Below are 232,545 nucleotides of genomic sequence, written 5' to 3' on the forward strand. Positions count from 1 at the left end.
TAGGATTATACCTGTATTTTAAATTGTTTTTCAATATACTTCTGACCAAAGTGCATCACCGCACTCTCTCCTGCATTGAACCGGATCTGCCATGTGGTTTGGCTTGCAGCCTCAGCTGTATCTCCACTCTCTGCAGAATAGAGAACATTATCTAAGGGACACTACAGGGATGATTGAAATGCTGTAGTGGAACTGACAGCCCTGGGAGGCCTCTGTCAGCCACCACCCTGAGATGGAACTAAATGTAAACACTACTTTTGAGCCCTCATTTTCTTATCTTGAGGGACTGTCCATGCAATAACCCCCTCCTCACACATCCAAAATGCAAACCCCTTCCTACTTCATCCTTCCATGCACCCAGCCCCACTTTCTGACTTCCACAAAACCCCTGCTCTAATTCTTCCCTTCCCTAACCCTTCACCACTGACTGATACTCATCAGTCTTGAGGCTCTTGGTAGGAGTAAGGGGGAGTCTAGGAATAGTGGGCATCATCTTAGAAGAAGGGGTCATTTCAGACACAGGTGTGGAGGAATTCCTTCACTCAGAGGGCAATGAACCTGTGGGATACTTTCCCACACAGGGCTGTTCAGGCAGAGTTATTGAGTATATTCAAGGCTGAAATAGACACAGTTTTAATCAAGGGATTATGGGAAAAAGGCAAGAAAGCGGAATCCCAAAGAAGTCCCATTGTTCTGGTTCCAATACTGAAACCAGGGTTTCTGCCTCGGAGAGGTACAATATCTCAAACCTTATGCTCAGAACGCGTCTTGATTAGATTATTTACAGTCTGGAAACAGGCCCCTCAGCCCAACAACTCCACACCGACCCTCTGAAAGCCATTCCACTAACACCATGGGCAATTTAGCACGGCCAATTCACCCAACCTGCACATTTTTGGACTGTGGGAGGAAACTGAAGCACCCAGAGGAAATCTACGCAGACACGGGGAGAGTGTGCAAACTCCACACAGACAGTTGCCTGAGGCAGAAATTAAACCCAGGTCTCTGGTGCTGTGAGGCAGCAGTGCTCACCACCATGCAAACCCCAAAATCTTGCAGATTTCCAGCCAGGAATGAAACTGCACTGTCTTGCCACAGATTTGCTAAGATTGGCAAAACAATACATTTAGTTCGTCTTTACAAAACCCTTATGATCACAAGTCTATCAAAACTAGTGAACCACTTCATCAGAAACTGGGAGGATGTCATGTGACGATAAATTTTTCCCTTCATGAGAAGTGGGTGCTGCTGCGTGGGCCAGTATTTATTGTCTGTTGCTAATTGCCCGGAGAAGGTGATGGTGAGTTGTCTTCTTGAAGTCACTTCAGTCTCCTTTCTGTAGGGACACCCACCATGTTTTAGGGAGAGAATTCCGGGATTTTCACCCAGCGACATTGGAGGAACTGTATAATCTGCATACAGTATCCTTGATTTTTTAAAGAGCTAGAAGGTGATGTTGAACTTAAGACCTCAGCTGGAATATTGTGTACAGTTGTGGGTGCTATATTATGGGAGAGATATGAATGCACTGGGGAGAGAATGCAGAAGTTATTTACAAGAATGACTCCAGCAGTAAGAAGTCTCAGTGATGAGGATAGTTTGAAGAAGTTGGGGTTGTCCTATTTGAAGAGAAGACTGAGAGGGAGATTTGGTTGAATCATAGAATCCCTAAAGTGCGAAAAGAGGCCGTTTGGCCCATTGAATCTGCACCAACCCTCCAAAGATTATCCCACTCAGATCTAGCCACCTACCCTGCTTTTATAATCACTGCATTTACCATGACCAATCCATCTAGCCTGCACTTCTCTGGATCCAGTGGGCAATTTACCATGATAATCCACCTCACCTGCACATCTTTGGACTGTGGGAGGAAATCAGAGCATCCAGCAGAAACTCACACAGACACCGGGAGAGTGTGCAAATTCTACAAAGCCAGTCGCCCAAGGCTGGAGTTGAATCTGGGTCGTTGCTGTGAGGCAGCAGTGCTAACCACTGAGGCACTGTGCTAACCACCAAGGGGTTAGAAGTTTCCAAAATCATGAGCATGCCGTGTTGACCAGATAGGGAGAAGTATTCCCACTCATAAAAGAAACAAAGACAAGAGGACTTAGATTTAAAGTGATCTGCAAAGGAAGCAAGGATGGAGTGAGAAAAAAGCACTTTCACTCAGTGAGTCATTCAGGTATAAAACACGTTGCCTGGAAATGTGCTGGATGTCGGTTCAATTGAGGTATTAAAGAGAGAATTGGATGGTTATTTGGATGGAAATGGTGTGCAGGGATCTGGGGAAGAGGCAGGACATTGGCACTAGACAATAATGTTCATTTCACAAGTCGGTGCAGCCATAATGGGCTGAATGGCCTCCTTCTGTGGCTGAGTATAAATTGTAAATGGTGGTGTTCCCATGTTGCCTTTGTGTGCTCAGTAGGTGCTATCTAAGGAGCGTTGGTGAATTTCTGCATTAGATCTTGTAGGTAGTCAATAAATGCAACATTCCATGAAAGGTAAGTGATTGCTATTAGAGTGGGTGTGTTCTAAACCCCAGGTCCTACAAAGTAGGGTCTCCCTCCCTCCTCCTCTAACCTAAATTAAGAGCCCACAGACTTGTCACAAAAAGAGGGTCGAAGGAAGTTTGGATCGAAGAGTGAGGCTTCAGCTCAGGAGTCTTTGACAAGGAGGTTGAGTGAAGTGATTATGCCACAATTGAAGAGGGTGAAGACATGACTGCCCAGCTGTTTCGGTGTGCTATGTGCTTGATGTGGGAGGTCAACGACTCTGGTGTGTCTGGCTCGTACACGTGTGGAAAGTGTGTGCACATTCAGCTATTGACCGAGCATATTGCAGCGCTGATGAAAGAACTCGAGGACCTTAGGCTCATCCGAGAGAACGAGATCTTTCTGGACAAGACCTTCAGTGAGGTTATTACACCGATCGTACCAGAAGAGAGCAGAAGACAGCAGACGATGAGAAAGGCAGAGAGGAGACAGGTGCAAGAGACCCCGGGAGAAGGACCTGTCAGGAACAAGTTGAAGCTTTTGGAAACAGTAGAGACAGATGACACTGCCAGTCTGCGAGGCGGCCAGGTCTGTCAATCAAACGTTGGCGCAGAGGCAGAACGGAAGAGTCGGACACCGCACAGAGCCATGATAATAGGGGACTCCATCGTGAGAGGAACTGACTGGGGTTGTTGTGGCAGCAGACGGGATTTAAGGATGGTGTGTTGCCTTCCTGGTGCCAGGGTGAAAGATATCGTGGACAGAGTGTGGGAAATCCTCAAAGACGAGGGTAAAGAGCCAGAGGTGATGGTACATGTCGGCACAAATGATGTCGGAAAGAAGAGGAGGAACATACTACAGCAGGACTTCGGAGAACTAGGAAGAAGGCTGAAAAGCAGGACGTCCAAGGTGGTTATCTCCGGTTTGCTTCCAGTTCCTCGGGCTGGTGTGGCCAGAAACAGGGAGATAATGGACTTGAACGTGTGGGTGGGGAACTGGTGCAGGAAGCAAAGATTTAAGTTCTTGGATCACTGGGGTATGTTTTGTGGTAAGCATAAATTCTACAAGAGAGACGGTTTGCACCTTAGTAGGTTAGGGACCAGCATTCTGGCAGGCAGGTTTGCTACTGCAACACCGCTACATTTAAACTAAGTAGCGGGGGGGAGGGGACAAACTGGATGTTTAAAAAGGAAATTGAAGGGAAAGTTGGAACAAAGGAAGTCAAGAAAGACAACTGTATCAATGAGGCAGAAAACTCAGAAAGGGATCATGCTGTAAGGTTGAGTGAAATAGGAGTTGATGGGAAGGGTGAGGGCAGTAACAAATTAAAAATACTGTATATGAATGCATGAAGCATTAGACATAAGATGGATGAGCTTGAGGCTCTTTTGGAAATTGGCAGATACGATATTGTGGGGATAACTGAGACGTGGCTTCAAGTGGACAGGGCCTGGGAAATGAATATTCAAGGCTACACGTACTATCGTAAGGACAGACTGACGGGCAGAAGGGGTGGGGTGGCCTTGTTGGTAAGGGAAGATATTCAGTCCCTTGCACGGGGGGACCTAGAGTCAGGGGATGTCGAGTCAGTGTGGATAGAGCTGCGAAATACTAAGGGTAAAAAGACCCTCTTGGGAGTCATCTACAGGCCCCCAAACAGTAGTCTGGATGTCAGATGTAAGATGAATCAGGAGCTGAAATTGGCCTGTCGCAAAGATGTTACTACAGTTGTTATGGGGGATTTTAACATGCAGGTAGACTGGGAGAATCAGGATGGTATTGGACCTCAAGAAAGAGACTTTGTGGAGTGCCTCAGAGATGGATTCTTAGAGCAGCTGGTGCTGGAGCCGACCAGGGAGAAGGCAATTCTGGATCTGGTATTGTGTAATGAACCAGAATTGGTCAGAGACCTCGAAGTGAAGGAGCCATTGGGACGTAGTGACCATAATACATTAAGCTTCAATCTGCAATTTGAGAGGGAGAGGGTACAGTCGGAAGTGACAGTACTTCTGTTGAATAAAGGGAACTATGGAGCTATGAGGGAGGAGCTGGTCAAAGTTCAATGGTGCAATAACTTAGCAGGGATGATCGTGGAGGAACAATGGCGGATATTTCTGTGTATAATGCAGAAGTTGCAGGATCAGTTCATTCCTAAAAGGAAGAAAGATCCCAGGAGGAGGCATGGGCGGCCGTGGCTGATGAGGGAAGTTAAGAAACATATAAAGTTAAAAGAGAAAAAGTATAACATAGCAAAGATAAGTGGGAAAACTGAGGACTGGGAAGCTTTTAAAGAGCAACAGAGGATTACTAAGAAGGAAATACGCAGAGGAAAAATGAGGTACAAAAGTAAACTGGCCAATAATATAAAGGAGGATAGTAAAAGGTTTTTTATGTGCAAGGCAAAGAAATGGTTAAGACTAAAATTGAGCCCTTGAAGACAGAAACAGGGGAATATATTACGGGGAACAAAGAAATGGCAGAAGAATTAAATGGGTACTTCAGATCTGTGTTCACTGGGGAAGACACAAGCAATCTCCCTGAGGTAACAGTGGCTGAAGGACCTGAACTGAAGGGAATTTATATTTGCCAGGAAATGGTGTTGGAGAGACTATCAGGTTTGAAGGCTGATAAGTCCCCGGGCCTGATGGTCTACATCCCAGAGTACTGAAGGAGGTGGCTCGGGAAATTGTGGATGCGTTGGTGATTATTTTCCAGAGTTTGATAGATTCAGGATCAGTTCCTGCGGATTGGAGGGTGGCTAATGTTGTACCACGTTTAAGAAAGGTGAAAGAGAGAAAGCAGGAAAGTATAGACCAGTTAGTCTGACCTCAGTGGTGGGAAAGATGCTGGAGTCTATTATAAAGGATGAAATTATGACACATCTGGATAGTAGTAACAGGATAGGTCAGAGTCAGCATGGATTTATGAAGGGGAAATCATGCTTGACTAATCTTCTGGAATTTTTTGAGGATGTAACTCTGAAGATGGACGAGGTAGATGTAGTGTACCTGGACTTTCAGAAAGCTTTTGATAAAGTCCCACATAGGAGGTTAGTGAGCAAACTTAGGGCGCATGGTATTGGGGGCAAAGTACTAACTTGGATTGAAAATTGGTTGGCTGATAGGAAAGAAAGAGTAGTGATAAACGGCTCCATTTCGGAATGGCAGGCAGTGACCAGTGGGGTACCGCAGGGATCAGTACTGTGACCGCAGCTTTTTACAATATATGTTAATGACATAGACGATGGTATTAGTAATAATGTTACCAAATTTGCTGATGATATAAAGCTGGGTGGCAGGGTGAAATGTGATGAGGATGTTAGGAGATTACAGGGTGACCTGGACAAGTTAGGTGAGTGGTCAGATGCATGGCAGATGCAGTTTAATGTGGATAAATGTATGGTTATCCATTTTGGTGGCAAGAACAGGAAGGCAGATTACTACCTCAATGGAATCAATTTAGGTAAAGGGGCAGTACAGAGAGATGTGGGTGTTCTTGTACACCAGTCAATGAAGGCAAGCATGCAGGTACAGCAGGTAGTGAAGAAGGCTAATAGCATGCTGGCCTTCATAACAAGAGGAATTGAATATAGAAGCAAAGAGGTGCTTCTGCAGTTGTACAGGGCCCTGGTGAGACCACACCAGGAGTTCTGTGTGCAGTTCTGGTCTCCAAATTTGAGGAAAGACATTTTGGCTATTGAGGGAGTGCAGCATAGGTTCACGAGGTCAATTCCTGGAATGGCGGGATTACCTTACACTGAAAGACTGAAGCGACTGGGCTTGTATACCCTGGGGTTTAGAAGACTGAGAGGGGATCTGATTGAGACATATAAGATTATGAAAGGATTGGACACTCTGGCAGCAGGAAACATGTTTCCGCTGATGGGTGAGTGCCGAACCAGAGGACACAGCTTAAAAATACAGCGTAGACCATTTAGGACAGAGATGAGGAGAAACTTCTTCACCCAGAGAGTGGTGGCTGTGTGGAATGCTCTGCCCCAGAGGGCAGTGGAGGCCCAGTCTCTGGATTCATTTAAGAAAGAGTTGGATAGAGCTCTCAAAGATAGTGGAATCAAGGGTTATGGAGATAAGGCAGGAACAGGATACTGATTAAGGATGATCAGCCATGATCATATTGAATGGCAGTGCAGGCTCGAAGGGCTGAATGGCCTTCTCCTGCACCTATTGTCTATTGTCTATTGAAAGTATCTTGAAAAACAATTAAAATATTACAGATGCTGGAAAATGCTGAAGACCCTCAACAGTTCTGGCAGCGTCTGCAGAGACAGAAAGAGTTAACTTCAGGTCGGTGACCTTTCATGAGGAATGGAAAAAGCCAGACTGACTTTAGACATGTTTGGGATGTTCAAAGTGCTTTACAACTAATGGTTTGTCTTTTGAAGTACTGTCACTATCGTTAAGAAGACAAATAGCTGAATGATTTGCCAAGCCAAAGTTCGTAAATACAGTGTAAACAAGTTCGATATTAATAACTGTGTGTCTGAAGTGACAGATGTAATGCATTTACTCTCCAAATAAATGAGTGCAGCAGGTAGTTCATGCACTTTTCCTAACATTAGTTTTCCAACATGTGGCAATGATTTAAGGACTTAAAGAATTCACACACTACAAGGAGAAGCAGTACATTTTGTAGTCCATGCTGCTAAAAACATAAATACGTATTTATATAATCATAGAATCATACAGTACAGAAGAGGCCCTTCAGCCCATCTAGTCTGTACTGCCAAAATTATCCTCCTGCTTACGCTCGACCCACTTTCCCACACTAGACCCATAGTCTTGAATGTTATGTAATTTCAGGTGTTCATCCAGGTATTTTTTAAAGATTGTGGGGTTACCTGACTCAACTACCTTCCCAGGAAGTGAATTTCTGACCCCCACCATCCTCTGGCTGAAACTTTTGTTCCTAAAATCCCCTCTAAACCTCCTGCCTTTCACTTTAAATTTATGTTCTTTTGTTATTGACGTTCGGCTAAGGAGAATTACCACTTTTTATTTAAACTGTCTGTGCACTTCATAATCTGATACATCTCTGTCAGCTCCTCTGCCCCTCCACCCTCCCCAACCCATTCAACCTACTCCATGCAAAGCAAACAACCTGAGCTTATCCAGCCACTCGTGCTATTATTACTGGGCTGTTCATCCAGAGACTCAGGTAATGTTCTGGGGACCTCGGTTTGAATCCTGCCATGACAGATTATGGAATTTGAATTCAACAAAAATCTGGAATTAAGAGTCCAATGATTACCATGAATCCACTGTCATGAGAAAAACCCATCTGGTTTACTAATGCCTATAGGGGAAGAAACTGCCATCCTTACCTGGCCTGGCCTACATGTGACTCCAGACCCAGGGGAATGTGGTTGATGCTTATCTGGGCAGTTAGGGATGGGCAATAAATGCTGGCCTTGCCATCATCCTGTAAATTATTTTGTTTAAAAAAGCTAAACTGCTCTATCCCTGGTGAATCTCCTCTGCACCCCTCCATTGCAATCACATCCTTTCTATAGCTTGGGGACTGGAGCTGCATACAGTGCTGCAGCTGTGGTTTAACCAAATTTCTGTACAGCTCCTTCTTGTTCTTGTAATTCATGCCTCAATTGATAAAGGTAAGTGTCCTGTGGATCTTCTGAACTCCATTGTTAACCTGTCCTGCCACCTTCAGGGATCTGTGAATAAGCTCCCCACAATCTCTCTGTTCCTCTGAGCTTCCTAGTGTCTTGCCATTCATTGAGTACTCCCCTGTCTTGTTCCTACTTCCAAAATGCATCACTTCTCACCTCTCAGGGTTAAATTCCATTTGGCATTGATCTGTCCATCTGACCAGTCTATCTATATCCTCCTGATACCTGTCACCTTCCTCCTCACTGTCAAACACCTAAGTCATCTGCGAACTTACTTATCATCCCTCCAGCATTCTCATCTACATTGTTTATGAATATCACAAACAATGCGGAACCCAGCACTTATTCCTGCAGTAGCCACAGCACACAGTCACCATTCTCTGTCTCCTATCACTAAGTGAATTTTGGATCCATCTTTCCAAGACTGTCATATCCTTTTACTTTATTTATCAGTTTCCCATGTGGAACCTTGTCAAAGCCACTGTAAACGTAGTGGCTACAAGAGCAGCTCAGAATCCTGCAGCAAGTAACTCACTTCCTGACTCCCCAAAGCCTGTGCACCATCTACAAGGCACAAGTCAGGAGTGTGATGGGATTCTCTCACTTTCCTACATGACTCCAACAGCATTTACAAACCTTGATGCCATCTGAGATAAAGCAGTCTCCGCTCAATCAGCACCACATCCAACTCCTTCAGCATTTACTCTCTCCACTGCTAATGCACGACTGCAGCAGTGGATACTATCTCCAAGGCTCCCTCAACACCACAATCTCTACCATCTAGATGAATGAGAGTAATACAGACATGGAAATGACAGCACCTGCAAGTCCCCCTATTACAAAATCAGTAATCCAAACCTCTGAGATAATGTTCTGAGGACATGGATTCGAATCCTGCAATGGCAGATGGTGAAATTTGATTTCAATTAAATTTGGAAATTAAATAAAAGCTACCCTAATGACAAGTCTGATATTATTGTTGATTGTTATATAAAAAAATCCTTCAGAAAAGGAAATCTGCCAATCTTAACTGGTCATTGGACCGAAGGGTCTATTTCCATGCTGTAAATCTTTATTACTCTGAGTCTACGGTCTGATCTATATGTGACTCAAGACCCATAGCAACATGTTTGAGTCTTCATTGACCTCTGGCAGTAAAAGAAAATAAATAAAATGCAAATAATTTTTTTAATATAAGAACCTCATGCCATTTGATTGGAAGTAATTCCCTTTCCTTCACTGTCACTATGTCAAAATCCTGAAACTTTCCAGCATGCAGTTGGATGTCACAAAGTCTGTAGCCATTGAAGTAGAAAACCACAACCTCGACCTTGTCAAGCAGTAGATAGGGATGGTCAATTAATTCTGACCTAGATATGATATTCACATCCCACGTGCCATTATTCCAGCTGATGTTATTATCAGGCAAATCTGATGACAGATGGAAATCTCATATTTGAGGATGTAGTTACTTGGAGGCAGTTCAGAAGACCTTCACTATATTGATTCTAGAGATGACAGTTTGTCTTCCAAAGATTGTGCAGTTTAGGTCTATACTGTCTGAATTGTAAAAGAATATTGAAATATATAAGATGCTAAAAAGGAGTAGAAGTAGAAAGGATGTTTCTTCATGTGTGGGAATCTAGAATAAGAGGTTATAGTATCAGATTAATAGAGATAAGAAATTACTTCTCTCAAAGGATCATGAATCTGTGGAGGTCACTGCCCAAGACTTAGATGGATGCGAGGCCATTGAATACATTTAGGGAAGAAATAGGCAGGTTTTTTTTTATAGGTCATTGGTTTAAGGGTTATGAGGAGCAGGCGGGAAAGTGGGGTTGAGACTGAGATGAGATCATCCATGATCATGTCAAATAGTGGAACAGGCTTGAGGAGTTGAATTGTCTACTCCTGTTCCTAGTTCTTATGTCCTTACATTTTGTTTTGATCTTAATTAATGAGGTGGTCTTTCATGAAACACAAATACAAAGTGCTGCAGATTTGGTTTTTACAATAAAACAGAGTTTATTACACAAAAGAAATGGTGAAATAGAACAAATATTAAGTTATTTGAAAGCTTTCAAAACATACAATAAAAGATATCTGACAGCTCCACCTTACAGTATTCAAACACCAGAGAAAACGTCCTTCTGTATCACATCTACTAGTTTTCTTATAATTCCTTATCTTGATTAGAAGATGAAGGGGTCATCTGATCAAAGTCTTCAAGATATTAACAGAAAAACACAAGGTGAATAAAGATAAACTATTTCCACCAAATGGAGATTCTAGAATTAGGAAGCAAAATCTGAAAATTAGGTTCGGAGCATTCAGGAGAGATGTTAGGAAGCACTTCCACACACAAAGGGTGGGAGAGGCTTGGAAGTCTTTTCCACAAATGGCAGTGAATACTGGATCAGTTGTTAATTTTGAAACAGATTTAATACATTTTTGCAAAGGAAAGGTATTAATGAACATGGGCCAAAGGCAGATATATAGAATTAGCCACAGATCAGCCATATTTCATTGAATGGTGTGATAGACTCAAAGGTCTGAATGGCCTCCTCCTATGTTCCGCAAACTGTTTGAGTGATATATATTTACAATGTCTTTAGTTGAACAAACTGATTTTATGGTTGAAACGTTGTTTTCAATATAGCTGAGATGGTCAATTATTCAGTTTTATGTGAACAATTCTTATTGCCTTTTTATTCAACATTATTTTTCTACTAAATTAATACAGTGAACCACTTTTTACATGATTCTTTTTGAACACATTATAATAAATTAAGCAAATGGATGCATTTGTCCTGACTGTGAGACACAAGATTTTTGCCAACCCTGTACACCAGATTGAATTTAAACGTAATTCAAGTATAAATTTGGTCATTCTTATGATTGTGAGAAAGAATTTAAAGCAAGTGCCTTAGAGTCATAGAGATGTACAGCATAAAAACAGACCCTGTGGTCCAACTCGCCATGCCAACCAGGTATCCTAAGTTACTCTAGTCCCATTTGTCAGCATTTGGCTCATATCCCTCAAAACCTTTCTTACTCATATACCCATCCAGAAGTCTTTTAAATGTTGCAATTGTACTAGCTTCCACCACTTCCCCTGGCAGCTCATTCCATACACGCACCACCCTCTGCATGGAAAGATTGCCCTTGGGTCCCTTTTAATTTTTTTCCCCTCTCACCCTAAACCTATGCCCTCTAGTTCTAGACTCCCCCACTCCAGGGTAAAGACCTTGTCTATTTACCCTATTCATGCCCCTCCTGATTTTATAAACCTCCATAAGATCACCCTTCAGCCTCTAACGCTCCAGGGAAAACAGCCCCACCTATTCAGCATCTCCCTGTAGCTCAAACCCTCCAAACCTGGCAGATTTCTGAGCTGAGCAGAGCAATATCTGAGCTGAGATGGCACCTATTGTTAAAAGCTACCTTGAGAATCTAATTTTTAAAAAGTTCTGGGATTTCCATATGAAGAACTGAAACTAACATGATTATTCTAAAAGATGAAAGACTAAAGCTAAATTTGTTTAATATTACACTCCAATGACACTGCAATCCTGTTGCTGTAAATCCTGTGTCGTATGATTCTGCTCCACAACCAGCTGATGAAGAAGCAGCACTTGGAAGTTAGTGCTTCCAAATAAACCTGTTGGACTGTAACCTGGTGTTGTTTGATTTTTAACTTTGTCCAAACCTGGCAACATCCTTACAAAACTTCCTACTGCATTGCATGAGTACATGTGGCTCTTTAGATTCCTGATAAATATTTCTTTTTCCTCTTGCTCTTCAGCAGCCTTCAGTCTTGGTAAGAGGATGGCTTGTTGCCATGGCAGGCCAAGTGTGAATTGTACATCACCTGCTGTGGCTCAGGGGGGCCCAGTCTGGCATTTTAGTTTCGGCATGAGAGATGGCATATTGTCCAAGGTGGAGGGTGGAAACCTGACTTTGAGGATTCCCTAGCCCCAACACCCTCTGTAGCCTCTGTTCCTACCATTTCCATCAAGTGTCTTGGGCAGTGAATTCACAGAATCAAGAATTGGTTTAACAAATAAAGCAATAGAGCTTTGCCTTTCACACTGGAATATGGCATCAAAAAAGGTGCCACTTGACAGTTAATATCACCTGAGCCCTCATGGGACAGTATGGGGAAGCCCTTCACTTCCTGTGGTCAGTCAGAGAGTAATTGTAACACTTAGAGTCATAGAGATGTATAGCATGGAAACAGACCCTTCGGTCCAACCCGTCCATGCTGACCAGATATCCCAACCTAATCTAGTCCCACCTGCCAGCACCCAGCCCATATCCCTCCAAACCCTTCCTATTCATATACCCATCTAAATGCCTCTTAAATGTTGCAATTGTATCAGCCTCCACCACATTCTCTGGCAGCTCATTCCATACACGTACCACCCTCTGCATGAAAAAGTTGCCCATTAGGTCTCTTTTATATCTTTCCCCTCTCACCCTAAACCTATGCCCTCTAGTTCTAGACTCCCTGACCCCAGGGAAAAGACTTTGTCTGTTTATCCTATCCATGCCCCTCATAACTTTGTAAACCTCTATAAGGTCACCTCTCAGTCTTCGATACTCCAGGGAAAACAGCCCCAGCCTGTTCAGCCTCTCCTTGTAGCTCAAATCCTCCAACCCTGGCAACATCCTTGTAAATCTTTTCTGAACCCTTTCAAGTTTCACAACATCACAACATGGGGTGGCATGGTGGCTCAGTGGTTAGCACTGCTGCCTCACAATACCAGGGTCCCAGGTTCAATTCCAGCCTTGGGCAACTGTCTGTGTGGAGTTTGCACGTTCTCCCTGTGTCTGCGTGGGTTTTCTCCGGGTGGTCCGGTTCCCTCCCACAGTCCAAAAATGTGCAGGTTAGGTGAATTGGCCATGTTAAACTGCCCATCATGTTAGGTGCGTTAGTGAGAGGGAAATGGGTCTGAGTGGGTTACTCTTCGGAGGGCCGGTGGTGGACTTGTTGGGCCGAAGGGCCTGTTTCCGCACTGTAGGGAATCTATAAACAAAAAAAATCTTTCCGATAGGAAGGAAACCAGAGTTGCACGCAATATTCCAACAATGGCCTAATCAACGTCCTGTACAGCCTAATGAATTCCAAGTAGCAAACCGGGGAGATAAAGTGGTACTATGATAAGACAGTGGTATTGTAATAAAGTGGTATTATAAGACTATTCAATCCAGAAGGACAGGCTAAAGTTTGAGCACGTGGTTTCAAATCCCGTCATGGCAGCTGGTAGAATTTGAATTAATAATTCTGGGATACAAAACTAGGTCTCAAAAGTGATGACTCACGATGTTTATTGTGAAAACCCACCTGGTTCACAAATGTCCTTGAATCTGAGAGAGATTGTCTTTTGTTAATCAAACTTTTTAAGGGAGATGGCCAAAGGCAGATATTTGGAGTTAGACCACTGGTGACCTATGGTCATTCACACTGAATGGTGGACAGGTTTGAGGGGCTGAATTGTCTATTCCTGTAGCTAAGGAAATGCTGTCCTTACTCGGTCTAGACATTTGTGACCCCAGACTCACAGCATCGACAATGGCCCAGCCGTGTCACCCAGTTCATGGGGCAATTAATGATGGGCAACTCATACCCGGTGACACTCCCAACCCATGAAAGGAGTAAAACAAAAAACAGAGGAATCCAATAGAACTTTTACAAACTGATTTCTACAGTATAAATTAACAAATAATTCTGATTGCTGTTAATAACTCCCCACTTCTCTTGAATCTCTTTTCTGAACAAGTAGGGTTAAACATTTAGACAGCAAGTGGCCTGATGTCACCCTCTAGCTCCGTTGTGCGCATGTTCCCAGTCAGAGTTGAGAGTTTGATGTGGGACAGCTCTGGGAAGTCCGGGATTTCTGCAAAGAAGAAAAAAAGCATTGGGGGACGGTCTGAGTGCTTAACTAATGCAAAACTGCAGCGGGTGGATCCGAGCAATTTGCTGCTGTATGTGCAAGGGGCAGGAGAGCGGGGATGGGGAAAAGGCTCCTTCAGGCACAGCGGAGGAACAGCAGAAAGAGAGGGAAACCTGCGATCTGCAGCTGGAGTGTGAACGCGTCAAGTCTTTCCGGCATCTTCTGAGGGATGTGACCTTGCTGAGGAAGTCGCTCCAGTTCATCAAAGTTATCGTTGGCTCTATCGCATCTCCGCCCAGTCCCAAAGCAGCAGCAGAGGCCCTGGGCAGGACCAGGAAAGACAGGAGCGGGGCACAGAGCCGACAGGGTGAAAAACGCCCCCGCAAGCATTGCTTCTCAAATCTTCAAGGGGTGAGAGATTGCAAAAGAGCCCCGAGTCTCAGAAGCATCGGAAATGGGCAGATTCTGGAAAAAGCGCCCAATGAAAGACGGGACCGAGTGGGAACTGGTGTAAACTGTACCCTCTCACCCAGCGTGCATGAGACCCCAGTCGACGGTTTAGACGCGAGGGCTATTGTAGGGAGATGTCTCGGGTTAAGACATGGGAAGAGGGGGTGGAGGGGCAGGAGTTTGAGGAACACAAGGGTCGGCTCGCTGAGCAGCACGATCAGAGCGGCCTGCGCCAGGCGGAGAGGTCAGGCCTCTGGGGCGGAAGTCTGGAGGGACAGGATTCAGCAGCGGACAGTTAGCAGCTTCTCTCTGAACAGGAGAGAGCTCCATCGACTTCTGACCCCAGGAGTATTCGGAAAATGAGTTGTGGCTGTTGCAAAGAGAGACAGTACACAAGAGGAACTCTGAGGTTCGAGCATTTCTGGTCAACAGCACCGATCAGTTAGCGGTGAAACCGTGAGAGTTGTTCTAAAGTTAGGGAGGCCGGGCCAGGCATTAAATCCCAACTCAGTCTTTGTGCTTCACTGTTCTTTCCCAGTGAAAGCGGGGATCTGAGCAGCAGTTGTGTTCCAGTCAGTGACCGCCTTTCAGCTAGAGAGAGAGAATTTACATCACCAGCCTGTGGCGATCAGACATCTCACAACATTCACAGAACAGCCGCAGCTATGGTCCTCACTGAGCAGATCTCTCTCAACTCCTTCCCACACAAGCCACGTCTTGCCCACCGTTGCTCGGTTCTGCTCTGCTCGAGAACAGGCGCCGAAGGATCTACGCTGGGTCTCCTGGAGAGGTGGGCAGGTTATGGAGCAGTCCCCGTACCCAGAGAACGAGCTCACTGTAGCGGCGCAAGCTCGCTGCCAAGGTCCCACGGGCGGAGTACTCTCGGTGATGTCCAAGCGAGAGAAGGCTTGTCTTTTCATACAAATGATCCTGAGCTACAACCGTCCGGACGTCCTCAGGCAGCGCCACAGGGACACCCAGAACTCTGATCGTGCTGCTTTCATAGCAGCCCTGGAGCAACAGAATAATCCCGGCCCGGGGACTGACATCCACAGCCCCATTCACGGAAAGAAGATCGCAGGACAGGATGGATCGAGAGGAGGTACTCGGAGTCAGGCCTGACGGTTGGTGTGCTCCAGGGAAGGTCTGCACGATGCTGGAGCCGCGACAGCAGAGCCAGCAATGGCAGTTCTGTCTGCCCAGAATACACCGCGGCCGCGAATCAGCCCTATCCCGTCAACGGTTCGGGCCGCACGGCGTCTTTCAACGTATAGTCACGTGGGCAGAGCTCGTGGCAGCGTCATTTACGGGTACCAACAAGATGGCGGTGAGAGCGTGACGGCTCTGCTGTCGGCCATGTTGAGGTCACTGCTGGCTAAAGGTGGGAAACTCAGAGGGGGACGAGGGGACTTTCTATGAACATTTTTGGCAAGCTCTCATTTACATCAGCTAGTTCAGATTCTGGTTTACCTTTTAAAACAAAAGCTCAGGAGCCTGGTTCGTCGAAACCTGTCTCCATAAGTGCATCTTCAACAACACTGAAGAAGTTTGACACCATCCAAGACAGAGCAACCCATTTGGTTGGCACCACATCCACATCCCTCCACCACCGACCCTCAGTAGCTGCAGTGTATACTATCTACAAAATGCACTGCAGAAGTTCACCAAAAATCTTTAGACAGCATTTTCCAAACCCACAAGCACTTCCATCTAGAAGGACAAAGGCAGCAGATACATAGGAACGCCACACCTGCAAGTTCCCATCCAAGCCACTCACCACCTCGACTTTGAAATATATTGTAGTTCCTTCAGTGTAGCGGTGTCAAAATCTTGGAATTCTCTCCCTTACAGCATTCAGATCAACCCACAGCACATGGACAGCCACAGTTCAAAAAAGGCAGCATCATCACCTCATCAAGGGCAGACAATGAATGCTGGTCCAGCCAACAACACCCACCTCGCATGAACAAAAGATCTTTATTTAGGTGAATCAAAAGGTGATTGTGTTTTAAGATTTTGTACCAGTAAACGTGGACACTACTTTTAACAGGTAGTGGGGCAATCTAAGCATTGACTTAATGTGTGTCACACTTCTGAACAGAAATATCTATAACTAAACTAGTTAAATATCTTTATAACACACAACAATTGATTGATAGTTCTAAGTTTGAAAACTCATTAATTGAGCAAAGTAAAAATGTCAGCATGAACAAAGTATCGTTGCAACATGTGGGAGCTGGTGGACACCAGTATGACCCACCTCAAGTGCCTACAGATCAAAGAACCTAAGCTCCAAGTTTACAAACTGGAATCTGAGCTTCAGATACTATGATGCATTAGGGAGGAAGTCACCTGAGCACATTTTTCCAGAAGGCAGTCACACCACTTAATCTAGGTACTTCAGATTTAGTTTATGTCAGCAACTGGAAGTTTGACTATGGGCAATGTAGACATGGGGATGCAGAAAGTAGCATAAGAGAAGGCTCAGCCATGCAACTATTGATCAAGTTCAGGGTTCTACAGGGATAAGAATAAAGATTGGAGGAAGGATGAACAAATGGACCACTATACCATGCTGCAGGAAACTGTTCAATTCCAGAGAGGTGGAGAAGTACAAAAGAATATACTTGCAGTCCATATTTCCTCTAATTTCTCAAGACACTGCACAGACCTGTAAGGTCAGTGCTCAGCAGCAGCTGGAGAGGCTGGAAGTGAAAGTGCCAGATTGCCAATTGGCAGACATGGACTGTCAGAGCAACTGTGCTTAGATTAGATTACTTACAGTGTGGGAACAGGCCCTTCGGCCCAACTAGTCCATACCGACCCTCCGAAGAGCAACCCACCGAGACCCATTCCCCTACATTTATCCCTTCACCTAACACTACGGGCAATTTAGAATGGCCAATTCACCTAACCTGCATATTTTTGGACTGTGGGAGGAACGCGGAGCACATGGAGGAAACCCACACAGACACTGGGAGAATGTGCAAACTCCACACAGACAGTTGCCTGAGGCGGGAATTGAACCCGGGTCTCTGGCACTGTCACGATGGAATGTTGATTGTGGTAGGAGACAATGGTTAGATGTCTGAACATTGTTCTCTGCAGTTGAGAACACAATTCTGCAGAATATGGCCTGCATAGTGCAAATGATTAAGACTATCTGCTCACTGCTGGAGAAGTTGGAGGAGGAAGGTCCATGATAATGGCCCATTTGGGTGCCAATAACATGTAGGACAAGGAAAGAAGTTCTGCTGAAGGAGTATGAGTAAATAGGGACTACAAAGCAGAACCACAAAGGTATTTGTCTCTGGACCTATTTATTTCCACAAGCAATTAGAATTGGGTAAATAAGATTAGAGAGTTAAATGTGTGGCTCAAAGATTGGTGTGAGAGAACTGGGTTTTGATTCAGGGGCATTGGCAGTAGTAGTGAGGAAAGAAATAGCTGGACCATTGGGACAGCTTTCTCCTGATTCACACAGGAACCAAGTGTCGAGGTGAATCATACTAGAGCTGCAGTGAGGTAGAATCGGGGGCACTTGTGCCAGGGTCTGTAATCCCATAGATAAAACCCGTTTGGACGGGCAAGAGCTTGGGTTCAAATCCTGGTGTGGCCTATTGGGGAAAAAACAAAGAAACAGCTTTCCTGCCTACCTCTTTCACGCCTATCTCTTTATGACACTAAGAATGGTGGAGTAGCAGATAATGAAGGGGACTGTCAAAGAATGCAGCAGAATATTGGAGAGTTGGGCAGAGAAATGGCAGACGGAGTTCAATCTGGGCAAATGCGAGGTGATGCATATTGGAAGATCCAATTCAAGAGTGAACTATATGGTAAATGGAGAAGCCCTGGAGAAAACTGATGTACAGAGAGATCTGGGTGTTTAGGTCCATTGTACTCTGAAGGTGGCAACGCAGGTTAATAGAATGGTCAAGAAGCCGTATGGTATGTTTTCCTTCATCAGACGGGCTATTGAATACAAGAGTTGGCAGGTCTATACAAGAGTTGTATAGACTTTGGTTTGGCCAAATTTGGAATACTGCGTACAGTTTTGGTCACCACGTTACCAAAGGGTGCGGAGAAGGTTCACCATGATGTTGCCTGGTGTGGAGGGTACTAGCTATGAAGAGAGGCTGAGTAGATTAGGATTATTTTCATTAGAAAGACAGCGTTTGAGGGGGGAACCTGATTGAGATCTACAAAATCATGAGTTGTATAGACAAGTGTATAGCAAAAAGTGGATCCAAAGAAAGGGAATTCATGGAATGTTTACAGGATGGCTTTTTGGAACAGCTTGTCATGGAGCCCACAAGGGAGCAGGCTATTCTGGACCTAGTGCTTTGCAATGAACCAGACTCTATAAAAGATCTTAAAGTAAGGGAACTCTTAGGAAGTAGCGATCATAATATGGTAGAGTTCAGTCTGGAGTTTGAAAGAGAGAAGGCAAAATCGGATGTAATGGTGTTACAGTTAAATAAAGGTAATTATGAGGGCATGAGAGAGGAACTGACAAAAATAGACTGGAAGCAGAGGCTAACCGGGAAGACAGTAGAGCAAAAATGGCAGGAGTTTGTGGGTATAATTGAGGACACTGTACAGAGGTTCATCCCCAAGAAAAGAAAGATTATCCAGGGAGGGATTAGATAACCATGGCTGACAAAGGAAGTCAGGAAATGTATTAAAGAAAAAGAGAGATCCTATAAAGTGGCTAAGAATAGTGGGAAATCAGAAGATTGGGAAGGATACAAAAACAAACAGAGGATAACAAAGTGTGTAATAAGAAATGAGAGGATCAAATATGAAGGTAGGCTAGCCAGTAATATTAGAAATGATAGTAAAAGTTTCTTTCAGTACATAAGAAACAAATGACAGGCAAAAGTAGACATTGGGCCACTTCAAACTGATGCAGGAAGCCTAGTGATGGGAGATAAGGAAATAGCAGGAGAACTTAACAAGTACTTTGCATCAGTTTTCACAGTGGAAGACATGAGTAATATCCCAACAATTAAAGGGAGTCACGGGCTGAGTTGAGTATGGTTGCCGTTACGAAAGAGAGAGTGCTAGAAAAGTTAAAAAGTCTTAAAATTGATAAATCTCCTGGCCCCGATGGGATACACCCTAGAGTTCTGAGAGAGGTGGCTGAGGAAATAGTGGAGGCATTGGTTGAGATCTTTCAAGAGTCACTGGAGTCAGGAAAGGTCCCGGATGATTGGAAGATGGCTGTTGTAACCCCCTTGTTCAAGAAAGGATCAAGACAAAAGATGGAAAATTATAGGCCAATTAGCTTAACCTCAGTTGTTGGTAAAATTCTAGAATCCATCATTAAGGATGAGGTTTCTAAATTCTTGGAAGAGCAGAGTCTGATTAGAACAAGTCAACATGGATTTAGTAAGGGGAGGTCATGCCTGACAAACCTGTTGGAATTCTTTGAAAAGGTGACAAGTAGGTTAGACCAGGGAAACCCAGTGGATGTGGTCTATCTAGACTTTCAAAAGGCCTTTGATAAGGTGCCACACGGGAGGCTGCTGAGCAAGGTGAGGGCCCATGGTGTTCCAGGTGAGCTGCTGGGATGGATTGAGGATTGGCTGTCTAACAGAAGGCAGAGAGTTGGGATAAAAGGTTCTTTTTCAGAATGGCAGCTGGTGACGAGCGGTGTCCTGCAGGGTTCAGTGTTGGGGCCACAGCTATTCGCATTATATATTAATGATTTGGATGAGGGGACTGGGGGCATTCTAGCGAAGTTTGCCAATGATACGAAGTTAGGTGGACAGGCAGGTAGTACTGAGGAAGTGGGGAGGCTACAGAAGAATCTAGACAGGTTGGGAGAGTGGTCCAGGAAATGGCTGATGGAATTTAACGTGAGGAAGTGCGAGGTCTTGCACTTTGGCAAAAAGAATAAAAGCATAGACTACTTTCTAAATGGTGAGAAAATTAGTAAAGCCAAAGTACAAAGGGATCTGGGAGTGCTAGTCGAGGATTCTCTAAAGGTAAACATGCAGGTTGAGTCCGTGATTAAGAAAGTGAATGCAATGTTGTCTCTTATCTCAAGAGGGTTGGAATATAAAAGCAGAGATGTGCTACTGAGATTTATAAACCTCTGGTTAGGCCCCATTTGGAGTACTGTGTCCAGTTTTGGTCCCCACACCTCAGGAAGGACATACTGGCACTGGAACGTGTCCAGTGGAGATTCACACGGATGATCCCTGGAATGGCAGGTCTAACATATGAGGAACGGCTGAGGATCCTGGGATTATATTCATTGGAGTTTAGAAGATTAAGGGGAGACTTAATAGAGACATACAAGATAATAAATGGCTTGGAAAGGGTGGACGCTAGGAAATTGTTTCCATTAGGCGACGAGACTAGGACCCGTGGACACAGCCTTAGAATTAGAGGGGGTCAATTCAGAACAGAAATGCGGAGACATTTCTTCAGCCAGAGAGTGGTGGGCCTGTGGAATTCATTGCCGCAGAGTGCAGTGGAGGCCGGGACGCTAAACGTCTTCAAGGCCGAGATTGATAGATTCTTGTTGTCTCGAGGAATTAAGGGCTACGGGGAGAACGCTGGTAAGTGGAGTTGAAATGCCCATCAGCCATGATCGAATGGCGGAGTGGACTCGATGGGCCGAATAGCCTTACTTCCACTCCTATGTCTTATGCTTTTAAAAAGCTTTTTCCCAGAGTGGGGGAGTCAATTACTAGGGGTCACGAGTTCAAAGTGAGAGGGGCAAAGTTTAAGGGAGATATGTTTGGAAAGTTCTTTATGCAGAGGGTGGTGGGTGCCTGGAATGCGTTGCCACTGGGGTGAGAGCAGTAGTATCATTTAAGATGTATCTAGACAGAGAGAAGAGGGATACAGATCCTTAAAAAATGGGTGACAGGTTTAGATAGAGGATTTGGATTTGCATGGGCTTGGGGGGATGAAGGGCCTGTTCCTATTCTGTAATTCTTTGTTATTTGAGGGCCAGGTTCAAGTCCCACAGAATGGAATGCACTGCCTGGGAGGGTGATAGAGGCAAATTGCCTCACATTCTTTAAAAAGTACCCAGATGAGCACTTGACGTCATAACATTCGAGGGTGTGGGTCAAATGCTAGTAAGTGGGATTAGAGTGAAGGTCAGGTGTTTCTCATGTGTCAGTGCAGACTTGATGAATCAAAAGACCCTCTGTGATTCTATTCTGGGAATGTTTTCCCCTTGATGGAAAGATCAGTGATCAGGCAAATGGCCTTAGGGTGAGGGATAGGAGGTTTAGAGGAGACTTTGTTATTATTCGTTCATGGGATGAGGACGAAACTGGCTAGGTTAACGTTTATTACCCATTCCTAATTGTCCAAAGGACATTGCTGTGGGTCTGGAGTCACATGTAGTCCTGACCAGGTATGGATGGCAGTTTCCTTCCCTAAAGGACATCAGTGACCCAGATGGATGTTTTCAACAATCAGCAATGGCTTCATGGTCATCATTAGACACTTAATTCCAGATTGTTATTGAACTAAAATTCTACCAGCTGCCATGGCGGGATCCACATCTGTGCCCACTGAACATTAGTATCTAGATTAGAGTGGTGCTGGAAAAGCACAGCAGGTCAGGCAGCATCTGAGGAGTAGGAAAATCGACGTTTCGGGCAAAAGGAATCAAAGCAACATAAACAAGCTGTTTCTTGGAAGAGAGGAGGTAACACTGCTTGATAACCTGCTGCCTCGTGACAGATGAGCAATAAAGACTACGTGCAAAAGAAATGGTCCTGAAATAAAGTGGTTAATTACAGGACAGGTTGTTGTAAACAGTTAACTCCAAATGTAACAAGGAACAGGGAGCTACTTCTGATAAGAAGGAAAGCTACAGACTTGAGGTCTTTGGAAGTGTAATCAATATTGGAGGTGAAAGAATCTAAAGGATTATCAATAATATCATACCACAAACTCAAAAGAGAGAAAATGGTATAAGAATTCAACTTCAAAACTCTCCCTTAGCAAATCTTCAAAGAGTAACGTTGCACAAGGATCAGACCCTGCACACATCCACAGCCATTGTTGGTGAGATTCATAGCTAAATTTCACCATTAATCAGATAATAGCCAAGTTGGGTTGTGAGGTTTAACTTGAGTACTTGAGAAGTCTTACTTTGGTTGCTACATGCAATAAATTTAAAGTATTGTTTGAGTTATTGAAAATGAGATTTCTTAATAAATAGCCAAATTAAAGGTAGCTTGTAATTTATCAACACCACGAGAAAGGTGAAAATACAAACAATTCACAGCACGTAGAAAGTCCCCTTACTCTACTGGCCTATGCTGGAATATATATTCCAATCAAGCCTTCTGTTACTCTTCATTGAACCCCAATGCTATTTACCTATTTTCTTCCTTCATGTACTTGTTGCCTTTCCCTTAATAATATTCACCTCACATGTGGTAATGAGTTCCATCTTCTCACTATTCTCTGGGTAAAATACTGGCAGGGAGATTTGCAAGAGCTGCTTGAGATGATTTAAACGAGTGAGGTGGGGTGGGGGGGTGGGACCCAGGGAGGTAGTGAGGAAAGAGATCAATCTGAGACTGGTACAGTTGAGAACAGAAGCAAGTCAAACAGTCAGGGCAGGCAGGGACAAGGTAGGACTAATAACTTAAACTGCATTTATTTCAATGCGAGGTCCCTAACAGAGAAGGCAGATGAATTCAAAGCACGGTTAGGAATATGGGATTCGGATATCATAGCAATTACAGAAACATGGTTCAGGGATGGGCAGGACTAGCAGCTTAATGTTTCAGTATACAAATGCTACAGGAAGGCTATAAAGGGAGGCAAGAGTGGAGGGGAGGAGGGATAGCATTACAGCTGTGCTGAGGGAGGATATTCCTGGAAATACATCCAAGGAAGTTATTTGGGTGGAACTGAGAAATAAGAAAGGGATGATCTTATAGTCAGAGGGAAATTGAGATACAAACTTGTAAGGAGATCTCAGCCATCTGTAAGAATAATAGGGTAGTGATGGTTGGGGATTTTAACTTTCTGAACATAGACTGGGACTGCCATAGTGTTAAGGGTTTAGATGGAGAGGAATTTTTTAAGTGTGTACAAAAATATTTTCTGATTCAGTATGTGGATGTACCTACTAGAAAAGGTGCAAAACTTGACCTACTCTTGGGAAATAAAGCAGGGAAGGTGACTGAGGTGTCAGTGGGGGAGCATTTTGGGGCCAGCAACCATAATTCTTTTCGATTTAAAATAGTGATGGAAAAGGACAGACCAGATCTAAAAGTTGAAGTTCTAAATTGGAGAAAGGCCAATTTTGATGGTATTAGGCAAGAACTTTCGAAAGCTGATTGGAGGTAGACGTTCGCAGGTAAAGGGACAGCTGGAAAATGGGAAGCCTTCAGAAATGAGATAACGAGAATCCAGAGAATGTATATTCCTGTTAGGGTGAAAGGAAAGGCTGGTAGGTATAGGGAATGCTGGATGACTAAAGAAATTGAGTGCTTGATTAAGAAAAAGAAGGAAGCATATATAAGGTATAGACAGGATAGATAGAGTGAATCCTTAGAAGAATATAAAGACAATAGGAGTACACTTAAGAAGGAAATCAGGACAAAAAGGGGACATGAAACAGCTTTGGCAAATATAGTTAAGGAGAATCCAAAGGGTTTTTACAAATATATTAAGGACAAAAGGATAACTAGGGAGAGAATAGGGCCCCTCAAAGATCAGCAAGGTGGCCTTTGTGTGGAGCCGCAGAAAATGGAGGAGATACTAAACGAGTATTATGCATCAGTATTTACTGAGGAAAAGGCTATGGAAGATACAGAAAGCAGTTAAATAGATGGTGACATCTTGAAAATTGTCCATATTTCAGAGGAGGAAGTGCTGGCTGTCTTGAAACGCATAAAGGTGGATTAATCCCCAGGACCTGATCAGGTGTACCCTACAACTCTGTGGGAAGCTAGAGAAGTGATTGCTGGGCCTCTTGCTGAGATAATTGTATCATCCGTAGTCACAGGTGAGGTGCCGGACTTATACACTTAATGGTAAGGTCTGAGAGAGTGTAGCTGAACAAAGAGACCTTGGAGTGCAGATTCATAACTCCATGAATGTGGAGTCGCAGGTAGAAAGGATAGTGAAGGCAGCGTTTGGTATGCTTTATTTTATTGGTCAGAGTATTGAGTACAGGAGTTGGGAAGTCATGTTGTGGTTGTACAAGACATTGGTTAGGCCACTGTTGGAATATTGCATGCAATTCTGGTATCCTTCCTATAGGAAAGATGTTGTGAAGCTTGAAAGGGTTCAGAGAAGATTTACAAGGATCTTGCCAGGGTTGGAGGATTTGAGCTATAGGGAGAGGCCGAAGAGGCTGGGGCTGTTCTCCCTAGAGTGTCGGACGATGAGGGGTGACCTTATAGAGGTTTACAAAATTATGAGGGGCATGGATAAGCTAAATAGACAAAGTCTTTTCCCTGGCTTTGGGGTGTCCAGAACTAGAGGGCATAGGTTTAGGGTGAGAGGGGAAAGATATAAAAGATATCTAAGGGGCAGAGGTTGGTACGTGTATGGAATGAGCTGCCAGAGTAGGTTGTGGAGGCTGGTACAATTGCAACATTTAAAAGGCATTTGGATGGGTATATGAATAGGAAGGGTTTGGAGGGATATGGCTCAGGTGCTGGCAGGTAGGACTAGATTGGGTTGGGATATCTGGTCGGCATGGACGGGTTGGACCGAATGGTCTGTTTCCATGCTGTACATCTCTATGACTCTAAGATGTATCCCTTAAATTCACTATTGCATTTATTAGTGGCAGTCTTGAATTTAAGGCTGTCTAGTGTTGGGTCATCTGTGAGTGGAAACAATTTCTTTGCATCTAGCCTATCAAAACCCCTTCATGAAGTTTGAAACCCTTCTAGGGCATTTTATGATGTCACCTTGTCAACTATGTCAAAATTCAGTTTATGTAACAAAAGAAGATGTCACAGTTGATTTGAGGCCTTTATAAGCAAAGGGGACCTGGTAACCTGCAGTGAGAGGGGACTCGGTGCTAAGACTCTGCTGTCTGTGTGTGTCCTGGAGGGGCATGTCTGACGACGCTGAAAGGTGCTGTAAAGAGCTAGAAGTGCAGCAGACTGTTTTTGGGGAGCTGCTGGAGAAAGTGGCTGTGAAGAGGTTACTGGGTCCAATATACCACAACTGGGAGCCACTCGTTTACCATACCCTATCGAACATCCTCCGCCACATCGACGCACCGGGTTTCGATTCCCTCCTCTCCGATTACATCGCTTTCGTCCACCAGCCCCAGGACAAGAGAACCCTCAGTTTCTACTTGGAGTTTACAGAGGTCTGCATCAACACCATCCTGTATTGGCTATTTACCCGTAAGGTCAGCTCCCTGTTGGTGCAAAAACTACTGGAGAAAACTGTCAACTATCTGGGAGCTCGGGGCAACCAGCTGGGATTGATCTGGAGGTAATGTACTGGTGCCTGCTGACAATCCTTGTGTAATTCCATCCAAGCATCCATTTCTGATTGTGCTTTTGAATGTTGATCATTCATTGTCCTCTTTTAAAAGAAGAAAAATTTGCATTTATACCGTACCTTCCATGATATCTGGACCGAGTGAGATTATTGATAGACTCTTAACCTATAGACTAATGTTTTAGGTACCTAGGCTCAAATTCTGCCATAACAGATGATGGAATTTGAATTGAATATTACAATTCTTATACAATTTTCACTCTTTTGAGTTTGTGGTGTGATATTATTGATAATCTTTTAGATTCTTTCATCTCCAACACTGATTACACTTCCATAGACCTCAAGTCTGTAGCTTTCCTTCTTATCAGAAGTAGCTCCCTGTTCCTTGTTACATTTGGAGTTAACTGTTTAAAACAACCTGGCCTGTAATTAACCACTTTACTTCAGAACCATTTCTTTTGCACATGGTCTAAATTACTCATCTGTCACAAGGCAAGCAGTGTTACCTCCTCTCTTCCAAGAAACAGCTTGTTTATGTTGCTTTGATTCCTTCTTCCCGGGGGTGGTTAAATAGCATGGTACTTTTAATTCCTTTATACCAGTTCCTCCTTGTCCCCTTCATCTCAGGAATCAATTTATTCCAGAAAGAGTTATTGCTGATACTTTCAATCTCTAAAGTTATCAAAGTTCTTACATTTATACTATCAAAATTGTATATGGGCAGTTTCTTGGATTTGGTTTCTAATATCTGGAATTAAGAGTAAACCACATTGCTGTAGGTCTGGAGTGACATATCATGCAAGTAATGCAAGTCACATGTCATGCATGTCATGCAAGTAATTTTCTTCCCTAAAAGATATTGGTGACAATTGACAATCATCTCATGTCGAAATATAGTATTGCTGGGTGGGAAAATAAAGCAGAAATTATTCAGTAACCCCCACACCCCAAATTAATTTTAAAAAGTGCTTTATTGAAGTATAGTCACTGTTGTTATGTACAAAGTGCAGCAGTTAATTTGCACACAGCATGATGCCAACTTCAACAATGTGATAACGATCAGATTACCTGATTTTAGTAAGGGATAAGTATTGGTCAAGCCATTGGGGAGAGCTCTTCTGCTCTTTCATGTCCACATGACAAGACATACAGGGCATTTATCTAATGTGTTATCCTGAAGATCTGAGCAACGAACCCCAACATCTCCCCCACCCCCCAACACCCAATACCACCCCTGCAGTGTGAAGTACTTTCTAAATAACTGGATTTGAGTCTCAGTAAAGATTTGTATGGTCAAGATGCTGTTATGGGACTTCAAATCAACTTTCTGACTAAGCTACAGATGCTACATTCATGCAACTATCTTCATCTGGGCTTGCTTGAGGTTGAGTGTATTAATTATATTTTATGGTGGAATATGTCATGTTAATTATTACATTCCTGTGGGATACTTTGTGTTCCTGTGTTAATGATGTTACATAAATATATATTGCTATTACTTTGTTGATCACTTGAGTCTTGTACAAAAGCTGTAGGTTTGTGATTTTATTTGTGATTCTAAGAGTTTGGAGCATTGCAACAAGAAAAAAACCTTTTGGGATTATTTCAAACAGAATTAAACCTCACAATGGGAGATTCAAATAGCTATTTATTCTGTAGCTGAAAACATGGCAGATGTTTTCAGTTTCAGCCAGCCTGTCTCCAACTGGAATACTTCTGCCTAACTGAGGGCTGTGTGACATGTTTGTACAGGCCTAGACACAGCATCCCTGCTGACAACTGACACACTGAGAGTTCAGAAAGGAAGTCTTACACTCTCCCCAAGGAATTTTCCTCTCTTTGCCCAGTGCAGTTTAAACTATGAGTGCAATCACAGAATGATAAAGAGTGGGCTATTCAGCCCATTGAGCTATGTTAGCTCTTTGAAAAAGTTATTATTAATTCTTCCCCTGCTCTTTCTCTATCATCCCCCAAAATTTTCTTTTGGAAGTTTTAATCTAATTCTTTTTGAACATTATTATTGAATCTGCTGTATCGACCTTTCAAATGTTACATTCCAGACCCTGTTGGACCACTGTATCATGAAAGGTTTCCTTGTGTTGCCTCCAGTTCTTTGCCAATGACCTTGTCTGTGTCCTCTGGTTACCATTTCTTGTTCCTACTGAAACTATTTCTCTTTATTTACTCTATCAAAACCCCTTAAATACATGCATACTATTCCCTTAACCATTCCTAGTAATAGTCAGTTCCATATTCTCATTTTCTGAATATTCCCTATTGGATGTTTTTTGTTAATTTTTTTTGGTTATGACCCCGATTCACCTCTACTTGACAAGTATCAAACACTTCCTATGAAATGTCACAAGAACTGGCTGGCTTTAGCTAATCAGAATGACAATGCAGTGGAGTTCTGCCTCATAGATACTTGTTGCCTCATCTATATTAAGCTCCTAATGAAAAAAAAACCATGAATAGAACTTTCATGAGAAACCTATGCTAACAATGTTTCCCTTTTTTAACTTGGTTTTCATGATTACAATAAATGGTGCTAATGCTTTCGTTGACATTGTGGTATTCATTCAAACTTCGACCATAACTTCTTCCCTCACTGACTTTTTGTTCCTTATCTTTTTGCATAATTTTTACAGTCAAACTATTCTCCAGGTAATTCCCATTTTTGCTTTGTTTCAAAATGACAGTAAATGAACACAACATTAAAATGCAAAAATCATCACAACATTCAAAGATCTAAAAGTAAGATTTTTTATTTGTTCATGGGATGAGGGCATTGCTGACTGGGCCACATTTATTCCCCATTCTAATTGTGTTTGACAGAATGTTGCCTTATTGAACCGCTGTTGACAATTTGGTGTAGGTAGACCCACAATGCCATTAGAGAGGGAATTCCAAAATTGTTAGCCAGCGACACTTTTAATCAATGCATCAATGTCCTACTGGCATTTGAATAACATGCACAATTCTTTAAAATTGTGAGCAAATATTAAACTATAGTAGAAGCTACTTTTAATGTGTCATTATTAAGTGGGTTTCTGAATTTCCTGTTTGCATTTCAGAACCTTCACACCAGTGTACAATCCAAACCCACTGAGCGGTGTGACCCCTTTACACTTTGTAGCTCAAAACAGGCAGTCAGACATTCTGAAGATTTTATTCCAGTATGGGATACTAGAGAGGGAGGAAAGTCCCATGTCCACAATCCTCATCATCCTCTTCTACCCAACGTCAGTAGGAAGGGTGCATGACCTTGAGTCAACAAAACTCATCGAGGAGGCAAAACTGTGTCTCAGTTTATGCGTTAGAGTGATGTATCACATTAATGTCGCACAAATCAAGGTACGTTCTTCTGGCGGCAAGATTCATTTTTGAGTTAATGTGTTTGTTTTCTCACAAGCCTTCCTCCATCTCTTCCTGTCTCTGAAACGTTCTCCAATTCTACAATCACCAGGTTCTCTGTGCTTCTCCATTCTTGTACATCACTGATTTCCATCATTCCTCAATTCACAGCCATGCTTTCTGATGCCTGGACCATAAGCTTTGAAGTTCCCTCCCTAAAACCCTCTCTCTTCTGCTTTAAGATTCTCATTATAGACTATCTCTTTGGCCATCTGACATTTTAATTTCAATTTACATTGCTCAGTGTCAAATTCTGCAAAACACTCTGATTAAACATATTGGGGCATGATATGATATACAGATTCTATAAAAATACAAGCTGTTGTTTTAAGGTTGATGGTTGTAGAGGTATGTATGAGACCTTAAGAAAAAGGACAGGGATAGGTCATTTGGCCCCTCATACCTGCTTAGCCATTCTGATCTGACACTCCTGACGTCTTCTTTCCTTCCTTTTTCCCAGAACCTTTGATTCCCTGATAGATTATTGATCAGTCCTTAATGCACACAAGGACTATGCCCCCACATCTCACTGTAGCAAGGAGTTTCAAAGATTCATAACATCTGAGAAGAAATCCCTCCTCATTTCAGTTTTAAATTGCACCCCTTAATTCTGAGACTATGCTCTTGGTTCCTAGACTCTCCCATGAACGGAAACATCCTCTGAGTATTTTCCCTGTTCAAGCCCCTTAAGAATTTGGTATGTTTCGATGAGGTCACCTCTCATTCTAAACTCCAGTGAGTAGACATCCAACCTGTTTAGCCTTTGCTCATAATACAATCCCTCCACACTGGGGATAATTCTAGTGAATCTTCTGTGAACTGCCCCCACATAAATTACATTTTCCTTAAATAAGGGAACCGAACTGCTCACAGTATTCCAGATGTGATCTCATAGCACCGCGTAAAGTTTCAGCAAGACTTCCTTATTCTTATACTCCAACTGCCTTGAAATATGAGTTGAAAAATGTGTTGTTGGAAAAGCGCAGCAGGTCAGGCAGCATCCAAGGAGCAGGAGGGCTTATGCCTGAAACGTCAATTCTCCTGCTCCTTGGATGTTGCCTGACCTGCTGTGCTTTTCAAGCAACACATTTTTCAGTTGTGATCTCCAGCATCTGCAGTCCTCACTTTCTCCTGTCTTGAAAAAGGGCCAACATTTCACTCTTCCTGATTACCTGCTGCAACTGTGTTTTTATGTTTCATGCACATGTACCCTCAAGTCCCTTTTTGTTGCAGCTTTCTTTAGTTTTTCTCTGTTGAAATAATATCCTGCTTTTTTGTTCTCCTTTCCAAAATTAACAAACTCTTGTAAAATGCTTAGATCCCATGTGGAGAATGAATTCCACTGCCTGGGGAATGCTGGAGATTTTCTTGAGAGGCAGCTGGTTTAGTTGTGTAGAATTAAAGGTGAACAGGTCTCGGTAGGACATCCCACCTCACTCTATTTTTCTCTGTTGAGGGAACCCTGGCACTGGCCCATCTTGTAACCAAAGTTCCCAATGTAGCGTTGACTGGCCCATATCCTTCTGGCATGAAGGGAGAGAAAGAGAGCGGAACATCAGGGCACCATTCTCCAAGCTTCAGAAACTGATAATTGACTTTGTGTCCCACTGATTTAGAAACCATGAAATCATACCTCCAAGGAAGAGTGTTCATGCTATTATGTCTGTTCTGGTCCTCATTCCAGTATTCTCCTCCATCAACCTTGCTAATTAACCCTCTTCAAGCACATGGCCAAAGTTTTTGAAAACTAATTTCATTTCATTATCACTTCAGGTATTGTAAGTAGTTGTTAACAATCCTGTGTTAAGAAAATTTTTGTACCTCCCCTAGTTCTTTTGACCATTTGTTAAAATACCTATGACTTCTGCTTAATGATCCATATGCCAGAGTAACATGCCGATATCATCATTTGGGAAGGAAGAGGGAAACAGGGGAGGCACGGTGACTCACTGGTTAGCATTGCTGCCTCTCAGCGCCAGGGATTCATGTTCGTTTCTACCCTTAGGTGATTGTGTGGAGTTTGCACATTCTCCTTGTGTTTTGTGGGTTTCCTCCAGGTGCTCCGGGTTCCTCCCACATAGTCCAAGGGTGTGCAGGTTAGGTGAATTGGCCATGCTAAATTGCCCAGAGTTGTGTAGGTTAGATGGATTAGCCATGGGAAATGCAGGGTTAGGGTGGGATATGCTTAGGGTCAGGGTGGACTCAATGAACTGAATAGCCTGCTTCCACCCTGTAGGGATTCTATATCAGAGGGAGACAAAGAGACATTTTATTTAATAAAGGAAAAGTACTGCAGATGCTGAAAATTGATAACACTGGAGAATCTAAGCATGTCTGGCAGCATCTCTGGAGAGAGAAACAGTTAAGGTGTCAAGTCTGATCTGCCTCTTCCTCAGAACACTTATCTTTGGACTGTTATGAAAAACATACTAATCTCAAAACATTAACACTGTTTCTCTATTCAAAATGCTGCCAGACCTCCCAATAGCCTTTATTTGTTCATGGGACATGCACACCGCTGGCAAGGAAAGAATTTATCGTCCATTCCTAATTGCTTTTGAGAAGATGGTGCTAAGCCACTTTCTTAAATTGTTGTAATTCTTCTGGTACAGTTACACAAAACAACAGTGCTGTAAGGCAGGGAAAAATGTGGAAAGGAGCAAGCATAGAATACAGAGAATAATGTGCATATTAGGTGAGGACTGGCTTGGGGCCTTGCTGGCTTGTGGCTTTTCATTAGTGAACTGATTCACAATGGAAAGGTTTGAAGCTTTAAAGTTTTCTCCAGTATACCAGAGCACAACCAGTATCTGCAGAATACTTCCCATAATATAGATTTTTTTTAAAAATCCTGCACTTATGAATCACCTTTAATATAGTAAAAGGTCCCAATACACTAAACAGGCTACACAAGAAGATATTAGGCTGATTACCAAAAGCTTAGCCAAAGAGGTTTTACAGGACACCTTAAAGGAGGAGAGAGAGCCAAAGATATTTAGAGGGTGAATTTCGGAATCTAAGGCCCGAGTAGCTGAAACTATGGCCACCAATGTTTAAAATTAGAAATCCTCAAGATGCCAGAGCTGGAAAAGTACAGATCTTGGAAAGCTGGAAGAGATACTAGAGATAAACAAGGGCTAAGACCACGAAGGGATGTGAAAACAAGCTGTGATCCTTTATAATAAAACCATTATTAGACACCTTCAGAAAGAAGGTAGAGACATAACTTTATGGCAGGAAAAGGTGTACAGAAGGATCACGATATTAAAGGCAGATAGTAAGTATAATGCATTCTCCTTCTTCTGTTTTCAGGCGTATATTAGTTTTAGACGGCAACTTCTCATTTCTAACTGGTTGGATTACATCCCTGTGACAAGATATCAAGAGCCTTGTGAGCTCCTTCACCTTTGCAGAATGTCTATTCGAAGCTCCCTGCTAGCCAATAGTGGGCTGCCTAAAGGAATTTCTTTGTTGCCGCTACCCAAATTGCTTCAGAATTACTTGAATTTGGAAAGATAAAGATGAAGAGATCTCCCTCCTCCCTACCTACCCTCTCCTTTGGTTGCCAGCCTGTTTTAACAAATTGGGGACCGGGACAACAGAGAGAAGAAAAGAAATCCCGACCCTTCAGGAGAGAAAAAAGAACCAATTCATTATTACATCATTTACACTGCGTTCTAGTGCTGCACAGCATGCAATAAACTCAAAATTTCCAACAATTTTTGCAGTTGTTTTATTTTTCTTCCTTACCAACTCTGTGGAAAGGTTTTCACACTTTGTACAGAAACTGAAATGACAGAATTCAAAAAAAGTGATTAATTTACAAACTTTAAATTTTTATGAAGTTAAACCTGTGATAAAACTTTACACTAGAACTCTCTGGAGTGGAGTATGCTGTAGTATATACTCAATCAATTTGGACATTCCCCTTCACCCTTCAGCTCAATATAATTTGCACTACAATTGCTGCAAGTGCAAGCTGGTGAAAGCATAGTGAGGGGGTAGTGGGACCCATCTGTCTCCTGTGTCAATGAAAATGGAAGGTTGACAAATCGAACAAGGAAATACTAAAATAAATAATGTATTGAGACTAAAATCTGAGGCAGAAAGAGAAATAAAGACAGAAGAATTAACAATAGACTAAAAGAGAGAAAGCAGAAAGGACAAATTTTTTAAAAAATTGCCAACAACAGTTTACAATCTGCAGAAATGAAATGCCACAATTTAAACTCTTTCACCTCTGAGCCTGAGAAATAGGGTAGCAGGTAAATCTCATCAAAAAAAGGGTCTTAATCAGCTGCCCCGACTCTCTTCAGTGAGATAAATAGGTAATTGATGCACAAGTGTTACAACTTTATGGAACTTATGGATGAACTGTTGTTTATATAAGGCTGACAACAGAGCATTGGAAATCAGCCAGTAATTTGTGGTGATTCCAAGCTCACTTCCGTGTCAAAAATCCACTGGTGCATCACACCTTTATTTTGGCAGCAAATCTGATCCAACACTTTTTTCAAATAACCACAATACTTTGGAACGTTCATTATTAAATGGTTTCATTCTTGTTTAGCACTAAAATGTTCTCAGAGGGATGTATCTGCATGCGGAGATTGTTGGGCTGTGAGGCAGTCTGCTTCATACCTTTTCCGGAGGCCCATTAGGTACATCCTCAACCGATCTGGATCCAAGCGTGAGTTTCTTGCTGTCTGCACCAGCCTGGTGGCCAGTTGATGCATTGCTCTCTGCTGCAGCGACTCAGCAGTGTTTCTTTGTTTACGCTGCAATTCAGCCAAAAACAGCAAAATCAAAAATTACACTACTGCTCCTCGGATGCTGTCTGAACTGTTGTGCTCTTCCAGCATCACTAATCCAGAATCTGGTTTCTAGCATCTGCAGTCATTGTTTTTACCTACTACCACAGATAGTCATATTTATAAGATCAATCATGGTTCAATGGACAGCAATCTCATCTGTGAGTGAGATAGTCGTGGAATTGACTGCCACTCCAGACAAGCGATAATCTGAAATGACATTTGCAAAGTTGTACTGAGGTGATGCAGTATTGCACTAATGGAACGGAATGTGTTTCAGATTAGATGTTAAATAAAGTTATACTTGCCATGTCAGGTGGAAATGCAAGTATCCAGGACACTATATGAACAGAGGGATAGGGATATAAGGCAGGATTTCACGGAGCTAGGGTGGAAGCTGAGAGCTAGAACAAGCAGAGTTGTTATCTCTGGTTTGTTACCTACGCCACGTGATAGTGAGGCAAGGAACAGGGAGAGATATCAGCTGAACACGTGGCTGCAAGGATGGTGCAGGAGGAAGGGTTTCAGGTTCTTGGATAATTGGGGCTCATTCAGGGGAAGGTGGGACTTGTACAAACAGGATGGTCTTCACATGAACCAGAAGGGTACTAATATCCTGGGTGGGAAACTTGCTGGTGCTATTTGGGTTTAAACTAGCTCAGCAGGGGGATGGGAACCGAAGGTGTAGTTGCAGTGCACAGGACGATGAAAGTAGGAAGGACAGAGAAGGATTTCAGGGTCACAGGAATGTGCTGGCAGACAGCAAACTGGTTTGAGGTATGTCTACTTCAACACCAGAAGTATCTGGAATAAAGTAGGTGAGCTTGCAGCATGGATAGGTACCTGGGACTTTGATGTTGTGGCCACTTCGGAGACATGGATAGAGCAGGGTGAGGAATGAATGTTGCAGGTTCCAGGGTTTAGATCTTTCATTCAGAACAGGCAAGGTAGTAAAAGAGGGGGCGGTGTGGCCTTGTTCGTCAAGGATAGTATATCGGTGGCTTAGAGAATTTTTGATGAGGACTCGTCAACTGAGGCGGCTTAGAGAATTTTTGATGAGGACTCGTCAACTGAGGTCGTGTGGGCTGAGGTTAGAAACAGGGCAGGAGAGGTCACACTGCTTTGAGTTTTTTTATAGGCCTCCACAGAGTTCAAGAGAGGTGGAAGAGAGGATTAGCAAAAGTATTCTGGGTAGGAGTGAAAGGAACAGGATGGTCATTGTGGGGGACTTTAACTTCCCCAACATTGACTGGAAATGCTATAACTCTAGTACGTCGGATGGATCAGTTTTTGTCCAATGTGTACAGGAGAGTTTCCTGACACAGTATGTCAAAGGGCCGACAAGAGGGGAGGCCACACTGGATCTGGTGCTTGGTAATGAACCAGGCCAGGTGTTTGATTTAGGTGAGCACTTTGGAGAGAGTGACCATAAATCAGTTATGTTTAGTTTAGCGATGGAAAGGGATAGGTACATGCCACAGGTCAGGAGTTATCAATGGGGCAAGGGCAATTATAATACAATTAGACAGGAATTAGGATGCATAGAACGGGGTAGCAAAATGCAGGGGATGCACAGGCAGGGAGGAAGTGATAAGGTAAGGGAACCGTGGTTTACAACAGAAATTGCATCTCTTGTTACGAAGAAGGAGGCGGCTTATGTGTTGATGAGGCAAGATGGTTCAGATGAGGCGATGGAGAGTTACAGATCAGCCAGGAAGGATTTAAAGAGAGAGTTAAGAAGAGCAAAGAGAGAACATGAGCAGTCTTTAGCAAATAGAATAAAGGAGAACCCTAAAGCTTTCTATGGGTATGTGAGGAATAAAAGGATGATTAGGGTAGGAATGGGGGCCAATCAAAGACAGAAGTGGGAAGTTGAGTGTGGACCCTATGGAGATCGGAGAAGTGCTAAACGAATGTATCTCAACAGTTTTCACTCAGGAAAAAGAGAATATTGTAGAGAAGAAGCATGAGGTACGAGATATTAGACTAGAAAGGTTTGAGGTTAGTTACGAACAGGTGTTATCAATTCTAGAAGGAGTGAAAGTAGACAAGTCCCCTGGGCCAGTTGGGATTTATCCGAGGATTCTCTGGGAAGCTAAAGAGGAGATAGCAGAGCCTTTGGCATTGATATGTGAGTCTTCATTGTCTACAGGTTTGGTACCAGAGGACTGGAGGATTGCAAATGTTGTGCCCTTGTTCAAGAAGGGCAGTAGAGATGATCCAGGTAATTATAGACCAATGAGTCTTCCTTCTGTTGTAGGAAAGGTTTTGGAAAGGATTATAAGAGATAAGATTTATAATCATCTAGTAAGCAACAATTTGATTTCAGATAGTCAACATGGTTTCGTCAAGGGCAGGTCGTGTCTCTCAAACTTCATTGAGTTTTTTGAGAAGGTGACCAAGCATGTAGATGAGGGTAGGGAAGTTGATGTGGCATACATGGACTTCAGAGCTGAAAATGTGTTGTTGGAAAAGCGCAGCAGGTCAGGCAGCATCCAAGGAGCAGGATGCTGCCTGACCTGCTGCGCTTTTCCAGCAACACATTTTCAGTTCTGATCTGCAGACCTCACTTTCTCCCCTATACATGGACTTCAGTAAAGCCTTTGATAAGATTCCACATAGGTTGTTGCAGAACATGCAGATGCATGGAATTGAGGGTGATTTAGCAGTTTGGATTAGAAACTGGCTTTCTGAAAGAAGGCAGCAAGTGGTGGTTGATGGAAAATATTCAGCCTGGAGTCCGGTTACTCGTGGTGTGCCCCAAGGATCTGTTTTGGGACCACTGCAGTTTGTCATTTTTATAAACAACTTGGACACAGGCATAGGTGGATGAGTTAGTTAGTTTGCAGATGATATTAAAGTTGGTGGACTAGTGGACAGTGTGGAAGAATGTTACAGGTTGCAGGGGACTTGGATAAACTGCAGAATTGGGCTGAAAGATGGCAAATGGAGTTCAATGCAGCTAAATGTGAGGTGATGCACTTTGGGAAGAATAATGGGAAGGCAGAGTACTGGGTCAATGGAGAGATTGTTGGCAGTGTGGATGTGCAGAGAGATCTTGGAGTCCATGCACATAGATCCCTGAAAGTTGCCACCCAGGTGGATAGTGCTGTTAAGAAGGCATATATATCGTGTGTTAGGTTTGATTTGTAGAGGAATTGAGTTCCAAAGCCGCAATATCATGCTGCAAATATACAAAATGCTGGTGCTTAGAATATTGTGTACAGTTCTGGTCCCCATATTTCAGGAAGGATGTGGAAGCATTGGAAAAGGTGCAGAGGAGATTTACCAGGATGTTGCCTGGTCTGGAGGGAAGGTCTAATGAGGAAAAGCTGAGAGACTTGAACCTGTTCTCATTGGCAAGAAGAAGGCTAAGAGGGGATTTGATGGAGACATACAAGATGATTGAGGATTAGATAGGGTGGACAGTGAAGGTCTTTTTCCTCGGATGATGACGTCAGTTTGTACGAGAGGCATAACTACAAATTGAGGGGTGATAGATTTAAGACAGATTTAACCCCTTAAAGAGGCGGGTTCTTTACGCAGAGAGTGATAAGGGCGTGGAATGCACTACCTGCTAATGTCGTCAATTCAGCTACATTAGGGAGATTAAAACTATCCTTAGATAAGCACGTGGATGATTTTGGGATAGTGTAGGATGATGAGCTGAGAATAGTTCACAGGTCGGCGCAACATCGAGGGCCGAAGGCCTGTTCTGCGCTGTATTGTTCTATGTTCTAACAGCAGAGGAATTCTCCCCAGCCCAATACTTGTCTGTCAACCAACATCAGACAAATAATCTGGTAGTTATCATATTGCTGTTGTGAGATCTTTTTTGTACACAAACTGGATGCTAGATTTCCTAAATTACAACTGTTACCACACTTCAGAAATAACTGGTTCTAAAATTCTTTGGTGAAGTTTTGTCAGGTGTTATGTAAATGCAAGACTTATTTTCCTTCAAATACTGTGGCAGAGAAGCGGGCTGAAGGGAAAAAATTTGCACACTGTCATTAGTGAGGAGTGCCATTGTATAAAGTTAAGTTCTAATTGCAAGCCACACTCAGGTGACAGCAATTAATTTTTTTGAGGAGTTTATCATTTGTAAAAATAGAAAATGTGATAAAGTTGAGTGTCAATTATCACCTAATCCTTCAACAGAGCAATTGTTTGCTTTGCACTTGGTACTCGAAGGCAAGATGTCACAGGCTCAGGCCTGTCTGGAGATCAGTATTGGGACGGTGATAGAGCAGGATGACACAAGAGTGAAGCCGATGGGAGACTAATGAGAGGAGCATAAAGGCAGAGTGTTAGTTGTTGGCTTATGAAGGGGTTCAAACTGATGGGCAATTTAGATGACAATGATGAGATTGTCAGAGATCAGGGTAGTTGGAGGTGAGAGATTAAGCAATGAAAACAAAGTGCTGGCAACCCTGAACAATAGAGAAGTGTTTTTTTTGCACATATTTACTTCTACAACATTTATTGTGATGCAAATACATTTTAGATACAAAGTATAATTTTCTCATCTGACGGACTATCTATTAAATAACATTACTGCGGTAACCCTACTTACCCATATTTGTTTGGTGATGTGAGAAGCAATTTCTTTAGCATCGAGTACAATTGATGGGGGAAGAGATGAAACCTCAGCAGCTTTCAAACCTCGTGCAAAAAAACGACAAAGATGATATTAAGGAAGAGAATTATAAGTCTGGTCATTGTATTCAGAGTTGTATAATATACCCTTCCACCAACACTCTCATTCATTTAATTGAACTGATCCTCACCCTTAACAATTTCTCCTTCGAATCCTCCCACTTCCTCCAGACCAAAGAGGTAGCCATGGGCACATGTATGGGCCCCAGCTATGCCTGTCTCTTTGTTGGCTACATAGAACAGTCCATCTTCCGTAGTTACACTGGCACCACTCCCCACCTCTTCCTTTGCGACACTGATGACTGAATCGGCGCCACCTCGTGATCCCACAAGGAGGTTGAGCAATTCATCAACTTCACCAATACATTCCATCCTGACCATCTCTGACACCTCCCTCCCCTTCCTGGACCTCTCCATCTCCATTAATGATGACCAACATTTTTTACAAACCCACCGACTCCCACAGCTACCTGGATTACACCTCTCCCCACCCTACCTCCTGCAAAAATGCCATCCCGTACTCCCAATTCCTCCACCTCCGCCATATCTGCTCCCAGGAGGACCCAGTTCCACCACAGAAAACACCAGATGGCCTCCTTTAGAGACCACAATTGCCCTTCCCACGTGGTTAAAGATGCCCACCAACGCATCTCGTCCACATCCCACACCTTCACCCTCAGACCCCACCCCTCCAACCATAACAAGGACAGAATGCCCCTGGTGTTCACCTTCCACCCTAACAACCTTCGCATGAACCAAATCATCCGACGACATTTCCGCCACTTCCAAACGGACCCCACCACCCGGGATATATTTCCCTCCCCATACCTTTCCACCTTCCGCAAAGACCATTCCCTCCATGACTACCTGGTCAGGTCCACGCCCCCCAACAACACATCCTCCCATCCTGACACCTTTCCCAGCCACCGCAGGAATTGCAAAACCTGCGCCCACACCTCCTCCCTCACCTCCATCCAAGGCCCCGAAGGAGCCTTCCACATTCATCAAAGTTTTACCTGCACAACCACCAATATCATTTATTGTATCCGTTGCTCCCGATGCAGGCTCCTCTACATTGGGGAGACTGGACGCCTCCTAGCAGAGCATTTTAAGGAACATCTCCAGGACACTCGCACCAATCAACCACACCGCCCTGTGGCTCAACATTTCAACTCCCCCTCCCACTCAGCCAAGGGACATGGAGGTCCTGGGCCTCCTTCACCGCCGCTCCCTCACCACCAGATGCCTGGAGGAAGAACGCCTCATCTTCCGCCTCGGAACACTTCAACCCCAGGGCATCAATGTGGACTTCACCAGTTTCCTCATTTCCCCTTCCCCCACCTCACCCCAGTTCCAAACTTCCAGCTCAGCACTGTCCCCATGACCTGTCCTACCTGCCTATCCTCCTTTCCACCTATCCACTCCACCCTCCTCTCTGACCTATCACCTAATCCCCACCCCCATTCACCTATTGTACTCTATGCTACTTTCTCCCCAATCCCACCCTCCTCTCATTTATCTCTCCACCCTGCAGGCACTCTGCCTCTATTCCTGATGAAGGACTTTTGCCCGAAACATTGATTTTCCTGCTCCTCGGATGCTGCCTGAACTGCTGTGCTTTTCCAGCACCAACATCTGCAGCCATTGTTTTTACCTTGTATAATGTGGGGCCAATGGATCATGGACACATTGACCAGCACTGCCATCTTACACTCCCAGGGACCCAGGTTCAATTTCAGCACTGGGTAGCTGTTTGTGTGGAGTTTACACATCCCATGTGTGCGTGAGTTTCTATTGGGCACTCTCGTTTCCTCCTAGAGAGTCGAAACGTTTGCAGCTTTGGTGGATTGGCCAGGCTAAATTGCCCCGTAGCATCTAGGAATGTGCAGGCCAGGTGGGTTAGCCATTGTAAATGCGGGGCAATGAATATAGGCTGGGGGATGGGAGGAGCTAGGTCTGGGTGGGATGCTACTTGGGGGCCAGTGCAGATTCAATGGCCTCTATCTGCACTGTAGGGATTCAATATTCTATGAAATGAACTGAAAAATTACAACGCAGTATTTAAATAAACAAATTTAATGACTAAGCTAACTCTGGCTATGAATTTAATTCCAAAAATGTCTTTGTTATCCTTACCATTGTGTTACTTATCACCTTGATCTTGACTAACCTTTCTCTACATATTCAAGTAAGTGAATGTGTTTTAAATACTTAATTCTCAGAGTGTTGCTGTCAGGGGTAAGGTCAATTTGTGGTCCATTCCTAGAGAAGTTGTGAACCACCTTCTTAATCACTGCAGTCCATGTGATGAAGGTGCTCAGAAGGTGATATCAGGGAGAAAGTTGCAAGATTCTGAATAGGAACAGTGAAGGAATCACCAATATATGTTCAAGATGGACTGGTTTGTGACTTCAAGTGAATTGTATATCGTATACCTGCTGTCCTTGTTCTCTCAAGTGGCCGTGGGTTTTGATTTGGGAAGTTACAGCATTGTACTCTGCAGCCACAGTCCACATAAACTGGAGGGTTTGGATATTTAAAGGTGCTAGATGGAATCTAGTTTTGCAGAGATATAAAGTTGTTCGTGTGGATAGAAACGTAGAGTTTATAGTGTAGAAGTAGACCATTAGAATCATTGTGACTGTACTGGCTCCCAAAAGAGCTACCCAGCTAACTTCACTCTCCAGACCTATCTCCGTCACCCTCAAACATCATGACTTTCAAACCTATCTCCAGCTCACTTATTAAACGTCCTATGGAATCTGCCTCCACCACTCTCCCAGGCAGCGTATTCTAAATCCTAAAATCTCTGAGGAAAGAAATTTCTCCTCATTTCATTGCAAACTCTCTTGTTGATGATCTTGAAGTTGTGATTCCTAGTTATTGACATACCGATTGCTAGAAATAACATATCCTTCTTTACCCTGTCACAATTGTTCATAATTTTGAACACCTCAATAACGTCACCTCTTAATCTTCCCTGCTTCAAGGACAATAAACCCAATCTCTCTAATCTTTCCTTGTATCTAAAAACTCTCATTCCTGGGATAATTCTAGTAAATCTCCTTTGAACTCTCTCCAGGGCTTTAACATCCTTTCTTCAATATGATGTCCAAAATTATACACAATACTCCAAGTGTGGTCTGACCAATGATTTGTAGAGGTGCAAGCATCACTTCCTAGCTTTTATAGGCGGATGCCTCCATTTATAAACCCAAGGATCCTATATGCCTTCTTAACAATTGTTTCAACTTGCCTGGCCACCTTCAATTATGCACGTGAACCTTGAGGTATCTCTGCTCCTGTATTCTCCTCATGTTTTGGAGATGCCGGTATTGGACTAGAGTGTACAAAGTTAAAAATCACACAACACCAGGTTATAGTCCAACAGGTTTAATTAGAAGCACTAGCTTTCGGAGCGCTACTCCTTCATCAGGTGGTTGTGGAGTGTAAGATTGGAAGACACAGAATTTATAGCAGCGTTCCAAAAGCTAGTTCCCCTCAAGTTTGTAACATTGAGCCTGTATGTCTCTGTGTTTCTTCTTCCAAAATGCATTACCCCACATTTCTCTGCATTGAAATTCAACCATCAGGTGTCTGCCATTTGGCCAACTTTTAAATGTCCCTCTGAAGCTGCCCAGCATCATCCTCACAGTTCACTCTTCTCCCTGACTTAAGTATCATCTACAAATTTAGAGATTTTGCCCACAACACCCCTTTCCAAATCATTGATATGAATCAGAAAAAGCCACAGTCCAAACACTGATTCTTGGGGAACACCACTTTCAATTCATCTCTAATCTGAGAGATACCCATCTCTCCCTACCCTCTGTTTCCTATCTTTTGGCCAATTCATCTCCAATCTGAGAGTTACCCATCTCTCCCTACCCTCTGTTTCCTATCCTATAGCCAACTTCTAATCCAGGCAACCAAGGACCATCATCTCAAACATTTCTGATTTGATAACAAACCTGTCATGTGGTACCATATCCAATGCTTGCTGAAAGTCCAAAAATACAACATCTACAGCAATACCCTCATCCACTGCCTGTGTCATATCATCAAATAACTTAATTAAATTTGTAAGACATGACTTGTCTTTGACAAAGCCATGTTAACTGTCTAATTAACTTATTTTTCTGTCTCTTTACCTTATCCTGCATTATGGCCTCCATCCGTTTCCCTACCATTGATGTCAAGCTGACAGGACTGTAGTTTCTCGAGTTATCCTTTGTCCCTTTCTTAAACAATGGTGTCACATGTGTAATCCTACAGTCTCCTGGAACTAAGAGAGGCCTGGAAAATTTCTGTCGATGGCTCCACAATTGCTTCCTTAACTCTCTCAGCAATCTGGAATGCATCCCATCTGGGCCTGGAAACATCACTATCACTATACTGTTCAGTTGCTCAATGCCCACGTTTTCAACTAGGCCATTGTTACCATCTTCTAATTTGGTAAAGACACAAGCAAAACATTTGAGATATATTTCCTGATTTCTATTGTTGTTATTATTCCAATATACATTATTTTCTCAATGTCCTTATAGATCATTGAGTCTTACAGCATGGAGACAGGTGTTTTAGCCCAACTGGTCCATGCCGACCAAAATGTCCATCCACGCTAATCCCATTTCCCTGCACTCGACCCATATCCTACTCAACCTTTCCTATCCATGTATTTATCCAAATGCCTTTTAAATATTGTTAATGTACAGGGTCAACAACTTCCACCAGCTGTGTAAAAAAGTTGCCTCTCAGGTTTTTTTATTCTTTCCCTAATAACCTTAAATTTATGCCCTCTTGTCCTTGATTCCCTAAACCTGGGAAAAAGACTGAGTGCATTCGCCCTATCCATGCCTCTCATGTTCTTACACACTGCTATAAGATTTCCCCCTCAGTCTCCCACGCTTTAAAGAAAAATGTCCTACCTTGTTCAACCTCTCCGTTTAACTCAGTTGAGTCCTGGCAACAGCCTTGTAAATTTCTTCTGCACTCTTTCCAGTTTAATAACATTCTTCCTACAGCAAAGTGACCAAAACTGAACACAATGCTCCAAGTGCGGCCTCACCAATGTCCTGTACAACTGCAACATAACTTCCCAACTTCTATACTCAAAGCCCTGACTAATGAAGGCCAATGTGCCAAAAGCCTTCTTCACTGTCCTGTCTACCCGGGACTCCACTTTCAGAGAACCATGAACCTGAATTCCAAGGTCTCTCTGTTCCACTTCACTCATAGAACATAGAAAGGTACAGCACAGAACAGGCCTTTTGGCCCACGATGTTGTGCCGAGGATTAATTCTAATTTAAGTAACTTAACCTATGCACCCCTCAATTCACTGCTATCCATGTGCATGTCCAGCAGTCACTTAAATGTCCCTAATGACTCTGCTTCCACCACCACCACTGGCAACGCATTCCATGCATTCACAACACTCCTTAAGGTCCGACTATTCACCATAAAATTCCTACCTTGATCTGATTTTCCAAAATGCAAAACCACACACTTATGTATGGTAAACTCCATTTGCTATTTCTTGGCCCATTTCCCCAGCTGATCAAGGTCCTTCTGCAATTTCTGATAACCTTCCTCACTGTCCATGATACCGCCTACTTTACTGTCATCTGCAAACTTACTAACCATGCCTTGTACATTCTCATCTAAATCATTGATATATATAACAAACAGCAATGGGCCCAGCACCAATCCCTGAAGTACTCCACTAGTCACAGGCCACCAGTCTCACAAACATCCTTTCACGGTTACCCCACTTCCTACCATCAAGCCAATTGTGTATCCAATTTGTCAGCTTGCCCTAGATTCCATGTGTTCTAACCTTCTAGAGCAGCCTACCATATGGAACTTTAACAAAGGTCTTACTGAAATCCATATGGAGTCTACCACCCTGCCCTCATCATTCTTCCTCGTAACTTCAAAACCCTGTGAGGCAGGATCTCCTATGCACAAAGCTCCCAATCAAACCCAGTCTTTCCAAATGCATGTACATCTTATCTCTCAGAAACTTCTCAAGTAACTTACCCACCACAGATGTTAGGCTTACTGGTCTATAGTTTCCAGATTTTCTTTGTATCCACTAAAATGCATTTCTAATCAACCTGCTGCAGTTCAACTTTTAAACCCCTAAAATCTGCCATTTTTCAGTCTGGGATCTTAATCATTGACTGATTTTTATCTTTTTCCAATTTAATACTGACCCTAATTTTTGTTATGATTGCTATTTCCCGAATGCTCCCTCATTTAGATGTTCTCCACTTGGCCTATCTCATTTCCTAACACAAGATCCAGCACTGCTGCCTGTCTGGTAGGACTGGAAAATACTGATCCAGAAAGTTCTCTTGCCCACATTGCAGGAATTTCACCCCTTCCTGTCCTACACTCTACCTTTTTCTCCAATCTACCTTAGGGCAATTGAAATCACCAACTATCACAACCCTACTTGTCCTGTAGCTTTCCATAATCTGTCTACAAATGCTCACTTCTACTTCCTCCCCCACTATTTAGAGGTTTATAATAAATTTGCAACAAGAAGTGTGCTTCCTTCCTGTTTCTCACCTTCAACCATATAGATTCTAAATGTGTATCCTGAAGTCCTTGGCCATTTTCTTTATTGCTGTTCTTCATTGTCTAAAATGGGCATTGCCAGTAAGATCACTAATTATTACTTACTCTTAGCCCACCAGGTGAGAAACAGGTTTTATGTCAAGAGAGAGTATGTTTTCTTGCTTCTTGTTCCCAACAATTCAGTCCATTCATTGTTCACTTGGGACATAAATCAGGCAATCATGCAAAACAGCAAATCACACAAACACGCCTTAGATTATCCGTCCATTAATAAATACAGATTACAGACAGCATACACATTCAGATAGACTAGGCTGTATTCTATTGAGTACAGATTAAGGGTAATCTCAAGATCTGTAAGACAATAAAATAATTTCAGGTAAGTAATTAGAGGGTGAGAATACAGATCTTTTGGCACATCCTGACTTCTGAGTCAAAAGCTCTGGATTCAAGACCCACACAAAGACTTTTTGGCCACAGAAGGTTCGTAACATGGCTGAAGAGGTTGTGTGCTGTAAATACTTCCAGTATACATTATACCAGGTAGATGGAAAACATTGAAACATAAAAGATAGGAGTAGGAACAGACCATTCAGCCCTTCGAGCCTACTCTGCCATTCATCACGATCATGACTGATCGCCCAATTCAATAGTCTAATCCTGCTTTCTCCCCATAACCTTTGATCCTATTAAACCCCAAGTGCTGTATCTAGCCACCTCTTAAATGCATTCAATGTTTTGGCATCAACTACTTCCTGTGGTAATGAATTCCACAGGTTCACCATACTTTGGGTGGAGAAATGTCTCATTTCCATCCTAAATGATCCACCCACAATCCTCAGACTTTGACACCTGGTTTTGGACAAACCCATCATCAGGATCATCCTCCCTGCATCTACTCTGTCTAGTACTGTTAAAATTTTATAAATCTCTATGAGATCCCCCTCATTCATCTGTATGGCAGCAAAAACAAGAGCAGGAGAGATTGCTGGTCAGCCATCCTGCAGAAGGCAATCACAAGCCACTGCAATATTTTGTCCATAAGCATGGGCTAATCCAAAGGAATTCCATGCCCAACCCTCAAAAATGAGAGGAGAGATAAACAGAAATTAGAGAAACGACTAATCTGGGAAGAAGACTTTGATAGATAAGAAAGTAAATTGTGAGGAGGACACAAGGAGGTTACAAAAAATATAGGTAAGTCATGCAAGTGGACAAAGATGTGACAAATGGAGAATAACATAGAAAAATGTGAAATTGTTCACTTTAGCAGGAAAATTAAAAATGAAGCCTGTTACCTAAATAGTAAGAAGAACTACTGCATACAAGTGAAAATCAGGAACTCTGGGTCAATTAAAAAAGTCAAAAGCAAAAAAGATTTTTAAGATTATTGACAAGAATGTAAAACCAGTATGACTAGATAATGTTAACATGCTGTTCAGCCAAAATGAAGTTGGAACAGGTTTGAGGGGAATACCCTTGTCCCTACATATTTACAACATGAAATTATCAAATAAAACTTTACCGTACAAACATTAGACACCATCACACCGTGCCTCATCCTCTTCTCACTTGCTGCCACATTTCCACAACTGTCCTGAAGAGGGGTCACTGGACCCAACAAGCAAAGTAGAAAAATCAAGAAAATCAAAGAAATGGAGGAACATAAAATTATATAGGTAAAGTGATCAAATCCTAGCAGATGATAGGGTTGCCTTCTCGTTAGAGATGACTGGTGCTTTAACCTGATGGTCACCATGCCTCAGACAAGGTGAGTGTTGAGAAGGAGAGTCCTTCATGGTAACCTCAACCAATACAGATATTGAATCAATGTTGTTGGCATTCCTCTGCATCACCAACTAGCTATCCAGACAACTACGCCAACCAAACCACATCAGAAGATAATAACCATTATTACAGAAAAAGTATTGCAAAAACCACTGGGGCTAAAGGCCGACAAGTCCATGGAGCTGCAGACCTTCATCTCGGAGTCGTAAAAGAATGGTGTTAATTCATTCTGAAGCTAATCAGCAAAGCGGAAATTAGATGCCAAATCTTTTACCTAATACTAGATGTATTATAGAATGCAACTTTTTTATATTCATTCATGGGCAGTGGCCATCACTGTCTGGCCCAGAATATATTACTCACCCCTAACTCCCTTCAGACAGAAAAAACACAAATGTTTGCCTCTTCCCTTTCTAACACCCAGTGTCCTAGAATATTTTCTCTCTAACATTTAACATTGGGAAATGCTGATATCCTTTTCTGTTTCAGTTATGTCAGCAACAGCTACTTTCTGCCAACAATGTGATAATGAACAGAAAATATGTTTGTAATGCTAATGGAAGGACAGATATTGGCCAGGATATTGCAGATAGCTCTGCTGGGTTTCTCTTTATACACTTTTGAAAATAATTAATAATTAATTATTAATTAAGCTTAAGGAAACTAAAGACTGACAGTGTAATAAAATCAAACATATAAAGGAAACTTAACAATTTCAATTAGACTTTGATTTTCGGGCAATGTTATGCACTCCAGCTGGTGACAGAAAGCCTCAAATTGTCAGTGGACACCCTAAGTTCCCTCTATGGGGACAGGCAGGAGACAGGAGACAGGCAGGCAAGTATCCCCTATAGCTCAGTGCCTGGACCTGTTTATGGTCACCATATTTCTTTTTATACTCTTTGAAGTAGATACTAAATTAATCAACCAAATTAAAGAGTGAGTTAAAAACAATGACTGCAGATGCTGGAAACCAGATTCTGGATTAGTGGTGCTGGAAGAGCACAGCAGATCAGGCAGCATCCAATGAGCAGCGAAATCGACGTTTCGGGCAAAAGCCCTTCGGCTTTTGCCCGAAACGTCAATTCCAAATTAAAGAGTGGGCAACGCAACAGAAATCAAATCTTTATTGCATCTTTAAAATTGAACTGAATAGTTTTTATTGAGATAATGCACTCTAATGTCTGCAGTGCTCATCAATTGTGGAATGCCTCAAGCATATCAGTGGACCCTTTCCAAGGATACCCTGGCATGTTTGTAACCATAAGAGAGAGACTGGAATAATGACCTTCTCCATATATCACCACCTCAAGCTGTTTATGGTTACCATGTTTCTCATTATACTCCAATGAAGACCAAATTTACATTAAACTAGTTAAACCAAATTAGAAGATAACAACCTCTAATGGGGCATTGTAACAAAATCAGAAGTTCAAATAAAATTTGGAAGTTTCAATTAAAACTCCATTGTGGGTAGAGAGAATGCACTCCAGCCCTGCAGCTCCCTCTGGATGTAGAAGGCCTCAAGTGTGTTAATGGACATTGCAGTTGTATGCATTTTGGGAATGCAACTACAAGTCAGGCATATAACAATCCCTTCCATTGCCCACTGCCATGATCTCTTTAGGGTCATAAAATTTCTCATTTATTTTTTAAACCAAGAAATGCAATTATACCAAATTAAAACTGAACAGGTAGCCCTATCTCACTTTATACTATTTAATAAACACCTATGAAACAAGCTATTTTTTATTCAATCAGAGGATGTGGGTGTCGCTGGCTGGGTCAGCATTTATTTCCCATCCTTAATTGCCCTTGAGACAGTGGTATTGAGTTGCCTACGGTTACAGTCCATGCACAGCTAGGGTGTTGATAGTGGGGAATTCAATTATAGTAAAGGCCAGTGAATGTCAAGGGTGATGGTTAAATTCTTTCTTGCTGTAGACGGCCATTGCCTGACATATGTGTGGTGTGAATATTACTCAATAGTTGTCAGCCCAAACCTAGATATTGGCCAGGTCATGCTGCATTTGGACATGGACTGCTTCAGTATCTATGAGTTTCACATGGTGCCAACCATTGTTGAATGGTGGATGTTTTAAGTTTGTCATGGAAAAGGAGAAAGATGGTCTGCAAAATAGGGTTTTGGATTGGGATAGGCAGATTTTATTAAAATAAGCCTAGACCTGACCAATATAGACTGAGAACAACTACTTGGGGTTAAATCCACAGCAGAACAGCAGTGGGTATTCAAAATGATGCCTGGGAAGATACAGACCCAACATGTTCCCCTTAGAGTGAAAAATAGGAAATATAGGAAATGATAGCAAGCCCAGAGATCTGTGAATGTCTATGAATTTTCAGAATTGGCTAAAGAGGAAAAAGAGAACTATACCTTCGGGAGTAAAATATGGAGGCCCTAGAGGAGTATAAATAGTGTGGGGGGCGGAGGGATCTTAGGAAAGCAACTAGGAGAACAAAGAGGGGGCATGAGAAAATGCTGATGGGCAAGATGAGGGAGAATCCCAAGTTATTCTACAAATATATCAAGGATAAGAGAGTAACTAGAAAAAGAGCAGGGCCTTTTGGGGAGTATGGAGGCAATCTATGCATGAAGCTAGAGGACCTTGGTAGAATGTTAAATGAGTACTTCACATCTGTCTTCACGTGGGACAGGAGGATGTAAGTGCATAATTCAATAAGATAGACTGTGAAGGTCTTGAGCAGATTGATAGAAGAATTGAGGAAGTAATGGTGGATTTAAAAGTGGAGGTCCCAGTCCAGATGAGTTATATCCCAGGCTGCTTTGTGAGACGAGGAAGGAAATAACAGGGGCCCTGACCCAAACTTTTATACCATATCTAGCCACAGGGGAGGTACTGCAGTATTGGAGGACAGCAAATGTGGTCCTATTTTATAAGCGACTGGTAGATACAGACCAAGAAACCACAAACCAGTAAGTCTAACATCAGCGGTAGGGAAAATACTGAAGGAGAAAATTAATTTCCACTTGAAAAGGAAAGGTTTGATCAGAGGTAGTCAACATGGTTTTGTTAAAGGGAAGTCATGCCACACAAATCTGAAGGAATTTTGAGGAAGTGACCATGTGTTTGCATGAGGGTAGGGTAGCTGAGTACCACATGGGAAACTGATACATTAGGCTTTGCTGAATCAAATTCAACGTTCAAAATTGAGATTTATGGATTTTTATTGGTCAAGGGCAGTCAGGGATATGGAACAAATAGAGTTTGGATACAGGTCAGCTGCAATTTCATTTCAGGGCAGAGTGGACTTAAGGGACCAAATGGCCTACTTCTGTTCCAAAGTTCCCAGGTCTAGCAGTATAGCTTACCATAATTTTTCTCCTCAGTATAACCTTTGGAGAGGATGTATGTGTAGACAATCTTACTACAGTTTCCAGTGCTGCTTCGATTATGTTGAACTTCGAAGTGGTTGTTTTCCACATTGGGATATAAAGCATCAAGGTGGCAGACTTCCAGGAAGTGAGTGGCAAATAACGTGAATGCCTAAATGGAAAGAAAGCAAACAACTTGTTTCAAATGAGGTGAGATATTGTGGTAACATTACTGGAATAGTAATCCAGAAACCTAGGCTAATGCTCGAGGAATATGGTTCAAAGTCCTCCCCATCCCCCAACTCTTTTATGAAATGGCCAAGAAAACAACTTGATTCAGGGCAATTACATATAAGCAACAAATGTTGATTATGCCAGCAATGCTCACATTCCTTGAAATAATAAAGGAAAAATAAATAATGACAAACATCAAAGAAAACCACTTCAACAAAGCTGCCTGTTGCAGGTGATGCATTTCCTGCTATGCAGTGTTACCGTGAGTCAGCCATAGCTCAGCAGGTACAGCACTACTGCCTCTTAGTCAAAATGTTGTCCAAGCTTCCTGATCTGATCTTATCATTTAGAGTGGCATTTTTAGTCCGGTGTTAAAGGAGTGCTGCACTGGCAGAGAAACAATCGTTATGTGCACAAAGTAATTTGAGTTTTCATCAAGTCTCTTCAGATGAATGTTAATGGTCCCATGACATAATTTCAAAGAAGAGTAGGCAAGTTCACTCCTGGGTTGGCCTGGCTGATATTCACTCTCAAGCAAGATCAATAAAATAAGCTATCTGGTTCATTATTATATTGCTATTTATGGGATCACACTCTGCACAAATTACCATTTGTGTTTACAATGTCAAAAGTACTATAAAATGCAAGTACTTTATAATGTCCTCTATGACCTTATCCTCTCACTGCAATTTCTGCGAATGTTGATCATACAGTATCTACAACACAGGAACAGGCCATATGGCTGAACTAGTCCATGCAATGCTTAATATTGAGGTTTACTTCTAGCCATTCTTTGAGTATCAGTGGTCTTTCCTGTATCCCCTTTGGGCTTATTTGTGACTGTTGTGTATTTATTGGGCCTAATTCTGTCCTCTCTTTCAAGTGGAAACATTTTCTGTGCATCTGTCTTTTGGACAGAATTTTACATGCGATAGAGACACCTCTCCACTTGAGCAGGGTGATCTACCAGGCCTCCCTCCATCCATGACCTTCTCCTGCCATCTGTAAAACTGAGCCAGTAATTGGCCACTTGAGCCCTTCATCTGGGAAAAAAAACAGCTGGTCTTCCCATCTGTAAAATTGTAAATGTGTGGTTAGTAGAGAGGCAATACATGGGGTTTTACAGGACCACCAAGATACATGGGACCATTAAGTTCAGTCCTATGAAACCACTTTTATAATATTGGACCTCTGTCAGGCTATTCCTCAGTCTTCTCTATTATAGAGATGAAAAGTCCCAGTTTTTTCAATCTTTCCTAACATATATGGAAAATGACACAGTTTTGATACTGTTCTTATAAATCCCAAACTTTGTTCATACTTGCATAAACAAACCCTTTACCTTGAAACTGAGCAGAAATTCACAGACAGCATGACAAATCCCAATACCTTCTTCTGTACTGGTTCCTCTACCCAATTCATCAATTATAATGAGAGATTTATCAGTGGCATTATGCATAATGTATGTTACCTGCAATAAAAGGAATAGATGCATACTGAATTTTCTAATCATCAAAATAACCTTCAATTTCTATATCATGTATCTAGCTACATCTTGTTCGGATTTATTAGGAGTAAGAGGCCTGCTCCAATTTTGTATCCAATTGGCTAGCTCTTCCTGGATCCCAAGTGATCTAACTTCACTAACTAAGGAGCAGGAGAGTCGACATTTCGGGAATGAGCCCTTCTTCAGCTCCTTGGAAGCTGCCTGACCTGCTGCGCTTTTCCAGCAACACATTTTCTGTTTTGATCTCTAGCATCTGCAGTCCTCACTTTCTCCTAACTTTATTAACTAGTCTATCATGCAGAACCTTGTCTAAGGCCTTGCTAGATTTCACATAGGCAACTTTGATGGCTCTGCCCTCATCTATCTTCTTGGTCACATCCTCAAAATACTCGATCAAGTTTGTGATATAATTTCCCATGCACAAAGCTATGCTGACTATCCCAAATCATAATATTGCTGGAAATAATAAGATTATTTCAAAACTCTGGAAAAGTGTTGTTTTGTTGCAATAAGAAACAACTTTACATTTCTCTGGCATTATTCAGGATCTCAAACAATTCAAAACACTACTTTAGCTTTGGCTTCATGATCATCAATTTGTACCCAGCAAACCCCACAGCAGCAAGGTGATAAAGACCAGATAATCTTTCTTAGTGAAGTTGGGTGAGGGATAAATATTGACTAGTACAATAGGAAGAACATATCAAAATACTAAGTATGTAAGTTAGCTCACTGAGCTTGAAAGTTTGTTTTCAGACGTTTCGTAACACCAGGTAACATCATCAGTGACAGTCTCTGGTGAAACACTGGTGGTATGTTCGACCTCTTTATTTATAGGTCTTGGGTGTCATTTCCATTTTTTTGTCAAGGGAAGGTAGATAGGGTCTAAATTGATGTACTTGTTGATGGACTTCTGGTTATAATGCCATGCTTCTAAGGATTTTCGTGCATGTATGTGTTTCGCCTGTCCGAGGATGTGTGTTGTCCCAGTCAAAATGGTGTCCTTCTTTGTAGGTGTAGAAGCTAGTGATAGTAGGTCGTGTCTTTTGGTGGCCAGTTGGTGTTCATGCTTCCTGGTGGCAAGTTTCCTGCTAGTTTGTCCAACATAGCATTCTTAACAGTTCTTGCATGGTATGTTGTAAATGACATTAGTTTTGCTGGTGGTATCTAATGGATCCTTTAGGTTCATTAACTGCTGTTTAAGTGTGTTGATAGGTTTGTGGGCTACCATGATGCCAAGGAGTCTGAGTAGTCTGGAAGTCAAATGTTTATGTTAACCTATAATGCCACTCAGGGATTTATCAGTGAATCACGCCTGATGAATATTACCTGCCAGAAAAGGAAGAGACACACGCTAAAGCTTCTAGTCACCAGCACAGTCAACATAACAGCTCATCCAAATGATATCCTCTAATGTAGCATTTCCTCAGTACTGCACTGCAATGTCAACCTAGATTATGACATAAAATAATACCCTACCAACATTTCCAGATGATTCTAATACTTCCTCCATTAAACATAAATGATCATAAACACTATGTCTTTAAAAATTCCAAAGGGGTGTTAAAAATACATTTAGACCTCTTTCATCTCTTTCATGAAGGTTGATGAGTTTGTTTCAATATCATCGTCTACACCAATCCTAGTAAAAATCTGATCAGCTATTCGAAATGAAGCATACTCAGCTGGAACAAAGGAACCTAGTTGGGGAGAAAAGAAATTGTTATCTATCACTTGTCTTCAATTTTTCTATATTCAGCAGAACATGAGTGCATTTAGACTTTAAAAGTTTTACAATGCTTTTTATAATCTTCTTTCAGATTTACACAAATATATAAAATTTACATCAATGGCAAACCATTTAACCCAACTGATCCATGCTGGTGGTTATGTTCCTCACAAACTTTCAATCACATCGATGGCACCTCTCTCACAACTGGAAACATTTTCTTTATGATTTGCACCATTAAACCCCAAGAATTAGCATTAATATTGCCAAGATTTGTTGTGTGGTCATCTGGGGATATGTGAACTGGCCGAATGGCAATGAAGAATACTAAATGCAGTGCACAATAGGGGAAGAGCAAGTTACTTTCATTGACTGCTCTACTGAGCACAACAGAGTGTTCATGCTTGCCTGGAGAAGGGTCAGACAGTCATGCAGAACAGATATTGAAATTTGACAGATTTAAATTCTTAACTCGTAAAAAATGTTTTTTAAACCAGTTTTCCCCTCCATTTCTGTATTTCTTCAGTATTTTAGATACCTCTTTCAGTTCATCCCCTCAGCTTTCTTTTTCCTAATGAGTTTGTTTTAAGTATTTTGTGTAATTTCCTTGCTTACTTTTGAAATCTGCTGTTAATGAAAAGTGAGATGTTTAGAGGTCAAGAGAGGTTTAACAGTGATGTCTTTTCACCGCATTCTCTTGGTAGTTTGGTTCCTATATGAGGCATGAACTAATATACAAGCTATTACACTGAAGAGAGGAAGTGAGGAAGAAAACTGGTTAAAAAAAGCACCCTTTTTGATTAAGAATTTAAATCTGTCAATCTTTCATCATCTGCTTCAAATCGAGTGTCTGACCTCTCCTCCAGGCAAATATGAACATTCTGATTTGCTCAGTATGGCAATCAATGTAACAACTGTTAAATTAAATTACTGGGCGCACCAGTGAACAAGTCCTGTTTAATACTTTTAATATTCTTGATCCTTGTTATTCCAATTTACACACTATTATGACACAGGGATAGCAAGCCAGACCAAATCAGAGTTGTTACTGCTGAATTCACAACACAGTGAAATTAAAACATTCAAACACCCTCAAAATTGCTTAATTCTTCCTAACAAATTCTAAGAATCACAGAAATCAGACAGTTTATAACTTAAACAAAAATCAACAATTTATTATTAATCCTGTTAACTTTTTAGAGCAAAGCTAAATCCAGGTCTTTTTCAATATATAAATTCAGTTACATCACACTGTAAACTTTTGCTACAAATTCTGTGTCCTACGATCTTATACTTATGAAAGTATCTTATGAAAGAGCTGCCCTCCGAAAGCTAGTGCTTCCGAATCAACCTGTTGGACTATAACCTGGTGTTGTGTGAGTTTTAACTTTTGCAAATGTGTTGCTGGTCAAAGCACAGCAGGTTAGGCAGCATCTCAGGAATATTCCTGAGATGCTGCCTAACCTGCTGTGCTTTGACCAGCAACACATTTGCAGCTGTGATCTCCAGCATCTGCAGACCTCATTTTTTACTCGTGAGTTTTAACTTTGCATTTATAAAGTACCTTTAATGAAGCAAAACATCTCAGTGTGCTTAACAGAAATTGTCACAGAATCATGGAGGTCTATAGCACAGAAAAGGTCCTTTCAGCCAATCAAGGCTGTGCCAGTCAAAAACAATGACCTGTTGTAACCCCATTTTCTGGCAATTGGCTCATAGGCATATATGCACATCTAAATACTTCTTCAATGTTAAGACGGTTTCTGCCTCCGCCACCATTACAAGTAGTGAGTTCCCGATTCCCACCATTCTCTGGGTGAAAAAGGTATTCCTCACATCTCCTTTAAACCTCCTTCACCTTACCGTAAATCCATGCCCCTAATCACTGATCCATCCATCAAGGGGAAATGTTTCTTTGTCTCAACCCCATCTATGCCCCTCATCATTTCATACATTTCAGTCATGTCCTTCGCAGTCTCCTCCTCTCTAAGGAAAACAACCACAGTCAATGCAATCCCTCTTCATAACTGGAACATCACAGGCAATGTCCTGGTAAATTTCCTCTGTACTCTTTCCAGTGCAATCACATTCCTCCAATAATGTGGATTTTAGAACTGCACACAATGTTTCATACAGTTTCAGCATGACCTACCTGCTCTTCAAACTTTATGCTTCAGCTAAAAGAGGCAAATATTCCATGTGCCTTCTTAACCACTTTATCTACTTGTCCTGCTACCTTAAGGAGCCAGTGGACATGCACACCAAGATCCCTCTGAATCCTTGGAGCTACATCGGGTCCAGCTGTTCATCGCGTATTTCCTTGCCTTGTTTTTCCTGTCCAAGTGCATCACTTCACACTTAGCCAGATTGAATTCCATTTATCACTGATCAACCCATTTGACCACATATATCCTCCTGTAATTTAAGGTTATTCTTCTCACTATTTGCCATCCTACCAATTTTCATTTCATCTGAGAACTTACTGATCAATCCTCTTACATTCAAGTCTAAATCAATTAATTCAAATAAAAAGTTACAAATACAATAAACAGCAAGGGCCCCAACATTGATCCCTACTGAAACCCATTAGACACAGGCTTCCAGTCACAAAAGTATCCCTTGACAATCACCTTTTGCTTCCTGCCATGCAGCAAATTCTGGATCCAATTAGCTAAATTTTCTTGGATTCCATGGGCTCTTACCATCACTATGGGTCTGTTATGAGTGACCTTATCAAAAGCTTTCTGAAATCCAAATAGAATAAATCAAATGCATTGCCCTCATCTACACACCTGGTTACCTCTTCAAAAAATTCAAAGTGGTCAGACATGCCCTTCCCATGCTGACTGTCGTTTATTAATTTCTGCCTCACCAAATACAGATTAATTCTGTCACTGAGAATATGTTTCCTCACCACTAAGGTTAAGCTGACTGGTATGTAGTTTCCGGGTTTATCTCATGTTCCTTTCTCAAATAATAGTAACACACTGGCTGTCCTACAATCCTCTGTCACCACACCTGTGGCTAGGGAGGAACTGAAAACTATTGCAAGCACCACTGCTACTTTCTCCCTTGCCTCACTCAACAGCATGGGATACATTTCATACAGTCCTGGAAACCTATCTACTTTTAAGCCTAGTAGACCACTCTGAAGCTCCTGTTGATGTTAATTTAAGTATATCACAGTCCTCTTCCCTGACTTTTACACCCATTTTGTGCTTCTCACTGGTTAATACCAAGCCAAAGTATTAATTTAAAACCCTACCTACATCCTCTGGCTCCACACTTGAATGACCACCGTGGTTCTTAATTGACCCTAGTTATTATTTTATTCTTAATATACTTGCAAAATAACTGATGATTTTCCTTTATTTTACCTGTCATTGTTCTTTCATACCTGATTTTGTGCTCCTAGTTTACTTTAAATTTGCCCTTGCACATTCTGCAATCCTCCAAGGCTTCAGTGGTTTTGAGCCCTTGGTATTTGCCATATGCCTCCCTTTCATGTGTAATCTGTCTGCCTTGTACAGGTCCTACTGCCCCAAAAATGTCCCAGAAATCTAAAACCTTCCCTTCTGCACCATCTGTTCAGCCTCACATTTATCTGGACTATCCTCTTATTCCTACATGTGCTAGCACATGGAAACAAATGTAACCCGGAGATTACATAGAAAATAGAAAAATACAGCGCAGTACAGGCCCTTTAGCCCTCGATGTTGCGCCGATCCAAGCCCACCTAACCAACACTAGCCCACTATCCTCCATATGCATATCCAATGCCCATTTAAATGCCCATAAAGAGGGAGAGTCCACCACTGCTACTGGCAGGGCATTCCATGAACTCACAACTCGTTGAGTAAAGAATCTACCCCTAATATCTGTCCTATACCTACCTCCCCTTAATTTAAAGCTATGCCCCCTTGTAATAGCTGACTCCATACGTGGAAAAAGGTTCTCAATGTCAACCCTATCTAAACCCCTAATCATCTTGGACACCTCTATCAAGTCACCCCTAAACCTTCTTTTCTCCAATGAAAACAGCCCCAAGTGCCTCAGCCTTTCCTCATACGATCTTCCTACCATGCCAGGCAACATCCTGGTAAACCTCCTCGGCACCCGTTCCAGTGCCTCCACATACTTCCTATAGTATGGCGACCAAAACTGCACACAATACTCCAGATGCGGCCGCACCAGAGTCTTATACAACTGCAACATGACCTCAGGACTCCGGAACTCAATTCCTCTACCAATAAAAGCCAGTACGCCATATGCCTTCTTCACAGCACTATTTACCTGGGTGTCAACTTTCAGAGATCTGTGTACATGGACACCAAGATCCCTCTGCTCATCCACACTACCAAGTATCCGACCATTAGCCCAGTACTCCATCTTCTTGTTAGTCTTACCAAAGTGAATCACTTCACACTTACCTACATTGAACTCCATTTGCCACCTTTCCGCCCAGCTATGCAACTTATCTATATCCCGCTGTAACCTGCCACATCCTTCCTCACTGTCAACAACTCCACCGACTTTCGTACCATCCACAAACTTGCTCACTCAACCTTCTAGCCCTTCCTCCAGGTCATTGATAAAAATGACCAACAGCAATGGTCCCAAAACAGATCCTTGCAGAACACCACTAGTAACTGCATTCCAAGATGAATCTTTACCATCAACTATACCCTCTGTCTTCTTCCAGCCGGCCAATTCCTAATCCAAACCTCTAACGCACCCTCAATGCCATACCTCCGTATTCTTTGCAGTAGCCTACCATGGGGAACCTTATCAAACACCTTACTAAAATCCATATACACCACATTTACCGCTTTACCCTCATCCACCTCCTTAGTCACCTTCTCAAAAAATTCAATAAGGTTTGTGAGGTACGACCTGCCCTTCACAAAACCATGCTGACTATCCTTGATCACATTATTCCCATCCACATGTTCATAAATCCTATTCCTTACAATTCTCTCTAAGACTTTGCCCACAACAGAAGTGAGACTCACCGGCCTATAGTTACTAGGGTTATCGCTAATCCCCCTTTGAACAAGGGAACCACATTTGCTATCCTCCAGTCTTCTTGCACTATTCCTGTAGACAACGAGGACATAAAAATCAAGGCCAATGGCTCTGCAATCTCCTCCCTTGCTTCCCAGAGAATCCTAGGATAAATGCCATCAGGCCCAGGGGACTTATCTATTTTCACCATTTCCAGAATTTCCAACACCTCTTCCCTACATACCTCAAAGCCATCCATTCTAATTAATTGTGACTCAAATATTCACATCGGCAACAATGTCCTGTTCCTGAGTGAATACTGACGAAAAGTATTAATTCAGTGTCTCCCCAATCTCTTCTGCCTCCACGCACAACTTCCCACTACTATCCTTGACTGTACCTATTCCAGCCTAGTCATTCTTTTATTCGACATACCTATAGCAAGCCTTTGGGTTTTCCCTAATCCTACCAACCAAGGACTTTTCATGTCCCCTCCTTGCTGCTCTTAGCTCTCTCGTTAGATCCTTCCTGGCCACCTTATAACTCTCAATCACCCCAATTGAACCTTCACGCCTCATCTTTACATAGGCCGCCCTCTTCCTTTTAACAAGGGATTCCAATTCCTTATCAAACCACGGCTCCCTAACACGACCCTTTCCTCCCTGCCTGACAGGTACATACTTATCAAGGACACTCAATAGTTGCTCCTTGAACAAGCTCCACATATCAATTGTGTCCTTCCCTTGAAGCCTACTTTTCCAAGCCACGCATCCTAAGTCATGCCTCACCGCATCATAATTTCCCTGCCCCCAGCTATAACTCTTGCCCTGCAGTGCACACTTATCCCTCTCCATCACTGGAGTAAAAGTCACCGAATTGTGGTCACTGTCCCCAAAGTGCTCACCTACCTCCAATTCTAACACCTGGCCTGGTTCGTTACCCAGAACCAAATCCAGTATGGCCTCACCTCTTGTTGGCCTGTCTACACATTGTGGAAAATGTGTTGCTGGTCAAAGCACAGCAGGCCAGGCAGCATCTCAGGAATAGAGAATTCGACGTTTCGAGCACAAGCCCTTCATCAGGAATGAGAGAGAGTAGCCAAGCAGGCTAAGATAAAAGGTAGGGAGGAGGGACTTGGGGGAGGGGCGATGGAGGTGGGATAGGTGGAAGGAGGTCAAGGTGAGGGTGATAGGCCGGAGTGGGGTGGGGGCGGAGAGGTCAGGAAGAAGATTGCAGGTTAGGAGGGCGGTGCTGAGTTGAGGGAACCGACTGAGACAAGGTGGGGGAAGGGGAAATGAGGAAACTGGAGAAATCTGAATTCATACCTTGTGGTTGGAGGGTTCCCAGGCGGAAGATGAGGCGCTCCTCCTCCAGCCGTCGTGTTGTTATGTTCTGCCGGTGGAGGAGTCCAAGGACCTGCATGTCCTCGGTGGAGTGGGAGGGAGAGTTAAAGTGTTGAGCTACGGGGTGGTTGGGTTGGTTGGTCCGGGCGTCCCTGAGGTGTTCTCTGAAGCGTTCCGCAAGTAAGTGGCCTGTCTCGCCAATATAGACACATTGTGTCAGGAAACCCTCCTGCACACATTGGACAAACACCAACCCATCTAATGTACTCGAGCTATAGCTTTCCCAGTCAATATCTGGAAAGTTAAAGTCCCCCACAACAACCACCCTATCACTTTCACTCTTCTCCTGAATCATCCTCGCAATCCTTTCTTCTACGTCTCTAGGACTATTAGGAGGCCTGTAGAAAACTAACAGGGTGACCTCACCTTTCCTATTTCTAAGCTCAGCTCAAACTACCTCAGATGGCAAGTCTTCATCCATCGTCTTTTCCACCGCTGTAATACTATCCTTGACAAGCAATGCCACCCCACCCCCTCTTTTACCCCCACCTCTGACCCTACTAAAATATTTAAACCCTGGAACTTGCAACAGCCAATCCTGTCCCTGTTCTACCCATGTCTCCGTAAAAGCCACAACATCGAAATCCCAGGTACCAACCCACGCTGCAAGTTCACCTACCTTATTTTGTATGCTTCTCGCATTGAAGTAAACACACTTCAAGCCACCTTCCTGTTTACAGGCACCCTCCTTCGAGATTGATGCCATGTTCCTAACCTCCCTACACTCAAGGTCCTGCACCCGAAAGCTACAGTCTAGGTTCCATGCCCCTGCAGAGTTAGTTTAATCCCCCCCCAAAGAGCACTAGCAAACCTTCCCCCAAGGATACTGGTGCCCCTCAGGTTCAGGTATAGACCATCCTGTTTATAGAGGTCCCACCTTCCCCAGAAAGAACCCCAGTTATCCAGATACCGTAATCCCTCCCTCCTGCACCATCCCTGTAGCCACACATTGAACTGTTCTCTCTCCCTATTCCTCGACTCTCTATCACGTGGCACGTAACAAACCAGAGACAACAACTCTGTTTGTTCTAACTCTGAGCTTCCAACCTAGCTCCCTGAAAGCCTGCCTAACATTCTCATCCCTCTTCCTACTTATGTCATGGTGCCAATGTGGACCACGACTTCGGGCTGCTCCTCCTCCCCCTTAAGGACCCGGAAAACACGATCAGAGACGTCACATACCCTTGCACCTGGGAGGCAACATACCAATCGTGAGTCTCTCTCGCCCCCACAAAACCGCCTATCTGTGCCCCGAACTATCGAGTCCCCAATAACTATTGCTCTGCTCTTCTCCACCCTTCCCTTCTGAGCAACTGAACAGGTTCTGTGTCAGAGGCCTGAACCCCATTGCTTACCCCTGGTAAGTCCCCCCCCCACAAGTATCCAAAATGGTATACTTGTTCTTGAGGGGAACGGCTGCAGGGGGTCCCTGCACTGGCTGCTACCTCCCAGTCCCCCTCACTGTCACCCATCTGTCTGCAATCTTTGGAGTTACTACTTCCCTAAAGCTCCAATCTATGACCCCCTCTGCCTCCCGAATGATCCTAAGTTCATCCAACTCCAGCTCCAGTTCCCTAACATGGTCTTGGAGGAGCTGGAGATGGGTGCACTTCCTGCAAGTGTAATCAGCAGGGACGACCATGGCATCCCTCACCTCAAACATGTTGCAAGAGGAACATTGCACTGCCTTCACTGCCATCCTTCTAAAAGTAACCTTTAAAAAAACTAGGTCTAAAGAATAGAACAAGCAAATGCAGCACTTACCTGTTTACCAAAACGGGTCTTATTATTAGGTTAGAGGAGGAAGGCGGGTGGGAGGCACTAGCCCTGTAGTGCCTCGGGTTCCTCTCCTGCGTGGCCTTATAGGGAAAACCTACCCAGGTAAGCTTGCGCTACACCAGCTTCCGGGTCTGCTCCGTGTTTTTTATATAAAAAAACTTTTAAATTTAAACCGTTAAACAAACGTAACTGCATCTACAAACAGACACTGCCAAACAGCCCTTACCTGCTCCGCTGAGAGAGTGAGATTATTACCTTTTGGATCCTGTTCTTGAATCTACTTCCAAATTCCCTAAATTCTGCTTGCAGGACCTCATCCCTTTTTTCCACCTATATCATCAGTACCAATATGTACCACGATCTCTGCATGTTTGTCCTCCCTATTTCAGAATGCCCTGCAGCCAGTCAGTGACATCCCTAACCTGGCACCAGGGAGGCAACATGCCATCATCAAGTCTCTTTTGCAGCCATGGAAATGCCTGTCTATTCTCCTTACATTGAATCCATTACCAATATAGCCCTGTCGTTCTTCTTCCCACCTTGTGCAGCAGACCCACCATGGTGCCATGAGGTTGATTCCCACTGCTTTTCCCTGCACAGTCATCTTCCCCAAAAGGTATATCTATTGAAAGGAAATGGCCACGGGGGACATTTGCCTTCCTCTAATCTGCCAGGTGGTCACCCATGCCCTTTCTGCCTGCTCAGTCTTTACTTGCAGTGTGACCACTTCACTGAAAATGCTTTCCAAGCATTATCATGCTTCACAGTAAATTCACTCACGGCTCCAGTTCAAAAATTTAGTTAACTAGCAGCTGTAGCTGGGCACACCCTTGTACATGTGGCCATCACGGATAACTGAAGTTTCCATGATGTTCCAAAAAGCACTGGAGTATGTTCACACATGTGAGCTCTGCTGCCATGGCTTCCTTTCAGCCCCTCAGTAGTCCTTTCTTTAAAAATAAATAATTATGCTTCTGTAGAAATACTCTTAACTTCCTACTATGTTAACTTACCATATTTATGTAATTACTTACGTAATTTTATTATATTGACCACGACTTTCACTTATTTCTGTTTTATTTCAGTTAATCCCTTCTTCCAAAAAAAATGCGAAAAAGTTTTTTACAAATCCTGAACCAATCAACACACCACTTTCCTGTGGTGTCACTGTTTGATTTGATTTCTCTATTAGCAGACTCCCAAAGCTGCAGCTGTTAAACTAAGTTTCTCCTCTTAATATATCAACTCGCTGTATCCCGCTCTTGCTGCTGTCCCCCTGATCCTGGACCTCAGTTTATCCTGTTGCTTTTTCTCTGCTCAGTTAAAGCTGAAGTGCTGAATCTCCGATCCTGTGCCTCAGTTTATCCTGTGCTGACTCCCTCTTTGTGTTCAAATGCAGCTGAAGAATTTAGCCTTACAAACTATGAACCACAGAAAAAAGACCTTACAAACTATGAACCAAAAAAAGCTAAGCGCACCTTTTGTTCGCTGCACTGAGGGGAAGAGATGAAATAAAATTTAACGACAAGGCACTATGAATACTATAAATAGTGGTTTCGGAGGTTTAAGTTATGGTGGATGATCATAAAGATATGAGGTCATGTGAAAATGTTCTTATAATGTAAGATTGGGGGGGGTGGTAAAAAGGGAGGGGGGTGGCGTTGCTAATTAGAAATGGTATAATGGCTGCAGAAAGGCAGTTCGAGGGGGATCTGCCTTTGGAGGTAGTATGGGCTGAAGTCAGAAATAGGAAAGGAGTAGTCACCTTGTTGGGTGTTTACTATAGGCCCCCCAATAGCAGTAGAGATGTGGAGGAACAGATTGGGAAACAGATTTTGGAAAGGTGCAGAAGCCACAGGGTAGTAGTCATGGGCGATCGCAACTTCCCAAATATTGATTGGAAGCTCTTTAGATCAAGTAGATTGGACGGGAAGGTGTTTGTGCAGTGTATCCAGGAAGCTTTTCTAACTCAGTATATAGATTGTCCGACCAGAGGGGAGGCCATATTGGATTTGGTACTTGGTAACGAACCGGGACAAGTGATGGGCTTGTTAGTGGGTGAGCATTTTGGTGATGGTGACCACAATTCTGTGACTTTCACCTTGGTTATGGAGAGAGATAGGTGCGTGCAACAGGGCAGGTTTTACAATTGGGGGAAGGGTAAGTACGATGCTGCAAGACAGGATCTGAGGAGCATAAATTGGGAGCATAGGCTGTCAGGGAAGGATGTCGTTGAAATGTGGAACTTTTTCAAGGAACAGATACGACGTGTCCTTGATATGTATGTACCTATCAGGCAGGAAAGAGATGGTCATGTGAGGGAACCTTGGTTGTCGAGGGAGGTTGAATGTCTTGTAAGGAGGAAGAAGGAAGCTTACATAAGGTTGAGGAAACAAGGTTCAGACAGAGTTTTGGAGGGATACAGGGTAGCCAGGAGGGAGCTGAAGAAAGGGATTAGGAGAGCTAAGAGAGGGCATGAAAAATCTTTGGCGGGTAGGATCAAGGATAACCCCAAGGCCTTTTATGCGTATGTGAGAAACATGAGAATGACGAGAACGAGGGTAGGTCCGATCAAGGACAGTAGTGGGAGACTGTGTATTGAGTTGGAAGAGATAGGAGAAGTCTTGAATGAGTACTTTTCTTCGGTATTTACAAATGAGAGGGACTGTATTGTTGAAGAGGAGAGTATGAAACGGACTGGTAAGCTAGAGGAGATACTTGTTAGGAAGGAAGATGTGTTGGCCATTTTGAATAAGTTGAGGATAGACAAGTCCCCCAGGGCTGACGGGATATATCCTAGGATTATGTGGGAAGCAAGAGAGGAAATTGCACATCCATTGGCAATGATCTTTTCATCTTCACTGTCAATGGGGGTGGTGCCAGGGGAATGGAGAGTGGCAAATGTTGTGCCCCTGTTCAAAAAAGGGAATAGGGATAACCCCGGGAATTACAGGCCAGTTAGTCTTACTTCGGTGGTAGGCAAAGTAATGGAAAGGGTACTGAGGGATAGGGTTTATGAGTATCTGGAAAGACACTGCTTGATTAGGGACAGCCAACACAGAATTGTGAGGGGTAGGTCTTGCCTTACAAGTCTTATTGAATTCTTTGAGGAGGTGACCAAGTACGTGGATGAGGGTAGAGCATTGGATGTAGTATACATGGATTTTAATAAGGCATTTGATAAGGTTCCCCATGGTAGGCTTATGCGGAAAGTCAGGAGGCATGGGATAGTGGGAAGTTTGGCCAGTTGGATAGACAATTGGCTAACCGGTCGAAGTCAGAGAGTGGTGGTAGATAGTAAATATTAGCCTGGAGCCCAGTGACAAGTGGAGTTCCACAGGGATCAGTTCTGGGTCCTCTGCTGTTTGTAATTTTTATAAATGACTTGGAAAAGGTAGTCAAAGGGTAGGTCAGTAAATTTGCAGACGATACGAAGATTGGTGGAGTTGTGGATAGTGAGGAGGGCTGTTGTCGGCTGCAAAAGGACTTAGATATGATGCAGAGCTGGACTGAGGAGTGGCAAATGGAGTTCAACCCTGTCAAGTGTGAAGTTGTCCATTTTGGAAGGACAAATAAGAATGCGGAATACAGGGTTAACGGTAGGGTTCTTAGTAAGGTGGAGGAGCAGAGGGATCTTGGGGTCTATGTTCATAGATCTTTGAAAGTTGCCACTCAGGTGGATAGAGCTTGTAAGAAGGCCTATGGTGCATTAGCGTTCATTAGCAGAGGGATTGAAGTCAAGAGTCGTGAGGTGATGTTGCAGCTGTATAGAACCTTAGTAAGACCACATTTGGATACTGTGTGCAGTTCTGGTCGCCTCATTTTAGGAAAGATGTGCAAGCTTTGGAGAGGGTGCAGAGGAGATTTACCAGGATGTTGCCTGGAATGGAGAATAGTTCATACGAGGATAGGTTGACTTGATAGAGGTTTATAAGATGATCAGGGGAATAGATAGAGTGGACAGTCAGAGACTTTTTCCCCAGGTACAACAGAGTGTTACAAGGGGACATAAATTTAAGGTGGAAGGTATAGGGGGGATGTCAGGGGTAGGTTCTTTACCCAGAGAGTGGTCGGGGCATGGAATGCGCTGCCTGTGGGAGTGGCAGAGTCAGAATCATTGGTGACCTTTAAGCGGCAATTGGATACGTACATGGATAGGTGCTTAAGCTAGGACAAATGTTCGGCACAACATTGTGGGCCGAAGGGCCTGTTCTGTGCTGTATTGTTCTATGTTCTAAAGTACGTTTAACTTTATACATAAATGTACCCAAAACCGTGAATGTTCAAATATAATTCTTTAGAAAATTATGTTTATTATCAGTTGTTTTTGCAAATTAACTGACACTCATCTCTTAACAGCCCTGATAAGGTCTTGCTGAAAAATTGCAATCATTAAAGTGATCGGAGTTCCGCAAGGTTTCAATAAGAGATCAACAAGGATAGTAATGATGAAGGGTGACTATCCTCCAAGGCGGACTTCGGGATATGCAACAATGCAGAGTGGCCGAACAGAGGCTGATAGTCAAGTTCAGTACCCATGAGGATGGCCTCAACCGGGGACATTGGGTTCATGTCACACTACAGGTGACCCCACTACACTTTACACTCTCAGACATATACATACACTTTTACATACTCTCACTCACGCAGACCCTCTCTCATATACACACATACATCCCCTGAGAGGCACACACATGCAAAAACACAGTCTCACATTCACGCTCTCTCCCACACACACACATTCTCTCCCCCACCCTCCACACATGCATGCACACGCACACACACGCGCATAAGTCTACGGGGTGAATTTGCAGAATTATAATTGCAGGTACATTCCAATTTATTCAAAAAGCACACAATCTGCAGGCAGTCAATCTATATAATATTTTATAAATTCCTACTTTGGAAACAGAACCAGTCTGACTGGGATACAGACAGACTCGAACCTCACACCTTTAATGCAAAGTCTGAGCTGAGATGTCACTTTTTTTTATAAAACCTTAACTTATCTTGAAAAGGTGACTTACAAGAACTTCTGGGATTGACATATTAATGAACCGAGATCTGCAACCCATTCTAAAAGATGAAAGACTTAACAGTATCTAGGTTTATTCAATATATCGTTTCAGTTGCGTGCATGACACTGTGACATTTTGCTATAAGTTCTCTGTCTTATGATCCTGCTCCACAGTTATCTGATGAAGGACCAGTGCTCGAAAAGCTATTACTTCCAAATAAACCTGTTGAATTATAATCTGGTGCTGTGTGGTTTTTAACTTTGTCCACCCCAGTCCAACATAATGATGAAGCAGTAACAGATAATACCACATGGTAATCGATTTATCTTTTGCTTCATCACTCTAAACTTCTCGCTCAAGTTCTATGCTATGTGAACCACTATGCAAATTAAATTATATTTTGCATCTTCTGGTCAAAATCAATTTCACTCTACCATGCTCCTACTCACCAATCTGTGCTATAATTTGACACAGAGCAATCTGTTTAAGATAGGTTGACTTTCCACTCATGTTGGGCCCAGTAACAATGATGAAGTTGTTCTCATCGGAGATGTAGGTGTTATTAGCAACAGGTTTCTCCATTGATATCTTTTCAAGTATAGGATGTTGTCCCTGCTTAATAGCCAAGGTGTCAGTGAACTCTGGACGGACTAGAACAAAACCAAGAACAATCAATCATGAAAACCTGGTTGGTATTGATGTTAACTGCCTGAATTTCCTCAGTGGTTCAGTATAAACAAGAGCCGAAACCCTGGTTAAACGTGTGGATTTCTGTCCATCCTCCACTGGCCAATCAGAAGAACCCAGGAGGTAATTACTAGTGAATGTCACAAGCAAACAGCAACAATATGTCTGTACCTTCACAACTGCCAATTACTGAAAGTTACAAAGATCAGATTAGAGGTTAAAATAAACCTGTTGGACTATAACCTGGTTTTGTGTGACTTTTAACCTTGTCTACCCCAATCCAACACCAGCATCTCCACATAGTGATGAGGCAGTAACAGATGGTAATCGGTTTATCCTTTTCCATCACTCTACTCTTTGCCACATCACTTTAAACTTATCATAGACTCAAAGGGCCATTATGCCTGTGAAAGAACTTCTTAATTAGTCACTTCTCTTGCACTTTCTGCAAAACCTTACAATTGTTTTTGTTTTAATTGTTTATTCAATTATCTTCAAAAGTCATCACTGAATTGGATTCCCCCACCCTTTCAGTGGGGCACAAGTCCATCAGCTAATTCCAGGCAACACTTCTTGACAAAGAGGCAGTTGATTTCAGTCACACTGGGGGTCAACTGGATCTTTCAAAAACAATTAGCATTTATACTGCACATAGCAAAACATTCCAAGATGTTTCACAGGAGCGCTACCTCACTGGTAGTGACAATGAGCCACATAATGGAATATTATAATAGTGACCAAAAGTTGGTTAATGAGGAAGTTTTCAGAAACATTTTAAAGTAGGCTATACAGAGGCAGACATTTTGTCATGTACTGCATCTGTAGTGGAACAGCTTGGTTAGAGATCGACATGCACAAATCTACAGCATTCCGTCTAAGACACTGTTGGTGTTCAAAACCCTTCCTAAGTAAATGCATTTCTTGATGTCCTGAACTGAAGCAGCTAGAGACTTGTATCTGTGTTGGTGCAGATCAGAAGACCTCCAAAATGGATCATCTACTCAATTATCAATAAACACAAAGTCAAATGGGGCTGAGCAACAGATCACCACAATCTAGCTGAACGGTGAAGGCTTAACTGTGAACTCCTCCTACTACTTTTTCAGGCCAAAAGTTGGAGTCCTATCATCTCAGGGCTAGGGGAATAAACAATCATTTTTGACTGCTGATTGTTATGTATCAAGCCACATGGGTGAGTGTAAGAAATACAAGTTAAGACTCTACTAATGTTGTCCAACTGCAGAATGAAGAATGACCATTAGAACCAAGTGTAAGGGTTCCTGAAATGCATGGTATAGTGTAGCAGGAGCCAATGTCTTCAGGAGGCAGGATAGCGAACTACACAGACTGTAGACCTTTGTGTTTGAGTCAAATCAGCAAAGTGATCTCAGCATTCTGCCCTTCCTAATGTCGCTTGTCCTCCTTGATTTCCTTAAGTGTTCTCATTGCTTCCCCTAACTTCCACTGCAGAAATACTATCCGTCTCATCTTTCTTCTCTTCATTCTATCATTGTAATCCATATTCCATTCTCTCTCATTTGTTTTCCCCAAAAAGTGCATCTATTCGCTTCAGCACAACTACTCCGTCCACAGAGTCCCACATTTTCCCTACTCTGAGTATAGATACCTCCTGCAATTCTTATTGGATTTTTTAGTGACTATCCTATATTTATGACCCTTGTTTTATTTCCCCATAAATAATACCTGTTCTCTACATCTATCCAATCCAACAATTTTTCCAATTAGACTCTCAGGTCATTCTTCAACCTTTTCTTTACTTAGAAAGACTGGTTTTACTGAATCCAAGTTTTTCCAAAACTTTGAAAAGTCTTACAATGTAGTTAATTGCCAGAGTATGAAGTATAGTCAGATTTGTGTAAATTTTCTTATCTGTTCAATGATTAAAATACATTCAGTTTGTTTCTCAGATACATATTTTAAACATTGCTACTTGCAACACAAAGATTGATAGAAAAGAAACCCTTGCCATAGTCTGAAAGTGTGCAGGTGTGTGCGAAGGACAGCAACATGTCCAACATGGAGACCGCATCTGACAGCTTGTACAGACAATGGATATGTTTGTAGATCTCACTCAGGAGTTTGCAAACTACCCTAGAGAAACAGAAAAAAAATACATTTCAAATCATTAGCAAAACTAAATATTCTTAATCAATTCATCATGATAAACAAATAACAGAAACCATCCTACTTTGCATTATACTGATACTAATTTACATCAACGAGGTTAATTTAAATTGCATACAAGTTGTAGACCAGCAACTCAATTAACAAAAATGCTTAGGAGTCTGGCATTATGAAATGCATCAAAAGAAAGATTTGCATTCGGGGGTCTCAGTAAGTTCCCAAAGGACCTTACAGCTGCTGAATTATTTTAGAGTGGCAGAGGAAACATGGCAGCCAATTTACACACATCAATGTTCAAACACCACAAATGCAATAAAGATCAATTGTGTATTTTAATTGTTGGTTGAGGGATAAATATTGACCAGGACACCCAAGAGAATTCCCACACTCTTCTTTGAAAGAGTGATGCGGGTCCTTTACACCCAATTGTGAGGCAGGTGAGGGTTCAGTTTAATGTCTCATCTGAAAGAAATGCTGCATGGCCTGAGTGCTACAATGTCAGCATGGATTCTTCACTCAAATCTCTACAGCAAGACTTACTTCATTCTGAGAGAAAGTGAGGACTGCAGATGCTGGAGATCAGTCGAGATTGTGGTGCTGGAAAAGCCAGCAGGTCAGGCAGCGTCCGAGAAGCAAGAGAATCGACTTTTTCAGCAAACCTCTTCATCAGGAATGAGGCTTGTGGGCCAAGGGGGCTGAGATATAAGTGGGAGGTGGGTGGTGGTGGGGGGGGAAAGTACTTCAGAATGCAATAGGTAGATGAAGGTGAGGGTGAAGGTTGGAGAGGAGGGTGGAGCAGATAGGTGGGAAGAAGTGGACAGATCAAAACAATGGTGCTGAGTTGGAACATTGGATCTGGGATAAGGTGGGGGGAGGGAAGATGAGGAAACTGGTGAAATCCACATTGATCCCATGTGGTTAGAGGGTCCCAAGGCGGAAGATGAGGCGTTCTTCCTCCAGGCGTCGGATGGTAAGAGTTTGGCGATGGAGGAGGCCCAGGACCAGTATGTCCTTGGAGGAGTGTGAGGAGGGATTAAAGTGTTCAGCCAAGGGGTGGTGGGGTTGTTTCGTGCGTGTGTCCCAGAGATGTCCTGAAGCCTCATTCCTGATGAAGAGGTTATGCTCGAAATGTCAATTCTCTTACTTCATTATGATAGAGGCACGAGCACTACCCACTGAGCTACAACAGACTTCCATTCGCTGCATTTCATTTTCACCTTCATTTTATTTTTGGCCTAATGACACCTGTCATGAGAATATTCCAACTTTCTTGAAAGAACAAAAGTTGCATTCTGAATATTGTTAATCTCCTTACAGATAGGTCATGTGATAAATCTCCCGCAAAGACTCTTGGCACCGCTCATTCATTTTAATTAAGTCGACTGTAGTGAAGTTGTAAGTGTTCTTCATCATGGTGACCTAGAAAGGAATTCAAAACTTATAACAGAAACTTTCTGCAGGACTTCATATCAAGCCATGGTGCCCATTTTGCAGTCTACACAGGAGATAGCAACCTAACTTCTCTACAGTCAGCTCTGCCTTAGCTGAGGGCAATACTCTCTCAGAATTGCAAAGGACCCACTCTGTACTACATCCACAGGAGAATTCATACTCTCAACCAACAGTATTTCAACACCATCTCAAACATCAAAAACTGTAAGTTCAACAAACTTTTATCTACCCACCTACATAACCAGCGCTCCTCAAACATTCCAGTAGATTCCGCTGGCCTCTGGGACTGCTCGGACGCCATTAGCCATGTGGCTCGTGCAGCCACCAAACCCACGCTGATTGATGATGACACTTCTGCTTCCACAGCCACTTCCGCCCCTCACAATTCCTCATGCACCACACGTGACATCACATCTGCCCCTCACATCATCGCTGATGTCACACGTTCAGTGACTTCTGCCGGCCCCCTGCCATTGCCATGTTTGCCTCTACTTCAGCCCCCACCAACGCCACTCACCTGCATTCTGCTGACAAGCCCTCCACAGATCCCACTGTCACCATCCCTGCTCCCAGAACCCTGAGGGGAATACCACCCCTGCTCATGACTCCACCCCCATTCCCCCACCACCACACCCACTTCAGTTACTGGTTCCGCCCCCACTCCCAGCTCCACATCCACGCAGATACCAGCTCCCAACCCTGCCGAGTTTTCACCATCCCTCCAGACCTCCCCCTCACTGAGGACGAACGATCAGTCCTCAGCAAAGAACTCACCTTCATCCCCCTCTGCCCACGCATCAATGAATTTAATACACGCCGTGACGTCGAACAATTCTTCTGCCGTCTCCGCCACCGAGCTTACTTTCACAATCAGGACTCCCGCCCACCGAGGACCCTTTCGCCCACCTCCAACACACTCCATTCACCTGGACACCCCGCGCTGGCCTATTATCTGCCCTCGACACCTTCATTTCCAACTGCCGCTGGGACATTAACCGCCTCAACCTGTCTACCCCCTCCCCCACTCCAACCTCTCACCCTCACAACGTGCAGCTCTCCAATCCCTCTGCTTCAATCCCGACATCACCATGAAGCCAGCAGATAAAGGGGGCACAGTGGTAGTCTGGTGCACTGACCTCTACACCGCTGAAGCCAAACGCCAACTCGAGGACACCTCTTCCTACCGCCCCCTCAACCATGACCCCACCCCCCCATCACCAAAACATCATCTCCCAGATAATACAGAACCTCATCACCTCAGGAGATCTCTCACCCACAGCTTCCAACCTCATGGTCCGGGAACCCCGCACTGCCCGGTTCTACCTCCTTCCCAAGATCCACAAGCCTGACCACCCTGGCTGACCCATTGTCTCAGCATGCTCCTGCCCCACTGAACTCATTTCTACCTACCTCAACACTGTCCTATCCTCCCTAGTCCAGGAACTCCCATATACGTTCAAGACACCATTCACGCCCTCCACCTCCTCCAAGACTTCCGTTTCCCAAGCCCCCAACGCCTCAGCTTCACCATGGATATCCAAACCCTCTGCACCTCCATCCGCCATGACCAGGGCCTCCATGCCCTCCGTTTCTTCCTCTCCTGACATCCCCAACAGTACCCTTCAACCAACACTCTCATTCATCTGGCTGAACTGATCCTACCTTTAACAATTTCTCCTTCGAATCCTCACACTTCCTCCAGACCAAAGGGGTAGCCATGGGCACACGTATGGGCCCCAGCTATGCCTGTCTCTTTGCTGGCTACATAGAACAGTCCATCTTCTGTAATTACACCGACACCACTCCCCACCTCTTCCTCCGCTACATTGATGACTGCATTGGCGCCACCTCATGCTTCCGCGAGGAGGTTGAGCAATTCATCAACTTCACATTCCACCCTGACCTTAAATTTACTTGGACCATCTCTGAAACCTCCCTCCCCTTCCTGGACCTCTCCATCTCCATTAATGATGACTGACTGGACACCAACATTTTTTACAAACCCACCAACTCCCACAGCTACCTGGATTACACCTCTTCCCACCCTATCTCTTGCAAAAATGCCATCCCGTATTACCAATTCCTCCACCTCCGCCATATCTGCTCCCAGGAGGACAAGTTCCACCACAGAACACACCAGATGGCCTCCTTCTTTAGAGACCCCAATTTCCATTCCCATGTGGTTAAAGATGCCCTCCGATGCATCTCGTCCACATCCCGCACCTCTGCCCTCAGACCCCACCCCTCCAACCGTAACAAGGACTGAACGCTCTTGGTGTTCCCTTCCACCCTACCAACCTTCACATAAACCAAATCATCCGCCAATATTTCCGCCACCTCCAAACAGACCCCACCACCAGGGATATATTTCCCTCCCCACTCCTTTCCGCCTTCCGCAAAGACCGTTCTCTCCGTGACTACCTGGTCAGGTCCACGCCTCCCTACAACCCACCCTTCCATCCTGACACTTTTCCCTCCCACCGCAGGAATTGCAAAACCTGCGCCCACACCTCCTCCCTCATCTCCATCCAAGGCCCCAAAGTAGCCAGTCCACATCCATCGAAGTTTTACCTGCACATCCACCAATATCATTTACTGCTCCCTATACAGTCTCCTCTACATTGGGGAGAGTGGACGCTCCTAGCAGAGCGCTTTAGGGAACATCTCTGGGACACCTGCACCAATCAACCCTATGGCCCAACATTTCAACTCCCCCTCCCACTCTGCCGAGGGCATGGAGGTCCTGGGCCTCCTTCACCGCCACTACCTCACCACCAGACGCCTGGAGGAAGAACGCCTCATCTTCCGCCTCAGAACACTTCAACCCCAGGGCATCAATGTGGACTTCAACATTTTCCTCATTTCCCCTTCCCCCACCTCACCTCAGTTCCAAACTTCCAGCTCAGCACTGTCCCCATGACTTGTCCTACCTGCCTATCTTTTTCACTTATCCATTCACCCTCCCCCTAACCTATCATCTTCATCCCCTCCCCCACTCATCTATTTTACTCTATGCTACTTTCTCCCCACCCCCACCCTCCTCTCACTTATCTCTCCACTCTTCAGGCTCTCTGCCTGTATTCCTGATGAAGGGGTTTTGCCCAAAACGTCGATTTTACTGCTCCTCGGATGCTGCCTGAACAGCTGTGCTTTTCCAGCACCACTCTAATCTAGGCTCTGGCTTCCAGCATCTGCAGTCATTGTTTTTACTTAGGAGATAGCAACTGTTTTTAAAAAGCTAAACATTCTTGTCCCTCTTAAATGTCTAAACGTGATGTGTAGCTATACAAGTACAAGTTGAAAGTGCATCATTGCAATCTTTTTAGATTAGATTACTTACAGTGTGGAAACAGGCCCTTCGGCCCAACATGTCCACACCGACCCGCCGAAGCGCAACTCACCGATACCCCTACATATACCCCTTACCTAACACTACGGACAATTTAGCATGGCCAATTCACCTGACCCACACATCTTTTGACTGTGGGAGGAAACCGGAGCACCCGGAGGAAACCCACGCAGACACGGGGAGAACGTGCAAACTCCACACAGTCAGTCGCCTGAGGTGGGAATTGAACCCAGGTCCCTGGCGCTGTGAGGCAGCAGTGCTAACCACTGTACCACCGTGCCGCCTTGTTTTGTTTAACTTTATCTACTAAGTTCACGTAGCTTAGGATAAACTAATTTATTGAGGATGCATTCTAACAGGGAAAAAGATTGATAGAAGGAATATATAGCATATTTCACATCCACTCCAAACCACTCACTATCAAAAATAAATTTGTAAACAGCAGTCTATAATCTCATAGCCAGCATATCCTCAATTCTACTATTACATCAAGCCAGAATATCCACCCTAGGTCAATGAAGGATGCAGGAAAGAATGCTAGGAGTAAAACCTGGCACACCTAAAAATGAAGTGTCAACCTGCTGAAGCTAAGACATGGGGTTACTTGCATGCCAAGCAACTGAAACACCATGCAATAGTCAGAAGTAAACAATCTAACAACCAAGGGATCAGGTCTTGGCTCAGCAATCCTACCACATCCAGATATGAGTGGTGGTGCACAATGTTGGGGGAACCCAACATATCTGTGCAAAAAGGCAAAGCTGAAATATTTGCAAGCAACTTCAGCCAGAAATGCCAAATGGATGGGCCATCTCAGTCTTCTCCTGAGGTCCCCAGAATCACAGGTCCCAATCGATTCACTTCAGATGATATCAAGATTCGGTTGAAGGCACTGGATACTACAAAAGCAATGGGCTTTGATAACATCCCAGCAATAACTCAGAAGACCTGTTCTCCAGAACTAGCAGGAGCCCTAGCCAAGCTGTTCCACAAGTTACAACTCTAATTTGATTTGATTTGATTAATTTTCTTATTGTCATGTGCACCTAAGTACAGTGAAAATCTTTGTTTACGAGCAGTACAAGCAGACCATAGTAAGCAAGGACATACAGATCATAGGGTGAAAATAAATACATAGACATAGGCATATAGGTTACGTTGCACAGGGTATGCACTAGACAAAATCAACATTAGCAAGATCAGCATTATTTGAAGTTAGAGAGTCCATTCATCAGTCTAATAAGGGCTAGGAAGAAGCTGTTCCTGACTCTGTTGGTGCATGTGTTCAAGCTTCTGCCTGATGGAAGAAGTTGTAGGAGAGCATTATGGGGATGCGATTGGTCTTTAATGATGTTGGCAGCCTCTCTGCTGCAAAGAGCTGTGTAAATGGAGTCCATAGATAGAAGGTTGGCTCCCATGATGGTCTGGGCTGTGCACAATCTTCCATAGTTTCCTAGGGTCCTGGGCAGAGCAGTTTCTAAATCAGACCATTATGCACCCAGAAAGTATGGTCTCAATAATGAATCTGTAAAAGTTAGTGAAGGCCCTTATGGACATGCCAAACTTCATGAGGTGCCTGGTGAAGAAGCGCTGTTATGCCTTCTTGACCATCACATCTATGTGGGAAATCCAGGACAGTTGTTGGCTATCATCACTCCTAGGAACTCCACCATCTCAACCTCAGCTCTGTTACGTAGATTGGAACATATTCTCCTCCTCTCTTTCTGAAGTTAATGATTAATTCTTTAGTTTTGCTGACACTGAAAGACAGGTTGTTATCACTGCACCATGTCACCAAGCCCTCTATCTCTTTTCAGTATTCAGTCTCGTTGTTGTTTGAAATCCGTCCTACCACAGTGGTGTTGTCAGCAAACTTGTAGATGGCATTCATTTGGAGTTTAGCAACATGGTCGTGGATATACAGGGAGTACAGTAGGGAGTTAAAGACATATCCTTGGGGAACTCCAGTGTTGGGTGTTATTGTGGAGGAGGTGCAGTTGTCTGCCTTCACCGATTGCGGTCTGTGGGTCAGCAAGCTGAGTACACAGCTGCAGAGGGTGGAGCTGAGACCAAGCTCTTGGAGTTTTGAGATCAATCTGGAGGGGATAATGGTGTTGAAGGTTGATATCGATCTGCCCAGGTGGTCCCTGTCCAAACAAAAAGCAGGACAAATCCAACCTGGCCAGTTACCACCAATGAGTCCACTCTTAATCATCAGCAAAGTGATGATGCTCAGTAGCAGCAGTGTTAACTATCTATAAGACACACTGCAAAAATTCACCAAGGTTCCTCTTACAGCATCTTTCAAATCCACATCACTACCATATAGAAGTACAAAGGCAACAGATACATGGGAATACCATCACCTACAAGTTGCCCTCCAAACCACTCACCATCCTGACTTGGAAATATATTGCTATTCCTTCACAGTCACTGAGTCAAAATTCCTCCCTAACAACGTTATGAGTCTGCATTCAACAAATCGGTTGCAGTGATTCTAAGGGCAATTCAAGATGGGAATTAAGTATTGGCCCAGCCAGTAATGCCCACATCCCATGAATGAATAAAAAAAAATCAACAGGACTACTGTCACTTAAACAACAAAAACTCAATGATGCTCTGTCTTTGTTAGGCCTACTCAGCTCCCAGCCTCATGTTAGCCTTGGTTCAAACATGGACAAGGGCAAAAGGGTGTTCATCCTCACTTCTCTGCTGGGAATCAGGGAATAACTCTCACTGTTGGAATCATACCTGGCACAAAGGAAGATGGTTATGGTTATCGCAGGCCCAGGCTCTCTCACCACAGGTATTCCCCAGAGTATTGTCCGAACCCAGCCATCTTTAGCTATGTTATCAATGATCGTCCATCCATCATAAGGTCAGAGAAAAGAATATTTATTGATGATTGCAGAGCTCAGTATCATTCACAACTCCTCAGATACTGAAGCTGGTTATGTCTATGTGTAGCAATTCTGGATAACTTTCAGGTTTGAATTGATAACAGGTAAGTAATAAAAGTACTGAGGAATGTAAAATTACCTCTCAACTTTCAAGTTTATTAACATCACTAAGTCCTTCACTATCAAACAACTTGGGAATTACCAGTGACCAGAAACCAAACTGAACTAGCCATATAAGTACATCAGCGCTAACAGCCGGTAGTTTTGTAGTGAGTAACTTGCCTCCTGACCCCTCAAAGCCTGTGCCCCACCTTGGCAGGCATTCAAAAGTGATGAGGTGAAAGCTGCAAAGTGGAGTTGAGGATTATCAGATCAGCTATAATCTTATTGGATAGCAGAGCAAGCTTGATGGGCTAAATGGCCTACTTCAACTCCTATCTTTTATAGAACATAGAACATGACAGCGCAGGACAGGCCCTTTGGCCCTCGATGTTGTGACACCCTGTCATACTAATCTGAAGCCCATCCCACCTACACTATTCCATGTACGCCCATATGCCTGTCCAATAAGGACTTAAATGCACTTAAACTTGGCAATCTACTACCATTGCAGGCAAAGCATTCCATACCCTTACTATTCTCTGAGTAAAGAAACTACCTCTGATATCTGTCCTATATCTATCACCCCTCAATTTAAAGCTATGCCCCCTCGTGCTCGCCATCACCATACTTGGAAAAAGGCTTTCCCTGTCCACCCTATCTAACCCTCTGATTATCTTATATGTCTCTATTAAGTCACCTTTCAACCTTCTTCTCTCCAACAAAAACAACCTCAAGTCCCTCAGCCTTTCCTCGTAAGACATACCTTCTATAACAGGCAACATCCTAGTAAATCTCCTCTGCACCCTTTCCAAAGCTTCCACATCCTTCTCATAATACGATGACCAGAACTGTACACAATACTCCAAATGTGGCCGTACCAGAGCTTTGTATAGCTGCAGCATAACCTCCTGGTTCTGGAACTTAATCCCTCTATGAATAAAGGCCAAAACACTGTATGTATTCTTAACAACCTTGTCAATCTGGGTGGCAACTTTCAGAGATCTGTGTACATGGACACCGAGATCTCTCTGCTCAACTGCACTCCCAAGAATCTTACCATTAGCCCAGTACTTTGCATTCCGATTACTCTGTCTAAAGTGTGTCACCTCACACTTGCCCACATTAAACTCCATTTGTCACCTCTCAGCCCAGCTCTGCATCCTATCTATATCTCTCTGCAACCTACTACATCCTTCGTCACTGTCCACAACTCCATCGACCTTAGTGTCATCCGCAAATTTACTAACCCACCCTTCTAAGCGCTCATCCAGGTCATTTATAAAAATGATGAACAACAGTGGACCCAACACCAACCCTTGCAGTAAGCCGCTAGTAACTGGACACCAAGATGAACATGTTCTATCAACTACAACCCTCTGTTTTCTTTCAGCAAGCCAATTACTGATCCAAACTGCTATGTCTCCCACAATTCCATTCCTCGGTGTTTTGTACAATAGCCTACTGTGGGGAACCTTATCAAACGCCTTGCTGAAATCCATATACACCACATCAACCGGTTTACTCTCATCTTTGGTCACTTTGTCAAAAAACTCAATAAGATTCTTTAGGCACGACTTACCCTTCACAAAACCGTGCTGACTGTCCCTGATCAGATTATTCTTTTCTAGATGGTTATAAATCCTATCTCTTATAAGCTTTTCCAACACTTTACCAACAACTGAAGTGAGACTCACTGGTCTGTAATTACCAGGGTTGTCTCTAATACCCTTTTTAAATAAGGGAACCACATTTGCTATCCTCCAGTCCTCTGGCACTATTCCTGTAGACAATGTGATTTGAAGATCAATGCCAAAGACTTGGCAATCTCTTCCCTTGCTTCCCAGAGGATCCTAGGATAGATCCCATCCGGTCCAGGGGACTTGTCTATTTTCACACTCTGCAGTATTTCTAATACCTCTTCCTTGTGAACCTCAACCTCTTCTAGTCTAGATGCAAGTATCTCTGTATCTTCCTCACTAACATTTTCATTTTCTATAGTGAACATTGTCGAAAAATATTTATTTAGTGCTTCCCCTATTTCCTCTGACTCCACACACAACTTCCCACTATTATCCTTGATTGGCCCTAATTTAACTCTCGTCATTCTTTTATTCCTGACATACCTATGGAAAGCTTTCGGGTTAACCCCGATCCTATCCACCAACAACTTCTCATGTCTCCTTCTGGCTCTTCTGAGCTCTCTTTTTAGGTCTTTCCTGACTTCCTTGTAACCCTCAAGCACCCTATGTTTTCCCATTTTGTCCTATCATAAGCCTTCTTCTTCTTGACCAAGGATTCCACTTCCTTAGTAAACCACGGCTCACGCGTTCTACATCTTCCTCCCTGCCTGACGGGTGCATACTTATCTAGGACACACAGGAGCTTTTCCTTGAATAAGCTCCACATTTTTAATGTGGTCATCCCCTGCAGTTTCCATCCCCATTCTACGCTTCCTAAATCTTTCCTAATTGCATCGTAATTTCCCTTCCCCCAGCTGTAACTCTTGCTCAGTGGAGTACACCTATCCCTTTCCATCACTAAAGTAAACCTGACAGAATTGCGATCGCTGTCTCCAAAGTGCTCACCTACTTCCAAATCTAACACCTGGCCAGCCTCATTACCCAGTACTAAATCTAAAGTGGCTTCACCCCTTGTAGGCCTGTCTACATACTGTGTCAGGAAGCCCTCCTGCACACACTGGACAAAAACTGACCCATCTATAGTACTCGTACTGTAGTGATCCCAGTCAATATTTGGATAGTTGCCTCTCTCATTCCTATTGAGAATCATCTTTGCTATCCTTTCCTCTCCATCTCTGGTACTATTCGGAGGCCTATAGAAAACTCCCAGCACGGTGACTTCTCCTTTCCTGTTTCTAACCTCAGCCCATACCATCTCAGTTAACGAGTCCCCAAGCATCCTTTCTACAACTGTAATATTGTCCCTGATCAACAATGCCACACCTCCCCGTCTTTTACCATCTTCTCTGTTCTTACTGAAACATCTGAATACCGGAACCTGCAACAGCCATTCCTGTCCCTGCTCTATCCATGTCTCTGTAATGGCCACTACGTCGAAATCCCAAGTACCAACCCACGCTGCCAGTTCACCCACTTTATTTCGGATGCTCCTCGCGTTGAAGTACGCACACTTCAAACCAGGTTCTCACTTGCCTGGTCTTACAAAACACAACTTAGGTGTCTGATGGAATCTGATCCACTTGACTGGATGTGTGCAGCGCTGAAAATGTTGCTGGAAAAGCGCAGCAGGTCAGGCAGCATCCAAGGAGCAGGAGAATTGACGTTTCGGGCATGAGCCCTTCTTCAGGAATGAAGAAGGGCTCATGCCCAATACGTCAATTCTCCTGCTCCTTGGATGCTGCCTGACCTGCAACGCTTTTCCAGCAATACATTTTCAGCTCTGATCTCCAGCGTCTGCAGTCCTCACTTTCTCCTAGATGTGTGCAGCTCCAATAATACCTAAGAAGCTTGGCACCATGCAGGACAAACCAGCCCATATGACAGATATACCATCTAACACACTAAGATTCACTCCCTCTACTGCCAACGCACAGCAGCAGTATGTATCATCTATGAGACACAATGCAGCAACTTAGCATTTCAAAATGATTTTACAAATCAGTGACCTCTAACACTTAGAAGGAGAAGGGCAACAGATACAAAGAAAATAACCATCTGCAAGTTCTCCTCCAAACCATTCAACATCCAGCTAGGGAACTATGTTGGCCATTCCTACACTACTGCTGGGTCAAATTCTTGAAAATCCCCCCCTAACACCCCTGTGGGTGTATACCTACACCCCATGACTGCAATAGTTCAAGAAGCACTTTATCTTCACTGTCTGAGAGTTACCAATGGACAATAAATATTGTCATCGCCTATGAATAAATTAAAGAAGATCACAATTCAAGTACAGGAAAAGTGATTGTCTGTTTACAGAAATCGAACTTTCACCAACAGCATGCAATAATAAATGGCCAGATTAACCATTTTAGGATGTGGGATAAATACTGGACATAGCACCTGTGAAAACTCTCCTTTCATTCCAGGTAGTGCCATGATACCCTAATGTCCTCCCATGATAGAAAAAACCTGTAGAACATCTCAGCTAAAGGCTAGCAGTTGTCCCTCACACTGCTCATCCAACAGTGAAGATTCCCTCAGTGTTATCCCTCTTATACATTGTTCTCTCTCAACACTGGATTTGGAATGTCAGCCATACTTTGTGCTCTGGATTTGAATTTAATCTCACAGTCATCTGGCTCAAAATGAGAGTGCTATCGCTCTTTTAAGATGTTCTTTATAACCTACTTATTTGACCAAGGTTTTAGTCATATCTCTTAACCCCTTTGTGGCCTGATGTCAAATGTTGTTTGATACTACATTGTGATTGTCTTACTAAGTAAAATGTACCACAGAAATGCAAGTTATTCTTGTTGAAAACAGGAAATACAGCCACATATTTCCACTATGAAGGTTGTCATCCCCAGATATCTGCCACTAGAAAGATATTCTTTATTATAACTAGGATCCTTTGGAACTTAATGATGTGGTACAAAACAGTGACATATATAATAAAAGTTGCAGTGATTAACACACCTTCATGAACTCTGATGGCAATTGCCCATTAGGGAATGAAGCTCCCTCACAGTTCAGCTGAATGAAGAATCCTCGGGCAGTACTGAAGCTAGTTTTCAGAGGCAGGTTATATTTTTCTCCCAGCTGTGTTATCATTCCTACTCAGTTTAAAATGAAAAAGTAAAATTATTCATCTTCATTTACAGATTCATCAAAAAAGGATGCCTTCAGCTGAACATAAAATTGATTATAGAAGCAACTCTTGTCTAACGAAGATGGTGAAATGTCCAGATATCAATTATAATTTAATCTATGTTGTTTTAATTCAGTGGAAGGAATATATCGAATGAAGCAATGGATAGAAAAAGAGTTCCAAATGAAGAATCTTTTGAAAAGTCTTGCATTTCTATAACATCTTTAATACCTGAAAATGTGTCAAAGTTCTATGGCCAAATAAGTGCTTTTAAGATGTGGTGAGATATAATGTAGAAAACATGGCGACCAATATTTGGACAGCAAATCCCAACACAGCAGCAATGACCCACACACGGCAAACTTTTTTTTAAGTGACATTGGAACGAGTAGCATAGACATATTTAAGGGAAAGTTAGATAAGCACCTAGAGGAAGAAGGAAAGGATATGGTAAAAGGTCTGGATGTAATGTGGGGGGTACTGAGGAGGTAGTTCATGTGGAGTTTAAACACAAGCATAAACCTGAGGGGCCAAATGGCTTGTTTCTGTGTTGCAATACCAGTATTATTTTCACGATTTATTTCAACTCAGGAATTTTGTAAGACGAGCACAGACATATCAAAATCTCTGGTATTCAGCCAATAATGATTACTTTAGAGATATGTTAACTTTCATTTTGCAAATGGCAAACAAGACCTTGCAAAGTCTTTACTGTTCTTTCAGAATTCACACTAATTCTTGTTAGCAACTTTCCGTTGGAAAATGTTTCTAAGACCAGACAGCTAATGTCTGGGGCCTAAAATTACAGCTCTCTATAACCACATTTTTATGTCGCACAGATTCAACTCAAATCACATCAGTTTTGTACTGCTCTTTACATAATATATCATCTAAACTGAAATGTTAACTCCATTTCTGTCTCTCCACTGATACTTCAGTGAGTTTACATCAAGCCATTCATAGGTGAAGAAAAGCTTAGACTTCACAAATTTATTTTTGTTGATAAACCCATTTTCAGCTAAAATAATAATGGCCTGGGCTTTGCAATGTCAATAACAGAGAAGCTGTCAGCATTCGGTGTCACTGGCCCACTGAAACTAACTGCAACTTCAGAAGTCTGCACATGTGCAAAATAACATGAGAATCGAGAATGTGCTGTCTTTCACTTAACACTCCACCAGAGGTTGCACTGTCGAAGTCCTCCTCAAATGTAATCCCAAACAACCACTGAACTGATGAAACCACCCACTTTATGCTGTTACGATTGCTAAAAGGTCACATCTGTTGACTGAAGCCTAAACATGCACTGATAACTGTTAAACACCTCACTGATCTTGAAACCTAAAGTCAAATCTCTATAATGATTAAAATATATATAAAATTTTTAAATAATAAATAATTTTGCTAAAATTTGTTTACAATCTTTTAGCATCCATTATGATATAATCAAAATCAGAAGTCTTTTCAATTTCCTAGGTTGCTGCGAGGGGAGTCCTTCAATATTATTGGATGTTGACTGAGCTTGATGATATCACTACTCCCTGACTCCGAGAGATCACTTTTGCTTTACTCCAGACTTAAACTGTCATTTGGGAAAAGGGAAATACATGCCACAAACTGGTGGATGTTTATAAGTTGCTCTTCTTTGAGGACAGCGGTGAGCAACACTGATTTGCCACTGACCGCAAAATTAAGTACATCAGGTCACCACTGATGTAACCCCATGTTAAAAGTCGAGATTCTAAGATAAAGTTCTAGCCAAGAAGTTGGGGGGGGGGGAGCTGATGTTTACATTAGAATCATTTTCAGAAAGTTGAACCCATGCTTTCCAATAATCATGCTATCATATAGTTGCCAGATTGGAAACTTTTCTTGCCAATACCATCCCTAAAAGTAGAATCAAAAAGCATTTTTGCAATTCTTCACCAACATGAAGAGTTGAACAGTTTTGCACCTGTATAAGCTATGTATACATCCATCCAGCAACACCCATATCCCACGAGTGAATACAAAAATCACCAGGACGTCAGCAGCAAGCAGGTGGTAAATACAGTAGGTTCTGCTGTAACACATGTTTCTTCAATGCGAATTGGCTTTAAAGCGACTGAAGAATTTAGACCGTTATTTGTAGAACTTTCCTAACCTATATCAACTATAATGTGATTTCAGCCCCATTAGTTTAAATGTTGCGGATTTTGCACGATTTTCTTATAACAGCAAGATCACATGAGATCACGTTATATCAGACCAACTGCAGAAAGATGTTAGATTTTTTTGTCAAAAGTCAGGGATTGACTTTTACATGAGATCAACGATTACTTGGGTATATAAGGTGCTTCTAATGGAAAATTAAAATAAAAATTGCATTACTTTGTCCTATTGCAGCAACTGGTTCATAGAAGATTTACTGTTTGTAATTATGCAAATATTATTTGACTGAATTTATAGCTGCACAATCTTAAAGTGGAAATCCAACCCAGTTTAAGAAAAAAAATTTGTTTATGAACAATTACAGCTTCACTTGTCAGGCACAGCATTATCAAAATATGGAAACAATACCTGCTACATCATCAACAATCTCTGTGTATGTGCGCCGAGCGATATCAAGGAATTCGTTAATATTTGGTCTGACAGCATAGCATTTCTGTGTCCTCATGTTTAAACAGCCTTTCATGTACCTGGTATCATCGTTAATGACAGTTTTGATTTGCTCTAAAATGAGGTTGAATCTGTAATTTTCAATGCAATTCATTATTCAAAACATACATTTTAAGAAGTGAAAATTTTAATCAAAGAAAGCTGTAAAATAATACTCCGCCCTCAATGAACTTTCTGAACTTGGAACAAAATATGGAAAGCATAAAAGTTATGTTACATCATTCCAAGTCACTGATCAGAAGCCACCTGAAGTAATGTGTTCAAGTCTGAGCACACTCAAGTTGTCAAGTCTTCCAAGGTGGTTGTGAATTAAATTAAGAAATGAAAACTACCATCAAGAATGGTCTCCCATTAAGCAAGTTCTAATTAGCTCTGAGATAAGCTGCAGCTGTCTAAAGGTCAGTAACATGTTCACAACAAAATAACTTGGGAGGGTGTGTGGTTCCATTTCAACTTATGTTTTATTTTGAACTTCTACAAGCTGGGATTCTTGGGATGCCAGAAATGCTACATATTAAAGGAGGTGAGAAAAGCTGGATCCATGAGGTAACTTCCTTTAGTGCCATGCATTTGGGTCAGCAAGAGTACCCATCAGCCTGAACTTGGCCAACCATATAATGGTAAAAGACTGACACCCCTGCCCTTCACCCTATCACCACCACCACACTTCCTCCCATTGCAATTGCACACTTCAGAGTCTGGCAGTCAGTCAGGAAACATGGTAACTGTTACAGTCATTTAAAAGTAATTATGTTCAGTTTCATCACGTGCAAGTCCTCCGCCAAACAAACTCTCTTCTCAGTTCTGAGTTGTCAGTTTGATACTTATAAACCTGGTTAAGTCATTGATCTAATTTATGCAGTTTTTAATGAAATAACCACTACATGAACCTCTTCATCCACTCTTGGCTTACCTACTATCTTCCAGTGAACTGCAATAAGCCTTTAGTAATGGTGTCTTGCAAGTTTTCAGAGTTCCCTGTAGAACACAAGCAATGATTGTGAATACATTTAAAAACTTTAGAAAAATCATTCTTCCCCATTTCTAAGAGACAGTTGGCTGATTTTAATGAAGAGAAACTTTGACACGTCAAATTTGATTCTTGCCTTATTCACAACATCTTTCATGTTCCTACTATAAGGTTGCTTAGTTCAAAAACCAATGCTTCAGTATATTAGTTTTTCTCTTCAATCTCTAAAATAAATATTCATTTACTCCTCTTACCATCATCTCTCACCATTTAAATTAGTGAAGGGATTCAACACAGTAGAAATAGTGCATTTTCTTACTTGTGTGGGAGATTCAAAAATAAGGATGAGGGAGGAGGCACCTTGCTAAAAAAGGAAGATTACAGTCAGCAGAAGGCAACACCACCGCCCCCACCACCCCCCCCCAACACCACTACACTATTAATTCCATGTTACTAAAACCACATAGCTCTTCCTTGAGGCTGTTCTCTCCTTTGATACTCTGTAACCAAAAAGCTGAAAATTAAACATTTCTATCAACAGCTTCCACCTCTCTGAGGAGGTTTCAGACATATGGTGGCACAGTAGTTAGCACTGCTGCCTCACAGCGCCAGAGACCTGGGTTCAATTCCCGCCTCCCCGTGTCTGCGCGGGTTTCCTCCCACAGTCCAAAAACGTGCAGGTTAGGTGAATTGGCCATGCTAAATTGCCCCTAGCATTAGGTGTAGGGGAATGGGTCTAGGTGGGTTGCGCTTCAATGTGGACTTGTTGGGCCGAAAGGCCTGTCTCCACACTGCAAGTAATCTAATCTAATCACACCCAACAATCTACACTGCAACCTCTACCGTCATTTTGACACCTGTGACAGATTCTACCACAATAAAAGAAACAATCCACACTATTTAAAAACAATCAGCATCATTATAACTAGAACATTTTTTTTCAAACAAACAGTATTTCCCAAAGTTAACCCATCCACTAAAAAGTTTCAGAAAGCTGAACTTGGTCAAAGTTCTTCCTTGGGCTATAACATATCTCTCTACCAGCTTTTATTGAAATCTGTTCACTACTTTCTCAAATATTTGTTTACAAACAGTTAAAAAAAAACCTTACTTTTTAATGGACAAAGTGAGGACTGCAGATGCTGGAGATCAGAATCAAAACGTATGGTGCTGGAAAAGCACAGCTGGTCAGACAGCATCCGAGGAGCAGGAGTGTCGATGTTTTGGGCAGAAGCCCTTCATCAGGGCTCCTCGGATGCTGCCTGACCTGCTATGCTTTTCCAGCACCACACTTTTTAACTCTTACTTTTTAATGGGTATGGACCAAGGATTTTATTCTTGGCATACTCTGAGTTTAGCACATGCACAAATTAAGATAGGTTATACACACTCAGTTTAATTTTCCCAATTCTTGGCAACTTCAGATATCGTGTAGGGCTCAGCCATCCCCAGAGTGGTGCACCTGTGTGCTGGTGGTGGAGGAAAAGCCTGAGCGTGAGACAAAATGGTCATAAAAGGAAAGTTCTGTGACTGGTTAGTGAGTCAGATGGAGAAGAGGAGAAGGATAGGCTTCATGCAGAAAAAGTGCTATAGTTAGCTATGCTGATGAGAAAGTAGTTGAACGCTTCTGGACCTATATATCCGGGACACAAGAAGTCCCAGGAACCATTTGATTAGGCTTCTTGCAGTTCGGACACAAGAGAGGTCCTGGTCCTGGGGAATAGACAACATACACATGAACAGTCAAAATAGGAGCACAAGGAGACAATTTGGCCCCTAAACTCTGTTCAGCCATTCATTAAGATTATGTTTGATCTATCTGTGTTTTGAATTCCACATTCCATCTTCCCTAATAATCTGTGATTCCCATGCCTAATAAGAACCTATCTGCACTCCTCTGCCTGCCCAAGCTATCCTCACTTTGAACAACTTCTCCTTTAACTCCTCTCACTTTCTTCAGATCAGAAGTGTGGCCATGGGTACCTGCATAAACTGCTAATATGCCTGTCTCTTTGTAGGATACATGGAACATTCCTTGTTAAAATCCTACTTGGGTCCCTCTCCACAACTCTTTCTTCTGTATATATTGATGACATCATTGATTCTGCTTCCATCTCTTGTTTGGAATTGGAAAAAATGTATTAATTTTGCTTCCAATTTCCACCCTACTCTCAACTGCCCCGGTCCAACTCTGACTCCTCCATTCCCTTCCTCGACATCTGTTTCTACCCTGGGATCAGGCTGGCCACCAATAACCATTACAAACCTAATCTCCCACAATTATACGGACTATACATTCCCACACCCTGCTTCCTGTCAGCACTTCATCCCATTCTCTCAGTTTCTCCACTTGACTATATCTGTTTTGAGATGCCATCTTCTGCAAGCAATGTCCACTTTTCTTGTCAACTGAAAATATTCTGCTACCGTAGTTGACAGAACACTGAGCGATATACAACCCATTTCCCACATTTCACACCTCACCTCTTCTGATCCCTCCCATGATAAGGTCCTCCTGGTCCTCAATTTACAACCCCATCCAAAGAATCAAACGCCTTAATTTCTTCCAATGAGATGCCATTAGCAGATGTATATTCCATCCCTTCACTTGTCAGCATTCTGTCGGGACTGTTCCCTCTGGGACACCCTGGTCTACTCTTATTCCACTTCCAACACCTCTCCAAACCCCACAACACCTCCCCACACAATCTCAGAAAGTACTTATTTACCTCTTCCCTATCCAAGGCTCCAGCCATATCTTTCAGATGAAGCAGTGATTTACCTGCACTCACTCAATCTAGAATACTATATTTGCTGCTCACAATGCTGTTTCTTCGACTGGGTGACTGCTTTGCTGAAACCTTATATTCTGCCTGCAAAAACGACCCCAAGATTACAATTACCTGCCACTTTAACAAACCAGCATGTTCCCATGCCAATATTTCTATCTCAGGTTTGTTGCAGTGTTCCAGACAGGCTCAGTGCAAGCTTGTAGAATAGCATCTCATTGTACCCTCAGGGACCTAGCAGTTTTCAGAACTCAAAATCGAGTTCAATAGTTTTAGAGCCTGAACTCTTCTTTCCTTGTCTTTTATCCACCCTCACACCCCAGGTCTCGTCATAACATAGTTTGCTTTCAGCACTGGCAATTCATCTGCATCCACTCACAGTCCCCAAATTCACCTATCTGTCCTCCTTGACTTGCCATCAAAAAACTTTCTCTCTGGGCTCCACTGCCACTTATCAACTCACTCCTCCTATGCCACACACTCCACTTATCAGTTCTAATGAAGGAGCACCGAGCTTATCATATAAACTCTGTTTTCGTCTCCACTAATACTGCCAAACCTGTGGGGTTTTCCTGGCAATTTCTGCTTTATTTTCAGACATTCAGACTCCACAGTTTTTTGTTTTATTATATAAGAATCTTGCTAATGCTGCATTGAAAAGACTTAATTACTCCAACACCTCCACCTTCTGAGGCAGAGTTCCCTGCTATAGAAAGAAGTTGCTAAACTTGAATGGGTTCAGAAAAGATTTACAAGTATGTTGCCAGAATTGGAGGAATTGAGCTGTAGGGAGAGTCTGAATAGGCTGGGGCTTTTCTGTCTGGAGCGTCAGAGGCTGAGGGGTGACCTTTTAGAGGTTTATAGGATCATGTGGGGCATAAATACAGTGAAAAGCCAAGGTCTTTTTTCAAGGGTAGGGCAGTCTAAAACTAGAGGTCATAGATTTAAGAGGGGAAAGATTCAAAAGGGACCTTAGAGGCAACTTTTTAATGGAAAGGATGGTGAGTGTATGGAATGAGCTATGAGAGGAGGTAGTGGAGACAGATCCAATTACAACATTTAAAAGGCATCTGGATGGGTACATGAATAGGCAGGGTTTAGAGGAATATAGGCCGAATGGGACTAGATTAACTTAGGATATCTGGTCAGTATGGACAAGTTGAACCGAAGGGTCTGTTTCATTGCTGTATAACTCTGACTTATGAACTCAGAGAAAAAAAAATTCTTCTCATTTATCACCTAAAATAGCAACACTTAATTTTAACACAGTGCCCACTAGCTCTTGACTCAACTACAAGAGGAAACAATCTTTCCGTGTCGATCTTGTCAAAATCATTCAGAGTCTTATATACTTCAATTGAGTCACCCTCACTCTTTTAAATTCCAATGGAAATAAGCTAGGCCAGTCCAACCAATGTTAATAAGATAATCCGCTCATAGGGGTAGGCCATTTAGGACAGAGATGAGGAGAAACTTCTTGACCCAGAGAGTAGTGGGTGTGTGGAATGCTCTGCTCCAGAGGGCAGGGGAGGCCCAGTCTCTGGATTCGTTTCAGAAAGAGTTGGATAGAGCTCTCAAGAATAGTGGAATCAAGGGTTATGGAGATAAGGCAGGAACAGGATACTGATTGAGGATGATTAGCCATGATCATAATGAATGGTGGTGCAGGCTCGAAGGGCAGAATGGCCTACTCCTGCACCTATTGTCTATTCTAGGGATCAACCTAGAAAACCTCTCTGAACCACCTGTACATCCTTCCACAAGGAGACCAAACTGAACATGGTATTTGCAATGTGGTCTCACCAATGCAAGGTATAACTGAAGCATAACATCTTTATTGTTATGTTCAATTCCTCTCATAATAAAGGATAACACTTCATTAGTGTTCTGGGTTACATACTGGACCTGCATACTTACATTTTGTGACTCATACCTTAGAACACCTAAAACCTTCTGCACTCCAGTAATCCACAGCCATTCTCCATTTAATTAATACTCTGCTTACTCCTTCTTCCATGCAAAACAGAGAACTACATCACACATTCCTCAATTACAATCCATCTGCTATATTTTAATTCACTTCCTCAACCTATAATTCTTCCGCAAACGTTTCCACACCCCATTGGTTTATTTAAATTTAGCTACCAGATCGTCACTCCTCTCATTTAAATCATGATGAAAATTAAATGTTGCAGTCCCAGTGCAGAACCCGGTGGGTCTGCAATCATATTCTGTCAATCAGACAAAAACATGTTTATGTATACTGTTTCTGCAAGCCTGCTAATCTTCTATCCATACTATGTTATCCTCTATATAGTGAGCTTTTAAATTCTGCAATAAAATTTGATGTGGCACCTTATTAATTATCCTCTGGAAATTTGAGTGTAATGTATATGTCAGGCTCCCTTTTACCCACGCTACTTAAAAATCTATTGATACAGGCTAAAGGATGAAAATACACAAAAGGGCTAGGCCAGTGATGCAGGGCATGAGTAGGGACAGACAGATCACACAAACAGCAAAAATGAAGAAGGCCTTGGGTAAAATACAAATATGCCTGTTGTATGAACTATGAGCAATCAGTAAACTAACACTAGGACATCTGGTCGGCATCCAGTGGGAATTGACCAGATAAGGAGTTTAATACGTGATCTGTCGTATATAACACCTGGAAACTTATGGGGCTTTGTAGAGTTAATCTTGGACTGATAAGGTTGACTCTCTTTGCATTTATTCAAATAAAATGATATTTTCTCTATCGGATTCTCCTGGCAGCTGGTCAAATTGAATGATAACATATCAGTAAGATTTCATGTCACATTCCTGGGACTCAGGTGAGTACATTCTCATTTGTCACCCATAGCTAGGTCAGAGAGCCAAACTGACATAGCCAAGATCTAAAGAACCTGAATGAGGACTCAAGACAGTGAGTGCCAGGTGAAAATGCAAAACCATGCTAATGAGATGGGAAAGCTAAAGCAAGTCAGACTCCTGTGAACATATGGAGGAAAAGGTGAGCTGAAAGACAGTGCAAAGCAGGCCAAAGTCTGAAGCAAAATCATAAAAGATGTTTCCAGCAGAGAAATCAGCAAAGTTTAAAATGGAATTTATTTAAATAGCTCAAATAAAATGACATGCATGTTGAAGTATACATGACCACAACTCGTATGTCTGTAGTTTCTTTATTTTGTTTTTTGGAAGGCATCCTGACAAAAAGACATCAAAGACAAGGGATTTTAAAAATATTGAATGCACACACAAACAACAATACACAAAATTAGTTTCTATGGAAACAAGTTTAAAAAAAGAGGAAATTTAAAATGAAAGTAAGCCTGTTAATTCAACAACACTTATTTGAATTTGAATTAAAACTTGAGATGTGGAAATTCTAAAGGAATTTGGTAAATTACTTGAGAAGATTAAAGTACCTAAGTGTGAAGAATGAACAAGCAGAAGTGTCTGGAATTAAACTGAATGAGAATATTTTAAGAATATGTTTTGGATGGTAAAGGTTGTTGTAGAGTCATAAGAGTATGACAGCACATTAACAAATCCTTTGGTCCAACCAGAACATGCTGAACATAATCCTAAACTAAACTAGTCCCACCTGCCTGCTCCTGGCCCATACACCTCCAAATCTTTCCTATTCGTGTATCTTTTCAACACTGAAATTGTACCCATATCCTCAGGAGGTACAGTCCACACACAAACCACCCTGTGTGTAAATATTTGCCTCTCATGTCTTTTTTAAACCTCTCTCCTCTCACCTTAAAAATGTGCTCACTAGTCGTGAAATCCCCCATCCTAAAGAAAAGACAACTCTTCACTCTACCTATACCTCTCATTATTTTATAAACTTTTAGTAGGTCGCCTCTCGAACTCTAGCTTAATAATATCCTTCCTATAACTGGGTGACCAAACTTGACACAGTATTCCAGAAAAGGCATCACCAATGTCCTGTACAACCTCAACATGACTTTCCAACTCCTATACTCAAAGGACTGTGTAATAAAGGCAAGTGCCTTTTTAATCACCTGCACCCCTAGATCCCTCTGTTCTACCCAAGGCCCAACCACTAATTGTATAAGCTCTAGCCTTGTTTTACCAATCTGCAATAGCTTGCATTTATTCAGATTGAACTCCATCTGCCATTTTTCAGCCCATTGACCCATTTGATCAAAATCCCTTTGTAACCTTAGAAAACCTTCTTCACTGTCTACTACGCTGCCAATTTTGAAGTTGTCCACAAACTTATTAATCATGCCTTTTATATTCTCATCCAAATCATTTATATAAATGACAAAAAGAGGATACAGAACTGAGACCTATGGAACACCGCTGGTGATTGGTCTCCAGTCCCGAAAATCAACTTTGCTTCAGTATTCACTAGTGAGAGTGATTTTGTCATTCAAGAGGCCAGCGTGAATCATACTGATATGCTTGAAAGGGTTGATGTTAAGGAAGATGTGTTGAAGGTCTCGAAAAACATGAGGATAGATAAGTCTCCTAGGCCAGATGGGATGTACCCAAGGTTACTACGAGGGAAAAGATTGCTGCGCCTTTGACGATGATCTTTGCATCATCACTGTCCACAATAGTACCAGATGATTGGAGGGTGGCAAATGTTATACCCTTATTTAACAAAAGGAATAAGGATAACCCTGGGAACTAGAGACCAGTCAGTCTTACATCAGTGTTGGACAAATTGTTGGAGAGCATTCTGAGAGACAGGATTTATGATTCTTTGGAAAATCATAGTTTGATTAGAGATAATCAGCATGGCTTTGTGAGGGGCAGGTCATGCCTCACAAGCTTTATTGAATTCTTTCAGGATGTGACAAAATACATTGAAGAAGGTAGAGAAGTGGATGCGGTGTATATGGATTTTAACAAGGTGTTTGATGAGGTTCCCCATGGTAGGCTCATTCACAAAGTAAGGAGGCATGGAATACACGGAAATTTGGATGTCTGGAAACAGAATTGGCTGGTCCAAAGAAGACTAAGGGTGGTAGTAGATGGAAAGTATTCAGCCTGGAGCTTGGTGACTAGTGGTGTTATGCAGTGATCGGTTCTGGGACCTCTGCTCCTTGTGATTTTTATAAATGAGTTGGATGAGGAAGTGAAAAGATAGGTTAGTAAGTTTGCCAATGACACGAAGGTTGGTGGAGGTGTGCATAGTCTGGAGGGCTGTTGTAAGTTGCAACGGGACATTGACAGGATGCAAAGCTGGGCTGGGAAGTGGCAGATTGAGTTCAACCTGGAAAAGTGTGAAGTGATTCATTTTAGAAGGTCGAATGTGAATGCAGAACACAGGGTTAAAGGCAGGATTCTTGGTAGTGTGGAGGAACAGAGGGATCTTGGGGTCCACATCCTTCAATTCCTCAAAGTTGCTACCCAAGTTAATAGGGTTGTTAAGAAGGATATGGTGGGTTGGCTTTCATTAGCAGGGAGACTGAGTTTAAGAGCTGCGAGGTTATACTGCAGCTTTATAGAGCCCTGGTTAGACCACACTTGGAATATTGTGTTCAGTTCTGGTCACCTCATTATAGGTATGATGTGGAAACTTTAGAGAGGAGATTTACCAGGATGCTGCCTGGACTGGAAGGCATGTCTTATGAAGGAAGATGAGAGGTAGCTTGATAGAGGTGTACAGAATGATGAGTGGCATAGATAGAGTGGATAGCCAGAGGCTTTTTCCCAGGGTGGAGACAGCTATCACAGGGGCATAATTTTAAGGTGATGAGGAAGTATAGGGGAGATGTCAGAGGGAGGTTCTTTACACAGAGCACAGTGGGTGCACGGTCATAGAGTCAGATACATATGGGGTAGGCACATGGATGTTAGTAAAATGTAAGGTATATAGGTTAGTTTGATCGCAAAGTAGCATAAAAGGTCAGCACAACATCGAGCGCTGAGGTGCCTGTACTGTTTTATGTTCTGTATTCTAACCCTGAATCCCATGTGACCTAATTTTACTAATTAGTTTACCATGCAGAACTTTGTCAAAGGCCTTACTAAAATCCAAATAAACAACATCTACAACACTTCATTTATCAATCTTTTCTTCAAAAAACTTCACACAAAACCATGCTACACATCCCTAATCAATGTTTGCCTCTCTAAATGCACAGAAATGCTATATTTTATAATCACCTCCCATAAGTTATCCATAACCAAAGACAGACTCAGGTCTATGATTCCCCGGTTTCTCCGTACAACCTCCAGTCATCAGGCACCTCACCCATATTTATAGATGATGTAAATATTTCTGCAAGGGGTCTCGCAATTTCTTCCCTTACTTCCCAACATATGCTGGGATACATGAGGTCAGTTTCTGGAGATTCATCCACCTTTGTATTCTCTAAGGCCTCCTGAACCTCCTCTTCTGTAATGTGAACATTTTTAAAACATCAAAGTTTATTTCTCTACATTCTCTATACTCCATTTCTTTTTCCACAGTAAAAACTCATCTTCCCCCGTCTCCTGGGGTTCAACACAAAGACAACCTCCTCAATCTTAAAGAAACCCTACCCTCTCTCTAGTTACTCTATTGCTCTTAATGTACAGTATTTGAGAATCTCTTTGCATTATCCTTAACCTTTTCTGCCAATGCTGTCTCATATTCCATCTTTGCCTTCCGATTTCTTTCTTAAGAATGCTCCTACACTCTTTATATTGATTCAGAAATTCAATTGAACCAAGTTGTCTATTCTGATAAGGTTCTTTTAATCTTATTCTAATATATCATCTATTGTTACTTAATCTTACCAGCCTTCTCCTTTACTCTTACAGGATCATAATGCCTCTGAACTCTCATCATCACACTCTTGAATGCCTCCCACCTGTTAATGTTCTTTTACCTGTGAACAGTTTACTTCAATCAACTTTTGAAAGTTCTTGTCTCATAACCATTAAAATTTGCCTGATTCCAGTTAAAAACTTTAACTTTTACAGAAAGCTTATCATTTTCCACAACCATTTTGAAACTAATAGAATTATGATTGCTAGAATTTTACTTCAGTTGCTGACCCTGCTGTATTGCCCAAAATAAGATCCAATTTTGTTCCGTCTCAAATAGGAGCATCCACAAATTGATAAAAACTTTCTTGAACACATTTCACAAATTCTTCACCATCTAAACCTTTAACACTATGGTAGCCACATTCAATGTTTGGAAACATTCCCCATTATTACAACCTTATTATGCTTACATATATCTGAGATCTCCCTACATATTTGTTTCCAAATTTCTCTCTTACTATTGGAGGCCGTATAGCATAATGCCATAAAGATGATCTTTCCTTTCTTACTTCTACCCATATATTTTCACTGGATGATTTTTCAAGATATCTTCTCTAGTAACAGCAGTAATGTATTCCTTAATCAAAAATGCCAACCCCACCTCCTTTCTTATCCTTCTATAGCTTCTAAAACCTGGAACATTGAGCTTCCAGTCTTGTCCATCTCTCAGCAAAGTTTCTGTAATAGCTATGATGTCCCAATCCCATATTCTTAAACATGCCCTGAGTTCATCAGCCTTACCTACAAGACTCCTTGTTCTTAGTTCTTCAGAGTTACTATGTACTCTGATTCTCTCTTGAATTTCTTTTGTTATTGACGTGCTTTCTTCACATTCAGAACCTTCCCCAACAAACCTTCTATTTACACTGCTGCTACTTAGAATTCCTCCACTCCCCCTTCAATCAGTATAGAGTCTCCTTTAATGGAACCAGCAAATTTCGCTGCTAAAATATTGGTCCCATTTTGGTTCAGGTTAGGCTCATCCTTTTTGAACATGTCTTTTCTATCCCGAAAGATATTCCAATTGTCCAAAAACCTGAATCCTGAACAATACACCAGCTCTTCAGCCATTGATTTAGCTCCTTAATCATTTTATTACTTCTCTCGTTTGAGTTTAGCATTGGGGGTAAATCAGAGATTATTACTTTTAAGGTTCTATTTTTTAATCTTCTACCTAACCTCTTAAATTCAGTCTGTACTGCTTTAATCTTTTCCCTAAAAATTCCCTACCAATGCGTACAATCATTTCTGGCTTCTCAGTTTCAGCGTTAACAATATGTTTGAAACGTTTAGAGACGCTCTAAATCTTAGCACCACAAAATCAACAAACTACCCAAATTTATACTGCCACAGAATCTCCTATCTATGCCCCTGACAGGAATGTTCCCTATAAGAATAATTCTACTAAATTTTGTCAAATGCTGCCCAAAGTAAGAATCATTCCATGTACCCAATAACTGACTGCCCCTTCCATTTTCCTCTGAGAGACAATCTCCTTAACAGTTCCAAAAACTGAACATCTATTTGATAGAGGAATAGCCAGCGGAGACTTTTGAACTATCTTCTTGCCACGCCCAACTGTCACCCATCTCTTTGACTGATCGTGCTTTTCTAAACCTATTAACCATCTTATTTTGTACCTCACGTGTCCAAAATAACATTAAAACTAAAAAAAGGAACTTTCAATAACACCTGATATATAAAATAAACTACCTTTCATTACCTACAGAAAATAATGTTGTAATGAAAAAATTTTAAAAATACATATCAAACATATAAAATATTAATAAAATCAACTGCTCCGCTGATTAAATGAATAAAAACTGATTCCTCTTCAATAAATTCCTCGAAGCAAAGAAAATCTTCTCCAGATTTGACCACGTGTAGAACTCCCCAAAATGAAAACACAACTTATTTTTAAAAAACTGCTTAGTTTTTCAAAACAAACTTCTGCAATGTAAAAATAAAGCCCTTTAAAATACAGATAATCTTTTAACTTCTAAATTTAGAATTTAAAAATCCCCAGCCATTCACTGTCGCCCCTGAAAAACCCGTTTAAAACGGAATTCCGTCTGAAAAGAATTCACAATTTTTTTGGTTTTGTTTCTTGGAATGTTAATGAAACAAAATTCAAGACTGAAAACTATAGGCTGGTGAGTCTGACGTCAATGGTGGCTAAGTTGTTGGAGGTGATTCTGAGACAGGATTTGCATGCATTTGGAAAGACAAGGATTCATTAAGAATAGTCAGCATGGCTTTGTGGTGGGAAATACTGTCTCATAAACTTGATTGAGTTTCTGAGGATGTGACCAAGAAGATAGATGAAAGCAGAGCCATTGACATTGTCTATATAGATTTTGGCAAGGCCTTTGCTAAGGTTCTGCATGTTGACTGGCTAGTAAAATTAGATCACATGGAATTCAGGGACAGCTTGTCAATGGACTGAAATGGAGGCCAATAAATAATCATCCTCCATTTACACGTGCACAGTTCATGCACTATGACCGGCTACCTTAGAGCCAGTTGCTAGAATGAGGAGAATTTCTGCGACTACTGTTCATATTTGTTTTCTTTTCTTTTTCTTTTTTTAATCTACCCCCTCTCTACCGCCTAACAGCAGTAGTGCTTGTATTTTCTGCCAACACCCATGTTGCATGTGTGCAGGTGTGAGACACAGTGAAAAACAAATGCATAAATCTTTATTTATTTTCCACCACCACGAAGGAAACAGAGACTACTGTTTATATCTGTAAGCCCCCACTCTCTGATTAGTGCAGGTTAACAACCCCAATCAGGGTTCTCATACTCAATGGGATCCACCTTGCCCTCGTTCCAATCACTACAGACACAAACATGGTTTAACAGTAGGTGACAGAGGATGGTGGAGGAGGATTGTTTTTCAGACTGGAGGCCTGTGGCCAGCAGTGTTCCACAGGTTTTGGTGGACCTACTGTTGTTTGTCATTTATATAAGTTATTTGGATGTTAACATAGGAAGGATAGGAACAGTTTGTCGATGACACCAAAATTGGTGGTATAACAGACAATGAAGAGGTTATCTAATGTACAAAGTGATCTTGATTAATTGGGCCAATGGGCTGATGAGTGTCAGATTGAGTTCAATTGAGATAAATGTGACATGTTTCATTTTGGTAAGACGATAGTGCCGTGGGTAATGTTGTTGAACAGAGAGACCTAGGGGTTTTAGGTGCATAGTTCCTTGAGGTTGCATCACTGATAGGTGGGTGGTAAAGAAGGTGTTTGGCAGGTTTGTCTTCACTGCTCAGACCATTGAGTATAGAGTTCGGATGTCATGATGAGATTGTACAGGACAATGGTGAGGCCAATTTTGGAATAATGTGTATGGTTCTGGTCGCCCTGCTATGGGAAGGATATCATGAAATTGGAGAGGGTGCAGAAAAGACTTACAAGGATGTAACCAGGACTGGAGGGTTTGAGTTATAGGGAGAGACTGGATAGGCTGGGATTTCTTTCACTGGAGCATAGGAAGTTTAGATGTGACCTTATAAAGATTTATAAAGCATGAAGAACATAAGTATCCTCACATAAGGGAGGATAAGCAGATGCTAGTAATTCAGGGAATGGAAAGAGACAGGGTAAATAATTGCCAGCAATGCCTTGTATGTGCCCAACACAATCTGGGAATATCAATCAATGTGACATCAGCTACATTGGGACCTTGGGAACAATTGCAAGTAGCTTTCACACCAAGTCAAGGAAAGACTCATTATTTGGTTATTATTGATCAATTTATGAGGTGGGTACAAACCTATCTCACATGCTACTATGAAGCCACAATTGTTGTTCCAGTAATGATAATCCCTAGATGGAGAATACCATCACAGATGGATTCTGATCAGGGAACACATTTTATAAGACGAGTGATTCAGGAAGATTGTAAATTACCGGGGATTGATCAAAACTTCTACATCCCCCATCAGCCCTGCAACTCAGGCATGGAGGAGTGGATGAATAGGACATTAAAGAGAAAACTTAGCTGAAGTCATCCAGGAGAAATCGCCTAATGTCCAACAAGAACTCTGGGCAACACCAAATAAAATGACCAAACTAAGTCCATGCAAGATCTGTGATGAGATTGCCTGGGGATGTGGTGAGTGATAGTGAGGCAGTCGGACCTTTGAGAGGGAGAGAGATATGATGCTTCATATATTATGCACAATTACCCATAAGCAATAAATGTTGGCCTCACCAGCATTCTTGAACTCCATGAAGAATGAAAAATACAAAACAAACTTAGGGCTCTGGTTCATGGATGAAAGTACATCATTGTCAAGCCATGTGTGGTGTTCAGAGGTGATGAAATATTTGTATATTTTGCAAAAGGCTAGCTTAGGTCAAAGTTTAGGAAAGTTTCTATTGCAACAGAGAGTAATGAGTCCTCAGGAAAGATGGCTGAAGATTGACATACTTGATTAACTTAAGAGAGAGCCACACACTGTTGTAGGAAGATGGTACATTGGTACTCTGGAAGCTCTATAAACCATGTGAAGGAGAGATGGTGCGATTTAATTGATAAAGCAACTTGGAGTCAACATAGGGTTGATGTATTGTTACAGTCAGTTTTGGCTGATGCAACTGTGAACTAAAACTGGTTTAACTGCATTAGATGCAGGTTAAAAGATTATCTAATCACAGCATATATGAAGAGATGTAAGTGCAGATGAGCAAGATTATAATCTGCAGACATTCCAAAGGAAAGTTAATGCATTAATTAAATGGGTTAATGGAAGGTGGTTAATGTAACACGTTATGTTGGAGCCACACAACCTGGATCACACCGACCAAAAGTAAAGTTTAAATCTGTACCCAATAGAGTAGGTAACACAGTTATGCTTATTCCTAGTTTAAAAAAAACAAAAGTGTTGGAAATATTCAGTAGTTCAGGCTGCATCAATGGAGGGGAAACACAGAGTTAACATTTCAGGCCTGTGGCCTTACATCAGAACTTTTCAGCTGTTCTCTCCAGAGATGTTTTCTGACTTGCTGAGATTGTCAACCTTATTTACTGTATATACTCCTGTACAGATCAATCTCACTTATAAATTGATCTCTTATTTAAGGCCAAAAAAATCTTGTATTTTCCATATATCTTATATCGTATAAGTTGACCTTACAATGTCACATTAAATCGCATTAGACTGGTAACTCTGCTCAACGCTCTTTGTTTACGGTATCACATCTCTATTCATTCATTCATAACTCTACTTACCGCATTAAGCTTACTACAGAACATTTTGATACATTCATTCAAACCAATAGTAAGTCTATCGGTACTTATTGCACTTTGTTCACTACACATCCAAAAGTTAATACCATTAAGAAGAGCAGCATGAATTTCAGCCCCTAAAAACTTGTGCCTGTGTATTAGTCAACCCCCTAATTTCAGCTTTCAAAAGCCATCTTCAAAATTAGACCTGTACATGAGTATATATGACATTTCAGATTTCTGGTATCTTGAGTATTTTGCTTTTGTGTTCATTTATTCCTATACGCCATGAAAAATCTGATTGCATTGATTTCATCCTTTTCAATAAAGTCATCACACTGACAATATACACTCTTCTTTGGTTGCTCACCCACTTTATGTACACATTTTCTCCAGTCAATACCTGCAGTGGTTCCACTAACTCCAAAGTATGCTTCAGGTAAATTAGGTTTGTGATCTTGGATTCAGCTGCCTGTACCTGTTAAGTAAACTCAAGATATTTTGTAATTGCCATCAACAATTAGAACTAACAATCCCTGACTTAAAGGAATGTAAAAGTCTGAGTCAAATATGCTTAAAAAACATATCTTATAACGTACACTTTAAAGCTCTAGAGGGCAGCATGGCATGGATCCATATTAGACAGCTGATATAATAAACGTTTTAAGGCCAGTTAGCTCAGTGAACTAACATGTGGATCAGAAAATACGTCATGGGCACTCTATGATTCATGGTTTGGCAAATAATCACAGGAGCTCCTTTCTGACAGAAAAGTGAAAAAGGTCTGAATGTGTTATAAACTTTATTAGAACTACACATAATTTTAAAAATTCTCAAACAGCATAGAGAAAGTAACATAAGAAACATACAGTGTCTTGCTTTGGAATCTGCACTAGGACAGACAGGAGCTGATCAGTATCCAAGAACCGTGAAATTACTGCAGAGATAAAACACAAGGATACAGTTTATGTAAACATATATTTAACAATGCAAACAAGTCATATTAAACTCAGACTGATATCAGGAGAGCAGTCTCTAGATTGTTTGAAGGGGTAACATGCTGTGGATAAAGAGGAGCCTGCAGACATACCACACTTGGATTTCCAGAAGGCATTTAATAAGCTGCCAAATCACAAGTTCTTGCAGAAAATAAAAGCTCATCAAATAGCGGCTAACATATTAGAATGGATAGCTGGCAGGAAACAGTTATCTGATTGGCAAGATATGATGGCTGGAGCCCCACAAGGGTTATGTGCTGGGGCTTCAATGATTTACAATTAACATCAATGACTTAGATGAGGAGTGTAAAGTCATTGCACGTGAATTTGCGGATGACACTGTTGGACATGAAACTATGTGGTGAAGAAGACGTAAGAAATTTGCAGATGAATATAGATAGGTTGAAACATTTCAGAGGAGGTTGACTAGATGATACCTGAAATCAGCGGACAGGTTGGACAGGCTGGGTTTGATTCCACTGGTGTTCAGAACAGTATGAGATGATCTGATTGAAAGAGTACATTACTAAATGTTGGATGCGGAAAGGATGGGTGGAATTTACAGAGGCCTGAATGATGTGGGCTATGTTAAGAACTGTGAGAAAATTGTGCAAGAGATTCAGTGAGCTCCAGTGACCTGGGTTCAATTCCAGCCTCGGGCAACTGTGTGTGTAGTTTGCACATTCTCCCCATGTCTACGTGGGTTTCCTGTGGGTACTTCGATTTCCTCCCACAATCCAAAGATGTGCAGATTAGGTGGACTGACCATGATAAAATGGCCCATTGTGTCCTGGCATATGCAGACTATGTGGATTAGCCATGGGAAATGCAGAGTTAGAGATAAGGTAGGGATGTGAGTTTGGGTGGGATGCTGTTCAGAGGGTTGGTGTGTATTCGATGGACCAAATGGCCTGTTTCCACTTTGTAGGGATTCTATGATTCCCATTCAACAATGGGAACAATTTGATGCATGTTTTAACTAAGCTCCAGGCATCAGAGCAAGATTTTCATTAGGTTGAATAGTCCTTCAGCCAGAGATACCAATTCATTGTCATGCTGTTTAACGCAGGCACAAAATGAACTTTGTCTTATTTTTCTGCAGTTCTCAAGCAACTTAAGGGAGATAACTTTTGCTCAGGGTGGTCCAACACAAGTCAAGGACAGCCTCGGATAGCAGACTAGGGGCTTCAACACAATCAACTACTTGGCATGGTTTCAGTCAGGGTCATCTCATCCTAAGGGATGAGAAAATTCATGTCAGGCAGCCCACAACCTGTCTTGACTCCTTCTTGTCTATAGTGGGGCTGTTTCATTCCTGGATAAGAGGGAAAGGAGATATTAGGGGAGATGAAAGTAAGTGGCATAGCTGTTACTGTTGATCTAAGTAGGATGGGGTTCTGAGTAATTGAATAGGCAGCACAATGGGCATACAAGACTAGATTAGATTATATTACTTACAGTATGGAAACAGGCCCTTCGGCCCAACAAGTCCACACTGACCCACCGAAGCACAACCCATCCAGACCCATTCCCCTACATTTACCCCTTCACCTAACACTATGGGCAATTTAGCATGGCCAATTCACTTAACCTGCACATTTTTGGACTGTGGGAGGAAACCGGAGCACCCGGAGGAAACCCACACAGACACGGGGAGAATGTGCAAACTCTACACAGTCAGTCGCCTGAGGCGGGAATTGAACCCAGGTCTCTGGCGATGTGAGGCAGCAGTGCTAACCACTGTGCCGTCCTAGTGGTGTCAGAGGGTGACCTCGTGAGAGCAAGTGAGGTAAGTTGTTGCAGACAATAGCAAGAGGGTTAGAGCATGAGTCTTGGTGGAAGGTTGGTATCGTAGCAAAGTTGGAGTGAATGTGAGGTATTGGAGAGAAGGTGGTGGCCCTTACATTGGTGGAGTGGAGTGACTTTTTCAAATTGCTATGCATTCCTCCAGAAGGCTGAGACTGCACTGGCTGAGATGACTCAGGCCAGGTGCTTGGTTTGGTGTTGTAGTCTCCATGCCAGTCTCGCTTCTACACCTTCCCATCCAGTAGCACCTCCAGCTGCCTGCCTGCAAAGTGGGGCTCCGATTTTCTCTCATGCAGGGCAGATCCAGACTGACAGAGCTTGATCAGGTGCAGAAACATTGGTGCTATGAATTCTGATCCATTTAGGGATATCCTGGCAATGGACAGTTGTTCTGATTATGGCAAGTAGTGGAATGGAGATAAAATCAGACAAGAGGTTGCCAGTGGAGGTGGATAGATAGTTAATGAGGCAGGGTTGGCAAGATGCAGCAAGAAAACTTGCTAAGCCCCAGAGAGAGAAATCCTTCATGAAAACTCAATGAAATTGATACTTCACTAATTTCCTGGGTTGGACTCATGGATAGGATAAACCTGGGCAATTTTACACATTGTGAGGTAGATGTTGTAGCTGGACTGGAAGATTCCTGGAGAAGGGCTCGTGCCCGAAACATCGATTCTCCTGCTCTTTGGATGCTACCTGACCTGCTGCGCTTTTCCAGCAACACATTTTCAGCTCTGATCTCCAGCATCTGCATGCCTCACTTTCTCCCCGCTGGACTGGAATAGCTTGGCCAAAGGCACTGCTAATTCTGGGGTTAAGTCTTCATTGCTGGAGCATTGTTGGCATCGATAGCCTTTGCAGCTTTCAGCGCTTTCATCTATTTCTTGAGAAAATGTGGACTGAATCAAATTAGCTACAGACTGGCATCTGTGAAGATGTGTGGGTCAGCACTTTGGGCTGAAGGTGGATGTAAATGTTTCTTGTGCATCAATGTGGTGGGCTCCCTCATCACTGAGGATAGAATATTTGTGGAATCTCCTCCTCCAACGAGTTTATAGAATCATAAAATTACCATGGTGCAGAAAGAGACCATTTGGCCCATCACATCTGCACCAATTCTCTGAAGAACATCCCATCCAGACCACATAACCCTGCATGTGGTTTTCTACCAAGGCTAACCCATCTAACTTGCACATCCCTGGACACCATGGGGCAATTTTTAGCATTGCCAATCCACCTAATCTGTGCATCTTTAGATGTGGGAGGAAACCAGAGGACCTAGAGGAAACCCACACAGACATGGGGAGAACATGCAAACTCCACACAGTTGCCCATGGCTGGAATCAAATCCGGTCCCTGGAGCTGTGAGGCAGAAATGCCAAGCACTGTTCTATTGTTTAATTACTCATCATAATTCATTACTAGATGAGGCAGGACTGTAGAGTTTAAATCTGACCCATTGGCTGTGGAATCATTTGATTTTTATCTATCCAGTTTATCAGGATTTATCATTTTCCCTTAAATGCATTTTTCGCTGTTTATCTCAGCTACTCCCTATATTAGTGAATTCTACATTCTCCTGTGAAAAAGAAATTTCTCTTGAATTTCCTATTGGATTTATTAGTGATGACCTTATACTTTTGAACTCAGATTTCTCCAGTTTCCTCATTTCCCCTCCCCCCACCTTGTCTCAGTCGGTTCCCTCAACTCAGCACTGCCCTCCTAACCTGCAATCTTCTTCCTGACCTCTCCGCCCCCACCCCACTCCGGCCTATCACCCTCACCTTGACCTCCTTCCACCTATCACATCTCCATCGCCCCTCCCCCAAGTCCCTCCTCCCTACCTTTTATCTTAGCCTGCCTGGCACACTCTCCTCATTCCTGATGAAGGGCTTGTGCCTGAAACGTCGAATTTCCTGTTCCTTGGATGCTGCCTAACCTGCTGTGCTTTAACCAGCAACACATTTTCAGCTTATACTTTTGGCACCAAGTTCTAATCGCGAAAGCAGAAATAATGTTTTTTTTCCTATCTCAACCCTTTCATAATCTTACTGCTATATACCTAATATTGCCAGAAAACAACAAGCAGACTGACCGGACTGAAGGCTGAAGAAGAGATCCTCATCCTCCAGGAGTTCTTGGACACAGTCCAATCTTGTGTTAATGGTTTCCACATCAACCAGGGGCTCCAAGATGTTTGAGCGAAGTCTGCGACTCCCTCCAGCTGTCTTTGTGTAGTTCAGGACACCATATAGTGTATGATTATTTCTGCAAAACAAAACCGCGGAAAAACAAATAAATCATGACTCAATAAAGCAACTGCCAGGAACAGGAGGAGACCATTCAGCTCCCTAGCCTGAGACTATTCTCCCTTTCTTTAATGCACAGAGCAGTATTTTGGAGACAATGTGGCAACTTTTGTGGGGTTTGGCAGCCATACTGAGGGAAGATGAATGCAGTGGGGAGAAAGTTTCAAGTCAATGATTTATTCCTTCATCAGAACAAGAAGGTGACAAATACGAAAGCAAGTTGTGAGGAGGATATAGTGATGTGTCATTTATGTGTGTCATTTATATATGTTTATAATTTTTCAGAATTTGAGGTTTAACCTAGTGATATACAGATTTGGTTTACTTGTGTAAAGGGGTTTGATGATCGTTTTTTTTCAGAACCATGATTTTAAACCAGTATGTGTCAAAGAGCTGATGACTGGAGGCCTTCTGGTGGATTAATGGAGACTTTCTTATATTGTGGGGTTTTAAAACAGGAGAAGTTTTTCATTAGCTTAGCTGAAGCTAAAATAAGTAAGATTTCTTCTCATTTAATCAGAAGCAGTTCAAAAGAAGCCTGACTGAAATCAGAGGCAAGAAGGTAGTTGGTTTACTCAGATGCTTCCTGATCGGGAGGTGTTGTCTTATGAGCAAAGATTAAACAGATTGGAACTCTACTCACTGAAGTTTAGAATGAGAAGTGATCTCACTGACACATAAAGGATTCTTAAATACTGAGAGGATGTTTCCCTTTTGGGAGAATTTAGAACCACAGTCTCAGAATAAAGGATTGTCAATTTAAGACTGAGATGAGGAGGAATTTCTTCTCTCAGAGTTGTCAGTCTTTGGAACTCCTTGCCACAGAGTGCTGTAGAGACAGAGTATGTTTAAACTGAGATAGATTCTTGATCAGTTGGAGAATCAAGAGCTACAGGGAAAGGGGCAAGAAAGTGGAATGAGGACTGTTGGATCAGCCATGTATCAAGGAATGTTGGACCAGCAGGCTTGAGTAGCTGGAAGGTATACTCCTGGCTCTATTTCTTATAGTCTTAATACATTCTCCTAGAAACAGAGATTGTTGAAGACAGTTAAGGGAATAGGTTTTCTCAATGTAAAGGTTGTATTTTATGAAAACTTCCAGAGGAGAGATATTTCATTGTAAATCTGCAAACATTTTTAATGGAAGTTTGAGAAAATCTTGGTAGCGTGAGTGCTCGTGGGAAAAAAAGCATCACAGCTTATGAGACTGGAACAGTTAAATGAAACATGCAGATCTGGTAGGGAAGGAAAATTACCTCAAGTTTTGAATAACTAGAACGTTTTTAGATTGATTCACTCATGGAACATGGGTTTTGCTGGTTAGCTGACATTTATTGCCTGTCCATTGTTGCACCGTGAGAAGGTAGGAGTCAGCTGCCTTTCTGAGCCCCTGCAGCCCATGGGCAGTAAGGAGACCTACAATGCTATTAGGGAGGGAATTCCAGGATTTTGACCCAGTGACAGTAAAGAAGAGTGACACATTTCTAAATCAGGATGGTGACTGGCTTGGAGACACTCTTTGTGTCTGCAGAACACCACCAGTCACCGAGCTCTAGGCTGAATACTTTCCATCTACCACCACCCTCTATGGGCCAACCAATTCTGTATCCAGACAGCCAGATTTCCCTGTTTCTCATGCCTCCTTACTTTCTGAATGAACCTACCATGGGGAACCTTATCAAACACCTTGCTAAAATCTGTGTACACCACATCCATGCTCTACCTTCATCAATGTCTTTTGTCACATCCTCAAAGGATTCAGTTCAGTTTGTGAGATATGACCTGCCCCTCACAAAACCATGCTGACAGGTTTTCCAAATAATCATAAATCCTGAGTCTCATAATCCTCATCAATACTTTGCCCATCACTGACGTAAGACTGACAGGTCTATTATTCCCAGGATTATCCCTATTCCCTTTCGTGAACAAAGCAATAACATTTGCCACCTTCCAATCATCTGGCACTATTCCAGTGGACAGTGAAAATGCAAAGATCATTGCCAAAGGTGCAGCAATCTCTTCCCTCGCTTCCTGTAGTAACTCTAGCCAAGAGAATTTATCTATCCTCATGTTTTTTCAAAATTTTCAGCACATCCTCCTTCCTAACATCAACCTGTTCTAGCATATCAGTCTGTTTCTTGCCGTCCTCAGAAATGTCAAGGACCCTCTCAGTAATGAATACTGAAGCAAAGTACTCATTAAGGACCCCTCCACCACCTCCTCCGGCTCCAGGCGCAAGTTCCCTCCACTAGCCCTGATCAGCCCTATCCTCACTCTGAACATCCTCTTGTTCCTCACTTAAGTGCTGAACACCTTAGGGTTTTCCTTAGTCCTACTCGCTAAAGCTTTTTCATGCCCCCTTCTAGATCTCCTAAGTCCATTCTTCAGTTCCTTCCTGGCTACCTTGTAACCCTCTAAAGCCCTATCCGATCTTTGCATCCTCAACCTTAAGTAAGCTTCCTTCTTCCTCTTGACTAGATATTGCACATCCCTTGTCACCCAAGGTTCTTTCAAACTTCCATCCCTTCCTTGTCTCAGTGGGACTAACCTGTCCAGCACTATCAGCTAGGGCTTCCTAAAGAACCCCCATATTTCTGTCCCCAAGTTAGGTGCCCCAGTTCCTGATAAATAGCATTGTAATTCACCCTCCCCCAATTAAATATTTCCCATACTGTCTGCTCCTATACCTCTCCATTAGTGTAGTAAAGGTCAAGGAGTTGTGATCACTGTCACTGAAATGCTCTCCCACCGAGAGATCTGACACCTGGCATGGTTCTTTGTCAAGCACCAAATCCATATGGCCTCCCCACTCGTTGGCCTATTTACATATTATGTCAGGAACCCTTCCGAGACACACCTGACAAAAAATGCTCCATCCAAAATTTTTGAACGAAAGAGGTTCCAATTAAAACTAGGGAAGTTAAAGTCACCCAAAACAGGGTGTTATTTCTGCACCTTTCCAAAAATGCTCCATCTAAACTTTTTGAACGAAAGAGGTTCCAATCAAAATTAGGGAAGTTAAAGTCACCCAAAATAGGGTGTTACTTCTGCACCTTTCCAAAACCTGTCTCCCAATCTGTTCCTCCATGTCTCTGTTGCTACCCCTCTGTTGGGGGGGGGCTGTAGAAATCTCCCAATAAAATGACTGCTCCTTTCCTGTATCTGACTTCCACCCATAGTCTCTCTGTTGACAAACCCTCCTTAATGACGTCCTTTTCTGCAGCCTGTGACACAATCCCTGATTAGCAATAACACTCCTCCACTTATTTTACTTAACACCCCTCCCCCCCACCGCGCCCCCAGCCAATTCTTTTTGAACCATCTAAACCTTGGAACATCCTGCCCCCTGTGATATCCAAGTCTCCATAATGACCACAACACATAGTTCCAAGTATGTGGAACCCATGCTCTGAATTGATCACCCTTATTCCTGACACTTCTTGCATTAAAAAAGACACACTTCAACCCATCACACTGACTTTAGTGTTGTGTGATGTGGTAGACTTGATAAGGGAACTTAAGGTGAAGGAACCCTTAGGAGGCAGTGATCATAATATGATTGGAGACTTAGATATCACAGGGGATAGGAATGGTTGTTGGATATTCCAAGGTTTAGATGGTTCAAAAGGAATTTGGTGGGGGTGGAGGGTTAAATTAAAGGTGGAAGAATGCAATTTGAGAGGGAGAAAATAGAATCACAGGTAACAGTATTACTGCTGAATAAAGGCATCTACAGAGACATGAGGGAGGAGCTGGCAGAATTAACTGGGAGAGGTGCCTAGCAGGAAAGACAGCAGAACAGCAATGGCAGGAGTATCTGGGTGTACTTCAGGAGACACAGTAAGAATTCATTCCCAGGAAAAAGAAGAATGGTATAATGAGGATGAAGCAACCATGGCTGACTAGGGAAGTCAGGGAAAGCATAAAAGCAGAAGCTGGAGATCAGAGTTGAGAGTGTGGTGCTGGAAAAGCACAGCAGGTCAGGCAGCATCTGAGAAGCAGGAGAATCAACATTTCGGGCAGAAGCCCTTCATCAGGAATGAGGCTTGTGGCTTGTGCAGGTCCTAGGTCTACTCCACCACCAAACCATTACCACCCGACACACTGGAGGAGGGAAGCCTCATATTCTGTCTTGGGACACTGCAACCATACAGGATTTCAACAGCTTCCTCATTTCCCCTCTCCCCACATTATCCCAGTCTCAAGCCTCCAACTCGGCACCGCCCTCCGGACCTGTCCATCTCTCCTCGAGTGCTGCCTGACTTGCTGTGCTTTTCCAGCACCACACTCTTAACTCTTATCTCCAGCTTCTGCAGTCCTCACTTTCTCCAAAACATAAAAGCAAAAAACATATAATGTGGCAAAGGGCAGTGGGAAACCACAGGATTAGGAAGCTTACAAAGAACAACAAAAGGCAACAAAAAGCTCACCAGTAATATCAGCTTTAATGAGGTCAGGAACTGAGTGGTCCTGGTAGAACTGGGCGTCACTGAGCAGGTCATTGCTAAACATTTGCTTCATAGGACTGATGATGACACCTTTCATCACTTTACTAATGACTGAGAGTAGACTGATGGGGTGGTAATAGGCCAAGTTAAATCTTATGTACCAGACATACCTTGGCAGTTTTCCATATTGTTGGGTAGATGCCAGTGTTGTAGCTGTAATGAAATAACTTGGCTAGTGGAGCAGCTAGTTCTGGAGCACAAGCCTTCAGTACTCTTGCCAGGATGTAATCAGGGACCAAAACCTTGCAGTATACACTGCTTTCAACTGTTTCTTCATATTACATAGAGTGAATCGAATTGACTGAAAACTGGCAACTGTGATGCTGGGGATCACTGGATGAGGCTGAGATGGATCATCCACTCAGCACTTCTGGTTGAATATTGCTATGACTGGTTCAGCCTTATCTTTTGCAGTAATGTACTGGGTTCTTCCATTATTGAGGTTAAGAATATTTGTGGAGGCTACTCTTCCAGTGAGTTAACTGTCCAGTAAATTCATGACTGGATATGGCAGGACTGCACAGCTTAGATCTGATCCATTGGTTGTGAGATCTGTTAGCTCGATCATTTGCTGTTTATACTATTGGGCATGCAAGTAGTCCTGTTTGGTAGCTTCACCAGGATGACATCTGTGCTGTTCCTGGCATGCTCTCTTGCACTCTCTATTGAACGAGGGTTAATCCCCTGGCTTGATGGTAATAGTTGAGTAGGGGATGTGCTGGTCCATGAGGTTGCAGATTTTGCGTGAGTACAATTTTGCTGCTGTTGACTGATCACAGCCCATCATGGATTCCCAGTCTTGAGTTGCTAGATCTGTTTGAAGTCTGATTCATTTAGCACAGTGATAGTGCCATATAACATTACGACGGCCCTGGATGATATTTTTGCATCATCATTAGCCATGGGTGAGGTCCAGGAAGACTTGAGGATAGTGAATGTTGTGTCATTGTTCAAGAAGGGCTGCAAAGAAAAACCTGGGAACTACAAACCAGTAAGTGTTACATTTGTGGTGGGTAAGTTACTTGAGAAAATTCTGAGGGACAAAAAATACATGCATTTGGAATGACAGGGCCTGATTAGGAGTAGTCAGCATTGCTTTGTGAGTGGGAGATCATGCCTCACAAATTTGGTAGAGTTCTTTGATGAAGTGACCAGGAAGGTTGATGAGGGCAGGACGGTAAACGTGGTCTATATGGATTTCAGTAAGGCCTTGATAAGGTTGCACATGGTACGTTGCTCTGGAAGATTAGATTGCATGGAATCCAGGGCAAGCTGACAAATTGGATACACAGGGTAAAAAATGAGGTCTGCAGATGCTGGAGATCACAGTTGAAAAATGTGTTGCTGGTTAAAGCACAGCAGGTTAGGCAGCATCCAAGGAATAGGAAATTCGACGTTTCGGGCATAAGCCCTTCATCAGGAATGAGGAGAGTGTGCCAAGCAGGCTAAGATATGAAGGGCTTATGCCCGAAACGTCAAATTTCCTATTCCTTGGATGCTGCCTAACCTGCTGTGCTTTAACCAGCAACACATTTTCAAATTGGATACACAATTGACTTAATGGTAGGAAACAGAGGGTAATAGTGGAAGTATGCTTGTCAGACTGGAGATCTGTAACTGGTGGAGTGCCTCGGAGTCGGTGCTGGCCCCATTACTGTTTGTTATCTATCCCAATGATTTTGGATGAGAATGTACAAGATATGATTAGTAAGTTTGCTGATGACACTAAATTAGACGGTACTGTGGAAAGTGAGGAAGGTTATCAGAAATTGCAGCAGGACCTTGATCAGCCGGGGAAGTGTGCCAAGAAATGACAAATGAGTTTAATATAAATAAGTGCGAGGTCTTGCATTTTGTAAAGTAAAATCATGGAGTTTCATGGCGAACTTAAGGATTGTAGTGGAACAAACAGGGTGTAGGCAAAAGGCAGGTAACTTTAGGCCAGTTAGCTTAACATCTGTAGTCAGAAAAATGCCGGAGGCTATCATTAAAGAAAAATAGTGAGACATCTGGATGGAAAGTGTTCCATCATGCAGACGCAGCATGGATTCAGGAAAGGAAGATCATATTTGACAAACTTACTGGAGTTCTTTGAGGATGTAATAAGCGTAGTGAATGGAGGAAAACAGGTGAATGTTGTATACTTGAATGTCCAGAATGCATTTGAAAAGGTGCCACATAAAAGACTCATGCATAAGAATGCATGGAGTTACAGGGAATGGATACTAGCATGGATAGAGGGCTGGTTAACTAATAGAAAGCAGATAATTGGGATAAATGAGTGTGTCTGTAGTTGGAGATCAGTGGTGAGTGGGGTGCCACAGGGGTTGCTCTTGGACCTGCAACCGTTCATGATGTATATAAATGATTTGGAAGAGGAGACTGAATGTATTGTATCCAAGTTTCCCAATGCCACTAAATTGAGTGGAAAGGCAGACTGTGCAGAGGGTGTGGAGGGTCTGCAGAGAGATTTAGATAGGTGAAGTGAGTGGGCAAGGGTCTAGCAGATGGAGGTAAGTTTGTGGTTATCCACTTTGGAAATAAAAGTAGTAGGTCAGAGTATTATTTAAATGGTGAAGAATTGCAGCATGCTGTTGTGCAGAGGGACTTAGGAGTACTCATACATAAGTTGATTTGCTGTTGCAACAGGTAATCAGGAAGGCAAATGGAATATTGGCTTTCATTATTAGAGGGACTGAATTTAAGAGCAGGGAGGTTTTGCTGCAATTGTCCAAAGTGTTGGTGAGGCTGTACCTGGAATATTGTGCATAGTTCTGGTCTCCTTACTTGAGGAAGGATATATTGGCTTTGGCGGTGGTATAGAGTAGGTTCACCAGGTTGATTCCAAAGATGAGGGAATTACCCTATGAGGAGAGATTGAACCGCCTGGGAGTGTATTCGTGAGAATTTAGAAGAATGAGAGGGTATCTTATAGAAACATATAAAATTATGACAGGGATAGATAAGATAGAGGCAGGCAAGTTGTTTCCACTGATGGGTGAGATTAGGATGGAGGACATGGCCTCAAGATTAGAGGGAGTAGATTTAGGCCACAGGTGAGGAGGATCTGCTTCTTCCAAAGAGTAATGAATCTATGGAATTGTCTGCCCAAGGAAGCAGTAGGGGCAGCTTCATTACATGTATTCAAGACACAGTTGGATGGGTTTTTGAATGGTAGGGGAATTAAGGGTTATGGGGATAATGCAGATCAGAGGAGCTGAGACAATGGATAGATCAGACATGATCTCAATGAATGGCAGAGCAGACTCAACAGACTAAATGGTCTACTCCTACTTCTTTTACTATGAAGCTATGAAATATGGAATGAGCTGCCAACGGAAGTGGTTGAGGTGGACAAACACATGGATAGGAAAGGATTCAAAGGATATGGGCCAAGTGCAGGGAAATAGGATTAGTATGGATGGACACTTTGGTCAGCATGGACCAGTTTGGGCCAAAGGGCCTGTCTCCATGCTATAGGACTCTATGACTTTTAATATGATGAAGGTACTCTCAATATGAAGTCTCCACAAGGACTGTTCAAGGACCTAATGATACTTCTGCAGCTGGTAGACTAGTAAAGATGAGATCAAGTATGTTTTCCCTTTATTGCTTCCCTCACCACCTGCCACCTATCCACTCCAGCAGCTACTGAGCCCTTGTCACCCTCAGTGCTTCCTCCAAATGTTGTTCAACTTGAAGCAGTACTGATTCATCAGCTGAGGGAAGATACTATGTAGTAATCAGCACGAGGGTTCCTTGACTGTATTTAACATGATGCCTTAAACTTCATGAAATCCAGAGTCAATGTTGAGGCCTCCCAGGGCAACTCCTTCCTGACTATATACCACTGTGCCACCGCCTCTGCTGGGTCTGTCCTGCAGTGGGACAGGACATATTGAGGGATGGTGATGGTTGTATCTGGGAGATTGTCTCCATGATTCCATGAATATGACTATGTCAGGCTATTGTTTGACAAGTCCAAATGGTTCATCTAGCTTCATTTCATTATTGAAACTGTGTAGCAATTTAGGGTCTAGGTTTGCTCCCTGAGCTGTAGGTTTGATATCCAGACGTTTCATTACCTGGCTCAATAACATCATCAGTGGCAACCTCCAAGTGAAGCGAAGCTGTTGTTCCTGCTTTCGATTTATATCTTTCTCCTGGATGGTGTTCCTGGGGTTTGTGGTGATGTCATTTCCCCTTTGTTTTCTGAGGGGTTGATAGATGGCAGCTAGATCTATGTGTTTGTTTATGGCGTTGTGGTTGGAGTGCCAGGCCTCTAGGAATTCTCTGGCATGTCTTTGCTTAGCCTGTCCCAGGATAGATGTGTTGTCCCAGTCGAAATGGTGGTTTTTTTTCATCCGTGTGTAGGGCTACGAGGGAGAGAAGGTCGTGTCTTTTTGTGGCTAGCTGGTGTTCATGTATCCTGGTGGGTAACTTTCTTCCTGTTTGTCCTACGTAGTGTTTGTGGCAGTCCTTGCATGGAATTTTGTAGATGATGTTGGTTTTGACCATGGGTTGTACTGGGTCTTTTAAGTTTGTTTGTTTTTGTTTGAGAGGGTTGGTGGGTTTGTGTGCTACTAGGATTTGTAGCAATTGTCACTCTGAGTGGCATGCTTGGCTATATCAGAGGGCAATTAAGAGCAAACCACGTTACTGTGGGTCTGGTGACACATGTCGGCCAGTCCAAGTAAGGATGGCAGATATGCTTCCCTAAAGGATATTAGTGAACCTAATGGCTTTTGTTTTGTCAATCAACAATGGTTTGTGCCAACAGTAAATTCTTAATTCCAGATTTTTTTTATTCAACTTCCACAATCTGTCATGGCAAGATTCAAACCCGGGCGCCCAGAAAATTTCCTGTTTTTGGATTATAGAGACAGTCTATCAACAATATCACTCGGCCATTGCCATCCCTCAATGATGGTTTTGGGGAGTAGATGGGACTTTATTATGTTTTGTATATGAAAGGCAAAAATTTGGCATGCAGGAACAGCAAATAATTAGAAAGGCAAATGAAATGCCTTAGCCTTTATTCTAAAGTGAATGGAAAATAAAATTAGGGAAGTCGAGCTAGTTGTGTGCAGGACATTGATGATACCACGGGGCAAAAATGAGGACCGCAGATGCTGGAGATTAGAGTTGACTATGTTGTGCTGGAAAAGCACAGCAGGTCAGACAGCATCCGAGGAGCAGGAGAATTGACGTTTCGGGCAAAAGCCCTTCATCAGGAAATTTCAGGGCTTTTGCCATGAAATGTTGATTTTCCTGCTCCTCAATTGATGATACCACACCTGGAATATTGTGTTTCCTTATGGAAGGATATTTTTGTATTGAATATGGTGCAGAAAAAGTTCGCTAGGCTGATTCCTGGGATGAAGGGGTTGCCTTATGGGCAAAGTTAAAAGTCACACAACACTAGGTTATAGTCCAACAGGTTTATTTGGAAATACCAGCTTTTGGAGTGTCAAGAAGCCACCCTCCGAATGCTTGTATCTCCAAATAAACCTGCTGGACTATAACTGGTGTTGTATGACTTTTAATTTTATCCACCCCAGTCCAACACCAGCACCTCCATATCATGGCTATCTTAGAGAGAAAGGTTGAACAAGTTGGACCTTTACTCGTTGGAATTTAAAAGGATCAGAGGGTTATCTTATAAAAGCATCTAAGATTTGGGTGGGGGCCACTTCATAGGGAATAAGAGGATCTTTTCCCTCATAGGGGAATTTTACACTGGGCGGCACAATTTCAAAATAAGGCATCTCTCATTTAGTGCACCGATAAAGAAAAATTTGTTCTGTCAGAAGGTTGTTCGTCTTTGTAATTCTGCCAACCGGACAACAGTGGAGACAGGGTCATTGAAGGCAGGCAGGAGAATGGAATTATGGTAAAAATCAGAATAACCATAATCTTATTGATTTGCAGAGTAGGCTCAATGGATTAAATGGACTGAATAGACTACTTAAGCTTCTATTTCTTATAGTTTTATGTGACACAGATGAACAGCTTACAAAAAGCAACAGATAGGCAGAGAAGTAAACAAAAAAGGAAAAGTGAACATTGCATTGGAGGAAGTTTATGATTAGGTAACAAAGGCAATGGTGATGCAAAACAAACTGATCAAAGTTGAGATAAACTGATGGAAAATGTGTGCCAGACCCAGACAGTGTACCAATAGTTACCTAGGAATACAGAGGGAAAGGGAGGCATGGAAAATATGGAAAAACTTAGAAGATTCTTATTACCCAGATATGCAGGAACAGCTTGAGGTCATTCAGTTTCTCGACTATTCATATTCAAATTGATCATGGACTGATCCGTAATATAACTCCATTTATCCATCATGCTTCCAGAACCCTTATGCCCTTGTCTAACAAAAACATCAATCTGAACTTTTAAGTTTTCAATCGACTTCCATCTGCATTTGTTTTGGGGATGGGGAGAAAGTTCCCGATTTCCATTATCCTTTGAATGAAGGAATATTTCCTGATATCACCCCTGAATGGCCAGCTCTAATTTTATGATTTGGGCTCCTTGTCCTCGAGTCCCCATCAGAGAGTTTAGGTTCTCTCTGTCCTATCAATCCCTTAAATTATCATAAATACTTCAACTGTACAACTGTATCATCCCTTAATCTTCTATATTCAAGGGGACAAAGAACTAGTCTGTGCAACCTGTCCTTATAATTAACCCCATCAGCCCAAATATCATTCTGGTGAATCTGTGCTGCATTCTCTCCAAGATCAATATGTCTTTCCTGAGATGCATGCCCAGAATTGAGCATATTTACTGTGGAAAAAGTCTAACTAGAGTTTTATAGAACTGTAGAATAACCTTCACCCTTCGTTTTCCAATTCCAAGACAGAGACCAGCACTTCATTACTCTTCTGTAGTTGGGCTCTGAAATTTGTTTTGTAGTTCCTGGTTTAATGCTGTTTAGGAAATATTTTGATCTCAGTTTCAAAACAGATGACATCACACTTTCACAAAGAATAAATAATGAGAAAAATCTTCCCTAGGAAAACCAGGGGAATACATACTTTAAGGTAACTGACATGGGAACTGGGGAGAAGGTTGAATAAAATTTTATTTATGCAGCAAATCATACTAACCTGGAATCAAAGCAGATCCATCAGTAACTATTAAAAAGAATTTGTTAAATACAGGAGAAAATGCAAGATCATGGGAAAAAGTGGGGAATGGGACTAACTGAGTAGCTTCTTCGCGGGAGCTGGCATTGATAATGGTGACCTGAAAGGTCTCACTGCGTTCCATCATTCCATGATTTTTGACGAGCAAAAATGCCATATAATTCATTTTATTTCTAACTTTACAATGGTTAGGTGTGGAAGATTCCTCCCTCAAATAATCTGCTTGTATCTATACCTTGGATCTCTGTTGTTAATGATCAGTTCAAGCTGCTGAGCTGAGGCTGAATCTATCATCGCTGTTTGTTCACTCCCTTTGAAAATAACCTTTAGAGATTTTGGAGCATAAACTGTATTCTGGATGAATTCAACATACTTCAGCAAGGCTGCCGCTGCAGCCAAACAGTAATATCTGCAAATGCAACAATATAATAAATTACCAGCTGTATCTTCCCGTAATATTTTCTCTTTGACCCTTTCACCACAACCAGCAAGTCATTCACATTGGGCCAGATTTTTGGAGCGGTGGTAATCATACTCAGATTGCATTCGGTTCCTTCTTTTTAATGTTAAGAAAGAGCTCAGTATTTCTGATTGGAGATTCTCCTCAGAAATGCGGAGTTGTATTTTAAATCCGACAGGTTCCTCATGTAAGAAAGTGAGGATTGCAGATGCTGAACAGTCAAAGTCGAAAAATGTGGTGCTGGAAAAGCATAGCAGGTCAGGGAAGATCCGAGGAGCAGGCAAGTTGACATTTCTAGCATAAGCCCTTCATCAGGAATTCCTGATGAAGCGTTTATACCGGAAACATCGACTTTCCTGCCCCTCGGATGCTGCCTGACCGGCTGTGCTTTTCCAGTACCAGTCTTTTTGACTAGGTCCCTCATAGTACAGTGTAGTCAGGAAGAAGACAAACCATAATCCCCGGTTTCACAGCAGTCAGTTGCCGTATTCTGTAACTGTAATGTCCAGCATCACAGCCAGCCAATTTGACAGCTCCAGCTCATGTGAAAGGGTAAAACTGTAAGTTAAGGTGCCCTGTGGGTAGAGTGGAGGTGACTAGGAAGTAATGTGCCAGGCTGGCAAGTAGGGTGTCACATGCATAGAGTGTTTAGGATAGGTTGGGATACATGGGAGACATCAGGTCTGGGGGAGTAGTGGCAATGGTGACAGGTCACAGGGTAGAGGGGAGGTGTCAGGTGCAGTGGAGCAGTGTCACTCCCAAAGGATATGCTGTCAGATCTGGATTTGGAGAAAGTGTAATTGGGAGATGGTGTTATGTAAGTTGTCAGGTCAATTTAATAATTATTCATGAGTAACACTAAGCTTTTCATCATCCAACTTTGCTGAGTGACTATTTACTTAATTGTAGCAGAATTCTTCAATGCATGACTCCCATCAATGCTGCAGAAACAATCATCAGACCACCATAATCATTTTGGCCAATAAGCCCAAATTGTACACAATTTCATAAAATGGTCAGCAATAAAAAGTTCCAAGGCACATGGGCGGCATGGTGGCTCAGTGTTTAGCACTACAGCCTCACAGCACCAGGGACCTGGGTTTGATTCCACCCATAGCCAACTGTCTGTGTATAGCTGCGTATTCTCCACATGTCTGTGTGGGTTTCCTCCCACAGTCCAAAGCTTAGGTTAGGTTGGTTGGCCATGCTAAATTGCCCCATAGTGTCCAGGGGCTATTTAGGTTAGCTGTGGGAGATGCAGGGTTACAAGGATAGAGTAAGGGAATGAGTCTGGGTGAGATGCTTTTCATAAAAGTCAACATGAGCTTGATGGGCCAAATAGCCTGCTTTCTCACTGTAGAGATTCTATGAATTACTTCTTGGACGATTTTTTAGACAAAAATTGACACAACAGCAGATATTAGCACAGATACCTAGATTTGGTGAAAGACGTAGTTTGTAACAGTAGCAAAAAGGGGAGGCAGGTGATCTATATACAGACTTCAATCAAGGCAGCTATAAAGGACCAACCTAATTGGGGAATTATTGCTTATTTGCTTTTTTCTTATAGGGAAAGCACTGACTGCCACTTGATACACTTTGTAGGAAAATGGGTGAGTCAACAATGTTGACTGCTAACTGGCAGTGGGTACCCCATTAATTAAAGTGGGAGAGCTGTAATAAAGGAAACAATGAAGCATGTGTAACAAACCTCCAGCAACATGTGGAGACAATGAGAGCAGATGCTGAATAGGGGAGCGTGAGCAAATATGCTCAGACCTCCACCAACAGACACGGATGGCTAAAGGAGTGGCGTAGGAAAGAGGAGTTCCATTTCATGGGCACTGGCACCAGTTTCGGAACAGGAGGGATCTGTACCGATGGGACGGTTTCCACCTGAACTGATCTGGAACCAGTGTTCTCGTGAGAAGGATGAATCGGGTGGTCACTAGGACATTAAATCAGGGGTAAGGAAAGGGGGAAATGACAGGAAGTCTGATGGTAAATAGAAAGGTAAGCTGCAGGTTAACATACAGTCATAAAGTCATAGAGATGTACAGCAAGGAAACAGACTCTTTGGTCCAACTCATCCTTGCTGACCAGATATCCTAACCTGATCTAGTCCCATTAGCCAGCACTTGGCCCATTCCCCTCTAAACCATTCCTATTCATATACCCATCCAGATGCCTTTCAAGTGTTGCAATTGTGCCAACCTCCATACATGCGTAAAAATGGTGGTTCCTTTTAAATCTTTCCCCTCTCCCTAAATCTATGCCCTTTAGTTCTGGACTCCCCCAATCCCAGAGAAAAGACCTTGTCTATTTGTTCTACCCATACTCCTCATGATTTTATAAACCCCTTAAGGTCACCCCTCAGCCGCCGATGCTCCAGGGAAAATAGCCCAAGCCTTTTCAGCCTTTCTCTGCAACTCAAATCCTCGAACATCCTTGTAAATCTTTTCTGAACCTTTTCAAGTTTCACAATATCCTTTTGATAGGAAGACCAGAATTGCACCGAAGATTCCAAAAGTGGCGAACCAATCTCCTGTAAGCCGTGACATGACCTCCCAACTCCAACACTCAATGCTCTGACCAATAAAGGAAACTATACCAAATGCCTTCTTCACTATCCTATCTACCTGCAACTCCACTTTCAAGGAACTATGAACCTGCATTCTTTGGTCTCTTTGTTCAGTAACACTCCCCAGGACCTTACCATTAAGTGTATAAGTCCTGCTAAGATTTGCTTTTCCAAATGAGCACCTTACATGTATCTAAATTAAACTCCATCTGCCACTGCTCAGCCATGTGTGCAGGACTGTTTAACTACATGGCAGACTATGAAAGAAGTTGAAAGGGAGGATAACTCAGGAGATATTCATTAATGGAGATGTTAGAATTCACAGAGGTATAAAAACTAGCATAAAGGCTCTTTAACTAAATGCTCGTAGCATTCAAAACGAGGTAGATGTGTTAATGGCTCAAATCTTCATGAATGAGTATAATTTAGTAGTCATTACAGTGACATGGTTGCAAAATGGTCATGTGTGGGAGTTAAACATCCAGAGGTATCAGACTATTCAGAAGGAGAGATAGGAGGAATAAGGGAGTTAGTGTAGCTCTGATATTTAAGGAAGACATCAGGGTAGTGGTGTGAGATGATATAAGACCAAAGGACACAGATGCAGAAATTACTCCATTCAGCCCATTGAGTCCGCTCCGTCATTCAATCATAGCTGATATATTTCTCAACCACATTGTCCCACTTTCTCCCCGTAACCCTTGATAATCAAGAACCTATCTATCTCAGTCTTAAATATACTCAATGACCTGGTCTCCAAAGCATTCTGTGGCAATGAATTCCATAGATTTACCACTCTCTGCCTGAAGATGTCTTTCCTTATCTCCATTCTAAAAGACCTTCCCTTTACTCTAAGGCTATGCCTTGGCTCCTCGTCTCTCTTACCAATGGAAAAATCTTCCAAACATACTCTCTGTCCAGGCTATTCAGTATTCTGTATGTTTCAATTAGATCCCCTTTCATCCTTCGAAACTCCATCGAGAATAAACCCAGAGTCCTCAAATGTTCCTCATATGTTAAGCTGTTCATTCCTGGGACCATTCTCATGAATGTCCTCTGAACACGGTCCAGGCATCCTTCCTGAGATATGGGGCCCAACACTGTGCACAATACTCCAAAATAAGATTTGACCAGAATCTCATAGGGCCTCAGAAGTACAGCCCTGCTTTTATATTCAAGTCCTCTCAAAATAAATGCCATCATTGCATGTGCCTTCCTAACTACTGACTCAATCTGCAAGTTTATCTTCAGAGGATCCTGGACTAGACCCCCAAGCCTCTTTGCACTTTAGACTTCCGAATGTTCTCCCCATTTAGAACATAAGTCATGTATTCTTCCTACCAAAGTGCATCACCTCACACTTTCCCACTCTTCTAACTTGTCCAAAGCTTTCTGCAGCCTCCCCACCTCCTTGATGCTATCTGTCCCCCAACTGTCTTTGTATCATTTGTAAACTTAGGGTCTACCAAGAATAAGGTTGAATCCATTTGGGTGGAAAGTAGAAATTCTAAGAAGAAAAAGTCATTGATAGGTGTAGTCTATAGGCCACCAAATAATATCACACTGGGGTGGGCAATTAGCAAAGAAATAACTAATGCCTGTAAAAATGGTACGGCAATTATCATGCAGGATTTTAATCTGCATGTTGATTGGTCAAAGCAGGGTCAGTCAGGATAGCCTTGAGGAGGAGTTCATTGAAAATATCCACCACAGATTTCTTGAACAGTATGTAATAGAACTGACAAGGGAACAAGCTATCCTAGATTTGGTCCTGTATAATGAGACAGGAATAATTAATGACCTCATAGTTAGGGGTCCTCTTGAAAGAAGCGATCACAGTATGGTTGAACTTGGAATACAGATGGAAAGTGCCAAGATAAAATCCAATACCAGGGTCCTGTGCTTAAACAAAGGAGACTACAACAGAATGAGGGAGGAGTTGGCTAAAGTAGACTGGAAGCAAAGACTTCATGGTCAGAGAGTTAATGAATAGCGGAGGATTTCCAAAACAATTTTTCAAAGTGCTCAGCAAAAGTATATACCAGTGAAAAAGAAGAACTGTAACAAAAGGGGTAATCTGCCATAGGTGTCTCGGGAAATAAGGGAGGATATGAAATCAAAAAGATAAGGCATACAAAGTGGCAAAGACTAGAGGGAAAACTAAAAGATTGAGAAAACTTTAAAGGTCAACCAAAAGCCACAAAAAAACTGTAAAGTAAGATAGATTATGAAAGTAAACTAGTTCAGAATATAGAGACAGATTGCAAAAGTTGCTATAAATATATAAAATAAAAAGAGTGGCTAAGGTAAACAGTGATCCTTTAGAGGATGAGAAGGGGCATTTAGTAATGGGATATGATGAACTGGCCCAGGCATTGAATAGGTATTTTGTGTCAGTCTTCACAGTGGAGGACACTCATCACATGCCAATAATTGACAAGGAAGACAAAGGTAGATGAGGATCTGGAAATAATCAATATCATGAAAGAGGTAGTGTTGGGCAAGTGAATGGAGCTAGAGGTAGACAAGTCTCTTGGCCCTGATGGAATGCATCCCAGGGTAACAAAAGAGATGGTGGGCTAAATAGCAAATGCACATGTGGTAATTTTCCAAAATTCGATGGACTCTGGAGCAATTCCAGCAGACTGGAAAACAAATGTGACGCCACAGTTTAAAAAAGGAGATAGACAAAAGGATTGGGAATTGTAGCTTAACTTCTGTAGTGGGGAAAATGCTAGAATCTATTATCAAGGAAGAATTAGCAAGACATGTAGATGGAAATTGTTCCCTTGGGCAGATGCATCATGGGTTCATGAAAGGCAGGTCATGCTTAACTAAGCTAATGTAATTCTACAAAGAAATTACAAGCACAGAAGACAATAGTGACCCAGTAAATATGGTGTATCTAGATTTCCAAAAGGCATTTGACAAAATGCTGCACAAAAGGTTGCTGCACAAAATAAGGATGCATGACATTGGATAATGGCATGGACAGAAGATTGGTTAATTAACAGGAAACAAAGACTGGGATAAATGAATGATTTTATAGTTGGCGATCAGTGACCAGTGGTGTGCCTTCGGGAACAGTGTTGGGACTGCAATTATTCACAATTTACATAGACGATTCGGAGTTGGGGACCACATTTAGTGTGTCAAAGTTTGCAAAGGACACTAAGATTAGTGGTAGAGCAGGCTGTGCAGAGGACTGTGAAACTTTGTGGAAGGACATAAATAGGTTAAGTGAGTAGGCAAAGGTCTGGCAGATGGAGTACAATGTTAATGAATGTGATCTATTTTGGTAGGAGTAACAATAAAAAGGACTTTTGTTTGAATTATTTTTAAAAATGCAGCATGCTGCTCTGCAGAGGGATGTGAGTGAACTTATACTTGAATCACAGAATGTTGGTTTGCAGGTGCAACAGGTAATAAAGCAAGAAAATGGAATTTTGTCCTTCATTGCTAAAGGAAGTTGAGTTTAAAAGCAGGGGGGTTACGTTGCAGCTGCACAAGGAGCTGGTGAGGCCACACCTGGAGTACTGTTTTCTTCTCATTACTTGAGAAAGGATATACTGGCACCAGAGAGGGTTCACCAGGTTGATTCCAGAGTTGAGGGGATTGGCTTGTGAGGAGAGACTAATTAGGCTGGGATTATATTCATTGGAATTTAGAAGAATGAGGGGGGATCTTATAGAACATATAAAATTATGAAGGAAATAGAATAGAAATAGTGAGGGTGTTTCCACTGGCGGGTGAAACTAGGTCATGAGGGCATAACCTCAAAATTAGGGGGAGCAGATTTAGGACCAAATTGAGGAGGAACTTCTTCACCCAGAGGATTGTGAATCCGTGGAATTCCATGACGAGTTAAGTCGTTGAGGCTTCCTCATTGAATGTTTTTAAAGCTTTTGAACAATAAAGGAATTCAGGACAATAGTGAGAGGGTGGGTAAATGGAGCTGAAGCCACGAAAAGATCAGCCATGATTTTATTGAACAGCGGAGCAGGCTCGAAAGGCCACATGGCCTACTCCTGCTCCTATTTCTTATGTTCTTATGATGGTTAGGATAACAGCTGGAGCAGCTGAATGGATTCCCTCTGCAAAAGAAAAGGGTGCCTTTGGAGGAACAAGACTTCATTGGAAAAAGAGCAAAGACAAAGGATTCCTCAGCCCAATGTAAACCACAGACTTTATTCGACATAAATACTATAAATACTTCCTTGTTTCTTGATCTCTGGCCCATCGTGTATTCAAATCTCTGTTTCATTTCTGGATTAGTCAGCAGGATTCCACAACACAGGCATCAAGTCATGGCTGAATGGAATTTAGAAGAACAAGGGGAGATCTTATAGAAACATAAAACTATGAAGGAAATAGATAAGATAGAATCAGAGTGTTTGTTTCCATTGGAGGGTGAAACTAGAACTAGGAGGCATAACCTCAAAATAAGGAGGAGCAGATTTAGGACTGACATGAAAAGGAACTTCTTCACCCAAAGGGTTGTGAATCTGTGGAATCCCCTGCACAATGAAGCAGTTGAGGCTATCTCATTGAGTGTTTTTAAGGCAATGATAAATAGATTTTTGAACAGTAAGGGATTCAAGGGTTATGTGAGCAGGCAAGTAAGTAGAGCTGAGTTCACAAAAAGATCATCCATGATCTTACTGAATAGTGGCACAAGCTGGATGGGCCAGATGGCCTACTCCTGCTCCTATTTCTTAAGTTCTTATGGCAGAAGAGGTTGAAAGGCACCTAGCTCAGATGGAGTGGATGGTGGAGTTGAAAATTGGTAATGTCAATGAAGGAAGCTGAAGCTGCTCCAACATTACTGAAGGCTCAGGTAAATGTAGAAATTAAAACAAGGGTGAGGCTCAGTTGTGTTCTTTTGATGCTATGGTGGAAGGAAGCAATACTCCTGGTCAGATATTCTATTTGCTATTGGGTAGAAAATTGGATGTTTTATGGGTAGAAAATTGGATGGATTCAGGGGAGGACCAAAAATACCCACTGATTCAGCGATTGTTCAGAAATGTTCAAGCTCATAAGTTGAACAAGAGCCAAGATGAGGGTAAGCATCATTGTTTCCTGATGCTTCAAATGTTAATTCTGAATTCTGACGAAGTGATTGATTATAATTCAGCCGGAAAAATTGTGAATCGGAAGGAGAGTAGCCGTCATTGCAAGGAGGTCCTCATTCTGTTTCTATGTGCCATCGTATTTGGGATGCTATTGATGTTTTCTTTTATACTTTAGGAAAATGTCAATATCTGCAGTCAGTTACTGAATTCTTGATGCTTGCTCTCAAATGAGTGTTCAACAAAATATAAAATGGTGTTTTGGATTTTGATGTTTTTAATTTAGATCCAAGGCTGCCTTTTTTTAGTGGGAAAAAAAAACAAAGAATTTCAGATGATGAAAGTTTGAAACAAAAACAGAAATTACTGGAGAGACTCAGCAGGTCTGCCAGCATCTGTTGAGAGAACGCTGAGTTAACGTTTTGGGTCCAGCGATCTTCTTCAAAACTGAAAAAGGCCTGTTGAGTTCTTCCTGCAATTTATGTTTTTTTCTTTTTGGCAGTGAATTGGATTCCAGAATTTACTTCCCACCCAGATCATTGCTTCCAGATTCCTTGTCTAACCTCAGCCAATGCTCTCTTACCCTGATTCACCTCTCTTCCACTCCTTTACCACTTTCTTCCTCATTCCCAGGGTGACACTTTTAGCAAGGTTTCTGTCCTATTCTCTCTGTTTATTCCCAGAGCCCAGCAGCCTGTCCTTGATGCTTTCAACATTCTACTTAATTTGCCCTTGTGGCTCTGATTTCACCACCTCAGCCCATACATAACTGCTCATCTCCTAACCTCGCATAACATGAGGATCTGGTGCTTTTATCACTAACCTCACAATGCTCATTTTCCCACCTGTCTCCTATTCCACTGTACCAACCTCTAAACCTAGTAAGAAAAAGCTTAACCTGGTTCCTTTGCTAATTCCCCGAAACATACAAATGGGAAAAGGCCATTCAGTCCCTCAAGCTTGCTCCTCCATTCAAAAAAGTCAAGATCTAACTAATGCACATTTCCATGTGCCCCGATAACTTTTCACTACCATCCCCCTTTGATTAACAAGAATGTATTAACAACTGTCCTAAAATATTCAAAGACTCTGCTTCCACTACTGTTTGAGGAAGACTATTCCAGTGACACTCTACTGTCCATGAGGGAAAAAAAATCTGTCTTAAATGGAAGACGTCCAATATTTACACATTGACCCCTAGTTCTAGATACTCCCTCAAGAGGAAACATACTCTCCACATCCACCCAGTCAAGGCACCTCAGGATCTTCTGTTTCAGTCACCTCTTACTCTTCCAGACTCCAGCAGATACAAGTCTAGCCTGTCCAAACCTTCTTCATGAGCCCACCTACTCATTCCAGATTTTAGTGGCCCCAAAACAGATCCTTGCAGTACACCACTAGTAAGTGAACTCCAGGATGAACATTTCCCATCACCACGTTTTTTCAGCTAGCCAATTTCTGATCCAAACCACTAAACCAATGCCTCCGTATTTTGTGCAATAGCCTACCATGGGGAACTTTATCAAATGCCTTACAAAATTCATACACACCACATCAACTGTTTTACCCTCCTCCAAGTTTGACCACTATCTTAAAGAACTCAATAAGGTTTGTGAGGCACGACCTACCCTTCACAAAACAGTGTTGACTAACCCTAATCAATTTATTACTCTCTAGATGATTTTTATTCCTATCTCTTATAAACTTTTCCAACACTTTACCCATAACAGAAGTATGGCTCAATGATCTATAATTACCAGGGATGTCTCTACTCCCCTTCTTAAACAAGGGGGCAACATTTGCTATCCTCCAGTCTTCTGGCACTATTCCTGTTGACAATGGCAATGTAAAGATCAAAGCCAAAGGCTCTGCAATCTCCTCCCTGGCGTCCCAGAGAATCCTAGGATAAATCCCATCTGGCCCAGAGGACTTATCTATTTTCATGTTTTCCAGAATTGCGAACACCTCCTTCGTGTGAACCTCAATCCCGTCCCGTCCTGTATCTCAGTATTCGCCTTGACAACATTGTCTTTTTCCAGTGTGAATACTGAGGAAAAACAATCATTTAGCGCTTCCCCTATCTCCTCAGATTCCACACACAACTTCCCATGACTATCCTTAATTAGCCCTAATCTTTCTCTAATCATTCTTTTATTCCTGATGTATCTATGGAAAGCTTTAGGGTTTTCCTTGATTCTATATGCTGACAACTTCTCATGTCTCCTCCTGACTCTTCTTAGCTCTCTGGTTAGGTCTTTCCTGGCTAACCTGTAACTCTCAAGTGCCCTAACTGAGCCTTCACATTTCACCCTAACATAAGCCTTCTTATTCCTCTTGATAAGAGATTCAATTTCTTTCGTAAACCACAGCTCCTTCATTCAACCACTTCCTCCGCCTGATATGTACATACTTATCAAGTTCCTGCAGTAGCTATTCCCAGAATAAGATCCACATTTCAATTGCGCCCATCCCGAGCAGTTTCCTTCCCCATGCTATGCATCCTCAATCTTGCCTAATTGCATTATAATTGCCTAAGCCCCAGAAATAACTCTCACCCGGCAGTATATACTTGTCCTTTGTCATCACTGCAGTAAACATAACTGAATTGTGACCACTATCACCAAAGTGCTCACCCATCTCCAAATCTAACACTTGGCCTTGTTCCTTATCCATTACCAAATCCATACCGTGTCAGGAAATCATTCTGCAAACATTGGACAAAAACTAACCCATCCAAAGTACTCGAACTATAGTATTCCCAGTCAATATTTGGAAAGTTACAACTGCCCTATTAGTCTCGCTCCTATCCAGAGTCATCTTTGCTATCCTTTGCTCTACTGTCTATCACTAACCTCACAATCCTCATTTTCCCATCTGCCTCCTGGAACTATTCTGAGGCCTACAGAAAACTCCTAACAGGGTGACCTCTCCTTTCCTGTTTCTAACCTCAGCCCATACTACATCAGTAGACGAGTCCTCAAACGTTCTTTCTGCCACTGTAATACTGTCCTTGACTAATAATGCCACACCTCCCCCTCTTTTACCATCTTTTCTGTTCTTACTGAAATATTTAAATCTCGGAACCTAGAACAATCATTCCTGTCCCTGCTATATCCATCTCTCTGAAATGGCCACAACATCAAAATACTAGGTACCAACCCATGCTGCAAGTTCACCCACCTCATTCCGGATGCTGGCATTGAAGTGGACACACTTCAAACCACTTTCCTGCTTGCCGCTGAACTCTTGCGACCTTGAAACCTCATTTCTGACCTCACTACTCTCAACCTCCTGGACACTAGAACTTCAATTTAGGTTTCCAGCCCCCTACTGAATGAGTCTCTCACAACAAGATTATTAATTAACCCTTTCCCACTGTACAAATCAAATCTGAAATAGCCAATTCTCTAGCTGGCTCTTCAACAAATTGATCTAAACAAAATCCTGTACATATTGCAGGAATTCATCCACCACAATATTACTATGATTGTATTTTGCCCAGTCTATATGCGGATAAAATCACACAAAATACTCCAGCAAACTTTTTGTATGCATCTTTAATTTCCTGTTTAATGCCTTCCTCCTGGTTGCCACTACTGCTTGGAGACCTATAGACAACTTAATCTAATGTTTTTCATTGCTTACTGTTTCTTGGCTCCATCCACTGATTCCAGATTAACACTTCCTGCACCAATATTCTTTCCCAGTATTGTACTGATTTCCCCAATTCAACAATTTTCATCAATTTCATCAACAACACTGCCCCACTTCCTTTTCTGTTTATGTGTGTCCTTCCTAATAATTGAATATGCTTGATGCTCAGTTTCCAGCCTTCTTCACCCACAGCCATGATCAATGTAATTGCAATATCATAACCATTCATAACTTACTGTGCTGTTAATTCATCTAATTTATTAAAAATGCTCCATGTATTCAGGTATAGCACCTTTAGAGTTGTCTTTCTGATATATTTATACATTCCTTTTGTATTCTAATTCTATTCATTGATAGTAATTCTTTCATATGCCTTCCACTTTTGATTTCAACTTATCTATCTTATATGTTCATTTTTGTTTCCTTCATATATCTCTACTCAAATTTCTGTACCTCTGCTACTTCACCTGAAACCCCCCTTCAGAGTATTAGCAAATGTCCTTGCAAGGATATAGGCTCTGGTTCTGCTGAAGTGCACCCTTTCCAGCTTCTACAGGTCCCATCTTTGGCAGAATCAGTCCCAATGCCTCAAGAATCAAAGCACTTCAGCAGAACCAGAGCCTATATCCTTGCAAGGACATTTGCTAATACTCTGAAGGGTGGTTTAAGCTGAAGTAGCACAGGAACAGAAATTTGAGTAGAGATATATGAAGGAAACAGAAATGAACATGTAAGATAGAAAAGTTGAAATCAAAAGTGGCAGAATCAGTCCCAATGCCTCAAGAATCAAAATCCCTCCCTCCTACATCTTTCTTCTAGCCACACATTAATTTAATTTCTTCTCCTATTCCTGATCTTGCTGGGACGTGGCACTAGAGTAATCATGAGATTACTACCGTTGAGGTCCTTTTTTAAAATGTATATCCCAGTTCCTTATATTCTGTTTGCAGAATGTCATTTCTGTTTTCCACCTATGTTATTGGTGCCACCTATAGCCCAAAAAAAACCTGGAAGCTGTACATATCCCAAGATAATGTAAGGCACTACAGAAATGCAAGTTTTTTTTATAAGATTACTTACAGTTTGGAAACAGACTCTTCAGCCCAACAAGTCCACACTGACCTCCTCCCCTACATTTACCCCTTCACCTAACATTACAGGCAATTTAGCATGGCCAATTCACCTAACCTGCACCTTTTTGGATTATGAGAGGAAACCAGAGCACCGGAGGAAACCCACACAGACACAGGGAGAATGTGCAAACTCCACACAGAGAGTTACCTGAGGCAGGTATTGAACCCAGTCTCTGGCACTGGAGGCAGCAGTGCTAACCACTGTGCCACTAGGTAACTATTAGTAAAATCTCACTGAAAAGTAGAATGTGTTATGTTCAGGCCAAATGCCTTTAATCCTTAGCTTAATTCCGTACTTCATCTGAATCTCCATTAGCACAGTGCTGAATTCGGGTGTACAAAGCTGCTCAATGTATTCCAGTCCCTTTGTTTCGTTAAAATATTTTCTCTGAACAGTACTGAGAGCCACACTCTGTGAGAAAGAGAGGAAAATATTCAAGAATTGGAGAGATTTAATCAGTATTTTGTTGACAACATTATGTCTTGGCTTCCCAATAAAATTTCCATCAAACTTAGCATAACAAAGTACTCACTGTTTCCACATATATCAGAGTGTATTATGACTCAATTTTATAATCACTTGCAGCCAAACTTCAAACACCAAACTCTCAAGTATATTCATTCAATATTTTATATTCAGTTTCTTAAATTAAAATTGTATACATAACCCATATGCATAATTAAAGTTCACCATAAAATGTCAGATGTTAACATTCCTCCGGATAGTTTCTCAGTGCCAATCTAAGTAACTTTGCCAACCCCAACAACTCTCTAAGATTTCTGCACTCCTCCAATTCTGACTTCTTGTGCATGCCCCATTTTAATTTCTGCATCATGTTTTTCCAGGACTTCAACTCCTGGGCCCTAACCTCTGAAATTCTGCCCTTATATCTCTGTCTCTCTACCTTCCTTCTCCCTTGAAGACAGATTCATAAAGCTTTATCACTTTGATCCCTTGTCCCTTAAGTGGCACTGCATGAAATTTTGATTGATAATCCTGTTGTGAATAGCACTTTAGGAGGATTTTACTATGTTAAAGTTCCTATATAACTGTAAATTACTGTTATTTGTTGCTATAATGGGAAAATGTATACAGCTTTCCTATTCTGAATTCTATGCGTGATCCAAGCACACTTCCTGCACTGACCGGCCCATTCTAGGGATCTTTAGGATCAGGGGTCAGGTTGGGTTTCTCGACCTCCCCCTGGCACCAGTTATCCTGGATATTATTGAACAGCAAAGCTAACAGAACCCTCAAGCCCCAAAGATCATGTGAGAGAAAATAGGAGCAACAGAATGCCATACAATTCACTGAACATGTTCCACTATTCAATATCATTATTATCTTGAGACAGTGCCCTATAATTTCCACATAAAGCATAGAACAGTACAGCACAGTACAGGCTCTTCGGGCCATGATGTTGTGTCAAGCATTTATCTTAATCTAAGATCAACCTAACATACACACCCCTCAATATACTGTCCATGTGCTTGTCCAGCAGTCGCTTAAATGTCCCTAATGTCTCTGATTCTACATCACTGCTAGTAGTGCATGCCACGCACCTACCATTCTCTGTGTAAGTAACTTATCTCTGATATCTCCCCTATACCTTTCTCCTATCATCTTAAAATTATGATCCTTCATGACAGCCATTTCTGCTCTGGGAAAAGTCTCTGGCTATCTACTCTATCAATACCTCTCATTACCCTGTAAACCTATATCAAGTCACCTTTCTTCCTTCTTCTCTCCAGTGTGAAAAGCTGTAGCTCACTCAACCTCCCTTCATAAACATGCCCTCCAAGCCAAGCAGTATACTCGTAACTATCCTCTGCATCCTGTCTAAAGCACCTACATTCTTCCTATAAGGAGGTGAACAGAACTGGACACAATATTTCAAGTGTGGTCTAACCAGGGTTTTATAGAACCGTAGCAAAACCTCTTAAACTCAATTCCCCTGTTAATGAAAGCCAAAACACCATACGCCTTCTTAACAACCCTATCAACTTGGGTGGCAACTTTAAGGGATTTATGGACATGGACCCCAAGATCCCGCTGTTCCTCCACACTGCTAAGAATCCTGTTAACCCTGTACTCAGCATTCAAATTCAACCTTCCAAAATGAATCACTTCGCATTTATCCAAGTAGAACTCCATCTGCCACTTCTCAGCCCAGCTCTGCAATCTGTCAATGTCTTTCGTAGCCTGCAACAGTCCTTGACACTATTTACAACACCATCGCCATTTGTGTCATCGACAAACTTACTAACCCACCCTTCCACTTATTCATCCAAGTCATTTATAAAAAATTACAAAGGCCAGAAGCCCAAGAACAGATCCCTGCAGAACATTGCTGATCACCAACCTCCAGGCAGAATACTTTCCATTCACTACCATTCGCTGTCTTCTTTCAGCCAGCCAATTCTGTATCCAGACAGCCAAATTTCCCTGTATCGCATACCTCTTAACTTTCTGAAGGAGCCTACAGTGGGGATCCTTAACAAATGCCTTACTGAAATCCATATACACCACACCCACTGCTCAACCTTCATCAACTTGTATCGTCACATCATCAAATAACTTAATAAGGCTTGTAAGCCATACCTGCCCCTCACAAAGCTGTGCTGACTATCTTTAATCAAATAATGTTTTCCCAAATAGTCAAAATCCCATCTCTCAGAAGCCTTTCCAGTACCTTGCTTACTTCAAATGTAAGAATGACTGGTCTATAATTTCCTGGGATTTCCCTAATCCCTTTCTTAAACAGAGGAACAACATTCGCCTTCCTACCCTGTAACACTCTAAAGCTGTGCCAGTTCCTTGCTTCCTCAACCTTAAGTAAACTTCCTTCTTCCTCTTGACAAGAAGCTCCTTGTCTCTCATCATCCAAGGCTCCTTCACTTTACCATTCCTTACCTGTCTCAGTGGGACAAGGTTATCCAACACTCACAAGTGCTCCTTAAACAACCTCCACATTTCTGTTGTGCATTTCCTGTAGAAATTGTTTACAATTTATACTCCACAGCTCCTGTCTAATATCAGTATAATTTTCCCTCCCCCAATTAAATATCTTCCCATACTGTCTGCTCCTATTCATCTCCAAGGCTAGGGTAAAGGTGAGGCAGTTATGGTCATTGTCACAGAATTGCTCTCCCACCAAGAGATCTGACACCTGGCCTGGCTCGTTGCCTCACACTAAATCCAATATGGCCTCCACCCTAGTCGGCCTATCTACATATTGAGTCAGGAATCCTTCCTGGATACACCTGACAAAATCGGCGCCATCCGGACCATCTGCACTAAGGAAGTTCCAAACAATATTGGGGAAGTTGAAGTCACCCATAAAAACAACTCTGTTACATCAGCACCGTTCCAGGATCTGCTGCCCAATCTGTTCTTCCATCTCTCTGCTGAAATTGGGGGTCTTTAGAATACACCCAACAAAGTGACTGCTCCTTTTCTGTGTCTGACTTCAATCCATACTGAGTCAGTAGACAAACCTTCCTCAAACCTTCTCTTCTGCAGCTGTGATGCACTTTCTAATTAACAATGCTACTTCCCCTTCTCTTTTACCTTCCACCTCCCCCCCACCCCCCCTCACTTTCCCATTCTTTTTAAAAGATCTAAACCCTGGAACATGCAGCAACAATTTCTGCCCTTGTGAAATCCATGTCTCCGTAATGGCCATACATCATAGTTCCAAATACTGATCCATGCTCTAAGTTCATCACTCTTATTCTTGACATTCCTTGCATTGAAACAGAAACACTTTAACCCATCCCTTTGCCCTATCAACTGTGTATCCTTCCTGACAGACTCTCTGCATTCTGTTTCTGCCCATTCAACAACTACCCTCTCCTCTAATCTGTAGGTGTGGTTCCCATTCCCCTGCCAAAGTAGCAAAAGGCCACAGGTGCCCCTCCAGTTCAAGTGCAATCCATCCTTCATGTACAGGTCTCACCTTCCCCAGAAGGTACCCTAATGATCTACATATTTGAAGCCCATCCTCCTGCACCAGCCCTGCACCCACATGTTTAGCTGCATTCACTCCTTGTTCCTCGCCTCACTACCATATGGTGAATACTACTCTGCTCGTCCTGCTTTTTAGCTTCCACCTAACTCCCTCAAATCACTTTTTAAATCCTCATCTCTTTCCTAACAATGTCATTGGAGCCAATATGCACTCCGACTTCTGGCTGCTCACTCTCCCACTTCGGAGTCTTGTAGACTCAAGCAGAGACATCCCGGACCCTGGCACTTGGGAGGCAACATACCTTCTGGGAGTCCTGATCGTGACCACAGAATCTCCTATCCATTCCTCTAACTGTTGTGTCTCCTATTACTAGCACTTTTCTATTCTCCCCACTTCCCTTCTGAGCCACAGAACCAGGCTCAGTGCCAGAGACCTGGCTACTAAGATTTTCCCTTGGTAGGTCATTCTCCCCCTCCCAATAGAATCTAAAACAGTATACCTATTATTGAGGGGAATGGCCACAGGGGATCCCTGCACTGTCTGCCTGTTCTCATTCCATCACCTAACTATAACCCATCCATCTGTTTCCTGTACCTGAGGTGAGACTACCACCCTGTAAATCCTCTCTATTACCCGCTCTGCCTCCCCAATGATCTAAAGTTCTTCCAGTTCCAGTTCCCTAACATGGTTTCCCAGGAGCTGGAGTTGGGTGACTCGTTCCTCCCACATCCTACTGGAGGAGCATACAACTAACATCCATTCCCACTGTTCTGAATTCCCAAATAGACTATTGAAAAAACTAGTAACCTTCCCAAATCGGTGCACAGAACCTTCTTTTTTTGGTTAGAGGGGGAGGATGGGTGGGGAACACTACATAAATAGTGTTTCAGGTAATGCAACCATTCAAATATATTAGCTCACAATTCTCCTGTTCAGTATGCGCTCCACCTATTCACGAAACAATTTATTAAAGAAGCAATTTACCTTCCCAGCAACCCCTAGTCCTCGTTCTCACCACTGCTGCAAAAATATAGGCTGCTGATCCCACCAAGTAAGTTTTTAAAGGAGGAATTTACCTTCCCAACAGCCCCCTAGTCCTCATTCTCACTGCTACTACCACTGCTGCAAAAATTATCATTAAGGGAGGAGAGGGAGCTGAGTGGTCACAGCAATTTCAAATGGCTGACATATGATTGCCAATGGTGATACAAAAGTAGTCAGTTCTGCAAGATGGCATTACTGGAGAAGATGAGAAATCTTTGTAGGGATATTGTAACACCAACTATTATGTGCAAAACCTAAACACAGAACAAAAATACTGTTGACAGATTCTGTACAATTCTTACTTTAAAGTTTTCTGTGATAAGAGTAAACAGTTTAGTCCCACTTCCTTTATCACAAGCGGTATTTGGCATTATGATTTCTAAAGGTGTTAAAATCTGCAACTTGGTAATAACCTGTAAAACAAACATAAGGCAGGAAGTGCTCCATGCAATGATAAAAATGAATCAAATCTACTTAATTTTATATAGTTATTATTTTTATTTCATAAATAAAGCAATATATCAATTATATGAAGCATTATAAAACTATACAACTTAAGCAAGGGGGTTCCTGATTCAGCTCTTAGTCTCTTCTGTTGCTGCACCTGGATTACTGCAAACAGACTCAACACCCCTGGGACAGCAAGTGGAAACAAATCAGGCAGATTTTCACTTCGGAGTGCTATCTGCAGAATCCAGCTGGAAAATACATATGTAGACTCTTGGATCAGAAATGGAAGGGACTTGCCCATGACAAGAATTATTTCACAATTGTAGGGTTATGCTTATCAAGAAGGAATGAACAGGATGGACTCTTCAATTTTGAAAAGAGAAAGGCTGCAGAGTAACCGGATAGGGGTATCTGAAATTCTGAAATATTTTAGAGCATAGGGAATGTAGGGAAGATGATTTCGTAATCATCAAAAACACGGAAATAGAAAAAACACACCGGATCATCAACGCCACACTCACAGGAATCCGATTCACGAGAGAAGAAGAAAAGCATAGCCAACTCCCATTCCTAGACGTGATAGTACAGAGAACACCCAACGGAGAATTCACTACAAGGGTACACAGGAAAACAACACACACAGACCAAGTCCTAAACTATGAAAGTAACCACCCCAACACACACAAACGAAGCTGCATCAGGACACTATTCAAAAGAGCTACAACACACTGCAGTACACCAGAACTGCGAAAAGAGGAAGAGGAACACCTATACAAGGTATTCGCCAAAAACGGATACCCACGCAACTTTATCAACAGATGCCTAAGAGACAGACCACGGAACGAGGACATGCCACAACCAAAAGGACTAGCCACACTACCATACATCAGGAGCGTTTCAGAACTGACAGCCAGACTACTGCGACCCTTAGGACTCATAACGGCACACAAACCAACAGCCACGCTCAGACAACAACTTACTAGAACAAAGGAGCCAATGCCCAACATGAGCAAAACTAATGTAGTTTACAAAATACCATGCAAGGACTGCACAAAACACTATATAGGACAAACAGGAAGACAGCTAACAATCCGCATACATGAACACCAACTAGCCACGAAACGACACGACCAGCTATCCCTAGTAGCCACACACTCAGACAACAAGCAACATGAATTCGACTGGGAAAACACTACTATCATAGGGCAAACCAGACAGAGAACAGCCAGGGAATTCCTAGAGGCATGGCATTCATCCACAAACTCCATCAACAAACACATCGACCTGGACCCAATATACCAACCACTACAGCGGACAGCTGAAACTGACACCCGGAAGCGGCAAGGACAGACCACTATAAATACCGGAAGAAACATCAAAGAAGCGCTTCGCAGGAGGCTCCAGAGCACTGATGATGTCTCCTAGCCAGGGGACGAAACGTTTGCAACAAAAACTTCCAGCCTGGCAAACAGAACCACTACAACAAGCACCCGAGCTACAAATCTTCGCACAAACTTTGAACACTTACGGACGAGAGACGCTGAGACAAGCCAGGAAATGGGAATCCTGCGCTAACCGCCTAAGCGCCACATATGAACAACTCCGGTTCCTACACGAATGCCAAAAGAATCAAATCCTTCCACAATGTGTCAGGTACAGACCACCAGTCAATAATCCACAAGCCAGGGAAACAGACAAGCAGAACGGACTCAGGATGATCCAGGTAATGATCACAGACGCTCACAACCGACTGCACAAATACAAACAAGAAATTGCGCGCCAAAAGTCGTTAATTTCAAAGACCACTAATCAGGAATGGACCCGGACCATAGAACAGGCTGTCACTATAGGACAGAACAGGACAACACATCGCAAAAAAGCGGCACTAAAAGAAAAAATGGCCAAACTAACACACAAAAAAGAGGACACTACAACACACACCTAGGTTAAAAACCTCTCCCACAGACAGCTCACAGACATGGAAAGAACTATACTGACCAAGGGACTCAACTATAACCACAGGGACGCCAAGACAGCAGACTTCCTAGCAGCACTAGAATGCACACTCAGGAACAATGGACTGACTGAAGAGACACAACAAACAGTAAGACAAACGGTCGTACCTATGATGATAAGAAAAAGACAAACACATAACCTCAACACCAAGGAGAGGGAAGCACTGAAAGCACTAAGAAATGATAAGAACATAATCATACTACCAGCAGATAAAGGCAGAATGACTGTCATCCTAGATAAATCAGATTGCATCAAAAAAGCACAACACCTACTAGCAGACACCAACACCTACCAAATGAAGGATTCGGACCCCACACCACAACTCACCAATAGAATAAATAACACACTAAGGAATCTACAAAAAAACGGACAGATAACCAAAGCTGACCTACGAAGAATGAAACCGGAAAGCAACAACACCCCCAGATTCTATGGACTACCCGAAGCACACAAACCAGACATCCCACTCAGACCCATAGTATCACTACCAGGGACACCAGCATACAAACTGGCCAAAGAACTACAACAGAAACTGAAATACCTGGTCAGCGGATCCAAACACTCCATACAATCAACACAGGAATTCTTGGACGCCATCAGGAACACACACATAGACAAAGAAGAAACCATGATCTCATTCGACGTGACGGCACTGTTCACTTCGATTGACAAAACCCTAGCCAGAGAAACAATAGCCAACCTACTGGACATACAGAACAGAAAACAGGAGGCGGAACCTATCAACAAAGACGGCATACTTAAACTACTGGACCTGTGCCTCACTACACACTTTACATTCAACAATCAGATATACGAACAAATCAACGGAACACCCATGGGATCACCAATCTCGGGACTCATAGCAGAGGCAGTTATGCAAAGGTTAGAACAAACAGCCCTACCACAAATTCAACCCAAACTCTGGGTCAGATATGTCGATGACACGTTCATAATCATCAAAAACATGGAAATAGAAAAAACATACTGGATTATCAACGCCACACTCACAGGAATCCGATTCACGAGAGAAGAAGAAAAGCATAGCCAACTCCCATTCCTAGACGTGATAGTACAGAGAACACCGAACGGAGAACTCACCACAAGGGTACACAGGAAAACAACACACACAGACCAAGTCCTAAACTATGAAAGTAACCACCCCAACACACACAAACGAAGCTGCATCAGGACACTATTCAAAAGAGCTACAACACACTGCAGTACACCAGAACTGTGAAAAGAGGAAGAGGAACACCTATACAAGGTATTCGCCAAAAACGGATACCCGCGCAACTTTATCAACAGATGCCTAAGAGATAGACCACGGAACGAGGACATACCACAACCAAAAGGACTAGCCACACTACCATACATCAGGAGCGTTTCAGAACTGACAGCCAGACTACTGCGACCCTTAGGACTCATAACGGCACACAAACCAACAGCCACGCTCAGACAACAACTTACTAGAACAAAGGAGCCAATGCCCAACATGAGCAAAACTAATGTAGTTTACAAAATACCATGCAAGGACTGCACAAAACATTATATAGGACAAACAGGAAGACAGCTAACAATCCGCATACATGAACACCAACTAGCCACGAAACGACACGACCAGCTATCCCTAGTAGCCACACACTCAGACAACAAGCAACATGAATTCGACTGGGAAAACACTACTATCATAGGGCAAACCAGACAGAGAACAGCCAGGGAATTCCTAGAGGCATGGCATTCATCCACAAACTCCATCAACAAACACATCGACCTGGACCCAATATACCAACCACTACAGCGGACAGCTGAAACTGACACCCGGAAGCGGCAAGGACAGACCACTATAAATACCGGAAGAAACATCAAAGAAGCGCTTCGCAGGAGGCTCCAGAGCACTGATGATGTCTCCTAGCCAGGGACGAAAGGTTTGCAACAAAAACTTCCAGCTTGGCGAACAGAACCACTACAACAAGCACCCGAGCTACAAATCTTCGCACAAACTTTGAATGTAGGGAAGAGCAAAACCAGGGCCTTCAACAAAGACCAATTATAAACAAATTCAACAAGGCATTTTGAAGAGCCTTCTTTTAAATAGAATGAAGAGAATGTGAAATTCAGTATTACAGACAGTAACTGAAGTGACTAACAAAGATGCATTTAACGGGAAGCCTGATAAACACTACTGGGGAAAGATAACAAAGGATTATGCTGATAAAGTTAAATAAAGAAGAGTGGGAGGATGGTCTAATGGAATATAATGCCAATGTGAAATGACTGGACTGATGGGGCCTTTCTGTGTTGAATTTCTTATGTAATTCTATGTGACATTCTACACAACAGGACAGGCCCGGGTGTTCAAATTCAGCAGGGAAGGAAAGAATGGGAATGGACAACAGCAGACTAATTTGGATATTCTGAGGAGTAGCAATCAGAGTCAGATTTCCACTGCACTTCTATTTTGTCCTGTTAGTACTGAGCAACCCATATCTAGCATTCAGTTATGAGCAGAATAGCTGAAGTCACCAGTTTCACAAAGTGAATCCAAAGGGTTTTTACAAATATATTAAGGACAAAAGGGTAACTAGGGAAAGAATAGGGCCCCTCAAAGATCAGCAAGGCGGCCTTTGTGTGGAGTCACAGAAAATGGGGGAGATATGAAATTAATATTTTGCATGAGTATTACTGTGGAAAATGATATGGAAGATATAGACTGTAGGGAAATAGATGGTGACATCTTGCAAAATGTCCAGATTACAGAGGAGGAAGTGCTGGATGTCTTGAAACGGTTAAAGGTGGATAAATCCCCAGGGCCTGATCAGGTGTACCCAAGAACTCCGTGGGAAGCTAGAGAAGTAATTGCTGGGCCTCTTGCTGAGATATTTGTATCATCGATAGTCACAGGTGAGGTGCTAGAAGACTGGAGGTTGGCAAACATGGTGCCACTGTCTAAGAAGGGTGGTAAAGACAAGCCAAGGAACTATAGACCTGTGAGCCTGACCTCAGTGGTGGGCAAGTTGTTGGAGGGAATCCTGAGGGACAGGATATACATATATTTGGAAAGGCAGGAATGATTAGGCATAGTCAACATGGTTTTGTGCATGGAAAATCGTGTCTCATGAACTTGACTGAGTTTTTTGAAGAAGTAACAAAGGAGATTGATGAGGGCAGTAGATGTGATCTATATAGACTTCGGTAAGGCGTTCAACAAGATTCCCCATGGGACACTGATTAGCAAGTTTAGATCTCATAGAATACAGGGAGAACTAGCCATTTGGATACAGAACTGGCTCTAAGGTAGAAGACAGAGGGTGGTGGGGGAGGGTTGTTTTTCAGACTGGAGGCCTGTGACCAGTGGAGTGCCACAATGATCGGTGCTGGGTCCTCTAATTTTTGTCATTTACATAAATAATTTGGATGCGAACATAAGAGATACAGTTAGTAAGTTTGCGGATGACACCAAAATTGGAGGTGCAGTGGACAGCGAAGGGGGTGACCTCAGATTACAACAGGATCTGGACCAGATGGGCCAATGAGCTGAGACGTGGCAGTTGGAATTTAATTCAGATAAATGCGAGGTGCTGCATTTTGGGAAAGCAAACCTTAGCAGGACATATACACTTAATGGTAAGGTCCTGGGGAGTGTTACTGAACAAAGAGACCTTGGAGGCGTTTGGTATGCTTTCCTTTATTGGTCAGAGTCTTGAGTACAGACGTTGGGAGGTCATGTTGCAGCTGTACAGCACATTGGTTAGGCCACTGTTAGAATATTGTGTGCAATTCTGGTGTCCTTCCTATTGGAAAGATGTTGTGAAACTTGAAAGGGTTCAGAAAAGATTTATAAGGATGCTGCCAAGGTTGGAGGTTTGAGCTATAGGGAGAGGCTGAACAGGCTAGGGCTGTTTTCCCTGGAGCGTCGGAAGCTGAGGGGTGACCTTATAGAGGTTTACAAAATTATGAGGGGATAAATAGACAAAGTCTTTTTCCTGGGGTCAGGAAGTCTAGAACTAGAGGGCATAGGTTTAGGGTGAGAGGGGAAAGATATAAAAGAGACCTAAGGGGCAACTTTTTCATGCAGAGAGTGGTACGTGTATGGAATGAGCTGCCAGAGGAAGTGTGGAGGCTGGTGCAATTGTACCATTTAAGAGCCATTTGGATGGGTATATGAATAGGAAGGGTTTGGAGGGATATGGGCCGGGTGCTGGCAGGTGAGACTAGATTGGGTTGGGATATCTGGTCGGCATGGACGGGTTGGACCGAAGGGTCTGTTTCCATGCTGTACATCTCTATGACTCTAGTTGGGGGAAGTCAAACCATATACCCTTATAAAGCAGTCAACATACCATGTTCTGATATTTAAATGTTCATTCGCACATGGTGTAAAATAAGTGTGGGGTTAGGTTGGCAGTTGGTTAAGAAGTTAGGGTGTCAGGTGGGCAGTTAGCCAGATCAGGAGGTGGTTAGAATGCTCAGAGTAGGGGCAGTAGGAGGGAATTAGTGGTTGGGGTGAATGTCTTTGCTGTGTTGGGGGTGCAGGTGATGAATTCAGCCTTAGAGGGGAAAGATGTGAGGGCTGGCAGTGCCCGAGATGTGTGTTCAGGCCAACAGGGCTGGGTGGAGGACAGAAGAATATCAAGACTAGTGGTAGTGATAGGTGTGTCAGGGCTGGGTAAAGCAGCGTTAGGAGGTCAGGATGGCAGCAGAAAGGGGTGTCAGATTGTGAAGGTACAACTCAGTTTACAGAAGGGGTTTCAGGCTGGTGAAGGTTTAGGACAGCAACAGGGGTTGTTTTCTGAAGCTCTGGAATTTCAGGACTGAGCTATGGAAATATCCTTGATAGGTGGCTGTAAAGTTTGGGGGTGTGTAAGGCAACAGTGACAAGTTGGAGATTAGGGTTGACGGAAACAGTCAGCTTAATAGTTAGGAGTTAAACTAAGTTTTTAATTGACTACCTTTCCTGGGCAGCAATGAGCAGAAGTGGAATCTACTGAATTCTTTGACTAACAGTTTTGTCGGAGGTTTTCACGTGGGAATTGCCTTTCAGAATCTTCAAGTGCCTGGATAATTCCCAAGAATCTGCTGCATTTGGGATTCCACATAATTTTTTTGAAGCAAAATTCCAATCTACACCACTCTGATAAGTATTTGGCCACTAGAATATCTGTGGCATTTCCTTTTATCATATAATCTCAGAATTTAAAACACGTTATTCAAGAATGATTTTACCTTGTACCTCATGACACATTTTACTTGCACTGTATGTATTCCACAGTGTCAAGAACTGGTTGTGAATGTTGAGTTATCACATGTTGTCTGCTGGGTTAGTAGCTTCTTTTTCTGTACAATTATTTAAGCATGTGTTGACTTAGTGGTTTCAGAACTGGAATAGAGGTGTGTGAGTTCAAGTTACATCCTCATAATTTTTGGGACTCATTCAAAAATATCTGGTAATTAATGGACTAGTAACAGAATAAAAAAAATACTGTGCAAGCTATCAGATTACAAAAGAAACCCAACGACATTATCAGTGTCCTCCTGGTCTGACATTAATGTGATTCTACATGCAGAATTATGCACCACAGGAGGACACCATTGGGCCGATAGTGCCTGTACTGGCGCTTTGAAAGAGCTGTCCCTTGCCCTGCATTTCTCCTATTGCCTTGCGTTTCTTTTCCTTTTGAAGTATTTATCCAATGCTCTTTATTAGAGTGGAGCTGGAAAAGCATAGCAGTTCAGGCAGCATCCGAGGAGCAGGAAAATCAACGTTTCGGACAAAAGCCCTTCATCAGGAATAGCGGCAGAGTGCCTGCAGGGTAGAGAGATAAATGAGAAGAGCGCGGGGAGGGAAGAATGTAGCATAGAGTATAATAGGTGAATGGGGGTGGGGATGAAGGTGATAGGTCAGAGAGGAGGGTGGAGTGGATAGGTGGAAAGGAAGATAGGCAGGTAGGCAAATGTGGCTGTGGTAGCGAGTCTGTTTCAGGACATGGTTGAAGAATGCTCTTTAGTATGCTGCCACTGACCCTGCCTTTTAGACAGTGCATTCTAGATCTTGACAATGCTAAAAATCTCATCTCCATTCTTTTACTTCTTTTACCAATTGTCTTAAATCTGTGTCTCCAATCTTTCTGACAGTGGAAACCGTTTCGAAAACGTGTTCTATTGATTTTAAAAAAGCATCATACTGTCGATCAGTGAGGAATTTTTGAGATGTGGAGATTCTTCCCAGGCAGTGTACTATATTTATTGCTCATCCCTCACTTCACCTTTCTCATGTAACCTCTTCTTGAACACAGTAGCAGCTGTATGGGAGACTGCATGACGCGTAGCACAGTCACAATGAACCTGCTTCTGTGCTGCGAATATCTCTGATTTTGTGTAAATGTACAACTGTCTCAAGAAGGGCATAGGAAGTATAAGTAAATGTAGATTTTTTTTTTCTTAAATGCATTACCTTTGCGTATGTAGTGTTGTCTGCAAACTGGGACAATATTAACTCAGGGCTCTTCAGGTCAATGCTCGCCATTCCTATTTCACCCCGAGCAAGCCCACGTCCCTCCACTACGGCTACAATTACTGATGCAACATGAGCTGAGACTGCAGAAGAAGAAGTAACTGCACACAAGAAAATGTATAAGGAAAACTCCAAATGTAACAACTGAACAACAATCTAATTGCACAAACTACAAAAGTGCACTTTCAAACTTTGCATTGGAAAATTATATGTGTGTTCATGTAAAGACAAGCCACAGATTAATTAAAAATAAACTGAAATGGAAGAAATCATCAAAGGTGAACTGTTCAGTCTGACTGTGTCTTATCAAAAATATGATTAACAAATCCTTTTTATACAGTGATTTTTAAGTATGTAAATTATGACAGGGTCAAGAGGCAGTTGAAGAAAGGATGTTTCCCTTGCTGGGGATTCTGATTTACAGCCAGGTTTATTTAAAATCACAAGCTTTCTCAGCACTGGTCAAATCCTAAACCCTTAGTCAGCACTCCGAAAGCTTGTGGTTTCAAATAAACCTGTTGGGCTATAACCTGTTGTCATGTAACTTCTGAATTAACAGGAAAGCCATTTTGAACTGAGGACAGAGGAGGAATTTCTTTAGAAGCCAGAGGGCTGTGAAGCCTCAGTAAATGAGTAAAATCAAGACAGAAATTGAGAGAATTCAGGATAATGAATTAGGGATACATGGGTCTAGAAAATGTCATTGCAGTAGAACACCAGCCATGATCTAATTAAATGGCACAGCAGGGTCAATGGGCTGAATGGCCTATTTCTTCTCCTATTGCATGTTGCATAACACTTTACAGTGAAATATTTTTGAAGTGTCATTTCTGTATTGTAAGGGAGGAAACGCAGCAGCCAATTTGTGCAGAGCAAGCTCTGGTGTACAGAAATTAAATATATAACCCAGATGCCTGGGGGTGGGAGGGTTTGATGGCCTCACAATGTTATCGTTAAGACTATTTTTTTATAGATATTTTTATTAGAAATTTAACATTTTTGCAAATTTGTAAAAATAAACAAAACTCTCAAATACAAACACTGATGTACAATTAAATCAAATATACTATAGTCAAAATTTAACAAAGGAAAGAAAAAAAAACAAAAACCAAAATAAAATTAAAAAAAAACCAAAACTCAACTTTCTACTAATCTAACCTATAACTAACCAGAGTGTATACTTAAGTCTCTTACATGCTCGGAATGTATTAACATCAAATATAATAAAACCCGTATTCGTGCGGGATTCCTCTCCCAAGGGGCCCCGGAGCAGCCAGGTTTGTAATCTTCACTAAATAAAGGCCCTTGTTAGGATGGCCGAAATATCTGCATTTATGTAATTCAAAAAGGGCTGCCATATTTTATAAAATAATTCAGTCTTTCGGTGCACCATATTTGTAAGGAAGTTAAGGGGAATATATTCCATAATTAATCTGTGCCAATTTGGAAGTCCAGGGGGGCCCTCAGCCACCCAGTTCATCAAAATATTTTTCCTTGCACAGAAAGAGAGAATAGAAAGTAGTCTCTTCCCGTGTGTATCCAGGGAGGAAAAGTTCGAAAAGCCCAAAAGGAGAGATACAGGGTCCACTCTAATTTCCGTTCCTAAAATGTCTGTCAGGGTACTTGCTACTTTAGTCCAATATCTACGGATCTTATGACAAGTCCATAGGCAATGTACCAGAGTGCCCACCTCTATTTTGCATTTGGGACACATTGGAGATGCTCCTGCCTTAAATTTTGCCAATCGAGCCGGTGCTATATGGGCCCTATGAAGTATCTTCAGCTGGATAGCCTGGGTTCTGTTACAGATAGTAATTCTTCTAGTATTTTCCCAAATGTCATTCCACGTTTCTAGAGATTTCTAGTCCCAAATCCTGATCCCATGTTTTAAGCAGATTGTCCATATCTCCCAACACTTCATCATGTAGTAAATGATAAATAGTACTAAGGGAGGATACCCCTACTGGTCGTAGGACATTACATTCTCTATCTGATTTATAAAGACTATCTATTAACGTAGAGTAAAAAATGAGGTCTGCAGATGCTGGAGATCACAGCTGCAAATGTGTTGCTGGTCAAAGCACAGCAGGCCAGGCAGCATCTCAGGAATAGAGAATTCGACGTTTCGAGCATAAGCCCTTCATCAGGAATAAGAGAGAGAGAGCCAAGCAGGCTAAGATAAAAGGTAGGGAGGAGGGACTAGGGGGAGGGGCGATGGAGGTGGGATAGGTGGAAGGAGGTCAAGGTGAGGGTGATAGGCCGGAGTGGGGTGGGGGCGGAGAGGTCAGGAAGAGGATTGCAGGTTAGGAGGGCGGTGCTGAGTTGAGGGAACCGACTGAGACAAGGTGGGGGGAGGGGAAATGAGGAAACTGGAGAAATCTGAATTCATACCTTATGGTTGGAGGGTTCCCAGGCGGAAGATGAGGCGCTCCTCCTCCAGCCGTCGTGTAGTTGTGTTCTGCCGGTGGAGGAGTCCAAGGACCTGCATGTCCTCGGTGGAGTGGGAGGGAGAGTTAAAGTGTTGAGCCACGGGGTGATTGGGTTGGTTGGTTCGGGCGGCCCGGAGGTGTTCTCTGAAGCGTTCCGCAAGTAAGCGGCCTGTCTCACCAATATAGAGGAGGCCACATCGGGTGCAGCGGATGCAATAGATGATGTGTGTGGAGGTACAGGTGAACTTGTGGCAGATATGGAAGGATCCCTTGGGGCCTTGGAGGGAAGTGAGTGTGGAGGTGTGGGCGCAAGTTTTACATTTCCTGCGGTTGCAGGGGAAGGTGCTGGGGGTGGAGGTTGGGTTGGTGGGGGGTGTGGATCTGACGAGGGAGTCACGAAGGGAGTGGTCCTTGCGGAACGCTGATAGGGGAGGGGAGGGAAATATATCCTTGGTGGTGGGGTCCGTTTGGAGGTGGCGGAAATGGCGGCGGATGATACGTTGTATGCGGAGTTTGGTGGGGTGGTAGGTGAGAACCAGTGGGGTTCTGTCTTGGTGGCGGTTGGAGGAGCGGGGCTCAAGGGCGGAGGAGCGGGAAGTGGAGGAGATGCGGTGGAGGGCATCGTCGTTTTTCCTTGGTCATCTCCTCCACTTCCCGCTCCTCCGCCCTTGAGCCCCGCTCCTCCAACCACCACCAAGACAGAACCCCACTGGTTCTCACCTACCACCCCACCAACCTCCGCATACAACGTATCATCCGCCGCCATTTCCGCCACCTCCAAACGGACCCCACCACCAAGGATATATTTCCCTCCCCTCCCCTATCAGCGTTCCGCAAGGACCACTCCCTTCGTGACTCCCTCGTCAGATCCACAACCCCCACCAACCCAACCTCCACCCCCGGCACCTTCCCCTGCAACCGCAGGAAATGTAAAACTTGCGCCCACACCTCCACACTCACTTCCCTCCAAGGCCCCAAGGGATCCTTCCATATCCGCCACAAGTTCACCTGTACCTCCACACACATCATCTATTGCATCCGCTGCACCCGATGTGGCCTCCTCTACATTGGTGAGACAGGCCGCTTACTTGCGGAACACTTCAAAGAACACCTCCGGGCTGCCCGAACCAACCAACCCAATCACCCCGTGGCTCAACACTTTAACTCTCCCTCCCACTCCACCGAGGACATGCAGGTCCTTGGACTCCTCCACCGGCAGAACACAACTACACGACGGCTGGAGGAGGAGCGCCTCATCTTCTGCCTGGGAACCCTCCAACCACAAGGTATGAATTCAGATTTCTCCAGTTTCCTCATTTCCCCTCCCCCCACCTTGTCTCAGTCGGTTCCAACTCAGCACCGCCCTCCTAACCTGCAATCCTCTTCCTGACCTCTCTGCCCCCACCCCACTCCGGCCTATCACCCTCACCTTGACCTCCTTCCACCTATCCCACCTCCATCGCCCCTCCCCCTAGTCCCTCCTCCCTACCTTTTATCTTAGCCGGCTTGGCTCTCTCTCTCTTATTCCTGATGAAGGGCTTATGCTCGAAACGTCGAATTCTCTATTCCTGAGATGCTGCCTGGCCTGCTGTGCTTTGACCAGCAACACATTTGCAGCTATCTATTAACGTAGTCTTCTTCTGTATATAATCTCGAACTTGGAAGTATCGAAAGAGGTCTCCATTGGGTAATCCGAATTTCTGACGCAGCTGTTCAAAGGACATCAGGACCCCATCTTTAAATAGGTCCCCTAAACATGAGATACCCCTGGATCTCCAGAGTTTAAAAGTGGCATCTGTAAACCCTGGTTGGAATCCCCATGCTCCTACTATCGGTGCATGGGGGGATGTTTTATGTAAATTACCCTCATTTTGCCGCATTGTATTCCAGGCCTTAATTGTGTTTAGTATTATGGGGTTTTTACAGTGATCTGTAATGATTTTCCTCTTGTCTGAAAATAAGAGATTAGTAAGTGGGTATTATACTTGGGAGGCCTCGATGTCCAGCCAGATTGATTGTGGATCAGACAAGACCCAATCAGCTATGTAACTTAATAGGGAACTTAACTGATACTTCCTAAAGTCTGGGAAATCCAGTCCTCCCCTTGCCTGTGGAAGCTGTAGCTTCTTCAGCTTAATAAGGGGCCGTCTATGATTCCAAATAAAGGAACCCAGCCAGCCATATAATTTACGTAGGGCTATCCTTGGCAGCATCACCGGGAGCATTCTCATAGGATATAAGAGACGGGGCAGAACATTCATTTTAATTAGTGCTATTCTACCCAACCAGGAAATTGGAAAGTCTCCCCATCGCTGGAGGTCCTGCCGATCGTTAAGACTATTAATCCAGAGACCCTGGTAATTTCTGAGGACCTGGGTTCGAATCCAGTCATGACAGTTGGTGGAATTTGAATTCAATAAATATCTGGAATTCAGAGTCTAATGGTGACCATGAAACAATTGCCAATTGTCGGAAAAATCTATCTGGTTCACTAATGCTCTTTAGCAAAGGAAATTGCAGTCCTCACCTGGTCTGGTCTATATGTAACTCCAGACCACAGAAATGTGGGTGACACTTCAACTGCCCCCTGGGCAATTAGGGTCGAGCACCCACATCCTGTGAAAGAATTTAAAAATATGTTAAAGTGATGTTAACTGTTCTTTTAACTATTTCAGGGAATCTTACGCAGTCCTCTGAAAGGGCAAACTGTTGTCTTGATTTGACATCTCATCTAAAAAACAGTGGGCGAAGTCCTACTGGGCTCTTGAATCATAGAGTCTGGTGAGAAATGCAGCCAAATCACCCAAGTCCTGATGAAGGGTCCTGTTCGAAACATCGATTCTCCTGCTCCTCTGATGCTGCTTGAACTGCTATGCTTTTTCCAGCTCCACATTTTATCAACTCTTGACTTTTCAGCAACTGCAGTCCTCACTATCTCCAAGAGTCCTTGTGGACATGCCAAATTTCCTTAGCTTTCTGAGGAAGTAGAACCATTGTTGTGTTTTTTTGACTGTAGCATCAGTATGGATGGACCAGGACAGATTGTTGGTGATTATCACTCCCAGGAACTTGATGCTCTTGACCATCTCTACCTCAGCACCATTGATGCAGATAGGGGTGTGCCCTCCACTCTACTTCCTCAAGTGAATGGCCAGCTCCTTCATTTTGCTGACACTGATGGAGAGATTGTTGTCTTTACACTATGCTGCTAAGCACTCAATCTCTTTCCTGTGTTTAGAGATTTGACCCACAACGGTGGTCATCAGCAAACTTGTAAATGGGGCAAAATTCGGCCACACAGTCGTGAGTGTGTGAGTATAGTAGGGGGCTGAGTATGCAGCCTTGTGAGGAACCTATGTTGAGGATTATGGTGGAGGAGGTGTTGTAGCTTATTCTTACTAAGTTCAGCTTGAGTCAGAAAGTCGAGGATCCAGTTACAGATAAGGGAGCCAAAACCTTAGTCTCAGAGTTTAAAAATGAATGTTTTTTCTTAATTATGATGTTGAAGGTGGAACTCTTGTCAACAAGTAAGAGCCTGTCATAGGTATTTTTGTTATCCAGATATTCCAGGGATGAGTGTAGGACCAGGGAAATGGCATGTATGTGGACCTGTTGTGCCAGTAGGTGAATTTAAAAAAATCAAGGCAATTTGGTAGGCTTGAAGTTGATGTGAGCCATGACTAACCTCTTAAAGTACTTCATCAATATGGAGGTCAGAGCTGCCAGTAGTCATTGAGGGACTCTGTATATTTCTTTGGGCACCACAATGATAGTGGTCTTCTAGAAACAGGTGGGGACTTCAGATCATAGTAAGAGGAGGTTAAAGATCCATATAGAATATAAGTGCATAGCTGGGAACTCCATCTGGGCCAGTCACTTACTGTGGGTTCATTCTCAAGAAGGCCAATCAGCATCTGCAGCAGTGACCGTAGGTACAAGCGCATCTGAAGCTGTTGGGGTAGGTGTCATCATTTCACTGACCTTCTGTTCAAAGCCAGCAGAGAATGCATTGAGCTCACTGTGTGATGATGTACTGTTGCCCGAGATAGATTCTCTTTTAAGACCATTATCTCGTGTAAGCCTTGTCACAAACAACGGGCATAATGTGGTTGGTCTGGCTGTCAAGCTTTGTATTGCCTCATGGTGTCTCTAATGGTCTTATGAAGGTCATACCTGGATTTTCTGTATAGGTCAGGGTTGCCAGACTTGTATACCTCAGACCTGGATTTCAGGAGGGAGTGGATCTCCTGGTTCATCCACTGTTGTAATGCCTTGCAGTTTACCACAGACACAAAGCTAGGAAGCATGTCATTGTGGTCAGCAGTCCTCAGTCAAGACAAGGGACATAACCTTTTGACCAGACTGTTCCAGCACAGTAAGTCAAGTGCAAACTCTAATATTAGTCCAGGGGCTTGGATATGTCAGTAAGCTACTCAAGACAATCAGGGTCAGGACCCTCTCCTCATAAGAGTTGAGCAGTCAAATGTTGGCATCCCATCACCTATCTTGATTCTTCCTAGCCTATTGTCGGTTGTTTTCTAAAATGAGAAAAAGGGAGATGAAAGTATGTGACACATCTGTTACTTTTGGTGAAGGTGGGAGATACTCCAAACGAGTAGGTAGTGCAGGCAATGTGGAGGGTTAGGAGAGTCGGGGTTGTTGTAGGTCAGAGTAAGTGAGGGAAAATGTTGAAGGCAATAATGAGAATAGTCAAGCATTAGCCTTGGTGAGAGGTGCGTATGGTAGAAAAGATAGACAGAGTAACATGTATCAGAGAGAACATCTTTGCACAACCCAGTCCACTAGGGCCTCCAGGTCCCTGGCCACAAAGCGAGGCATCAATTTTCCCTTCTCTGCCATGTCTGAGGCAAACATCAGGAACAATGTAAGGTAGATCTGTACTAACAGTGCCTGTCCTTATAAAAGCCTTTTAAAGATGGCACCAAAGCCAGGGACCCTGGTCCATTCCGGGGTGTCCCAGCCTTGGTGAATTTCCAAGGTACGACAATTGGTGGAAGGAGGTTGGAATTGGATGGGGGGGCATCACTGGGCTTGGGTAAGCAGTGATGAGGCAAGTCTGGTAATATGTGGTAAGTAAACTTGCTGGCATCACAGAGCGAAACCCTCCATGAAACTCAACAAAAATTACATTTAACCAAAAAGATATAAGATTCAGCCCAACATTTCTGATAACGAAATGCTCCCTCAATACTGTAAATCAATGTTAGCCTGAATTTTGAACTTAAATCTCTGCAATATAATATCCAGCATTTACTTTCAATCTGACCTCAATGACACTAGTTTTGCCGATGTGGAAAGTCTACTGAATCTTCCACAGTTTTAAATACATGTTTATTAAAACTGCCTCTTGTTATTCTGAAATGATGCAGAGGAGTATAGAATATAATGTGGAACACATGACATCAGGGTAGGTGTTGGCCATTGGGCCTTTCGAGGCTGCTCACCATTTGATATGCTGATCTGTGGTCATTTCTCCACTTTACTGTGTGTCGCCCAAATCCATTAACTTCCTTGTCAATCAAAAGCCATCTAACTCAGCCTAGATTAAATTCAACGACACAGCCTTCACTGTCTTCTGATAGAAAGATTCCATGGACAAAATTGAAGAGAATTTTTTTTTTCTCAACGTTGTCATAGAAGAGAAATTGCTTATTCTTAAACTGTGTCCCCAAGCTCTAGACTACCCTTAAGAGGAAACACCTTTACCGTATTCATCCTATCAACCATCAACTTCCTCCAATGATTCCCAGCATCATGCCAGACTTCAGTCAATTTGGTTCATTCCGCATGACATCAAGGGTGAAGACATTAGATACTGCAAAGGCAATGTACCCTGACAACATTCCAGCAACAGTACTAAGACATGAGCTCCAGAATCTGTCACACCCCAAGTCAAGCTGTTCTTGAACAGCTACAACACCAACATCTATCCAACAATGTGGAAACTTTCCCAGGTACATCCATCCTTTACACAAGAAAGACAAATCCAAACCATGCAATTACCACCCTATCAGTCTGCACTCGATCAGTAAAGCGATGGAAGGTATCATCAACAGTGCTTTCAAGCAGCACCTGCTTGTGAACGATCTGATAGGTGACACACAGTTTGGGTTCCAGCAGGACCATTCTGCTCCTGACCTCATTAGGAGTGTGATGGAACACTGGAAGCATGTAGCTCCAACAACACTCAACAAGCTTGACACCTTCAAGGACAAAACAACCCACCTGATTGGCACTACATCTATAAATACCCACTCAGTCAACCACAAGATCATAAGACACAAGAAATGGGAACAGGAGTATGCCATTTAGCCCCTTGAGCCTGTTCCACCATCAAATAGGACCATGGCTGATCCAACATTCTTCAAATCTACTTTCCTGCCATTTCCCCATAACCCTTGATGCCAAAACAGATTGAAACTTTATCTATCCTAACCTTAAATACATCTAAGGACTCTGCATCAGAGTTCTCTGTGTCAAGGAGTTCCAAAGACTCTCAACGCTCTCAGAGAAGAAATTCCTTCTCATTTCACTCCTAAATTGACACTTCTTAATTCTGAATCAACACCCTCTTGTCCTGGACTCTGTCATGAGGCAAATCATCCTCTCAGCATTAACACTGTCAAGCCCCTTAAGAATCCTAGATGTCTCAATAAGATCACCTCTCATTCTTCCAAACTCCAATAAAGTTAACTATTTAAGCATTTGCTCACAAGACATCCTGCCATACTGCAGTCATCCTAGTGAAACTTCTCTGAATTGCCTCCGATGAAATTATATTGTTCTGTAAATAAGGGAAGTAACACTGCTCAGTATTCCATATGTGGTCCTATTAGCACCTTGTACAGGTGCAGTAAGATTTCTCTATTCTTATATTCCAACCTGCTTGAAAGAAGGGCCAACATTCCATTAACCTTCCTGCTGCACCTGTGTCCTAGCCTTTTGTGTTTCATGGACAAGTGCCCCAAAACCTTTGTGTTACAGCTCTCTGCAGTTTTTCTCTATTTAAATAACACTCTTCTTTTGTTGTCCCTTCTAAAACAAACAACTTCACATTTTCCCACATTATACACTCCATATGCCAACGTCTTCCTCACTCACTTAATCTATCAATATCTCTCTCTTCCAAGATGCACTGCAGAAATTTCCCAAGATCCTAAGACAGCACTTTTCATACCCACAACAACTTCCATTTAGAAGGACAAGGGCAGCTGATATAAAGAAACACCACGACTGCAAATACGCCTCCACTGCACCAACTATCCCGACTTGGAGATATATCACCGTTGTTTCAGTTTTGCTGGGTCAAAATCCTGGAATTCCTTCCTGACAGCACTGTGGATCAACCTACAACACATGAACAGCAGTGGTTAAAGAAGGCAGCTCATCATCACATTCTTAAGGCCCACTAGGGAAAATGCAATAAATGCTGATCAGCCAGGAGTACCTAGATCCCATTAGTAACTAAACACAAAAAAGTCCCCTCAGGATCTTAGATGTTTCAATAAGCCCACCTCTCATTTTGCTAAGATACAATAGGTTCAACCTATTCAGCCTTTCTTCACAGCATAAGCCCTTCATGCTAGTTATGAATGAGGTGAGCCTTTTCAGAACTGCTTCTCATGTAATGTTACCCACTTCAAATAGTTAAACAAAAAAACCACAATGCTCCAGATGTGGTTTCATCGAGGCACTTAGAACAAATTTTATCTGTACTTCTTTCTAATTAGGCTACTGCATTCATTGCTCGCAACTCAGTCTTCTTTACGTTGGCAAGATCAAATGACGACTGGGTGACTGTTCATTTGCTTTATTGTTATGTGTACCTCTGTACAGTGAAAAGCTTGTTTGCAAGCAGTGCAGGCAAATCATCATAAACAAGGATAGACAGATCATTGGGTGCTTGCACAGAATGAGGCATACAGGAAGTGAGTAAAACAAGGTTACCATGACCAAGATCAACATTATTTGAAGTCAGAAAGTCTATTCATCAGTCTAATAATGGCAAGGAAGAAGGTGTTCTTAAACCTTCTGTTGCGTGTTCAAACTTCTATATCTTCTGCCTGATATAAGAGGCTGTAGGAGAACATTACAGGGGTAGGAGGGGGTCTTTGATAATGTTGGCATCCTTTTCAATGGCAACGAGAAGTATAAATGGAATCCATGGATGGAAGGTTGGCTTCCGTGATGGTCTGGGTTGTGCACACAACCTTCTGTCATTCCTTACAGTCCTGAGTAGAACAGTTGCCGTAGTAGACCATCATGCACCCAGACAGTGTGGTCTCTAAGGTGCATCTGTAAAATGTGGTGACTGTCCTTGTGGACATAGAGTCATAGAGATGTACAGCATGGAAACAGACCCTTCGGTCCAACCCGTCCATGCCAAACAGATATCCCAACCCAATCTAGTACCACCTGCCAGCACCCAGCCCATATCCCTCCAATCCCTTCATATTCAAATACCCACCCAAATGCCTCTTAAATGTTGCAATTGTACCAGCCTCCACCACTTCCTCTGGCAGCTCATTCCATACACGTACCACCCTCTACATGAAAAAGTTGCCCCTTAGGTGTCTTTTATATCATTCCCCTCTCACCCTAAACCTATGTCCTCTAGTTCTAGACTCCCTGACCCCAGGGAAAAGACTTTATTTATCCTATCCATGCCCCTCATAATTTTGTAAACCTCTATAAGGTCACCCCTCAGCCTCCGACGATCCAGGGAAAACATCCCCAGTCTGTTCAGCCTCTCCCTATAGCTCAAATCCTCCAACCCTGGCAACATCCTTGTAAATCTTTTCTGAACCCTTTCAAGTTTTACAACATCCTTCCGATAGAAAGGAGACCAGAATTGCACGCAATATTCCAACAGTGGCCTGTGTTCATATCCAAATCATTTATATAAGTGACGAAAAGTAGTGGACCCAGCACCAATCCTTGTGGCACTCCACTTGTCACAAGCCTCCAGTCTGAAAAACAACCCTCCACCACCACCCTCTGTCTTTTACTTTTGAGCCAGTTCTGTATCCAAATGGCTAGTTCTCCCTGTATTCATTGAGATCTAACCTTGTCGAATGCCTTACTGAAGTCCATATAGATCACATCTACTGCTCTGCCCTCATCAATCCTCTTTGTTACTTCTGCAAAAAACTCAGTCAAGTTTGTGAGACATGATTTCCCACGCATGCAGAACTTCCTTGGCCACCTCGGGAAAAGATGCATTGTTCTGCATTCTTGACTGTCATATCTATATAGGAAGCCCAGGATATGTTGTTGGCTATAGTCACTCCTAGGAACTTGATGTTCTCAATCTCTGCTCCTTTGATGTGGATGGGAGTGTGTTCTCCTCCTTTCTTTCAAAAGTCAATGATCAGTTCTATTGTTTTGCCGACATTGAGAGGTGGTTGCCATTGCAACATGACACCAAACCCTCTATCTCCTTCCTGTATTTTGACTCAGTGTTTTTTATCTGTTTTACTACAGTGGTGGCGTCAGCAAACTTGTACACGGTGTTTGTTCAGAATTTGGCTACACAGTCATGGGTGTGCAGCTGAGAACACCTCCTGGGGGGGCTCCAGTGTTGCAGGTTAATGATGAGGAGGTGCATTTATCAATTTTCACTGATTGCAACCCAAGGGTCAGGAAGCTGAGGATCCAGTTACAGAGCACAAAGCCAAGACCGAGGTCTCAGAATTTTGCGATCAGTCTGGAGGGATAATGGTGAAGGTGGAGCTGTAGTTGATGAGCAGGAGTCTGACATGAGGTGTCCTTGTTGCTTTGCAGAAACTTTCCATTTCCTGTGTAGGAATGACCTCAACTTTGCAATTGCTTTCCATTTCAATAAATCACCTGGCTCTCACACCAGCAATTCTGCCTTGAATCTGCTGCAAAGGTTCAACCAAGTGGAAAGCAAGCTTGATGAACACTAGCTCATTTACCACTTAGGCACTTTACAGCTGTTTTGCTTTTTTCATTTGTGAGATGTGGGAGTCAAAAGCTGGCCAGCATTTATTGCCCATCCCTAGTTGCCCTTCAGAAGATTGTGGTGAGCTGCCTTCTTGAACCACTGCATTCCATGTGCTTATTGAAAATAACAAATCCAGCTGTGAAAATCTGTACTATTTACCTGGCAAGCAAGCACTGAAAAGGATGCAAGATTGAATTTTTAATTCATTAATGGGATGTGAGCATTGTTAGCTAGGCCAGCATTTATTGCTCATTGCTAATCACCCAGAAGACGGTAGCAAGCTACCTGCTTGAATTGCTGCAGTTTTGTTCCTGAGTTTCAGAATTTTGATCCAGCAACAGTGTAGTAAGTCAATACAGTTTCAAGTTGGATGAGGTATGACTAGGAAAGGAACTTGCAGTTACTGGTGTTTCCATAAGTCCAATGCCCTTGTCCTTCGAGGGTAGAGGTCATGGATTTGGAAGCTGTTGATGGACAGGTCTTGGAAAGTTGCTGCCTGTGCAATGGTGGTGAAGGGAATAAAAATTGAATTTAGTGGATTGCCATAACGTGGGTTACTTTGCCCTGTATGTTAATGAGCTTCTTGAGTGTAGTTGGAGCTGCACTCATCCAGGCAAATAGGAAGTTTTCCAACACGCCTGACTCATGTTGTGTAGATGACCAGAAGATTGGAGGTGAGTTACTCGTTGGACAATTTCTAAATATTGTACCTCCTGATTGGTGAAAGGTGCTCTTCTTCCTCTATCATTGGGTCTGGATGCCACTTTCTTGATCATTCCTACTTGATCATGAATGGAGTGGGCTTGCTGGACCATTTCAGAGACCAGTTAAGAGTCAACCAAATTGCTGTGGCTCTGAAGTCACATGGAGGCAGGACTAGGTAAGGATGGAAGATTTCCTTCCCTTTAAGGACAGAAGGGTTTAACAAAATTAAATAATAATTTTATGGTCACCAACAGCAAGAGAAAAAAAGTTAACACTGAGTCTAATATGACTCTCCTTCAGACTGGCTCAAAGGTTCATGTCTTTGCATGAAATTATTGCTTCTGCATTAATTGTATTAAAAATTGTGTAGAGGAAATAGAACCTTCTCAATATTTTGTGATTACATCTATCTGAAAGATATACTATTTTTCGACATTTGTTCCATATAAAATATTATGATTCATAATAGTGATCGAGTTCAAAATAGTCTCTGTGGCTTAGTTTTTCCTCAATCGTAATGTGGTTTGGAATCAAATCAAAGTTCGAGATATGTATGGCAGTTTGCTAATCTGAACCATAGAAAAACTCAGTGCAGAAAGAGGCCATTCCAACCCATACTGATTCTTTGAAAAAATACTACAGTTAGTCCTACTCCGCTGCTTTTTCTCCATTTATTCAATTCTCTGTCTATAATTATTATTGAATCTGTTTGTATCATGCTTTCAGGCTGCTAATTCCAGATCACAACAATTTGTATAAACTAATTCTCCTCAATCACCATTAAATTGATTCCTCGGATTACTGAGCTGTCTGTGAAGCTGCAAACAATTTCTTGCATCCACTAGATATAGGTAAAATGATGCCAATTATGCAAGGAATTTAAAACTAGCTGCCTTCAATACAAGATGGTCACCAATAAATCCAGGAAGGAATTCAAGAGAGACCTTTATATGCAGGTGAATGGAAAGAAAGATGTACTCATTACCCCAAGGAGTAGTTAAGGTACAAAGTTTAGATACATTTATGGGCAAGCTAGATAAACACAAGAGATAATTGCTGGGAGTTTGAAGTGGAACAGTTGGAGATGGTAAAAGGAATGCTGACAGGGTGAAGTAGGACGAGGGTGGAACAATGTGAAGCATAAATATTGTCAATGACCTGTTCAGCTGAATGTGCTGGTTTAGTGTTGTAAATTCATTGGAATTTGTCAAAAGACCTTTGATTAAAAATCTATCATTCACTCTATATTTTTGTTTTGATAACAGTTCTTATTAAAAAGTTGCAACGAGCTACTGAGAAAGAATATATTTGTATCAATATAAAAATAATTCTCAGTGAACCTGAATGACCAGTTTGGGGGGTACGAAGTTTGCAAGGGGGTCTTGCATTGCGACTGCTGCTGGTAGTGGATGCAGGCGTCTTCCCTATTCTGGTATCGTCCTTCAGTGAAGAACTGCTCTGTGCCGAGGCGCCAGTAAACAGGTTTTGATTCCCTACATTCGAACTTTTATCACCAAAATACGATTCTACTAAAACAAAAATCAAGATGCATTGTAATGAGTAAAACACAGTCATAGAGATGTACAGCACGGACACAGACCCTTCGGTCCAACCTAATCATGCCGACCAGATATCCCAACCCAATCTAGTACCACCTGCCAGCACCCAGCACATATCCCACCAAACCCTTCCTATTTATATACCCATCCAAATTCCTTTTCAATGTTGCAATTGTACCAGCCTCCACCACTTCCTCTGGCAGCTCATTCCATACATGTCCCACCCTTTGCTAACTTTATATAAAACCATATCCATAGAAGTCTACGGCACAATAAAAACCCTTCAGCAGATCAGGCAAGGCAAAACAAGAGGGCGTTGTTAAAAGGGGCAAGATTTTAAAATGACTCCCCAAGGGGTAACTCCTTCATGCAGAGGGTAGTGTGTGTATGGAACAAGGTGCCAGACAAGATGGTGGAGATGGGTACAATTAAACATTTAAAAGGCATATGGATGGATATATGGAAAGGAAAGGGTTTAGAGGGACATGGGTCAAATGGGACACAGTCAGATTGGGATATCTGGTCAGCATAGACAAATTGGACCGAAGGGTCTGTTTCTGTGCTGTATGACTCTATATGTGTACACCAGTCAAAAACAAGTACATAACTATTCTAATCCCAGTATTCAGCACTTAGTCCATAGCCTTACATGCTTTGACATTGCAAATGGGGGGAGAGGGAGGGGAGAGGGAGACGGGGGGGGGGGGGGGAGAGAGACGAGGTGGGGGAGACAGGGAGGGGAGACGGATACGGGGGTTGGGGGAGAGGGGGGAGTCAAAGTTCACACTGTGACGACACGAACACGCGCATTGCAGCACGTGGCGCCAACGTTGAGGTGTGCCCTCGTGCGCATGCCCCGCGATCCCTCCACTTTCCGGCACGCGCCGGACACCCTCCACCCCTACAGCGAGCCGCGCGGCCCCGACGCTTTCACCTCGGCTCAGGCCGCCGTTGCCGCTCGAGCCGCCGGTCGGGGTGAAGCCGCTGGGAGCTTGGTGACCGCGCGACTGCTCCGAGGCCCAGCCTGAAGCCGGCCTCCCCGTGGAGGAGCTCGTGCTTCGGACTCCTCCGGCGCTGCGGGGTGTTTCCAGCAAGCCAAAGGCATATCGCGGAGGGCGGGCTGGGGTGGCGTTGGCCGGGGGAGGCGGCTCCTGAAACATCGAGTGCTGACTAAGATGGCGCCACACCGCCGCATCCACTCCCGCTGTACACGTGTGCGCAGGCGCGGGTGACACCACGTGACCTTTTTCCTGCGCATGCGCCGGTAAGGCGGACGCATCTATCCATTGGAACGAAGCACGTGTTCTGTTCGACCAGGCAGTGCCTCAACAGTAATGTCACTGGGTTATTAATTGGAGGCCCAAAAACCAGACATAGTGGGCCAAATGGCCTCCTTTTGAGATGTAACCATTCAGTAGTTCTGTACTTCGATCAATGTAGACACACTGCCAAGCAAAGGAGGTCTGCATTGACTCAGTCACATTCATTGTATGGATGGCAGTCATCATCCAAATCCCTTCAACATTGTAAAGTGGCCAGTGGGTCATGACCTCCTGGATATCTACTTTCACTAAAAAGGCTGCCTACAGATGAGATGTGAAAATTGTGGCCACTGAGACAGTTCTAACAGCTATGACCTCTGGAGGCTGACTGGAAGGCCATTGGAAGAGTTGAGCAGAAATGAAACCTCCCTTTGTCTTGTTGCTCTAATGAGTAAGGTCAGAGTCTCAAGACACCAGATTGTAGTCCAATGGGTTTATTTGAAATCACAAGCTTTTGGAGCACTGCCCCTTCGTCACGTGAAGTGAGGAGAGGCACAGAATTTATGATCATGAGAGATCAACACACCATACAAATAATGTAAGTGGAGTGTCAACAGACCTAATACGGAGTCTCTGCAAGTGACCAAGTGTATCAAACAGTGCTGAAGGTCTAACCAAAGTAACAAGTAATCCAAAACTGTAAAACTAATTAAAATAGATAACAAGTTATCAAGGTTTTGGTGTCAAAACAGGCCAGTAAGGAAGATTTTACAGATATAGAAGTGTGGTGGGGTCACATGTTGCCAACATGAACCCATGATAACAGTTGAGGCCATTTCCATGGGTACGGAACTTGGCTATCAACTTGTACTCAGTGATTTTATGTTCTTGTGTATCTCGAAGTGGCCTTGGAAGATACTTGCCTGAAGATCAGATTCTGAATGTCCTTGACCACTGAAGGAGGGAACATTCCTGTCTTGCGATTGTTGCGCGGTGTCCATTCATCTGTTGTAGCGTCCATGTGGTCTTGCCAATATATCATGCCTCAGAGCATCCTTGCCTGCAGTGTAACAAATAGACAAGATTAGCCAAGACACATGAGTATCTGCTGTGTACATGGTGGGTCATGTTCCCACGTGCGATGGTAGTATTCATGTCAATTGTCTGGCATATCTTACAGAGGTTGCTGTGGCAGGGTGGTCAATGTTGTCCTGAAGGCTGGGCAGTTCGCAGTGAATGATTTGTGAAAGGTTTGGCAGTTTGAAGGCAAGAAGTGGAAGTGTAGGAATGATCTTGGCCAGATGTTCGTCATTACCGATGAAATGTTGAAGGCTGCGAAGACCATGGTGTGGTTTCTCTACTCCGGGGGAAGTACTGGACCATGAAGGGTACACTATTGGTAGTGTCCTGTGTCTGTTCTCTGAGGAGGTTGTGGTTTGTTTGCTGTAGCATGTCAGAACTGAGATCCATGAGTTGACATTGTATCCCATTCTTATGAGAGAGTCTTTCGACATCTTTAGGTGTCCGTACGTTCATCCTCATCTGAGCAGAGGCTGAACAGATGTCTTGTGCAGGCATTTCCCACATTTTTGAGTAAATGCCTTCATGGTCTTCTTTCCTATCTCTGTTGATCCATCCAACTAGTCTCTTACCCACCCAGACCAATCAATACCATTTACAATGAAGAGCCTTCTGCCACCTAAACATGAGTTCAGGAAATGATTAGGGACTCTTAGAGGGAGGGTCAGCTAGTGAGCAAGGAGAACCAGCAGACGTATAGCAAAATTGTGATGAGTTCAATGCAGATCGAAAACAATTGACAACATGGTCTGGCCATATTGATGGTATAACAGACTCTCCTGAAGACAACATACTAAGCAGAAGCAGATGACTGGGGTTTTCTAGATCTAATTCACAACATTTTCAAACTCTTTCACTGTACAAGGTTGTAAGATGTGAAAAAATTGAAAATTAATATATTTTTCACATACTTACTGCATTAGTGTTATTTTTGACATAGTCCACTTTTGCAGAAAAAAAAATTACATAGGATCCTCCACTATCCCAAAGCTCCACTCAACATACATTTGTCAGTGAGAAACGGCTCGCAATTCAGCGAATCACAATTTCTCTGCAGCAGAGTATCATCCAAATCGTGGTGACAATACATTAGTGAGTCAAAGGTGAGCCACTGTGACTATGTGGTGTTAAGTACACAGTGCTGTTAGGGAGGGAGTTCCAGAATTTTAGCCAGCTGCTATGAAAGAAATGACAATATTTCCCAGTCAGGAATGTGTGTGACTGGGATGGGAATTGGCAGGTTGTAGTGGTACCAAGTGCTGCCCTCATCCTTTTAGGAAGAAGTCACAGGTTTGGCAGGTAGTGTTAAAAGGATCTTGACAAGTTGCTGCAGTGTATCCTGTTGATGGACATACTGCTGTCACTGTCAGTTGTGGAGAGAATGCTGATTGTGTAGGTTGCATTGTCCTGGATGGCATGGAGTTTCTTAGGTGTGGCCAGAGCTGCACTCATCAACCAAGTGAATAGCATTCATTCACACTTCTGAGTCATACCTTGCAAATGGTGGACAAACCATTGGGGAAATGGGATGAGTTACGCATCACAGGTCCTTGCACCTAGCCTGTTCTTATAACCATAGTGTCTCTGTGGCTAATTCTATTTCTGATAAGGCCCCAGGATGTTAATAGTAGTGGATTCAGTGGTAATACCTTTGAATGTCAAGTGAACAAAGAGACATTGGAATGCAGGTTCATAGTTCCTTGAAAGTAGAGTTGCAGGTCGATAGGATAGTTTGGTATACTTTCCTTTATTGGTCAGAGTATTGAGTATAGGAGTTGGGAGGTCATGTTATGGCTGTACAAGACATTGGTTAGGCTACTTTTGAAATATTGCGTGCAATTCTGGTCTCCTTTCTATTGGAAAGATGTTGTGAAATGTGAAAGGGTTCAGAAAAGATTTACAAGGGTGTTGGCAAGGTTGGAAGATTTGAGCTATAGTGAGAGGCTGAACAGGCTGGGGCTGTTTTCCCTGGGGCTTCAGAGGCTAAGGGGTGATCTCATAGAGGTTTATAAAATCACGAGGAGTATGGATTGGATAAATAGACAAAATCTTTTCCCTGGGGTAGGGGAGTCTAGAACCACAGGGCATAGATTTAGGGTGAGACGGGAAAGATGTAAAAGGGACCTAAAGGGCAACTTGTCCACGCAGAGGGTTATGCATGTATGGAATGACCTGCCAAAGGAAGTAATGGAGGCTGCTACAATTGCAGCATTTAAAAGGCATCTGGATTGGTGTATGAATAGGAAGTCTTTAGAGGGATATGGGCCAGGTGCTGGCAAATGGGACTAGTTTAGTTTGAGATATCTAGTCAGCATGGAGGAGTTGGACTGAAGAGTCTGTTTCCATGCTGTACATCACTATCACTCTATGGTGATTATTAGATCAGATTGTTGGAAATGTTCAATACCTGGCATATCTGGTATGAATGTTACTTGTCACTTAGCTCAAACCTCAATGCTATCCAGATCTTGCTGCATATGGACCATTCTGTTATTTGAGGAGTTGTGAACGGACTGAATATTTTGCAATTATCAGCAACTTTTCCCTTTCTGACCCTATGATTGAGCATGATCGTCGAGGAAGCAGCTGAAGATAGTTGGGCCTAACACACTGCCTTGAAGAGTTTCTTGCATTTTGACTCATAGTCTGAAATTTTCCATTTTGCAGGCATGGTGTGGGGGTGGGGACTCTTTAAGAGTGAGACCTCCCTCACCCCTACTTCACCATCAGAAAAAAACACCAGATCGGCCAAGAAGCCCACTGATTGAACACAATCAGGTCTCCACGGCAGAGAAATAGTAGCCAACCAGAAGCTGATGGTCAGTGGGAGCTGGTGTCGCTGGTGGAACAGTAGTCATCAAGACAGCAAAATGGTGAGTGATTTGTGGGAGCAGTTGACTGTGGATGGGGTTTACAGTGAGAGGAAGGAGTCAGAGAGATGACTCTTAGTGGCCAATCCTCATCACCCCATCTGTGCCTCCAGTTGTCCCAAAGTTGAGACAACTGGAGGCGATAATTCTACACTGCTGACCCCAACTCCCACCCCTAATCCCAGTAGGCAACCCATCTTGTTCCAGTTTTCTCTCACCTCCCAGAAGGCCAGTAATTGATGAGTGGTGGGTTAAGACCCTCATTAATTTACCACTTAAAAGCCTTAATTGGTGGTGGGTTGACCATTGATCAGAAGTTGATTGCTGAGGTGGTGGAGTGGGTGGTTCTTGTGGTACTTCTCCTTACCATTGATACAGGAGGCCCAGGTTCAAGTTCCACCTACTTCAGAGGTGTGTCACATCAGGTTGGTGAGGGTAAAGTGATAAGCATCTTCCTGGTCTCAACCTGATCGATTATTTACCCTTTGCGCCTCAAGGAAGTGGAAAACTACACCTACTGATTGATATAGCATTGCAGAAAGTAATTTGATGTAACACGTGTGCTAGCTTTTTGAAAGACTTAACCAAGTTATTCTAATTTCCCCCTACCCTCCATTCTTTCCCCATGTCTTGGCTTTTTTTTGCATTTCAAGTATCACTCCAATTTCCTTTTGAAAGTTATTATTGAATCTTCTTCCACTGTCCTCTCAGGCAGCTCGTTCCAGATCCCAACAACTCACTGCAAACACAGCCTCATTTGGTCTCTGGTTATTTTGCAAATCATTTTCAGTCTGTTTCCTCTAAAGGTAAAGTTGCCATAGTGTAACCAGACCATAGGATTGCTCTGTCATTAGAGAGAAAGAGAGAGACAGCTAGTGGTGATTTAACCTGAGGGCCACCTTGCCTCACAAAAGGAAAAAGATTGAGAATTTTTTTTAGGTTTTAGATTTTTTTATTGTTATGTGTACTCAAGTACAGGAGTACAGTGAAAAGTGCATAATATCACCACACATGATGCCATATAGGTACCTAGGTACAAAAAAAAGTAGTAAGAGAAATGAGATAAAATGTTAAGCATTACTCCATAGATTAGGAGAAAAATAATGAAATAAGATAATAGTTTTCATTAAAGTCTTCTGTAGTTTAAACGAGGAAATTAAAGGAATAAGTTACAAGTTCAGCAGACTTTGATGAGTCTCCTGGTGCGTCCTCCATGGTAATCTCAGCCAGTATGGGAATTGAACCCTCTACTTAACGACTTCCAAGACAATGGAAATGCCTTCATGATTTCAAACGTTCCTATTAAACTCCTGTTAACCTCCTCCATTCTGTGGGAAACAACTCCAGCTTCTGTAAACCACATCCGTCCTGCTGTCCCTATTATTCTCCCCTTAAGTTCATTTAGTCTAAGGAACTCCACATCTTCACTGGTTGTTTTGTTGCTGCTGGAAGGTGAGCTGAGTGGGGAAAATGCTCAATCGATCACATAGAAACTGGGGTGTATCTCCAGGCTTTTTGCAGAGACAAGAAGCTCAATGACTTTGGCCATTATATTTTCCAGCTTTGATTCTGCTAATTTTGACTCTTTTTCTACTCGAAAGGCAAAACAACTGTTTAAGCCCACAACTGTTTTGACTTGGTTTCAGTTTACATAAATTCTTTCCAACATTCTTTACACGGGCTAATGATCAAATTCCTCAGAAATGCATAAGTTGAGACATGCTAAGGAATTGTTTCTAGGTATTTCAGCCCTACAGCTAGAAACCTTTTTCTTCAATAGAAAACCTGAACTCCCTTGGCACATAGTTCCCAGTTGGACTGAATCCCATCTTTGGTTGACTTATCTCAACTGTTCCATTCAGCAATTTTTAATACAGCTGTCCTATTCGTACAAACCTGCCCCAAGCAGAAATGGTTACAGCATAGGAATGAAAGATATACTAGCAGGAGTTAATCACATGGCCTCTTCAAACCTTTTCCACCATTCAGCAAGGCTAATGAACTATCTCAAATCAACTCCCTCATCCTCCTCCACATCCCATAGTTCTCCCAGCAAGCGATAAAACATACTCAATAGCAGAGCGTTCTCAGGTCTTCATAGAAAATATGAGGAGTAGGCCATTTGCCCTTTCATGCCTGCATTCAATATGATCATGGCTGATCATCCAACTCAGTCCCCTATTCCCACTTTCTCCTTTTGATCCCTTTAGCCTTAAGAATATATCTAACGCCATCTTGAAAACATGCAATGTTTTGGCCTCAACCACTTTCTGTGGTTGAGAATTCCAGAGGCTCCCTGCTCTCTAGGTGAAGACATTTCTTCTCATCTCAGACTTAAATGGCCTGCCCAGGTTCTGTACTCCCCTGGTCCAAGGGAACATCCTTCCCATCTTTACCCTGTCTCGTCCTGTTAGAATGTTACAGGTTTATATTGATCCCCTCATTTTTTTCTAAACTCCAGGGTAGAGAATGACAAAAATACTCAGCACTCTGAATGAAAGAATCTTCCCTCATTTCAATCCTAAAACGGCAGACTCCTTGTTTCCTGAGACTATATCCCAAGTGTTCAAGATTCCCTACACAGGGGAAACAGTCTCTCGGCATCCATCCCATTGAGTCCTCTCAGAACTCTAAGCATTTCAACAGCTTGCTGCCTTAACAGGAGGGAATCTAATTCTGTTCTGCTCGATCTTTCTTCCTACAACATCCATCCAGCAATTAACTGAAGAAGATAGTTAGTTGCCAAATGACTAAAGTTACCTCAGGATCACACCTGAAACTCTAATTTCAGAAACTTTGAAGTTTTTATCTCAGTTCCTCAATGGTACTGAAACAACCAAAGGATCTGCTTCCATGTTCCGTGATGCTGTGGCTTTATTTCAGGGATGTGTGTATGGAGGTGGCTGGTAAGAGGAATTTTAGAAATACAAATCCTAATTTACAAAAGGTCCATGTTAAAGTGCTGGTTATTCACTCTTGTAAGCTTGTAATTCACTCTTTCCCTCAAGTCCACTCCCAAGCACTGAGCATAGAGACAGGGAATTAAAAATAAATTCTGATTTTTAATTTTATACATCAATTCTAGAAGTTCCACAGCGCAGAGAAAGATAAAAGGTTTCAGTCCCTTACTGAAATGTCACCACAGCAAATGAAGAATTCAGTGCTGTGGGGAAGATAAAGGTCAGAGAATGATATTTAAATGGTGTATGAAACAGATTCCACTTTATAAGGATTAACAGAAAATCCAATTTGTGTGCTGTGTGCTAAAGTCTCATTTACACTAATCGAAGCAATGAAATATTGTAAATGTTTCAAATAAACTATCTATTAAATAAAAACAAAATTCAACACAGCCTAAATTGAAAAGCAGCTTAGTTTACTTATTCAAATAGAAAAATCTGATGTTGGAATTGTGTTCAGAAGCTTTAGATGTGTTTATAAATTTGTCTGAGTTACTTTTCAAATAAAAGCCAGCAGCATGATAAATAATTAATATATTGATTCAAACATTATAAACAAAGACAGTATCCTGTCCTATTTATGCCTTCTGAACAGACTATACAAGTTACATGTGAAAACCCAAAAGACAAAGCTCGGGACATCCCACAAAACTTCACCAACACTTTAAGGGAAGGTGATTACGTAATGATAACATTCCTGAACTAGTGATCCAGAAACTCAGTTCTCACATTCTGGGAGAACAGTTCAAAAATCTCTTCGGTTACTGAAGCAATCCATGTTCAAATGCTACAAGATCTGAACAATATCCAGGCTTGGGCTGACAAGTGGCAAGTAACACTCGTGCCACACAAATGTCAGGGTATGACCATCACCAATAAGAGACAATCTAACTATTGCCCTTTGAGATTAACTGCTGTTAGCATCACTGAATCCTCTTATATCAACATCATTGACCAGAAACTCAATTGGACTCACCACAGAAACTTGCAACAAGAGCAGATTAGAGGTTAGGAACACTGCAGCAAGTAACTCACCTCCTGACTCCCCAAACCTGCCAGCCTTCCACAAGCATAAGTCAGGAGTGTGATGGAATACTCCTCACTTGCCTGGATGGGTGCAGCTCAAACAACACTCAAGCTTGACACCATCCAGGACAAAGCAGCCCCCACCTGATTGCACAACATCCATGAACATCCATTCCCTCCATCACCAATGTTTAGCCACAGCAGTGTGTACTATCTACAAGATGCACTGCAGAAATTCACCAAAGATCCTCAGACAGCACCTTCCAAACCCACTTCTATCAAGAAGGACAAGGGCAGCAGATATGTGGGAACACCACCAGCCTGAAATTGCCCTCCAAGCCACTCATCATCCTAACTTGGAATTTACTGTTCCATCACTGTCATTGGGTCAAAAGTTTGGAATTCCCTATCCAAGGGCACTGTGGGTCAATGCACAGCAGATGGACTGCAGCGGTTCAAGTCAGCTCACCACCACCTTGTCAGTGGCAACTAGGTACGGGAAATAAATGCTGGCTCAGCCAGATCTCATGGAATACAGAGAGGACTAGCCATTTGGATACAGAACTGGTGGAGGGTTGGTTTTCAGACTGGAGGCCTGTGGAGTGCCACAAGGATCAGTGCTGGGTCCACTACTTTTTGTCATTTATATAAATGATTTGGATATGAACATGGGAGGTATAGTTAGTCAGTTTGCAGATGACAGCAAAATTGGAGGTGCAGTGGACAGTGAAGAAGGTTGCCTCAGATTACACGGGATCTTGATCAGATGGGCCAATGGGCTGAGGAGTGGCAGATGGAGTTTAATTTAGATCCCAACCTAGTCTAGGCCCCTTTGCCAATGCTTGGCCCATATCCCTCTGAACCCTTCCCATTCATATACCCATCCAGGATGTATTTTAAATGTTGCAATTGTACCAGCCTCCACCACTTTCTCTGGTAGCTCATTCCATACACCTTTTCTGTGTGAAAAGGTTGCCCCTTAGGCCACTTTTATATCTTTCCCCACTCACCCTAAACCTATCCCCTCTAGTTCTGGACTCCTCCACCCCTAAATACAAAGGTGCTGCATTTTGGGAAAGGAGATCTTAGCAGGACTTATATACTTAATGGTAAGGTCCTAGGGAGTGTTACTGAACAAAGAGACCTTGGAGTGCAGGTTCATAGCTCCTTGAAAGTAGAATTGCAGGTAGATAGGATAGTGAAGAAGGCTGAAAATGTGTTGCTGGAAAAGCACAGCAGGTCAGGCAGCATCCAAAGAGCAGGAGAATCGACGTTTTGGACATGAGCCTTCTTCAGGGCTCATGCTCGGAACGTCGATTCTCCTGCTCCTTGGATGCTGCCTGACCTGCTGTGCTTTTCCAGCAACACATTTTCAGCTCTGATCTCCAGCATCTGCAGTCCTCACTTTCTCATAGTGAAGAAAGCTTTTGGTATGCTTTCCTTTATTGGTCAGAGTATTGAGTACAGGAGTTGGGTGGTCATGTTGCAGCTGTACAGGACTTTAGTTAGGCCACTTTTGGAATATTGCGTGTAATTCTGGTCTCTTTCCTATTGGAAGGATGTTGTGAAACTTGAAAGGGTTCAGAAAAGGATGTTGTCAGGGTTGAACGATTTGAGCTATCGGGAGAGGCTGAATAGGCTGGTGCTGTTTTCCCTGGAGCATCGGAGGCTGAGGGGTGACCGTATAGAGGTTTATAAAATCATGATGGGCATGGACAGGGTGAATAAACAAAGTCTTTTCCCTGGGGTGGAGGAGTCCAGAACTAGAGGGGATAGGTTTAAGGTGAGTGGGGAAAGATATAAAAGTGGCCCAAGGAGCAACCTTTTCACACAGAGGGTGGTGTGTATATGGAATGAGCTACCAGAGAAAGTGGTGGAGGCTGGTACAATTGCAACATTTAAAATACATCCTGGATGGTATATGAATGGGAAGGGTTCAGAGGGATATGGGCCAAGGATTGGCAAATGGGCCTAGACTAGGTTGGGATATCTGGTCAGCATGGAGGGGTTGGACTGAAGGGTCTGTTTTCATGCTGTATATCTCTCTGACTGTATGACTACTTTCCTCCAATTCTAACCTCTTCAGTATCCCCAGTTTTGGTTGTTCCACCAACAGTGGAACAGTGCAACAGTGTAGCAACATTTTAAAAACACACGAAAAATAAAGTCAACCTTCTTATATTGCATACTCAATTCTGACATGGGACTTGAGCCCACAACATTCTTGTTTTGAGGTGGACAGCTATCACAGTACCACAACTGTTACAATATGCACCAACACTTTCTCTCAAGCATCTACTTTGCAGAACTCAGGGGGAAAACTTTATGCTTCCAGTGGCACCATCTTAACAAGATGACGGGTGTTTCAAATTGGAGCTTCCTGGAAATGGCATTACAAGTTAGCCAACAAAGACCTAAAGAGAGAGCTAAGAACAGCAAGGAGGGAACATGAGCAGTTGTTGGCAGATAGGATCAAGGAAAACCTTAAAGCTTTCTGCAGGTATGTCAGGAATAACAGAATGACTAAAGTAAGATTAGGGCCAATCAAGGACAGTAGTGGGAAGTTGTGTGCGGAGTCCGAGGAGATAGGGGTGGCACTAAATATAGATTGCAGAGCCTTTGGCATTGATATTTATGTTGTCATTGTCTACAGGAATAGAGCCAAAAGACTGAAGGATAGCAAATGTTGATCCCTTGTTCAAGAAGGGGAGTAGAGACACCCGAGATGATTATAGACCAATAAGCCTTACTTCGGTTGTGGATAAAGTGCGAGTAAAAGTTATAAAAGATAGGATTTATAATCATCTAGAAAATAATAAGTTGATTCGGGATAGTCAACACAGTTTTGAGTGTCAACAAACCTTATTGAGTTCTTTGAGACCAAACAGGTGGATGAAGGTAAAGCAGTTGATGTGGTATTTATGGATTTCAGTAAGGCTTTTGATAACGTTCCCCACAGTAGGCTATTGCACAAAATACAGAGGCATGGGATTCAGGGTGATTTAGTGGTGTGGATCAGAAATTGGCTAGCTGAAAAAAGACAGAGGGTGGTAGTTGAGGGGAAATGTTCATCCTGGAGTTCAGTTACTATGGTGTACCGCAAAGATCTGTTTTGGGGCCACTGCTGTTTGTCATTTTTATAAATGACCTAGATGAGGGTGTGGAAGGATGGGTTAGTAAATTTGCAGATAACACTAAGGTTGGTGGAGATGTGGATAGTGCTGAAGGATGTTGCAGGTTACAGTGACCTAGATAAGCTGCAGAGCTGGGCTTGAATTTCAGAGCCATGACGTCATGCTGCAGCTGTACAAAACTCTGGTGCAGCTGCACTTGGAGTATTGCATACAGTTCTGGTCGTTGCATTATAGGAAGGATGTGGAAGCTTTGGAAAGGGATAAGAGGAGATTTGCTAGCATGTTGCCTAGTACAGAGGGAAGGTCTGAAGTACTTGAGGCCATTTTTGTTAGAGAGAAAGTGGTTGAGAGGTGACTTAATTGAGACATATAAGATAATCAGAGGGTAAAAGAATTATGGACAGTGACAGCCTTTCTCCTCAGATGGCAATGGCTAGCATAAGGGGACATAGCTTTAAATTGAGGGGTGAGAGATATAGAACAGGTGTCAGAGGTAGTTTCTTTACTCAGAGTAATAGAGGCATGGAACACCCTGCCTGCAACAGTAGTAGACTCACCAACTTTAATGGCATTTAAATGGGCATTGGATAAACATATGGATGAAAATGGAATAGTGTACGTTGAGTGAGCTTCAGATTGGTTTCACAGGTCGGCGCAACATCGAGGGCCAAATGTCAGTGAAGCCTTGACTAGTTTCTGAAATCCATCTGACTAGTTTATTCAGCTTGTGCAGACATGATGGGCTGAATGTCTTCCTTCTGGGCTGCAAATTTTCTATAGTTGTCTTACAGATCATGCATACTGCTGCATTGTTGGTGGATAACTTGCCAATCAATGGATGGTGTTCAATTCTTGGGTTTTGTTGGAACAGCATTCATTCAGGCAAATAGAAAATCCATCACATTTCTGACTGGGACATTGCAAATGGTGGACAGGCTATTGGGAATATGGAGGTGAGTTACGTGCCACAGGATTCTCTCCCTCTGATCTGCTGTTGTTACCACAGTATTTACAGTGTATTACTGGTCATCAGCATTCACCCTCAGGCTGTTGACTGTTCAGCGTATCAAAGAAAAGCTTAATGCTTTCAGGTCTGTGAACTTGCATCAACATGGATGGCAAAAAGTTAGAAATTAAAAAGATTTTGAGGAAGTCTTATGATTCATTGAAAAACTGCACTACCGGTATTTTTGGAGTGGTCCAAAAAAGTTAAAGATTTCAAAATAAGAACATAAAATTACCCAATTTGTCTGATTTTCAGATCAAGGTTTGAAAGAAAGCACAGACCAAATTTCTGTACTCAACAAGAATTCTTATTCATTCTAAGTATGCTGTATAGGAGTGCTCTTATTAAATGTGGAGAAACTGAAAACTGCATTGTTCTTGCGGAAAGAAAGTTAATACACTCCTCAGAAGTTACTTTTTTGGCACCCCTCAGGAACGCCTGGATAGAGACTATCAAACAATATCTATAGAACGTAAATTGTTGCAAAATAAAAGACTGAATTTAGATGTTGCAAAAGCAAGACTGAAGACGACAAAAGTCTCAAGGTCTGGTCAGCAGTAAGTAAAGGACATAACTGGTATAAGTAATTCTTGGGTAGAGATTTACTGTGATGAAAGGCTTCTAACTCCTGAGGCCCTGTATGCTTAAAAAGTAATCTGAACATTTGCAGAAGTTTCAAAAATTCTTAAAATGCAAAAAGCCTTATATAAAAAATTTTGTTATGACAATGGATAATTTGGATTGTAAGTTTAAGGTTTTATCTCAGCCAAGTTTAAATTAATATCAGATTAATGTTGTAAGTAGCTATACAGCAAAATGCTGTAAAGGATTTCTCTTAGAACACAAGAAGCCCTGAAGAAACTGGAATCAATGTGAACCAAGGGACAAACTCACTACTGGTTGGAGTCATATCTGACACAGAGGAAAATGGTTATGGTTGTTGGTGGTGAGTCAGTTCCAGTTCTGGGACATCTCTGTGGGACACAGTGCCCTAGGCCCCACCACCATCAGCTCCGTAATGATTGACCTTCCCTCCACCATCAGGTCAGAAGTGGGAATGTTCACTGATGATTGCACAATGTTCAACACCATTCGCAACTCCTGAAGATACTGTAGTAGTTCATGTTCAAACCAGAAATTATCTGGACAATATACAGGCTTGGGCTGACAAGTAGAATATCATTCACACAATGATAATATCCAATATGAACCAATCCAACCTCTGCTCATTGACATTCAATGGTGTTACCATTACTGAATCCTCCACTATCATTATTCTGGGGTTACCATTGACCAGAAACTCACCACACAAGAACAATGATCTGCTCTTGTAGCCAGAGGCTAGGAATACCATGGAAAGTAACTCACCTCCTGCCTCCCAAAGCTTGTCAACTATCTACAAGGCATATGTCAGACGTGTGATGGAATACTCCCCACTTGCCTGGCTGGGGACAGCTCCAACAATGAGGAAGCTCGACACCATCCAGGACAAAGCAGCCCTCTTAATCGGCACCTCACCCACAAACATCCACTCCCTCAAACACCAACGCTCAGTAGCAGCAGTGTGTACTATCTACAAGATGCAGAGCTGAAATTCACCAAAGATCCTCAGACAGCACCTTCCAAACACACAACCACTTCCATCTAGGAGGACAAGGGCAGCAGATATATGGGAACACCACCACCTTCAAGTTCCCCTCCAAGCCATTCACCATCCTGACTTGGAAATATACTGCCGTTCCTTCACTATCACTGGGTCAAAATCCTGGAACTCTCCCTCAGGGCATTGTAGGCCAACCCACAGCACATGGACTGCTGTGGTTCAACAAGACAGCTCACTACCAATTTCTCAAGGGCAACTAGGGAAAGGTAATAAATACAGGCCCTGCTCCTCTTGGTCTCTCACATCCCTTGGTCATCTTTATCTGAAGAGTAAGGCTCTCAGTGTCTTAAGTAATGCAACACCATTTACTTTTATGATTAAAGACTATTGAATACAGCTCTCTAGTGTAGTATGCAAGACCTCTTGCTTTTATAACAAAAATAGAAATAGCTGTGAAAACCCAGCAGCTCTGATAGCATCTGTAGGATGAAAGCAGACTTAATGTGATAAGTCTGTGACTCTTCAGGACACTTTTTTTTAAACCTGCTTCTCTCTACGATTTTCCTCTACCTTGCTGACAGAGTAATGCAACAATACAGGAACACAGTGAAATCATGGCTGATCTGTGGCCTAACGCCATATACCTGTATTTGCCATTAATACCTTTGTTGTACAACAATATCAGTTAAATTATTTGTACATTCCATTATATCACAATGTTCAACACATTATGTGAATGTTAGTTAACCTGGTCTCCTAGTCTGAGGAAGGACATTCTTGCTATTGAGGGAGTCCAGTGAAGGTTCACCAGATGGATTCCTGAGATGGCAGGATTGACAGATGAGGAAAGACTGGATTGACTGGACTTGCATTCACTGGAATTGAGAAAGTCGGGGAGCGGGGGATCTCAGAAATATATAAATCCTGAGGGTACTGGACAGGCTAGAAGAGTGTTCCACATGTTGGGAAAGTCCAGAAATATAGGGCACTCCCCTAAGAATAAGGGGAAAGCCATTCAGGACTGAGATGAAGAAGAATTTCTTCACGGAGTGGTGAACCTGTGGAATTCTCTCCCACAGGAAGCCGTTGGGGCCAGTTCATTGGATAGATTCAAGAGGGAGCTGGCCATGGTCCTTACGGCTAAAGGGATTAAGAGGGATGGGGAGAGGGCAGGAATAGGATACTGAGATTATATGATCAGTCATGATTGGACTGAATGGCAGTGCAGACTCAAAGGGTCTAATGGCTATAAGCACACCTATTTTCTCTGTTTCTATGTAACAAGGCACAATCTAGTTTTACAGTTTTGTATTTCCAATATTAGAACATAGAACAGTACAGCACAGAACAGGCCCTTCAGCCCACGATGTTGTGCCGAACATCTATCCTAGATTAAGCACCCATCCATGTACCTATCCAATTGCTGCTTAAAGGTCGTCAATGATTCTGACTCTACCACTGCCACGGGCAGCGTATTCCATGCCCCCACCACTCTCTGGGTAAAGAAACCACCCCTGACATCCCCCCTATACCTCCCACCCTTCACCTTAAATTTATGTCCCCTTGTAATACTCTGTTGTACCCGGGGAAAAAGTTTCTGACTGTCTACTCTATCTATTCCTCTGATCATCTTATAAACCTCTATCAAGTCACCCCTCATCCTTCGCCGTTCCAACGAGAAAAGGCCGAGAACTCTCAACCTGTCCTCGTACGACCTATTCTCCATTCCAGAGAACATCCTGGTAAATCTTCTCTGCACCCTCTCCAAAGCTTCCACATCTTTCCTAAAGTGAGGCGACCAGAACTGCACACAGTACTCCAAATGTGGCCTAACCAAAGTCCTGTACAGCTGCAACATCACTTCACGACTCTTGAATTCAATCCCTCTGCTAATGAACGCTAATACACCATAGGCCTTCTTACAAGCTCTATCCACCTGAGTGGCAACTTTCAAAGATCTATGTACATAGACCCCAAGATCCCTCTGTTCCTCCACCTTACAAAGAACTCTACCGTTAACCCTGTATTCCGCATTCTTATTTGTTCTTCCAAAATGGACAACCTCACACTTGGCAGGGTTGAACTCCATCTGCCACTCCTCAGTCCAGCTCTGCATCATATCGAAGTCCCTTTGCAGCCGACAACAGCCCTCCTCACTGTCCACAACTCCACCAATCTTCGTATCATCTGCAAATTTACTGACCCACCCTTCGACTCCCTCATCCAAGTCATTAATAAAAATTACAAACAGCAGAGGACCCAGAACTGATCCCTGCAGAACTCCACTTGTAACTGGGCTCCAGGCTGAATATTTACCATCTACCACCACTCTCTGATTTCGACCGGTTAGCCAGTTTTCAATCCAATTGGCCAAGTTTCCCTCTATCCCATGCCTCCTGACTTTCCGCATAAGCCTACCATGGGAACCTTATCAAATGTCTTACTAAAATCCATGTACACTACATCCACTGCTCTACCCCCATCCACATGCTTGGTCACCTCCTCAAAGAATTCAATAAGACTTGTAAGGCAAGACCTACCCTTCACAAATCCGTGCTGGCTGTCCCTAATCAAGCAGTGTCTTTCCAGATACTCATAAATCCTATCCCTCAGTACCCTTTCCATTACTTTGCCTACCACAGAAGTAAGACTAACTGGCCTTAATTAATGAGATCAGTCAACCATCAAGAATAAAGTTGAAAAGTGTGGTGCTGGAAAAACACAGCAAGCCAGGCAGCATCTGAGGAGCAGGGTAATCGACGTTTCGGGCATAAGCCCTTCTTCAGGAATCAGATTCCTGAAGAAGGGCTTATGCCCGAAGCGTCGATTTTCCTGCTCCTCGGATGCTGCCTGGCCTGCTGTGTTTTTCCAGCACCACACTTTTCAACTCTGGTCTCCAGCATCTGCAGTCCTCACTTTTTCCCATCAAGAATAAAAGCAATGAAAATGAGGACATGTTCGCAAGAGTGGGAGAGAGATGACAGCACACATTAGTGAGCGTGACAGAGTTTACTTTTCTCCCTGGCTCTGAAAGACTGTTTAATTTTACTTGAAATGACTTCAACAGAACACAGGATACACACAAATACAAGTTATATTTTATTTAAACAGGGGTAAAATTAGCATAACATTTCAATGAGACATTTGTTAGTCAAATTCTCAATGTATTCAGCTAAATATTGACAAATATATTTTTTACTTCGAAATAAATATGTTGAACTAAAGTTTTGTTACGTTGGCCACAAAAAGACAATTTACAATAGTTACTGAAGGTAGACGCTTACTTTTTCAGTTTAATGTGATCACTAATTCGCTACACAATCCCATATGCTCTTCCATTACCACAATTATTTAAATTAAGATTTTTTTTTTCCCCCCAGAAGATTGGACAGGAGAGCAACATCTTTCAAGTGATTCAAAGTTGCAAAGAAAATGTGGACTTCAAGAATCACAGGGACTCTGATTAAAAAAGGCTTGTGCAGCATTTTCAATTTAATGTCATTTCACAAATGAAGCCTGAAATATTTTGTTGAGTTTTGCAATATTCAACTTAATGTTGATTAAACTGGATAATACCTGATCGGATTGGCATAAAATCCCAGCATCATCCTCTTGCTGCTCCAACGTTTGAGAGCCACAATCCACCACAGAAGCCTCACAGCACTGGACAACACCCAGAAAGTGCAGTGGAGTGGAACCAACAAGCCCCTGCCACAACCAATAACCCTCTGGCCAGGGCAAAGTGGAGGGCGAAAACCAGTGCCTCACAGTTAGTCAGGAAGCATAGCCCCATTGGCTGGCAGCCCAAGTGAACCTCAGAGACAGTGACATCCTATAAGGAGTACAGCAGCACCCAAAAGGATGACACTAGACAGTGGCCTGACATGTCCAGGAACAAACAATAGCGGCATATGGCCCAGAGCCCAGTGAACATAGGCCATCTCCCAGGGCACAAACCCCATGCAGCAATGCCCTGCGGTGCACACTTGGAGGATCGACGACAGGACACTCTCTAAGTACTGAGTTGTATACAACATTTTATTTTAATAGTGGAAAAATGTATTTTAATGGTTATTCATTTACCAACACAGGCATTCAGCAATTTAAACTCCTAGTACAGGTACAGGACCTAACTCCAGTTGTAATATTATTTCCTGTGGGAACCGATGCTTCACTTAAACATTTCCTTTGAAGTCATGATTTTTTCAACAACACAGTCACAACTTTAAGTGAGGACTTCTTACTTCTAAAGAAATAATTGTAAACATTTATGGGGGAAGATTATTATTATTTAATTCGTTTCAAGGTTGTGCAATCAGAAATCTTCTCTTCCCAGGCCAGAAAAAAGTGAACCGCAGAACCTTGTCTCTTCCCTCAACACTAATATTACATGTAAATTAGTTCTCTCTGCTGCTTTAGATTTTACTTCAGTTCTTCAAATGTTCTTGCCCACAGCACACTTCAATCTTTTCCTATTTTGCTTCCAGTTTGATGTTCTATAGCTCTTTGATTCATTTATTGCCCTTTCAATTAAATCATTTAAGCTGCTACATTTAAACTCTACCTGCTGCCACATTTGCTTCCCTAAAACATTAAACCCAAGAGCAGAACAACAAAAAAAAATTTCATAGGAGGCTACACTATAAACACAGTTATGGTACCTCAATAGACCAGCTTTAATTACAAAGATATAGATGATCTCTGGGAAGTATAAATTTAACTATACTATCCAAAATTACTAAAACCCGAATTAAAGCTCGAATATTGACATGAAACATCAACTGGTTTCTCTCTGCATGGATGCTGCCAGACCTAAGCATTTTTAACATTTACTGGTTTTATTTCAGATTTCCAGCATCTACAATATTTTGTTCATGTGTTGCTGAAATAAGGTGTACCTTCTACCAATTTTCATTGTATTGCTGCTAACAGAGTACATAAGGAGAAATTCACTTGTGAATGTGACATATTTGGAATGATTGAAGACCTTTGATAATGTTCCACAAAGGAGGGCAATAGAGTACATGGGATAGGGAGTAATATACTGGCATGGATTGGAGGTAATGTACAGGCATGGACAGGCTGTATTATATTGAATGGGTTGAGGTTACTTCATGAGGAGAAAACATTAGGAATAAATGGTTCATTCTCTGGTTGGCAGGCTGTAACAAATGCAGTATCACAAGGATCGGAGCTTGGGCACTCAGCTATTCATAATGGATATTGGGAGTAAGCGTAATATTTCCAAGTCTGGAGATGATACAAAACTGGTGACGAATGTGTATTGCAAGGATAATGCAAAGAGGCCTTAAGGCAATTAGACAGGCTGAGTGGGCAACACACAGCAAGTGGAATACAGTAAAGAACAGTGATGGGTTATTCACTTCAGGAGGAGAAATGGATATGCAGAGTACTTTTTAAATGTTGAGAGATTGGAAACTGTTGATGTGCAAAGGGACCTGGATGTCCTTGTACATAAATTATGAAATCTAATATGCAGACATAGCAAGTATTTATGAAGGCAAATGGCGCACTGGACAATATTGCAAGACAATTTGAAGACAGAAGTAAAGATGTCTTTCTTCAAGTGTACACAATGTTGGCGAGACTGTATTTGGAGTATTTTGTGTAGTTCTGGTTCCCATACCTAAGGATGGATTTACTTGCCACAGATGAAGAATAGTGGAGGTTCCCTAGAATGAATCCAAAGATGGTGGAACTGTTCGGTTGAGAGAGACTGAGGAGATTGGGCCTACACTCTCTGGAGTGTAGAAGAATAAGTGTGATCTCATCAAAAGCAATGTAATTCTTAAAGGGTAGATGCAGGAAGGATGTTTCTGCACTGGTTGGCAGAGAGATTCAAGAACCAGGGCGCACAGTCTCTCAAAAAAAGTTAACTGTTTTAGACTGAGATGGGGAGGAATTTCTTTGCTGAAAATCTTTGGAATTCTCTACTCCAGAGCACTGTGAAAGCTCAATCATTATGTATGTTCAAGACAAAAACTGGTAAAGTTTTCATTACTCATGATACCACGGAATTTGGGCATAGCACATGAATATGGTATTGAGGTAGATGATCAGCCATGATTTGTGACCGGTGGAACAGGCTCTCGGGACTGTAGTGACCTATGCCTGCTCCTATTTTTCTATGTTAGCATTTAGACAGAATTTCAGAGTAAAGTATACCTCCTGCATACAATCAGAAAAGAAGTATTTCAACTCTTCACACTGATTCACCAATTTTTAAAGACTTTTTCTAAAACTGATAAAACATTCCCTCACCCATTCATCTGCAGATGTTCTTGGGGAGCTTGAAAGACCACCTGAGTTCAGCAGCTAGGCTCGACTGATATCTGACAAATTAAAACCTATTCTTAAAATTTACATGGAAAGCAAACATAGAATGTACTTGAAAAAAAACCTGCAATTTAGTTTCACAATCCTGAATTTAGCATCTTTCTTATACATTAGCTGCTCTATGAAATTTAATAGCAATTTACTCATTTCTGAATCTCAACCCAAATGCAACATTGTCCAAACACCAGCCCCCTCCATAGATCATTAACGGTTAAAATTTAAGTACATATAAATAATATTTGCGTACATGAGATATATAAATATATATCACACAAAACAATTTAAAGGATGTTAGTGTAAGTCAGCCAGCAACTATATTATAATAAGACCAGCTGAAAATGAAGTTGGCTGCCATGACTGATGGTGTGTGACAAATGAAGTGCAGTATTACACCTCTCAATTCCTTGTAGCAATGGTACACTGTGGAAACCATAGCGTTAACAAACCAAATTCCATGTATCAGATAAAACCTACAAATTATTGCCAAACCCCAAGTGAAATGGTGGGTGTTGAAGTACCCTTTGTTAAACTTTGATCTGTCCACAACAGCATTCAAACAGCACCAAGAAATCATCCTTCAAATCCCCTTAGTGCAGTAGTTCAGGTTGGAGGCCAATTTTCCGTAGGGTATCCTCTGGCATACAAAACACTGGGTTAACTGGCTTTATCCGCTGATCTCCCATCAGGGACAGGCCGGCCACTCCAAACAAAGTGTGGAAGGGATCAACCTAGCAACATAAAAATAAACGATAATGGTGATTGAAGAAACCTGGTTTATAATGAAACTGTCCAATAATTAGCCTTACATGTAACTTACTAAAAGTTCTTTGCATTCTTCCATCAAAACAAAACTCACCAGCGCAGAGTCATTGACCAGTTGTGTTGGAAATAAATACTTATATTTGTGGATTGATGACAAACTGGTACGTATGGAATTGTTTGACATTTCTGGATGAAAAGTGTTTCTTGGAAATAAATTCCACAACTCAATATATGCTGTAACCAATCTGCTGTTCCAGAAAGTGACTTTGGAGAAAAAAAACAAGTAGTTTAGGGCGGAGGGGCTAAGAAATGGGATTTATGGTCGTAATCTGCTGGAAAACCTGGGTTTGAAAAGATGGAGGCCTCTGTATTGGTAGTTAGGAGATAATGAGGACTGCAGATGCTGGAGATCAGAGCTGAAAAATGTGTTGCTGGAAAAGCGCAGCAGGTCAGGCAGCATCCAAGGAGCAGGAGAATCGACGTTTTGGGCATAAGCCCTGCTTCAGGACGTTCAGATAGTTTCTGAAGAAGGGCTCATGCCCAAAACGTCGATTCTCCTGCTCCTTGGATGCTGCCTGACCTGCTGCACTTCTTCAGCAACACTTTTTCAGCTCTATATTGGTAGTTGCCCAGCAGTCTTTTCTGGACTTCGTTTTCTACTTTCACAGACTTTAGTAGTCAGGCAATCAGGAAAAAAACTTTAGGAGCTCCAATTTTTGCCTCTTTGCAACAGAGATTTCTGCGAACCTGATACAGTTTTCAAATAAGAGTATTTCTGACTACCTTGTACCCCTGAAAAGCTGAACTGTGACCACTTCCCAAAACTCAGATCTAGCTTGATTTAAATTCAATTCTGTCAATAAGAAATCAGCTGAACTGAGAAAAGTCCTTAAATCCTTTCCTTTGTTGTTAAGCTCTAGGCCAAACGGAGTGTTTTGCTCTTTTGGTCCTTTCTTTAAAAATATCATCTCGGCTGAGATCAATTTCTTTTGTGCTGTGAATACGTGTCTGTGTTTGGAATTAGGAGACTATAGTTCTAACTCCAGATTCTAGTTTACAATGTTAACCAGTGTTTGTCACTTGTTTTAAGAATAAGGGGGAAGAGCAGCAGACCATTAGTCATTGGGTCTTCATAACTAGGGGGACAGACAGGAGGTTCTGTGGGAAAACGAGAGCGACTCACAGTTGGTCCCAGGTGCTAGGGTTCATGAATCATGTCTTCAGGATCCTTGAGGGGGAGCAGCCCCAAGTCGTGGTCCACATCGGCACCAACGACATAAGGAGTAAGAGGGGTGGGGATTTAAGGCAGAAATTCAGGGAGCTAGGGTGGAAGCTTAGAGCTAGGACAAACAGAGTTGTTATCTCTGGTTTATTGCCCATGCTACGTGCTAGTGAAGCGAGGAATAGGGAGGGAGAGGACTTGAACACCTGGCTACAGGGATGGTGCAGGAGGGTGGGTTTTGGATTCCTAGATAATTGGGGCTCTTTTTGGGGTAGGTGGGACCTCTACAAACAGGTCTTCACCTGAACCAGAGGGGTACCAATATCCTGGGGGGATATTTGCTAATGTTCTTCAGGAAGGTTTAAACTAATTCAGCTGGGGGATGGGAACCAGAATTGAGGTCTAGAGGAGGTTGAGAGTAGGGAGGTCCGAAATAGAGTTTCAGAGTCGCAAGAGGGACCAGCAAGTAAGAAGTTGGTTTGAAGTGTGTCTGTTTCAACGACAGGAGCATCCGGAATCAAGTGAACTTGCAGCATGGGTCGGTACCTGAGATTTCGATGTTGTGACCATTTCAGAGACATGGGTAGGGCAGGGCAGGGATAGGAATGGTTGTTGCAGATTCCAAAATTTGATGTTTCTGTAACAGCAGAGAAGCTGGTAAAAGAGGAGGGGGTGTGGCATTATTAGTCAAGGACAGTATTACGGCTGCAGAAAGGATACGTGAGGACTCAGCAACTGAGGTAGTATGGGCTGGGATTGGAAACAGGAAAGGAGAGGTTACGCTGTTGGGAATTTTCTATAGGCCCCCGAATAGTTCCAGGGATGTAGAGGAAAGAACAGTGAAGATGATTCTCAATAGGAGCACGAGTGACAGGGTAGTTGCTATGGGGGGCTTTAACTTTCCAAATATTGACTGGGGATACTGTAGTTCAAGTACTTTCGATGGGTCAGTTTTTGTCCAATGCATGTAGATGGTTTTTAAGATCATAGGACATGGGGTGGAAGTAAGGCCATTCAGCACATCGAGTCCACTTTGCCATTCGATCATGGCTGATGGGCATTTCAGTGCCACTTACCTGCACTCGCCCCTTAATTCCTTGTGAGATTAAGAATTTATCAATCTCTGCCTTGAAGACATTTAATGTTCCAGCCTCCACTGTGCTCCATGGCAATGAATCTCACTCTCTGGCTTAAGGAATGTCTCCTCATTTCTGTTCTAAATTGACCCCCTCTAATTCTAAGGCTGTGCCCACATGTCCTAGTATCACTGCCTGACAGAAACAAATTCCCAGTGCCACTCTTTCTAAGCCATGCATTATCTTATAAGTTTCTATTAGATCTCCCAACCTTCTAAACTCTTAATGAATACAACCCCAGGATCCTCAGTCGTTCATCATATGTTAGGCCTGCCATTCCAAGGATCATCCGAGTGAATTTCTGCTGGACTTAGTCCAGTGCTAGTATGTCCTTCCTGAGGTGTGGGGCCCAAAACTGGACATGGTATTCCAAATGGAGCCTAGCCAGAGCTTTATAATGTCTCAGTAGCATGTCGCTGCTTTTACATTCCAACCCTCGAGATAAATGACAACGTTACATTTGCTTTCTGAACCACGTATTCAACCTGCAGTTTTCTGACACAGTGTGTAGACAAGCCAACAAGGGGCAAGGCCACATTAGATTTGGTACTGGGTAATGAACCCAGCCAGGTGTTAGATTTGGAGGTGGTGAGCACTTTGGTGATAGTGATCACAATTCAGTTATGTTTACTTTTGCGATGGAAAGGGATATGTATACACAAGAGGGCAAGAGCTACAGCTGGGGGAAAGACAAGATTTAGGATGCATACGATGGGGAAGAAACTGCAGGGGATGGGTACAAGAAACATTCTGTGTGTCCTTGATAATTATGTACCTGTCAGGCAGGGTGAAGTGGTTGAATGCAGGAGCCATGGTTTACTAAGGACGTTGAATCATTTGTCAAGAGGAAGAAGTAAGCTTATGTTAGGATGAGATGTGAAGCCACAGTTAGGGCGATTGCGAGTTACAAGCCAGGAAAGACCTATAGAGAGCGCTAAGATGAGTGAGGAGGGGACATGGGACGTTGCTGGCAAATTGGATCAGGGAAAACCCTAAAGCTTTCCATCGGTATATAAGAGATAAAAGAATGACTACAGTAAGATTAGGGCCAATCAAGGACAGTGGTGGGAAGTTGTGCGTGGAGTCAGAAAAGATAGGGGAAGCACTAAAGAATATTTTTCATCAGTATTCACACTGGGAAAGGACAATGGTGTTGAGGAGAATATGGAGAAACAGGCTACTAGACTAGATGGGATTAGGGTTCACAAGGAGGTGGTGTTAGCAATTCTGGAAATGGTGAAAATAGATAAGTCCCATGGGCCAGATGGAATTTATCCCAGGGTTCTCTGAGAAACTAGGGCAGAGCTTGCAGAACCTTTGGCTTTGATCTTTATGTCATCATTGTCGACAGGAATAGTGCCAGAAGGCTGGAGGATAGCAAATGTGGTTTGCTTGTTCAAAAGGAGAGTAGAGACAATCCTGGAAATTATAGACCAGTGAGCCTTACTTTGGTGTGGATAAACTGTTGGAAAAAGCTATGAGAGATAGGATTTATAATCATTTAGAGAGGAATAAGTTGATTAAAGATAGACAACACTGTTTTTGAAGGGTAGGTCGTGCCTCACAAACCTTACTGAGTTCTTTGAGAAGGTGACCAAACATGTGGATGAGGGTAAAGCGGTTGATGTGACATACATGGATTTCAGTAAGACGCTTGATAAGGTTCCGCATGGTAGGCTATTACAGAAAATACCAAGGCATGGGACTGAGGGTGATTTAGCAGTTTGGATCAGAAATTGGCTAACTGCAAGAAGAGTTTAATGCAGAAAAGTATGAGGTGATTCACTTTGGAAAGAGTAACAGGAATGCAGAGTACTGGGCAAATGGTAAGATTCTTGGTAGTGTTGATCAGCAGAGAGATCTCTGTGTTTATGTACATTGATTCCTCAAAGCTGCCATCCAGGTTGATAAGGTTATGAAGAAGGCATATAATGTGTGAGCTTTTATCAGTAGAGGGATTGAGTTTCAGAACCAGAAGGTCATGCTGCAGCTGTACAAAACGCTGGTGCAGCTGCACTTGGGGTACTGCATGCAGATCTGGTCACCGCAATGTAGGAATGATGTGGAAGCTTTGGAAAGGATTCAGAGGCGATTTACTAGGATGTTGCCTGGTATGGAGGGAAAGTCTTATGAGGAAGGGCTGAGGGACTTGAGGCTGTTTTCATTAGAGAGAAGAAGGTTGAGAGGTGACTTAATTGAGACATATAAGATAATCAGAGGATTAGATTGGATGGATAGTGACAGCCTTTTTCCGAGGATAGTGATGGTTAGCATGAGGGAACATTGCTTTAGATTGAGGGGTAATAGATACAGGACAGATGTCAGAGGTAGTTCTCTTTACTCACAGTAGTAGAGGCGTGGATCATATTGCCTGTAACAGTTGAAGACTCGCCAACTTCACAGGCATTTAAATGGTCATTGGATAGGCATTTGGATGAGAATGGAATAATGTAGGTTAGATGGGCTTCAGATTGTTGCGCTGCCCTGCGAGGGCCGAAGGGTCTGTACTGTGCTGTCATGTTCTATGGTTTCTATCATAATAATCAAACTCTACTGTATTCATTAGAAGTCTTGTAAAGATCTCTTTCATTCTGGTTGGCAGTATAAAAGGGAATCTATTAGCCATTTTGGTGATTAAATCAACACAGTTTATACTAACTGTGCAACTGGTAGAATATAGGAGTTTGATTATCAGTGCATTCTGCCCATCTGTCATAACATCTGCTTCAGTCAGGATTCCACAGATATAGAAACAGTCTGTACCCACATGAATCTACCCACATCTGAAAGACATCCAGGCTTGGACTGATAAGTGGTAAGACACATTTATGTCACACAAGGGTAAGACAATAGCCAACCTCAACAGAAGAAAAATTAATCAACACCCCTTGACATTAAATATCATCATCACTGGACCTACCACTACCTAAGACATGAAGATTACCATCAGTTAGAAGCTGAAGTGGACTAGCCGCATAAATATTGTGGCTAGAAGATCAGAGGCTAGAAATACTGTGGTCCCTCACCTCTGATCCCACAAAGACTGTCTAATATCTTAAAAGTACAAATCAGAGTGTGAAGGAATACTCTCCATTTGCTTGGATGAGTGCGATTACAACAACATTCCAAGTTAAACACCTTTGGCGACCCATTAATCTCTTAACCCATTAAAAATTCATCAATTCACAACTGACACAATGACAGCAGTGTGTATTATCTGTACAACTCACCCATGGTTCCTCAACGGCACCTTCCAAACCCACAACCTCTATCATCTAGAGAAACATAGCTGATACACAGGAACACATGAGTGGTACGGTAGCACAGTGGTTAGCACTGCTGCTTCACAGCACCAGAGACCCAGGTTCAATTCCCACCTCAGGCGTCTGTGTGTGTGGAGATTGCACATTCTCCCTGTGTCTGCGTGGGTTTACTCCGGGTGCTCCGGTTTCCTCCCACAATCCAAAAATATGCAGGTTAAGTGAATTGGCCGTAGTGTTAGGTGAAGGGGTAAATGTAGAATGGGTCTAGGTGGGTTACGCTTTGGCGGGTCGGTGTGGACTTGTTGGCCCAAAGGGCCTGTTTCCACACTAAGTAATCTAATCTAATCTAAAACATCACCTCCTGAAAGTTCTCCTCCAAGCCAGTCACTAATCTGACTTGGAAATTTATTGTTGTTCATGCTGGAGTCAAAATTCTGGAACTCCTTCCTTAGCAGCACTGTGGGTGTACCCCAAGAAAGACAGCTCAACACTGCCACTTTAAGGGCAATTAGGGCTGGGCAACAATTGTTGCGTTAATCACTGACCCTCACATCTCAAACTAATTTAAAAAGAGGCAAGTAACTTACTTGATTTACAATCAGACCCTCTGGTTACAGCAGACCTCCAGATGTAAGCTTCCAACCACAATTAATTGGACTGTGGAGTATTACTATATGAGACATCCCCCTCCCAACCACACCATCCCAATCACAGCTGTCTGGACACTTACCACATCTCCAGGCCGGTCTGCAAATCCACCAGTCTCCTCATCCTGACAGGCCAAGATAAAACGGCTTAACTTATCTTTGTCAATCCAGTGCAGTCGCCCAATGATTTTCAAAGAGGCCAGCACCCACCATGAGTAACAAACATCGGGTAACTGTAAGAAGGTCAGAAGGCACAGAAATCAAAAACTACAGTGACTAAATTGGTTTCATTCAATTTCCAAAACACACACTTCACGTCAGCATATTTAATCAGTAAAACTTGGGTTAAAGACTCCATAAATTCCTGAGGACTACAATCACCAGGGTGGACTAGTTAGCCTGAAGGACTGCTTCTGTGCCAAATATTCTAAATAATTTTGTCACATTGTAATTGCGGATTGTTCATTTAAAATGCTGACTGACTTACATAAACAATTCTTTTTAAAGCAATGGGGAATATGTTCAAGTTGAGGAAGAGGAGAAAGAAATTGGAGGCTAGTAATACAAGATATCTGTAGTGTCTCAGCAGCAAATTAAACATTCCTGACTTTGTTGCTAATATTTAGTAAAGCATTTGGTATTTGTGGATGCTGATCTGAAACTTCTCAAATATTTAACAAAGCCATCAACAACTTGTTTTAGGAAAAGGTAAAGTGCAAATCTGGACATTCCAGGAAGTTAAGCAAATGACAAAGGAACTGCCAAAACATGTTCAATTTGGAATGGAATTAAAGCCTTCAAGGTATTGGTGCTTCATTGCACCTGCTACCCTTCTGGATGCTGAGGGTTATAGGGTGCTGCTGAGCGAGTCAAGATTAGAGTCGTGCTAGAAAAGCACAGCAGGTCAGGCAGCACCCAAGAAGCAGGAAAATCAACGTTTCAGGTGAAAGCCCTTCATCACTTTCGCCCCAAAACGTCGATTTTCCTGTTCAACCTGTTGCACTTTTCCAGCACCACTCTAATCTTGATTCTAATCTCCAGCAGAGAGAAAGTGAGGACTGCAGATGCTGGAGTACCAGAGTTGAAAAATGTGGTACTGGAAAAACACAGCCGGCAAGACAGCATCCATTGCAAATTCACCTGCGCTTCCACACACATCACTTACTGCATCCGCTGCACCCGATGTGGTCTCCTCTACATTGGGGAGACAGGCCGCCTACCTGTCGAACGTTTCAGGGAACACCTCTGGGACACAAGCACCAACCAACCCAACTGCCCCGTGGCTGAACACTTTAACTCCCCCTCCCACTCCGCCAATGACATGCAGGTCCTTGGCCTCCTCCATCGCCAGACCCTGGCCATATAATGCTTGGAGGAAGAGCGCCTCATCTTCCGCCTAGGAACTCTCCAACCACATGGAATGAATGTAGGTTTTTCCAGCTTCCTCATTTCCCCTCCCCTCACCTTATCTCAGTCCCAACCCTTGGATTCAGCACTGCCCTCTTGACTTGCAATCTTCTTCCCGACCTCTCCACCCCACCCTCACCTCCTTCCACCCATCGTATTCCCAGCGTCCCTCCCCCTAATTCCCTCCTTTCTATCTATTATCTCAGCCCGCTTGGCACACCAACCTCATTCCTGAAGAAGGGCTTATGCCTGAAACGTCGATTCTCCTGCTCCAAAACGGATGCTGTCTGGCCTGCTGTGTTTTTCCAGCACCACATTTTTCAACTCTAATCTCCAGCATCTGCAGTACCCACTTCTGCTGCTCAGTGAGACTTGGCAAGGAGATGCAGAGTACCCTCTACTTACGCTGATGTATGTCCTCTGTAATCATAGAACCCCTACACTGTGGAAACTGGCCATTTGGCCCAACAAGTCCACCCAAACCCATTCCCCTGGCCTATTATTCTGCATTTACCCCTGACTAATGCACCTAACCTACATACCCCTCAATACCATGGGCAATTTAACATTACCAATTCTCCTAACCTGCACATGTTTGGACTGGGAGGAGACCCATCTGTGAGGGCAATGTATGAATCTACAAAAGGATCGATAGAACAATTAAGTGAGTGGGTAAGAAGGTAGCAGATAAAGTAATATGTGACAAACGAAAAGCTATTCAGTTTGATAGGAAGACTAGAAAAGCTGAAAATGTTTAAACTGTGAGAAACACAGGCTGACGTTCAGAAGGATTTGAGTGCTCTTGCACGATAATCATCAGGATAAGATAGAGGTACAACGGTCAATTAGAAAGGCAAATGGTGTTTTGATCTTTATTAAGGGGTTGGAAGAAGAGTAAGGGAATGGTGCTGCCATTGTACAGAGCATTGGTGAGATTGAACATGCATTTCAACATAGAGAGGAATATACTTGTCTTAGGAGGAGTTGTTACACACATTCACTAAATTAATATTGAAAGTGGAGAAACTCAGCAAGTGTGGCAGCATCTGTGGGGAGAAAGCAGAGTAATGTTTCAAATCCAATATGACTTTTCTTCAGAACTTTGTTCCAAAGAATGGTCATAACTGACTCAAAACATTAATTTTGTTTATCTCTCCACAGATAGTGCTGCCAGACCGGAATTTCTCCAACACTACCTGTTGATATTTCAGATTCCCAGCATCTGACATATTTTGCTTTTATTTCCCTAGATTATTTCCTGGTCGGAGAGGGGGTGGGGGGTGTGGGAAGTGTTTTGAAGATGTGGATATACCTTTGAGAGAGTTAAAAAGCAGCAGAACTACTGGACACAGCACCAAGCATACTCAAAAAAGGTAACAATGTAACACAATATAAACCATCTGATTAGCTCATTGCTTGGAGACAAAAACAAATTCAAATTTGGCTAATCAGTTTAAGTTATACCCAACACAAATCAAACTCCAATCGAGTTTGAGTGGAGTATATTGCCAAATCTTAAACACCAATGACACAATCTGATGCTCTGGAGTATTAGACCCAGGATAATTGCACAGCTGAGAGGAGATCTGTCACATCCTCACATGTAAGGGACTGCTTGAAAAAATATTTCTCTTAAAGTCCCTTTTCGATCAGGATGTGACGCAGAAATTCCTAACAAGGAAGAAAGACGACGCAGTAAGATCCAAAGACAAGAACCGACAGCTGCCTGGTTTTGAGATAAGAAGTGTTGTTTTGTAAATCTTAATTGGGAGTTTTATTGGACTGTTAGAGAAAGGAATTGTAAATAGTGGTTAGTTAATTATTCTCTGTTATATTTTAAGAAATAAAGTTGTTAATTTTTACTTTACTTCTTGGCCACTCAAATTTTTACAGATTACTGCATGGGATGCATCTTTTCTGTGTTGCTGGTTTTAAATTAAGCAGGAGGGTTTACCCAGTGTCGTAACAGGGGTCGCTGAGTAAATGCTAGGGATGTTTCTCCTATATCCTCTGGGGTTTAGCACAATGAGAGGTGATTTAAATGAAACTTACAGGATTTTGATGAGATTCAACAGGGTAGACACAGGCCATTTTCTTTGGCTGAAGAGAATGGAATTTGGGTAATATCACACACATATCGTAAGTATCCCTTGGAAACTCTAATAGCTCTTTTGTTATAACTATTAATTGGTCTGACTGGTGTCACATTTTGTTCAAACTGGGCAAAATAAAGCTAATTTCTTTCAGAAAAAGATGTCAAATATGCTGCCCTTTTAGATGCAAGGTTAAACAGACCTTTTTAAACCCACTTCAGGACACTGCTTAGGAGAGGTGGGGATCACCTGGTGCCCTGAACAGGTTGCACGCCTTAACCAACAACACTGAAGCAGATCATTTCATCATTCTCACATTGTTGTTTTTGGGATCTTGCTGTGCACACACTGGTTGCCAATTTCCCACATTATGAACATATGAATTTGGAGCAGCAGTGGGATATTTTGTCCCTTAAGCTGCCCTGCCATTTAACAAGACCATGGCTGATCTGATTGTAAATGCAGATTACAACAGTGTCTACACTTTAACAGAAAAATATCTCTGAATGCAAAACATGCTGTGAACGGGTGAGGTTGTGAAAGACACTAAAAATAAGAATCCTTCCTTTTTTTAAAAATAAGTGGAGAGAATCAAATAATCGGCATGCAATAACTAATCAATGATTATTTTTATGACATAAGACAATGCAAGAAAAACAGTTGACAATGCAACAGTTTGATTTATCTTAAAAGAAAATATTTATTTGGCAAATACCTTCTCAGGTCGTCCATTGAGGCCTCCAGATGGTAACTGCCGTTCACACAGCCACCAACCCAGCAAGTCAGCATTAACCTGGTGCAACTGGCCTGTAATAGCCAGAAACCCCGTGCAGCAATAGATCTAGACAGGAGCACAGAAAAGCCCATCAGTTAAAACCCTCACCACGATTCATGCCTCAAACAAAAATGCTACACCATGCTGTCACAGTAAGAATGGAATGTGGAAAAATGTCTCTACAGGACAGACAAAACTTACAGTCATAGAGATGTACAGCATGGAAACAGACCCTTCGGTCCAACCTGTCCAACCCAATCTAGTCCCACCTGCCAGCATCTGGCCCATATCCCTCCAAACCCTTCCTATTCACGTATCCATCCAAATGCCTCTTAAATGGTGCAATTGTACCAGCCTCCACCATATCTTCTGGCAGTCATTCCATACACGTACCACCCTCTGTGTGTAGAAGTTGCCCCGTATGTATCTTTTATACCTTTCCCCTCTCACCCTAAACCTATGCCCTCTAGTTCTGGACTCCCCGACTCCAGGGAAAAAAACTTTGCCTATTTACCCTATGCCCCTCATAATTTTGTAAACCTCTATAAGGTCACCCCTCAACTCCGACGCTCCAGGGAAAACAGCCCCAGCCTATTCAACCTCTCCCTATAGCTCAATTCCTCCAACCCAGGCAATATCCTTGTAAATCTTTTCTGAACCCTTTCAAGTTTCACAATATCCTTCTGATAGGAAGGAGACCAGAATTGCACACAATATTCCAACAGTGGCCTAACCAATGTCCTATACAGACGCAACATGACCTCCCAACTCCTGTACTCAATACTCTGACCAATAAAGGAAAGCATAACAAACGCCTTCTTCACTATCCTATCTATCTGCAACTCCACTTTCAAGGAGCTATGGACCTGCACTCCAAGATCACTTTGTTCAGCAACACTCCCTAGCACCTTACCATTAAGTGTATAAGTCTTGCTAAGATTTGCTTTCCCAAAATGCAGTACCTTGCATTCATCTGAATTAAACTCCACCTGCCACTTCTCAGCCCATTGGCCCATCTGGTCAAGATCCTGTTGTAATCTGAAGTAACCCTCTTCGCTGTCCACTACACCTCCAATTTTGGTGTCATCTGCAAACTTACTAACTGTACTTCTTATGCTCGCATCCAACTTGCTCAGATATTTTCTCAGTAACTGCTAGGATTTTATTAAAACCTGGTGGGAATATGAAGTCAAAATGCAAAAGCATTTTTGCATTAAAACAATAGCTGTTGGAGAAATACAGAAAAACCACCATCTGATTGCTTTGACTCCAAATCCTTCTTCAAGGCTTGGTTCCTTAGACAAATTCACATTTGGGGAGCTGGAAGTTGCATTAATTTCACCGTGGAGCAGTGAGTAGGACTGTCATTTCTGAGGCAGAAGATCAGGCTCAAATCCTACTCCAGAAAATATATAACAAAATCCAGGCAAACACTGAATATGCACTACTCTGAAGTAGCACTGCATTGTCAGAGACAAAGACAGATGTCTGGAGAAACTGAGCTGACCTGGTGGCATCTGTGGAAAAATGGAATATGAGCAATTCAAGAGGGCATTGGGAGATTGAGAGAAAACGTTTTGGAAAGGATATGGGGAAAAGGGAGGAGATTGGCATTGGGTAGAGCCATTGCAGACATGGGTGGACGGAAATTGTCTCTTTCTGTGCCATAACAATTCTGTGATGTCACCACAGATGCCTGTGAGACCCATGAGTTTCTCTGGCATTCTGTGTTGTTTCAGATTTCCAGCATCTGCACCTTTATTCCACTGCATTGTGAGAGGGCTGAGAAGTAAAAGATCCCACTGGAATACTTTGAACAAGAGCCAGGAGTTTTCCTGACCCTGGCCAATGCTACATATCAATCAACATCATGATATCTGATAGCATAGCTGATTTTATCATACTGATGTTTGTCGGGCTTTGCTGCACACACACTGGCTGCTATTTTTCCCCAAAGTTTGGACAGTGACTACTTTTAAAAGCATCCATTAAATTAAACAAAACTCTTCCAAGTTGGTAAAAGGTATCATATAAACATTAAGTCTGCTAGTTATAAAATTGGAGGGGAAAGTTGAAAAACCCCATGCTGAGATATCTGCTGTGATTAATGTTTCTCTATTTCCTATATAATCCAGCATTTATATTGGAAATCAATTAATACCAGAATGAAGTTGTAATGTTTAAAAGCTGAGACTCTTTACACTGTGGACCAATGTCAACTTACCTGCCCGGCATGAGATTCAGAACCTGGTCGACATCCAAATCCTCCATCAAAGTTCATACAGGATAAAACAAATTCGGCTGCTGATTCTAGGTTGACGGCATCAAGTCTCCCCTGGAAAACAACCCAGTACTGGCATTACAAAGCAGCTGCACATTAAGGTTGATTGATGTGGGTTTTAGAAACTCAAACAGTGAACCTACACAAATAAAAAATTCACATGCCCTTCACTCTCGCCGACTATGTATAGAGTTCCTTCCTCAAGATACCCGCTTCTGCTCAGGGATAACTTCATTACCCCATTAGCACCTCACCTTTTACTTGGGAGTTTAAAAGATGCCAGATCCATCTCAATTGGAAGTTCACCTACTTCATAGTTAGAAGGCACGATCAGAGTGCTATCATAGTGGGATAGTCATTTGACTAGCAATCCAGCTCCTAGCTAATATGTCATGGGGAGATAGTTTTGAATCCTACCATGGTGAATGGAGAGATTAGAATTCAATAAAAATCTGGAATAAATAAACCTAGTGACCATGTAATCATTATCGATTTTCATAAAAACCCAGAAGATTCAGTCATGCCCTTTAGGGAAGAAAATCTGCCATGTTTACCTAATCTAGCATACATGTGACTCCAGACCCAGAGAAATGGGCCAATCTTAACTGCCCTCTGAAATGGTCCAGACAGCCAATCAATATTAGGGCAATGAGGGATGGACAACAAGTGAAGCTTTGCCTTCAATGCCCATAAAACAATTACATAGTCACAATATATATCAGGCAATAAGCTTGTTTCCATTCTTACCAATAGTGCAAGAGTTGCTACAGCACAAAAGGAGAACCTGGTGTCTATTTCACCTGGAACAGAAGAGAGACTTTTCAATAACAAAGTAATGTATTCACCACACCCCACCCTGCTTGAGTAAAGTTTGATTAATTTCTTTGAGGAGAGAAGTAGAAAATTAAAAGCTCATAAGAAGTGTTCTTCCTCACTTTACAAACTCTCTTAGAGATCACACAGAGGGTGGTGGGCATTTGGAACACGTTGCCAGTAGAGGCAGGCACGGTAGATTCATTTAAGATACGTCTGGACAGATGCATGAGTAGGTAGGGAGCAGAGGGATACAGAAGCTTAGGAATTGACTGACAGTTTTAGACAGTAAATTTGGATCGGCTCAGGCTTGGAGGGCTGAAGGGCCTGTTCCTGGGCTCTAAATTTTCTTTGTTCTTTGTTCAATTTGCTCTTAAAGGGGTGGGACAGTGGCTCAGTGGTTAGCACTGCTGCCTCACAGCTCCTCAGTGCCGAAGAGCTTGTTCCTATGATGTATTGTTCTTTCAGAACATGTCAGAATATGTCTGAATAGAAGACAGAGAGGTTGTTTGGGGTTAGTACTACGACTATTGATTTTCTTGACTTACATGAATTACCCAGACTTTGGCTATAATTTCAAATTTTACAAGAAGACACTGACAGGTTGGTGGAATAGGCAGAAATGTGCCAGTTGAAATATAAAGCCCACAAGTGTGCAGTGATACACGTTCATCTGAAAATGTGAGGCAGTGTAACAAAGGACTGCAGGTACAGAGGTATTTTATTGTACACACAGTTGAAGGTGGAGGACAGGTTGAAGAAGTATTTTAAGAGAAAGCACAAAAGTTATAGTTAACCTCAGTAAAGCTCTTACTTGGCTGCAGTACTGCATCAAACTCTGGGCAACACAGTTTAGAAATGATAAGAGTTTAGAATTGGTGCAGAAAGGGCTTATAAGCATGCTTCCAGGAATGGGGAACTTCACAAACGTGGATAAAGTGGAGATGCAGAGGAAAATTGCCATGGAGAAGATTGAAAAAAACTATGAGGCATTCAAAATGAAGAACCAGAGAAACAAAGTCCAAAAGGGTAGATAAAGAGACCCCTCTATCGATGAAAGATCAAGAAAAACCATAGGACATTATTGCAAGGCGACTGGCAAGAAAAAAAGCAATACAGCATTACACAGAATTTTTTAAAAAATGCACTGCGTGATCAGGATCTGAGTGTGTGGGGAGAACAGGCAATTTCAGTCAGGAATTGAAAGCAGCCGAAGAGAAAGTAAAACATCAGGACAATGGAGAACAGGTAGGACAGTTTGACCAGCTGAGCTTCTCTTGGAAAGATCAAACCTGGACATGGAGTGAATGGCAGCTGTAGCCAATATAGGATTCATTCTTTGATTCGATTGTAAAATAAGAATTAGTTTTGGCTTCTGGAACGAATCCACTAAATCCCAGGATGTTTTCTTTTAATTTCAAAGGCTGCTTTGTCCTTGTACAGTGGGCCATTGGAGAGTGAACAAAATGTTTGCCAGCAACAGTGTAGTCCCTGCAAATCCCACTGGTCCCAGAGCTAAGTTGGAAGCCATAATAATTTGGCCTGTGCCAAAGCTTCATAATATGCACAAAGTTGTATTTATCCCCTCTCAGAATGATCCAATAGACTTATTAGACAGACTCATCAACTATTCTCAGCCATCCTGAGAAGGTGTTGCTAGTGGACCTTGTTGAACCACTGGTGGAAGTGCAGATACAACTGCTACAGAAGGCAGCATTAGAATCAATCACGTACATTACTGCAAGTTCGGATTAAAACAAAGGCCCACACCAGGTAAGAATGGCAATAATTCTTTTATGGATCAGAACATCGGTGAACCAAAGTTTTCTTTAATGATAATCCAATAGTTTCACAACTAATTCTACTGACATCAGTTATTTTACTTCTGGTATAATATTGGAATGGTATTTATATTGTGTAAATGAAGTCCTGACTTCACACTTATAGAACATAATTTATGGTATTATGACTGTGCTAAATGGGACAGACTTTGAATTGATCTAGCAACTCAAGATTGAGCATCATGAGACAATTGAGCCAACAGCTGCAACAGAGTCATCCTTCAACCCAATTTTCAATTTCATGGCCCTGCATATTCCCACTCTTCCACTGTCATTAAGCCAAGAGATCAACCACCTAGTTCAATGAAAAACGTAGGAGGGTAAGCCAGGTGCAGCACCAGGCATACCTAAAAAATATGCCAACCTGGTGACACTACATCACAGGGTTCTGATCATGACAAACAGCAAGTGACAGAGAGCCAGTGATCACACAACAATGCACCACGCCTGAAAGTCTGCAGTCCTGCCACACCCGGTCATGTGGATCCACAAATATCCCATACCCAATGATGGGGAAGTCCTGTACATCAATGCAAAATGTAAGACTGAAACATTCACAACAATCTTCAAATAGAACCACCAACTGGATGATCTATCTCTGCCTTCTCCAATGGCCACAAGCATTACAGGTGCCAATCTTCAACCAAGTTGATTCACTCCTCACTGTATGAATTCTATGATCTTCATGAAATTACAAAATAGCTGGAGGAACTAGATATTGCAAAGAGCATGGGTCCTGCCAACATTCCAACAATAATACTTTAAACTTGTGCTGTAAAACTCACCACACCCTGAACCAAGTTATTCCAGAATTGCTACAACATCTATCCAACAATGTGGAAAATTGCTCAAATATGTTCTGTACACAAAAAGACAAATCCACCCCAACCAATTATTACTCCATTAGTAAAGTGTCGTGGGGTGTCATCAACAGTGTTATCAAGCAGCACCTGCTCAGCAACACCCAGTTTGGGTTCTACCAAGGCCACCTTACAGTCTTGGTTCAAACATGGAAAAAAGAGCTGAACTCTAGAAGTGAGATGAGGGGGACAGACCTTGACTTCATTGGGCTGAGTGTGACATCAAGGAGCCTCAGCAAAACAGGAATCTATAGGTATCAATGGAGCAAACTTTCCACTGGTTGGAGTCAGTCCTGACACATTGGAGGAGGGCAGTAGTTGCTGGAGGCGTGGCATCTCAATTCCTCTAACCGCAGGACTTCCTCAGGGTCACGTCCTGGGCACAACTTCAAAGTTTGTAGATACTTTAAAACATCTTCAGTTGCTTCATCAATGACCTTTGCTCCATCATAACGTCAAAAGTGGAGATGACTTCACAATATTCAGCATCATTCATGACTCCTCAGATACTGAAGCAGTCTGTGTTCAAATTCAACAAGATCTGGAGGCTTGGGCTGGTAAGTGTCAAATAACATTAACACCACTCAAATACCAGGCAATGACCATCACCAATAAGATGCAACCTAACCATTACCACTTAACGTTTAGTAGTGTTCACATCCAGTGGGTCACCACTGACCAGAAAGTGAACTGGACTTACCATTTAAATACAGTGGCTCTATGAGTAGGTCAGAAGCTAGAAATACTGCAGCAAGTAACCCACTCCTAACACCCTGAAGCCTGACCACCATCCACAAAGCACAAGTCAGGAGGGGGATGGGAACCTAAATTGCAATTCCACCGTCCAGGAGGTCGAGATTAGTGAGGTCATGAAAACGGTTTCAAGGTCGCAAGAGGGACAGGAATGGCTCGATAGAGTAGGGACAGGAATGGTTGTTGCAGGTTCCAAGATTTAGATATTTCTAAAAGATGGTAAAAGAGGGGGAGGTGTGGCATTGTTAGTCAAAGACAGTATTATGACAGCATAAAGGATGTTCGAGAACTCGTCTTCTGAGATGGTATGGGCGGAAGTTAGAAACAGTAAAGGAGAGGTTACCCAGTTGGAAGGGGTTTTCTATAGGCCTCTGAATAGTTCCAGAGATGTAGAGGCAAGGATAACAAAGATGATTCTGGATGGGAGCGATGGTATCAGAGTAGCTATTGTGGGGACTTTAACTTTCCAAATATCGACTGGAAATATGATAGTTCAATAGGTCATATGGGTTAGTTTTTATCCATTGTGTGCATTTTTGTCCATTCCTGACACAGTATGTAGAGAAGCCAACAAGGGGTGAGGCCACATTGGATTTGGTACTGGGTAATAAACCCAAGCAGGTGTCCGATTTGGAGTAGGTGAGCACTTTGATGATAGTGACCACAATTCAGTTATGTTTACTTGAGCGATGAAAAGAGATTGGTTTATACCGCAGGGCAAGAGTTATAGCTGGGGGAAAGGCAATTATGAAGTGATTAGGCAAGATTTAGGATGGGGAAGGAAACTGCAGGGGATGGGCATAATTGAAATGTGGAGCTTATTCAAGGAACAGCTACTGAATGCCCTTGATAAGTATGTACCTGTTAGGCAGGGAGCAAGTGGTTGAGTGAGGGAGCCTTGGTTTACTAAAAAAGTCAAGAGGAAGAAGGCGGCTTGTTAGGATGAGATTCAAGTGCTCTAACTGAGCCATTGCGAGTTATAAATTAGCAAGGAAAGACCGAAAGTGAGAGCTAAAAACAGCTAGGAGAAGTCTTGAGAAGTCATTGGCAGATAGGATCAAGGAAAACCCAAGGCTCTCTATAGGTATATCAGGAATAAAAGAATGACGAGAGTAAGCTTACGGCCAATCAAAGATAGTAGTGGGAAGTTGTGCGTAGAGTCCAAGGAGATAGGAGAAGCTCTAAGTGGATATTTTTCGTCATTATTCATACTAGAGAAAGATAATGTTGTGGAGGGGAATACTGAGATACAGGCTACTAGACTAGACAAGATTGAGGTTCACAAGGAGGAAGTATTAGCAATTCTGGAAAGTGTGAAAATAGATAAGTTCTATGGGCCAGATGGGATTTATCCTAGTATTCTCTGGAAAGCCAGGGAGGAGATTGCAGAGCCTTTGGCTTTGATCTTTACATTATCATTGTCTACAGGAATAGTGCCAGAAGACTGGAGGATAGCAAATGTGGTTCCCCTGTCCAAGAAGGGGAGTAGAAACAACGCTGGTAATTATAGACCAGTGAGCCTTATTTCGGTTGTGGGTAAAGCATTGGAAAAGGTTACAAGACATGGAACTTGTATTCATCTAGAAAGGAATAAGTTGATAAGGGATAGTCAACACTGTTTTGAGAAGGTTAGGTCATGCCTCACAAACCTTACTGAGTTCTTTGAGATGGTGACCAAACAGGTGGATGAGGGTAAAGCGGTTGATGTGGTGTATATGGATTTTAGTAAGCTATTGCATAAAACATGGAAGCATGAGATTGCGGTGATTTAGTGGTTTGGATCAGAAATTGGCTAGCTGAAAGGCGATAGAGGGTGGTGGTTGATGGGATACCTTCATCCTGGAGTTTAGTTACAAGTGGTGTCCTGCAAAGGTCAGTTTTGGGGCCACTGCTGTTTGTCATTTTTATATATGACTTGGACGAGGGTGTAGAAGTCAGAGATGTACAGCACGGAAACAGACCCTTCGGTCCAAATCGTCCATGCCGATAAGATATCCCAACCCAATCTAGCGCCACCTGCCAGCACCTGGCCCATATGCCTTCAAACCCTTCCTATTCATATACCCATCCAGATACCTTTTAAATGTTGCAATCATACTCGCCCCCACCACTTCCTCTGGCAGCTCATTACGGGAAATGCATCCAAAAAATTTATTTGGGTTGAACTGAGAAATAAGAAAGGGATGATCACCTAATTGGGATTGTATTACAGACCCCTAATAGTCAGAAGGAAATTGAGAAACAAATTTGTAAGGAGATCTCTGTTATCTGTAAGAATAATAGGGTGGTTATGATGAGGGATTTTAATTTTCCAAACATAGAGTGGGTCAGCCATAGTGTTAAGAGTTTAGTTGGAAAGGAATTTGTTAAGTGTGTACAAGAAAATTTTCAGATTCAATATGTGGATGTACCTACTAGAGAAGGTGCAATACTTGACCTACTCTTGGGAAAAAAGGCAGGGCAGGTGACTGAGGTATCAATGGGGGAGCACTTTGGGGCCAGCAACCATAATTCTATTAGGTTTAAAATAGTGATGGAAAAGGGTAGACCAGATCTAAAAGTTGAAGCTCTAAATTGGAGGAAGGCCAATTTTGACGGTATTAGGCAAGAATTTTCGAAAGCTGATTGTGGGCAGATGTTCGCTGGAAAATGGGAAGTTTTCAGAAATGAGTTAACGAGAATCCAGAGACAGTATATTCCTGTTCGGGTGAAAAGGAAAGACTAGTAAGTATAGGGAATGCTGGATGACTAAAGAACGCCACTCCCCCTCCTCTCTTGCCTCCCTTTCTATCCTTCCTGTAGCATTTCCATCCTGGAATATTAAGCTGCCAGTCCTGTCCATCCTTGAGCCATGTTTCTGTAATTGCTATGATATTCCAGTCCCATGTTCCTAACCATGCCCTGAGTTCATCTGCCTTCCCTGTTAGGCCTTCTGCATTGAAATAAATGCAGTTTAATTTATCAGTCCTACCTTGTTCTCTGATTTGTCCTTGTCAGTTTGACTCACTTCTTTGCTCAACTGTACCAATCTCAGATTGACCTCTTTCCTCACTATCTCCATGGATCCCATTCCCCTCCCCTCCACCCACCCTAATAGTTTAAATCCTCCTAAGCAGCTCCAGCAAATCTCCCTGACAGTATATTAGTCTCCTTCCAATTCAGGTACAATCAGTCCTTCTTGTGTAGGTCACTCCTACCCGAGAAGAGATACCAGTGATACAAAAATATGAATCCTTCTCCCCTGCACCAGCTCCTCAGCCATACATTCATCTGCTCTACTCTCCTAATCTTACCCTCACAGCACAGGGAATAATCCAGATATTACTACCCTCGAGGAGCTCCTTTTCAAATTCCTGCTGAACACACTATAATCGCTCTTCAGAATATCATCCTTTTCCTTTCCCATGTTGTTGGTTCCAACGTGTACAATAACCTCCTGCTGGCCCCTCTTCCCCTTGAGAACATTCTGCACCCTCTCAGAGGCATCCTTGATCCTGGCATCAAGGAAGCAACACATGATTCTGATTGTTCGCTGCTGGCCACAGAAACATCTGCCTGTGCCTCAGACTAGACAGCCCTCTAACACAACTGATCTCTTGGAAGCCGACACACGCCTCATTGCATTAGAGCCAGTCTCAATACTAGAAACTTGGCTGTTTGTGGTACATTTCCCTCAGAATCCATCACCCCCTTCATTTTCCAAAACAGCAATACCTGTTTGAAATGGGGATAGCCACAGAAGACTCCTGTACTGCCTGCCTACCTCTCTTACCTTTCCTGGAGTTAACCCATCTATGTGACTGTATCCGCAACTTTTCTCCCTTCCTATAACTGCCATCCATCACATCCCCTTGCTCTTGTAAATTTCTCATTGTTTTGAACTGTCTCTCCAACCAATCCATTCAATCTGATAAGGTTGCAACCAACAGCATTTATTGCAGATATAATCCTCAGTAACACAGAAACTCTCCCTAAACTCCCACATCCGACAAAAAGAGCATATCACTCTACTCAGGGCCATTTTTGTTTCTTCCAGTCTACAGACCCAGAAAATAGCACTGTCTCATTCCTCTACAAAACACTGCTCTAGGACAACTTAATACTAATGGCTTATATTTTTAAGTTTAATCAAGTGACATATCTCAATAAAATATATCGAGAGACAACCCATTCTACTCACTACTGCAGACTTACTTTAAGGCCACACTTAAAAATATTCACTTATCTGTTTCTGTGTTGTGATCTCTCCCAATCAGGTTCCCCCAAGATCAGTTGTGAATTTCACTGTTAGTTAATTTTCCCAGATGCACTCGGATATCCAACAATACATGAATTCAAACAGCAAAGGCAGTAACTACACAGGTTCACTGCTAACTGTGTCATTAGCAGCATGGATTTCTTTTTCTCTCTCTCCTGCACTGACTGACCATGTGCTGCCTTTGTCTGTTCCTCTCCCTTTTAAAAGTGCCGTTGTTTTTATTTTTTTTCTCCAAAGTTCCAAAACAATGTAGCAGCATATAAAACATTAATTGCTGCTCCTGGAATTCGAAGAAATCACTGCCAGCACCTAAAATACTTCAAAAAAGGAGCAGCCTGTTACAGCCAGATGGGTTAGTAAATTTGCAGATGACACTAAGGTCGGTAGAGTTCTGGATTGTGCCAAAGAATGTTGCAGGTTACAGAGGAACATAGATAAGCTGCAGAGCTGGGCTGAGAGGTGCCAAATGGAGTTTAATGTGGAAAAGTGTGAGGTGATTCACTTCGGAAGGAGTAACTGGAATAAAGAATACTGTATTTATGTCAAGATTCTTGGCACTGAAGATGAGCAGAGAAATTTCGATGCCCATATACATAGATTGTTGCCACCCAGGTTGATAGTGTTGTTCAGAAAGCATATGGTGTGTTAGCTTTTATTGGTAGAGGGATTGAGTTTCAGAGCCATGAGGTCATGTTGCAGCTGAACAAAACTCTATCCAGCCGCACTTGGATAACTGTGTTCGGTTCTGTTCACCGCATTATCGGAAGGACATGGACGCTGTGGAAAGAGTTCAGGGGAGATTTATTAGGATGTTGCCTTGTATGGAGGGAAGTAAAAAATGAGGTCTGCAGATGCTGGAGATCACAGCTGCAAATGTGTTGCTGGTCAAAGCACAGCAGGTTAGGCAGCATCTCAGGAATAGAGAATTCGACGTTTCGAGCATAAGCCCTTCATCAGGAATAAGAGAGAGAGCCAAGCAGGCTGAGATAAAAGGTAGGGAGGAGGGACTAGGGGGAGGGGCGATGGAGGTGGGATAGGTGGAAGGAGGTCAAGGTGAGGGTGATAGATGACCTGGGGGGTGCAGTGTCCCTCCTCCCTACCTTTTATCTCAGCCTGCTTGGCTCTCTCTCTTATTCCTGATGAAGGGCTTATGCTCGAAACGTCGAATTCTCTATTCCTGAGATGCTGCCTAACCTGCTGTGCTTTGACCAGCAACACATTTGTATGGAGGGAAGGTCTTACAAAGAAAGGCTGAGGGACTGGAGGCTCTTTTCCTTAGAGAGAAGGTGGTTGAGGGATGACTTAATTGAGACATAAGATAATCAGAGGGATAGATAGGGTAAATAGTGAGAGCTTTATTCCCCAGATGGGTTGGCTAGCACGAGGGGACATAGCTTACGAACAGATATCAGAGGTATTCAGAGTAGTAGGGCCGTGGAATGCCCTGCCTATAACAGTAGTAGACTCACCAACTTGAAGGGCACTTAAATGGTCATTGGATAAACATATGGATGAAAACATAATATTGTTGGTTAGATGGGCTTCAGATTGTTGCACCAACCTGTGGAACCATCGATGGCCGAAGAGACTGTACTGCACTGTAATATTCTATGTTCTAGGTGTGTGATGGAATATTCCCCACCTGCCTGGATGACATCAACTCCAACAACACTGAAGAAGCTTGACATCATTCAAGAAAAAGCAGCCTACTCGGATTGGCACTACATCTACAAATATCTACCCTGTCCACCACTGATGCTCAGGAGCAACAGTGTGTACCACATACAAAATGTTCTACAAGAGTCACCAAAGGTCCTTACCAAACCCATTACTACCATCAAGAAGGATAAAGTCTGCAGATACAAGGGAATACCACCACCTGTAATTTCTGCTCGAGGTCACTCATCATCCTGAGATGCCAGTATATTGCTGCTCCTTTAGTGTCAATAGATCAATATCCTAGAATTCCCTCCCTAACTGCATTGTTGATTACCAACAGCACATAGACTGTAGTGGTTCAAGATGGTATCGCACATCTCACTTTCTCAAGGGCAACTTGGGATGGGCAATAAATGCTGGTCCAGCCAGGACAGGCCATGTCCCACAGGTGAATTTTTAAAAATTCTCAAACTAGCATGGGGATTTCAATACTATCCTCTGGATTACTAATGAAGGGCTTCAACCCTGTCAGTCCAGTAACACCACCACAATGACACCATGACAAAGCAGCTGAGCTTTGTTATACATATTCATATATGGCTAAAGTAAAACCCACATGACTTCCCAATTTCCAGCTTCAAAATCATGCTACTAAATCAGTGAGAACCACAGACTGAGGCACGATGACTTGCAAATATGCAAGATGTACATGGAGTTCCATTTGCTACAGTTCCACACAGCTGATGACAAAGTTAGAGCTCAGGAAATAAAAGAGATAGTAGCAACATGGATCCAGAATTGGCTGAGAGATAGGAAACAGACAGTAATAGCTAATGGATGCTTTTTTAAGCTGAAGGAATGCTTGCCCTGGAGTTCCCTAGAGATCACGCTTTTTCTGACATGCATGCATAAGCCTGATCTGTGTGTCCTGGGCATAATTTCAATGTTTGCAGATACTTCAACAAGTGGAGGCATGGTAAACTGTGGACAATGATAGTGTGGAATTTCAAAAGGACATTGAGATGTTGGTGGAATGGGTGGACAAGTGACAAATGAAATTAAGCAAGGAGAAATGTGACAGACAGTGGAGAGCTTATGGAGTTCACTACCTCAGAATGCAGTCAAAGCCAAAACATTGTTTCAAGAAGTAATTTGAAACAGCACTTGGGGCTAAAAGAATCAAAGAGTGTGGGAAGAAAGCAGGAACAGGCTATTGAGTTGGACAATCAGCCATGACCATAATGGAATGACAGAGCTGCCTTGAAGAGCCAAATAGCCTACTCCTATCCCAATTTTATATGCTCTGAGCCCATTGAGCAAAATGGCCTTCGTTTGTGTTGTAAATATTGCGCAAATTGATTCCTCCATTAATTCCACAAATTAACTTATGTAGGTGCACCAAAACTACCTCTAAATGCAATGTTGGTTTAGAATAGTACAGTTCATACAAACCCTGTGCACCAGGAAACTTACCCCATTTGTCACCAGCAAAGGAACCATCATCTTGTTGGAGGCCTTTAACATATTCAACAACTTTATTAACATCAATGACATGAAGACTATCATAGAGAGAGAGGATCTAGATTAAAAGAAACATATTATAGTAACAGAAGTAGTAGCAATTATCATACCTATTCACAGTGCTTTTTAACACAGTAGAACTTCCAAAAACCCTTTGCTAGACACAATCAGACTCAATTTAGGGTTAGCGATAGTCTTATGGTATTATTGTTAGTCTGTTAATCCAAAGACCCAGTTAATGTTTTGGGGTGCCGGATACAAATCCTGCCACAGCAGCTGGTGAAGTTTGAGTTTGATGGTGCAAATATTTTCCAAAAAAATGGAATTTGAATCCATAAAAAAATCTGGAGTAACAACAACCATGAATCCATTGTCAACCAATGTCCCGAAGGAAAGGAACCCGTGATCTCACTTGTCTGGAGTTTGAGCGGTGGGCAGTAAATGCTGACCTAACCAACAACATCCTCATCCCATTGATGAATTTTTAAAAAAAAAAGACAAATAATTTAGCCAGCAACACATCAACTTTGATAGGCAAGTTTCAGAGGTTTCCAAAAATTGGAGGGGGGGGGCACGGGGGGGGAAAGAGATGATAGAATGATAGTACATGCCTTCAGCAGCTTCACAGAAATTGAAAGCAATACATTCTCCCCAAACCAACTCTCAGCGTGTTCAAGAGCTAAGTTCACATGATGCTTTTTAAAAGGTAAAGTAATATGTTGAGCAAAGGGAGAGAATTCTGTGATGAAGTGAGGTGAGTGAAGCAGGGCAGGGTTTAGAAAACTAAAGGCTCTGGTACTGAATTACAGAAGAGGGAGGAAGCTGGAATCTAAAAGCATGCATGGGAAGAGAAGATTTGAGCAGACTGAAACAGAGATAGGGATGAATGGCGAGAATTAGAGAAGGAGTTCTTGAAGAGACCTGTAGTCAGCACAAGGATTGTGATTACACAACCAAATTTGGAGAAAGGAAGTTACACAGCAAATGTCTGGCCAAACCAGGATTGTCATATTAGAGACTGAAATTTGGGCTGAATGCTCTGACAAAAGATTACAGATATGAAACATTAACACTATTTTTCTGACTGCAGATATCACCAAATCTGCTGAGTATTTCTAGCATTTTCTGTTACTAGAAGAGTAATTCGATTACTTTTTAAAAAGTTGGATCATTGTTTGCTGTGTTATTACAATAGAGCAATCAAATCACATCGGATAGGATGGGATTGGATAGAATTAATCACATGGAAAAAGTTGGTCAATTTGGAAGAGACTAGCTTTGAAGTAGCAATCAAGTGTCTGGGGGGAGGGAGGAGATAATTTTGTTTACATGGTATACATGGACTTTCAGAAAGTGTTTGAAACAATACCAACAAGATACCTGTGAGGAAAGTGATAGGTCATGCTACAAAAGGGACAGAAGTCACAGTGAGCAGAGCTTCATCAAGGGAGGTTGTTACATCTGACAAATCTGTAACAACTCATTGAGGTGGTAATGAGTAAATTAGACACAGGAGATGTGGATGTGATCTATTTGGACTTCCAGAAGGCCTTTGACAAGATGTCTCACAGGAGGTTGTTAAATAGGACAAGAGCCCATGATGTTAAGGGTAAGGTACTGTCATGGAAAAGGGATTGGCTGTCTGACAGAAGGCAGAGAGTGGGGATAAAAGGGTCTTTTTCAGGATGGCAGCTGGTGACTTGTGGATTTCTGCAGCAATGTTGGAACAAACTACTATTCATGTTATACAATAACAATCTGGAAGAAGGAACTGAGGGTGTTGTTGCTGAGTTTGCAGATGACACAAAGAGGGGCAGGTAGTTTTGTGGAAGCAGAGAGGCTGCGGAAGGACTTGGATAGGCCGGGAGATTTGGCAAAGAAGTAACAGATGGAATACAATATAGGAAATTGAGGTTATGCACTTTGGTCGAAAGAATACAGGCATAGACTTTTTTTTAAAACAGGGAAAGGCTTCAGAAATCTGAAGCACAAAGGGACTTGGGAGTCTAGTTCAGGATTCCCTTAAGGTTAACATACTGGATCAGTTGGCAGCTTGGAAGTCAAATGCATTGTTAGCATTCATTTTAAGAGAGCTAGAGTAAGAGAGCTGAGAAGTACTGCTAAGGCTGGAAAAGACTCTGGTCAGACTGTATTTGGAATATTGTGAGCAGTTTTGAGCCCCACATTTAAAGGGAGGATTTGCTAGTTTTGGAGAGGCTCCACGGGAGGTTCACAATGAACCTGGGGATGAAGAGCTTGTCAGATGAGGAGTGCTCAGGACTCTGGGCCTGTACTCAAATGTGCTTATAAAGTTAAAGGGGGTTCTCATTGAAACTTACACAGTACTGAGGGGCCTGGATAGAGTCGATGTGGAGAAAATGTTTCCAGGACTCAAACTAGGGCACAGCCTCAGAAAGGGATGAACTTTTAAAGGAGGAATTCCTTCAGCTCAAGGCTTCTGAATCTGGGGAATTGAGTGTATTTAAGACAGTGATAGATAGGTTCTTCATCGATATGGGGATTAAGGGTTATATAGAAAAGGCAGGAAAATGGGGTTGAGGATCACATCGTCTTGATTACATGACAGAGCAGACTTGATGGGCCAAATGGCACAATTCTGCTACTCTATTTCATAGTCTTATGGGTCGATATTGGGACCCTTGCTTTTCTTGATGTATATTCATGACCTGCACTTTGGTGTGCAAGTGGCCCTTGCCCCTAACCTTGGAAGAACTGTATGCTGCCAGGACAGTTATGGAACTCCAAAAAGACACTGAAGTTAGTGGAGTGGATGAATAATGGCAGATGAGAATCAAAGCAGAAACCTGAGAAGTGATGAACTTTCATTGAAAGAACATTGAAAGGTACGGTAAAAAAGGTGTGGAATTCTAAACTGGGTGTGGAAGCAGAGGGATCTGGCTGTATGTGTGCACAGATCAGTGATGGTAGCAGAATAGATGGAGTGTTAATAAAACAGACCAGGTCTACATGAGACTACATAAAGATAGCTGGTTCCTTCCCTAAGGTTGCAGAGTTCCAAACTAGACGACATAATTTAAAGTGAGAGGAAAAAGGCTTAAAAGGGACCAAGGGGCATTGTTTTCCACGCAGGGGGTGATTCATATGCAGAATAAACTGCCAGAGGAAGTAATGGATGCAGGCACAGTTACAACATTTAAAAGACATTTGGGCAGATACATGGATAGGAAAGGTTTAAAGGGATATGAGTCAAATGCCGGCAAATGGGACTCATTTAATTTGGGGAACTTGGTCAGCATGGACATGTTGGACCAATGGTTTTGTGTCCGTGCTATATGTTTCAAGAACATTAGTGAACCAGAAGGGCTTTTCCAACAATCAACAATGGATTTGATTCATTAGACTCTTAATTCTAGATTTTTTATTGAAAATCAAATATCACAATCTGCTGTGAGGGGATTTGAATCCTGATCCCTGGAATGTTACCTGGATTCTCTGGATTAACAATCCAGTGATAATACCAGTAGGCCATCACCTCCTCATGACTATACTAGACACTCGTTAGAACTCATCTGGAATATGGTGAACAGTTGTGGTGCCACATTATCTGTAACACGCCAGTTGATTGGAAAGAGGGCAGAAGCAATTTCCAAGAATGGTTCCAGAAATGAGAAACTTCATTAATGAGGACAGATTGAAGAAGTTGGGATTGTCTCCACGGACAGAAAGCAGCTAAAGGAGATTTGATCAAAGTTTTCAAAATCACAAGCAAGTAGGCAGTAAATAGGGAGTTGCTCCTGTTCAGAAAAGGAACAAGGTGGTATAGGCTTCAAATGATACATAAATGAAACATGGGTGATGTGAGAAAACAAATTTTTTCACACAGTCAGTAGTTAGGATATGAAATGTACTGTCTGGAAATGTGGAAAGGCAGGTTCAATGGAGTCATTCAAGGAGGCATTGGATGAATATTTAGATATAAATGGTGTGCAGGGTTATGAGGAAAAGACAAGAGATAGAACCAGTGCAGGCAGAATGGTCCGAATAGCCTCCTTCTGCACCATATCAATTCTGAGATATCACTATCTCATAACTTCCCTGCCTTTTACAACATGCTCATTATCTCAAAACTGCACCATTCCACATGAGCGGCACTATATTGTGGTTCAGAGGATTAAAAAATCTTGCTTTGCCAGTCAAGACATGAAGCTTTTGTTTCTTTTACTCACCTGCTCCAGACAATAGGTAACCTGCTGTACTGAGTCACTAGAAGAGTGAGTCACAGAACAGGTTATCAATGAAGTTTTCCAGCATTCTCAGGATTCTACTCAGAGTATAAGCACAAACCACATGCTATATTTCAATATAACAATTTAAAACTTCTTTGGCAATTGGAGTGAAACTTCAACACACTGCCTTGTTTTTCAGAATTCAATCACACATCATAAACCACATTAGCACAGTGACTTTTACTTGTCCAGGACTTCCACAGAAATAGGTAAGTCTGGGCGCTTACTCCGCAGGCTGTAGGACCCTAAATGGGCATGCATTTAAGGTGTGAGGGAGGAAGTTGAAAGGAGGTGCGAAGGGCAAGTTTTTTTTAAAAACAGTGTGGTAGGTGTCTGGACGGACTGCTAGCGGCTGTCCTGTATTATGTTCTATGGTTGCACAAGGATGCACAAGTTATTCCATTATTAACAATTTTGAATGAAATCACAGCCTAAACATCCAAGCCAGACCAGTCAGGGGCATGTCACATAAAGGGTAGTGGAATTCAATGTTGAGCCTGAAGAGATAGATAGGTATGTGGATGCATACATTCTGGGGGAGCATGAGGGGGGCTATCAGTTCTAAATTTCTAAATTCTGATAGATTTGTGTTAAGAAATGGTATTACATTAAATTTCAGATACCAGTCAACCATCATCCAATGAATATCAGAATATACTTGAGGGAGGTAAATTACTTCTCCTAACTGTAATTCAGGTTCAAGTTGAAGGTCTCCCTAGGCATGCAGCAATCTGATGCAGGACACAAAGGAGCAGCTCACAAAACATCTAAAGAAATTTCAAATTAATGGAAGCTGATTATTCAGTACATCTGCTCAATGTCGGTATTCACACTCCACAACATGCAGGGATCTGTTCTGGGACTTCTGCTCTTTAATTTTTATAAATGACTTGGATGAGGAAGTGGAAGGGTGAATTAGTAAGTTTGCCGATAACACGGAGGTTAGTGGAGTGGTGGATCATGGGGAGAGTTGTAGGTTGCAACAGAACATTGACAGGATGCAGATCAACCTGGAAAAAGTGTGCAGAGATTCATTTTGGAAAGTAAAATTTGAATACAGGGTCAAAGGCAGAATTCTTGGCAGTGTGAAGGAACAGAAGTCCATGTACATAGATCCCTCAAACTTGCCACCCAAGTTGATAGGGTTGTTAAGAAGGTATATGTACGTTGGCTTTCATTAGCAGGGGAATTGGATTTAAGAGCTGTGAGATTACGCTGCAGCTCTATAGAGCCCTGGTTAGACCAAACTTGGAATATTGTGTTCAGTTCTGGTTGCCTCATTATAGGAAGAATGTGGAAGCTTTAGAGACAGTGCAGAGGAGATTTACCAGGATACTGCTTGGACTGGAGGGCTGGTCTTATGAAGAAAGGTTGAGAAGCTAGGGCTTTTCTGATTGGAGTGAAGAAGGATGAGAGGTGACTCAATAGAGGGGCACAAGACGATGAGAGGCATAGATAGTGTGAATAGTCAGAGATATTTTCCCAGGGGAGAAATAGCTACCACAAGGGAGCATAATTTTAAGATGATTGGAGGAAGATTTAGGGGAGATGTCAGAGAAAGATTCTTTACATAGAGAGTGGTAGGTGCTCGGAATGCACTGCCAGCGGTGGGAGTAGAGTCAGAGACATTACAGACATTTAAGCAACTCTTGGATAGGCACATGGATGATAATAAAATGAAGGCTAAGTAATTGAGTCTGATCTCAGAGTAGGATAAAAGGTAGGCACAACTTCAAGGGCCGAAGGGCCTGTATTGTACTGTACTGCTCTATGTTCTATGACTCTCACCATCAGTATATTCTTCTATCCCTTTCTCCCCCATATTCAACTTCCCTTGGAAGGTATCTTTGCTTTTCAATTCAACCACTCCCCACATTCCACATTCTGACCACTGTCTACGTGTATGTTCCTGCTTCCAGGAGATTTTAACCATCATAGGACCAACTATGGTCCTCCTCATGGGCCAATTTAAAAGAAATAGAATGCAACCCAATATAAAAGACTGATAGCCAAAGAATGATATTGTTCCACAGAGGGAGTGAATCCCACTAACTCCTGTAATAACGAAACTTCCCCTGAGGAGTTGAGTCTATGCTCTCCAGAGTTTAGCGGCTTGAGAAATTATTTCATTGACAATTTACAGAATTCTTAAAGGGATCAACAGGGTAGATGCAGAAAGATCTGAAACCAGGAAAAACAGTCTTAAAGGACAAGCCATTTATAGGTAAGATGAGAAAGATTTTACTCAATCATCATCAGCTGCTTCATTAATGAGCTTTTCTCTAACACAAGATCAGTCACAGGATGTTCACTGATGACAGCAAAATGTTCAGCACCATTCCCAACTCCTCAGATATCAAAGCAGTTCATGCCCATACGCAGCAAGACCTGGAAAATAACCAGGCTTGGGCCAATAAGTGGCAAATAACACAGGCACCACATGATGCCAGGCAATAACCATCTTCAACAACAGAGAATCTAACCATTGCCTCTTGACATTCAATGACTCTTCTGCAATCTGTGCTCATTCTAACAAGACTATTTATTTACACTGCACATATATAGAATTCTATATACACTGAAAGCATTTTCTCTTTACAATCTCTCCAGCTCTCCTCCTCTTTACATGATGTCTGCACCACTATCTTTTTGACTATCCTGTTAACCCAACACCCTAGAATGATGCAGGTCCTGGGCCTCCTCCTCCACCACCGCTCCCTCACCACCCGACACCTGGAGGAAGAACGCCTCATCTTCTGCCTTGGAACACGCCAACCCCAGGGCATCAATGTGGACTTCACCAGTTTCCTCATTTCCCATCCCCCCACCTTACCCCAGTTCCAACCTTCCAGCTCAGAACCATCCTCATGACCTGTCCTACCTGCCAATCTCCCTTCCTGCCTATCTGCTCCACCCTCCTTTCTGACCTATCACCTCATCTCCACCCCCATTTCGCCTACTGTACTTTGCTATCTTCCCCCCTCCCCCCAACATTTATCTCTTCCCCCCGGAGGCTCCCTGACTCTATTCCTGATGAAAGGCTTTTGCCCAAAACATCAACTTTCCTGCTTCTCGGATGCAGCCTGACCTGCTATGCTTTTCCAGTACCATTCTAATCTGAATGCAGTGAATGCTGAGGGGAGGAAAAATTTCTTCATCCAGATAGTGGTGAACCAGTGGAGTTCCCTAACACAGAAAGCAGTTGAGGTCCAATTATTGAATGTTTTCAAGAGTAAGATACAGTTCTTAGGGTTATAGGGATCAAAGGGTATGGGGTGAAAGTAGGTAGAGCATTGAGTCAGATGATTAGCTATGGCAGAGCAGGCTTGAATGATCGAATGATCATATCCGGCTTCCATTCTCCATGTTTCCATGAAAGGAAACTCATGCAATCTATAAACTCGAGGTTAGCTCTGTTGGGCTGAATGGCCTGTTTTCAAATGCAAGGAAATAGCACAAAGAACCACATTGTTTGTATATTGCTTAATTACAAAACCATATCTTTTTCTCAATTAGATGTATAATGCAACATGACTAAAGTCACAAAGACAGCTAAATTTCTGCTCTACTGCAAGTAACAGTTTGGATGTAGGTTTGCTTGCTGAGCTGGTTCATTTCCAGACGTTTCGTTACCTTACTAGGTAACATCTTCAGTGGTCCTCAGGCGAAGCAATGCTGAAAATTCCTGTTTTCTATTTACACATTTGGGTTTCTTTGGGTTGGTGATATCATTTCCAACATCACCAACCCAAAGAAACCCAAACACAAATAGAAAGCAAGAATTTTCAGCATTGCTTCGCTCAAGGTCCACTGAAGATGTTACCTAGTAAGGTAACAAAACGTCTGAAAATGAACCTTCCAGCTCAGCGAGCAAACCTACATCCAAAACCTCAACCTGAGCTACTAATCTTCTCAAAACTCGCAAGTAACAGTTATGAATTGAGTGATTAGCTGATTGCTTTTAGTGTGTGCTGTACTGACCAATCACTTGAGATCACTTACAAATTGACAAAATGGCTATCAAACCTACCTGCACAGCGCTCAGGGTATAAAGGAGATGAGGATCATGGCCTATACTAGCTCCAACTCCCCCACAGTCATGCTGACACGACTTGACAAACTGTAGGATTTCCTCTTTGTTCATGCGCTGCAGTTGCCCCATTAAGTCCATAACGGTCAGCCCCCAATAGATTCCACTCATCCTCAAATATTCAGACATGCAGTATTCCTAAAAGCAAAGCCAGAAAGAACATCAATGGTTAATCTGCAAACTCAGTAGCTTTACTCTGACACCAAGTTAATCGTTAGAAAGTAGAAATGCAACATGCCCTCAGCAGATTTTTATACTGTCTCTGAACTGCCTGTTGGAGATGAAATAATTACATCAGTAAAGATTGATTTACTTTTTTTATTCATTTATATGACATGGCTGTGGCTGGTTGGGCCAGCATTTATTGTCCACTGAAAGGCTAGCCTATTTCAGAGGGCATTCAAGAGTCAAGCAGATTGTTATGGATCTGGAGTCACATATAGACCAGACAAGGTAAAGAAGGAAGATTTCCTTCCTTAAAGGGTATCAGTGAACCAGATGGTTACTTACAACACTGAACAGTGATTATATAGCCACCATCAGAAGCTTAGTGAATTCCATGTGACAAAAGATAATTTTGATATAACCAAGTGTTTCAATTACATGGAACCACTGTTACAAAGGTGTTATTTCATTAAACTATCCATAGGATGCGGATCTCACTGAAATAGCTTGCATTTATTGCCTACTCTTAGCTTTTTTTTATTCATTTGTGGGACTTGGGTATCCCTGGCTGCCCAACATTGATAAACCATCCTTATTTGCCCTTGGGAAGGTGGTGGTGAGCTGCTTTCATGAATTGCTGCAGTCCACTGACTGTGGGTTGATCCACAATGCTGGTAGGGATGGAATTCCAGGAATTTGACCCAATGACTGTGAAGGAATGGCGATATATTTCCAAGTCGGGTGGTGAGTGGCTTGGAGGGAACTAGCAAGGGGTGGTGTTCCCATGTACCTGCTGCCCTTGTCTTTCTTGATAGAAGTGGTCTTGGGTTTGGAAGGTGCTGTCTGAGGATCTTTGTTGAATTTGCTGCCTTTCATATTGACTTTCTACTTGAACTGCTGTAGTTGATATTGTAAAGAGGTTTCCTAAATGCCAGGAGGTAGGGCATTCCTGCAACTTGAACCATCAATACTTAAGGAACAACTGAAAGTTGTTCAAAATGGTTACGTATTCTGACTTCTGAGGTGAACTTGGGAAGTGGAACTTTGCCCTTCTTGGTATTAAAGGTCACAGATTAAACACAAGCTATTTTCTTTTGTACATTAAACCAATTCCTAGATTGAAAATTCCAAACGTTTTGTAATTGTTCTGGAATTTCTGGGAAAAGAAAACATAATATTGAAAGATGGAATGCAGGATTGTGAATGCTTAAAATCTGAGAAAATCAGAAAATTTAGGAACATTCAGCAGGTCAGCCATCAGCTAAGAGAGTTATTGACTCTGGTTGTCAGTTCTTCATCAGAATTAGGAAAAGTTAGACATCAACTAGATTTCGAGCAAAGTGTATGTGGGACACGTACAAAAAGGTCTGTGATCAAATATAAGACAGGAAAGATTAAATAATAAAAGGGTTAGTCTTCCAGATGGCAGCCCAGTGGAAGAAAAAAAAACAAGATAAGGAGATTTAATGAAAGGGAATGATACTGGATAGCTTCCAGGAACAGAGGGATCTTGGGGTAATTATTCACAGAATCCTAAAGTAGGCAAAGCATGTGAATAAGATAGTTAAAGAGACATATGAGACACTTGCTTTCACCAGTTGTGGCCTGGTGTGTAAGAGCAAGGAAGTAATGTTGGAGTTGTCCAGAGCATTGGTGAGGCCACTGTATGAAGTTCTGGTCACCTCACAACAGGAAGAATGTGATAGCACTGGAGGGGGTAGAGGTTAACCAGGACATTGACTGGGATTGAGAAATCAAACTAAAAGACGACACTAGATAGGTTTGGTCTGTTTTTTTTAAACAGAAGACTGAGGGGGGGACATGATTGAGGTGTATAAGATTGAGGGATATGGACAAAATAAATAGGCAGCAGCTTTACTTCTTGGTTAAGGAATCAATCACAGGAGGGCATAGTTTTAGGGTAAGGAGTAGATCAAGAGGGGATTCGGGGAAAAAAAACATTTTCACTCAGTACGTGGTGGGAATCTAGAATGCAATGGGAAGGCATTGGAAGCTGGAAACCTTACAAACTTTAAAAATATTGGGATGAGCACTTAAAATATTACAACAATCGATGATATGGAACAAGTGCAGGAAATTGGGATCAGCACATGTTTAGTGGTAGTTATATTGGAGCAGACTTTTTTTGCACTGTATGAATCTACAGGGGCAAAAGAACTAGAAATGAAACAAAGAAATAAAATACATGCCTCTAGCTGATAGGCTGCTGCCTAAAAACAATTCTGCTAAAAATATGCAAAGAAAAGGAAACAAAAGTGGGCTGTGGGTAAAACAGCATTAGGTCTCAAATTTCTGAACTCAAAGTCGAACCTTACAATTAACACCGAGTTCAAAAACCATTGTGGTTAATTGATTCATTGAACCAGTGATCACTATCATGATTCATTTCTCAAGATATCAAGGCGATGGTCATCAATAGTAGTGTGTAATCTGCACAGCGTGTGCCTTTAGAGACAGTTGATGGAATTTGCATCCTCATTTCAAAAAAACTCAAACTTGCATTTATATAGCACTTTTAAAATAGATCACCACAAGCCAATTCACAAGAATGCTTTAAAACTTCCACTTTGATCAAGATTTTTATGGTCATTTGTTTATTAAGTCCCTTATTTCGACACAGTTTCTGACATTCTAACAGTAAAGATGCTGTACAAGTATTGAATTGATAAGATAATTTAGGATGATGATATGTGGCCACAAATATTCCCTCAGAAATTAAGTGAAAACTTTTTTTTTGGAGTTAACCGCTGTCAAACAGTGCTGCGTGAAATGATTTGGTATGATAATACCATGTTAAATGTGTAACAGAAATTAAAATGATCAAATCAATTTTGATGGTTATTTTTCAATGATGCAGAAATAGAACAAATGACCAACATGAGCAATAACTGAGGAGCTGGGACATGAATTTTGCTCAAAGTTCTCCTAGTAACTAAATAAGGAAAATATCAAAATAACTGCCAGCAATTTGACAGCAAGCAGATGTGACTGCCAAGATGTGTTGAATGCATGTGGTTAAATGGGGGGATGATGTATTTCTCTCAATGGATTTATTTGGAACTATGATATCAGTTTGTGGCCATCAAAGCACCACCCTTTGCTGTCTCACATGTGAGGCAGAAGATATTATGTTCAAGTAACACACCAGAGATTTAATCAAAGCTGCTGCTTCTATCCTGCACTGACACGGTGCAACGCTGTCAGAGGGCTAACACTGATGGAGCTGAAATCAGATAAACACGAGGTGTTGCATTTCAGCAGGACAAACCTGGGTAGGACTTACACAGTTAATAGTAGGGCCCTGGTGAATATTGTTCAACAGATAGATCTAGATGTGCAGGTACACAGTTCCTTGCAAGTGGAATCACAGGTAGACAGGGAGGTAGTGAAGGCAGTGTTTGGCATGCTTGCCTTCACTGGTCCCTGAACTGAGTACAGGAGCTGAAACATCATGTTATGGTTATATAAGACATTGGTAAGGCCACATTTGGAGTACTGCATACATTTCTGGTCATCCTAGAGTTATTAAACTGGAAAGGATGCCAAAGAATTGACAAGAATGTTGCCGAGACTGGTTAGCTTGAGTTTAAGGAGAGGCTGGATTGGTTGGGATTTTTCCCTGGACCATAGCAGGCTGAGAGGTGACCTTAGAAAGGCTTATAAAATCATGAGGGGCATAGATAAGATGAATGGCCAAGGTTTTTTCCCCAGAGTAGGGGAAACAAAGAAACTTTACAGCCCAGGAACAGACCCTTCAGTCCTCCAAGCCTGTGCCGATCCAAATCCACTGTCTTAAATATCACCCAATTCCTGAGGATATGTATCCCTCCGCTCCCCACCTACTCATGCATCTGTCCAAATGCACCTTAAATGAATCTACCGTGCCTGCCTCTGCTGCCCATGCGTTCCAGGCACCTATCACTCTCTTTCCACGCGTATCCCTCTTAAACTTTTCTCCCCTCACCTTGAAATCATGACCTCTCGTTATTGAATCCCTCAACTTGGGGAAAGAAAGCTTATCTCTATCCACCCTGTCCATACCTTACATGGTTTTGTAGACCTTGATCAGGTCCCCCTCAATCTCCTTTTTTCTAATGAAAACAATCCAAACCTACTCAACCTCTCTTCATAGCTAGCACCTTCCATACCAGGCAACATCTTCGTAAACCTTCTCTGCACCCTCTCCAAAGTGTCCACATCCTTTTGGTAATGTGGTGACCAGAACCGTACACAGTATTCTAAATACGGCCGAACCAAAGTCTCGCACAACTTTAACATGACCTGCCAACTCTTATACTCGATACCTGTCTGATGAAGGCAAGCCTACCATATGCCTTCTTGTCAACTCTATCCACTGTGCAGCCACCTCAGGGTGCAATGGACCTGAACTCCCAGATCTTTCTGCTCATCAACTTTTCCCAAAGCCCTTCCATAACAGTAGAGCTAACTCTCAAATTAGACCTCCCAAAATGCATCACCTCACGTTTGCCCAGATTGAGCACTATCTGCTACTTCTGTGCACAACTCTCCAGACTATCTATATTCTCCTGTACTCTTTGATAGTCCCCTATGCTTTTGTTACTCCACCAATCTTCCTGACATCTTCAAACTTACTGATCAGAACACCAATGCACTCTTCCAGATCATTTATGTATATTACAAACAACAGCGGCCCCAGCACTGATCCCTGTGGAACACCACTGGTCACCTTTCTCCATTTCGAGAAACTCTCTTCAACTACTACTGTTTCCTGTTGCTCAACCAGTTCATTATCCACCTACCCTGCACACCATGTGACTTCACTTTCTCAATTAGTTTACCATGGGAAGCCTGATCAAATGCCTTACTAAATAAAGTCCATGTATATGACATCTATGGCCCTTCCGTCATCTATTAACTTGGTCACTTCCTCAAAGAAGTCCAAAACTAAAAGACATTGGTTTAAGATGAGACAGGAAAGATTTAAAAGGGACCTTAGGAACAACTTTTTCTCACATTGAAGTGTATGTACAGAATGAACTGCCAGAGGAAGTGGTAGAGGAACAGTACAATTACAACATTTAAAAACCATTTGGACAGGTACATGGATAAGACAGGTATAGAAGGACATGGACCAAATGCAGGCAAATGGACAGTTCAGTTTAGGAAATCTGGTTAACATGGAAGAGTTGAGCCAAAGGGTCTGTGTCCGTGCTGTATGACTCAATGAACACCGCACAGTCAGGGTCAGCACAGATGGAGTGCTGCACTGTTAAAGGCTCAATGTTGAAGAAATACAGCACATGACTGACAGATTCTTATAAAGGGAGCATTCACTACCAGTGAATAAGTACAAATGTGTACTTCCTTGTCAGAGATGCTGTCATTCTGTTGAAACATTAAGTCAAGGCTTGGTTGGTCTTGTCAAGTGGATATAAGATCCCGCTGCACAAATAGCAGTATCTGATTTCATATTTATCTCTCTGAAAATTTCAATGGAACAGATCAAAAATTTCAAAAATGAGCGAGAGTTTTCTTTTTACAAACTACTCTAACATAGGCTAAAAAGTTGAAATTGTGAAAATGCTGACTTGGAGGTCAGGAGCATATTTTTTAATTCACTCATATGAATGGGCATTACTGGCTGGGCCAGCATTCATTGCCCTGTCCTGAATTGTCCCTTCAAAGATGGTGGCGAGCTGCCTTCTTGAACCATTGCAGTCCAAGTGCTGTAGGTAGATAAACAATGCAATTCTGGAAGGAATTCCAGGATTTGAACCAATAATAAAAGTGGATGAAACAATCAACCATAATTGAATTGAATGACAAAACAGGCTGGAACACCTAAATTGTTTCCCCCCGATCCTATAGGTTTAAAAGGATATTTTTGTACCTACATAATCATCCTTCTTTGCTCCATATGAGGCAATGTAATCAGAATGCTTATCCAGTAATAGAACAGTGGGAGCATCAGCTTTGAGAACCACATCTTTCACTGGGGTGCCCTGTAAAATAAATAAATTAACCAGAGGTGTAAAGATCACAAAATACTACAGCGTGCACACATCAAGCAACACAGCACCAAAAAAGCAGCAGCCAGGGTAGAATGAGCTAATGTGACCACACAGACTTGATATCAGGGCTAAGATAGTGCAATGGCTTACGTTATGGACCAGTTCCATATTGACTACAACCTGTCACCTCTTGCAGAGCTCAGGTGAAATTAAAATCAAATAGTATGATGCAAATATCATGCTGCTACATGATTCACCTCTCACATGCAATCTGTATAGACAGGCTTTATACAAACAGAACGTGTATTTAAACAGCTGGCAGAGGGTCAATCCAAAGAAAAGTTCCACAATATGCCTATCCAAATATCTATTTCCTCAGAAATTTCCCTTCCAGTCAGATCCTTCCATGTACCCACAGTTTATAAGCTAAACTTGTAGTTCCACTCTATTCCAGAAATTTCAAAGGTTTGAATGGGGATTTTGAAAGGAAATCAATTAAACCATTCCCAAAAAACAAGGAGTCCAGGACAAGGAAAAAAACCCTTCAAATCAGAGCTGTGTTATTCAGTTTAATAGTTTAATGTCTCAAGTATAAAAAGCAGTTTGAGCAGTGCAAGCCTGAATTCTGTAATTAGCTTCCTGAAGTGGCCTTCAACTTTAACTTGCACAGAACCCATAATACAAAACTAACCCTTTTGGGCTAAATGGCCATGCAAGTGAATATTTTCATGAGCTCATTCCTAACCTTCATTACTAGCCCTTCCTTCTACCCTTCTCTCTCGCACACTTACTAAACTTCCCCTTAAACATTCTGGCATAATTCACCTTGAGCATTTACCATGGGAATAAGTTCATAATTTGTTTTGTTTGTTCATTCATTGGATATGGGAGTTGCTGACAAGGGCCAACATTTGTTGCCTATTCCTCACCACACACTGGGAACATGAGAAACTGCCCCTTCAGCCTGATCCAATCAGATTGCCAAATTCTCAATTTTAAAAGACTTTGACCTGCTTGTACTGTACAGCCACTCCAAATTCTCAGCAGAATATTATCAACCCCAAATACAAACAGGGTATTCAACATCACAAAAGCAATCAAGGATGGTTCATGTAGACAGTTACAATGAAATCCCTATTATCCGCATGGTATAAAGTGTAAAGCCTGCTTCTTCCAAACTGGTGTGGGCAGCTCAATCAAAAGGATGATTCTGCTAGTGGCCAAGCAAGTGTAATAGAGGCTCTATCAGGTAACTCAGTGCTTACAAAATTACACCACTACCAAACAAACTAACAGCAAAGCAACTGAGGAGGGTGCTGAAAGGGACTTGAACAGCCCAACACATTGTCCTCAACACAGACGTTGCCCTTTGCATGCCCCTTTTATTCCCACCCACATTCCTTTGTGCTCCCCTGTTCCTTGCCAGCTCCTGCTGCCTCCAACTAGTCCAAGTCCTTTCTGAAGCTCAAGAGGCATTAAATCCAAAAAGCTGGCATTAGCCTAACCACGATTAAACGTACAGTCAATACGTGACATTTTGTAATGCTTCCCATTTATCAGCTTCAACTCTCACCTTTATGTCAATTCCGTAAATCTCAGTTCATGCCAGAACACCTGGCCAGTATAATTTTTCTTGCTCACAAACCTGCCTAAAGGATAGGGCAGCAGTGACAAAGCACCACTATCTGAAAGTCCTCTCAAAGACACATACCACCTTCATTTGCAATTATATTAACTGTCCCATTAAAGAATCCAGGATCACAACACAAGATATTACTGTGAATAGACAATACGCTTCTAATGAGCCCACGAATGCAGGTTGGGGAATTTGGGGGTAATATAAGTATTGAACTTTAACCAAAGCCAGAGCTTGCAAAGTTTCTACAGACAAAGGCCGAGATTGTGGATACAACAATCGATGCCAGATCATTTGTTAATTTTTAAACAGATTGGCGGAATTTTATTCAACAAAAGTATTCAGGGCTAAGGTTCAATGGTGAAAGGAGGGAGATCATGGCCTCAGGGAATAAATTGCCTTCTACTGTTCTTAACAGAATGCCTTCATTACAGAGACGTTGCAAAGTTTCAAGCAAACCCAAGGGACAGCTAGTGATGGACACAAAACACTAGGTTAGTCAGCAAGATAAGGGGCGTAATTTTAAGATGAGAAAGTTTTAAAAAAGACATGAGGGGCATTTTGTTTTGTTTACACAGAGTGATTCATGTGTAGAATAAACTGCAAGAGGAAATAGTACATGCAGGCACAGTTACAACATTTAAAAGACATTTGGACAGGTACATAAATAGGAAAGGTTTGGAGGGTTATGGGCCAATTGCAGGCAATGGAACTAGTTTAGCTTGGGAACATGGACGGCCTGCACTAATTGGGCCAAAGGGCCTGTTTCCATGTTGTATGACTCTATCATGTTCCAGGAATCAAAGGCTGCCCTAAGGCAGTTTAGAGCCATTAAAAGGTCAATATTCAAAGTATGTTCATTTCCTTCCCTCACAAGCATTTTATCAAAATCGCAGCATGTTGCAAAGCAACTGACAGCCAATATTTGCAAGACATTGAAGAGAGATTGAATTGATTAGACCTATTTTCACTAGAGTTTAGAAGAATGGGGAGGGAATTTTAACCGGGCTAGACAAGGTAAACACAGGAAGGATGTGCCCAATGACCAGGGACTCCAGACACATGAGTCATAATCTAAGGGTACAAGAAGCAAAGAGAAATTTCTTTATCCAGAGCGTGGGAACTCTCTGTCACAGCTGTTGAGGCCAAAGCATTGAATGTTTTCAAGGAGTTAGATACAGTTCACTGGGCTAATGGAATCAAAAGGGTATGGAGAAAGCAGGAACAGAGGATTAATTCGGATGTTCAGCCATGATCGTACTGAACTGGAAAGCAGGCTAGAAGGGCCAAATGGAATACTCGTGCTATTTTCCACATTTATTACATAAGCACATTGAAGTACAGACACTATTTCACAGATAACTGTAACTTAAATTTCTTGATATAAGATATCATAATAAAAAGCATCACACTACTATTCAGTGTCTTTGAGAAATATTATCCAGTACATTAGGGCGAATTTTCCCACACTTCTCTGAACTAGTGCCATATGATTTTGACTTCCATCAAAAACAGCAACTAAATGACCTTCTAAAGACAACACTTCTCTCACTGTGGCGCTCCCTCAGCACTCATCCTCCGACACTGCCGCGCTCCATCGGCACTGACCCTCTAATGGTGCAGCACTTCCTCAGCACTGACCCTCTGACAGTGTAGTGCTCTCGCTGAATGGTACTGAGTGTTTGCTCAGGTTATGTCTGCACTGGCTACATAGTTGTACTGTGGCGGGGGAAGAGGAGGGGGTGGCGGGAGAGGAGGGAGAGTGGTGGATATAGGAGGGGGGGGGAAATGGGAAAGGGGGGAGGGAGGAAAGAGAGGTCACTAAGGTTGAGGACATTCTTGAGGGGTGGAAGGGGGTGGGGGGGTGCGAGAGAGGGGGGGTGCGAGAGAGGGGGGGGTGCGAGAGAGGGGGGGGTGCGAGAGAGAGGGGGTGTGCGAGAGAGGGGGGGGTGCGAGAGAGGGGGGGGTGCGAGAGAGGGGGGGGTGCGAGAGAGGGGGAGGGAGGGGTGGGGGAAGGAGGGGTGGGGGAAGGAGGGGTGGGGGGGAAGAGAAGGAGGGGTGGGGGGGAAGAGAAGGAGGGGGTTGAGGGGGAAGTGGAGGGGGGAAGAGGAGGGGGGTGGAGGGGGGTGGAGGGGGGTGGAGGGGAAGAGAGGAGGGGGGTGGGGGGGAAGAGAGGAGGGGGGTGGGGGGGAAAGAGAGGAGGGGGGTGGGGGGGGGGGAAGAGAGGAGGGGGGTGGGGGGGGAAGAGAGGAGGGGGGTGGGGGGGAAGAGAGGAGGGGGGTGGGGGGGAAGAGAGGAGGGGGGTGGGGGGGGAAGAGAGGAGGGGGGTGGGGGGGGAAGAGAGGAGGGGGGTGGGGGGGGAAGAGGAGGGGGGTGGGGGGAAGAGGGGAAGGGGGGTAGGAAAGAGGGGTCACTAAGGTTGAGCACATTCTCCCCTCATTCCTATTCTCTCCCAAAATCATTGCTTCAGGCGCAACCACAGCCGCTCCGCCAGTGTCCCCCTCCCCACCCACCGGGTTCCAGAACATTCCCCGCGCCGCCCGGTACCCGCCGCGCTCCTGCCTCACCATTCCGCCGCCCAGCTGCTGTCTCTGCCCCGCACTCAGGACCCCGACACCGCCCCGCACAGCTGTCCCCGTCACTGCCTGCTCTCACAGCGGCTACTGCGCTTGCGTGCTAGCCCAGCACTACCCTCTTCTGGCGGAAGAGAGCATTGCGGAAGCTGACTCTCATTGACCTATGAAAGAGACAATGACAACACCAGGGCGAAGGTTTAATATCACACAACACCAGGTTATAGTCCAACAGGTTTATTTGAAAGGACATGTTTTCGGAGCACTACTCCTCTGTCAGGTAGCTAGTGGAGCAGAATCAGAGGATGTAGAATTTATAGTAAAAGTTCAAAGTGTCATACAACTGATGAACAAACCTAGACTGCTGTTAAATTGGTATTTACATATTAATCATTCAAAACCCAGTTCTAAGTGATTAAAGACTGAACAGCAATCTAGAGGTTCAATGCATCTCATCAGTTGCATGACACTTTAATCTTTTACTGCAAATTCTGTGTCCTGTGACACTGCCACACTAGCTACGTCTGTATTCACAATGGAAAAACACAATGTTGCTAAGGAGAACATGCTATTCGACGGGATTGAGGTTCACAAGGAGGAGTGTTTGCAATTCTGGAAAGTGTGAAAATAGATAAATTCCCTAGGCCTGATGGGAGTTATCCTAGGATTCTCTGGCAAGCCAGGGAGGAGATTGCTGAGCCTTTGGTTTTGATCTTTATGTCGTCATTGCCGACAGGAGTGGTGACAGAAGACTGGAGGATATCAAACATTGTCCCCTTGTTTAAGAAAGGGAGTAGAGATAACCTTGGAAATTATAGACCAGTGATCCTTTGGTTGTGGGGAAAGTTTTGGAAAAAGTTATAAGAGATAGAATTTATAATCATCTAGAGAGGAATAAGTTGAATAGGAATAGTCAACACGGTTTTGTGAAGGGTAGGTCATGCCTCACAAACATTATTGAGTTCTTTGAGAAGGTGACCAAACAGATGGATGAGGGTAAACTAGTTGATGTGGTGCATATTAATTTTAGTAAGGCATTTGAGAAGTTTCCCCATGGTAGGCTATTACACAAAATACAGAGGCATGGGATTGAGAGTGATTTAGCGGTTTGGATCAGAAGTTGGCTAGCTGAAAGAAGACAGAGAATGCTGGGTGATTGGAAATGTTCATCATGAAGTTCAGTTACTAGTGGTGCACCGCAAGGATCTGTTTTGGGGCTACTGCTGTTTGTTGTTTTATAAATTATCTGGATGAGGGCATAGAAGGATGAGTTAGTAAATTTGCGGATGACGCTAAAGTTGGTGGAGTTGTGGATAGTGCTGAAGGATGTTGCAGGTTACAGAGGGACATAGATAAGCTGCAGAGCTGGGCTGAGAAGTGGCAAATGGAGTTTAATGCAGAAAAGTGTGAGGTGATTCACTTCAGAAGGAGTAACAGGAATAAAGAGAACTGTATTTATGTCAAGATTCTTGGCTCTGAAGATGAGCAGAGAAACAGGAATATAGAGTACTGGGCGAATGGTAAGATGCTTGGTAGTGTAGATGAGCAGAGAGATCTTGGTGTCTGTGTACGTAGATCCCTGAAAGTTGTCGCCCAAGTTGATAGGGTGTTCAGAAGGCATACAGTGTGTTAGCTTGTATTAGTAGAGGGATTGAGTTGCAGAGCCACGAGGCCATGCTGCAGCTGTACAAACTCTGATGCAGTTGTACTTAGACTATCGTGTAAGGTTCTGGTCACCGTATTGTAGAAAGGATGTGGAACCTTTTGAAAGGGTTCAGAGGAGATTTACTAGGATGGTGCCTGGTATGGGAGAAAGGTCTTCTGAGGAAAGGCTGAGGGATTTGTGGCTGTTTTTGTTCGAGAGAAGAAGGTTGAGAGGTGACTTAATTGAGGCCTATAAGATATTGGATTAGATTAGATTCCCCATAGTGTGGAAACAGGCCCTTCGGCCCAACAAGCCCACACCGACCCTCAGAAGAGTAACCCACCCAGATCCATTTCCCTCTGAATGGGCATTTTAGCATGGCCAATTCATCTGGCCCGCACATCTTTCGACTGTGGGAAGAAACCGAAGCACCCGGAGGAAACCCACGCAGACACAGGGAGAACTTGCAAACTCCACACAGACAGTTGCCGAAGTCTGGAATCGAACCTGGGATTCTGGCTCTGTGAGGTAGTAGTGCTAACCACTGAGCCACCATGCTGTTCGATGTAGGTTTGCTCACTGAGCTGGAAGGTTCATTTCCATACGTTTCATCACCATACTAGGATGGATGTGTTGTTCCAGTCGAAGTGGTGTCCTTCCTCATCCACCTGTAAGGATACTAGTGAGAGAGGGTCATGTCTTTTTGTGGCTAGTTGCTGTTCATGTATCCTGGTGGCTAGTTTTCTGCCTGTTTATCCAATGTAGTGTTTGTTACAGTCCTTGCTCGGTATTTTGTAAATGATATTAGTTTTGCTCATTAAGTGTATAAGTCCTGCTAAGATTTGCTTTCCCAAAATGCAGCATCTCGCACTTATCTGAATTAAACTCCATCTGCCACTTCTCAGCCCTCTGGCCCATCTGATCAAAATCCTGTTGTAGTCTGAGGTAACCCTCTTCATTGTCAACTACACCTCCAATTTTGGTGTAATCAGCAAACTTACTAACTGTACCTCTTATGCTCACATCCAAATCATTTACATGAGTGATGAAAAGTTGTGGATGCAGCAACCCTCCACCACACCCTCTGTCTTCTACATTTGAGCCAGTTCTGAGTCCAAGTGGCTAGTTCTCTCTGTATTCCATGAGATCTAACCTTGCTAACCAGTCTCCCATGGGGAACCTTGTCAAATGCCTTACTGAAGTCCATATAGATCATGTCTACTGGTCTGCCCTCATCAATGTTCTTTGTTACTTCTTCAAAAAACTCAATCAAGTTTGTGAGACATGATTACCCACACACAAAATTATCCCTAATCAGTCCTTGCCTTTCCAAATACATGTACATCCTGTCCTTCAGGATTCCCTCCAACAACTTGCCCACCACTGACGTTAGGCTCACTGGTCTACAGTTCCCTGGCTTGTCCTTACCATCTTTCTTAAACAGTGGCATCATGTTAGCCAACCTCCAGTCTTCCGGCACCACACCTGTGACTATCGATGATACAAATATCTCAGCAAGAGGCCCTGCAATCATTTCTCTAGCTTCCCTCAGAGTGCTAGGGTACACCTTATAAGGTCCTGGGGATTTATCCACTTCTATGTGTTTCAAAACATCCAGCACTTCCTCCTCTGTAATTTGGACATTTTGCAAGATTTCACCACCTATTTCCCTGCAGTCTATATTTTCCATGTCCTTCTCCACAGTAAATACTGATGTAAAATACTCATTTCGTATCTCCCCCATCTCCCGCGGCTCCACACAAAGGCCGCCTTGCTGATCTTTGAGGGGCTCTATACTCTCTCTAGTTACCCTTTTGTCCTTGATGTATCTGTAAGATCCGTTTGGATTCTCCTTAACTCTATTTGCCAAATCTATCTCATGTCCCCTTTTTACCCTCCTGATTTCCCTCTTAAATATATTCCTACTGCCTTTATACTCTTCTAAGGATTCACTCGATCTATCCTGTCTATACCTGACATATGCTTCCTTCTTTTTCTTAACTGAACTCTTCCTTCTTCTTCCAGCCTTTCCTTTCATCCTGACAGGAATATACTTTCTCTGGATTCTTGTTATCTCATTTCTGAAGGCTTCCCATTTTCCAGCTGTCCCTTTACCTGTGAACATCTGCCCCAATCAGCTTTCAAAAGTTCTTGCCTAATACTGTCAAAATTGGCCTTTCTCCAAATTTAGAACTTCAACTTTTAGATCTGATCTACCCTTTTCCATCACTATTTTAAAACAAATAGAATTATGGTCGCTGGCCCCAAAGTGCTCTCCCACTGACACCTCAGTCACCTGTCATGCCTTATTTCCCAAGAGTAGGTCAAGTTTTGCATCTTCTCTAGTAGGTACATCCACATACTGAATCAGAAGATTTTCTTGTACACACTTAACAAAGTCTTCTCCATCTAAACAGCATAGTGGCTCAGTGGTTAGCACTGCTGCCTTACAGCACCAGGGACCCAGGTTCAATTCCAGCCTTGGGTGACTGTCTGTGTGGAGTTTGCACATTTTTCCCCATGTCTGTATGGATTTCCTCCGGGTGCTCCGGTTTCCTCCCACAGTCTGAAGATGTGCAGGTTAGGGTGGATTGGCCATGCTAAGTTACTCATAGTGTTTGGGGTATTAGTCAGAGGGAAGTGAGTTCTCTTCGGAGGGTCGGTGTGGACTTGTTGAGCCGAAGGGCCTGTTTCCACACTGTAGGGAATCCAATCTAATCATAAACCCTTAACACTATGGCAGTCCCAGTCTGTTTGGAAAGTTAAAATCCCCAACCATAACCACCCTATTATTCTTACAAATAATTGAGATCTCCTTACAAATTTGTTTCTCAATTTCCCACTGACTATTTGGGGTCTATAACACAATGCTAATAAAGTGATCATCCCTTTCTTATTTCTCAATTCCACCCAAATAACGTCCCCGAATGTATTTCTGGGAATTTCCTCCCACAGTATAGCTGTAATGCTAACCCCTTTCAAAAACGCCACTCCCACTTCTCTCATACCTCCCTTTCTGTAACATTTGTATCCTGGAACATTAAGCTGCCAGTCTTGTCCATCCCTGAGCCATGCTTCTGGAATTATTATGATCTCCTAATCCCATGTTCCTAACCATACCATGAGTTCATCTGCCTTCCCGTTAGGTATCTTACATTGAAATAAATGCAGTTTAATTTATCAGTCCTACCTTGTTCTCTGCTTTGTCCCTGCCTACCCTGACTGTTTGATTTCCCTTTGTTCTCAACTGTACCGGTCTCAGATTGATCTTTTTCCTCATTATATCCCTGGATTACTAGTTTAAATCCTCCTGAGCAGCTCTAGCAAATCTCCCTGCCAGTATATTAGTCCCCTTCCAATTCAGGTGCAATCCATCCTTCCTGTACAGGTTACTTCTACCCCAGAAGAGATTCCAATGATCCAAAAATGTGACTCCTTCTCCCATAACCAGCTCCTCAGCCATGCATTCATCCTCTCTATCCTCCTATTCCTAATCTCACTAGCTCGTAGCAGCAGGAGTAATCCAGATATTTCTACTCTCGAGAACCTCCTTTTTAAATTCTGAGATGTCTGATGTAGGGCAGAGTGGCTAGGATTTCTGAACGTGTTTTGTCTACTTGTTTGGGTTTGTTGCTGAGAAATCAGCAGGTTGGGTTCATTGGGTACCCATTCATTTTGAATATACTGTATAGTTGTATAGGAACCAATGATATAGGAAGGGAAAAGGATGAGATTCTGAAGGGAGAACATTAGAGTTAGGCAGGAATTTAAAAAGGAGGTCCTCAAGGGTAGTAATATCTGGATTACTCCCAGTGCTATGAGCTAGTGAGGGCAGGACTAGGAGGATAGAGCAGATGAATGCATGGCTGAGGAGCTGGTGTATGGGAGAAGGATTCACATTTTTGGATCATTGGAATCTCTTTTGGGGCAGAAGTGACCTGTACAAAAAGGACGGATTGCACCTAAATTGGAAGGGGACTAATATACTGGCAAGGATTTTTTCTAGAACTGCTTGGGAGGATTTAAACTAGTAAGGTGGGGGGGGGGGGAGAAACCCAGGGAGATAGTGAGAAAAGAGATCGAGCTGAGAACAGAAGTGAGTCAAACAGTCAGGGCAGGCAGGGACAAGGTAGGACTAATAAATTAAACTTCATTTATTTCAATGCAAGGGGCCTAACAAGGAAGGCAGATGCATTCAGGGCATGGTTAGGGACATGGGACTGGGTTATAGCAATTACAGAAACATGGCTCAGGGATGGACAGGACTGGCAGCTTAATGTTCCAGGATGCAAATGCTACAGGAAGGATAGAAAGGGAGGCAAGAGAGGAGGGGTAGTCGCATTTGTGATAAGGGATAGCATTACAGCTGCGCTGAGGGAGGATATTTCTGGAAATACATCCAAGGAAGTTATTTGGATGGAACTGAGAAATAAGAAAGAGATAATCACCTTATTGGGATTGTATTATAGACCCCACAATAGTCAGAGGGAAATTGAGAAATAAACTTGTAAGGAGATCTCAGCTATCTGCAAGAATAATAGAGTAGTTATGGTAGGGGATTTTAACTTTCCAAACATCAACTGGGACTGCCATAATGTTAAAGGTTTAGACGGAGAGGAATTTCTTGTGTTACAAGACGATTTTCTGATTCAATATGTGGATGTACCTACTAGAGGAGGTGCAAAACTTGACCTACTCTTGGGAAATAAGGCAGGGCAGGTGACTGGGGTGTCAGTGTGGAAGCACTTTGGGGCCAGCGACCATAATTCTATTTGTTTTAAAATAGTGATGGAAAAGGATAAACCAGATCTAAAAGTTGAAGTTCTAAATTGGTGAAAGGCCAATTTTGACAGTATTAGGCAAGAACTTTTGAAAGCTGATTGGAGACAGATGTTCGCAGGCAAAGGGATGGCTAGAAAATGGGAAGCCTTCAGAAATGAGATAACAAGAATCCAGAGAAAGTATATTCCTGTCAGGGTGCAAGGGAAGGCTGGTAGGTATAGGGAATACTGGATGACTAAAGAAATTGAGGGTTTGGTTAAGAAAAAGGAAGCATATATCAGGTATAGACAGGACAGATCGAGTGAATCCTTAGAAGAATATAAAGAAAGTAGGAGTATACTTAGGAGGGAAATCTGGAGGGCAAAACAGGGACATGTGATACCTTTGGCAAATAGAATTAAGGAGAATCCAAAGGGTTTTTCCAAATATATTAAGGACAAAAGGGTAACTCGGGAGAGAATAGGGCCCCTCAAAGATCAACAAGGCAGCCTTTGTGTGGAGCCACAGAAAAGGGGGGAGATACTAAATGAATATTTTGCAGCAATATTTACTGTGGAAAAGGATATAGACTGTAGGGAAGTAGATGGTGACATCTTGCAAAATGTCCAGATTACAGAGGAGGAAGTGCTGGATGTCTTGAAATGGTTAAAAGTGGATAAATCCCCAGGACCTAATCAGGTGTACCCGAGAACTCTGTGGGAAGCTAGAGAAGTGATTGCTGAGCCTCTTGCTGAGACATTTGTATCATCAATAGTCACAGGTGAGGTGCCGGAAAACTGGAGGTTGGCAAACGTGCCACTGTTTAAGGAGGCAGTAAAGACAAGCCAGGGAACTATAGACCAGTGAGCCTGACCTCAGTGGTGGGCAAGTTGTTGGAGGGAATCCTGAGGGACAGGATGTCCATGTATTTGGAAAGGCAAGGACTGATTCAGGATAGTCAACATGGCTTTGTGCGTGGGAAATCATGTCTCACAAACTTGATTGAGTTTTTTGAAGAAGTAACAAAGAAGATTGATGAGGGCAAAGCAGTCGATGTGATCTATATGGACTTCAGTAAGGTGTTTGACAAGGTTCCCCATGGGAGACTGATTAACAAGGTTAGATCTCATGGAATACAGGGAGAACTAGCCATTTGGAGACAGAACTGGCTCAAAGGTAAAAGACAGAGGGTGGTGGTAGAGAGTTGTTTTTCAGACTGGAGGCCTGTGACCGGTGGAGTGCCACAAGGATCGGTTCTGGGTCCTCTACTTTTTGTCATTTACATAAATGATTTGGATGTGAGCATAAGAGGTTCAGTTAGTAAGTTTG

General features: G+C 42.6%; 3 protein-coding genes across 5 annotated transcripts; 1 reads left to right on the plus strand and 2 right to left on the minus strand.

Moving 5' to 3' along the window:
- Window positions 1-14,009: 14,009 nt before the first annotated feature.
- Window positions 14,010-33,051, plus strand: LOC132819202 (ankyrin repeat and SOCS box protein 17-like). 3 transcript variants are annotated; one of them, XR_009645054.1, is made up of 3 exons: window positions 14,010-15,867; window positions 16,338-16,483; window positions 32,676-32,747. XR_009645054.1 is itself a non-coding variant. In XM_060830654.1 (3 exons), exons 1-3 carry the CDS (start codon window positions 25,552-25,554, stop codon window positions 32,880-32,882), a joined length of 876 nt encoding a protein of 291 aa, XP_060686637.1. In that variant the 5' UTR covers window positions 23,017-25,551; the 3' UTR covers window positions 32,883-33,051. The 3 variants fall into 3 exon arrangements, 1 of the variants encoding a protein (XP_060686637.1); XM_060830654.1 differs by lacking the exons at window positions 14,010-15,867; window positions 16,338-16,483 and adding exons at window positions 23,017-25,940; window positions 29,024-29,303 and having other exon boundaries at window positions 32,676-33,051; XR_009645053.1 differs by having other exon boundaries at window positions 14,010-16,483.
- Window positions 33,052-33,801: 750 nt separating this feature from the next.
- Window positions 33,802-160,652, minus strand: msh4 (mutS homolog 4). Its single transcript, XM_060830028.1, has 20 exons — window positions 160,410-160,652; window positions 159,257-159,445; window positions 144,735-144,895; window positions 136,120-136,230; window positions 131,099-131,214; window positions 118,138-118,311; window positions 106,024-106,196; window positions 101,994-102,061; window positions 101,528-101,602; window positions 86,231-86,295; window positions 85,219-85,388; window positions 82,488-82,624; window positions 71,381-71,484; window positions 69,908-70,032; window positions 67,683-67,883; window positions 53,882-54,000; window positions 52,136-52,264; window positions 50,557-50,731; window positions 38,751-38,839; window positions 33,802-34,141 (listed from the first exon to the last, which is right to left on the minus strand). The coding sequence occupies exons 1-20, from the start codon at window positions 160,633-160,635 to the stop codon at window positions 33,947-33,949; spliced, it is 2,802 nt and encodes a 933-aa protein (XP_060686011.1). The 5' UTR covers window positions 160,636-160,652; the 3' UTR covers window positions 33,802-33,946.
- Window positions 160,653-177,494: 16,842 nt separating this feature from the next.
- rabggtb (Rab geranylgeranyltransferase subunit beta) lies at window positions 177,495-224,861 on the minus strand. The gene is made up of 9 exons (XM_060830656.1): window positions 224,805-224,861; window positions 220,485-220,592; window positions 214,363-214,560; window positions 206,017-206,122; window positions 195,107-195,159; window positions 194,303-194,413; window positions 192,019-192,144; window positions 187,887-188,036; window positions 177,495-181,501 (listed from the first exon to the last, which is right to left on the minus strand). The coding sequence occupies exons 1-9, from the start codon at window positions 224,805-224,807 to the stop codon at window positions 181,361-181,363; spliced, it is 996 nt and encodes a 331-aa protein (XP_060686639.1). The 5' UTR covers window positions 224,808-224,861; the 3' UTR covers window positions 177,495-181,360.
- Window positions 224,862-232,545: the final 7,684 nt, after the last annotated feature.

The sequence above is a fragment of the Hemiscyllium ocellatum genome, chromosome 9 (genome assembly GCF_020745735.1).
Source record: "Hemiscyllium ocellatum isolate sHemOce1 chromosome 9, sHemOce1.pat.X.cur, whole genome shotgun sequence".
NCBI classification, from domain to species: domain Eukaryota; kingdom Metazoa; phylum Chordata; class Chondrichthyes; order Orectolobiformes; family Hemiscylliidae; genus Hemiscyllium; species Hemiscyllium ocellatum.

Excerpts from the sequence above, each read along its gene's own strand:
- LOC132819202 (XM_060830654.1), top strand. The coding sequence starts at position 25,552 with ATGTCTGACGACGCTGAAAGGTGCTGTAAAGAGCTAGAAGTGCAGCAG. Across the intron at positions 25,941-29,023 it reads CAGCTGGGATTGATCTGGAG|AACCTTCACACCAGTGTACA; the intron begins GTAATGTACTGG and ends TTTGCATTTCAG. Across the intron at positions 29,304-32,675 it reads TTAATGTCGCACAAATCAAG|GCGTATATTAGTTTTAGACG; the intron begins GTACGTTCTTCT and ends TTCTGTTTTCAG.
- msh4 (XM_060830028.1), bottom strand. The coding sequence starts at position 160,635 with ATGTTTCAGGAGCCGCCTCCCCCGGCCAACGCCACCCCAGCCCGCCCT. Across the intron at positions 71,485-82,487 it reads TGCCATCAGAGTTCATGAAG|GTCACCATGATGAAGAACAC; the intron begins GTGTGTTAATCA and ends ATTCCTTTCTAG. Across the intron at positions 34,142-38,750 it reads ACATCACCAAACAAATATGG|CGTAAACAAAGAAACACTGC; the intron begins GTAAGTAGGGTT and ends GCTGAATTGCAG.
- rabggtb (XM_060830656.1), bottom strand. Across the intron at positions 214,561-220,484 it reads GAGCAAAGAAGGATGATTAT|GAATACTGCATGTCTGAATA; the intron begins GTAGGTACAAAA and ends CTTTGCTTTTAG. Across the intron at positions 195,160-206,016 it reads CTTTGCTGGTGACAAATGGG|GTGAAATAGACACCAGGTTC; the intron begins GTAAGTTTCCTG and ends CTTCTGTTCCAG.